General features: G+C 49.0%; 1 protein-coding gene and 4 long non-coding RNA genes across 22 annotated transcripts; 2 read left to right on the top strand and 3 right to left on the bottom strand.

The window, feature by feature from the left end:
- Positions 1-67,508: 67,508 nt before the first annotated feature.
- Positions 67,509-73,573, bottom strand: LOC127487356 (uncharacterized). Its single transcript, XR_007914152.2, has 2 exons — positions 73,342-73,573; positions 67,509-70,423 (listed from the first exon to the last, which is right to left on the bottom strand). It is a non-coding gene; the product is annotated as an uncharacterized lncRNA (long non-coding RNA).
- A 10,934-nt stretch (positions 73,574-84,507) lies between these two features.
- LOC127487355 (uncharacterized) lies at positions 84,508-103,124 on the top strand. Of its 3 annotated transcripts, none has more exons than XR_007914147.2 (5): positions 84,508-85,047; positions 93,636-93,707; positions 94,467-94,535; positions 98,731-98,935; positions 102,883-103,124. It is a non-coding gene; the product is annotated as an uncharacterized lncRNA (long non-coding RNA). The 3 variants fall into 3 exon arrangements; XR_007914145.2 differs by having other exon boundaries at positions 93,469-93,707; XR_007914146.2 differs by lacking the exon at positions 94,467-94,535 and having other exon boundaries at positions 84,509-85,047; positions 93,469-93,707.
- Positions 97,526-106,954, bottom strand: LOC127487358 (uncharacterized). Its single transcript, XR_007914154.2, has 2 exons — positions 106,564-106,954; positions 97,526-98,780 (listed from the first exon to the last, which is right to left on the bottom strand). It is a non-coding gene; the product is annotated as an uncharacterized lncRNA (long non-coding RNA).
- A 60,606-nt stretch (positions 106,955-167,560) lies between these two features.
- Positions 167,561-173,908, top strand: LOC108178880 (uncharacterized). Its single transcript, XR_011379823.1, has 3 exons — positions 167,561-168,161; positions 172,475-172,710; positions 173,340-173,908. It is a non-coding gene; the product is annotated as an uncharacterized lncRNA (long non-coding RNA).
- Positions 170,857-285,517, bottom strand: BCAS1 (brain enriched myelin associated protein 1). Of its 16 annotated transcripts, XM_017350466.3 has the most exons (13): positions 285,362-285,517; positions 274,236-274,312; positions 271,161-271,239; positions 248,784-249,355; positions 216,949-217,104; positions 215,929-215,973; positions 213,390-213,524; positions 205,877-206,089; positions 195,678-195,728; positions 189,876-190,037; positions 182,352-182,417; positions 178,114-178,377; positions 170,857-171,768 (listed from the first exon to the last, which is right to left on the bottom strand). In XM_017350466.3, the coding sequence occupies exons 2-13, from the start codon at positions 274,305-274,307 to the stop codon at positions 171,694-171,696; spliced, it is 1,890 nt and encodes a 629-aa protein (XP_017205955.3). In that variant the 5' UTR covers positions 274,308-274,312; positions 285,362-285,517; the 3' UTR covers positions 170,857-171,693. The 16 variants fall into 16 exon arrangements, with proteins under 16 accessions (XP_017205955.3, XP_069907768.1, XP_069907770.1 ...); XM_070051667.1 differs by lacking the exon at positions 182,352-182,417; XM_070051669.1 differs by lacking the exon at positions 189,876-190,037.
- Positions 285,518-287,027: the final 1,510 nt, after the last annotated feature.

Raw genomic sequence — 287,027 nt, 5'->3', positions numbered from 1 at the left:
GGCAGAGGTCGTGGCCCCTGTAGTTGGGTTCCTGCCACCCATGTGGGGTGTAGGAGGCCTGGATTGAATCCCTGGGGACCTTGTGAGCATTTTGGGAGTGAACCAGCAGATGGGCACTCTGTCTTTCAGTCTATTTCTCTGCCTCTGAAAATAAATAAAAAAAAAATTCAAAAAGGCAAATAAACAGCAGAAATAGCACACACACACATACACACACAGGCAGTGGGCCTGGTTTACCCTGGGGTGAAGCATGCGTCCTTAAAGGCACAGGGATGGATAGGCAGGTGGCAGCAGACGCTTGAAGCCTGGAAGTGAACATGGCCTGCCACGCGCCGCGGCTCCTCCTCCGTCACAGCTTTGTGTCCTGGGGCCAGCCATGTCCCAAGTTAAATGTGCTGTGTCCTCGCCTTGCTTGGGATCCAGGGGACTCTGTTTCTTTTCTTTTCTTTTTAAATTTATTTTATTTATTTGAAAGGCAAAGTTACAGAGAGAGCGTGAGACAGAGAGACAGAGGAGAGAAAGAGAGAAAGAAATCTTCCATCTGCTGGTTCACTCCCCCAAAGGGCCACGACAGCCACGGCTGGGTCCAAGCCCGGAGCCGGGAACTCCATGCAGGTCTCCCATGTGGGCGGCAGGGCCGCACGCATTTGGGCCTTCGGCTGCTGCTTCCCAAGGGCATCAGCACATCCTTTGCCTTATGACTTTGTAGCTCCTCCCGTTAGTGGGAGGGGCCTGATTTTTACACTTTTAATCTGGAGTGGGCCACGTGATTTGCCTTGGTGGACGGGGGCTAAAGCTGGGAGCCAGGAACTCAATCCAGGTCTCCCACGTGGGTGGCGTAATTACGGGAGCTCTCACCGCTACCTCCCAGGGACCTCATTAGGAGGGAGATGGGGTCAGGAGCTGGTGCTGAGTTTCAAACTCAGGTCTCTGACGTGGGACTTGGGTGCCTCAACCACTGAGCTGAATATCTGCCCCTAGTCTGGCTTTTTTTTTTTTTTAAGGATTTATTTATTATTTATTGAAAAGCAGAGTTACAGAGAGAGAGAGAGAAACTGAGAGAGGTCTTCCATCCGCTGGTTCACTCCCCAGATGCCTCAATGGCCGGAGCTGGGCCAGTCTGAAACCAGGAGCCAGGAGCTTCTCCTGGGTCTCCCACAAGGAGGAGGGGTGGGCGGTGCTACTCTGGAGGCTGCAGGGAGCCTAGTGGGAGGGTGAGGCTGATGCTGGATGAGTGGAGGCGAGATTCCTCCCGCGGAGGAGAGAGGGGCGCAGGTCCTTGATGGTTGCAAGGCCTCTCACTTGCTCAGTGAACCAAAGGTGGTGGCTATCACGGAGCAGGCGGACCCTGGGGGAAGACCAGGGCCTCAGAGCCAGCAGGAGGCACAATGGTATTAAAACAAACATTAAATAACGCTTCCTGTTTATTTATATGACTAGGGTTGTAATAAACACACTCTGCAGTGCCTTTTAGTTTTAGAGGGCATAATATTTCTGGGAGACCAATATGAATCAGCACAAGGAAACTGATTCCTTTCAGATGAAGGATAAGTCATTATGTGGCTGTAGCATACTTTAATTAATCTGTTGATAAATTTAACTTGTTTCCAGGTTTTAAATTATTTGATGGCAATATTTTTTTAGATATTTATTTTATTTATTTGAAAAGCAATGTAACAGAGAGAGAGAGAGGAGAGACAGATCTTCCATCTGCTGGTTCACTTTCCAAATGGCAGCAACAGCCAAGGCTGGACCAGGCCGAAGCCAGCAGCCAGCAGCGTCCTGTGGGTCTCCCACATGGGTGCAGGGGCCCAAAAACTTGGGCCATCTTCCACTACTTTCCTAGGTGCATTAGCAGGGAGCTGGATTGGAAGAGGAGCAGCTGGGATTTGAACTGGCAACCCATAAGGGTTGCCAGCGCTGCAAGCAGCGGCCCAACCCGTTAGGCCATAACACTAGCCCCAAATGGCAGGCTTTTTAACAACTATTTAAACTTGACACACTAAGACACATTTGTATATACTCAGTGTGCACACACACACTACACATGCAACACACACATACATACTCCACACACACTTTTCTAGTACAATAAGGAGTTTCATCACATACTATTTATCTTTCCTGTGTGCCTTGTATCTTCTAGCCTGTTACAAAAGTAATAGCTAGGAGCTGGCATTGTGGCACAGTGGGTTAACGCCCTGGCCTGAAGCACTGGCATCCCATGTGGGCACAGGTTCTAGTCCCGGCTGCTCCTCTTCCGATCCAGCTCTCTGCTATGGCCTGGGAAAGCAGTAAAAGATGGTCCAAGTCCTTGTGCCCCTGCACCCATGTGGGAGACTGGGAAGAAGCTCCTGGCTCCTTGCTTGGGATCCGCGCAGCTCTGGCTGTTCTGGCCATCTGGGGAGTGAACCAGCAGATGGAAGACCTCTCTCTCTCTCTCTCTGTCTCTACCTCTCTCTGTAACTCTTTCAAATGAATAAAATAAATCTTAAAAAAAAAGTACTAGCTAAATTGGTCTTTCCACCTCTTGCTAGGTTACAGCCTGCAGTGTGAAGACCTCTATTTGCATATTTAACAGTGAAAAGGGGAAAGCACCGAAGTTCTCACTGTTCTGGAGGCTTTACAGGTCAATCCTAACAAAGTCCCTGTGGACAGGGACTTACTCTCCTCATTTTCCAGGTGAGGGAACAGAGGTGGAACCAGTCGCCCCGGTCGGCCACCGGCTGGATGTGAGAGAGCTGTGTTGCAAGCCCAGCAAGTCTGGCTGCCTTTTTTTTTTTCTCTCTTAACCCACCGCCCATCGTGCTTCCGGGAGTCTCAGGAACGGCTATGAACCTCCCAGCAGCCTCCCAGCGCGTTCACACTGCAACTGTTCATGTCCAAGATGGAGAGGACAAAACACACCGCTAGTCAGGCACCTCGGTGTCCCCAGCTCAACCAAGACTCCCGAACTGAACAATCTCCAGAAACCCAGTGTCAGCCCCCCCAACTCCAAGAGCCCCACACCCTCAACTTCCCACATGACCAGCGATGACCACTGCCCACGCTGGACGGATAATGACTTACAAGGTCGCCTCTCATTCAGAGTTAGTGCTGAACCTCCCTATTATTTATTGATTTTTCTCCCCCAAGTTTTCAAGTGCACCAGCCTAATGATTGGTGTCGTAGCCAAGATGTTGGAAGCCTCGTTAAGCCCCTTTAGCTAATGCGTGGCATGTGTCAGAAGGGTTCAGCTAATTCACATATCTGTCTCCACTACTCAGGGAGAAGGTTCCATGCCAATTATCCAGGCTTCCACCAGCCAGTGTGGACACAATAGAAGCAGTGTGCACACACTGGATGAGCCACTTGTCTGCCCCCCATCAGAAGCAGCTGGTTGGGACAGACACTGGGGTTCGGATGTTTAGGACTCGCAGCCACGGAAGAGCTGGGATGGAGCCCCGAGCGCAGCCGGGCCTCTACCTGCAGCTCTCTGCCAGCCGGGTTCTTTGAGGACGCCTCCCTCGTGGGTCTTCTCTTCAAGGGCTTCCTGCCCAGACTTGTTGGAGGGGTGGGTGGAGGTGCAGGGGAGGCGGAGAGAGACAAAGGCACAAAATCGCTTCCATGACAAAGGAGAGAAGAACTGGAACGGACCGATGGGTTCCCAGGAAGTAAAGAACCCCAGCACATTCCCCAGCTGAAGGCATTTTCCTCCTAAGAGTCTGACCTTGCCAAAGAGTTCAGAAACACACAGCTGTCAGCCGCGCACAGTATATGCAAACGCCCCTCCCCCCTTTCTTTTGGCTTTCCCCCTCCCCCCAGTCAGCAGCAGGGCTGGAAGTGTGTCAATATCAAAAGAAACCGCTTCTGGTGGCGTCTTTCCCGGGAGCAGAAGCCCAAGTGTCTGGAACCCCGAGGAAGCCCCTGCTCTCCTGGAGGCGCTGGTCTAATTTGCTGGCATCCTATCAGTGATCAGAGCCAAAAACGGCAGATGTTGGGGGCCCTGGGGGAGGGGCGGCAGATGCCGGAGACCCCAGCAATGCCCCCTGTCCTCCTCACCTCCATGGATCCCGGTATTAGAACAGAGTGGCTGCCCAGTCTGCTAAGGTCACAGAGCCAAACGCCGGCACCATGGCCAACAAACAAAACCAACAAAAACCAGCCCAGGTCCAGCGTCTCTGTCCCCACCCCAGCGGCCTTGCCCAAACACAGCCGCAGGCTGCAGACTGTGACACCTTAAAAAAAAAAAGCTACTAAACAACCGGCAGATACAAGATGCAGGCAGATAGATACAACACACCGTGTGTGCACCATTTCAGCTCCGTGTGTATTTTTTTCCCACCCTCCCAGATGAAAATACAGTAATTAACTCCATACAGAGAGGGTGGGGGGAGGGAACTCTCCTTTTTCTCCCACCCTCCCCCAGACTTGAAAAGAAATTCTGGCAGATAATTTGGCTGAACATGAAAAGGGAGACACTGCTTACAGCCGTCCAAATAAAGTGCTAGGTTGGTGAGGCTGGGCGGGCTGACTTGGTTATTTCCCCGGGTGAAAAGGAGACAGTTATCTGTTCCCATGGAGATGAGATTTCTGCTCGTCACTCAGGGCTGGGGAGAGCAGACAATAGCCAGTAGTTCTTCTTCTGTCTTGAGAGCCAGGGGGTGCGCGCCGTATTTTAACATTTCACCCAGACTTCGAGGATTGAAGGGATTCCTCAGCTCTACCTGCACATGCAGCCAGGATCGGTTCAGCTGATCAGGGAATTCCAGCGGCCTCCGAGGAAGCCGGGGCGTGACCACCTCCTTCCCGATTCAGTTCCTCGTTGGCTCAGTTCTAATCCTTATTTGCATGAAATTGGCTTCCACAGCCAATTCCTCCGTCCCGACCCAAAGAGTTAATAAAATCATGAGTTAAATATTGAAATCCCCCAAACAGCTTTTCCTTGGGAGCAAGCAGGGGGCTTGAAACGGAACGCTGGGGAAGCCAGAGAAAATGGCCCGAGAGGGGAGCAGGTCCCGGGACCGCTGTTCAGTGAATTCTGAACTTTCTTCCTGGCATTTCCTTCCCAGAGCGCCGCACATGCAGAAACGATTAGGGCTGCTATTTGACCTTCTGGGTTTATCAAGCCCAGAAAGCAGAGCCGGTGCCTTTGCAAAATGTGTGTATTTCAGGAGGTGAATTGCAGTGAGGCCCCCGGGTGGGACTCACATGGAAGACTTTGAAGTCTTCTCACAAGGGTCTCTTGTCCCCTGCGTCGCAGAGGTCTTCCTCCGGCTAATGGGGAAGGGAGAAGGTATTTCCAGGGGATCCCGTGGAAAGTCACTTTCGGTTGCTGCTCCCAGCGGAGCATTTGGGAGAAAGATGGTGGCACGTGACCTCTACAGGGTGGCAGTGCCACCCCACACAGCCTCGGCGGCATTCTGTCATTAGGCAGCTCCATTCTTGCTCAGGTACAGCCAGGCAGGAAGGTGAGCAACAGGCGGGCTCCTGGCTCGCAGCTGGGAGTGCATTCCTCATCCCACCAAGGCGCAGGGTCCTGCAACAAAGACACGCCCAGAACAGTCCCAGCCCACAGCCTTTGACCATTGCTCTCTCTTACTTTCTCTTTTGGGTTGCAAACATTTAAAATAGAAACAGTAGGTAACCTCTTTAAAAGGTCCCAGCGGTATAAGATAAGGTAAGAGAGTTAAGTCCCCCAAGCTCATAATTCCCCCAAAGGTAGCTAATAACTACTTTTGAACAGTGTGACACATGTCCTCGCAGACATTTCCATAAATATGCACACACACACACGCACACACACGCTGTTTCAAACACACCTCTGGAATCATTCATTATGCGACTTGCTTTTTCCACTTACCCTATTACAGACAATTCCAAGGTTATGTATATACTTTTTAATACCTGTCAACTTGGGAGGACATGTAATCATGCCTCTGCAGAAAGTTCAAATGAAAGGGTTCGTGGAGACGGGTGGGCCTCTCGTCCCCATAGGCAAGCACTGGTAGGAGTTGCAGGATCTTTCCTGGAAGGGCTGGCGACAACGGACTTCAAACACCCACACCGCGCTTTGTCTCCACACAACCCAGATCTCCTGGAGAACAGTCTCGCTGGGAGGACTTGAGGTTTCCAGCAGTGACCCAGCATTTCTCCGAATGGATTCCTTGACGTTTCACATGCGTCCTTTTGGGGGGCCGTTGGGTGTCTGGGCCCCTGCTTTGGCAGCCCAAGAGCTGCCATCAGTCCTCTGCTCTGTTCTCCTTGCACCCTGGGAGTCCTTGGTGGCAGCCACTCCTCTTACCCCACACCTGTCCTCACATTGCCTTAATCCCCAAGAGAACGGGTCAAATCAACTTCTTCTAAAAATGAGGATTTAAGCAGTGTTAGTGATCCACTAAAAATCTCTTAGGGGCCCTTGCCCGCCCCATAGCTTTTAATCGCTTCTGCAGCCTGAATCAGAGACTCACGAAAAAGAAAAGAAAAAGCCCCCTCTTCCTGCAGCCCCCCAGGGTTGGCCAAGCCCACGTCACTCTGTAGTATCCGCGTCTGCTTATTGCGCACGTGCACTTCATATTGAGTAATTCCTTTCCATTGCTTCTTTTTATCAAAGCTTTCGCTTCTAACTTAGGTGCAGCTTCCTGCTCTTTTTTGTGAGCAAGACGGAAACCACTGGGGACTGAGAACAAAGTGTGTCCTTGGAAAGAAGTGGATGGGATTTTGTGTGTGCAGTGGGGGGAAGTCCCTTCCCTGGGGAGGAGTCTGAGTTCATTAAGCAGTTGGAAACCTGGGGGAATCATCGCTGGGACTGAATCTTTTTGCTCGGTTTGTGAGGTCTTTTTGTTCTGTGTCTTGCGGCATGTGGAGCAAGTTTCTGTTATGCCTGGGAAGAAGGGAATCTGGTTAGAGAGGAGGACTGTGCTCCCTATGCCTTTGCCAGGCAAGCTAATTGCAACATTTAATTCAGGAAGAGTTGAGACAAGGCCAGAAAGAAAGAGGAACCAGGCCTGCCAGTGTTCAGAGCAGGAACACCTGCGAAGTTACAGTCCCCAGGTGCAGGCTGGGAAACAGAGGGTTTACGTTTGTCACTGAAATTCATCGTCTTGTTGGCTGTGTGTCTGGAAGTTCCGAGGGAGCGTTCCTGATGCTAAGGGAAAAAGAGGTGAGGTCCAGGAAGAAATGCTAGGGGAAGGAAGGGGGGATTAGGAACCCCAGCGAGAACTGGGGTGTAGCTGGGTGCTTGAGAATCGCCACCAAGAAATGGAGACCAAACACCAAGTGCCTGGTGCCGGGCATCCTAACACTGGAGTGAGAAACTCAGATCCCAGGACACCGTCCAGAGGAAAGCGAGATCCCACGAGAGACCCCACCCCTTCAGCTCCCACGAGAGACCCCACCCCTTCAGTGGCTCTCTCCAGGCCAACAAGCTTTACGATAAGACAAGACGGGGCAGACATGGGCGTGGTTTCTGCCTACAAGAAGGAGTTGAGAGTGGGATGCAAGGGGGCTGATGAAGCCCTTGGCAGGGGCAAAGTTTTTCTTCTTCCCCAAAGCCCAATCTAGTGACGTCATCTCACACCGCCCAAGACTCCGCGGCCTGGAGTACGATTGCTTGGGAAAGAGGAGAAGGCAAGTCCAGGCGAAGCAAGGCTAGGACTGCATTAAGCCCCGGGACAGCGGGAACCTTTTCCCGAGGCTGTGTGGCAGGGTGTGGCTGTCCTGACGGATGACCTGGCCACATGGCCCATTTCTGGCCTGCAACAAGAGGACAGTAGTGATGGTGATGGGGCAGTCACAGAGCCCTGACGGAGGATCGGCCCGTTACGCAGCGATCTGTTTCACACTCTGGGCCGATGCAGTAGGGGATTCCTTATTGCTGCTTTATGGAGGAGTGGGCTTGAGCTGGAAAGTGGTGCAGACAAAATGGAATTCTCACCGAGGGTGGGCTCTAGGCCTGTTTTTGTAAATAAAGTTTTATTGGGACACAGCCGTACTCCTTTGTTTCGGTATTGCCCGTGGCTGCTTCGGAGCTGCATGAGCAGTTAGTTTACTGTCCAACTGTCCATGGCTTTATCGAGCAAGTTCTTTTTTTTTTTTTTTTTTTTGGCAGGCAGAGCCAGACAGAGAGATAGAGAAAAAGGTCTTCCTTTTCCATTGGTTCACCCCCAAAATGGCCACCACGGCCAGCACGCTGCACCGATCCGAAGCCAGGAGCCAGGCACTTCCTCCGGGTCTCCCATGCCGGTGCAGAGCCCAAGCACCTGGGCCATCCTCCACTGCCCTCCCGGGCCACAGCAGAGAGCTGGACTGGAAAAGGAGCGACCAGGACAGAATCTGGCGCCCCAACTGGGACTAGAACCCGGTGTGCCGGCGCCGCAGGTGGAGGATTAGCCAAGTGAGCCGCGGCGCCGGCCAATCGAGCAAGTTCTGAGACCCTTGCTCTCTATGGCCCAGGGAATACTCTTCACCCCACAGGTGTCCTATTGCAACAAATGCCTCATGTTTAAAAAATGATGCTGACAGGGCGGCGCTGTGGCGCAGTAGGTTAATCCTCTGCCTGCAGCGCCGGCATCCCATACAGGCACCGGTTCTGGTCCCAGCTACTCCATTTCCCATCCAGCTCTCTGCTACGGCCTGGGAAAGCAGTAGAAGATGGCCCAAGTCCTTGAGCCCCTGCGCCTGTGTGGAAGACCCAGGAGAAGCTCCTGGCTCCTGGCTTGGGATGCACTCAGCTCCAGCCATTGTGGCCAACTGGGGAGTGAACCAGTGGATGGAAGACTTCTCTCTCTCTCCCTCTCTCTCTCTCTCACTATCTGTAACTCTACTTCTCAAATAAATAAATAAAATCTTAAAAAATGATGCTGACTAGGAAAAACAAAGCTAAAACATCAGAAATATCACTGGCCACCGGGGAACTGACTGTACCAGGGGTCCAGGAATATTAAAAGCCAACGGCACAAACTTCCCTTCCTCTGTCCCCTCAAAATTTGAGAGTGCGTATCTGCGGGATTTTAAACAAGTAAAACAAAAAAGTCCTTCATTGCCTTCTCCCAGCTTTTTGAAACAAGCGCATCTAAGAAATCAAAAGTCTGCTCCCGTGTTCCCCAGCAGGCTGAAACAGGGAAGAAATGAAATAGGTTTCGCTGAAGACATAAGAAATGAGTCTTTTCTGTGGGCCATTTTCAAAGCTTCCCGTGGAATACGTTGCTAAATCAAGCCCATGGCCGATGTGGATATTTCAGGGGGGAACTGACCGCTGGAGACCTTAGGAACCGACTTGTGTTGGCGTGTGAGCCACGTTTCCAGCGCTGTCGTACGGCTCAGTTTTCCAGGATTGATGAAGGTAGCAAGGTACGGTATTGAGGTTTTACAAAAACAGCAGAGAACTGGATCAGCACGGATGTCTTCAGTGTCCGTAACATGCTAGGTCCCCGGCTGTGATACTTTCTTTCTTTTTTTAATTTTCAAGTTTTTAAAACAATATTAACTTTTTTCAAATATTTATTTATTTGAAAGGAAGAGTTACAGAGAGAGAGGGAGAGACAGATCTTTTGTCTGCTGCTTCACTCCCAGGATTTTCACAATGGCCAGGGCTGAGCCAAGCCAAAGCCAAGAGCCGGTATCTCCATCCGGGTCTTCCACGTGGGTGGGGCCCAAACTCTTGGGCCATCTTCCACTGCTTTCCCAGGTGCATTGGCAGGGAGCTGGATGGGAAGTGGAGCAGCAGGTGGTGGCTTACCCTGCTGCGCCACGATGCTGGCCCTGGGTGTTTGATTTTCATTTTCTGGATAAGAAAAGGCCCAGGTGCACAGTTGCCCCAGCTGTTCTATGAGGAGGCGATCCCCAAAGCCTGACCCACAGTTCCACACTCTCTTCCCTCTGACAGAAGGCCTGACGCCCACTGCTCACCTTGGAGTCAGCCAGCTCTGCCCTGCTCCCGTGCCTGCCGCTTGCCGGGCACGGCTGTGAGTGCTGGGAATTCCGCAGTGAACAGGACAATGATTCGGTCACGAGTCCCTGGACAGGATATCTTCTGAGGATGAGGAGGAGTGGTAGGAAGGAAACTACCCAGCATATTTGGGCTGGGGAGTGGGCAGAGGTCAGAGTCACAGTAGGGGCTGGGAAGACACGGGGAGACCCGGAGGCTGAGTCCCAGCCCCGAAAGGAAGGTTTCGATGCTGGAAGGAAGGTGCAGGCAGAGCTGGAGGAGCACAGGTGCGCTCCTCGAGGGGGAAGCTCACGCATGCAACGCTAGGAAGTTCCGTGGACTCCCTGTGCTTCCTGCAGTTTAGCAGCCACTGAATTCTTGTCCCTGCTTGAAAACCTTGGGTGCTGCTCTCCAAGTGCCAGGGTTAGCTGGAAATTTGTCATCAGGTCCAAGATGTGTGGCTCGGGTGATCTAACACTGTTGTCCCTGTGCCCTGGAGAGACAGGAGCAGGGGGCTCCTCGTTTGTGATGGGAAATAGTGAGTCACCGGTCTGTGAGGCACACTATGCCTTGTGCTGACTGCTTACTAGTATCCTCTCATTTAATCTGCCCAACAGTGCATCGGAATATTGTAGAACAGTAGGCTTTTTTTTTTTTTAAGATTTATTTATTTATTTGAAAGTCAGAGTTACACACAGAGAGGAGAGGGAGAGGGAGAGGGAGAGGGAGAGAGAGAGAGAGAGAGTCTTCCATCCACTGGTTCACTCTCCAAATGGTCACAAAAACCAGAGCTGTGCCGATCCGAAGCCAGGAGCCAAGAGCTTCTTCTGGGTCTCCCGCGAGGATGCGGGGGCCCAAGGACTTGGGCCATCTTCTACTGCTTTCCCAGGCCATAGAAGAGAGCTGGATCGGAAGTGGAGCAGCTGGGACTTCAAGTGGCACCCATATGGGATGCCGGCACTGCAGACGGCGGCTTTACCCGCTACGCCACAGCGCTGGCCCCCAACTGTGGTCTTTTTATCTCAAGATTTATTTACTTATTTGAAAAGCAGAGTGACACAGAGAGTGCGACGGCCAGGGTCAGGCTGTGTGGAAGCCAGGAGCTCAGGACTCTGCCTGGTCTCCGTCACGGTGGCAGGGACCCTGGTACTGGGGCCATCACCTCTTGCCTCCTGAAGCGTTAGCAGGGAGCAAGATCGGAGCTGTGGAGGAGCAAGGACTTGAACCAAGCTCTCCAGATGGGAGGCGGGCATCCCAAGTGGTGTCTTAACCTACTATGCCACAAAACCTGCCCTGAGGAATAGACTAACGTAGGAGCAGCGCCACTGCTAGTCTCAACAAACTTAGTGTCTAGAATCTACGTATTTACTTATTCCTAAAACATGCCCCTCACGCCTCAGTTCACAGTAACCCTTTTCCTACAGTTCAGGGAAGTATGCATGTGCGTGTAGATGTGTTGTGTCTGTATTCTGTGTGTATACGTGTTATGTGTGTATCATGTTTGTATAGGTTTGTGTTTGCATTTTGTGTACATACATGTTATATGCAATGTGTTATGTATATGTGCATTATCCATGAGTGTGATATGTGCATGTGTTATGTATGTCTGCAGCATATGTGTATGACGTGTCTTAGGTATGTATGTGTTAGGTGTGTATAGCCTGTGTTATGTATGTGTATGTGTCTTATGCATGCACATTATGTGTGTATGTGTTGTGTACATATCTGTATTATGTATGATGTGTCTATTGTGTGCATGTGCCTAATGCATGTATGGTGTGTGCCGTGTGTATACATATATGTGCGAAGCCTCACAGCCCGGACGTTCAGATTCCAGAACGGTCTGGCTGAGGCACGAGAGGCTGCATGGCCAAGGAGCTTGTGGGCGATGCCCGTGGAACACACTTGGAGCAGGAGTTGACCCCTTTCTTTGTAAAGGGCCAGATGGTAAATATTTTAAAATGTTGATTGATTTTTATTTTATTTGAAAGGCAGAGACATCGAGAGAGAGAGGGAGAGAGAGAGGGAGAGAGAGAGAGAGAGAGAGAGAGAGATTCTCCACCTACTGGTTCCCTTCCCGAATGCACACAGCCAGCCAAGGCTGGAGCAGATGGAGCCAGGACCTGGGGCTCCACCAGCCTCCTGTGTGCGAGCAGGAACCTGAGTACTTCATCTGCTGCCTTCCCCGGTGTGCACGAGCGGGAGGCTGCTCAGAAGTGCAGGAGCCGAGACGCGAACCCGGCATCAGTGAACGTTTTAGGCTCCGTGGGCCTCAGTTCTGCTGTGGCAGTAGGGAGAAAGCCGTGCACAGTCCAGAGCGAGCGGGCGCGGCGGTGTTCTCGTCAAGCTTTGTTTACAGAAGCAGGTGACAGGCCGAATTTCCCCGTGGGCTTCCGTTTGCTGACCGCTGGCTTCGACCAGTCATGGTTCATCTCCTGGCCCTGGGCTCATCTTTGAATACCTTGCTGACTAAATTTGAACCAGTGGGGGTCCCCTTAGATAGGAAGACCGCGGTGACGGCGTTGGAGGGTGGAAGCCATTGCCGTCTAGTTCTGGCAGAGGTCAGTGTCCGGTACAGCCTCCCTGTGGCTTGTCATAAAACCAAGTCTCTGTCCAAATTCTGCCACGCTCACAGCCAAGCTCCCACTGGCGTAGCAGGTGCAAAACAGTTCACGCGACCTGTGCTGGAAGCTTGGGAAGAGTCTCAGCACACCGGTGGCGCCAGTGTCCTGGTCACACCCTGGTCACACACTGCTCAAGGCGGGCACAGCAGCCTTGCGGAACTGGCTCCGGTGCTCTCCCTCCTGTGGGGAGTAACCAGAATTGATGGGTGAACAAGGCAGGGGAGGGTGCAGGTGAGGCGTGGACTGTGGCCTGCAAGACTGCTCCAGTCACCAGCGAAAATCCATTTCCAATATCGCCACGCTAATGATAGTGGCCTTTTGTCTCTTTTTTATTTTTATTTTTTTTTATTTTTGACAGGCAGAATGGACAGTGAGAGGGAGAGAGACAGAGAGAAAGGTCTTCCTTTTTGCCGTTGGTTCACCCTCCAATGGCCGCCACGGCCGGCGTACCGCGCTGATCCGATGGCAGGAGCCAGGAGCCAGGTACTTCTCCTGGTCTCCCATGGGATGCAGGGCCCAAGGACTTGGGCCATCCTCCACTGCACTCCCTGGCCACAGCAGAGAGCTGGCCTGGAAGAGGGGCAACCAGGACAGAATCTGGCGCTCCGACCGGGACTAGAACCCAGTGTGCTGGCGCCGCAAGGCGGAGGATTAGCCTAGTGAGCCGCGGCGCTGGCCCTTGTCTCTTTTTTTAAAATAAAATTTTATCAGAACACAATTGTGCCCATACCTTTACATCTGTCCATGTCTTCTCAAAAACTAGAAAAGGACAAAAAGGGAGGAGACAGGAGGGTAGGAAGGAGAAAGGGCGAGGGAGGGAATACCATCATATTCTCAGGATTGTATCTACAAGCCATATTTAATCTGTTAAAAGCTAATTAAAAATTGGGGTCGGCACTGTGGCGCAGCGGGTTAAAGCCTTGGCCTGAAGTGCTGGCATCCCATATGGGCGCCAGTTCGAGTCCCTGCTGCTCTGCTTCTGATCCAGCTCTCTGCTATGGCCTGGGAAAGCAATGGAAGATGCCCAAGCCCTTGGGCCCCTGCATCCGCGTGGAAGACCCGGAAGAAGCTCCAGTTGTTGCAGCCAATTGGAGAGTGAACCAGCGGATGGAAAGCCTCTCTCTCTGTCTCTACCTCTCTCTGTAACTCTGTCTTTTGAATAAATAAAATAAATCTTTAAAAAAAAGCTAATTAAAAATTTAAAAAAAGAAAATAAATATAGCAAACAATAAATATTGACGTGTCAACTTATTTAAAAAATGATTTATTTAGCAAGCGCCGCGGCTCACTAGGCTAATCCTCCGCCTTGTGGCGCCGGCACACCGGGTTCTAGTCACGGTTGGGGCGCCGGATTCTGTCCCGGTTGCCCCTCTTCCAGGCCAGCTCTCTGCTGTGGCCAGGGAGTGCAGTGGAGGATGGCCTAAGTGCTTGGGCCCTGCACCCCATGGGAGACCAGGAGAAGTACCTGGCTCATGCCATTGGATCAGCGCAGTGCGCCGGCTGGGGCGGCCATTGGAGGGTGAACCAACGGCAAAGGAAGACCTTTCTCTCTGTCTCTCTCTCTCTTTCACTGTCTAACTCTGCCTGTCAAAAAAAAAAAAAAGATTTATTTGTTTGTTTGTTTATTTGAAAGGCAGAGCTATAGAGAGGAAGAGGCGGGGGGAGGGGGGAGACTTCTATCCACTGGTTCACTTCCCAAACAGCTGGGCCAGGCTGAAGCCAGAAACCAGAAGCTTCATCATGGTCTCCCATGTGGATGCAGGGACCCAAGCACTTGGGCCATCCTCAGGTACTTTTCCAAGCACATTAGCAGGGAGCTGCAGCGGAAGTGGAGCAGCCAGGACCTGAATTGGCACCCACATGGAATGCTGGCGTTGCGGTGGAGGCTTAACCTGCTGTGCCTCAGCACCGGCCTCCATGGCTGCTTTTGAACAAAGCTGAGCAGTTGTAATAGGGGTCACATGGCCACAACGTGACGAGATCCGCTCCTTTACAGAAACTGACCTTGGTCGCATCAGTTGGCACACTGCCTGGCACACAGGGGATGCTCATAGGACACTGCTGGGTGCTTATCACCATTTAATCCTCCTCCCACCCGTGCAGGTGGCTGCTACTCCGGGCTCACAAACTTATACCCCCAATTCCTGAAATCTTTGCAATCCCCAAAGCCACGCTTTGAAAAAGCAAACTACGGCAGCCTCTGATCTGCTCTGACTGGGCTCATTTGGTTGCAAAATGCCACCAGAGTTCTGGCAAGGCCACGGCCAGCCTGTGGAGGCTGCCTGTGCCACCTTGTCCACTCGTCCACATGCCAGCTGGGTGCGACCTCAGACCCTGCAGGAGGGACTGTGTGATCTGAAGCACGGGCACTTCATCATAGTCCGAAAATCTGAAAATTCGGAATTCCAAATTCCCTGGCTGTCAGGGTTTGGATAAGAGATTTGGAGGTGCATTGCCCTCATTTTAAAGCTGGGGAGTATTGAGACTAAATAGGGATGCCAGTGAGAGGGGGCGGAGCCTGACTCTGCATCCCAGAACCTGAGTGGAGTCTGTAACTAGCAGGTCGCCTTGGCAAACTGACCGGAGCTTGTTGGCTGGCTGGCTGGAGGGGAGCATGGAGCCTCCTGGGCCTTGCTCTCACTCCTGGGCCCCTTTGCCTGCTGCTAGAGCGAGCCTGGTTCTTCCTCTGCCCCCAGCCCATCACCCCAGAGTGAGGGCTGCAGCTGGAGAGATGATGCAAAATATGCAGGGACCCCGCCCCAGGGGCTGCATTCTGTGGGATTTTCTGCAGGCCTGGCTCCCGTCTCTGTGAACCGGGTGAGAACACTCACCAGTACCAGGCCAGGGAAAGAGAACGGACGCTGCGCCAGCCCCAGGGTGTCCCAGCACAGGTCCTCGTGACACAGGACGGCCTTCTCTCTGACTTCAGGAGCTGCTGTGGTCCCCAAACTCCACGCCACACCTGGCAGGGAACGTGTCAGTGTCCGTCGGCCACTTAGGCTGGGATCCAGCCAGAGGGGGAGTGCGGCTGCTCTCGCGAGCGGAACGGCTCCCCTTGGAAGAGCTGAGGCTGCGTCTAGAAGGCAGTGGAAAATCAGTGCGGTTTCCAGCGAGCCAGAATCTTCAAAGGCTGAGAGGAGCGAGGGAGGCTACTGGTCCTGCCCATCCAGTGGTAGGTATTATCAATTACAGCACAGGTGTGGAAGGGCGCACGCTGTACAGTTTCCTTAGGTTTAAAAAGGTGTGTGTGTGTGTGTGGGTGTGTGAACAGATAGAAAAGGTACCAGCAGAATGCACTCTTACCCTTAGCACAGGAAGTCAATGAGAGACGGGGCGGGGGTGGCAGCGGGGGCGGCGTGTGTGTCAGAGAGGCCGGGGAGTTTCTATTTTCGGCCATGTATGCTTCGGTATTTTTCCTTCACTTGTATAATCTGCAATGAAAATGAGTGCAGTTAAACCGGCACCGACAAACGCCCAGAGATGCAGCTCCGGGAGAAACAGAAAGCCCTTCAACTTCTAAGCACCAAGAAATTCCAGAACACAAAAGAACTTCCTGGTTTGGGGCATTCCTTGTTTAATCATGTCTGGAAGCTGATTTGAATTCTAACCCGCCTGAACTAGGTAGACACCCTGAAACAGTGATTGAAACTTCCCTGTTGAACAAAGGGAAACGTTTCATTCTCTCTCTCTCTCTCTCTCTCTCTCTCTCTCTCTCACACACACACACACACACACACACACACTTTGCTTAAAGCTATAAACTCCTTCATGCTTACTGCTGCGGTTTTGTATTTGTTGTTTTTAAAGGGATAGGAGACATCCAATATGACTGTTAGCCTTGATAATCAGTTCTTTGAAATACACACCCTACTGGATAAAAACATCCAACCGTCCTCTTAAGGAAAAAACCCCACATTTCAGAACCAGCCTTTCAGAGCCCAAGAGCTGGGCAGTGGGTCCTAGACTGTGTGCAAGGTGTTTGGCTTTTGGTTAATCTCATGTCAGAGAACTGGTTTTCTTCTTGTTTGGGGATTATCTTTTTTTTTTTTTTTAATTATTTATTTGAAAGGCAGAATGAGAGAAAGAGTGAGAGAGTGTGTTCGTTTCCCAAATGCCTACAGCAGCTGGGCCAAGCTGAAGCGTGGAGCCACACCTGGAGCCAGGAACTCCACCTGGGTCTCCCACACGGGTGCAGGGGCCCAAGCACTTGAGCCATTGCTGCTGGCGCTCAGGGTGCTCACTGGCAGGAAGCCGGAGTCAGGAGCCGGAGCCAAGCATTGAACCCAGATGCTCCAAAATGGGATTCGGACATGCCGGTTGGCAGCTTAACCTCTGGGCCACGGTCCTGCCCCTGGATGACCCTTTAATCGAAGTTTCACCAGATTGTCCACGACTTTTGTGTAATTCACTTCTTATACACGGGCGGGGTTCGGGGGAGAGTCGGCAGTGACAGAGGAGCCGCGGCCGGTGGTGATAGTGGCCTGGGGACCAGGTTCCGGCTCCTGTTCCTTGGCACCAACACAGGAATTCAAGAAAACGGTGGCTGCAGGAAGGCCTCCCAGCTATGGATCTGAAGCTGGAGAGAACCTGATTACTGGAGCCCGAATCGCAGGGGCAGAGGGAAGACAAGACCTCTGTGAGCAGATCTTGACGCAGGTCGATTTACCCGGACGGCAGGCTCCTCTGGTCGGCAGGTTTGCCAGGATCCCTGGGGCTTTCTGACCGCACAGGTTAGAAAAAGCCTGTTCGCGTTCACCTTTTAGAACGTGTTTACAGTAAAGGAGAATCATACACAATTTTTTTTTTTGTTTCCATTGATCAAGTGAGATAAAGTCCTTTGAAAGCGTGATCTGATTGTGAGGTTGTGTTGCTGTCTTTCTCACAGCGTTACTGTCACAATATTTCTTATGTGGTCTAACCAGGGAGGAGGGCGGAGCAGGTGACCTCGCGCCGTGACAGATGAGACCAAGAGGCGTGGCCGTGGGGAGTGGAATGGCGTTTGTTCAGGCCTTCCAGGGGAGGCAGGTTTTTCGCAGGCGTCTCCAGGGTTGGGGAAAACTTGCCAAGAGCACAGTAAACCCAGAGAAGGGGTTGACTGAAGCATGATTACCAGGCTCTCACCAGGTGCACCCATGAGCCTTTGCCTGTCCTGCCAGACCCTTGTCTGTTCATCGCCCGAGGCGGTCGTGCAGCTGTGGATCCCAGAGGCCCACACTGGGTGCTGTGAGTGGGTGGCATGGTGGTCCCGGAAACGATCACGGGCGCCCTTTTCCCTGAGGGGTGTGCAGAAAAGGAGCCTGAGTCGCAGGGCGGAAAACAAGGCTGACAGCGCAGCGGGAAGAACAAGAGTGGGACTGACCCTCACTTCCCTCTTCAGTGGGAGGCCAGACCGTCCCAGAGGTAGATGCCGATGCACATGTTAAGAATTCTTTTTCACAATGGGCTTCCGGTGCAACAGCTAAGTCGTCACTTGGGACACCCACATCCCATATGAGGGTCCCTGGGTTCGAGTCCCAGCCGCCGCATTTCTGCTCCAGCTCCCTGCCTATGCACACCCTGGGAAGCAGCAGGTGGTGACTCACGTGCTTGGGCCCCTGCCACCCATGTAGGAGACCTGGGTGCAATTCCTGGCTCCTGGCTTCAGCCTGGCTGGGCCCTGCTGTCGCAGACATTTAAGAAGTGAATCAGTGGATGGAAGAGCTCTCTCTGTCTGCCTTTCAAGTTAAAAAAAGAGAGAGAGAGAGAGAGAAAATAAATAAATACAAATTAAAAAAGAAAAAGCATTCCCTGTTCTTTACACCAGGAGTTCAAAGGCAGTGTCTGGATATCTACACAGATGATCTTTTGGGTTTTGCTTAAGGAACAACAAGACAAGGTCAGCAGGGCCAAATGCAAAGCATGCAAATCAGGAGTTGAGAGTGTGGGAGTGAGCGCTGGGATTCCAGGCTGTGCAAAGTGCTGGAAACGTTAGAAAAAGGGCGATAGCCAGTAGCAACCACAGCCCATGTGCACAGGTTTATGTCAGGCGCTATTTGAGGTGTGTCAAGCTGGCCTCTGCCAACACGAACCCGGTGGTAGCTCTGTGCTAATTAGATGAAGGGGGCCCGGGGCCTCCCCCGGGAGCTGCTGCCTCTTTGGGTTGCTGGCTTGTCCCTGTTGGCAGGGGTTCTGCTTGGGAGTGGAGAAACGGCTTCATTTCAGTTGGATCGTTTTCCTCAGCGGGTGCTGGGGGGTAGGGGCACACTCAGGGTGTGTGGTGGTGGCACAGCCGCCACACGTACCCACTGTGAGACCTCATGCGGGATCCTCAGCGTCTTTAAGTCCCCGTGGCTCCATTAAACAAACCAGCATGACGGTGCCGGCCCCTCCCAGAGGCTTGCGAGGAGTGAACGTTGAGTGGTGTAGCAAGTGCTTGGTACACAAGGAGTACCAAGAAGGCAAAACCAAACACCCACAGAGAGGGACCAGGATTGTGGGGTCATCTCTTCTTGTTGGGTCATAAACTCCTTGGAGGCGGAGGAGCAGGGGAGACTGAAGTGCCACGGGCTCCGTGCTGCAGGGCAGGCACTGGTTTCTTATCAGCACAAGGTGCAGCCCCGCTCAGTCTGACCATCAGAAAATGAGGCTCGAATTACGTGTACAGTGACGCTGTTCCTTGGACTGTGGGTTTGGGAGCGCTACACTGCAACAGACAGAGTGCATACCCACTACATCTGTGAACTGTTTTCAGAATGTCTCACTGAGTTTGAACAAGCTTGCAAATACTGCGTGTGACGTGAGCGTGCAGCGTGGAGGGACCAGACGCCCAGCAGGTGCATCCCAGAGCTGCCACTTAGAATTTGTGATGCCACACTCTGCCTTAGCTTCCTGAGCTGTAAAATGAGGATAAAAAATGCCCCTCTCTCATAGACGTACTTGTGAGGCTCAAAGGAGAACAAAAAATCCATGTAAAGTGTGTTGCACCATCTGTGGCAAAAAAACAGTGCTCAAAATGTCAGCTGGTTTAGTGAATTGACTTTTATTATTATTATTATTAAACACAACAGAAACCTAAGGGTGGTTTCTGCTTCTCTTAAAGTTAACCGCACAGGAAATGCCACTCAATCAATGCATGGTAATTGCTCTATCTGTGTTGTCTTTTGTGTCCTCTCCGAGGATGCAGTATGTTGTCTTCAGCCACAAGATGCACGTGAGGTTTAGCTCCAGGAGAGGAGAGGAGCGGCTGATGGCCTGCGGAGCAGCCAGCCCACGCGTCACTGTGACTGCTGGGGCACGCGGCCCACCCGTGGGCCTCCATCTGTGAGGGAGACACTGCAGCGGTGGGCAGCACGGAGAGGGCGGGAAGGCCCCTGCCAGGGGTGCATGGCAGAGCGGGCTCCCAGCCTGGTGCACAAAGCAAGGAAAATGCCTCCTGCTGCACTCTCTGCTCTGCTTCCTGCCGGGACGATGGTCCCGCCTCCCCTGGTCTCTGGGGACTCCTGAGATGATGCCCAGGGACCTGCTGCTGGAATGAGACCACCCATGGGAAGCCATGTGCCCGTGACGCCAGGGCCCCAGAGACGGGACCCCCCACCTGCCCATGATAGCACCAACTCATCCAGGAACAACTCAGCCAGATGGTGAGGGCAGAGGGTCTTCATGACCGTCTGCGTCACTTCTACTTCACCAGGAGACCTCAGTGTTGAAGTTTTCTAACTTGCTTCCCCTTCCTATCAAAGACGCAGCAGCTTTGGTGGGAAGAAGTGGGATTGCAATTTTCATTTGTACTGTGAGATGCGAAAATGAAACTGGTAACTCTTTTTGAAAAAAAAAAAAAAAAAAAAGACATAAAAGCTTGTTTCCAGATTTGCACATGGTGTCTGTCTCTGCGAGGACACTCAAGGTCGCCTGGCTGAAACCTGCCACGTGTCAACAGTTAGGGCTGTGGTTCCCGGGAGCCCGGAAGTCAAGAATGAACTTCCCTGGTTCCTCTTGTTGTTTTCTGGTTTGCTTCCCCGAGACCCAACTTGGAGTAGAAAGGTTGATGAAAATCAGTAAAGGGATTTCTACTTCCCCTGCTGATTTGGTAAGTCAAGTGCACGGATGATGCAACCGCAGAACCTCCTGCGTCCGTGGAGAGGGAGATCCCCCAAGCTCTGTTCAGATAGCTGGATTAGCCAAGGTTGCTTCGAGCTTCCCTCGTGTGGAACATCCGGGCTCCTCTGGCAGCACGTTTGCTCTGACTACGTGTCACAAGAATTGCCAAAAGGTGGGCGAAGCAAAAGGATTTTCTTTCATTTTTCGTGTGGACATGAAGGAAGTCATCGATGACCCAAACGCCTTCCCCCTTTCAATATCGCCATCCTTGGCCCGTGGCTCCCCACTTCCTCATTCCATGATGGCTGCCCCACGGCGAGACCTGGGGACGTTTTCCATAAGGAAAGGAGAGGAGCAGGTAACACATGTGCAGGCGAGCAGTGTTTTCTTTTCCTGACAAAAGAGCATTTATTTGAAAGTCAGAATGATGTGGAGAGAGGGAGAGACCGAGGGAGTTTCCATTTCCCCTTTCCCCAAATGGCTACAGTGGCCAGGTGTGGGCCAGGTGGAAGCCAGGAGCCAGGAACCTCATCCAAGTTGCCCACACAGGTCTCAGGAACCCAAGCACTTGAGCCATCATCTGCTGCCTGCTATGTATTAGCAGGAAGCTGGATGGGAGGTGGAGCAGCTGTGACTCAAACTGGCGCTCTGCTATGGGACGGCAGCCTTGCAGGCAGTGACTTAACCTGGTGCACCCCGTCACCCACCCCCCACCCCCAGACGGTATCCTGCCTGCTCAGAGTGAAATGGGCTTCCGGGAAAGCTTGGTTCAGCCCGAGGAAGCAGGATCCCCTTGGGTGATCCCTTCCTTCTTGCGTTCCGTAGACATGCCAGCATTTTGGGCAGTGAGGCTTCAGTGGAGGGGTGCCAAGGGGCCTTAAAAAAGAGTTGTTGCTTCTCAAAGAGAAACTCGAGGTGCTGATGAGCCATTTTCTGGATGTTCTTTTGTGAAGATGTGATGTTTGAGTTCTGCAGCCACAGTGCACACGTGAGGAGAGCTAGCCTGGGGGCGCCAGGCCGGTACGCTGGGCTTGCAGAATGGAACGTGGAAGAAGCCGTGCCCTCCAGAAGGCCACGTAGCCGCCGGAGCTGCTTCCCTTCCGATCTCCTGTTGCGTGAAATGAAAGCGTTCCTCACTGCTTAGCCATGTTGAGTTGGATATTGGATGTTTTTACTACTTGCCCCCAAAAGGCTGAAACTGATATTTGCATGTGGAGAGACTAGCAGACAGGGCCACTACTCAAAAGACAAACAAACCTGTGAGTTATAGAAATGCCTCTCTCTCTGATTCCATTTCTTCCCACTGCCCCTTAATTTGCTTCTGCTCTTCTGCCAGGTTAGGGACTCTCCTGCGGCTGGGTCACTGTACTTGCTGATCTTTCTGCCTCAAACGCTCATCAGCCCAAAACCCATCACTCTACTCATTTTTCTACTCAAATATCACGTCATCCAGAAGGCTGCCCTCACCACCCTGGTCTGAAATAGCTGATTAGGACTCCAGGGTTGGGATTCAAATACACCTGACTTTGAACTGTGTCTCTGCTGGCTGTGTAGGCTGAAGTCTCTTTCTGACTCAGTTTCTTCAAATATAAAATGATTTTCAGGGTTGCTGAAGCATAGTGGATGAAGCTGTTGCCTGCAATACCGGCATCCCACATGGGCGCCAGTTTGTGTTCTGGCTGCTCCACTTCCAATCTAGCTCCCTGCTAATGGCCTGGGAAAAGCAGCAGAACCTGGTCCAGCTGCTTAGTCCCCTGCTGTCCACATGGGAGACACAGAAGGAACTCCAGGCTCCTGGCGTTGGCCTGGCCCAGCCCTGGCTGTTGGGGCCATCTGGAGAGCAAACCAGTGGATGGAAGATCTCTCTCTCTCTCTCTCTCTCTCCCTGTAATTCTTTCAAATAAGTAAGTAAATAAATAAGTGATTTTCAAACATTCCTAGTACACTTGTTAGAGATAATGAGATGACAAATGAGAAACATTGAGGACATCTAAGATAAGCACCTAGCAGGCAGCACGGAGTGTTATTGTGCAATGGACAGAGACAGCTGTCTGGAACCCTGGAGCCAGTGCATTCTTAGCATTTACAGTCTCAGGTGAGTGCTTCAAAAAGAGACGTACATTATTTCACCAGGCAAAGTGTGGGAAAACCGTGAAACCCAGCACCTCCAGACTGCTGAGGTCAGCAGTAAGAAAACCAGAACATTCCACATCAACAGACGTTACTGAAGGCGAAGCCTGCCAGAGCGTGGATCTCAAGCCATCTGCAGCCGCAAGCCTCCCTTCCTTTGAAGAAAGGCATCACTTCCTTCTCCTTCCCTCCCAACGCTGACCAGAATAAACACAGCTAATAGCAAGACACTGAAAAAATAGTCCCGCTGAGCTATTTTTAACTGCCCCTTGAAGTCGTCTATTTCATGCTTTAAATTTGTTTTCAAAGTTCTCTTCCAACCCAAACAAACCTGGGCTCAGAAATGAAAGGACTTAGGTTATTACTTTCTGATTCCCCAGGGCACAGCGCTAAGGCCAGCTGCCCTGGCAATGCCGGAGCGTCTGCGAGTGTGTGTGGCTCACAGAGGACGCTGTGACCACTCCAGGGGGCTGCCCTTGGCTGCTGCCCTCACATGGAGCTCCTGGAGGGGGCGGCCCCTGCTCAGATGCCCGAGACTCTCTCTGCCCTTTGGCGAGGATCTCCTCCGGCATCAGCTTGCAGTTTTCAGAGTCTGTCAAACCTTCCTGCTGGTGTCTCCTCACCTCCCGCTGGGAGAATTACTGCTACACTTAATGAAAGGAAGCACGTATCATTTATTCCTTCAACATAGACTTTTTTTAAAAAAGATTTATTTATTTATTTATTTATTTATTTGAAAGACAGAGCTACACAGACAGAGGAGAGGCAGAGAGAGGTCTTACATCCGCTGGTTCACCCCCCAATTGGCTGCAACTGCCGGAGCTGCGCTGATGTGAAGCCAGGAGCCAGGAGCTTCTTCTGGGTCTCCCATGTGGGTGCAGGGGCCCAAGGACCTGGGCCATCTTCTACTGCTTTCCCAGGCCATAGAAGAGAGCTGGATCGGAAGAGGAGCAGCCGGGACTAGAACCGGCACCCATATGGGATGCTGGCACCTCAGGCCAGGGCGTTAACCCACTGTGCCACAGTGCTGGCCCCTCAACATAGAATTTTTAAAAAGATTTATTTATTAGGGCTGGTGCTGTGTAGTAGTCTAAGCCTCCACCTGTGGCACCAGCATCCCATATGGACACAGGTTCAAGTCCTGGCTGTTCCACTTCTGATCCAGCTCCCTGCTAGCGGCCAGGGAAAGCAGCAGAGGATGTCCCAAGTACTTGGGCCCCTGTATCCACATGGGAGACCCGAAAGAAGCTCCTGGCTTCGGATCAGCCCAGTTCTAGCCATTGCAATCATTTGGGGAGCGAACCAGTGGATGGAAGACCTCTCTGTCTTTCCCTCTCTCTCTGTCACTCTGCCTTTCAAATAAATAAAAGTGATTTATTTATTTATGTGGGTGGCAGAGACCCAAGTAATTGGGCCATCTTTGCTGCTTTCCAAGCACATTAAGAGGAAGCTGCATAAAAAGAGGAGCAGCCAGGACTCAAACGAGTGTTCCCATCAGGGATGCCAGTGTTGCAGGCAGCGGTTTAACCACTTCACCAAATGCTGGCCCAACAAAGAATTGTTGAGTGCCTCCTGCATGCCGGGAACGGTGCTCCCAAGTGCCTGCTCTCAGGGCAGTTCTTTTCTACTAGGGAAACTAATAAAATACTAACAAGGAAAAAGTAGCTAATTTATAAATCAATGCAAAATTGAGTGGCATCTGTTGTATATGTTAGAATTACATTTAATAAAATAGTTGCATTTATCACTACATGACAACTCTCACTTAGTGCTTATTACATGTTGAGTGGGAGCCTAAGCACTTCATGTAATTGATTTGTTTTGTGCTTCCCTATTTCTCAAATGGGGGAGGTAAGCAACCAAAGGATGAGTATGTTTTTTTTTTTTTTAAAGATTTACTTATTTATTTGAAGGTCAGAGTTACACAGAGAGAGAAGGAGAGGCAGAGGCAGAGAGAGAGAGAGAGGTCTTACATCCGATGGTTCACTCCCCAATTGGCTGCAATGGCCGGAGCTGCATTGATCCAAGCCTCCTGGAGCCTCTTCCAGGTCTCCCACGTGGGTGCAGGGGCCCAAGGACTTGGGCCATCCTCCACTGCTTTTCCAGGTCACAGCAGAGAGCCGGATTGGAAGTGGAGCAGCCGGGATTCAAATCGGTGCCCAAATGGGATGCTGGCACTGCAGGTGGCGGCTTTTACCCGCTACGCCACAGCGCCAGCCCCAGGATGAATGTTTTAAGAGTGCCACAGGAGGGGCCAGTGCTGTGGTGCAGCAGGTTAAACCACTGCTTGCAACACCAGCATTGCACATCGGAGCGGTGGTTCTAGTCCATTGCTCTGCTTCTGATCCAGCTCCCTACTAATGCGCCTGGGAGAGCAGTGGAGGGTAGCCAAGTGCTTGGGCCCCTTTACCCACGTGAGGAGGCCTGGAGGAAGCTCCTGGATCCTGGCTTTGATCTGGCCCAGACCAGAGGGGGAGTGAATCAGTGGATGGAAGATTCTCTCTCTCTCTGTCACTCTATCTTTCAAAAAAAAAGTTTTTTAAAGATTTATTTTTTATTTATTTGCAAGGCAGAGTTACAGAGAGAGAAGGAGAGAGAGAGAGAGAGAGGGAGAGAATGTTCTTCTATCCACTGATTCACTCCCCAAATGCCCACAATGGCTGGGGCTGGGCCAGGCCGAAGCCAGGACCTGGAGCCAAGGACCAGTCTCTTGGGCTGTCTTCTGCCACTTTCCGAGGCGCATTAGCAGGGGGCAGGGTGGGAAGGGGAGCAGCTGGGTCTGGGATGCTGGCGCTGCAGGTGGAGGCTCAACCCACTATACCGCGTTGGCCCCAGTAAAGAAGTCTTAAAGATGGCTGGCGCCGCGGCTCACTAGGCTAATCCTCTGCCTGCGGTGCCAGCACCCCGGGTTCTAGTCCCAGTCGGGGCACCAGATCCTGTCTCAGTTGCTCCTCTTCCAGTCCAGCTCTCTGCTGTAGCCCAGGAGGGCAGTGGAGGATGGCCCAAGTGCTTGGGCCCTGCACCCACATGGGAGACCAGGAGGAAGCACCTGGCTCCTGGCTTCGGATCAGCGCAGCACTGGCCATAGAGGCCATTTGGGGGGGTGAGCCAACAGAAGGAAGACATTTAAAAAAAAGAAGTCTTGAAGAGAACACAGCCCCCCAGGCAGTGAGGTCTGAAGTCAGTTCTGTGGATTTTAGCGTCAGCACACAGCAGCCCCCTGCATGGTCTCTGCTCCTCCCTAAGAAGCAGGCCGGGTGAGGTTGATGACTGACATACTCCGCAAAGTGGCAGAAGCAGGCTGGGTCGGCAGGGGCTGCTCATGCGAGGGGTGCATAGGCGCAGCTGATCAGAAGGTGGCGGGAACCTGGGAGAAGCCCTTAGGCAGAGGGAACGGCAAGGCCAGGTGCTGGAAGCAGGGTCAGGGCTGCGTGACCAGGGCACGCTGCATGGTGGCACTGAAGGGGGCTGAAGTAGGCAGAGGGCAGATCCAGCGGGCTTCCTTCCCAGAGCAGGTGCCCAGGGGCTCGCGGGGCTTGCTCCGGCTGGCATGTGCCAGGGAGCTTAGTGGGGGTGCAAACACCTCTGGGACAGCACTCCTTGGAGCTGACAGCTCCCTGTGTTTTAGCATCTCTCCTGCGTCAGCAAGCGTCTGAACACAGTGAATTGTCTGCAATGTCCGTGGACTGAGCAGTGTGACTCTCCACCCAGGGACCCGCCTTCAGGCCCAGTGAACTTACAGCTAACCTTAACACGTGCTCAAAGTGTTGTGTTTTAAAGACAAATTCTCAGGGCAGGCACTGTGGCATAGCGACCACCTGCAGTGCCGGCATCCCATATGGGTTCCGGTTCAAGTCCCAGCTGCTCCTCTTCTGATCCAGCTCTCTGCTGTGGCCTGGGAAGCTAGTGGAAGACAGCCCAAGTGCTTGGGCTCCTGCACCTGCATGGGAGACCTGGAAGAAGCTCCTGGCTCCTGGCTTCAGATTAGCTCAGCTCCAGCCATTGCGGCCATCTGGGGAGTGAGCCAGTGGATGGAAGACCTCTCTCTGCCTCTCCTTCTCTCTCTCTGTAACTCTTTCAAATAAATAAATAAATAAATAAATCTTCAAAACAAAAATTCTCAGTGTCAGGTAATTTTCTTGTGATCTACCAAGCTTCTAAAAATGGGGGCACAAAGACCAAGAAGAAGAAAACCGAAGGGGCTTTGTACTCGCGTTTCCAGTGAAGCCAGATGGCCCCGTCATCTTTGTCTGCCTTCACTGTGGGGACACTGGGCCTACAGCTTTGACAGAGGGTACGAAGCACTTGAGTTCGGGGGACATAAATACCCTGGCCAAATACAACAAAAACGTGTGCCTGGTTGCCCCCTGGAAGCGAGACAGCCGGTTAGCAGTGTGAGAACAGTCACAGCACACCGCGGTGCTGCTGGGTAGTGCAGCTGGAACCCAGCTGTTCCGGGGACAGGCTGGGGGAACCCTGAGACTTCCCTGGGAGGCGCACAGCCTTCCCAGAACATTCGTCACGAGGAAATGAGGAGTGCAGACAGCCCGAGTGCGAACCCACAACGTCCCAATTCCTCCAAGTGCGCGTGGGAAAGTCACTTCACCCCCACAGCCTCCATTTCCTCATCTGTAGAATGGACAAAATAATGGCAGCACCTTTGCAGGGCCGTCACGAGGATCATCGGTCACACTGAGGCCAAGAAGCGCAGAGCCTGGTGGGAGTGAGGCCTCCCTAGACCCTTCCGTCTGCTTCCCTTCCCTTCGCGCCCTTCGGTTCTTCAGTCTGGCTGCAGGGCTGCTGTCCCATGGCACATTTTTGCCTGAGCTCAGGAGAGCGTAGGGGGCACATAGCTGGGCTCGGAGGCAGCACGGGGAGAAGGAGAGGCAGGCGCCACTGCAGAGCCTGCTCCCCGTGGGAGCGTCCACATTTGGGGCCACGTCGTCCTGTGCACTGCAGAATGCCCACTGGAAGCCCGCAGCTTGTGACAGCACAGACTGAGTCTGGACACTGCCCAGTGCCCCCTGGAGGTGAAAATCACTCTTGAGTGAGAACCTCTGGCTTAGGGAACGGGTGCCTCCCACCTTTGGGCTTTAAAAAAATGTGTATATATATATATATATATATATATATATCTTATTTATTTTGAAAGGCAGAGGGAAGGAGAGAGGGAGAGAGATTTTCCATCCACCGGTTCACTCTCCAAATGGCTGCAACGGCTGCAGCCGAGCCAGGCCAAAGCCAGGAGTCAGGAACTCCGTCTGGGTCTTCCAAGTGGGTGGCAAGGACCCAAATCATGGAGCCATCGCCTGCTGCCTCCCAGGTGCACAAAAGCAGGAAGCTGGAATGGGGAGTGGAGCCGGGCTGGAACCCAGGCAGTGAGGTATGGGAAGAGGGGGTCCCAGGCAGTGTCTTAGTGACTGCACCAAAAGCCCACCCCGTCCTTGGGAGAGTGAAATGACAGACATACCTGGAGGTATCCATTTTAAATTCATCATTTAAAAAAAATCATTAACTGAATTATGTGTTGCCATTGCTGGGGAAGGAGACAGAATAAGAAATTATAGGCCCAACCAACGCAAAGCACAACCCAGCCTCTTCTATCTGTCACTATAGAGTTTGAGAAAATACCCTTGAAAGCTACTTTTCCTGTGTGTGAATTTATAACTCAAAGTATCTGTAGGCCCAGCCAGAACAAAGATGTTAAAAGCAAAGACTCCTTGATCGGATAGAGGGGATTTGAGTCTCACCATCATCCCCCACGGGACAGGGATCAGTGGCCAAGTGGCTTCACTACCCCAATCGATGCCCACCTCAGCATGGGGGCCGAAATGCTCATTCATCGTGTGTGCATCACATTCGCAGAAATGTGTATAGCATTTGCCAGGTGCTGGGCACAGCACTAAATGCTTTTCACAAATTAACTCATGGGAAATTAATGTTGTCTTCCCCATTTTACAGACGGGGACCTGAGGCTTAGAGAGGTTAAGTCACTTGCCCGGAGTCACACAGCGAAAAGGTGGCGAGCAGAGCAACCCTCCACTCTCCTGATGCTGGCATTATGCAGACTAAGACTGGCTTGGCCTGGGGTGACAGGAAGTCCGATCTCTGCCCATCTCCATAGGACCCTTGCTTTGCAGTAACCCCACAAGTCCGGGGGCACTCCCTCCATTGGTAGGGTCACCATTTTGCATGGTCACCTGCTGAGGACAGGCCGTCCAGGAACTCCAAAGAAGTGACCCCACTGGGAAAAGGCGGGGAAGCTCTGTGAGTTGCTGCAATGTCTTAAGGACCGAATGCCAGCAGCAGCGGCACTGCCTGGGATTGTTTGGCTGCACAAAGCTACAGGAGGACAATGAGGAGGGGTCTACCCAGGAATACAGGGGTGGGGCGGGGCGGGGTGGGGCCCTCCTCCCCCTCCCCCCTCCCTGAGGCTGGCCGCCACGGCATCCACATGTTTTGCAAAGAGGGAGACTTTGAGGAGAAGAGCAGATTTCATTCAATATTTTGTCTCTCCTTACAGATGATTTTCTGGCTTGGAAGGTTGCCCCTGGGAAATACTGCGGATTCTTTCCGTGTACAAGATAAGAAACAGGACATTTGATTAGTCTCTATTTGCATTTGGATCTTGAAATGCAAATGAGCTAGAGAAATCGACTTTGATGAACACATTACAGAGGCTGAACGTGTGGCTCTGGATTTTAATAAATAGATAAGAACGTCGTAAGTTAATGGATAGCAGTACACCCAAATCCTTTACAAATATATGCTTGGTACGCCTCTGAGATTGTTTAGTGTGCCCAGGGTTAAAGAAGTGGCTTGGACCTTTATTGATAGGAACGTTACGTGTTTTGCCCATTGCACTTAATTTCATTATGTGTTAGCAAGTGCACCATCCGGTATGACCCTGCTTGGTGTGGAGACACGGTCTTATCCACCACAGTCAGGCTACACGCGCAGCTCTAAGACGTGGTCCTGTGGCCACTGAAGTTTCTCTGCCCTTCCCCGTCTCCTTACCATGCCTCTGCCTGGAGTGACATTCCTGCCGACCCACCGCTGGCTCCGCCTCCCACGATGTCTTTATAAACTTCCTCCTCTTGTCCCCTCTGTTACCCTCTTGCTCAGGCTCTGCCCTTGCTGTCTTCATAGATTCGTTCATGGCTATTTTAATTTTTTTTTGCTGTCTGCTCCTAAAATGTCAGCTCCATGGCAAGCATGTTTATGTGTGGTTCTCAGTGCCCTGGCACGCTCTCCTGCTTACAACAGGTGCTAAGAACGTGTTCTCTGAAGCCGCTCTGGGCTGCGAATTTACAGATAGGTACCCAACATTTGGTTGCAGTCATCTCTGATTTGTAGACAACGGACCCTTGCTTATCTCCAGTTGCTAAGAGCTGCCTTTAAAGGGGATGACAGCACCAAAGCACGGGTGTGTGTGTGTGTGTGTGTGTGTGTGTGTGTGTGTGAAGCTGAAATGTCAGCTGACAACAGGTGAACAACCCGTCACAGCAGCTCTAGAACACACAAACGTATTACGCGTGCAACGCATCAGCCCTGCCTCCCGGAGAATTCCTGCCTTTCCCACATGGCCCGTTGGGGTTTACAGTCCAAGTCCCTTTAGCGAATGTTTATTCTCGACATGCTCTCCCTTTTGTTTCCTGTTAAGTATGGCTTCATGCCCTGCCAAGATCTGAAGTCACAGGAACACGAGGGGCTATTAGCATATCAATGGAGGCATCCCTTTGGAATCCAGAGTTGGGAATAATATTTGCATCTTGAGATCAGAGACCACGCAGGCAAGTCTGCTTATGGATCACCTTTAATTTCCCCATAAAACAGGGGCTGTTTCTGAATAAAAGATTAGCGGAGGAGGGCTCAGTTTGTCGCCTGCCTCGCTTTCTGCTTAGATGTGGGTCTCCTCTCTTCCCCACAGCTGAGATGTTTGCATTTGGTTCCCAGGAAAAATAGCTGCAGTCCCCAAAGCCTGCAGCTTAATTGGATCTGTTTTTGTCCACTTAATCTTCTCGCTTGCAAAAAGTGGAGGTGAGAGAGATTGACACAGAAGAGACACTCCTAAAACACTCGATCGTTAGTGAGGACAGGTTGAAGCAATGGGTCTCAAACACACCTTGAAGACGTGAACATTGAAGATGCATTTAGCCTTTCAGCGCTGCATGTCTCTCTGCTTGAGGCACTGCTAAGTGCACCAGCACCACCCCCATCTAAAATTCGTGACCTACGAAGTCCTGTGCTGCCCCGGCTTGGAGCAGTTCCGTCACTCTGTTTTGCTTATAAACTTCTTTTTCCTCTTGGGGAAGAAAACCATGAGAGGAAAATTCAAGATTTCTGTTTTGCGTAAAATTTGGGACTTCTTTCTCTTAAAGAATAGTTGACTGACTATTGGATCATTAACGATGGCAGTCATGTATGGAGCACTGTGTTCAGCCATTGAACTAAAGGCTTTGTGTTCTTTATCCCATTTCATCTTGACTCCAACACCCTGAAGCAGGTTCTATTATTGAACCCAAATGGACCGGCTCATAGAAGCAAGGGAAGTTGTTCCAGTGTAGAAAGTGGCAGAGCCAGGTTTTGAACTCAAGAATTTGGGGGCCGGCGCCGCGGCTCACTAGGCTAATCCTCCGCCTACCGGCGCCGGCACACCGGGTTCTAATCCCGGTCGGGGCGCCGGATTCTGTCCCGGTTGCCCCTCTTCCAGGCCAGCTCTCTGCTGTGGCCCAGGAGTGCAGTGGAGGATGGCCCAGGTGCTTGGGCCCTGCACCCCATGGGAGACCAGGAGAAGCACCTGGCTCCTGGCTCCTGGCTCCTGCCATCGGATCAGCGCGGTGCGCTGGCCGCAGCGCGCCAGTGCAGCGGCCATTGGAGGGTGAACCAACGGCAAAGGAAGACCTTTCTCTCTGTCTCTCTCTCTCACTGTCCACTCTGCCTGTCAAAAAAAAAAACCTTTAAAAAAAAAAAAGAATTTGGGACAGTGATCTGTCAACAGAAGTGCAGCTGCTCCTTCATTTACGATGGGGTTATGTCTCAGTGGACCCACCGTAAGCTGAAACATCGTAAATTGAAAATGCATTGGATACACCCGCCTTCCTGCACATCCTTGCTCCACAATGCAGCATAGTGTAGAGTGTTGGTCACTCGCCCTCACGATCTTGGGGCCCAGCACCGCAGGAGAGGATCAGACCGCACAGCGCTAGCCTGGGCAAAGATCCAAACTCAAAATTCCAAGTGTGGTTTCTACAGAACGAGTGCTGGCTTTGCAACACTGGAAAGTTGAAAAGTCCGAAGTTGAGCCGTCCTAAGTTAGTGACCGTCTGTGCATTCATTTCTTCAATATGGCGTTGCAGGAAGCGTGGGCTCTCCAATAGGCAGTCCTTGCTCTGCCTTCTACTACCTAAGCTGAACCCCTGGGTGACAGCATCTGTCATGGCCAAGTAGGAGTCTCAGCGCCAGTTTTCTTGTAGTCTGGGACCTTTGCTCACTCTTTGTGTTCCTTTTCAGTGTCAGTAGCTTAGGGACACTGAGGAGACGCAAGGAGAAAGAGGACGGCTGGGCCAATAAGAACCTGAAGATGACCGAGGTGCACCGTGAGATCCCTCCCTACCCTGCGTCCTGATAGAACGGCATCCCCAAGCTGTTGCTTCCTGAGAAGTCAGCCGTTTTACCCTTTCTCCGAACAAATCTACAGTGCTCAAGATTGGAAACTGAGTGTGTGGGGAGTGGCTATTTGAGTGCTTTCTTTTTTAAATTTATTTGAAAGAGTTACAGAGAGAGGTAGAGACAGAGAGAGAGGTCTTCTATCGCTGGTTCACTCCCCAGATGGCTGCAATGGCCACAGCTGCACCGATCTGAAGCCCGGAGCCAGGAGCTTCCTCCGGGTCTCCCACGTCGGTGCAGGGGCCCAAGCACTTGGACCAACTTCTACTGCTTTCCCAGGCCAGAGCAGAGAGCTGGATCGGAACTGAAGCAGCCGGGACTAGAACCGGTGCCCATATGGGATGCCGGCGCTTTAGGCCAGGGCTGTAACCTGCTGTGCCACAGCGCCAGCCCCTAGAGTGTTTTCTAGTTTCCCTCATTGGTGCGGGACTTTGCAAATGACTGAACTTTGGTGTCTCCCTCAAACTTATGTGTTGAAATCCTGACTGTCAGTGTGATTGGGACATGGGGCTTTGGGAGGTGACTAACGCATGAGGTGGAGCCCGAATGAACGGGGTTAGTGCCCTTACAAAAGGGATCCCCAAATCTCTTACACTGTTTTCCTGCTATGTGAAGATACAGTGAGGAGTCAGCTGCCTGCAAACCAGAAGTGTGCCCTCACCAGAACCCAGCCTTGCTGGCCTGCTGATCTTGGGGTTCCAGCCTTCAGAACTGCGAGAAACAATTCTGTGCTGTATAAGCCACCCAGTCTAGGGGACTTGGGGGTAGCAATCCAAGAGGCTTAAGACTGTAGAATAATACCTGATCTAGTGATCAGAGCTGTGCTATCAGGAAAGGATGAGTTCAGATCATAGAAGACAAAGAAATGGAAGTGCCTGCTTTCTAGTGTGGGATGCTTGTTCCTAATTCCTTAATTTCATGGTTCTCTGCACTTCTGCAACTTTTGCTTCATTTGCTAAAATAAAAAGCACCAAACAAAACATACTGGTGGAGCACTAGCTATGTGCACACTCTTCCAGGTATCTGGAATAAGACAGTGAGTGTGACAGGTTTGTCGTCTAAAGCAGTGGAAATGTGCACCAAATCCCTCATCCCACCAGCAACGCTTATTTATTTACTTGAAAGGCAGAGTTACACAGACAGAAGGACAGCCACACAGAGAGAGGTCTTTCATACATTGGGTCACTCCCCAAATGGCCACAAAGGCTGAGGCTGGGCCAGGCTGAAGCCAGGAGCCAGGAGCTTCATCTGGGTTTCTCATGTGGGTGCAAGGGTCCATGCAGTTGAGCCATCTTCTGGGTGCATTAGCAGGGAGCTGGATCGGAAGTGGAGCAGCTGGGACTCAATCTGGTGTCCACATGGATGTCAGCATTGCAGGCTGTGGCTTAACCTGCAACCCCACAATGACAGCCCCTGGCAATGCTTTGGTTACCATTATCTATTTGCTGTGGCAAGAAGCCTGTGGTGTTCTGGAGGCCAGGAGACTGCACCAGAGTTGCACCAGGACCTCTGCCATCCTCGCTTCCTCGCCAACCTGGAGTTGGTTTCCCTGTTGCATCACTGCAGACTATTAGCCAAACAAGCGAGTTTGCAGTCTCAATACACGGTTTCAACTCCTGTGTTAGTGACCTTGGAAGAGTGACTGAATCTATCTGAGCCTACGCTGAAAATAAAGGAGTCAAATGAGAGCATCCTGGCTCAGGAACTCAGCCTTAGCATGGGGCACACAGCAAGTGCTCAATTAAGGCTCATTGTTATCAGCAGTCTCTGAAAGTCCTAGCTGCATCGTTCTCTCTCCTATTCCAAGAGGCACGGGATTAATTTACTCAAGATGCCACCAGCAGCCAGGTTTGGAGAGACACTCGCCACCGACTCCCCACGGGCAGAGCCTGGCTGCTACCCAGTAGCGGTGTGGCCTGAGGCTCCAGGCTGCTCATCTACAAAGCGAAGGTGACACACGCCCTTGAGCTTGGGGTTAACAGTGTAAAACGCTCAGCGCAGAGAGCAGCAGCTGCTGTCGCTGTTACCACCTTGTGATTAGTTTCAGGCTCTGTCTAAAGCGTGACAATGCTTAACACGAGGCCTTTTAATCCTGCAGTTGTAGCGGTGTTTACGCATCCATTTGAGAGTGGGATTCTGCACGCTTCTCTCTGGCAAGCGACTGGTTATCCCGCTCGCCCTGCCCTGATAACTCTGCTGAGTGAACTCACGAGAGGGCCGGATAAGGGATTCCTATGCAGTGTGTCCTTGAAGCCCTTCCTTAATCTCGCCGGTTGCTGTGGAATGTGTGTCGTTTTTGCTTGGATGATCAGATTCCATTTCATAAACAACATCCCCTATGTTTAAATCTTTACCCAGCCACTTGGAAGTGATTGCTGCGGATGACAGCTAATGCCTTGTTTAGCTTGGGTCTTCCGCTGTAGATGCTGCCGACAGTCGACTGTGTATGCCAACATTCGACTCCGAGGGAGATACCTACGTTTTTCCAACCATGCCTTTCTTATTCGAAATAGTCCCCTTGCTTCCCAGCAGTCTCTGCGAGAGGAATTGACACATCCACTGTGTCTCGCAGCGTCCCCAAACCGAAATCCACTGCTGCATTTTCAGAGTTCTTTGTCTTTTACCCTGATTTTCTCCACCCAGAATTCTTGAACATCCAAACACCTGCTCAGTCTGATCCACGCTTGGGCAAGTGGGGTGGGTGGGGAGCTGGGCATTTAAAATTACTTTCTTAACTTTGCTTTCAGTGAAATTTGAGTTTTCACATTGAAGGTTAACAATCTTTTCTTGGTGTTCCTGCTTACTGAGGGCTTCCATATGCCACTCACTTCATCTGCGCTGTGTAGCTGCTTCCCTTCTGAACAGAATCCTTGTGGTTTTAGCTCCACAAACGCTTCCTGGGTCATGACCCCAGCTACCCCCTCCTCCCTCACCTGTCGTCCCTGAGTTGGATGGTGCTCCCCTTGTTTCGTTCTTGTTCTCCTCTGGTCTTCTGTTCACAGAGCAGCCCCAAGTTGGTTTTTAAAATGAACAGGTTGGCCGGCACCGCGGCTCAATAGGCTAATCCTCCACCTAGCGGCGCCGGCACACCGGATTCTAGTCCCGGTCAGGGCACCGGATTCTGTCCCAGTTGCCCCTCTTCCAGGCCAGCTCTCTGCTGTGGCCCGGGAGTGCAGTGGAGGATGGCCCAGGTGCTTGGGCCCTGCACCCCATGGGAGACCAGGAGAAGCACCTGGCTCCTGCCTTCGGATCAGCGTGGTGCGCCGGCCGCAGTGCACCGGCCTGGCGGCCATTGGAGGGTGAACCAATGGCAAAGGAAGACCTTTCTCTCTCTCTCTCTCTCTGTCTCTCTCTCTCACTGTCCACTCTGCCTGTCAAATAAATAAATAAATAATAAATAAAAAAATAAAATGAACAGGTGATCATGGCACAGCCCTGTTTAAAAAGTTCTCATCATACTTCAAACAAAAGAGAAAAATTCTTTCCGACCCCTGAATTGGCCCTGACTGCCCATTTTACTTTTTTCCCAAGCTGCTCCCGTTCATAGCAGGGCTCTGGCCCTGTCCCCTCACACCTGCTCTTCCTGGTTGCGGTTGCCTTCTTCCCTGGTTGCCGTCAGGGTTCCGACCCCACACAGTTCCGCCTGAGTCGGCCTCCGCTGCCTGCTGGCCAGCCCACGCCCTTGAAAGCACTTGCTTTCTGACAGAGCAAGAGCTAACATCTGCTCCAGACCACAAGCGTGAAGAGCTTCCAGGGAGCCCTCCAGCAGCTGAGGACATGGCCAGGACTCAGGGCTCGGGCGGTGTGTGTGTGCTGTATTGTTCTCAGCATTTTTGGTGAGTGGATAGCACAGTAGGTAGCCTCACAAGGAGGCACTGCTGTTCAGGATAGCATTAGCAGAGGGAGTGAATCTGTATGTGTTTTGAAAGGTTTCAGCTTTGCTGGCTCTGGCTCTGATCTCCATTGGCCAGTAACTCCATGGTTTCATGGTTTCCTTCTTTTCTTTTCTTCCTTTTTAATTTGAGAAGCGGAGAGATGGAGGGAGAGAGACAACTAGAGTTCCCATCAGTTGCTCCACTCCCCAATGGTTGGGCCAAGGAGAAGGCAGGACCAGGAACACTCAATCCAGGTTTCTCACATGGTGGCAGGAACCCAACCTTTTGAGCCGTCCCTGCTGTCTCCCAGGTCTGCATTAGCAGGGAATTGGACTCAGGAGACGGAGGCGAACGTTGGCTCCGGGTACTCCCAAGTGGGGCACAGACATCCTAGCTGGTGTCTTAACTGCTCCGCCAAATGCCTGCTCCACGCACAGTTCTTCCACGGGATAACCTGACCTCCCCAGTCAGGAGCACATTGGATGGGGCAGGGGTCAGCCCATGGCCAAATCGCACTTGCTCTGTCATTTATAGCTTCAAGGTCACGTCAGAACTGCATTTATAGATTAGGAAGAGCCTTTAGGATGGGGATTGACAACTTGCAGTCTGTGGGATCAATCTATTGTGCTGCCTTTTTTTTTGTAAATAAAGTTTTATTGAAACACAGCTACAACCACTTGCATTTGTCTGTGGTTCCTTTCACTCCACAATGGCAGAAGCTGTATGGCCCTCAACACCTAAAACAGCTATCATTTGGGCCTTTACAGAAAAAAACTCTGCTCTTTTTGTTTTAAAGATTTTTTATTTATTTATTTGACAGGTAGAGTTACAGACAGTGAGAGAGAGAGAGAGGTCTTCCTTCCGTTGGTTCACCCCCTAAATGGCCGCTGTGTCTGGCACTGTGCCGATCCGAAGCCAGGAGCCAGGTGCCTCCTCCTGGTCTCCCATGCGGGTGCAGGGCCCAAGCACTTGGGCCATCCTCCACTGCACTCCCGGGCCACAGCAGAGAGCTGGACTGGAAGAGGAGCAACCGGGACTATAACCCAGTGCCCATATGGGATGCCGGCACTGAAGGCGGAGGGTTAGTCAAGTGAGCCATGGCGTTGGGCCCATTTTTTTTTTTTTTTTTTAAGATTCATTTATTTACTTGAAAGTCAGAGTTACACACAGCGAGGAGGAGAGGCAGGGAGAGAGGTCTTCCATCTGCTGGTTCACTCCCCAGTTGGCTGCAATGGCTGGAGCTGCATGGATCCGAAGCCAGGAGCCAGGAGCTTCCTCTGGGTCTCCCACACAGGTGCAGGGGCTCAAGGACTTGGACCATCTTCCACTGCTTTCCCAGGCCACAGCAGAGAGCTGGATTGGAACTGAAGCGGCCGGGACTCGAACTGGTGCCCATATGGGATGCTGCACTGCAGGCGGCGGCTTTACCTGCTACGCCACAGCGCCGGCCCCAACTCTCTGCTCTTTGCAGGCGATTTAGGCTGTGACTCAGCAGCTTACGCTCAAACCCTAGCTCTGCCGCTTCTATGCAACCGTGGTTACACACTGATTAAATGGGAGCATGAGCACTTTAGGATACCGCGAGAAGTCACCCAGTAGTCCCCGCCTGTGCTTCCTCGGCGAGAGCCGTGAAGACCCACGCGCACGGAAGATTCCCGAGCGCTCCCGTGTCCCTGACTCCTGACAGCATAGCCCTTCCGCATCTTTTCTGGCATCATCAAAATTAAACATCAAAAATACTGGGGATTTGGGTGGCTACCGTTCCTGTTCCAGGAATAAAAGATCCATCAAAGGCCTGCAGTGCGTTTGCAGGGATCTGAGGTTGGTTGATGGAATCGCGATGGCTTAGGAGCCTCTGGTGGCATGCAGGGGACACCGTCTTTGATCTCTTCTGGATATGGTTTTGATTCCTGACGGACGAATCCAGGTCTTCAGATGGAATTTCTAGGAGACAAGCTATCCGTATGATAGGATCGAGATTCAGACGGTCTTTGGAGCTCCACAGGAAGGACTGGGAGAAATGAGAACACTTTTTGGGGACTGATGTGGATTCTGGCATCAATTATTCAAGTCTGGGAATGAGGAGACTTGGCCAGACAGCAGTTCCTGGGAAGCAGATCTGGGGCTTCCAGCCGGCCACAGGCTCCATTTGAGCCAGATGGATGCGGCCGCCCGCAGGAAGGGATCCTAGGCTGCGTGAACGGAGACGGCAGATACCTCCGAGGACGGGCGAGCAAGACCTCAATGGAAGGGAGCAGGCGGCCGCATTCGGAGAACGGAGAACGGAGAACGGAGGTTGGTTACGGAGACAAACTGCACTTTTTACTGGGGATGTTGCTATGCTTCCTAGGCCGATGGGGAGGTGGGGGAAGTCGGATTGAGTCATCTGGGAACTGTGTCATCGTGAGGAATGATAGATGGATCTAGGGACCTTTCCCACAAGAGAAGAATGCGTGGGACAGCTCTGGCGGTCTCCCACGTGGAAGGAGCTGCCTCCCTGTCTCTGCCGCTGTTTGTCACACCCTGAGGAGCCGATGGCGAGGTACCTGCCTTTGGGACCTGTGCCACGCTGTGTACCCCGAGGCCACAGTTTCCAGGGCAGTATGAGTCCCTTGAAGTCACGTTTGTTCCTTTGACCCCTTCCTTTCTGCGGCTAGCAGTCTGCTGGAAGCTGGAAGAATCGCATTGTGCCTGCAGGGAGCAGAGGATTTTCCTTAAGGACAGCCGGGCCGCCTCCCTGCGTGGCTGCATCGCTGATCTGTAGCGGTGGGGCTTGGGGGCAGACAGTAGCTCCCACGCCAGTGCAGCAGCAGAGAACGTCAACCCGGGCAGAGGCGTGTGCGGCAGAGTTGCAGGAAGCGGAGCAGGCTGCCTTCATCTTAGCATCCCCTTTCCTGGGTGCAGTCCTTCCTAAGGCCTCACTGCTTTCCTGGACTTGGGCGTCATGAGCTATGTCTGTGCCTTGGTTATCAAGCCCTCCTTTTTTCTTTTTTTGCAGTGGGTGTTCACTATAGCAGCTAAGACTCCATTTTGGGACACCGACATTCCGTATCAGAGGGCTGAGTTGAGTCTCGGCTCTACTTCCAATTCTGGGTTCCTGTTGATGTGCACCCCGGGAGTAGCAGGTGATCACTCAAGTACTTGCGTCCCTGCCACCCATGCGGGAGATCTGGGTGGAGTTCTAGGCTCTTGTCTTCAGCCTGGCCCAGTCATGGCTGGGTTGTAGGCATTTGGGAAGTGAACCAGTGGATGGCAGATCTCTCTCTCTTAAAAATAAGATAAATAAGGCCGGCGCCGTGGCTCAATAGGCTAATCCTCCGCCTAGCGGCGCCGGCACACCGGGTTCTAGTCCCGGTCGGGGCGCCGGATTCTGTCCCGGTTGCCCCTCTTCCAGGCCAGCTCTCTGCTATGGCCAGGGAGTGCAGTGGAGGATGGCCCAGGTGCTTGGGCCCTGCACCCCATGGGAGACCAGGAAAAGCACCTGGATCCTGGCTCCTGCCATCGGATCAGCGCGGTGCGCCCGCTGCAGCGGCGGCCATTGGAGGGTGAACCAACGGCAAAGGAAGACCTTTCTCTCTCTGTCTCTCTCTCACTGTCTGCTCTGCCTGTCAAAAAAAAAAAAAAAAAAAAAAAAAAAAAAAAAAAATAAGATAAATAAAAAACCCCAATTCCCCCCTCCTTTTTAACTTCAGCTGGCTTTCCTCATGTGGCAGGGGCTTCAGTATTTGGGTGCTGTCTACGGAACCCTGTAGAAGTAAGGATCTTTGTGCTCTTGGGAGCACTCGGCTGGAAGCCAAACCAACCCTGGGTAACCGGAAGGCATCAGGGAAGGGCTCAGAGACCTTTCCAAGCTCTGTCCTTTGCTAACTCTGGGGCCTTGGGCAATGTTCTTGACCCTCCTCAGTCCATTTTCCCAAGTGCACAATGGGGAGAATAAAGCACACCTCCTAGGATTTTTGTGGGGAGAAAGTAGCCTAATGTGATAGCTTCCTATTGCTGCTCGAAGAAGTTCCCACATTAGTAGCCCAAATCAAAACACATCCTCATCTTCCAGTTCTGGAAATCAGAAGTCCGAAGTGGATCTCGCTGGGCTAACACCGCAGTGTAGAGCCGGCCCCTTCCGGAGGCTGCGGGGGGCGGGGGGGAACCCACTCTCTTGCTTCTTCCAGCTTCTAGAAGCCACCTGCCTGGCTGGACTCACAGCCCCTTCTGTCTTCCAAGTGCACGGCTTCCTCCTCTGCTCCCATTGCCACATCTCTGACAAGGACTCGCCCACCTCTCGCCTTCACTCCGAGTACCGAGTACCGTATGATGACACCGGGCCCCGCGGGGCGATCTCTCCACTTCAAAAGCTTGAGTGTAATCACATCTACATCAGCTCTTCTGCCAGGTATGGCAACACAGTCGCACCTCACGATAGAACGAGCTGACCTTTATCACAGGTTGTCTGTGGAACAGACTGCGCCAAGCACTTCTGTGTTGATTGTCTTTATCAAGCTTGCAACAGTCCAGGAGATAGACAGCTGAAATCGTTTGCTTGCGGCCACCCGGCTAGGAAGCAGCAAGACCAAAAGCCACATCTTGTCAGTTAACTGGAGAGCCTTCTTTTTTTTTTTCCCTATTTCTTTTTCTTTTTTTTTTTTAACTTTTATTTAATGAATATAAATTTCCAAAGTACGGCTTATGGATTACAATGGCTTCTCCCCCATATCGTCTCTCCCACCCGCATCCCTCCCCCTTCCCACTCCCTCTCCCCTTCCATTCACATGAGGATTCATTTTCGATTCTCTTTATATACAGAAGATCAGTTTAGCATACATTAAGTAAAGATTTCAACAGTTTGCTCCCACACAGAAACATAAAGTGAAAAATAATAGATGATTTTTTAAATGATGATGAAATCAGATCAGACCTATTGTCATGTTTAATCCCAGTGAGAGTCAAGTTGGGAATTGATAATTTCTTCTCTCTCTCTTTTTTTTTTTTTACAGAAGATCAGTTTAGTATACATTAAGTAAAGATTTCAACAGTTTGCACCCCCATAGAAACACAAAGTGAAATATACTGTTTGAGTACTCATTATAGCATTAAGTCTCAATGTACAGCACATTAAGGACAGAGATCCTACATGAGGAGTAAGTGCACAGTGACTCCTGTTGTTGACTTTACCAATTGACACTCCTATTTATGGCATCAGTAATCTCCCTATGCACCAGTCATGAGTTTCCAAGGCTATGGAAGCCCCTTGAGTTCTCCGACTCTTATCTTGTTTAGACAAGGTCATATTCAAAGTGGAGGTTCTCTCCTCCCTTCAGAGAAAGGTACCTCCTTCTTTGATGACCTGTTCTTTCCACTGGGATCTCACTCACAGAGATCTTTCATTTAGGGTTTTTTTTTTTTTTTTTTTTCCCAGAGTGTCTTGGCTTTCCATGCCTGAAATACTCTCATGGGCTTTTCAGCCAGATAGGAATTGGAGAGCCTTCTTTCCTAGCCAGCAGTGAGAGAGGAATCCTCCAGATCAAGCACTTGGGTCATCTTCTACTGCTTTCCCAGGCCACAACAGAGAGCTGGATCGGAAGTGAAGCGGCCGGGACTCGAACCGTCGCCCATATGGGATGCTGGCACTACAGGCGGCGGCTTTACCTGCTACGCCACAGTGCCAGCCCCTGTAGTTTTTTGGTAAGGTTTTTTGTGATAACAATCTCCACAGCACCATATGATTAATATTCATCAAAAGAACTTAACAAGCAGGTGTACAGCCCAGACACAATGACCCCTGTTCTGAACAAAAGGTTGAGATTAGATGCAAAGTTTTTAGCTAAGACCTGTCATGTGTCAGGTCTCTGGGCTGGAGGGGAGCCCCCCCATTGCACAATCAAATGTCCTAGGGCAGAGATAGATGTTTGCCAGCTGGGAATCAGCTTGAGTTCTGCCTTGGAGTTTTGGACTTTCTAGCTCACAGTAAAGATCTACCTCTACAGCAGAAATCTAGATGTCAAGTGGCAGCAGAGACTGGGACCCAGGGGACACGGGTGCTGGCTCTGGCTTTGTCACCTTTGATGGATGGCCTTAGGACTTTTTTCTTTTCCGGGCTCAGTTTTCCCACCTGGAAAATGGAACAAATTGAATGAGATCATGTAATCTATGGTTTAGTCAGTTATTGTATTAAATACACTGAAAGGAGATGAGGCAGTTCCTCACTAATGTACAGGACTTTTCCTGATTTTAAAAGTGATTTGTTTAAAGGCATCTGAACATCAGAGAAAAATGTGGTATTTTGTATACTCATGTTTTAAAAGTTAAAAGTTTAACAGATGAAAATGAAGTTGTCCTTTCTCTTTTGGTTTTGATTTCCTAGTTTTCCTTTCCAGAGACAACCACAGTTACAGGTTCCTAGAATCTTCTTTCAGAGATGTGGTTCTCTACTGGGGCTGCTTTTGATTCCAGGGGACATTTGGCAGTGTCTGGAGACATCTCTGGTTGTGATAAGCGGGTGGGGAGGAGTGCTCCTGACAGCTAGAGGGAATGGCTGGAGAGCTTACATTGCACAGGACCGCCGCCCACGGCAAAGAATTATCTGATGCAATCAATGGTGCCGAGGTTGAGAAACCTTGTTCTGCGTGTACACGAACAAACACAAGTGTGCGTGCACACTCAGACACACCACACCCCCTTTTTATATACGCACTGCAGATATGTCCAACCACGGCGATTGCTCCGTGTCTGCACTACCTTTCAGAAGTTAGACGGCGTGTAGTGTTTGAGAACTTGACCTCCACTGGCGTTGCCAGGAAACGCTGCCCATGTCATTAAGCACTGCTCTGCAAAGTCATCTTTCATCACCGTGCGCTGTCCTCGGGGTAGAGGTACCAGCCCAGGCCTCTGTTGGTTGTGTTTCTATGATTCATGTTCATACTCTTGCTGTGGTTTGAGTAACATATGGCGTCTGAATTCATGTAGGCAGTTAAGTCCCAGAGTTATGCAATGACGGTCCCTAGAGGGCGGAGGGCTCCTCCAATCAAGGTGTCCGGACAAGGACCCAGCACAAGCGCACAGGTCATGGGGCTGTGCCCTTGGAAGGCAGTTCTTGCTGAGGCTTGGCCAGAAAAACATGATTCAGGCCCAGTTGTCCTCTCTGCTTCCTGGCTCACCATGGGGTCCTTCTTCGGCAATGCTGTGCCCCACCACACGCTGAACCAATGGGGTTCACCTGATTTTGTACTGGAAGCCTCCAAAGTAAACCTCTTCCCCCACTAGTCACTTGCCTTGGGTATTTCATTACAGTTACGAAAAATTAATGCAAGTGGTATATTAATGAGGAGAGCCGTGGGTAGAAATGTTTACATGCAATCTAATTTGTTTTAGAATAAATTCCCAGAAGTAGAATTGCTCAATAAAATAAAGAGCTTCAAGGAGTTTGTGTACACTGCCGTGCTGGCTTCCCGAGAACTGTGCTCATTTCTGTGTCCACCTCCAGAGGGTGAGCAGGCTTGCCTGGGCCCTGCCAGCACTGAGTATGAGCAATGAAAACCAGGAACAATGGAAATTCTCCTGCAAATGTGAGAGTTAAAATACCCTATTGTTACATCTCTGTTAATGATGATATTCTCTTTAAAAACTGACCATTCCAGGGGTGTTTGCGAACATAGAGGACCCAGGACCCTCACACAATACCGTAGAGATGCACAGTGGTGCAACCACTTAGGAAAATGGGCTAACAGCTTCTGAAAATACTTGCTGTGTACTTACCCAGTGATCTGCTTTTGTAGATACCCAGGTGTTTATTCAAGGGCAAACACTTGTACCTCACAGTGTCTTTACCTGATAAACACATTGTGATACATCCACACCATGGAATACTGCTCATCAATTACAAAGGATAAACCAACGGCATGGGTGATTTTCAAAGTCATTATGAGTGAAAGGTGTTAGACAAAACAAGATGACCCACTGTATGATTCCATTTACAGAAAATTCTAGAAAGTGGCATCTACTCTGTACCCTACTCACCTATAGTGACAAAAAAGCACACAGCAGTTGCCTGTGATGGGCAGGTGTCCAGAAGAAGGGAGAGATTACAAAAGAAACCTGGGAATAATGGATACGCTCACTACACTGATTTGTGGTGATAACTTCACTGTACACACAAAATAGAACCAAGTTGTTCCCTTGCAATACGTACAAATTATTGTTATGTCAATAAAGTTGTCTTTAAACCACCCTGCCCGGGAGGGGGTCCAAGCACTTGAGCCACCATTTTCTGCTTCCCAGGATGCATTAGTAGAACGTTGGATTGGAAGTAGCTGGGTCTAGAAATGAAACGTGGGTATAGGAGAGGGGTAGCTCAGCCGGTGAGTTAGCCTGCTGTGCCACAGCTCCCACCACGGATGCTGCTTCTCATTTTCTTTTTCTCTTTCTTTTTTTTTTTTTTTTTTTTTGACAGGCAGAGTGGACAGTGAGAGAGAGAGACAGAGAGAAAGGTCTTCCTTTTTGCCGTTGGTTCACCCTCCAATGGCCGCCGCGGCCGGCGCACTGCGCTGATCCGATGGCAGGAGCCAGGAGCCAGGTGCTTTTCCTGGTCTCCCATGGGGTGCAGGGCCCAAACACCTGGGCCATCCTCCACTGCACTCCCTGGCCACAGCAGAGGGCTGGCCTGGAAGAGGGGCAACCGGGACAGAATCCGGCGCCCCGACCGGGACTAGAACCCGGTGTGCCGGCGCCGCTAGGCGGAGGATTAGCCTAGTGAGCCGCGGCGCCGGCCTTTTCTTTTTCTTTTGACAGGCAGAGTGGACAGTGAGAGAGAGAGAAACAGAGAGAAAGGTCTTCCTTTGCCGTTGGTTCACCCCACAATGGCCACTGCGGCCGGCGCGCTGTGGCCGGCGCACCGCGCTGATCAGATGGCAGGAGCCAGGTACTTCTCCTGGTCTCCCATGGGGTGCAGGGCCCAAGGACTTGGGCCATCCTCCACTGCACTCCTGGGCCACAGCAGAGAGCTGGCCTGGAAGAGGGGCAACCGGTACAGAATCCGGCGCCCCGACCAGGACTAGAACCCGGTGTGCCGGTGCTGCAAGGTGGAGGATTAGCCTAGTGAGCCGCGGCACTGGCTGCTTCTCATTTTAATGACTTGACATCCATGAAAGCTCTCTGATAGTAAGAGTATTCAGTGAACGTCTGTCATACATGTTGCAAAGATGTTTCTCAGCTTTGCGATTTCGAGCTGACTTTCGACCCTGATGCGCCTGTGACATTTACTGCTGATCTGATAACGTATTTCCTGGCAAAGCCCCGTCCTGTGAATTCCTTTCTTGGCACCTGGGATCATTGCTACAGCAGCTGTTCTTAAAGAAAACAGGTTTGTCCAGCAACTTGTATTTGTAATCTTCCTTATGATTTATTGGATCAGGTGTGTTGTCACATACGACAGGCTGCTGTGGGCTCGGAAGTCAAGACGAGAGGCCTTGATGGACGTGCTGAGTGCTCCTCGCACCCAGCTCTTAACAAAGGAGCGTCGAGAGAGAGCTTCCTCGGCCCCTGCTTGTGTTCCTCCTCGCGGGGTCTCACCACAGACCTGCTCCTGCATTTAGGGCTTTACACATCTTCACAGCAGGTTCTTACAGCCTTGCAAGCTGGAGGCTGCTACTTCCACTTTGCTTTTTTTTAAAAATCCTTTTTATTTTTCAAAATTATTTTTTAAAGTTTTGAATGTTATGTAATATTGGTGCATCTTCGTGGGATACAATATGTATATGCAGCATACATAAATCCAGCCAAGCAACTAGACTTTTTTTTTTTTTTTTTTGACAGGCAGAGTGGACAGTGAGAGAGAGAGAGACAGAGAGAAAGGTCTTCCTTTGCCGTTGGTTCACCCTCCAATGGCTGCCGCGGCCGGCGCGCTGCGGCCAGTGCACCGCGCTGATCCGATGGCAGGAGCCAGGTGCTTCTCCTGGTCTCCCATGGGGTGCAGGGCCCAAGCACTTGGGCCATCCTCCACTGCACTCCCTGGCCACAGCAGAGAGCTGGCCTGGAAGGGGGGCAACCGGGACAGAATCTGGCGCCCCGACCGAGACTAGAACCTGGTATGCCGGCGCTGCAGACGGAGGATTAGCCTAGTGAGCCGCGGCGCCGGCCTAGACTTTCTCTTATCTTTGTGAGTCTCACTAGCTCCAGTTTAATTTCTCATAAAAGGAAACTAACTTTTGGAGAAGTAAGAAGATCTTATCCAGGATCACACAGGGAGTAGATAAGGAAACTGTGATTTGAGCTCCTATTACTCAGACTTGAAAAGTCAAACTCATAACCTTTGCTGTGCACCTCCCATTGGGTTTCAGTAAACTGCTTATGCATTTGCTTTTTTTTTTTTTTAAAGACTTATTTATTTGAAAGGCAGAGTTACAGGGAGGCAGAGGCAGAGGCAGAGGCAAAGGCAGAGATGGGGGGGGTGGGGGAGAGAGATTCCATCTGCTGGTTCACTCCCCAGATGACCGCAATGGCTGGAGCTGCACTGATCTGAAGGCAGGAGCCAGCAGCTTGCTCTGGGTCTCCTTCGCAGGTGTAGGGGCCCAAGCGCTTGGGTCATTCTCTACTGCGTCCACTGCTTTCCTAGGCCATAGCAAAGAGATGGATTGGAAGTGGAGCAGCTGGGATTCGAACTGATGCCCATATGGGATCCTGGCACTGCAGGTGTCGACTTTACCTGCTACGCCACAGCCCATATGGAGTTTTACCTGCTACACCACAATGCCGGCCCCATTACTCAAAGACTTTAAAAGTAGGCACAATATTGCCCCACCTGACCGATGAGGAAGCCAAGGTTTAGAGACATCCAATAACTTGTAATTCACTCAGAAATAATCAGTGCAACTGAGATCTTCCTCAGATTTGTTTTACACTGGGGTTCATTTACCAGACTGATTTCACAATCTGATGTTCACTCGCGGAAGGGCATTGACGCATCTGAAGAACTAAGAGAAAATACAAGCACCGCTAAGCTCACCGCTCACCGAGACCAACACCAGCCCTTCCTGATGAAGCCATCCAGGCACCGCTAAGCTCACCACTCAGCAAAGACCAACACCAGCACTTCGCAATGAAGCCATCCAGTCTTTTTTCTCTTCATTTAAAAACATCCACACTTTATGGGAAAAATCGGCCATGTCTGATATTCTACTTTTTCTCTTGACATCTGGGACTGCTTTCCCAACACGGCGTTAAATAGTCAGCACTGGCACCATTGCGTAGGGTTCTATCACACTCTCCCAAGGATCATGGTGAGGTCCATCGTCAGACATTCTGCTGGTATTTTTCCTTCCTTCCCTCCCTTTCCTTCTCCTGCTCTTCCATGTTGCTTCCTCAACACAGCAAAGCTTAAACTTCTCCTGTGTGTAATTCTTAAAGGACCCTCAGATGAAAAAAGTATACAAATGAATGCAAGCATCTATGAAAACTGTGAAGTCCACATTAGCAAAGCGCATTTAATACAGTGTAGACCATAGAGGGGAGAGAGAGAGAGAGAGAGAGAGAGAGAGAGAGAGAGAGAGAAATACACATTTAATACAGTGTATACCATGGGGAGGATTTAATACAGTGTATACCATGGACGGGGGAGAGAGAGAGACATTTAACACAGTGTATACCATGGCGGGGGGGGGGGGGGATTTAACACAGTGTATACCATGGAGGGGGGAGAGAGAGAGACATTTAACACAGTGTATACCATGGGGGGGGGGAGATTTAATACAGTGTATACCATGGCGGGGGAGAGAGAGAGAGACATTTAACACAGTGTATACCATGGAGGGGGAAGAGAGAGAGACATTTAACACAGTGTATACCATGGCGGGGTGGGGGGGGGATTTAATACAGTGTATACCATGGAGGGGGAGAGAGAGAGAGACATTTAACACAGTGTATACCATGGAGGGGGGGAGATTTAACACAGTGTAGACCATGGTGGGGGGAGAGAGAGAAGTAAACTTCCCAGCCCTGGAGTCCGCTAACACTGCTGAGGAGCGGTGGAAGGCGTTGCCAAGCCCCTATTACCAGTAACACTGAATCGAGCCCCCCGCAGCAGGCAGCAGCTTGGGCACCGAGTGAGGGTGCTTCCGCCACAGGGGAACAAAGCCTCCTGCCGCGCTCAGCCTGCCTCTTGTCTTCCCATTCAGTAAAATCAAATGCCTAGGGTCATTCATCAAAAACCCATGAATGCACTTGAGTGGGGTGCTTGGGTAGACCAGGGAAAGATGAGTTTTGAGGGCTGGTGTTTGGCACAGTAGACAAGATGCCACTAGGAATGCCTGCATCCCATATCAGAAGCCCTGGGTTCAAGTCCCAGCTCCACTTCCGGTCCAGCTTCCTGCTCCTGTGCATCCTTGGTGATGGCCCGGGTATCTGCGTCACTACCTCCCAGTAGGAGACCTGGATTGGGTTCCTGGTTCCTGGCTTTGACATGGCCCAGCCTCAGCTCTTGTGAGCAGTCAAGAAGTCAACCGGGGAATGAAATATCTCTCTCTATGCCTTTCAAATAAATGAAAATAAATAGAGTTTCAAAAGATTATTTTGAGATAATTTGCAAAGGAGACTGTAAACCGGGAACCACTTTTTTATGGGAGACTCAAAGACCTCAGATGGCTAAACTGAAAGCTGAGCCTGAGGCTCAGACGGGCTGTGAGCAGTGGGAGCCACTACTTTGTCCTCTGTGTAATGATGGGAGCACTGGGTGCCTCGTAGGGTGCAGTGGCTAAGGAACAGTAACGCAGGGCGGCTGCTTAAGACATTATCCAAACGTGTTCTCAGCTCCTCAGCTGGCTTCTGAGATCCAGTGGCTTCACTCCCTAAATGCCGCAGCAGCCAGGGCTGGGCCAGGCTGGAGCCGGGTCTCCCATGGGACTGGCAGGGGCCCAGGCGCACAGGCTGCCCTGCAGGGGAAGCGCTGCATTCCGAAACGGGGCTGCACCTTGCACTTAACAAAGTCTCCAGAGCAGGAGACCCGGTTTCAGGATTCCCCCCTCCCCTTCCTCCCTCCACCCGGCCGGTGCCAGTTTGCTAGCGTGAGCAATCTACCCACGGGTTTTTCTCCATTTTCACTGCTATGATTCAATTTGCCCACTAAGTCCTTTCTTAGTCTCCCTGTTTGTATAACTGGATGCGTTCTGAGGGATTTTCAAAGCGAGGTAATCGTTGGCTTCTATGCAGGGTAAACAGCAGGAACCTGACTCACGACTTGCACGTGGGGTCTGACTTCTTCAGAAGGTTCCCCACAGATCCTCGCTCTCCACCCTGAATGTCTGACATGTCTGACTCCAGGAAGGCAGCATCGTGCCTCCTCCTGCCAGCAAACCCCTGGGAAAATCCAACCAGACCCACTCCGGAGGAGCCCCACGCCCGGCGTGCTGGACTGGGTTATGTGCACGTTTTGTTGACGTTTGCTGTGTCTCTCGAAAGTGTCCACGGATTCGCACCTTTGTGGGGCAGAGGATTAGGTAAGGACGTGGCCAACACTTCCAAGTTCCTCAAGGGTCCCAGGCCCCCATCTCACACTTCCCTAACACTGCAGCTCATGGAGTTTTGCTTGGCGTGAAACAGTCCAGCTCCTCCAAGCCTTTCTATAGAAAACCTTCGAAGCCCAACTCCATAACATTATTATTACTAACTGGTGCTCGATCTGCATACCATAAATTGCTAAGAATCTTAGCCCAGTGGGATGAGTTTCAACGAATGCCTGCACATTGGAACCGGGGCCCTGATTGTCCTGGAGCCAGCGACACTTCAGTCAGTGCCCTCTGCCTATCCCCAGTGACAACCGTTCTTGTCGTGGCTTCGGTCCTGAGGGCTGTAACCAGTCCTGGCGGTTCTAGAACTTCGTGCACATGGAACCAGGCAAAATGTTCCCCTCTGTGTCTGGCTCCTTTCAATATTGTAATGTTCTTGAGATTCATCCATGTATGTATAAATAGCCTGTTAGTTTTAGTTTTAAGTATTTTTATTTGAAAGGCATGGAAGAGAGAGATCTTCCATCTGCTGGTTCACTCCCCCACTGCCCTCTACTCCAACCCCGTGCCTACAGTAGCCAGGGCTGGGTCAGGCTGAAGGCAGAAGCCCAGAACTCCATCAGGGCCTCTCCCACAGGGTGGCAGGAAGCCAGGTACTTGAGCCGTCACCTGCTGCCTCACTGGGTTTGCATTAGCAGGAAGCTGGATCGGAAGCAGAGCCAGGACCCAAACCCAAGTGAAGACTTAAACTCCTGCACTCTGACATGGGATGTGCATCCCAAGTAGTGTTATATGCCTGCCCCGGTTCACTTTAAAACTCACGCCTGGGCTGTGGTCCCTTGTGTGGCTATGTCACATTTTGTTTATGAATTCGCCTTCCAATGGGCATGTTGCTCCCCAGTTTGGGTCTACACCGAGTCAGATTGCTGAAGAGGTCCACAGGACTCTTGGGGGAACATGCATGTTCGTCTCTTGGGTGGATACCTAGGACTGGGCTTACTGGGTTGCGAGGTAAATGCCTGTTTGACGTCTGTATTAGAAACTGCCGACCATCCTCCAAAGTGGGGAACTTCCCTGGAGTTGAGGCCCCTGGTCACATTGTGCACTCGTTACCTGCCCTTTGTTAGCGCAGCTGTTTTTTTCCCCACTTCTCTGTGTAGACTGATGGTAAAACATGACTGTGTCTTTTTTATTCTCCTATACCTATCTGCCTTACCACTTCGTCTGTGCAGAGGTGGAGTCTAGTTCCCATTCCGTGAATGTTGGTTGGCTTTGATGGATAGAAGGCGGTGGAAATACCAGTGAGCCACTTCAAGCCCTGGCCTCAAAAGACCTCAGGTGAGTCTGTTTATACTGTGGAACCCTGCTACTGCCGTCCACACCAGCTTGGCGTAGCCAGCTGGAGGAGGGGCTGTGCAGACAAGGACCCAGCTGTCTCAGCTGAAGCCACCATGGACAAGTCCACAGCCAGTTGACCCCACAGCATGACAGCGCCGGGTCTAGGTGAACAGAAACACCTCCCCAGTCCACAGCTGAATGCAGCGGCAAGGCTGAGGGGTGAGCTCCACCTGGACAACAGCAGCCCCTGGCCTGCACCCACAGCCTCACATGCGACAGTACATGCCTGCACCCATGGCATCACACGCGACAGTACATGCCTGCACCCATGGCATCACATGTGACAGTACATGCCTGCACCCATGGCCTCACATGAAACAGTACATGCCTGCACCCACGGCCTCACACGCGACAGTACATGCCTGCACCCACGGCCTCACACGCGACAGTACATGCCTGCACCCACGGCCTCACACGTGACAGTATGTGCCTGCACCCACGGCCTCACACGAAACAGTACATGCCTGCACCCACAGCCTCACACGTGACAGTACATGCCTGCACCCACTGCCTCACACGCGACAGTACATGCCTGCACCCACAGCTTCACACGCGACAGTACGTGCCTGCACCCACGGCCTCACATGCAACAGTACATGCCTGCACCCACAGCCTCACATGCAACAGTACATGCCTGCACCCACGGCCTCACACGCGACAGTACATGCCTGCACCCATGGCCTCACATGAAACAGTACATGCCTGCACCCACAGCCTCACACGCGACAGTACATGCCTGCACCCACGGCCTCACACGCGACAGTACGTGCCTGCACCCACAGCTTCACATGCGACAGTACGTGCCTGCACCCACGGCCTCACACGAAACAGTACATGCCTGCACCCACAGCCTCACATGCAACAGTACATGCCTGCACCCACGGCCTCACACGCGACAGTACATGCCTGCACCCACGGCCTCACATGCGACAGTACGTGCCTGCACCCATGGCATCACACGCGACAGTACATTCCTGCACCCACGGCCTCACACGCGACAGTACATGCCTGCACCCACGGCCTCACACGAAACAGTACATGCCTGCACCCATGGCCTCACACACAACAGTACATGCCTGCACCCACGGCCTCACATGCGACAGTACGTACCCACTGTTTGAAGTCATGGAGTCGTGGGTGGTATGTTACACAGCTGCACCTAACTTGTATTTCATTCTGATGCATTTCTCTTAGGCTAGAAAATCATCTCCATCTCCCATCCGCTGTGTGTGTGGACCCCGTCCATTCAGTTAACATCTCTGGATCTCTGTGAAATGGGCACCACGATGCTGACTGCACAGAATGAGCCGCGGAAGTGGGAGAGCCCATGGTGCTCAGCTGTCGGGGAGGGCTCCTTAGGTTCCTTCTGTGGCGATCACAGTGACGCGCACCGCGTTCCCGGGCCGCAGACTCTTCCAGGCTTTCAGAACCGAGGCTTGGACACCCTCCAGACTTCCTTCCAGTTTGGAGAAGGAGTGCAGTCTCCTCCCAGACATTCCACAGTCACGTGATGAAGCTATTTATTTTCATTGACTGAGAGAAACATAATGGAAATGCATTGTTGCCGATTCTCGAGTGCTTGTGCGGTGGGTTTGTAGTCTGCAGAATGGCACTAGCATTGCCCATGGCTGTAAAACCAGTAGAGCATGAAAAGCAAGATGTGTTTATCTAGTGGATTTTGTGTGTGCACCAAATCATGATATATGTCTTTTTTTCTTTTTTAAAGATTTATGGGAGCTGGTGCTGTGGTGTAGTGGGTAAAGCCACCACCTACAGTGCTGGCATCCTATATGGGCACCAGCTCGAGTCTTGGCTGCTCTACTTCCGATCCAGCTCCCTGCTATGGCAATAGAAGATGCCCAAGTCCTTGGGCCCCTGCACCCATGTGGGAGACCCAGAAGAAGCTCCTGACTCCTGGCTTCAGATCGGTGCAGCTCCGGCCATTGTGGCCAGATGGGGAGTGAACCAGAGGATAGAAGACCTCTCTCTCTGCCTCTCCTCACTGTGTAACTCTGACTTTCAAATAAATTTATTTGATTTATTTATTTGAAAGGCAGAGAACTGAGGTAGGGGGCTGGGCAGGGAGATGTTCTTTCTGCTGGTTCATTCCACAATAGCCAGGGCTGGGCCATGCCGAAGCCGGAAGCCAGGATCTCCACCCTGGTGCCTACATTGCCTGGACCATCCTCCACTGCCTTCCCAGGAACATTAGCAGAAAGCTGGATTGGAAGCAGAGCAGCTGGAACTCAAGCTGACATGTGTAAGGGGTGTTGACATTATAAGTGGCAGCTTAACACAGTGAGCTACAATGTCAGCCCCCATCTGGGTGCATACTTATTGCACAGTCTGTGCATATAAGCTCAGAGGTGGGATGCTGATGTCGCAAGCTGTGGCTGAATCCTCTGCACCACAATGCCGTCCCCTTCATGGGGTCTTCGTAATCATTTCGTTTTTCTTCTCAGACCTATTACTTTTCTCCACCGTAGGGGACAGTGGCCACAGGCCGGAAGCTGGCGATCAAGGTCAGCAGTGGCCTGTAGCACAAAGCTCTGCGTGACCTGAGGGTTCCTCCAGCTTGCTGGATTTCCACCCTTCTTATGCCTCTATTTTTTTTTTTTTTTTTTTGGACAGGTAGAGTGGACAGTGAGAGAGAGAGAGACAGAGACAGAGAGAAAGGTCTTCCTTTGCTGTTGGTTTATCCTCCAATGGCTGCTGCGGCTGGTGCGCTGTGGCCGGCGCACCGCGCTGATCCGAAGGCAGGAGCCAGGTGCTTCTCCTGGTCTCCCATGGGGTGCAGGGCCCAAGCACTTGGGCCATCCTCCACTGCCATCCCTGGCCACAGCAGAGAGCTGGCCTGGAAGAGGGGCAACCGGGACAGAATCCGGCGCCCCGACCGGGACTAGAACCCGGTGTGCCGGTGGAGGATTAGCCTATTGAGCCACAGTGCCGGCCCTCTTATGCCTCTAAATTCACCGACTGAACACTCTCCTGCTTGCTCATTCTGCCTGTCCACGCTGGCCGCTCGGCTGCTCCTCAGCTCAAGAGTGCGTTCTTTTGCTGCTCTCCCTGCCTGGGAGGCGGGTCCCGGGCCCTTCACGTAACCGATCCGTTCTACTCAGAATTCTGCTCAAATGTCACCTCCTGCCAGGGAATCCCCGACCTTCCCCCTAAGCAGCCCTGCTTCTGCGCCAGTTTCTCCTACCTTCCCGAGTTTGTTGACGTGGTGCACTTCTCTCTGCTTCGTCTCCTCTACCAAACTAGAGACCCCACTACAGCCAAAGCAAGCATTGTGCAGGACCCGAGGCGTGGTGCTGCTTGTTAATTTTAGTTTAATGAATGAATCCTTCCGAGAGGAAGTCAGACAGCCTGCCAGGAATCAAAGTCTGGGTTTAGGGGTGAGCACTTTGGTGCGGTGGGTTAAGTCGCTGCTTGGGCCCCCCACATCCCAGATCAGAACGCCTGGGTACTCTGCTTCACGGCCAGCTTCCTGCTAATGGGCTTGGAAGGCAGCAAGTGATGGGTCAAGTCCTTGAGTCCCTGCCACCCCTGTGGGAGACCAGGATGGAGTTCCAGGCACCAGGCTTCAGCCTGGCCCAGCCTTGACTGTTGCTGGTATCTGGGAAGTGAACCAGTGGGCTGAAGGTCTCTCTTTCTCTCTCTGTGTCTCTCCCTCACTCTCTGTTACTAGGCCTTTCAAATCAATCAATATTAAAAAAAATAAAATCTGGGTTTCTAAATATTTTGATAGTACTCATTCATACCATTATCCAACCTGTGTTGGATGTTTGATGCAAGGAAACCGTGAATGTCAATGATTTAAATGCAGTAGAGCATTATTTTTCTGCTACATGAAAGTTGAATGTGAGCAATTGTTTTGAGTTGTCAATTACTGGGTAAAAACTGTGCCAAGTTTTCAAATAGTACTTCATACTTTGCGTGTGTGGGGGTGCAAACTGTGGGAATCTTTTCTTAGTAAAGTTGGTCTTCTGCATATAAAGTTAATTAAAATTAATTTTAATGAAGAACAGGATGCAAGAGGGAGTAGGAGGTGGGACGGGAGTGGGGGTGGGAGGGCAGGTATGGAGGGAGGAACTGCTATATTCCTAAAGCTGTACCTATAAAATTTGTATTCATTAAATGAAAGTTTTGTAAAAAAAGTTTTAAAGTAAAAAAAAAAACTATGCCAAAATATAATGGCTTAAAATGTTTCTTTCATGATTCCAAGGGTAGATTGGGCTCAGCTGGTTGGTTCTTCTGCAATGTTCAAGATGGCTCACCCACATGGGTGGTGCCATGGGGGGTGGCTGATGGGCCAGCTCCTCTATGACCCTGGGACAGCGCCTTGTGCTCTTGGGGCCTCATCACCTCCCTAGGGCCGCTCCCTGGGGCTTCTCCAGCAGGGGGCCTTGGGTCTTGTGGACCCAGGTGGCAGCCTGTCTGTGCTGGAATCAGAATAGAAGAGAGGAGAGAAAGAAGAGGCTAAGAACGGGCGTCTCTGGTGGTCTCAGCTCTGTGCTGTCTGCCTTGTGAGAATGAGGTTTCGTCTGCTTAGCCTGTCTCGGAGCTCCCTGCTACCAGCAGGTGAAAGCATCCGTCACTTGGACAATCCTGACAGCTGCCACCTTGGTGTAATATCAGCCCCATTTTCCAGACAGCAAAAGTGAGGACCAGTAAGGGAAGTAAGCAGACATTGATCCAAAGCTTACTCTGGCTGTGTATGGGGGTCTTTCTGGATTCACATGTGAATCTGTAGTCTGAGCAAAGCAGTTGCCCTCCCCCATGTTGGTGGGTTTCCTCCACGTAGGTTGATGAGAGGGCTCTTCCTCTGCTAGACTGTGTGAGCTGGACACGAGTTCTCTCCTGCCCTTGGACTCTGGCTTCCACCATCAACTCCTGGGTCTCCAGGTAGATCTGGGGCCTTCTCATTCTTACGACCCCACAAGCCAATTCCTTATAGCACATGTCTCTGTTCATCGGACAGGTTGTTTCTCGGAAACCTGTCCGAGGAGGTGCCATTTATCCAGGGGCCGAGAGGGACGAGGACGTCTGGGCTCTTGTGTCCCAGGCAGATGCAGCATCGCAGGCAAAGGCCCAGAGGAGGAATAAACCTTGTGTGCAAGGCAGAGCAAGAGGCTGGTGAGTGCAGTAGCAGGAACGAGGCGGAGGGGAAGTGCCGACTGGGGTGTATTGAGGGCCAGGGTGTGCAGGGCATCATGGTAATGACTATGATTTTATTATAAGTGGGATGAGAGTCATAAGAAGAGTGATTATATAACACTTTACTTAATCCTTATAATAATATATTCTCTTAACCCTTATAATAATACCTTGGGGGCAAACAGTGCTACCCCCTCTGCACACCAGGAGAGTGAGACTCAGAGACCGCTAGTCACTTGTCCAGGGTCACACGGATGGCAAACAGTGGAGTGCCTGGGTTTGTGCGGAACGGGTCCCGTTTTAGCACTGACAATCCCCCAGTAGTTTTAGGCAAACCAAGGCCATTGGTCTCTCCGGTTCCAGGTTACTTTGATCCCAAAGCTCAGCTGTCACAATGATGCCAGAACCCTGGAGGAAGGACCAGCGTCCCGGGGGGCCAAGTCCACTCTCTGGGTTCTTCTGAGAAAAGCACATGTCAACCACTGGCTCACTATGGAGAAGGTGGTCTTCAAGGTCGTGACCCTTCCCACAGGTTCTCGTCACTTCATGGGTTAATGAGAAAAGTCCACCTTTGACGGTACTGCAGAATTGTTTTAAATGTTTTCTGTACCTGCATTGAATGTGATTGACTTTCGTCACGATCTTTTTCATATTTTCGTGTCTGAGAATGGGTCACAAGCTCCCTCGGACACTCAACAGGGTCCCTGGCCCACAGAGACTGAAACCCTGCAGAGCTGGTACGCAGGCCGTTTATGCACAAGATGGTTCCCTCGTGTGCACGTCACACAGAGAGGCACATCGCAGGAAATTTCTCACTCATTCCTTAAACAGACATTAATTGGGCACCTACGGTGTACCAGGTCCTGTGAGTGGCATGAGTGGAGGCAGGGCAGAGAGGAACTCTGCTCCCATGAGGCACACATTGTGAGGGGTCAGGAGAACAAGGAAATGCCAACCACACATAGAATTCGCCAACCCAAAGGTCACAGGGCTCTGGCCGGATGCTCGGAGCATCTCCTCACTGGGTACCACTGGGCTGGGGTCTGTGGGGTGAGCAGGAGGGGCAGCAAGACCAGCGGGCCCAGGCACTGGTGAGCTGGAGCCGGCTGGCACAGGCCCTCCAGAGCGACTATTAAGTTTGCACGAATTTTATGAGCTGGCTGTTAAGCACGGCCATTATTAAACTTGCTCTATAAACTGATAGTTAAATAAATTATACTCAAAGCAAGGGGATGAATATGTGCAGTGTGGCAGTAGCCGTCTAGAGAGGGATTCATCCCCAGATTTCTTACAGCACACAAGGGTGGCGCTGTCCCCACCAGCCACGTCTTGACCACCGTTCCTGCCACCCATGGGAGCCATCCCAGTGTCCTTTCAGGCCCTTGGGCACAGAGTCCCATGAGGCCATCTGAAGTCGTCAGCTGAGCTTGGTGGAGGGTGGGCTCCTGCCAGGAGGTCAAGTCCATGGGTCACACCCCTGCCTCTCCTTCAGCACTCAAAGACAAGACCGCCTCCTCCAAGGAGGCCGAGGCCAGCGCATCTCTGACTTCGGAACCCTTCGTCTTTCTCCGGTTCAGCTTCAGATAGGGCAGACAGCCCGTGTTTAGGGGCCATGTCCTCGCAAACCTCTGTGCCTGCAACTACTCCAAGAGGTATGATATACTGTCAGCGCCATTAAAAAGATTTTTATCTATTTATTTGCATTTTATTTGAAGGGCAGAGAGACAGACACACACACAGAGGACTTCTATCTGCTGATTTAACCCCCACATACCTGCGACAGCCGGGGCTGGGCCAGGCTGAAGGCAGGAGCCAGGGACTCAATCCAGGGCTCATGTGTAGGTGGCAGGGACCCAAGCCCTTGCACCACTACCTGTCTGCTGTCTCCTAGGTGCTCGGTAGCAGAAGTTGGAATCAAATGCCGAGCCGGGATTCAAACCAGACACTCAGACACGAGATACGGTGCATCCCAAGTGACATCTTAAGTGCTGAACCCACTGCCTGCCCCTTAGCTGGATTTACAGAAGAGGGATCCTCTGTAAGGCTTAGAGAGCAATTCACCTGCCCAAGACCACGCAGTTAGGAGGTTTTGTGTTATGTCAAAACCAAAGTCAGTGTGCTGGCCTCTAGGGTCCATGCCCTTGCCCGTGCGCATCTGACCACATCTCCCCCCCTTCCTCTCGTTAATCCTGCACCACCTCACAGCCCACATGTGCTCCGAGTTCAGGACCTCTGCCCTCCATCTGCAGGGACGCTCTGCCCGAAGATCTTGGCGTGGCTGCCTCTCACCCGCTCCAGTCTTCACTCAGTGCTCCGGGCCCCTGTCCATTCAGAAGTGCAGCCCCTGTGCTCACTGCGGCAGCCCCTACACCACAGCTGCAGCTCCTGGCCACTCCCCATCTCCCTCCCGCTTTGCTTTGTTTTCCTCCATGACTCCCATCATTTCCATGTACTACATAGTTTGAGCACTCGTTTTGTCTTCGCTGTAAGGTTAAACTCCACGGAGGCCAGGACCCTGCCCTCGTCACCCCACGCCCCCATCCCGGGTTCCCTCCCTGCTCCGTTTGTAGTTCTGGCACAGAGCCTGGCACACAGGAGGCCTCAATAACCATTCATCAGGTGAATCAGTACTGGGATTTGAACCCAGACTGAGGAGTCTTTTTTTAAATTAGCTTGAGCTTCTCTTTTTCTATACACTCTTTTTTTTTTTTAAAGATTTCTTTATTTGGAAGGCAGAGTTACAGCGAGAGAGAGGGAGAGACAAAGAGACTGTTTCCCATATGCTGGCTCACTCCCCAGTTGGCTGCAATGGCCTGGCATGTCCATCTGTGTGACCAGGTGGGTGCAGGGGCCCGAGCACGTGGGCCATCTTCTGCCACTTTCCCAGGTGCATTAGCAAGGAGCTGGATCAGAAGCAGAGCAGCTGGGACTCGAACCAGCAGACAGCGGGTTCAATGCCAGCCTCCTAGACTGAGGGTTTTAAAGTCTGTTTTCTTAGCTGCTCTTTCCTGACTGAAGTAGCAGAGGCAGGACCCCGACCCAGGCACTGCCAGGCAAGATGTAGGTGTCCCAGGTGGCAAGTGCTCGCCCCACTCATTAACTTAATGAAACATAGGAAAGAAAAAAAAGGTTACTAATAAATACAATATAATATTTCCAAGACCCAGAAATATTATAAGGAGAGTTGTCTGTTAAAATCCAGGATGTCCCCTTAAATTTGAATTTCAGAGAGAAATGAATGTTTAGGATAAGTCTATCTTCTTTGGGACATTCATCAAGATAAATCTATCTTAAAAATTGTTATTAAAAAGTGTTCATTATCTTTCTCAATTTCAAATTTAATTGGAGCCGTGTATTGTATTTGCTAACCGGGCAACCCTAGTTATAAGGCAAAAGAACATATATGCTAGGCTCACTGCAACATGGTAGTCTGTGTCTCCTTGGGAGGGGTGGGCTGAATGAATGGATGTGGGAAGAGCCTTTGTCCAGCGCCCAGCACGCAGTAGGTCTTCAGTACCGAGTCCACAGTCGGCTGTGGTTACAAGAGGGCTAGTGCCAACCCTCCCCCGTGGGCCCCCAGGGCTCGGACTGCTCCCTCTGAACTGGGTAACACACACTAGGACCAGAGGCCCTTCTAAAGCTCAGCGAATGAAGAAATCCCCTTTACAAAAAGCCGTCCAGACCTGCCCAGCACTGTGCTTCCCCAAATGCACCAGGGGGACCCCTCTGCTCCCAGAGTCTGGAAAAGGACTCCTTTTCGCTAAGCCCCGGCAAATCGGCTCCACTTCCCCCTGTACCTCCACCCCTCTGGAGCCCCAGCCACCTAGGGTCTACCTCCGGGAGCTCAGGTGTCGGCTGCCAATTACATTTCCATCCTGCTCTGAGAACTGCTGCTTAATTAGCCTAATTACAGCGTGGCAGGCAGGGACAGCAGGCTGCGCGGGGAGGGGCATTAACCCTGTACTTCCCAGCGCGTCCCAGGCTCTCCGCAATCGGGCTGGAAGGCAGAGTGCAGGCCCTGGCCCACTGGTTCCCTTTCCGTGGCCAACAAATATACCGCATCTCTTTGGAGTGCATTCGTCAGGAAACAGCAGCCGCGTAGTAACAGTGAACGGCGCTGTGTACTCAAGGCCAGGCCTTTTAAACGGCCCGAAGTAGTGTGAGCCGGCAAAACCTTCTACATGGTCCTTAAGCAACAGCTCACTAACACACACTCTACAGAGGTACAGGCTGGGTCTGCTGATGTCTAGTCTTCCGAAGTCCTAATCAATGAGCTGGGTGGAGAACTGTGTGTGTTCGTGTTTTATGCAGATATATTTCCCCACAAACATCTGCTCGATTTATTTTGCTCAAATGGGATTATAGAGTATCTATGCTTTGGTGCCTTTTCTTAGTCGCTGAGCTCTGTCTCCGGGCTGTCCTTACTGGTCGGGGCTGACTTAGGACTTCATTCAGTTAGCCAGTCTCCTATTAGGAAGGCCTTCGTGAACGTGCAATTAAGTGCCATAAAAAAGAATAAATAAAGTCAAGCAGGTCAGTAAAGAAAGCTCCCAGTGCTGGGAAGGGGGTGGGGGCAGCCTGGCTCGGGCTCTGCAATCTGAGGCCTGGCCAGCAGGGTGGGCCCTGGGGCGGGAAGTCCCCTGTGGGGGCAGGGATTAACCCTTTCCCTGCTGGAAGCCCCAGATGGTTGCAGGGAAGAGCCAAGCAGCCTGGGTGGCCAGGATGGGGAGACAGCTGTGTGCCACCCCGGCGCTGTAACCACCAGCGTGATCCTCCTGGACCTGCTGGAGAGCACGTGCACGCTTCCAGCCCCTCCTTGCTGGCCCACCAGTGGCACCTATTACCAAACTTTGCCTCCGAGTCTTTTTCTGTTGTTGTTAACGAGGGATGCAAAACAACAGTGATGAGAACAAGTACTGTGCTAAAGCCTTCCGCTCCTGACATCCCACAATGCTCCTGAGAAGGCCAAGGGGCAGCCCGTGATCACGGTCCATGTTTGTGGGGTACAGGGTGAGGACCCCATTCGTGTACGTAAGGTGGAGTGAGCACACCAGAGTACTCAGCATTCCCCTCTCCATCAAGCTCTTTTCACTTCTTAGTGTTGGAAAGCTTCCAACTCCTGCCTTCTGATTCTTTATACAACACCTAATAAACTGCTGTGAACCTGTTCATGCCGCGGGGAAGGTATCATCCCCACTGCACAGATGGGAAAACTGAGACCCAGCGGTTCCGTGACCGGTCCACATTCACAGAGTAAATCAGAAGCAGTGCTGGGGTTCGAGCTCTCGTCCACAGGGCCCTGCTGCACTGTTGACCGGCTCCATCCGGGCAATGTGAAGGCACTGAAGAGGCCCAGAGCCTCCCACACACGGGGCCCCTGGGCGCATGTGCGCCAGTGCACAAACACATCGGCTTGGAGACAAGAAGCTGTGATGAAACCGAAGATGACAAACCGTTAAAGGAATGCGATCAAGGTGAGGCACAGTGGCAGTGGAGGACTCGATTCGTCCTCAGTAAGGTGGCAGCTGTGCGCCAGCCCAGCCCAACGGTTGAGTGGAAGTGCATTACGTGGCATGAAACGCCTGTGCCTGGCGCGACAGGTGGCTTTTGCCAAGATCTCCGTGCAATGCAGGGGGGCCCTTTGAACTTCCCTCCACTTGCTCGGTGACCCCATAACCAACGGAGACAATTGTGCCTTAAGGGCCTAGCATTTCCTGCAACAAAGTCAATATACTAAAAATAGTCTAAACGTTTTTCCTAATCCTGTGAAAGATTCTTCACTATCTTGTGGAAAGCAGAAAATATGATTAAATTTAAAAGCAGCCACAGTACAATCTACTGTCAACATTTTAAAAGATTTAATAGGTATATAATACTTGTACATTTTTGTAGGGTACAGTGTGATATTTCTTTTTTCTTAAAAGATTTATTTATTTATTTGAAAGTCAGAGTTATACACAGAGAGAGAGAGATAGAGAGAGAAGGAGAGGCAGAGAGAGAGAGAGAGAGAGAGAGAGATCTTCTATCTGCTGGTTCATTCCCTAAATAGCTTCAACGGCCGGAGCTGCACTGATCCAAAGCCAGGAGCCAGGAGCTTCTTCCAGGTCTCCCACGTGGGTGCAGGGGCCCAAGGACTTGAGCCTTCCCCTGTTGCTTTCCCAGGAGCGTCACCAGGGAGCTGGATGGGAAGTGAGCAGCCGGGACTCAGGCCGGTGCGCATATGGGAGGCCGGCGCTGCAGGTGGAGACTTCACCTACCCCCCAGCCCCAGCCCCACGTGGTATTTCAGTACGTGTAGACAGTATGTAATAATCAGATCAGGGTAGTCGGCATTTCCATCAGATATTTATCATTTCTTTGTATTGGGAACATTCAAATCTTCTCCATGAACTGTGTTGAAATCCACAAGTAAACATGTCCACCATAGTCCCCTCTATGGTGCCGTAGAACTCAGTTCTTCTACTGTCCACTGCATCCATTACTGGTAGCATTTTGACATGTATGTTGACACATGTTTATATTGATACGTACCCTATCCCTGCGTGTGTGTGTGTGTGTGTGTGTGATGACATCATTACTCTGATACCTACTGGAATGTGTACTTGTATACTGTATTTTAAATGTTCCAGTGTTAATTTTTTTCTTTTCTTTTTTAAGATGTATTTATTTACTTGAGAGGCAGAGAAAGAGAGGGAGTTACAGAGAAAGAGAGGGAGAGACAGAGAGACAAGTTTTCCATCCACTGGTTCACTCCCCAAATGGCTGCAACAGCCAGAGCTGAGCTGATCTGAAGCCAGGAGCCAGGAGCTTTCTCTGGATCTCCCACGTGGGTGCAGGGGCCCAAGCACTTGGGCCATCTTCTATTGCTTTCCCAGGCCATCAGCAGGGAGCTGGATCAGAAGTGGAGCAGCCGGGACTCATGCCTAGAATTATAGCCTTTGGGGAGGTCTCTCTGCCCTTATTCTCCTGCTCCTTAACTGAAATATGAGCTCCACATGTTCTAGAACGTTCTGTCTTCTGGCTGCCTTCTCTCTCCATTGCTTTCCTGCTAGTTAGGTCTTTGGATAGCCACGCTCACTTCCCCTATCAAACCCTAACTAGCTTAACCCGCTTCCCTGGTTGAACCGCAGTAGATGCGTTTGGGACTCCAGTTTCACTTCCTCTGGGAAGCCTCCCCAGGCCCTTTTCTGGGTGCCAGCTCAGGTCCCCGTGCCCTGTAGTCACCCCAGTCACACTTCATAGCATTCACTGGTTTTCACCTGTTGGTCTACCGCCGATCTGTGAGCACTTTTGTAGACGAAACCAGACCCCCAGTGTCTGGCCTAAGTGTTTGGCATGATGTGCTCCGTGTGCACTTGCTGAGGGGGTGAACAGACCTGTGTAGCATTCACTTACTACAGCACCCATGCATGGGTGTGTGTGTCTTCAATTACGAGAAGACCCGGGGTGGGAGAGGAAAGGCCTGAACTGGGAGCGCGGTGTTCTCCCAAGAATGGCGCAAATGCCCTGCGTTACTATTACTCTCAGCACTGCAGGTGCTGGCGTTCACACCAGCAAAGATCTAGGGAAACAGGAACAATGTGATGGGCACCAGTTTGATTCCTGGCTGCTCCACTTCTGATCCAGCTCCCTGCTATGGCCCGGGGAAGCAGCAGAAGATGGCCCAAGTCCTTGGGTCCCTGCACCCACATGGGAGACCCAGAAGAATCTCCTGGCTCCTGGCTTTGGACAGGCCATTGTGGCCATCTGGGGAGTGAGCCAGTGGATGAAAGACCTCTCTCTCTGTAACTCTGCCTTTCAAATGGCAGAACTGTAACATTATTTTTCCTCCATTGTAAAATATTTAGGTTGCTTTCAATTGTTCACTCTTTATTATGGTTCAGTTTGGCATTTAAACACATTTATTTAATAAATGAAATCATGTTTAGGACAATGTGAAATCCACATTTTAAATTTTTTGTTATTTTCCTTGTCATTGGTGGCTCGTTTGAGTCTGTTGCTGTCCTTGCCCTCACTCAAAGGGGAGCACGTTGAGAGCAAACTGCTTCTACTTCCTGCCGGGAGGTCTCCCGTCCCCGGCGCAATACTGAACGACAGACGCTCCCTGGCAGAGATCAGAGGGCTGGGTGGCAGCCGACTGCTCCAGCCTCATCGTCCCCTGACAACATGCAGCAGGTCTGTGTTCTTTTTAAATCAACAAGAGACTATTCATTTAAATATTTCTGCATTAGCTGAACTTTTAATTATGCAACACATTCATCCAGAGATGCGTCCATATCATAGATGTGCAGCCCAGTGGGTGTTCCTGCTTTGAACACGCCTGAGTAAGCCACTGAATCAAGACCCGGGATGTCCTAACCCCGAGGAGCTCCTCCCAGAGTCCACACGGGTCCTTTTGTTTCCTGGTCTAGGTGGGTGCTTTGCTCTCCTCCCTGCACACTCTCCACCTTTTCAGATTCAGCCTTAACAATGGAATCCTGCCTCTAGCAAGTTTATCAGTTGCTGGTAAAAGGAGCCCGGGGCAGATAAGGAGGGCTGGAAGAAGGAGACAAAATTCTAGCCAGAAATTAAGTTATTTACAAGCACTGATAAGATGAAGTTGATAGTTTCTAAATTTTATTTATTTGAAAGTCAGAGAGAGAGAGTGAGTGAGAGAGTGAGAGAGAGAGAGAGCTCTCATTCACTGGTTCACTTCCCAAACGCTTGTGACAGTTAGGGCTGGGTCAGGCCAAAGCCAGGAACCAGGAACTGAAGTTGAGTCTCTCACACGCGTGGCAGGGACCAACCTAAGCCATCACCTGCTTCCTCCCAGGGTGCACATTAGCAGGAAGGCAGAGCCAACCGTGAAGCTGAGACTTGAACCCAGCACTCTGATACCAAATGCTGGCGTCCCAAGCAGAGTCTTACACCAAATACCTGCCCCAAGCATTTCCTACAGAACATTTGCCATAATGGAAGCCTCTAACTTCTCTCAGTACACATATCCATGAGGGAAAATGTACACTTGGAATTCTCCTGTTCTGCGTTTGGCAGTTAATCATACATTCAGTTCATCTTCATTCTTCATTCATTCCATGCAGAAGACCCTTTCATTGATTGCCTACCACAGACTGTAGTGGGTTATAAACATAGCAGGAATCAAAATCAATATCACCCTGGCTCAGGGACAGGCAGACAAATGAGTGAGTGAAGGACATTGCGTGCCATGAGTGCTACCTAGAGCAATGAAGCTGGGTGAGGGAAAGGGGAAGTCCTCGAAGGGGAGTGGGCACTCTGATATGAGACAGAACAGGGAAGAGCATTATTTTTTGGACAGGCAGAGTTAGACAGTGAGAGAGAGAGACAGAGAGAAAGATCTTCCTTTTTCTGTTGGTTCACCCCCTAAGTGACCGCTTCGGCCGGCGCTGCGCCGATCCGAAGCCAGGAGCCAGGTGCTTCCCCCGGTCTCCCATGCAGGTGCAGGGCCCCAAGGACCTGGGCCATCCTCCAGTGCCCTCCTGGGCCACAGCAGAGAGCTGGACTGGAAGAGGAGCAACCAGGACAGAATCCGGCGCCCCGACCGGTGCCGGCACCGCAGGTGGAGGATCAGCCTAGTGAGCCGCGGCGCCGGCAGGGAAGAGCATTTGTAAAAGTGACCTGGAGCAAGAGCGGAGGCTGGAGGCCACAGCTGGGGTTGTATTTGGGAAAATGGACAGAGGCCCACAGGACCGAGACAGGGAGCCTAGAGATGAGGCTACGTGTGTGGCAGGTGCATGGCAGGTGCATGTACTGTGAAGGAAGTGGGGAGCCGTAGGAAGGTGGGGCCTCAAGACGTACAAGACTTGGCTTAGGTTAGAAAGACCCCTATGAGAATGGAGCCAGGAAAACCAGTTTGGAAGCTACTGCAATAATCCAGGCAGGAGAAGGGGCTCTTTCTTTCTTTCTTTCTTTCTTTCTTTCTTTCTTTCTTTCTTTCTTTCTTTCTTTTTATATTTTTGACAGGCAGAGTGGACAGTGAGAGACTGAGACAGAGAGAAAGGTCTTTATTTTAAAATTTTTTTAAACTTTTATTTAATGAATATAAATTTCCAAAGTACAGCTTATGGATTACAATGGCTTCCCCCCCAATAACGTCCCTCCCACCCGCAACCCTCCCCTTTCCCACTCCCTCTCCCCTTCCATTCACATCGTGATTCATTTTTGATTCTCTTTATATACAGAAGATCAGTTTAGCATGCATTAAGTAAAGATTTCAACAGTTTGCTCCCACACAGAAACATAAAGTGAAAAATACTGTTTGAATACTAGTTATAGCATTAAATCTCAATGTACAGCACACTAAGGACAGAGATCCTACATGAGGAGTAAGTGCACAGTGACTCCTGTTGTTGACTTAACAAATTGACACTCTTGTTTATGGCCTCAGTAATCACCCTAGGCTCTTGTCATGAGCTGCCAAGGCTATGGAAGCCCTCTGAGTTCACCGACTCTGATCATATTTAGACAAGGCCATGGTCAAAGTGGAGGTTCTCTCCTCCCTTCAGAGAAAGGTACCTCCTTCTTTGATGACCTGTTCTTTCCACTGGGATCTCACTCGCAGAGATCTTTCATTTAGGTTTTTTTTTCCCCAGAGTGTCTTGGCTTTTCATGCCTGAAATACTCTCATGGGCATTTCAGCCAGATCCGTATGCCTTAAGGGCTGATTCTGAGGCCAGAGTGCTGTTTAGGACATCTGCCATTCTATGGGTCTGCTGTGTATCTCACTTCCCATGTTGGCTCATTCTCTCCCTTTTTTTATTCTATCAGCTAGTATTTGCAGACACTATTCTTGTTTCTGTGATCCCTTTGGTTCTTAGTCCTATCATTATGATCAATTATGAACAGAAATTGATCACTGGGACTAGTGAGATGGCATTGGTACATGCCACCTTCATGGGATTGAATTGGAATCCCCTGGTATGTTTCTAACTCTACCATTTGAGGTAAGTCAGTTTAAGCATGTCCCGAATTGCACATCTCTTCCCTCTCTTATTCCCACTCTTATATTTAACTGTGATCACTTTTCAGTTAAGTTTCAGCACTTAAGAAGAATTGTGTATTGATTACAGTATTCAACCAAAAGTATTAAGTAGAACAAACAAACAAAAATACTTAGAGGGATAACATATTAAGTTGCTCATCAACAGTCAGGGTGAGGGCTGTATTAATTCTTTTTTTTTTTTTTTTTTTTTTTTTTTGACAGGCAGAGTGGATAGAGAGAGAGAGAGAGAGAGAGAGAGAAAGGTCTTCCTTTTTGCCGTTGGTTCACCCTCCAATGGCTGCCGCAGCCGGCACATCGCACTGATCCAAAGGCAGGAGCCAGGTGCTTCTCCTGGTCTTCCATGCGGGTGCAGGGACCAAGGACTTGGGCCATCCTCCACTGCACTCCTGGGCCACAGCAGAGAGCTGGCCTGGAAGAGGGGCAACCAGGACAGAATCCGGCGCCCTGACTGGGACTAGAACCCAGGGTGCCGGCGCCGCAAGGCGGAGGATTAGCCTAGTGAGCCGCGGCGCCAGCCAAGGCTTTTTTTTTTTTTTCTAGCTTTTAAACAAACTATCCCAAAATGTGTGTCTTAAAGGATAAATGGTTCACAATTGCTCATAATTCTGAGGTCTGCTGTTCTGATTCACAAATGCTCACATGCAAGGGGACTTCAACATGTTCATGGAAAAATGGATTGAAGACCTAAGTTTAGTTTGGTGCAAAAAAAATTGAAATCCATACACAGATTTTTTTCCCTCTCATCCATGAACTTTTTCTTATTCCATGAACTTTTTGAAGCCCCTGTGTGTTTTAGCTCACTGGATGCAGGTTGTTAGGTTTCTATCAATATTCTTAAGCTGTTCTGTCTGGGAAGCGTTTAGGACAACTGACTAAGTTTGATTCTTTTAGAGTCTTTATTTTGTAAAATATTTTGAAAGAGAGAGAGAGAGAAAGAGGTCTTCTAACTGCTGGTTCACTCCCCAAGTGCTCACAATGTCTGGGACGGGGCCAGCCTGAAGCGAGGAGCTGGGAAGCACAGCCACATGACTGACAGGGACCCAAGCATGTAAATCATCACCCTTGCTTCCCACGGTACACGTGAGTAGGAATCAGGTGCAGAACTGGGACTTGAACCCAGGCACTCTGATAGGGCAAGTTCTAGACCAAATGCCTGCCCTTAGGGTCTTCCTTTTAAGCTGTGTTGGGTAGGATCAGAGAAGTGGCCAATCGAGGGCTCATTATTCTCCTCTGTTGAGCCTTTGGAGTGCTCAGCCTAATGCCCCTGAAATTGTGAGTTCATCCAGGCAGGCGGCGTGTGCTCCAATAATAATCCAAGACAACGTGACCCACCATGACTGGGACAAACGGCTGGTTCCAGTTCTTTGCTCAGCGTTGGGAAGGTTCTCCCAGTGCAGGTGCTGGTGGGTACTCAGCTGAGGCCTCCAAGGGGTCCTTAGCAGACCTCTGAAGCTCTCTCCGTAGCGTTGTTTGGTACCCTGTCCACCTGCATTCAAAATGCCTCAGTGTGTCCTCCTCCAGTCCCACCTCCTTGATTCAGAGGGTCTGTGCTGTTGTGCCTGAGGTCCCTCCCACAGATCCATAGAGTTGGAGATGCTGCCTCACCCTTAGTGGGGATAACTTGCAGTGTGGCCTGGAAGAGGGGCTTCTAAGGCTCAACAGGATTCAAAGCCCCAGCCAAGTCTCCAGTGGGACACAGAGTGGCCTCTCATTGATTGCCTTGATTCTGAGCCCCGAAACAGGGATCCGGTCAGTGTTCATGACTCCTCAAGTTCTTCCAAGTACTGGGTCTTTGATTCCATCTAGGAGCCTCAGTACCTTATCTCTGTCTCTACTCTCTTAGCTAAAATAACAATGAATTGGCGATTCTGGGTCTATCTTAGCTTAAAAACATATGGAAGGGATTTTACTCTTGATCAATGGGCTGCATTGCTATTTATTATTAATAGTAGCCAAGTATAGACATTGATGAAAGATATGCTTTAAAAATTGTTAGGATGTATTTAAGGGTTTCTTACAGTAATAATAATATTCATTCACCAGCATCTGCCAAGACTCATGCTGAAATATCATGGAAACACAACTCATGCTAGGTTAAGCAAAGCTCCTACAGAAGTGGAATTTACAGGCTCATCCCGATCAGAAGCCCAACAGGCAGAGCCTGATTCAGTCTGCAGATGTGAACTGAAACATTGCATCGTGCCCCATGAGCACACACATTTATTACAAGTCAATCAAATATAGAACTTCTCAGTGACAACCCACCTCTTTGGATCTCTCTCCCTCTTCTTTCCCTTGCTTGTTCTTCCTGATCTTCATCCTCAGGCTTCCAGCATCACATTTCCGGTGGCCTCAAGTTTTTTATCTCAGAGGAGTAGAGAATGCATTCCCCAATATCTATGGCAAAAGTGCTGGAGGAGGGGGACCCCAGGTGTCCAGACCTGGGACCCGGCGCCTGCCCTGGTGGTGGGCTCAGGCCCCTGGGCGAACGAGGCTGGAGCAGACTTTCTCCTGCTTGGCAGCACTGAGACTCTCGGCCGGATCATTCTTGGCTGTGGGGCCACCTGGTGCACTGTGGGGTGTTTAGCAGAACCCCTGGTCTCTACCCACTGCATGTCAGAGGCCTCCCCATCTTCCTGCTTCGTGTGACAACCGAAACTGTCTCCAGATGTTGCCAGATCACCCCGAATGGCCAACTGCTTCTAAGCAGCAAGGGTAGTTTCCCGCGGGAAGAGACGCTGGGCCAGCAAGCAGGGCCCCTCGCTTCAGTGTGGCTCCTGGGCAGCGCTGAAGGCCGTGGACCTGCAGTTGGGATCCTTTTACTGAACCGTGAACTACTGCAATGGACACCATTGAGAGCAGTGCTTAAATTTCTCACAAACCCGTAAAAACGAGGAAACACCTGTGAAAACGTGAGCTGTGCGTGGCTGTTGCGGCAGAACCAGAATAGAGAAACCCCTTGACGGGCGATGAGGGCTGCACGCTCAAAGTGAAGTACCAAGTTCTGTGTGGGCTCAATCTCGCACAGGGCGCGTGATCATCCCAAAATCATCTAATCCCTTTAGTCTCTGGCTTCCTCTCCTGTTAAGGAAGATTAATGATATGTGACAACCAAGGAACAGTGTATATAAGACTGAAATGACAGGCAAACTAGAGGTGGTATTTAAATGTTCTCTTGAATTAGTTAAATATGAAAGCTATTGGGGGGGAGACTTCTGATCCCCTTCTTCCTGCTCTGCCTTCCCCTCCTCCTGTCTTTTCCTCCTCGCCTGCACTTCTTCCGTCCTTACTCCCTCCTCCCTTCCCCCCTCCTCCCTTCCCTCCTTTTTAGCCCCCCTTTGCTCCCTCCTTCTCTCTTTTCCTTCTGGCTTGCTGTTTAATGTAAAGCTAGCAGCGTTATAACAAGGAGAATGGTTATTTTTTATTTTAAAGCATGTTCTAAGAGGTAAAGGAATTGCTCACTTGTTTATTACCAATCTCTTCTATTCCTACATCAGGAAAAAAAAAAGGAAAGGCAAGGAAAACATTTCCGGTTCATTGTGCTAGGTGGTGGGTGGGAGTTGGAGAAGTGATTCTATCCTCGTCCTTATAAAGGCAGACATTGTGTCCCCACGGCCACGGAGCGTATGCCCTCAGCCTTCTGGCTCTGTTCCGCCTTGGTCAGAACCCAACCGGTAAATTCGGTGGGATTGAAGTCTCTGGTCTTTGTCTGAACAAATCAGAAATCGCCAGAAAGAGGTTGAACAAACTGCGGAGCCCCGTTGCAGTGAAGGGTGGACCATATCCCAGAAACAAACACATGACCTAATCTCAAGTCCCCTGTGGGGCGTCACGCTCCGTGTCTTAAGAGAGCCGTGCAGTGGAGTTTACTTCCGCGAGGGACAGAACATTTAGCTTTTGATCTGAACCAGTTGTAGGAAATCCTCGGCACGTCACCTTCTGGAGTCAACCTGGTCGGACTCAGATTGGATCTGAATTATTGCGCAAACTCCTCCTTGAGTTTTCAGGAACCAGCGCTGTGTTTGCTCCCTCTCCCCGAGTGTAGAAGCAGGCTTTGCCTGGTGACACCGTTTATCGCGATCGCTGTCAGCGGGTTGTTTTTCATACTCTTGTTTCACTTCTGAAAGTTGCTGAGATGAGTGCATCCATTTCTCAACAGTCAAGTGTCTCCTAGACTTCTTCTGGAAACAGGCAGGGGTCCCCACTAATATGCATCCAGATTCACGTTTGAATAGTGCAGGAAGAAAGAGGAGAGAGAGAGGGGGAAGGAGAGGGAGCGGGAGGGAGAGAGGAAGCGGGGAGGGGAAGCCAGAGAGAATTTTCTTCCGTGCCCGGCGGAGTCAGTGCATATGAATACTCTAGGAATGAACCCAGCAAGTCCTCCGCTGTCACTGGGGAGGCCCACCCCCCAACCCCCACCCACCCCCAGGTACCCCTCACAGTTAACATGGTCCTCTCCAACAGTGTATTTTTTCATACTATTTGTTGAACTCTTAGTACAGAGTTAACCGGATGTGTATAAAGTTAATTGAAAATAGACCTTAGTAAAAAATAAGAATGGGACTAGGAGAGGGAGGAGGAAGAGGGGTGGGAGTGGGGGTGGGGGGGTACGGAGGGAGGAATCACTGTTCCTAAAGTTGTACTTATGAAATGCATGAAGTTTGTGCTCCTTAGATAAAAGATTTCTGGGAAAAGTAAATGCTATGGTCCACGCTCTCTATTGCACAGGACTAGAGACTTCTACACACACTTCTACAGCTGGAAATCAGAGCAGCAAGGAAACAGATTCAACGCTGTCTAGCTTGGCACACTCATAGTTTGCGTCTTCCAGTCTGTTTTGTCCTAAGGACTTAATTCCTTTCCAGTGACACTTCTTTCTGGCCCCTTCGGGGTTTCCTTCCTGCCATTGTTGTTTGGGTTGGCCAGCGGCTGCAGTGTCTGCGGACTTTTGCAGACTCAGGGGCTGGGAAAGAGTTAGGGAGGTGGGATGGCCGGGACCGGAGAGGGGAAGTCACTCCCCAGGTCCTTCCCTGTTCTGGGACACACTGAGCAGTGAACACCATTTGTTACTGCAACTGCTTTTATTTTATTTTATTTCTCAAAGAAACCTTTTATTTAATGAGTACAAATTTCACAAGTACAACTTTAGGAATATATTCTTCCCACCATACCCACCCTCCCACCCCCACTCCCACCCCACCTCCTTCTCCCTCTCCCAGTCCCATTCTCCATTAAGATTCATTTCCAATTAACTTGATACACAGGAAGACCAACTGCATACTAAGATTTCAACAGTTTGCACACACACAAAACTGGGAACAAGTTTTATAGTTAATTCTCACAATACAACTCCTTGAGGACAGAGGTCCTGCGTGGCAAGTAAGAGCACAGTGACCCCTCTCCAACTGCTTTTACGTACAGTGACAGCGAACTAATAGCAATTCAAATGGTGCCTCTTCAAGGATATCTGAGAACTCCGGACACACCTCATTTTAAGAGCACAGTATATGCGTGATCGGAATCCGACCGTTTCCTTACAGAAAGTCTCCCTAAATTACGTCTCATGGACATGAGTCACGGTCAAAGGAGAGCACCATGAAGCCACTGCCCCGCTTCTATTTTTAAGAGTCGCTAGGAAAAACAGAAAATAATTTTGGAAAATAAAGGAAATACGATTTCTCTTTTTTCTTTTTTGCTTTTCTTTAGAGAGTGGGGAGAGATCTAACCTCTCCGATTCGTGTAAAATCAAGGTCTGAGAAGAAGATACAGCAGGGCAGCCCTGATTTCCCCAGTTCAGGTTGTCTGGTCTCAGCACACTATGATCTGTGGGACACCAGGGGTTCCCTGGAGAAACTTGGAAAGAGAAAGGATTAATTTTGTTGGATCTGAATGCCCTAAACATAGCCTCTGAGTCAGGTACAAAATCCCAGGGCTATAATATCGGAAGAATGCTGAGCCGTGGTCCAGCTTAATTGAAACGCAGAGAACGCGTGTGGCACCTGTGTGTGATGGCATCCGGCTAGGGACGGGCGCTCTCAGAGTGTGTGCACCTGGCACTCGGCTTCCTCCTTCCTGATCAAAGTTCAACAGCTCTTTGTAGCTGCACAGTCCAGCCGCTGTGATTTCTGTTTACTTTCATTTCCCCAGGGCGGAGCGGTGTCCTCGGGGCTTCAGTGTGTGTGCTAGGCTCTGCAGTGCTGCCCGAATCAACCCGATTCCAGCAACAGCAGCGCGCTGGACAGGGGAGCTGTCGCAGGCGCCCCGCCCACTTCCAGCAGAACTTCCCTGACTGTGCATTTACTCCGGGAGGGTGTGGGGGAGGCACCACGGTTGTTTGGAAATGAGCCCGACCGAGAGACAGTGTGGAGCTCTGTGGTTTGTTCCTCTCCTTTAACATCAGACACAGGTTTTGTTTTACCATAAGTTAAAAAAAAAAAAGACAAATTGTAATGTGGCTGTAGATAGCTACCGGGAAGGAAAAACCTGTCTGTACGCTCTTTATTACGTGTGCCTACACCAGACTGCGCGCTGGTCATTTGTCCACTCTTTCCAAGATTTTCTATGTGTAGGCTATCGCAGAGGGCGGCACAACACAGTTCAGCCATTTTATCCCCTCTGTTTCCCTGCGATTACCTCTTACAGCCGATAAGACAATGAAAGAACAGGCTCTAAGCAATTTGTCTAGAGATCGGGATTTATCTGTGCTTTTGAACCGTGAGCATTCCTTCCTCAGAAAGACCAGCGCTGAAAGCTTCCATGAAGCAACGCCAGGGCCCCACCCCCCATCTCTCTCCGTGAGCTTGCCCTCTCTCACAGCTCCTCAAAGCACCCATCACTTAAAAATACTCTATTAACACAAGTATTTGTCAGCTTACAGACTTCCAGTCTGGTTCGCTCAATAGAAAGGGAATGCAAGCCACATATGTAGTTTACAGCTTTCTAGGAACCATATTAAAAGTGTGAAGACGAGGCTGGCACCCGGCACAGAGGTCAAGACGCTCATATCCTGTCTCAGAGTGCCAGGTTCGAGTCCTGGCTACTCCGCTTCCAGTCCTGCTTTCTGCTGATGTGTCCCCTGGGAGGCCGCAGATGATGACTAACGTACTTGGACCCTAGCAGGGCATGTGGGCAACCTGGATTGAGTTCCTGGCTCCTGCTTTGGCCTGACCCAGCTCTGGCCATTGCAGGTAGAAAATCTTTGTCTACCTGTCTGTATTTCTCTCTCTCTCTCTCTCTCTCTCTCTCTGTCTCTCTCTCTCTCTCTGCTTTTCAATCAAATAAACTAATAGGCAGAGAGAAGTGACATTGATCATAATAGTATATTTTATTAATCCCAATATTCCATAATTTTATCATTTCAATATGTAATCGGTATAAAATAATTGGCAATAAGCTATGTTACAAAGACACTTCTTGACTTCCAGTGGCATTGCATCCCAATGAACCCGCTGTAAACTGAAAATGTCAAATGTGGAAAATACGTTCACCATCCCTAATCCACGGCCAGCCCAACCCAGCCGCACAGCACACCGTGGAGTGGGGGTGTTTAAAGAGCCACAGTCAAAACTCAAAGTAGGCTTTCTGCTGAATGCGTGTCACCTCTGTGCCTGGGGAGCCATTGTGACCCAGGGGCTCTCTGCGCTGTTTCGCGAGGAAGGTTTCGAGCTCCAGATTGTATCTTACAGTCACAGCACGTGGCAGCTCCAAATAACTGCCTTTCAAGTTCTCTGGGGTCACCGGAGGTGTGCGGGTGCTTCCGCCCCAGGGGATAAACTCCAGGTGGCCAGCGCGGCTGTCTCAGTTCAGCTGGGATGAACAAGTGCTCAGGACAGAGCAAATGGTCAGTGAAGCTCAAGCGGGTGTTGAAATTGTGAGGACCACAAGTGTGTAGCTACAGTTCTGAGTACTACATGTCTTCAGCATGTTGCAATATCTTTTTTTTTAATTTATTTTATTTATTTGAAAGTCAGACACACACACAGAGGGAGAGAGAGACACAGAGACAGAGAGATAGAGAGATCTCATTTCTGCCAGTCAGATGGCTGCAACAGCCAGGGCCGGGCCAGGCCAAAGCCAGGAGCCTGGAACTCCATCTGGGTCTTTCCCATGTGTGGCAGGGGCCCAAGCCCTTGGGCCGTCTTCTGCTGCTTTCCCAGGAGCGTTAGCAGGGAGCTGGATCAGAAGTGGAGCAGCCAGGACTTGAACCCCCGCTCCAATATGGGTTGCCAATGTTGCAGGCAGTGGCTTTGTCCACTATGCCACAATACTGGTCCCTCCAGTTTTGTTTTTTTTTTCCCTAACATTTCTCTCTTGCATTCTACTATAAAGATAGCAAAATGCAAGAAATGTCACCAGGATCATGTCTTCTGCCTCTGAACTAGTTTTGGTGGGAAAATGCAAACACGGTGCCCTGTGGAGACTGTGCACGCGCCCTCTGGAGGGTTCGTTACGTTCCCATCATGCCTGTGTTTCCCTCTTAGCTGCACGCTCCCCTCCTTAGCCAGTTCTCCAGCTGCTTAGTCACAACAGTCTCCAACATTCTTACAAAGATCTCACATGCTTTGGTGTTTTGCCTTCCATCAAGTCCAGTAGACAAAAGTGCCGTTGTCACCTTCTCTGACACCTACACCACTGATGTGGGCACATCACCTTGGGGCAGCCTCGGCCCTGGCCTTGCCCCCGGTCCAGTGGAGAGAACAACAAGGAAACTGGAGGGATGGTGGTGTCAGTGTGGGCCCTGGAGTCAGGGAGGGTCGTGTCCCGGTGTGTCACTTTCTAGCTATGTGGGCTGGAGCTGGTTAAACTCTGTCTCCATGTCTTGGTTTTCTCATCTCTATAGGGTTGTGAGGACTACGTTCTATATGTCTTCATTTTACTGTTATGCCCCCCTGCTCAGTGGTGGCTTTAGCTTATTGATAGCTATGATTAAGAGACATACAAAATTACTTCAAGACATTCATGGAAAATAGCATCAAAAGCTAAGTTTATGGGGCAAATGTTTGGCCTAGGGGCTAAGACGTCCAAGTCCCACATTAGAGTTCTTGGGTTCCAGACCCAGCTCCAGCTTCCGACTCCAGCTTCCTGGGAGACAGCAGGTAAGGGCTCAAGGGTTGGGTCCCTGCCGCTCAGCTGGAAGCCCTGATCGAGTTCCTGGCTTCTGCCTTCAGCTCCCCCGCCACGTGGGGAAGTGAACCCCATTTGGGGAAGTGAACCAATGGATGGGAGGACTTTCTGTCTCTATCATTAAACAAAAAAGTTAAATTTCTTCTAATGAAAAAAGTTTTGAACCCATGAATAGTTTTTTTTAAAATAATATAGACCTTCCAAGAACTTTTTAAATAATCCCTGTATGTATCTAAAACTACATATTAGAAATATATCTGGCATGGCTATATAGCAAGTTCTATTGAAGTGTTTACTATTGTTGTTACTAATGTTAGGAGAAGATGGCCCTTGAGAGTTTTGGCATCATGGCCACCCAGATATTGAAGGGTCAGTGACACTTCCCAGGGCAAGCACGGCTTCAGTGAGAGCTGGTGCTGAGGCCCCCGAGGGCCAGAGGGAGGGGAGGGAGGAGCCTGGATGAGAGCTGGAAGCAGGGGCTCCTGCGGTGGCTCGAGGAACTGAAATAAGCTGAGGCCTCTGGGAGGATCCAGCAGAGCGTGTTAGGGTGAAGTGTGTGCAGCTGAGGATATTGAACCATGGACACAGCAGTTACCCACGCGTTAGCCTGATATCATGCCCAACGCGTGCTGTGTGTCAAAGCAGAAGCATAAAGCAGAGCTACAGCGGCTCCTCGCTGACCTGGGAGGAGGCCCGGGGTCCCCTTGGACACGTGCAGCCATGTGGGCTGTAGGGCATCCACGGAAAAGGGGGGTGGCCTGCACACGTCACCAGAGCTGTCCCCTGTGGAGTCACGCACTCAGCCACACCCATGTAAAATGTTAATTTCTATTGTTATTAGCAGACACTTGATCTTATTTATGTGAGCCCTTTGACACTGAATCCTATCTATATGTTCAGTTACACACTTAATATGATCACTTCAACATGTAAGATGGCATTGGTTCCTGCCAACTTAATGGGATTTGGAGTCCCATGGCAAATTTTTAGCTGTACCCTTAGGTGTAAGTCCGTGGGGACTGTCACAAACTGTACATCTCTTCCCTCTCTTATTCCCACTCTTATATTTTACAAGGATCAATTTTCAATTGGCTTTAAACACCTAAGAATAATTCTGTGTTAAGTAAAGAGTTAGGAGAGAACGACCCAACATGGGAAGCAGGATACACAGCAGACTCATAGAATGACAAATGCCCTAAACAGCACTCTGGCCTCAGAATCAGCCCTTCAGGCATTCAGAGCTGGCTGAAAAGCCCATTAGAGCATTTCAGGCATGAAAAGCCAAGACACTGCGGCAAGAAAGGACCTAAATGAAAGATTTCTGTGAGTGAGATCCCGGTGGAAAGAACAAGCCATCAAAGAAGGAGGTACCTTTCTCTGAAGGGAGGAGAGAACTTCCACTTTGACCATGGCCTTGTCTAAATACTGATGGAGTTTGTGGACTCAAAAGGCTCCCATAGCCTTGGCAGCTCATGACAAGAGCCTCGGGTGATCACTGACATCATAAATAAGAGCGTCAATTGTTAAATCAACAACAGGAGTCACTGTGCACCTACTCCCCATGTAGGACCTCTGTCCTTAATGTGTTGTACTATGTGAATTAACAGTAAAACTAATCTCCAAACAGTACTTTATACTTTGTGTGTCTGTGTGGGTGCAAACTGTTGAAATCTTTACTTAGCATAAAGTTGACCTTCTGTATATAATGATAATTAAATATGAATCTTAATGAAGAATGGGATGGGAGAGGGAGTAGGAGATGGGATGGTTTGGGGGTGAGAGTGGGTATGAGGGGAAGGACTGCTATATTCCAAAAGTTGTACTTATGAAATTTATATTTATTAAATAAAGGCTTTCTTTCTTTCTTTCTTTCTTTCTTTCTTTCTTTCTTTCTTTCTTTCTTTCTTTCTTTCTTTCTTTCTTTCTTTCTTTCTTATTTGAAAGGCAGAGAGAGAGAGAGAGAGAGAGAGAGAGAGAGAGAGAGATGGAGAGATATGTCCCATCCACTGGTTCATTCCTCAAATGCCCACAACAAGTCAGGACTGGGCCAGGCAAAGCCAGAGCCTGGAAATCAGTCCAGGTTTCCCAGTGGGTGGCATGGACCCAAGCACTTGAGCCATCATGGGCTGCCTCCCAGAGCCTACATTAGCAGGAAGCTGGATTGGAAATGGAGTAGCTGGGACTTGAACCAGGCAGCCCAAGTGGTTACATCACCACCCTGCCAAATGCTCACCTTGGTCACACCCATTTTATAAAAGAAGTCCTCACACTGAACTTTGACAGGCTGTCTTAATTTTAAAATGTTAGTTCGTTTTCTTTCTTGGTGGAGCACAGTAGAGACCGCAGCCCTTGTAGATTGAATGTGACTCCCAGCTGCTCTCCTTTGGCCCAGAGTATAGTCCGAGGTGGGCAGGAATGAGGCAGTTTCTCAGTCTGATGTTTTGGGGGCACTTTGCTGAATTATGAGATGTTTTTGTTGCTCTGTTGCTGGTGCCATAGAGAATCTTATACTACTAAAGCCTCCATAGCTCCTGGCACACAAACTTCTTGTCACTGTGTTTTAATTAAAAAAAATGTAAAGCTTTTACTAGAGAGAGAGAGAGAGAGAGAGAGAGAGAGACTCCCAACTGCTAGTCCACTCCCCAAATGTCTGCAATAGCTGAGCCTGGGCCAGAGTGAAAGCCAGGAGTTGGAAACTCAATCCAGGTCTTCCATGTAGGTGGAGAAACAATGATTTGGGCATTTGCCCAGAATTTGCATTAGCAGGGAGCTGGGGTTGGGAGCCAGAGCCAGGAACTGAATTTAGGTCCCCTGATGTGGAACGCAGGTGCTCCGATCAAGGCCAAAGGCCTGCGCCTTTGCCATACTTTATTAGGTTGACCTAATAATCCCCAACACCTCTCAACCTCCATTCTGCCCCCACCCCGCCAGTGCTCCAACTACTTTCATTTATTGATCGATTTAGTCTCTAAAACCAGAACTCATCTGTGTGTCATACCCATTTTACAGATGAGGAAGCGGAGACTTCCTGAAGGGAACCGCCCAGGAACACAGAGCTGGGACTTGCATGGGAGGACTGGGACTTGAATCACTGTCTGTTCGAGGTAGGAGGCTACACCCTTGACAAGGTGTTGCCTGCCCCCCTCCGGCCCACGTACACACACACATGCACACACACATATACACATTCTGTGAGCACTGAGGCTGTAAAGAGCAGACCTTCACCCTCACTCCCTGTTGGACTCCATGCACACTCTTCCAGGGATCCGTGTCAGCGTCTAAGAGATGCCTTTCCTGCTCTCTTGCTCTTCCTTCTTCCTTTCCTGGCCTGTCCACTTCCTCTCTCTGTCCTGCCCTTCTACCCTCCTTCTGGAAACCCCGTGCACCTCAGGGGAAGGCACCGAATTCACAGGGGGAACTCTTGGGATGCTGGCTGTTAAGACCCTGCAGGCGGAGGAGCCGTCAGCTGAGGAACCAGTGAGCCACAGTCGCCTTGCCAGCAGTCCCAGGAGGTGAGCCAACGCTGTGCCTGTGCCTGTTGGGCTCTGCTGTTGTGCAATCCAAGGTAAGGCCATGGCTGGCATGTGCGGCCACGTGGGACAGGAAGACGTCAGCTCCTTCCTTTGAGGGGGCTGTGAGTCCAGCCCGAATCCTGGCCCCGGTTTCTCTGTCACCCTTAGTAGGTGGCATTTCCCTGGCTGGGCAGTGAGTGGGCTGTGGGACTGCCCAGCACCCTCACAGCCTCCCAGAAGTCTCTGGGCCAGGGTGGGCGCTGACTTTTGTATGGGTGTGGCCTCCAATTGCTTGACATTGAGGCAGAAGCTTAAAAAAACAGCTTTGGGTGGCTGCTTCAGTCACGTTTTCTCCTTCCCTCCGCTCCCCTTCGTGGATGCTTACCCGTTGGGACCCTCTAGGTAAAGGGGCAGCAGCAGGAGGGTTTAAGGACTGTCCTACCCTCCCCACCCTGGGCCGAGTGAGCTTGCAGGTGTCTGTGGTTCCCTGTTGACTCTCCACAGAGGGTCCCAAGTTACTATTGTGTCACTTAATGGTTTTTTGACTTCATGATGGTGTGGACTTGCGCCTGTACAACCATTATGTTTTCTGCTTTCAGGACAGTGTGATGGTAGTTACATGAGATATGCAGCACTGGGTTCCAAGACAGATCTGTGGGGCCGGCGCTGTGGTGTAGTGGGTAAAACCACCACCTGTAGAGCCGGCATCCCATATGGGCAACAGTTCGAGTCCCAGCTGCTCCACTTCTGATCCAGCTCTCTGCTATGGCCTGGGAAAGCAGTGGAAGATGGCCCAAGTCCTTGGGCCCCTACACCCACGTGGGAGACCCAGAAGAAGCTCCTGGCTTCGGATCCATGAAGCTCCAGCCATCGCGGCCATCTGGGGAGTGAACCAGCAGACAGAAGACCCCTCTCTCTCTCTTTCTGTCTCTCTCTGCCTCTGCCTTTCAATTAAATAAAATCTAACAACAACCAAAGACACGTTTGTGATGCACGATTTTGCCCACTCTAGGCGAATGTGCTTTGAGCACAGTTCAGGTAGGCTGGGCTAAGCCATACTGTTCAGGTTAGGTGTTTTGGGTGGATTTTCAACTGATGATATTTGTAACCTGCAACGTGTTTATGGAGACTAAACCCCACAGTCCGCCGAGGAGCGTCTGCCTATGGTCTTGTTCCTGCGCAGCCCTCAAGCCCCAAGAATGGTATCCGGGAACATTCAGCACGCTTTGGCCTGGCCTGGCGTTGGCTCCTGGATGCCAGCCAGTAACCACACCGTGCGAGGGCTGTAATTATCTTCATTCACCACTGAGACAGCTGAGGCTTGGAAGGCAGGGTGCTGGGGAGAGCTCCAGCGTGTCTGGCCTTAATGGTTAACTAACAAGTAAACGGTGAAGCTGGGCGGGCCACGTGTGCTTACTGCAAACCACTTTCATTCCCCTTCACCTGGGTATAGAACACAATCCCACACATGCTTTTCCTAAAATCTTGGAATATTTAAGTAAAAAAAGATCATGTATCTCTCTGTGTTCTTTGTCGATGCTTGATTGAGTGGAAGTAGATATCTATGTTCTCTGTCCATGAATAATCAACTTAAAACCTTCGTTAATTGAGCTCTTACTAAAATGACTTATTACTTCTATATGAAAAGATGATGGGCTAGAAAAAGTATCGAAAGAGAACCAGCCGGCGCCACAGCTCACTAGGCTAATCCCCCGGCTTGCGGCGCCGGCACACCGGGTTCTAGTCCTGGTCAGGGCGCCGGATTCTGTCCCGGTTGCCCCTCTTCCAGGCCAGCTCTCTGCTGTGGCCCGGGAGTGCAGTGGAGGATGGCCCAAGTCCTTGGGCCCTGCACCCCATGGGAGACCAGGAGAAGCACCTGGCTCCTGCCATCAGATCAGCGTGATGCGCCGGCCGCGGCGGCCATTAGAGGGTGAACCAATGGCAAAGGAAGACCTTTCTCTCTGTCTCTCTCACTGTCCACTCTGCCTGTCAAAAAAAAAAAAAAAAAAACAATATCTGTGTGGATATATTTTCTTAGTCTTCCATGTAGACTGCTAACAAAATACCAGAACATTTTTTCAAAGGATTAAATCTTTAACTGGTACCAAAAAAACTTACAGCCAAATGTGTGTTTTATTTGAAGGCAGAGTGACAGGGAGGGAGAGACAGAGATACAAAGAGATCTTCCATCCTCTGGTTTACTCCCCAAATGGCAGCAACAACTGGACTCAGCCTGGCTGAAGCCAGGAGCCTAGAACTCCACCCATATCTCCTACATGGGTGGCAGGAGCCCAAGTTCTTGGGCCATCTTCTGCTGCTCTCCCAGACACGTTCGCAGGGGGCTGGGTTGGAAGAGGAGAGGTCAGAACTTAAACTGGCGCTCAGATAAGGGATGAACCTCACCTGCTGCCTCACAGCACCGGCTTCTACTCAGTTGTTTCCAGCAACATCGCTCATAGCACCTGGTGTCTGTTGGCTCATGAATAGGTTAACAAAGCGGAGTCTTCCGTGTCATGGAATATTATTCAGGCCCCATAAGAAATGAAGGACTGATGTATGCTGCAGATGAACCTGGAACGCACTAAGTGAAAGAAGCCAGCCACAAAATGCCCCAGATGACATGATTTTATTCATACAAAAGTCCAGGGCAAGGAAATCTATAGACAGAAAACAGATTGGGGGTTATTTGGGCCGATGGGGAGTGGAGGATGGCTGTGTTGATAACCAGAAGGTTTCTTTCTTTTTTTAAAAAAAGACTTATTTATTGATTTACTTGAAAGGCAGAATTGCAGAGAGGAGAGGCAGAGAGAGAGAGGTCTATCCATCCGCTGGTTCACTCCCCAGATGGCCTCAATGGTCAGAGCTGCATGGATCCGAAGCCAGGAGCTTCTTCTGGGTCTCCCACATGAGTGTAGGGACCCAAGGACTTGGGCCATCTTCTACTGCTTTCCCAGGCCATAGCAGAGACTGGATCGGAAGTGGAACAGCAGGGATTTGAACCGGTGCCCATATGGGATGCCGGCACTGCAGGCGGCTGCTTTACCCACTCGCTACAGCGCAGGTCCCTTACACAGCCTTCTACTCTGCTGAGTCGTGGTTTTGTTGATGGGTCTGTGGGTCTCTGCTTCTGGGGTAGCAACAATTTGCCTGTGACCTCGCTTCTCCTACTGATCTCAGAAGAGCTGTGATTTTCTTTTCTTTTCTTTTCTTTTTTAAAGATGTATTTATTTATTTGAACGGCAGAGTTACAGAGAGAAAAGGAGAGACAGAGATCTACCATCTGCTGGTTCACTCTTAAACGGCTGCAACAGCTAGGGCTGGGCCAGGCCAAAGTCAGGAGCTAGAAGCTTTTATTTTCTTGTAAGGTGCAAAGGTTTCCTCCCTCTATTACAAAATCTCCAGTGCTCGGCATCAGGCAGTCTGCACCCATCTGTCTTGGAGTTGCCACCACTTACCCTCAGGTGGCTTTGGGCGAGTAAACCGGCGTCTCTGGGTCTCCATGTTCTCAGCTGCTGAGACAATGGATCACTGACCCAAGAATCCTGGAACAGAATTCAGCTTAGTGTTGGTGAAGGGCAGCTCCCAGACTTTCTAGAAAATGGCTGATTTTCATGGTTTTCATCTGCGCCTTTCGAAACAGTGAGGAAGCCCATGCTGTGGTGTAGCAGGTAAATCCTCCACCTGCGGCGCCAACATCCCATATGGGCACCAGTTCGAGTCCCGGCTACTCTGCTTCTGATCCAGCTCTCTGCTATGGCCTGGGAAAGCTGTGGAGGATGGCCCAAGTCCTTGGACTCCTGCACCCGTGTGGGAGACCTGGAAGAAGCTCCTGCCTCCTGGCTTCAGATCAGCCCAGCTCCAACCTATCTGAAGCAGATGGAAGGTTTCTCTCTGTCTCTTCCTCTCTCTCTGTAACTCTGCCTTTCAAATAAATAAAGACTGCTTCAAACAAGGAAAGAAACAGCAGTTCAGAAATGCCGTGCTGAACGAAAGAGGCAGAACTGGGACACAGGCAGTTTGTGGTGGTCGGGGGAGCCTGGCAGAGAAGCCAGCATCCTAATGGATGTCCTCTTCCCGTTTTAGGAAGTAAGGCTGTTTTTAAAATTATTTTTTGTTTGATTGGAAAGACACACACACACACACACACACACAGAGATGGAGTGATCTCCCATTTGTTGGTTCATCCCGGATGCCCTGTCCTGTGTGAGGGGCAGGGATTCCACTACCCGGACCATCACCTGCTGCTCCTGTGGTTTGTGTTAGCTGCTGAGACTCCAGCCCCGGCACTTTGATGTGGGATGTCCCACGTGGCATCTTAACTGCCGAGCCAAGCACCTGCCCACCATCATTTCTGCATCCAGCCTGTAAATGGACAGAGGTGGAAACAGATTCTGAAAGACAAAAATGGAGCTCCAGGAAAGTTTGGGGAGGTGGCCAGCTGACTTGCGCAGCTGTTTCTGCGCCTGAGCGGAATCTGGGAAGCAGCGTGGAAGGGGAAAACCGAGGGAAAGGACGCGTGTGCGACTCTTTGTCATCCGGGTGCAGACTCAGTTCTGGCTGACGCTGCATCCACTCTGACCTCACAAGGTGTCCCAACCGCACCGCACCGCCCTGGGGAGAAGGGGGCTGGCTCCTGGGGGAGGGAATGACAGACTCAGTGTCTGGAATGCAAGCGATGCGCCGCCCACGGCAGATCCGGGAGTACTGTGTATCTGCATTACTAACATTTCATGGGGACAGTTAGAAGAGTCGTAAAAGATTCCTTGTGGGGAGCTTGTGCAAAACTCTGGGTCCCCCTGGTTCACACTGCTAGGTGGGTGAGGACAACACAGAGGAGGGCGGCCCTCGGGACAAGACCTTAAGGCAAGGAGGGCTCTGAGAGAACAGGAAGCTGGCGGAGGTGGGTGGAGGTAGGGATTTTGTGTGCTGACAAGTGGGAAATTCCCCCAAGGGAGCCACACAGCCCTCTGCTTCTGCCTGCTTCCAGAGAGCAGACCCGTGTTGTGCAGGGAGAAGAGAATAAGCTTCTTAGGAATTCGGGCTCTGCGTTCAATTGCTGTGTGGCCTTGGGTGAGTTGCTGACCTCTCTGAGCTAAAGATCCATAAACTGGGAGACAGTGAAGTCCCCAGAGAACAGTAGATGTTTATGTGAAGTCACTTTCACATGTCTTGCTCTCCTTGTAAAAGGGCGATGACTCAGTAGGGGTAGTTTTCAGGAAGGGAGACTAATTCCTGTACGTTGACATTTTATTCAAAAATCTACTTCACCTCCCCTCTTTCTAGTCCTCTCTTCCAAAGCTCTGGTTCTTAACTGTCTGTTGGAATTTCTAATGTATGTTTGGAGAGCTGTCCATGCACCTGCTGTGGCACACGCATTATTCTATTTAATGCTTATAACAGCCCTGTGAAGTGGCCATGACTGGTAGTATTGCTCTTTTCCTGGGGAGAAAATGAAAGCATCAGAAGATCAAGTGAGTGGTTCGAGACTGTACTGTGGGAGAAGGCCGGGTGTGGACGCTTCCATTCGGTCAGCAGAGCCCAACATCCTGTTCATGAAGGCTTGGACTATGAGCCAGGACCTCTGCCCAGATCACATCCGTGCACCGTCGCAGGAGATGGAGCCCATCCAAGTTCCTTATTCTAAAGTACGAGTTCCAGCCAGGGACGGTGACTTCCTCCTGTAAAATGTTCTGGGCAGTTTAGGGTGAACTCTTGTTTAGCACAATGGGGCAGGGGTGGGGGCAGGGATGTCGTAATTTTAAATATGTTTTTAAACTGGCATATTGCAGAAGCCAGTCTTCTTAGTGTGCACAATGAGTTTTGGTGCGAGTGGAGAGTTGGGGAACCAGGAGTCCCGTCACCCCAGGTCATCCCACCATTGTCCCCTGTGTCATCCATTGTACCCAGGCCCTGCCTCTGTTCCCGGTCTCTGGAAACCACAGATCTGTTCTCCAGCCCTCAGCCTTGTGTTGTCCAGAAGGGCAGACGCATGCGATCACACAGGATGTGGTTTTCTTGCCTCTGGCTGCTCTCACGCAGCCCGTCTCCTCCGGGATCCACACCGTCTGAAGCCGCTGCTACTCTGCCCCCCACAGATGGACCGCGGTTTGCTTATCAGTGCAGTCGGCGAGCACTTGGGCCAAACTGCTGTGAACCGTGGTGTGCAAGCTTTGTGTGGACAACAGTTCTCATTGCTCTTGGGTGAATACTCAGGATGGGGCCGCGGGCTCCTCAAGGCAGATCCGCTTCATCTGCTGCTGCTGTCCAGAACGGCCCCCCATTTCGCGTTCCTGCTAGCGGTGTTTGAGTTCCAGTTGCTCTACATCTTCGCTGGCACTTGGTGTGGTTTTAAAAATCGCAGCCATTGGCTATGCTCTGGACGTGGTTCGAGCCTGTGCCTCCCAGGTGCGTGTGCCTGGATCGTGGAGGGTGGAACCTCCCGGGGCGGGGCTCACGGAAGCGATCAGGTCACAGAGGGCAGCACCTCTGGAAGCGATGGATGGAGCTCAGGGACCCTGACAATGAGCTGTGAGATGACAGCAGGTCTGGTCCCCGCATCTCTCTCTTCATGCCCCGCATGGGCTCGCTCCCTTCTGCAAATGGCTGCTCCCCCTTCTGGTCCCTGCCACGTCGTGACACAAATCACTCCCCCAAAGGCCAGGCCCAGCAGGAAACGTGAATGAGTAAAGGGAGCCGGGTGGCAATTGGCCTGTGACTCCCACTTCCTGTTCCTGAGAATCACTTCTACCCAGTTCTAACTGACAGCTGCCAACCTGGAACGTAAGCCCAGGGGTGAAGGTCATTAGATTTTTAGGGAAAAACTGGAAAATTCACAGCCCCTGAGTCAACCCTCTCACTGCTAAAAGAAAGAGTTGAGACAGGCGGTGAAAGTGCTTTTTCTAGGATTCCCTAACCAGTAGCCGCACAGTGCGGCAGAACCCATAGCCAGCTCCTTCCTCTCTACTCAGTACTGATCCGCTCTCAGGGCCTGTATTTGCTATGCACAATGGGTGTAACAGTTTAGTGTCTTATTACAAGGTGTCCATTGTCTCACTGTTCCCTCCAAACCAGGAAACCACTTTTGAGGGGAGAGGACAAGGGTCTATGTCAAAACAGAGCCAGGTGCTGGTGTGAATGCAGAGGAAGATTGAGAAGGAAGAGCCAGGTGGATGATGAGAGAGAGGAGTGGCAGGGCCCGGGGGGGAGGAGCCAAAGGAAGCTCCAAGCTGGGGCGCAGGTCCCACCCTTCCCCCTCTCAGGTGTTCTCTCCACCCTCTTCAGACTGACAGATGGTTCTGTGCAAAGCCAGGATTTGTTTTCACAGAGCTGGCTTGCTCTCTGGAGTATTATTACACATTTCTCCTTCCACACCTGAGAATGTACGCAGTTGTTGAGGGAAAACACCAGATCCAGAAAAAGTGGTCTCCTTTGCTTATAGGCAGTGTGCAATGACAGTGAAAATAATGATAACACAAGAATTATTCTAAAGACTACTTATTTTAAATATGTATTTGAAAGGCAGAGAGAGACAGAGAGATCTTCTTCTGTTGAAATGTTTCAGGTGCCTGCAACAGCGGGGTCTGGGCCAGGCCAGAGCCCGGAGCCTGGGACTCTCCTCCCGCAGTACCAGGGATCCCAGCACTCGACCACCACCTGCTGCCACCCAGATCACACGTTATTGGGAAACTGGATAGGAAGCAGAGTTGGGGTTTGAACCCAGGTCCTCTAATATGGGTGTTACTGATTTTTTAAAAAATCTTATTTATTTATTTATTTGAGAGGAAGAGTTAGAGTGAGAGAGAGAGAGAGGCAGAGGGAAAGGTCTTCCATTTGCTAGTTCACTCCCCAAATGGCTGCTATGGCCAGAGCTAGGCTGATCTGAAGCCAGGAGCCAGGAGCTTCTTCCAGGTCTCTCACGAGGGTGCAGGGACCCAAGCACTTGGACCATCTTCTACTGCTTTCCCAGGCCACAAGCAGAGAGCTGGATCAGAAGACGAGCAGCCAGGACTAGAACTGGCACCCACAGGGGATGCTGGTGCTGCAGGCGGAGGCTTAGTCCACTACCCACAGCGCCAGCCCCTGGGTGTTACTGATTTTCAAGGGCTGGGCAGTCTGCTGAGAGTCCAGCGTCTTTGAACCATTGACTGCTCTGCGCAACCCTGTGAGGTTGAGATTGGTGTTATCCCCACTGCAAGGAGGCAGACCCCGAGGCTCTGGGGATTATGAGGACTGCCCAAGGTCACAGCGAGATACTGTTGGAGCAGGAATTGACCTAAGTTTATTTAACATTGAAATCTGCCACCAGCGCACTGCCCAAACCATTCGCTCATGTACACACTCTCTTAGTTGTCACCACATCGAATATCACTCATTCTACTGCCCCGTATTTCTGTGACCTGTGAAAACGTTTTACCACTCCCTCCCCATGAGATACAGTGGTGCAGGCTCTGAGCCGCGGCAGAACTGTGACTCTAAGCTGGTGCCTTCTGGGCTAGCTGCTTACCCTCTCTGGGCTGTGATGTCCTTTGTCCCTAAAACGAGGTGCATGGGCTCAACTTGCTAGTTCATGGAGAGACTCTGTGAGACAAGGAAGTGGATGCCCCATAGCACTGACTTGATTAGCCAGCTCTTCTAAATGGTAGGGCCTCAGTTATCACACTTCTCCCAACATCAGCAATATTGAAGAATTACCCAGCGCCTTCCAGAACTTTCCAATTCAGTACTTGCTAGCAGTGGGAGGCAGATTTAATGACTTACAGTTTGAAGCAAAGCTTTATTACTCTATCTGGATCAAGTCAAGGAAAGCAGCTAAATATATTTGTTACAGGCTTGTGCTTGCTCACAGAAACCATCGGGATAATAAGATCATGCCTGAGAGTGTGGACCGGGGGGTCAATCATCCTGATTTAATTTCTGATCACTCCATGCATTGGCCTTGTCACCGGGTTGTGTGTGGTTCTTTGCTTCAGTTTCACAGGATCAGCTGTGAATGCTTGCGTAATAAAAAGCTACAGCGCCAGAAACAAAGAGGATGTCCAGAGGCAGGCAGGTGTGCTGTGTCTCAGCGGCCGGAGGGTCAGTGCTCTGTGATCCTCCAAGCCTTTCCTTAAGGCCGCTGGTGAGGTGCTTCTGAGCGAGGGGGAAGGGGGCAGTGGACCCTTTCCGAGACCACAAAGCTGCTCAGAACCTCCCAGCAGTTTTGCTTTGGTGCTCTGCGTGATCACAGGCTGAGATGCAAGGGAGCCTGGGAGAGGCTCTGGGGCGGAAGTCAGCAGGGAGAGGGGCTGTGGGCAGGGGACAGAGACGATGCGTACAGAGGACTGGGCGCCGTGGCTGACGGCAACAAGCACTTGATGGACGGGACAGTGCTTGCCGCCTCCGTGATCATGGGATGTTTGAACTGCAGCAGGGACGCTGAGCCTTGGTTGCGATGTTCTGTAGGGGTGAATGGTAGAGCCAGAGCAAAGCCCATTTTGCCATCAGACTGAAAACTCCATGGGGGGAGGGTCTAAGTCTTTCTCATTTACGATTCCAGTGGGATGCCTAGAACAGAGATTACCACATGGTGTTGCTATTTGGTAAATGAATGGGTAATACCATTGGATACATTTCTTTCACCATTTTCTCACAAAAATATTCAGTGCCTATTAAATCCACATAATCAGGTTAATAGTTGTCTCTTGCTGTGTCCTAGATTACTGCCAATTTAGCAGCTTAGAATAACCAACATCGCCTATCTCACACAGTCTCTGAGGTCAGGTTTGGACAGAGAGTTTGGCTTAGGGTCCCCGGTAAGGAGTTAAGATGCCATCCAGACACCAACCAAGGCGGGAGACATCTAAATCTAAATTCTTGGCTGCAATTAGATGGTCCACTTCGAAGGTGGTGCAGCCACTTGGCTGCTGGCTGGAGGCCTCCGCTCCTCCCCGGGCAGACCTTCCTCTGGGGCTGCGTCAGAGGTCTCATGAAATGCCAGCTTTGCAGCAGAGGAGCGAGGAAGCCGCTGCGATGCCTTCCGCGACTAGTCTCCACGGCGTCCAAGGTCACTGCACAGTACTCTCACGGCGTCCAAGGTCACTGCACAGTACTCTCTTCCTTAGACACAAGTCACTGGCAGTCTCTGCTTTGTGAGAAGAGAGTTGTCAAAGAATCCAAGGGCACATTTTAAAAGCTCTTCTGTTTTGTTCAATGCCGTGTTTTTGCATCTGGATTTGCTTGAAGCATAGAGCAGGTGCTTAAACACAGGTGGCCCCAGGTTGTATCTTGAAACATAAAATTTGTTGTATTTTTAAGAAAAAAAGAACACAAAATCAGTTAGAAAAGTTAATATTTGTTTATATTGGAAAATGCAACAAAGTTTTAAAGGCACGAAGAATAATACATAATCCTGAAAAACAGAATGTTCTTAAAAAATTGATTTCCTAACTTATCCTTCAATGTTTTTTCTATATATTTTGTCTATGAAGTCTTTGATAGTTTGTTCATCTGACAGTGATAATAATATTTTCTATGGCAAGACCACTAGGAACAAGATTTAATCTTTCTTCCCTCATGATTGATCAAAATTTTTTTAAAGCTGTATTTATTTATTTGAAAGGCAGAGTGACGGGGTGGGAGGATGGGCAGACCTTCTGGTTCACTCCCCAAATGCCTGCAACAGTGATGGGCCAGGCTGAAGCCAGGAGCCCAGAACTCCACTGGAGTCTCCCCCATGGGTGGCAGGGGCCTAAGCACTTGGGCCATCACCTGCTGGTTTCCCAGGTGCCTTGGCAGGAAGTTGGGTAGGAAACCTCTGTGTTGGGTCTTGAACTGGCCCTCCAGTATGAGACAGAGCTGTCCCAAGAGGCAGCATAACCCACTACACCACAACACACCCTCCAAAATTTGTTTTTTTATTATTGTCTGTTTGGAAAAGTTTCTTTCGCCTTCACTACTCAGAGGCATAATGTTTTAGGATTGTTGTGTGAAGACTGAGAAATCATATGAATATATGGAGCTCAAAATATTCAGAAACAATCCAGTTAGAAATGAGCAGAGGATCTGCGTGGACGTCTCTCAAAAGGAGAACTACAAACAGCTAACAAATACATTTAAAAATGCTCAATATCGCTAGCAGATAGAGATGCAAATCGGAACCGCAGAGAGGTATCGTTTCATTACAGCTTGAATGGCTATTATCAAAAAGACAACAAATAGCAAATGCTGGAGAAGACATGGCGAAGAGGGAACCCCTATCCACTGAGGGTGAGGATGCAAATTAGTGCAGCCATTATGGGGACCGCGATGGAGGTTCCTAAAAAACTAAAAATAGATCCACCACATGACTCAGCTATCCCACTTCTGTGTGTTTACCGGAAGGAAATGAAATCAGGATATGAGAGCAATACCTGCACTCACGTGTTCACTGCAACTCTCTCTACGACAGCCAGGATACAGAGTCCTCCTGCGTGTCCATGGGTGGATGAATGGATACATAACACGTGTCATGTGTACACAATGGAATATTATTGACCCACAAGGAAGAATGAGATCCTGACATTTGTAGCAAAATGGATGGGTCACTATGTTAAGAGAAATAAGCCAGATGCAGAGTCTCTCATATGCAGAAATTTTAAAAATAAGATGGTCGATCTGCACATGGAAGAGTGATTACTAGAGGCTGGGGAGGGTGGGGACCAGGTAGAGGGAAGTCGGGTAATGGGTATGAAAACTCAGAAGTAGCAAATTCTAGTGCTCCTTGGCACAGTGGAGTGACCATGGTTCGTAATCATGAATTATACTCTGTATAAAGAACTGGGAGAGAGGACCTGGGAGGTCCTAGACTCAAATAAAGATAAAGAAATGGGAGGGCTGGTTTCCTCGTTTGATCACTTTATGCTATGTATTTATGTTGCAATATTGCACTACACTGCAAAAAATGCACAATATTACATGTTAATCTATCTTCCTATCTATGTATCTGTCATCTAAGTATCTTTTTTTTTTTTTTAAGATTTATTTGAAAGAAACAGTTACAGAGAGATGGAGGGAGAGGCACAGAGAGAGAGAGAGATCTTCCATCCAATAGTTGACTCCCCAAATGACCACAACAGCCTGGGGCTGGGCCAGTCCAAAGCCAGAGCTTCATACAGGTCTCCCACATGGGTTCAGGGGTCCAAGAACTTGGGCCATTCTCCACTACTTTCCCAGGCACCTTAGCTAGGAACTAGATAGGAATTGGACCAGCCAGGCCATGAACTGAACTGGTGCCCATATGCGATGCCAGCGTTGCAGGCAGTGACTTTACCCACCATGCCACAACACTGGCCCCATTAATCAAAATCTTTAAAAAAAATAAAATAATTTTTAAAATTGAGTACAGAGGCCAGTGCTGTGGCATAGCGGGTAAAGCTGCCATCTGCAGCATCAGCACCCCATATGGGCGCCGGTTTGAGTCCCAGCTGCTCCACTTCCAATCCAGCTCTCTGCTATGGCCTGGGAAAGCAGTGGAAGATGGCCCAAGTCCTTGGGCCCCTGCACCCATGTAGGGGACCCAGAAGAAGCTCCTAGCTTCAGATAGGCATGGCTCTGGCCATTGTGGCCACCTGGGGAGTGAATCAGCAGATGGAAGATCTCTCTCTCTCTCTCTCTCTCTCTCTCTGCTTCTGCCCCTCTGTAACTCTGCCTTTCAAATAAATAAATAAATCTTTTTTTTAAGTATTTATTTATTTCAGAGAGAGAGAGAGCGAGAGAGAGAGAGCGAGCACTGTCATCAGCTGGTTCACTCCCCAAATGTCCATAACATGTGAGGCTGGACCAGGACACAGTCAGGAGCCAAGAACTTCTTGGTCTCCCATCTGGGTGACAGTGATCCAACTACTTGAGCCATCACCAATGCCTCTCAGGGTGTGTATCAACAGGAAGCTGTTATCAGGACTGGATCCTGAACTCGAACCCAGGCACATCCCAAGCAGTGGGTGTCTTCAGTAATGCACCAAATGCCTATTTCCTTTTATTAATTAATCCCTATTTCTTTTTATTAATTAGATGATGAAGTAACCCAATAGTTTATTCTTTACTGTTATTCAAGATCCTGTCATGGTCTTTAGGGTATGACCTGTGTTCTCTCTTGACAGAGAACTCACCAGAATTCTCTAGGTCAAGGTGCATGAGATGTCACTGGAGGTCACCTGATACGCTGGAAGTACTTTCAGTATGAATGCTGCTCTGTGTCTTTGCACATGTGTTTGCTATTTGTGGAACCGACACCCTGAAATACACACAGCGTTTACTGGAGTGCAGTCACGCCTGTCCGTTTACTCACGGTGTAGGGTTTGGCGGCCTTTGCACTACAGTGTCAGAGCTGAGTAATTGTGGCAGCAACAGCACTGCCTACAAAGCCTAAGCAATGTACTAAAATTCACAAAAAACCTGCAGACCAACCCCTTCCTTGGGGCAGTGAGAGACCCAGTTGCCCTCTTGACCCCACTGAAATTTTTTTGCGTCCTTAAGCCACACCACACCATCGACTGCCCCAGGAGCCACCTCCCTGCTCTGCCTGGAACCTTCCTCTGCACGCCCACGGTTGGTAGTGACGGGTCTTTTTCGTTTCTGCTGTTGTCCCCGGACTCTGCTGACTTCCTGTCAACGGGGACTCCATGTCTTCCCGCGGTGGGCAGGAACGTGGACCCTACGGCCACAGGACTGAACCTGGAGCCCAGGCTGGTTGCTGACAAGTTGTGGAAGTTCAGGTAAGCCACATAACCTCCTAGCGCCTCCATTTTCTGCTCTATAAAATGGGGATATTCCTAATAACTACCAGTGTGAGTTTTGAAGAGGGTTATGGGTATTGCAGGACTTATCTTCACCCAAAACTCATGCAAATGTTTAAACTCTGATGTCTTAATATTAATGGTTGATGGATTAAGGGTGGAACCTTGATCTAAGTGTGGCATCTGAGAGGTGGGTCTGGTGAGAGGTGTTTAGAGGCGTGCCCTCAGAGGGTGGTTCTCGCGAGAGTTTTGATTATTTTGAAACTGAGTTTGGCCTAGGTTCTCTCTCTCTTCCTGGTCACCATGCCATCCTGCCTCTGCCGCTGCCATGCGCAGCCCCCACAGACACTGGACTGTGGGATCTCCTGATCCTGAGCTGTAACCTCCCACTGTCACATGAAATAAACTCCCAAAGAAGCTCTTCTCAGGGATTTCGTTAAAGCAATAAAACACACACACACACACAGACTAATACTGGGATTAAATAAATGGATGTAGATAAAGCCCTAAGAACAAGGCCTGGCCCATGGTGAGCTCTGCGGCTAGGTTAGAGTTAGCTATTAATTACTCAATACTGTGTCTTCACAATCTAGCACAAGGACCTCAGCAAGTTTCTCTCTTTAACAAGTGAATTTGGCAGGGCTGGGGAGGGGGTTGGGGATGAAGCATTTGTAGAATGGAGACTTTATCTAGTTGAGTAAATAATGAGTATTTCATACTGTTCTTAATCTTTTCCAGACGCTGCTGTGTTTAAACGTTATGGACTTTAAGCTTGTAAGCTTGGCTTACAAAACAAAGACAAATCAGGTCTGCAAGTGTTTGAATCATTTTAACAAATTAATTGTTTTTTCCCCCTGTTTAGTATCTGTATTGTGCTGCCATGGCCCAGGTGAGACCTAGACATAGTATGAGTCCTATACCAGCAAGCTATTGCCACAATACTGCCTTGTATCAGATCACCCTAAAGTGCAATGACTTCAAAAAACAATTGTTCATTCTCACATAGGCATCTGTATATTGGCTGGAGCTCAGGTCATCTGAGTTGACCGGGGCCTCAAGTTGTGTATTGCATCTGGGTTTGGTCCACGGGTCTTGTCCTTAGAGGATGAGCATGTGCCTCTCATGATACTGTCAAGTACAAGAACAAAACCCACTGTGCAATCCCACTTCAAGGATTAGCCTGCTAACATCCTGTTGGCTGACATAAGTCACGTGGCCAAGTCCAACATTAGTGCTGCAAGGAAGAATATTCCATCTAGAGCAGGAGTGGGAGCAGAGTGCAGATTTTCTGAACACTTAATCTGAGCTATCCCAATAAAAATTACAATGAAAATCAAGCTAAAGTATAAAATAGAATTGTGACTTTCAAAGGGACAAAGACATGCAAGTACATGTGTTGAAATGAAAAACAACTTTTCTGATCATTTCTTTTGACTACCGAGGAGGGGGTATGGGGGTATGTGGCTTTAATTGTGTGTTTGCTCTGCATGTTGGGCGAGTCCATGTGTTTCAACTTTGGACCCTTGTGCCCAGCACATAGTAGGCATTTGATAAAGTTTGTGAAAGGCAGTGATTGGATTTTATAAGTGCAGAGCAATTGCATCAGGGTGTGATGACGCTACTTGCCCAGTTGCATGTGAAAGCCCACGCGACTTCTCTCACCAACTCCGAGGGCTCTCTGGAGGTGGCGCCTAGTTTGTCTGCTCCTCTGCTTTGTGAATGAAATCATTTTCTCAGCCTGATCATTGCTCAAGGAAATGCTTGCTTGGAAAATAATCCAAAGAAGAATGTAGACAAGCAAATAAATAGTTCAATGAACAAAAGATAAAGTGTGAATTAAAACCAGCTTTCAGAGCCTAACATTCTCTTTTCATCTTTTGTTTATTCAGTAATTATACAGTCAATTATAACCTGTACAAAAAGTTTTATATGCCTATTAGTCTATAAATATCTACAGTATATATGTATTTATAGATAAAGGGGGAGGAGATACTCAGGACTGAGCAAACATGTTCTGACACAGAAATAACTTTGCAAATACTGTGAGGTTCTGGATCTGCCATCACTGGTTTTTCCTGACCATGGGGAATCATAACCACCTTTTATTGAGAACCCAACAGGTACCACCCATGGTGCTAAATGAACTGTTTCTCCCTCTGTTCATATTGTTTTTCACCCATACAACAATACTGCCCCCACACCTACTTCTCTTCTACAGAGATTCAGGAAGTAGCTTGAGCTTGTATTTGAATTCCAAGATTTTTCAGGAAGGAATCGGGCTGTGTTAAAACAGGTCTGGCTGCAGGGGAGGACACTATGGCCTCGGCCGACAGAGTAGGCATGTTAATATCCCCCTGGCTACAGCATCTTTATCTCTTGTGCCAGAGTAAATGTCACAGAACACCAACCCCGGGGGAGCAGCGTTGGGTGCAGCCCTTCAAATGTTTGCGATGTATTTCCATTCTGTTCTCCTTCGGTTACTTGGTACACAGCTTCTTTTATTAGATGACTAGGATAGGTGTGGTAAATAGTTCACCTAGATCATCAGGTGCCTCTGGTTTGAAAATGCTGGCTCTCAGCGCTGTCAGTGAAACCCAGAGATGAAATCTTACAAGCGAAGGATAAAGGTTCAAGTAGTCTCCACTATGGGAAGGGCTTAATTAGCCGTGATTTTTAAAGCAGTATCTGCAGATGGAACAGATAAGATGTCTCCTGTCTGTCTGGTGCCTGCCGTGTGGGGGCAGCCTTAATTGAATCATGACTGTTAGCTTTCCTTGGCTGTGAATGAGGGCAGTAGCAGTTCTGATTCGGGTTTAGAAATTGTCCACAGGAAGATCAGGATGGCTTTGCTATCTCTGCTTCAGCCTGGAGATTTCTGAGGGAAAGAGCAGCAATCAGCCAGCTGGGTAATGACAAAAACAAAACAAAGCAGCCTTTTCCTAACTTCTAGGGTTTTCTGTTTTGTTAAAACATGCATTTAGGTGAATCTTTGTTCTACAGATACAGAAAAAATACAGGCCAACGGGTTTCTTCCTTTCCAGTTAAGAACAACCTTTAAAAGGCATCCAGGAAGAGTTGGCCCTGCTGTCTGAATTGCTAGTTGGGAGAACAAAAGAAGCAAGGGAAAGTTTGACTTGACTTCCTCTGCAATTTGTTTACATCATCGGAGCAGAAAGAATCTGGGGCCTGGCTCTCCACTTCCTGATGGAGACAGGGGAAAAAGAGAGAGAGAGAGAGCCTGGAGTGGGATTCGTGGGGATGCAAAGCGCTCCAAACGCCAGCGGCTGCAGCCCCAAGGGCAAAGGGAGAGGCCGCCGAGGAGCGCAGAGGCTGTGATGGCCAGGGTCCCCCACGCCGCCCCTGCCCCAGCCCTGGGGCTGCAGAGAGGCCGAGCAATGCCCGCCTGTGGCTAGGGAGTCCTTGGACCGCACGGCGTCTCAGCCCTGGTAATTCAAAGACCACAGTGTTGCCATGCAGTAGCCTTGAGCTGTGAGTGCTTCCTGGGCAATCCAGCGCCATGGGACTGGATCCAACGATCAGGTCCTGTGCACCTCTGCCCGCAGCCTGCGGAGTCAACCAATCCGGTCAGGCAACTTTCTGGGGGGTGGAGGTGTCCAGGTATGTACTTTATCCCTGGCAGCAAACTTCTGGGATTTTAGCCTAAGTTGTTTTCTGTGTCTCTAGGATCTTCTGCGCAGAACGTCTCTATCCCACCCACCCACCCACCCACCCTCACTTTTTCTTTTCTTTTCTTTCTTTCTTTTTTTTTTTTTATAAGAAAAACAACTCCAGGCAGCTGAGCTCATTCGATAATCGCTGTTAGCTTCCTGCCACTTGCATTGGGGCGGGCGGGGCCTGGAGGGGGAGGAGAGGAGGACCAAGGATTTAAATGGAAACCATCAGACTGCTGTCTTCTTCAGAAATCTCCCTTATGCGGTTTTCTGGACATTCTTCAGCCGAGCTCGGCCCTTGCTGGCCCAGGCCGGAGAAAACCACAGCCCTGCACGGACGCGTTCGGCTCAGCCCCTTCCAGGGGCAGGAACGCCGAGGAGATGGCAAACCGTGCAGATGGGTGGGAAAGACACAGGTGGAGACTCGGGCCAGAGCCGGTGCGGGGTGTGGGGGGGGTGGGGGGGCCCTTCCTCGGGAGCCTGGGTCACTCTTCCTAAAGTACATTTTTTTGGTGAATTACTGTGGCACTCAGAGGACAAAATGCCGTGCAGTAAAGGCCAGAGGCTGCTGGAGGGATGCACCCCTAACACGCGGGGGACTTGGAACTTCCCGGCTTCTGTGCATAGCTGCACCTCCAGTCTGCAGGGCAGGTTTCAATGCATCCTCTTGTCTAATCCCTGCTTCCTGCCAGGCTGCCCTGGGTCTTCCTTTGAAGGCTCAAACACTCAGCATTCAATTAGCCCTTTGAATCCCCCTCCGATGCCCGCCGGGCTAAATACGGTCGAAAGTGTTGTTTTAAGTGGAGCTGATCTGGGGGAGAGGTAACGTAATCTTCTGAGTGTGCAGAAGCCGAGAAGCAAGGTGGCAGTCATTCCTGCGAGCGCTAGGCACGGCCCGAGTGCCTCTGCTCACTTCTATTTTATGGGCATAGGAACATTGCAGAGTACAAAGGGCTAGTGCATACAAAGGGCGCTTGGCGATTCTTTTTGCTTGTTCCCCTGTACTTCTGTAGCATGTTTACAAGGTTAATAAGCACGCTTTTCTTCACGGTGTGCCGTAAATGCTCCAACTACTGCTTGCACTTTGATTTGAGCATCATTCAAACGGCCTGAATGGAGCAGAGGTAGCCTTTGTCTCTCATTGATTCGGAAACAAAAGCCGCAGGGAAGAAAGTTTACTTTGCCATTCAGCAGCAGATGGACGCGTAGGTGATCAATTCAACCAAGGATCTGACGCCTTTTCATCTTCGGAGAGAACTGCCCTCTAGTTATGACAAGGTGGGGTTTGGCTCTCTAGTTTGCATTTATCCTCCTGTGCTCTGATCCAACAGGCAATTATGCCAGCCACACACCCAAGTTTCCAGGAATAAGAAACAGCAACCTGTGGAAGAGAGCGGCGTCAAAGACAGAAGTAGTAAACGGGCAGGCGTTTGGACAAGCGGTTAAGGTGCCCGCCCAGCCCGTGCGGGAGCGCCTGGGTTCCCTCCCTGCTCTGGCTGCTGATTCCAGCTTCCTGCTAATGAGATCCTGGTTGGCGTAAGTAGTTGGGTCCCTGCCACCACCAGGGAGACCTGGATTGCGTTCCCAGCTTCTGGCTCCAACCGGGGTCCAAGCCTCGGCTGCTGTAGGCATGGAGAGAGGAGAGAGAGCTGGCAGATGGGGACTCTCTCTCTCATTCCTTCTCTCTGCTTCAAGGAAAAAAAAAGCATTTAAGTTGTGTTGAGTCTGTGGTCTCTTCAGTGAGTAATTCCAGGGGCATCATAAATCATTTTCCCTCTCCCTTGTTTTTCCCAATGCCTCTGGCGCGGAGACCGTCATCCTGCGCACTACAGACGGCTAGTTCACTAGGGCCAGGATCCTTGTTTGCTGGGAAGAGGCGGTGTGCATTTGTAGGATGCTGAGCAGATTCCCCAGCCCCCCCCCGCCCCGCCCCCACTGGGCTCCTCCATTCATGGTGTTCGAAGCGCCCCCTAGCGCTGTCCTCTAGAAGGGGAGGTGTGTCCCCCCTCCCCCCGCCCCGCCATGCTGAGAACCTGAGCACCAGGGAGCTCTTGGCACAGGATCCTGTTGGAAGAAAGGTGAGGGCCGTTTAGCGGCGCTGAACCATGGGATGGTGAACGTGGCTGGTTGCAGACCCCGTCACTGCACGTGGCATTCATAGCGTTCACCTGAGAACCATGAGCGAGGAAGGGAAGAGACTCAGAGGGTGCAGGGACAACTCCAAAGCCACCGGCAGGCGAGGGCGCGGCTGGGGCGCAGGCGCGGTCTCCCTGCACCTGGCCTGGTGGCCAGCCTCTCCCCATAGACTTTGCCGTTTGTCTCACAACCTTGAAGTAACATGTGCGTGTTTACTTTTCCAGGGGACACAAAGGGGCAGGTAGTGCAGTAATAACACAGATGCACTTCAGAAGGTGTTGGGAGGGTCACGGGGGCCACAGCGACTCCTTCATTAAGTATCTGAAGAAGAGAAGTGAGACCTCGAAGCACATACTCTGAGGCCTGTAAAGCTAGGGTTGTTCAGTTTGGACTTTCCCAAAGGTCACTTTCAAGACATGAAGGTTTTTTTTTTTCTTCAAGATTTTAATTATTTATTTGAGAGGCAGAGTTACATGGAGAGAGGAGAGACAGAGAGAGAGGTCTTCCATTCACTGATTCACTTCCCAGATGGCCACAACGGCTGGGGCTGCACTGATCTGAAGTCAGGAGCCAGGAGCTTTTTCCGGGTCTCCCACGTGGGTGCAGGGGCCCAAGCACTTGGGCATCTTCTACTGCTTTCCCAGGCCACAGCAGAGAGCTGGATGGGAAGTGGAGCAGCCAGGACTCAAACTGGAGCCCATAAGGGATGCTGGCACCGCAGGCGGAGACTTAGCCCACTACACCACAGCGCCGGCCCCTACTGCATTGTCTTAAAAGCTTCCTACATACACCACTGGGAAGCTAGCCCCTCACGAAAGGTTTGGAGCAACAGTAAGGGTGTCTGGAAGCCGCCCCCACTGCCCTGCTGTGCTGGCTTCCTCCCGCCACCTCGGAGCCCTCCCTGGCGCTTCCAGCCTGGACCTTCTGTGTGCCGTGTCCACGCGGCCTTCCTTCCTTCTGCATCCAAGGGGCAGCTGAGGAGGTGCCCTGGCCGATCCCTGGAACGAAGCCAACTAGGAAACGTTCTGTGTGGTCAACGTGGCCCACGCCTCTCCCTCCACTCTCCAGGGCCCTGCTGTGTTTGCTTTCCGGATCCTCTGTCTCCTCCCACCAGAATCTAGGCTGTGAGTCCCGAAGGCTTCCTCTTGTCTCAGTGCCCAGAACAGAGCTGGGACCCTGGAGGCGCCCAGTGACTGCTGGGGGCTGCAGGTGGATGCCTTCTTGCCCTTTGTAAACCTTTGCCTTTTCATGCGCGATAATATTATGTTTAATATTTAAATGTCTCAGCATGACAAATTAAGTACTCCAAAGGTTCATCACTTATTCATGTTAAGTAATAGGTTTTGTGTTGAGTACAGTTTAATGAAGAAAATTCAAATGGTCTCTCTTGGCCTCATGATCAGGGAAGCCCTAGTGATGTTTAAAAAAACAACTCAAACACACATGCTTGTAGTTAGAAACCTTACATTTTATAGGAAGGCATGAAAAAAAAAGTGGAAGAGGAGCTGGTATTGTGGAGCAGTGGGTTAAGTTGCCCTTTGCAACACCCATATCCCATAAGGCAGTGCTGGTTCGAGTCCTGGCTGTTGGCTTCTGATCCAGCTCCCTGCGAATGTGCCCCGGAAAGCAGCAGCTGCTGGCTTTGGGCCACCCCCATGGGCGATCCAGGTGGAGTTCCCGGCCCCCGACTTCAGCAAGGCCTACTCCTGGCAGTTGTGGCCATCTGGGGAGTGAACTAGCTGGTGGAACATTCTCTCTCTCTCGACATTCAAATAAATAATAAATAAATCTTGAAAAGAAAAAGATGACATTCCCCTATCTACTTTCCTAGTTCCTATCAGAAAAAGGAAATCCTTATAACCAAGTTCTCTTTGTGCTAGAAAACTTTTCTATGCCTACAGGGTATATATTTGCTAGCAAACATGTATTTCCTTACATGGCTTTACTCCTTTACTCACACACTCACCAGAGGAGCTTTCTGCAACCCTGGTATGATTTCTACTCGGGTGTTTTCACACCCGTGGACTGAATATTTCTCTCCTCCTGACTCTGCCTCCCCTCCTCCACCCACCATTCAACCCCCAGCCCGCGCACAGCAAGCCTAATTACCTACTCCATGAGTGAATAACTAAACTGGGGCATTCTTATCTAACAGGAGGCATTATGCTTTTATTAATGCACCTGTACAGAAACAGCGTTCCTGCACCATTAGGGAAAGGCTTCAAGAGTCATATTCAATGAACAACTATGGTTGCTTTTTTAAAGATTGATTGTGTTCTAATACGCTCACAGGAATTATCCCACGGGACCCTCAGGCTAATCTCGAAAGTGGTATTTTAATTTCTGTTCTTCAATTGAGGAAATGGAGACTCAGAGACGTTACACCCAAACTGTCCAGTAAGATTTGAGTATTGGGAAAAAGCTGTGCGTCTCTGCCCTGTTTATAAATCTTTTCCTTTCTGCCAATTTCAAAAGTCAGCTTGCCATGGACACTGCAGCTCGGCTCTAAAGAGCAAAATTTCCCTCTATCATCAGTCATGCCACCAAGATACACTTCAAGTTCCTCTAGTTAGTACAGCAGGTAAGGAAAGGAATTGAAGAATTCAAACAGAAACCCAATCCAACAAAACACCTCCAGCGCAGCAGAAATTTCTAGATGTTGTCAAATCAACCTGCATGGCTTTCGAGAAGTAGTCAGGGCTAGGTGTGTGGCACAGCAGGTGAACCTGCAGCTTGCACTCAGAGCGCTTGTTCAAATCCTGCCACCCAGCTTCCGATTCAGCTCGCTGCTAATGCCCCTGGGAAGGCCGTGGAAGATGACACAACTGCTTAGGCCCCTGCCACCCTCATGGGAGGCCCAGATGGAGTTCTGGTTCCGCCGGGCGCAGATTTGACTGCTGTGGCCATTTGGGGAGTGAAGCAGCAGGTGGAAAATTCTCTCTCTCTCTCTTTCTCTCTCTCTCTCTCTCTCTCTTCCTTTCTCTCTCTCTCTCTCTGTTGCTCTGTCTTTAAAATAAATAAATAAATAAATAAATAAATCTTTAAAAAAGAGAAGCTGACTTGGGCATCTCAGAACCAAAACACAGGAAGTAAATTGTAAAGGACACAATGACGTGAATCAAACAGCCATTTCTTAGGGGAAGCAGAGAGTCTGCTCTCTGCTGCTTTCCTGTCACCTGCCAACGTGGGGAGGGAGGACTGGGGCCAGAAGATTCACCCAATGGCCCTATTTTCAAAAAGAAATAGTGGGGCGGGCGCTGTGGCGTAGTGGGTAAAGCTGCCACCTGCAGTGCTGGCATCTCACGTGGGCGCCAGTTCCGGTCCCTGCTGTTTTACTTCTGATCCAGCTCTCTGCTGTGGCCTGGGAAAGCAGAAGATGACCCAAGTCCTTGGGCCCCTGCACCAGTGTGGGAGACCCGGAGGAAGCTCCTGGCTCCTGGCTTCGGATCGGCGCAGCTCCAGCCGTTGTTGCGGTCAACTGGGGAGTGAACCAGCGGATGGAAGACCTCCTCCCCACTCCTGCCTCTCCTTCTCTCTCTGTGTAACTCTGACTTTCAAATAAATAAATAAATCTTTTTTTTTAAAGAAATAGCTGAGGTATAACTCATTTAAAAAAAAATTAAAAACCATTGAATTACACATTTCAAATGGATGAAGATTACAGGATGTAAAACATATCAGAAGTATGCTGTTAAAAAGAGACGAAGGAGCCAAAGTCACTGCTGCCTTGTCAGTAGTCTGCAAGCCGGGTGTGTGTGTGTGTGTGTGTGTGTGAACCGGTCTAGGAGTCCAGCACGCCGGGCTGCGGGAGACTCACAGGTTACTGTTTAATTTCTGTAGAAAATACGTGCCCAGCAGGAAACGGTTCTCTGCTAAACAGACCACAGAGCACGGGTCTCCTGCACGGAACGACCGGAAGGAGAGCGAGCCTGCTGGCCGCCGGGGCTGCCCTGTCTTCCCGGGGTGGATCTTGGAGGCTGCGCGGCCTCCCTTGCGCTCCGCCTGTGGATTCTGTCCTCGCAATAGCAGCCTTGTTCTGTGGCTGGGATGTAGAGATTTATGGAGGCAAAGTGTGAGAGGAACTATTTCCAAAAGAAATAACCACAGGAACAGTGGGAGGGAGGAGGAGGAGAAAGGGGGGAAGGGAGAAATGCAGGGAGGAGAAATTAATTTTTAGGACAGAATAAAATTGACTGTATTTTCATCAACACATTAAAACTAGACTTCAACAGCTATCAGCTGGTGGTTCCTGAAGACAGTCATCTGCTGGGCCTGGACCAGAGGCGAGAGCCTGCCGAGGAGGGGGGTGGGCAGGGAGGTCTTGCAGCCATGGCTCAGTCGTGATGGGAGGCTCCGTGACTGGGAGGCAGAAACCAGAAGCTGGGACTTACGGCGACCTGCGAGCCGCCAGCCAGGCCCAGGGGAGGCTTCCTCACCTCTGCATGAGGAAGAAGGAGATCAAAGACCCCGCATTAGGAACAAAGGACAGCACACTCTTTTTCAATCCAAAAGAAAACAACAAATGAGACTCTTTTCTGAGACATACAGGAGCACAGGCCCTTGAGGTACCTTGGGGTTCACCAAGGGGCTGGTGAAGCTGGTCAAGCCAGTGCCTGCAAGGCCAGCATCCCCTATGAGCCCTGGTTGGAGTCCTGGATGCTCCACTTCCCATCCGGCTCCCCGCTAATGCACCCGGGAAAAACAGCAGAAGATCCCCAAGCCCTTCCGCCCCTGCCACCCACGTGGGAGACCTGGAGGGAGTTCCTGCCTTCTGGCTTTGACCGGCCCAGCCCTGGCAATTCTAAGCATTGAGAGTGAACCAGAGGATGGGAGATCTCTCTCTCCATCTCTCCCTCGCTCTCTTTCTGTAACTCTGCCTTTCAAATAAATAAATGAATCTTAAAAACAAACAAACAACAATACCAACACACTCTTTATTGGTTTAAGGCTCAGATCTTGGGGAGCAGTGGTATAGAGGAACTTTGGGACATGTCATTCTGGAACAATCCATCGAACTGGGTATTTCTGATTGGTCCACTGTTTTCATACGTAATATTTGACCAACTTTTATATAAAGTTTTATTTCTTTGAAAAGCAGAATGACAGGGTGGTATCTTGCATGTGCTGGTTCATTCTCCAAATGCCTGCAATAGCCGAAGCTGGGCCAGGCCAAGCCAGGAGCCAGGAGCTCCATCCAGGAATCCCACATGGGTGGCAGGGGCCCAAGAACTTGAGCCATCACCTGCTGCCTCCCAGGTGTGCATTAGCAGAAGTTGGATCCAAAGTGGGGCAGGAACTAGAACCTGGCACTCTGATGTGGGGTGTGGGCATCCTAAGCTGTGCCTTAATCACTACGCCTGCTCCAATAGTTGACTAACTTTTGAAAAAACTGCTAAGTTTCTGCCTGTTCCTGCTTCCTCATTCATTTCAGATTTTATGACCAAAGAGAACTTGGCCTCTTCCCTTGCCCGCTGCTGCTCATCCTGTCATCCTTCCTGGCCTCCATAGCAGCAGCCTGCACCGGGCACTCAGCTCTTCAGTAACAGCCTGGGTCCATCTGGCTCTAGCCCCTTTCCCCATTGTGTAGAGCCTGTTGTTTCAACCTCTGAAACAGGTGCATGAGGGTGCTCTTTTTAAAAAAAGATTTATTCATTTGAAAAGCAGAGTGACAGAGAGGGGAAGGGAGGAAGGGAAGGAGAGAGAGAGAGAGAGAGAGAGAGAGAGAGAGAGGGAAAGGAGAAAGAGAGATCTTCCATCTGCTAGTTCATTCCCCAGATGGCCACAGACAGCTGGGGTTGGGCCAGGCCAAAGCCAGGAGCCTGGAACTCTATTCAGATCTCTCTGCGGGAGGCGAGAACCCAGGTGGGTGGGCTGGCACCTGCTGTCTTCATAGGCACATTCACAGCAGTTTGGGTTAGAAGCAAACCAGCACTTTGATATGGGATCCGGGCTTCTGACCAGTGGCTCCATCCCATCATCCCATCCACCTGCCACAGCACCTGTTTGGGGGTGGGGCGCTTTGTCCCTTTTGGTCACTACACTATCCTCATTGCTCAAGTCAGCACCTGACAGGTTATAAACATTCACAGATGAATGAGCTAATGATGGTGTCCACTGTTGAATAGCGGACACTAACGCGCTAGGTTGCTGTTGAGTAAATAGAAGATCACTAAGAGAAATTCACCAGGGGTCAGTGTTGCGGTGCAGTGGACCGCACTGCTGCTTGGGATGTCTGCGCCCACGAGGGAGTGGCAGCTTGAGTGCGGGCTGCTCTTCTTCCAATGCAGCTTCCTGCTGATGTGCCCGGGAAGGCGGTGAATGATGGCCGAGTACACGGCTTCTTACTACCCAGGTGGGAGAGCTAGATGGAGCTAGGAAGATCTAGAAGCTCCTGGCTTCTGTCTGGGTCAGCTCTGGCTGTTATGGCCATTTAGGGAGTGGAACCAGTGGATGGAAGATCTCTCTCTCTCTCTCTCTCTGTGTGTGTGTGCGTGTGAATGCCTCTCTCTTGGTCTTTCTCCCTTTCAACTAAATAAATAAATCCTTGGTGAAAAAAAGAAGAAATTAACCAAATTCATTCAATCAACAAAGATCTACCCTCATCAGCAGTACCGAAGAAAGCTGACATGCTTTCTGACCAGCTAAAGCTCAGTCCACTGATGAAACTGTCCAAGAGATGTGTCTTTACAAACAGTACTGCTGGCGAGAAGCATCGAGAACACTGCGAGTGTGGCTCGGTAGGGGAGAGCTGGGAAGGCTTCTCCGAGGTGGTGGCTTCAGAGCGGACAGCAGAAGCAGGGAATAGTGCCAGGCGGGGGAGTGGGCAGGAAGTTCAGGCAGAAGAAACTGGATGCAAAGGCCTTGAGCCCCTGGGTGGGGACTACTCCTTTGTTCCTGTCCGTTGCCAGGGTCCTAGTGCCACCCATATCAGGTCTCTAGTTCCCTCACTCCTGAACTTCATCTTGGGTAGGATATTGGGGGTGCTTTTGCTTCCTTTCTAATGCAGAGGGGACGTAGTGCAGACTCACCATTCTGGCGGGATCTGGGAACCACAGTTTATGCTGCGTGTCGCTGGGTTTCTGCTCCATCCCTGCTTGTTTTCTTCTCTTTCCGGTTCTTCCACACTGGCTGGTCATTACAATTTCGAGCTCCCCCTGGGTGAAGTGGACGATTTCCTGGAAAACAGCTGTGCGAGGCGCCCCCACCCGTTCCCCACGCGTCTCGGAAATAAACATTCCCCCTGCAGAAGAGTCTCCCCGTGTCTTCCTGCTCAGCATCTCCCTTCCATTTGACATGCCTGCTTTGCACGGCTCTGCAGGAGCAATCTAGAACAGGAGTAAAGGAACCAGCAAAGTGCGGATGGTACTTTATGTATTCACACGTCCTGGGACCGGAGGCTTGGGGTGCTAGTGTGTCCCCCCCCCCTCCCTGTCGATCCACATCTAACAAATGGCAGGTGTCATGTCTGACTCGAGAGCCCATGCTTTAACCATTGGGCCACAAGGACTTCCCTTAACTTCAGAGTCCCCTGCTGCCTGCTACTGTGTGAAGACACTGAGCCCCATTCTTTTTTTTTTTTTTTTTTTTTTTGACAGGCAGAGTTCCTGGTCTCCCATGCGGGTGCAGGGCCATCCTCCACTGCACTCCCTGGCCACAGCAGAGAGCTGGCCTGGAAGAGGGGCAACCAGGACAGAATCCGGCGCCCCGACCGGGACTAGAACCCCGTGTGCCAGCGCCGAAGGCAGAGGATTAGCCTATTGAGTCCAGGACAGGTAAAGGGCCGATGATCGGTTTTAGAGCGACATAGGGTGACAAGGTACTCTCTGCTGGCATGGGGCGATGTCTCAAGCTGCTGTCTCCTGGGTGGGGAACTGAGTATATCTTTAAAAAAGAAAAAAGTGTAGTGCTGAATATTGAGTAACCCATCGTTGGGGAAGGGAGAACCAAGAAAGAAATAGAGGGGGTGGGAAGAAGAGAGAGGAGAGGGAAGCGAGAGAGGAACTAACGCGGTCCCCTGTGTCTAGGAAGCAAGAGGGTTTCTCAAGAACTTAGAGAAATAAGCCAGAGGCAGAGACGAATGTGGGGCATTCTCAGTCCTGCGTGGAGGCTAAAAGACTTGATTTCCTAGAAGAAGAGTTGAACAGTGGTTTCCAGAGGCTGCAGGGGACGGGGGAGAGGGACAGAGGCGGGCTGTTTATCAGGTGTGAGAAAGCTCTTGGATGGGAGCCCTGAGTCCTACTGCTTCGTAGCACGGTAGGGGGACGGCAGCGGACAACAGTTTATCACATCTTTCAGAAGAGCCGGGAGAAAAGTTCTTGAACTTTTGCAACAGTGTTGCGGGTGACAGATATGCTAATTATCCTTATTTGATCCTCACACATTGCATCCAAGTATCAAACATCACAATGCACTCCACACAGAAGAACAATTAGCACCTGCCAATTAAAAATTAAAATAATAAAAAGAGAACTTCCTGCTGGAATGGCTGAGCTGCAAGTGTGGTTTCCGTCGTGCACCACTCTGGCAAGGAGTGCCTGCCCCAGCCTCCAGGATTCGATGATGGGCCTTGGCTACGTGAGGACGGGGGTCTTACCTGAGCCCCACCGGGCGGTTCCTAAGGAGGCGGCAGGGATGGGTAATTCTCACAGGCTGTAACCCAAAGTCCGGAAGTGGGGCTGGGCTCCTCTGCTAGAACCCATTCTACCTTGACCGTGCTCACTTCCCGGATGGACATGGGCTGGGAACTCCATTAGGTCTCCGTTCTTCCCTCCCCTCCCCACCCCTCCCCTTCTCCATGGGGGCGCTCATCCTCACGCACAGGGTGCCTAGTGCAGTGTCGGGCACACAGCAGGTGCCCAGCAAGTAAGTGTGGGATCAAGAGGCGAAAGGCAAAGAGGAAACGCATCCCTGGTGCCCACCGTTGCTCTTGTCATGTGAGCCGACCTCTGAGCCTGCGGGAACCCGCCTTCCCTCTTCTGGGCTTCCTGAGGGGGTCCCACAGTCAATGCCTGCTTCCCCGTCCAAGCTCTCTGACAGCTGGGAAATGAGACTGAAGAATAAGCCGGCGTGTCCGCTCTCCCGCTAAGAAGCACACGCATCTACAGGCCACTGGGCTTCCCATTCAGAAGCAGAATTGCACGCACCCTCTCCATCCAGCACACAGGCTGCAAGCACACCTCCCTCCACCTGAGGACAAGGAACCGCGACAGCTTGGCCCTTGTCTTCCTCCCAGATCTACAGGCCAGGCCGATCCTCCTGCTGTCCCAGGGTGGAGCCAGGCCAGGGGCAGGGCAGCCAGGGGTTTGGGTGCCGGGCCCTCTCCTTGGGGGAGAGGACACCTGCCCTCCCAGCTGCTCAGCCAGCCTCACCTAGGCCCAGGGACTTGCCAGGGGGCTTCGTTCTACCCTGGGTCATGTCCGCTCTCTTTGCCGCTGTCTGCTGATTACTTTTTCACAGCTTGTGACCAGAGACATTTCCATCACCCGAGACACCTCATCCAAATGCCTGGTTTTGGAAAGTGGGGATTTTGCCAGGAGACTGTGCAAGTTTTCTTAAAAGAGGAAAGTTAAAAGTAATAGTATAATAATTACCATTGGCAGTTCACCTGGTGCCTGGGACGGAATTGACAGACAGGCCGGGAGAACCGTGGTTAACTGTGGCATCTGACACCCTGAGCTTGAACTTGTGCTGTTCCCAGCTACCTGTGGAAACCACTACTTCATCCACAGTAAGAGAAGGGAGGTGACTACATCCATTCTGTAGGCTCTCTGGGGAAGATGTATTATGATAATGCACTCAAACCCACACAGTGGTGTCTGGCACATGGTAAGCTCTTAGTAAGTAAGTGTCAGGTAAAAGACTGTAGTTCTTATGTATCTACCTATTTCTGTATCTCTGTCTATGTCTACATTTGAAAAGCAGAGTAGCAGAGAGAGAGAGGAAGGGATAGAGAAAGAGACAGAGGAGGAGAAAAAGAAAGAGAAAGAGAAATCTCCCATCCATCGATTCACTCCCCATATGGCTTCAACAGCTAGGTCTGGGCCAGGCTCAAGCCAGGAGCCAGGAACTCCATCTGGGTGTCCCATGTGGCTAGCAGGGGCACAGGCACTTGGGCCATCTTCCATTGCCTTCCCAGGTGCATTGGCAGGGAGCTGGATGAGAGGCAGAGCGGCCAGGACTCCAGCCAGTGCTTGGATATCGGGTCCTGTTGTTGCAAGGTGGATCTTAACCAGCAGCGCCCCAATGCCAGCCCCAAAGACAATTGTGCTTATTAACATTTTGGTCATTGACCCTTCTTCCGTCACTGTGAAATAAGGATTAGGGTTTTTGGATCCTCCTCTGGCTGTGTAGTCACTGATGTGCCGGAGAAAGAGGCCTGGGAGAAGTGTCTGAGGATACAAGGGTGGTCGGCGCTGTGGCATAGTGGGTAAAGCTACCGCCTGCAGTGCCTGCATCCCATATGGGCGCCAGTTCAAGTCCTGGCTGCTCCACTTCTGGTCCAGCTCTCTGCTATGGCCTTGGAAAGCAGTGGAAGACGGTCCAAGTCCTTCTGCCCCTGCACCTGCATGGGAGACACAGAAGAAGCTCCTGGCTCCTGGCTTTGGATAGGCCCAGCTCCGGTTGTTGTGGTCATCTGGGGAGTGAACCAGCAGATGGAAGACCTCTCTCTCTCTCTCTCTCTCTCTCTCTCTCTCTCCTCTCTCTACCCCTGCCCCTGCCTCTCTGTAACTCTGCCTTTCAGATAAATAAAGACATCTTTATGAAACAAATCTAAGTTCTGGAACTTTCCAGCTATGTGGTAATTGGCAAAGTCACTAAGCTTGTTTGTGTCTCAGTTTTCTCGTCAGTGACAGGTGACAAGAGCAGTGGGGAGTTCAGTCTGACCCTGGAAGGTAGGATTCTTCCTCCCTGGAGCGTTTTTCCTCCTCCATTCCCTGATCCAGTTCCTTCCTGAGCTGCCTCTCAGGGCCTCCCTCCCGCTGCCACTTGCCCGCATTTTTTACTGAGCAGTTTTCTAAGTGCCAGACCCAGTTCTGGGGTCAGACAGTGAACAAGCAAAGCACGGCCCCAGGCTTTCAGAACTGGGAGCAAAAACATCATGGCGCCCTCCTACCGTATTGTCCTCCACGGTGACCACTCCCCAGTCAGATCTGCTCTGAGTTGTGGCTTCTCTCTCTCTCTCTCTCTCTCTCTCTCTCTCTCTCTCATCTATTTTCTATCTATTTATCTATCATCTCACTGCCAATTATCTGTCTATCTATCTATTATCTGTCTGTCTGTCTGTCTGTCTATCTATCTATCTATCTATCCTCTCGCTGGATCAGGAGCCTTGTAAACCTCCTGGAACACAGAGAATTTCTCCAGGAAACAGTCCTCCCAGCCCCAGGCCTCCTCTCTCCTCTTCACCCCAGAGTGAGGTTACTCAGAGCCCCCTTGTGCCCCCCACTCTGTTGTAGGAGCACCAAAGTTCTCTCCTGCCATCTACTAAGAGGCGGGAGTCACAGAGAGGCGGCACTGCAGGCAGACAACAAAATGAGACCAGAGCAAGCAGAAGGGGTGGGTCACTTCCTTTCTCCGTGGTCCTGCGTGCGCTGGCCCTGGTGAGTTTCTCAACAAGAGGCGGGGCCGGGAGAGCTGAGCTGCTCACAGCTGTGTCCTCACGCTGCCCCTTAGCTCCCAGCTGGCCGGGGGCAAGGAGCCAACAACTTGAGGGCCTCAGTTGCCTTGTGTGTAAAATGGGATGATGGTGTTTCCCTCCTGAGATCATCATGAGCGTTAATGGAGATAATATATGAGAAGTATTTACTGTCCTGCCAGGGGCATACTTGCTCATAAATATTAGCTAGCATGACTGGCACAGGAAAAAGAGCAGTGTGATTTGATAAAACTGCACGACTAATAGGATACATGGAATGTATGATCCTTCCCTCTTCTCTCCACGTCACCCTTGCCCCCCAAATGACTGTTATCATTTTTTTTAAAGATTTATTTATTTTATCTGAAAGCCAGAATTAGAGGGAGAGAGGGATTTTCCATTTGTTGGCTCACTCCCCAAATGGCTGCAATGGCCAAGGCTTGGCCAAGCCAAGGCCAGGATCCAGAAGCTTCATCTGGGTCTCCCGTGCGGGTGCAGGGGCTTAAGTGCTTGGGCCATCTTCTGCTCTTTCCCAGGTGCATTAGTGGGGAGCTGGATCTGAAGTGAAGCAGCCGGGACTCGCACGGGCGCCCTAACGATGCTGACACTACAGATGGCGGCTTAACCCCCTGAGCCAGAGCACCGCCTCTCCTGTGATCTTTTTATTTTTTATTATTATTTATTTTTTATTTAATAAATGTGAATTTACAAAGTGCAACTTTTGTATTGTTGTGGCTTCCCCCCCCAACCTCCCTCCCTCCCGCGGCCCTCCCCTCCCCCACTCCCTCTCCCATCCCGCCCTTCATCGAGTTTCATTTTCAATTACCTTCATATACAGAAGATGTGATCTTTTTAAAAAATTCCAGTGATGTGCAACAGATTCGCTATTTGTCTAAAGTTTAGTTATTGATTAAATGAAAGTGGAATCAGGCTATTTAACCTTTTGGGTGTGCGTATTTCCCTACTACAGTGTTTTCCAGTTCTGTTTTACCAGCTCTGCCGTGGTGTGCCTCAGAATCTCATTTTCTAGGCAGAGCAGGATTGCGTGGCGCAGATTTGCTGTTTGTGTGTCGATCCTGTTGATGGACATCTGGGGTGTCAGCTGTCATGAGTGATGCTGCTATGAGACTGGTGTCCATGTAGCTATGTGAGTGCCCTTTTAGCTCTTCGTGTGATACACCTAGAAGCGGAACTGTTGGATCGTATTGTATTCTATGCCCCAGTTTCGACTGCTTGCCACCATGTCTGCACCACTTTACATTCCCACCAGCACGTACAGGAGTCAGTTTCTCTGTAGCCTCACCAACACTTGCATTTTCGGGTTTTTTTCTGCTCCTCCTCCTCCTAATAATAGCCATCCTAATGAGTATGAAGTGGTAGCTCATTGTGGTTTAGTTATAATTCCTTTTGATTTCATCCAAAGTAGATTATCCCCTGACTATTATACTCTCTGTACTTTCATGCTGTTATCACAGCTTGGCCTTCTGTTTGTTGAATGTTTGCCTTGCTGAGTTGCCCAGGAGTTGGCAAACTATGGCCTGAAGCTGCAGGTCAGGGCTGGCGCCTGCTTGTTTTTGCATAGTTCACAAGCTAAAAATGGTTTTTACAGTTTTAACTGGTTTAAAAAGTGAAAAGAAGAATATTTTGTGAAATGTAAAAGATTAATTATATGACATGCAAATTTCCTTCCCGTAAATAGTATTATTTGCACATGGCCTCTCTGGTGTGTTTATGTACAGCCTGCGGCTGCTTTTGGACAAGAATGCACAGTAGAGTAGTCGCAACAGGGACTCTTGGATCTAAAATAACCACTCTGTGGCCTTTTACTGAAAAGGCTTGCTGAGCCCTTCGTTAGATCCTGAACTTGGGGACAATCATCCCATTGTCTCCACACCACCCGGCCATTTGGTAAGTAATTAATCAATAAACAGTTATCATATTTGTTGGGCCATTCTCTCACACTAACTCCAGGCAGAAAAATAATTTTGAGTTGTATGCATCAGAGAACGAAATGTAAATGTTTGAATGAGAATCTTATGTAAGAAAAGATACAATAAAGTTACAAACTTGGGATAGGCAAAGATTTCTTAGAACAAACAAAGCACTGTTCCTAAAATAAAATAGATAGGAGTGGGCCTTGGGCCCAGCTTCCATACTGGAGTTCCTGGGTTCCATGCCTGAATCTGGCTCCTGACTCCAACTTACTGCTGTTACAAACCCTGGGAGGTGGCAATGATGGCTCAAGGCGCCCCTCCATCCACGTGGGAGATCTGGATTGAGTTCCTGCTCCTGGCTTCAGGCTAGTCCAATCCTGACTGTTGTGGCCATGTGGGGACTGAAACTGCAGATGGGCGCTCTCTCTCTTTCTCCCCCCCCCCCCCGCCCTTCAAATAAACATGCTTTTTTCTTATTATCTAGTTTTTTTAAACAGAAAAATATACAGTATGTTATCTATAGTTACCCTGCTGTGCAGTAGAAGCCCAGAACTTCTTGCCCATACCTGGCTATACCCCAGAACCTGTGAATCAATCTTTCTCCATCACTCCCTCTCCACTTCCCTCCTCAGCTTCTGGTAACCATCATTGTATTTTTAACTTCTATGAGATCACCTATTTTTCAGGCTTTACATGTGAGTGAGATCGAGGGATATTTAATCTTTCTGTGCTTGGGTTACTCCACTAAACACAAGGACCTCCAGTTCCGTCCTCATTGTTGCAAATGACAAGTTGTTGACCTTTTTGATGGATGAGTAAAATTCTACTATGTATATGCACCACATTTTTTAAATTCATTCATCGGTGGAGGGACTTATGTTGTTTCCTTTTCCTGCCTACCGTGAGTAGTGCTGCAGTAACGTGGGAGTGCACAAGTCCCTGCAGTAGATGGATTTCATTTCCCCTGGGTAGATACCCAGGGGTCAGATTGATGGATCACGTAGTGGTTCTAGTGTGAGTGTTTGGAGGCACCTCCATACTGTTTCCCACAATGGCTGTACTAATTTATATTCCAACTAACAGCCTGTGACAGCCCTTTCTCTACTTGCTCACCAACACTCGTCACTCTTTGTCTTTTTTATAATAGCCCATCTAACTGGAGAGCGATGACCCCTCGTTGTGGCTTTGATTTGCATGTCCTTAATGATTCGTGACATTGAGCAGCTTTTCATATACCTGTTGGTCATTTGTACGTCCTTCTTTGAGAAAAGTCTGCTTAGATCTACTGCCCATTTTAGAATTGGATTATTGCTGGGCTTCTATTGTTGTTAATGAGTTGTTGGAGTTCCTTATATTCTGGATATTAACTCCTTAACAGATGAAATAGCTTGCAAATATTTTCTCCCATTCTGTAGCTTGCCTCTTCATTCTGTTGTAAATAAAAAATTTTAAAGATCTAAGTAGGGGCCTGCATTGTGACACACCAGATAAAGCTGCTGCCTACGGACGTGGATGCCCGTGTATGTCCTGGCTGCTCCACTTCTAATTCAGCTCCCTGCTAATGGCCTGGGAAGACAGTGGAAGATGACCCAAGTACTCAGGCCCCTGCCACCCACATGGGAGACCTGGAAGAAGCTCCTGGCTCCTGGCTTCCGCCTGGTGCAACCCTAGCCAGTGCAGCCACCTGGGGAGAGAACCAGCAGAGGGAAGATTTCTCTTTCTCTCTATCTCTCCTTCTCTCTGTAATTCTGACTTTCAAATAAATAACTAAATCTTTTTCAAAAGATCTAACTAAGGTAAAATAAATTAGGGAATATTAAAATTTTAAAGACAGTTTTTTAAAGGGACTCCTTAGAAAATAGATAAGTCTACGGCCACACCACCCTGAACATGCTCAACCTCGTCTGATCTCGGAAGCTAAGCAAGGTCAGGCCTGGTTAGTACTTGGATGGGAGAAAATAAGTAGACGAGCCACAGCTTCAGAGACAATTTTTTCAATATAAATATATAATAACTTATCCAGGATATATAAAGAACTAGGAATAATAATAAAGACAACCACATAAATGTAAAAAGTGGGCAGATGACCCAGACATGCAGTTTTATAGCACGATGAGACATGATTGCGTGCACATTAGAACAGCAAGAAGCAAGCAGGTAAGACGTGTAGGCCAGAGTGAAGAGTGGCCAAGGCTTATTCAGCTCATTTGCTGGAGGGACACTGCTGATGGCAGTTTCTTATAAATTCTACCCCAGCCACCCCCGGAAAAACAAAAATGAGCGTGTGTGGGGCTTTATCCATAAGAACCACAAACAGGAAGCAACCCACATGGCACTGATGGCTAAACAGGCTTCTCTTGTAAAGATTTATTTATGTCGAAGGCAGTGACTGAGAGACACACACAGGGAGAGATCTTCCATCTGCCGCTTCCCTCCCCAAACGCCCACAACAGCCAGGGCCGGGCCAGGCCGAGGCCAAGAGCCTGGAGCTTCCTCTGGGTCTCCCACATGGGTGCAGGGGCCCCAGCACCTGGACCATCTTCTGGTGCTTTCCCAGGCCATAGCAGGGAGTTGCATGGGAACCATGGAACAACCAGGAACAAGCACTCTGATACGGGAAGGGTGTCTCAAGCAGTGATCTAACCCACTACATCACGGCGCCCAACCCAAAGCAGATTTTTATTTTATTTATTTATTTATATAGTTAGTTATTTTATGGGAAAGGTTTATTGGGGGAAACCCGACAGACCAGAGGGAAGGGGCGAAGACGGAAAAAGAGAGAGGGGAGTGCAAGAGAGAGATCGAGAAAGAGTGAGAGAGAGATTTAGAGACAGACAGAGAGGGAGATCGAGAGACCAAAAATAAATTTTTAAAAACAAGGTCCAGTACCTTCACACAACAAAACGCTATTCATTGATAACAATGGAAGAAACTGCTGTTATATGCAACAACATGGGCGCATCTCAAATTGTGCAGAGTGAAAGACGCAGGAGATAGAAAGTTGCAGGTCTATAGCAACAGAAAGCAGATCAGAAGTTGCCTCTGGGGCAGGTGGGGGGGTGGGTGGCCCTGCCCTGACAAGGACACAGGGGGCTAACGAACAATCCCAGAAGTTGCTTAGGGAGGGCATTAACTAGGGGCTGAGTGTAATATACGTGATGGTTAACACACGAATTGCTTGACACCTGTGCATGTTATTGAGGGTACATGTGCTTCCTCTCAGTCCTGGGAAAGGTGGATAAAGTCCCTGGACGAGGGACAGCCTGCAGGTGCGGGCCCCTCCTCCTGCCTTTGGTGAGCTCGGCGGACTTGCAGAGGAGACGAGAAAAGCTCTGTGCCCCATGGTCTGTCAGCAGCCGGGGGCCTGCACGGGGCTTTCTTACTCTGCCCAGAGCTCTCCTGTGGGGGAGAACAGCTCTCACTGCCCACGGCCTCTGCTCAGCCAGCGACGGCTCCCGCCTTCTCCTCTGGAACCTGCACGCAGCCACTCAGGGCTGTCCCTCGTGGGCTGGAAGCCGGCTCCTCCAAAGGCTTGTGTGGATCCCTGAGTGGGTACATGGGCTCCCACGTGGCAGGCAAGGGGCAGAAGCAGAAGCAGTGACCCTCTGTAGCTTTCTTTCTAAAAGAAGGTGCGCGCTACAGCGCTGCCTGCAGGAGGCCAGATGTCGACCTCCGACCTCCTTCTCAATCCGTGGTCTGCCTCTCCAGCCACCCTGCAGCTCAGAGCTCTCCAGGGCCGCACTCACAGCAACCTCCAGTGCTGCGTGGCTCAAACAGCAAATGTGCTGTCTTACAGTTCGGAGCTTAGCAGACCAGTGCAGGCCTTTCATTGTGGGTTAAAATCAACGAGTCCCAGGGCCGTTGCTGTGCTGTAGTGGGTAAGGCCAAGACCTGCAGTGCCGGCATCCTATATGGGCACCAGTTCGAGTCCAGGCTGCTCCTCTTCTGATCCAGCTCTCTGATATGGCCTGGGAAAGCAGTAGAAGATGGCCCAACTTCTTGGGCCCCGTACCTGCGTGGGAGACCCAGAGGAAGCTCCTGGCTTCGGATCAGTACAGCTCCGGCCTTTGCAGCCATATGGGGAGTGAGCCAGTGGATGAAAGCTCTCTCTCTCTCTCTGTGTCTCTGTAACTCTGCCTTTCAAATAAATAAATAAATCTTTAAAAATAAATAAATAAAATCAGGCAGGGAGGATTTCTTTCTTGACCTTGCCAGCTTCCAAGGTCACCCACCTTGGTGCACGGCCCCTTCCTGCATTTCAGACAGCAACATTGGCTCTCTGTATGTCTTCTGCACTCATGTCTCCCTCTGACTCCCTCTGCTACCTAGAGATCCTCGCAACTACGGTGGGCCCACCTGCGTCATCTGGGACCCTCTTCTTATGTCGAGGTTAACCGATGACTGAACTCAAGTCTGTCCACAGCCTTCACTCCACAGGGCTGGAGCAGTGACGCAGTCACAGGTGCCGGGATCAGGAAGGGGCCTCTCTGGGGAGCTGTCGTTTTGCCTGGGACACCACCTGATGCTCAAGACCAACCGTAACCCACCGTCTTCTCGCTCTCTCCGAATGGACTTAGAATGATAGTTTGTGCCGAGACGTACACGTTGTGGGGGAACAGGAGATACAGTGGCCGTGCACGGAGAGCGTGAGGGGAGGCAGGTGTGGGGCATGCACGAGTTCACCGACCTGTTCAGGAAGCCTGTGGAGTAGGGAGCCTCAACCCTGGTGAAGAGGCAGCAGTGCAGGTCCAGGTCGTACAATGAACGAGCCTGCAGCTCATCAGCTTTTTTTTTAACTTGAGAGGGTGAGACAGATTCTCTCTCTCTCTCTCTCTCTCTCTCACACACACACACACACACACACACACACACAGAGGGAGGGAGAGTGGACTCCCATCTGGGGTTCACTTCCCAATGCCCACATCAGCCGGGGTCAGGCTGAAGCCAGGCTGAGGTTCAAAGACGGGACCCACAGGCTCGGTCCAGGTCTCCCAGACAGGTGGCAGGAGCCCCGTTACTTGAGCCATCGCTGCTGCCTGCCAGGTTCTGTGTTAGCAGGAACCTGGAGTGGAGCCAGAGGCAGGTGTCAAACCTGGGCGCTCTTATGTGGGACACAGGTGTCAAAACCCCTGTCTTAACTGCTGGGGCAGATGTCCACCTCGGGTGTCAGCTTTTAGATACAGAGTCAACATCAAAACTCTTGTCTTTAAAGTCTTCTACCTAGCAAATGACTTAATAGCAGACCTCTACTGCGTCTCCAAGTCTAGATCCCCTGGGCAGGCTTTCATATGAAGAATGAAATCTGCCCGACTCTTAGCATGTGGGAGAACCCAAGACATGGGCGTTTCATTAGGAAGAACACATATAGTCTTTTATCTTGTTTTTATTGTGTTTTGTTTTTTTATTTTTTAAATTTTCCCCCAGAAACCTTTTATTTAAGGAATACAAACTTCATGCATTTCATAATTATGACTTTAGGAACATGGTGATTCTTCCCACCATATCCTCCCTTCCACCCAGCAAATACAGTCTTGTTGTCTTTTGATGCCTCTCCTCTTCGTCCCTTCCTCCTCCCTCCCTCCCGTCCAACCAAGACATCGTTTAAAGTGGGAGCAGCCTGATGTCACAGCTCAGATCTAGGCTGTAAGCTCAGGCCACTTGGGCTCAGCTTCTGGCATCAGCACAGTCACTGCTTCTGCTGGATCCACATCATCTCTGTAAGCCTCGAGTTCCTCTTTGTAAGAACCAGCGTGCGATTCTTTGCACCTTACCAAGCTATGGGCAGACAGGAGACAGCCATGCACGCACAAGACGTGGTAAACGCACGCCACGAAGTCACGCTTGCATGTCCCCCACCCAAGCAGGTGCAAGGAGGGGAAGACTGGACAGCTTTCGTTCACAAGCCTCTTACCCGTCTCTCACTCTCTCTCTCGCACACCAGGTAACGACATACAGTGGGAAATGAGGAAGGGCTAAAATCTGGGTGCTGAGACCGTTCCCAACATGGCTCTAACTTGCGGTTGAGAAATACATGCAGGAATAGGTCAGCAGGTCCTTGCAGAGAGGAAGAACCCAGAGTGAATCACACAGCCAGGCTCCCCGCCGCCCCGGGCCTCCTGTCCAGCTTGCTGGGCTGTGTTAGTCACCAGATGTGGCCCACACGCAGCCGTTCACATGTGAACTGCACGGTTTTCACCATATTTGTCCCTGCCTTGTTTACTGTTGACTTAATACGTTTTCTTTAAATCAATCCATTCTTTATACTTGGCTGCATTTATATGAAAAAGGAAACTTTAAGTCACTACAGTACACGTGAGGGCAATTGGCTCGCCACACACAGAAACTGAAAACAGTCTTAAAAGTCATAACTCATCGTGTTGTGCACCTCCTAGCGCCGCAGTGTCCCCCACCGGGGGCCGGCGTCAGCCACGTGGGCTGCGCCACTCTCGCCCTGACCACTGAGGACTCTTCTCAGCGTCTCCCCATCAGGATGGGGCATTCACAGCAGCAGCCACCGTCCTGCAGTGCCGGGGCAGAGCTCTGTGCGCCCACGCAGTCAGCACAGAGGTCCCGGAATGCTGGACGAGGGCACTTCAGTAAGTTCGTGGAAAGTGTGTGGTATGAAAAAAAAAAATGCATGGATTTCAAACATTTTTGAACAACAGCAACAAAAAGTGTCCCCTAATTCCCTTTTCCATGACCTTTTGGAAGTCCCCTCCTATTATAATTGAGTTTGCAATTAGGAGGAAACCAAGTCTCCCAGAGGGGAACTGGTTCGGCTCTGTCACCCAGCTCTGCATGGAAGAGCGGGACTGTGAACTCCAGCTCCGTGGGATGCAGAGCCTTGGTGTCCCACAGCGCCGCCCCTCTCTGAGTGTGTCCCTCTGAGTGTGTCCCTCTGAGTGTGCCCCTCTCTGTGGTGTCCCACAGCGCCGCCCCGTGAAGTGACTCAGAGAAGGGCAGCGCTTAAGTGTAAGTCCTGGGAATGAGGGAGGGAGTACGCACAGGGTGCTCGGCCTGGCCAGACACTCTGGGAAGCTGTGTGCATGAACTCATCTCTTCCTCATGGCAGACACCAAGGTCTTGCTATTATCTCCATGTTTCCTAATGAGAACGTGGAGGCCCAGAGCTTTTAATTAACTTGCAAGTGGTAAATGTTGAGTCTGGGCTGAGACCCAGGGGGTCTGTCTGCAGACCTTGTGTCCCCAAGCCCGATAAAGGCTTCATACCACTGCTCGTGTCATTCTGGGTGACAGTTTCAACTCTGCAACTGAACATTAATCAGTCTGTCCCAGGCTGTTATCTAGCCCCTGCCCAACCCCACCTGCTTCCATTTCCGGTTTAAGATGGAGTTCGGTTGACCTTCTTGGCCTTCTAAGACATTGACTTTGTGCCAAGAACGAGGTCATCCATTAGTCATCTAGCCAACCTCGCGGGAGTCTGCTCTATGCCAGGCGCTGTGCTGTGTGTCACAGCGACAGGAGAGCAGTCGTGTGTGATGGATCAGGTGGGGACAGCACAGCCACACAGATCTGAGACCCACGCCCAGAACTCGCTGTCACAACTGCTGGTGGGACTTTTGTTTCCAGCCCCTCTGAGATCTGCTGCTTACCTGTAAAATGAGTCGACTTCGTGCCTGCGACTGATTCCCCCTACTTTTGGGAGAGAATTTTCTGAGTGTTTACTCCATAAACACCTGCTTAATTCATTGTCTGCTGTTGAGTCGAGCAGTGTCGCTTTGCTTGTCACACCTTTTCTTTTTCTTTTTTTCTGATTATGAAGCAATTCAGGTCCACAACCCCATATCCTAAAACTTAGGGGCCAATTTCCCCCAAGTTTTTAGATGAGTTTTGTTTACGTGGACTGTCAGATCACACGTTAGTTCTTCAGGGAAACATGGATCTTCACATGACCTACAACCACTGCAGACCTCATGTCAGTTCAGATGATTCTAGATTGTGCTGCAAATGAGCTTTGTGGATTTTGGGATTGCAAGTAAGGGATTATGGATGGGACTATTGGTAGAAAGTTTGGACAGGCCGGCGCCGCGGCTCACTAGGCTAATCCTCCGCCTTGCAGCGCCGGCACACCGGGTTCTAGTCCCGGTCGGGGCGCTGGATTCTGTCCCGGTTGCCCCTCTTCCAGGCCAGCTCTCTGCTGTGGCCAGGGAGTGCAGTGGAGGATGGCCCAGGTGCTTGGGCCCTGCACCCCATGGGAGACCAGGAGAAGCACCTGGCTCCTGGCTCCTGCCATCGGATCAGCGCGGTGCGCCGGCTGCAGCGCGCCGGCCGCGGCGGCCATTGGAGGGTGAACCAACGGCAAAGGAATACCTTTCTCTCTGTCTCTCTCTCTCACTGTCCACTCTGCCTGTCAAAAAAAAAAAAAAAAAAGAAAAAGAAAAAGAAAGTTTGGACAAATGCAGTGAAGAATTAACAAGAAAATTTTCACATTAACAACAGAGAACTATTGGAATTTCTGGATGTCTTTCCTAATTTCCCTACATATTCATCTATATCAAATGCCTGTTATATGTTCTAGGCCAGTGGTTCTCAACCAGGGCAATGTGGTCCCCTACAGCACATTTGGCAGTGTCTGGAGATAGTTTGGCTGTTACGGCTGGGGCCAGGTGCTCCTGGCATCTGGAGGGTAGAGTCCAATGACGCTGCTAACCAGCCTGCAGCACCCAGCATGGTCCCTGTGACAAAGAAAAGTCCACCCTCACTGCCAACAGCACCACGACCCAGAACCCAGGCCTAGGTCCATGGCATGTGGCAATGCTCAAAACACTACAGAATTACTCTGCCTACTACATGTTTGTAAAAGACATGTGCACATAGACAGATGCAAGTGGTTTATAAATTTTGTACTATTCAGTGCATGATTTTTACTTAACATTGCTACATTAGCGTTTTACAATATTATTAAAAAATTCTTCAAACACATTGTCTTTTTGGGGGGTATAGTATATTCCTTCATAAAGGTGTGCAATTATTGTTTAACCTTCCCCTTACATGAAAACTGCATTTTCCCGTTATTTGAAACAGGGTCGTGGTGAATATGCTTATATCTTTACCAATGATGACATTGCATTCTTTTTTTTTTTTATAGAAGATCAGTTTAGTATACATTAAGTAAAGATTTCAACAGTTTGCACCCCCATAGAAACACAAAGTGAAATATACTGTTTGAGTACTCGTTATAGCATTAAGCCTCAATGTACAACACATTAAGGACAGAGATCCTACATGAGGAGTAAGTGCACCGTGACTCCTGTTGTTGACTTTACAAATTGACACTCCTGTTTATGGCATCAGTAATCTCCCTATGCACCAGTCATGAGTTTCCAAGGCTATGGAAGCCCCTTGAGTTCTCCGACTCTTATCTTGTTTAGACAAGGTCATAGTCAAAGTGGAGGTTCTCTCCTCCCTTCAGAGAAAGGTACCTCCTTCTTTGAAGATCTGTTCTTTCCACTGGGATCTCACTCACAGAGATCTTTTTGCCAGAGTGTCTTGGCTTTCCATGCCTGAAATACTCTCATGGGCTTTTCAGCCAGATCGGAATGCCTTTAGGGCTGATTCTGAGGCCAGAGTGCTATTTAGGACATCTGCCATTCTATGAGTCTGCTGAGTATCTCACTTCCCATGTTGGATCACTCTCCCCTTTATTTATTCTATTGGTTAGTGTTAGCAGGTACTAGACTTGTTTATGTGCTCCCTTTGACTCTTAGTCCTTTCATTATGATCAATTGTGAACTGAAATTGATCATTTGGAATAGTGAGATGGCATTGGTACATGCCACCTTGATGGGATTGAATTGGAATCCCCTGGTATGTTTCTAACTCTACCATTTGGGGCAAGTCAGCTTGAGCATGTCCCAAATTATACATCTCTTCCCTCTCTTATTCCCACTCTTATGTTTAACAGGGATCACATTTCAGTTAATTTTCAACACTTAAGAATAACTGTGTGATAATTACAGAATTAAACCAGTCATATTAAGTAGAATAGACAAAAAAAAATACTAAGAGGGATAATGTATTAAGTTGTTCATTAACAGTCAGGGCTATGCTGATCAAGTCACCATTTCTCATAGTGTCCATTTCGCTTCAGGAGGTTTCCTTTTTGGTGTTCAGTCAGTTGTCACTGATCAGGGAGAACATATGGTATTTGTCCCTTTGGGACTGATGCCATTGCATTCTAAGACTTGGTTTCATTTTAGTCTTTATTTTGAAAAATTGTTCTTATTAATTTTTTTATTTATTTTTTTGACAGGCAGAGTGGACAGTGAGAGAGAGACAGAGAGAAAGGTCTTCCTTTGCCATTGGTTCACCCTCCAATGGCCGCCGTGGTCAGCATGCTGCGGCCGGCGCACCGTGCTGATCCAATGGCAGGAGCCAGGCGCTTCTCCTGGTCTCCCCTGGGGTGCAGGGCCCAAGCACTTGGGCCATCCTCCACTGCACTCCTGGGCCACAGCAGAGAGCTGGCCTGGAAGAGGGGCAACCAGGACAGAATCTGGCGCCCCGACCGGGACTAGAACCCGGTGTGCTGGCACCACAAGGTGGAGGATTAGCCTAGTGAGCTGCAGTGTCGGCCTCGAAAGGTGCCTTTTTTTTTTTTTTTGACAGGCAGAGTGGACAGTGAGAGAGAGAGACAGAGAGAAAGGTCTTCCTTTGCCGTTGGTTCACCCTCCAATGGCCGCCACGGCCGGCACGCTGCGGCCGGCGCACCGCGCTGATTCGATGGCAGGAGCCAGAAGCCAGGTGCTTTTCCTGGTCTCCCATGGGGTGCAGGGCCCAAGCACCTGGGCCATCCTCCACTGCACTCCCTGGCCACAGCAGAGAGCTGGCCTGGAAGAGGGGCAACCAGGACAGAATCCGGCACCCCAACCGGGACTAGAACCCGGTGTGCCGGCGCCGCTAGGCGGAGGATTAGCCTAGTGAGCCGCGGCGCCGGCCCGAATGGTGTCTTGACCACTGCTTCAAATGCCCACTCCTGGTGCTCATTTTATAAGCGGGTTCTTGAGTTAAAGTGTTCAAACTTTAAAAAAAGTCCTTCATGCACGTGATGAAATTTCTTTGCAGAAAGATTGTCCTAAGCTCTATCTGTGCAGGAATTTATATTCGAAAAACAGAGCCTTACAGTATCAAACAACAGACATAGCTAGTTCAAGTCATGAATAACACAGCTAGAAAGTCCTGGAGAGGACTTCAGTTACAGGAGAGCAGTGTGTTGGGTCCTATCCTGCTGTCTACTTAACCCCGGGTAGACTCTCAATCAGCCCCGTGGTCCTCATTGTCTTGTAATCATTCCAGTACACAAACAGGTTGGATACGGTTCAAAGACTGGGCAGCACAGTATCATTAAGAAGTGATTAATTTACAGGAAAAGAGAAAAAGAATTCAAAGTCTGAAGCTGTGGGGCAGACAACCCCGAGAAGAAATCACCACCATTTCTAAGCATTGAAATCCAGTAGATAAAAGGCTAGAACAGGAACTTCTTGGTGGTTGGTCAAAAGTTAAGGGGATGCACTTGAACAATGACCCAAGTCTCAAGAGCAGTCTGTTCCGGAAACAAGAGGATTCCTTTTAGAGTGTTAGGATTCCCTTTAGAGTGGCAGGGTGTGGACCAGCAGACCAGCTGGGTTTGTCTTCCCACAGACCCTGTGTGAGACCTTCGTAGGAGTCCATGTCCACAGAGGGGAGCGAGGAGTTGGTAGAGTGGAGAGTCTCCATCCTGTTTTCTGCCAAGGGCTATTTGGATATTTATTTATTTTTTAAATATTTATTTATTTATTTATTTGAAAGGCAGAGTTATAGAGAGACAGAGGCAGAGAGAGAGAGAGAGAGAGTGAGAGAGAGAAAGAGAGAGAGAGAGATCTTCCATCTACTAGTTCACTCTCCAAATGTTTGCAACAGCTGGAGCAGGACCCATCTGAAACCAGGAGCTTCTTCCAAGTCTTTCACATGGGTGCAGAGGCCTAAGGACTTGCGTCATTTTCCATTGCTTTCCCAGGCACATTAGCAGGGAACTAGATCAGAAGTGGAGCAGCCGTGACTTGAACCTGTGTTCATGTGGGATGCTGGCACAGCAGACAGCAGCTTCACATGCTACATCACCACGCTGGCCCCCAGTTTGGATATTTATAACATATTTGCATTCCATACAAAATGATCAACTTAAAAATTAGCCCACGAAAGGCCGGCGACGTGGTGTAATGGATAGACCCACCACCTGCAGCACCGACATGGCTCCGGTTCAAGTCTCAGCTGCTCCACTTCCAATCCAGCTCCCTGCTAATGTGTCTGGGAAGGCAGCAGGGGATGGCCCAAGTCTCTGGGCTCCTGTACTCATGTGGGAAACCTGGAAGAAACTCTTGGCTCCTCGCTTTGGATAGGCGCACCTCCGGCTGTTGCTGGCCATTTGGGGATTGAACCAGCAGATGGAAGACTCTCTCTCTCTCTCTAACTTAGCCTTTCAAATAAATAAATAAATCTTTAAAAAAGTTAGCCTGCTATAGATGTGTTGAATTTCAAGTCCCACCTGTGGTTGCCTAAGCAGGGCCAGACCAAGCCTTCGCCACCCCCGACACAGGGGAGAAAACACAGAAGAACAAAACTTGTATTGTGTGGTGGATGAAGTGTGGCTGCTCCTACAGCCGTCAGGGGCAGAGGGTAATTTGTCTTTTCTCTAAGGCGTCAGAAAGTCACCAATTCAGGCCGCCCGCCTGTGTGTCCACTGCTCAGCTCTGCCTTTGGAGATCGCAGAACTAGATCGTAGGCAAATATTGGGAGTGGCCGTGTTTCAATAAAACTTTATTTACAAGAACAGGGAGTGTGCTTTGCTGACCTCTGATCTTAGGAAGTGGGAAAGAGGTCGGGGCGTTTCCAAGGAGAATGGGGTCAGATCCCATCGCAACAGTGAACGATTGTGTCGCTCCAGGCCAGTCATCAACCTTGTGGACAGCAGTTTTCCTGGCTGTAAAAAGGACTTCATCAGAGTGCCTACCTGGTGGGTTTGTTCTCTGGACAATGTCTGAATGACGTTTGGCGTAGGCCTGCCTGCGCAGATTCACTGTAACACGGGAGGTACAAAGCGTGCTCCTTGTATTACAGCTCTTACTGCATTGTGTCTGGGTCTGTGTCACGTCTTACTTAGCACGTGGCCCCGGTGCCGTCCCCGTGGCACTCAGAGGGAGGCTCCCAGGAGAAGGGGGCTGGAGAGCAGGACCAGGGGGAGGAGGAGCTGCCTCAGTCCAGCCCAGCCCAGAGCCAGGCTGCTTCCCCCGGGTCTCAGGAGCACACAGGGCACCGCAGCACTGGTTCCATGGAGAGGGGTGCGCTGGCCGTCCACCTGGAACAGTCACAACTGGCCGTGGGCTGTCCCCACTGTGGGTCAGGGGACGATCTCCCAGGTGAACTGGCTCCTGCTTTGCTGAGTGAGAGTCGCGGGGCTGTCAGCCGTCAGGACCACGGCAGTGGGCCTCTGGGAAGGTGCTCTGTGGGCAGGGAGACGGGGCAGGGGTGGGAGAGGCCCCCAGGGAGACGCCGACAGCTCCCCTGCAGTGCCTGATGACTGCCTGTTCCATCAGAGATCAGAGCCCGTGTGTTCTGAGGCTGTGCTGAGCCACCCATGAACCAGCTGGTTTAGAGGAAAAGGGAGAGCCGGGTGACTAGTTGTCACCTGTCAATCCTGAGATAAGCTACTAAGCTTAGAGGCTAACCCAAGGATGGGGAGGGCGTTGGCTCCGGGCGGTGATGTTCTCGCTCTGCAGAGACACCAACTGGCTGCTTTTCCAGTGTCCGTGGGCATTTCCTGTGCCCGAGCTGGGAGTGGCATCACCCTGGTGCCACATTGCCGGCTTCCCACACAGTGGGAAGAGCTTGGCACTAGCAGCAGTGACGTCACAGTAATGCCTGTCTGGCTTCTGGTGTCTCTCAGGTGTGGGGTTGAATCCTAACTCTGCCACTTTAGCCACGTGACCTTCAGCCCACCATGTTGTGGTACTAAGCCTCAGTTTCCTCATCTGTGAAATGGGAATAAATGTTTTTCCTAATTCATGGGGTTTTGGTGAGGATTAGAATTAATGCTTAGTGAAGTGTTGGAACCTACTTAAGGTTCAGTTGTGATACATGGTAATTTTATTTTATTTATTTTATTTGCTATTGTGGCTGTGTTTTTGCTTTGAGAAATGTAATTATCTATACAATATTTTCAATGGTCATTTGCATTTTACCTTGGATTTTTGCCATATCTCTTGCCACTTGTACTATTGTTTATTTAAGATATATTAATTGACTCTTTAAAAAAATACTTAAGCACAGTACAGTGAACTTGCAGATAAGACGGGTGCAATGATGCTTTTGGATGGGCTGGTGCCTGGCACACGCAAGTCTGCTGTAACTGACATTGACATTGACACTGACATTGACACTGACGATCAGTGTCCTGTTCTACCTGGGAACTTAACACTGACTCATTTCATTCCTTCCTGTTGGAGTCAGGTCTCTCACGGTCTCTCCACTGCATGAGGTCACATCTATGCTGCCCCATGAGCTACTCAGTATGTTTGACAGTGACTTGCTTGGCCAGGAATTTCAGGCTTACTATCAGGGGATTTTTCCCCCTCTCCGTTAAATAACGTGGGTCCTGACAGATTACAAGGAAGTGGTTACTCAGAGCTGAGTGCTCAGAACTGAATGTAGGGAGCAGTGGAAATCCCCTTTCCTTGCCTAAAATAACTAGAATCGGGGCACGACAATATGAGCTTTGTCCAGGCTGGAAACAATATCCCTTCCAAGTGAATTCTGCACGGAAATACTTACCGATGTATGGCGGCAGTCCTCGTGCCAGCCCAGCAGAAGGTTAGTCATTCTGTGTCCCACGGCTAAAAGGGCCATTGTTAGCAGCCAACCGTCCCACAGGAGCGAAAGGTAAGCATGTGGCCCCAACAACACTGGGCATGGCTGCCTTCTCCCCGCCCTCATCCCCGCCGACTTCACTATCTCCAGGATCAGATTCCGGAAAGAAACACACACCCTGGGTACGCGGTTCTTCTACTGTAAGCCGCTCGGTGACACCTTTCCCCCGCGCCCTCCCTCCCGAGCAGGTTCTAGGGAAGTGGGAGGAGGAAATGCCCAGGTCCTCACGGCAGCACAGAGTTTTGAATGCTGTGCCCTGAGCCGGGTCAGAGGGTCACAGAGGGAGCAAGGGCGGGTGTCCGCCCTCTGGCCAGCTCGGGATGGGGAGCTCGGGAGGGGTTTGGCTTGGGTGAATATCCTCACACTGAAATGGTTCTGCGCTATTGTCGACTTAAGAAAATAGACGGGGAAAGCTCTTGTGACACACTTCACTCTGTTTTCAAACAACTTTTATTTATTATTTGGAAAATTAAGGCTAAGAGGAAAAGAGGCAGGCATAAAAGTAGAAAGATGTAAATAAGCATTTTGTTTGTTTGTTTGTTTGGTCTTTTCAAGTTCTAAGAAATGCTCTTAATGCTGTTCATGTGAGCGCTATTAACACTTTATGGAGGGGCCGGTGCTGTGGCGTAGTGCGTAAAGCACCAGTATCTCATATGGATGCTGGTTCGAGTCCCGGCTGCTCCACTTCCCATCCAGCTGCCTGCTAATGGGCCTAGGATGGCAGCAGAGGATGACGCAAGTGCTTGGGCCCCTGCACCCCTGTGGGAGACCCCGATGGAGTTCCTGGCTCCTGGCTTCTGCCTGGCCCAGCGCTGACCACTGCAGCCATCTGGGAAGTGAACCAGTCAATGGAAGACCTCTCTCTCTCTCACTCTCCCCACCCGCTCTGTACACTCTGACTTTCTGGAGGCCTGAACTCTCTCTGCATGTGATTTATTAACATTTGTAATAATTTATTAATTTTAAGAATATGATACAGCACCCCTGCCAGGAAAATTTCCCTCTAAAGGAAGGAGGCCGTTTAAGGGTGTGGATTTCCCTTGAGTTTCCTGTGGAGGGCACTCCTGACACACCTGGCTTCCTCCTTTGGGGACGGTCCCCTGCGCCCACCTCTCATACAGCTCCAGGCGGGAAGGGCTCTGGGCAGGGATGTGCCCCGCCCACCGGATGCAGCGCCCTTGCTGGGTGCAGTGACAGGTGTGGCCGCGGATCTCACTGGCGCTCTCTGCTTATCCCTCTGACGCCTGCCTCACGTGCAGAGCTGGGAGAGGCTGCCGGCTCTTCCCTGTTGCTCCTCCGTGTGGAGGCACAGGACACTAATTCGTGTCTTCAAATCCATGGCTTCCTTATAGCGAGATGCACGCCTGTAGCACACCGTCGCCTCTGTGCTGCACACTCGCTCTTACGCGAGTGGCTGGGGAGAACTGAGAACCACCACAGGGCTGAGTTTGTGCTGGCAAACTGCCAGGTGCACCCAGAATGGCCCAAGGAGGCAGAACAGACTCTGGGTGGGGCATGGGCTCCGTGCAGAGTCAGAGAGACTCTGGCCTGGGGCGTTTTTCTTTTAAGGAGAAAAACATGTTATTGTGATAAAAAAAAATTAAAAAGCACGTGTAATTCCAAAAGGCGTGGAATTCTCCCCTGCTAAACACATATTGTGAATATGTCGTTCACCACATTCAGCCTAACAACCTCACGGGACATGAATTACCCCCAAATTCTCCTTTGCCATCAGGCCAAGCTTTTAAAGAAAAATTGTTCTCTAACCAGGATTGTAACAAAAGTGTAAATAGCATTTCAGAGTTGAAGTTGCTGGTGCAAATATGTATATAACGTACTGTATTTTTACAATGGTCGTCGCATGACTGTCCCCCCTTTTTGTACTCCGTCTGTCTTCCATGTCACCTGCCTTTACTCCTGTGGTCTCCTAATCCGATAATTGTATTACTGCCATTAAAGGATGCAGTTATTTTAAAAAGCAAAAAAAAAAAAAAAAAAGAATATGTCGTTCACCACCCAGTGCCACCTAAAACAATCTGCGAACAGTGAGTTAGCACACCGATTTTAGCAATACCTGGTGCAATAAGAGTTAAGCACATAGAATGACACGTCTGTTCTGGAATGCCGTCTGCTGTGATGTCCTGTAGTGGGCTCTAAAGTCTAACTGCCCGTGGAAGGGACAGCAAACACTCACCGCTGCTCTGTCTGGCACCTTCACAACAGGCCCCGGTCTTCCGGCAGAAACGACAGCTTCGGCTCAGTCTGCAAAGCAGCTCCTCCACTCCAGACCCACCGTGTGTGTGTGTGTGTGTGCGTGCACGTGTGTGCGTGTGTGTCTGTGTGTGTGCATGTGAGTGTACATGTGTGTGTGTGAGAGAGAGAGAGACAGAGAGAGAGAGTGCTCATGTGTGCACCCACGGAACATTTAAAGTGTAGCTGTAGCAAACCAGGGCGTATTACTACCAATTATTTTGCACTTGTAAATGTTAGTCTGATTACTTGTAAACAAAAGGGCCCTGTACTCTTAATTCTAAGACAAAAAAGATTGTCAACTCATAATGACTCTAATATGCTTTACTGTAACACATATCGGGTTTCTACCTTAAATGGCCTGGTTTAGAAATGAATGCTTTATATTTTGTATATTGAAGAGTGCAGGGTATTTTATGCACAAGAAATTTAGATAAACAAGTTGCATGTTTTTTTTGTGCACAAGAATTTAAGTCAAGAAATTCCAAAGCCTGGGCACCCACAGCTCGCTTACAAAGGTGGGCTTCGTGGCGGGCTCCGCAGGTTCATGGCGAAGTGCCAGCTCTCTGGAATTCAGGTCTCGAGGAGAGGGAAGGCTCAGAATTTCCCGAGACTGGAACCGAAAATGCAGAGCTTTTGAAAACAACTAAGTGTGTTCTGAAGGAAGCTATCATCAAAACAAGGTGCTTCAACCTAGTGTTGATCTGATAAGCACAAAGTCTTTTTTTTTTTTTTTTTTTTTTTTTTTTTTTTTTTTTTTTTGACAGGCAGAGTGGACAGTGAGAGAGAGAGACAGAGAGAAAGGTCTTCCTTTTCCTTTGCCGTTGGTTCACCCTCCAATGGCCACCGTGGCCGGTGCATCGTGCTGATCCGATGGCAGGAGCCAGGTGCTTCTCCTGGTCTCCCATGGGGTGCAGGGCCCAAGCACTTGTGCCATCCTCCACTGCACTCCCGGGCCACAGCAGAGAGCTGGCCTGGAAGAGGGGCAACCGGGACAGAATCTGGCGCCCCGACTGGGACTAGAACCCCGTGTGCTGGCGCCGCAAGGCGGAGGATTAGCCTAGTGAGCCGCGGCGCCGGCCAAGCACAGAGTCTTTAAAACAATTTTAGATCTGAATATTCCTCCAAAATTAATAAAGAGTGCAATTTGCCTCCAAATATGGAGCTGGAGGGACTTCAAAAACTCGTGGAAAAATGGAATTAAAAGAGGTGACTTCTATCATAGACAGTTTTGGAGAAAAGCATCCATCTTGACGTTTAAAACTTTCTCCATATTTTTTACTTTAGTTTTGCTTCCTTTTGAAAGGCATTCATTTAAATCTCAGTTTGACCACACGTCTTGGGCCTCACAGAACTTGCAGTGAAGTGACTTTGGCTATGCAGATTTTCCAAGCGCTAGAATTTCTTGCTGTTGTCAGAAATCCTGTGCCGCAGAACACAGCTGGTTTGAATGCTGTTAAACAAACACAAGTCAAATACGGAAGACTGGAGCTGCGTTTCCCAGGGCGGCAGACCGGTCCCGCCTGCCCGACAGCCCTGCCCCTCAGGGGGAGCCTTCTCTGCTTTCCAGGCACAGGGCGTTTCTGCTGGTGATGCGCTCGAACCTGGACCCTGACCTACTCATCCAACAGCGAGAACATTGTCGGGTCTTTCTTGCGTCCCTTAAAAAATGATTCCGATGACTCACGGAGGAGTCCTAAGAAGTACGCCCTACTTTAAGACGTCTCAAACTGGCCCAACCATATAAAATTTTAAAAAGTACATGAAAGTGTGGAATTAGCACTCTACAAGAACAGTGTGACAGAATGAAATGTATGATGTTGAATCCTTTTCCAATTCTACTCAAACAGCATGAATCTTCTACAACATTGATTTAAAAAAACACCCTGATCGCTGGCATCGCGGCTCAATAGGCTAATCCTCCACCTGCAGCGCCCGCACCCCAGGTTCTTTTTTTTTTTTTGACAGGCAGAGTGGACAGTGAGAGAGAGAGAGAGAGACAGAGAGAAAGGTCTTCCTTTGCCGTTGGTTCACCCTCCAATGGCCGCCGCAGCCCGTGTGCTGTGGCCGGTGCACCGCGCTGATCCAATGGCAGGAGCCAGGAGCCAGGTGCTTTTCCTGGTCTCCCATGGGGTGCAGGGCCCAAGCACCTGGGCCATCCTCCACTGCACTCCCTGGCCACAGCAGAGGGCTGGCCTGGAAGAGGGGCAACCGGGACAGAATCCGGCGCCCCGACCGGGACTAGAACCCCGTGTGCCGGCGCCGCTAGGCGGAGGATTAGCCTAGTGAGCCGCGGCGCCGGCCGCACCCCAGGTTCTAGTCCTGGTCGGGGCGCCAGATTCTGTCCTGGTTGCTCCTCTTCCAGTCCAGCTCTCTGCTGTGGCTCGGGAAGGCAGTGGAGGATGGCCCAAGTGCTTGGGCCCTGCACCGGCATGGGAGACCAGGAGAAGCACCTGGCTCCTGGCTTCTGATCGGTGCAGCGCCCCGGCCCTGGTGGCCTTTGGGGGGTGAACCAACAGAAAAGGAAGACCTTTCTCTCTGTCTGTCTCTCTCTCACTATCTAACTCTGCCTCTCCAAAAAAAAAAAAAAAAAAAAAAAAAGAGAGAGAGAGAGCGGGGGGTGGGGGGACAGTGAGGACTCAGCATAGCAGTAAGGCTTTGTTCTTAATTTGCGTGCTGGTTACGATGATGAGCGATGACAAAAAGCTCATTGATCTGCATACTTAAGTGCGCTTTTTGGTATGTATACTGTACTTTAACAAAATGGTTTTTTTAAAAAAGCCAATAAAACAAAACAAAACAAACCACCCCAAAATGAAAAGTGCCATTTTTACAAGTACAATTTCTCCCTGTAATATATCAACGCGAGTGATTTAGTTGTCCTGTCCTAGTACTGCAGACAACAGTTTTAATCGCAGACGCTTCTGTTTCACTGCACCCCCAATTATCTCCCAGTTCCTCTTTTCCTGGCAGGACATTCTGGCTTTGCAGACCTGTGCTCACGCACACGCTGCCTGGGGTGCGCCGCTTCGTCCGGGAAGTCCGCAGCCAGCTCGTCCCTGTTGTCTATCTGGATCTTCCAAATCACACACCATTCGCAGCTGTCTTTCAATGCAGCTGCCATTCTCCTCCACCACATGTGTATCCAGAAACTGTAGGAACGGAGACTCTGGCTTCTAAATTGTCTCCTTCCTGGGACTGTTGACCCAGAAAGAAAATGTCCCGTGCTGAATCCCTGGGAACCCTCTTGAGAAAATATTTTGATTCTGCATTTGTTGTGTTGGCCAAAATCATAATTTCATTTTTTTTGCATCTATTTCCAGCTGCACATAGTTGAGTTGTCTGTTGTTCGGCTTTTACAAAGCTTCTGGAGAATTCAGAAATTCCTCTCCTGTGCTGGTTGATGCTTATTGGCCACGCCCACGTCAGTGTGGACCTCATTAATTCCCATCTGTCACGGTTCTTCCTGCAGTCTCCTCGGGGATACTGGGATGGCAAATGTTTCTTAGACCCTATGATGACACATTTCACTGCGTCAATTACGTGGTCTTGATCACGGCCAACTCCACTCCTTTTGCAGTCACTCTTGTTGCTGTGCACGTTTTTTGATGAACCTGAGAATGATGTGGCGTCCGTGCAATGATATCCCTTCAAATCCCTGGGATTCTGAGACTCTGACCTGCACAATAGGTAGCACACCTGCTGGTCCTCCAACAGGGGTGAAATAGACAAATCATAATTTTTACTGCAGGATGTGAAGGCTGACTACCTGATCCAATCACAAGTTGCTCATCTTAAAAAAAGATTTATTTGTTTGAAAGGCAAGCGCGAGAGAGAGAAAGAGAGAGAGAGAAAGAGAGAGAGAGAGAGAGAGAGTCTCTCATCTGCTGGTTCACTCCCTAAGTGGTTGCAATGGCCAAGGATGACCCAGGCTGTGGGGAGCAACTCGGACTAGACTAAGTTACTGGAATTAAGACTTATTCTATGCATCTGCTCTCCCACAATATGGCGCTGGGAGAGGAGGAAACAGCTTCTACACAGCTGCCTCTCGCCAATTTGACTGAGCTGCAGGAGCTGATCTTGCTCCTGATTGGAGGAGAGCAGTGTGCTCGACGTGTGGGTATCAGAGTTGGGATTGGTGGAAGAGGACTATAAAGGAGGAGAGAGACAACATGCACCAGGAACATCTAAGGGGAACATCCGGATAACAGCTGAGCAGCCCCGAGAGAGCCGGCCAGCGGTGTGCCGCTCCCCCGCGAAAGTGGGGAAAGTGGCAGGGGGAGCCGCCCTTCCACGGAGGTGGAGGGATGGCAGCCAACCCGGGAAGAACCAGCAGCAAACCCAGGAAGGGCCGAGCAGACAAAAGAACAGCTCAGGGTCCCGTGTCGTTCCTCCACGAAGAGGGGGAGCGACACCAAGCTAAAGCCAAGGGCCAGGAGCTTCTTCCACATCTCCCAGATGGGTGGCAGGGTTCCAGGCACTTGGGCCATCTTCCGGTGCTTTTCTTACCTGGGATGTTCAGATCTACTGGGGAAAGAGGTGTGTGTGTGTACACGTGTTGCATGTGTGTGTGTGTATGTGTGTGTGTGTGTGTGTGTATGTATAGGACTCCCCAGCCTGAGGATCACCTAGACCTGCAGCTGCAGGTGTTTGGCATTTACGTGGAGAGCGTCTACGTGAACGTCAGGCCAGCACGGAGGGGAGACCCAGGAATGGAGAATGACAGGCCCTGATAGCTCTGCGTGCTGCCTGGATGCAGCTGTCCCTGAAGGAAGTGGACATTTGGATGCATCAGCTATGTAAGCTAATGCCTTCCCTTTTTTCGCTGTTGCTGTCATCTGCAACTGGAGTGGACTTGGCCATGGCACCCTCTCGCCTCTGACCTGAACTCTGCATGTGCGGGAAGTCCTTATGCTGGTTAACGCTCACCCTTTGCAGTAGAGCAAAGTCACTAACTCAAGAATCGGGTCCCCAGGCTTTTTTGTGCTCAACGTCAGGCTGTTCTAACGAATGGGCCTGTTTCAGTCACCGACACTGTGTCTAAGATACTCCGACTGTGGGGGCTGGTGTGGTGCCTAATGATGTCAGTGTCCCTTGTAGGCTCCGGTTCCAATCCCGGCTGCTCTACTTCCCATCCAGCACCCTGAGAATGTCCTTGGGAAAGCAGCAGGAGATGGCCCAAGTCCTTGGGCCCCTGCACCTAAGTTGGGAACCCAGATGAAGTTCTGTGGCTCCTGGCTTTGGCCTGGTCCAGCCATGGCCTTTGTAGCCATTGGGGAGTGAACCAGCAAATGGAAGATTTCTCTCTCTCTCTTTCTGTCTTTTCCTCACTGCGTGTAACTCTGCCTTTCGAATAAAAATAAATACATATTTTAAAAAAGATATTGTGATTGAATAGTCATTTAAAGCATAATTTGAGATCACCCAATACTTTTTTTTTTTTTGGACAGGCAGAGTTAGACAGTGAGAGAGAGAGAGACAGAGAGACAGAGAGACAGAGACAGAGAGAAAGGTCTTCCCTTGCCGTTGGTTCACCCCCCCAATGGCCGCTATGCCTGGTATGTTGCGGCCGGTGCGCTGTGCCGATCTGAAGCCAGGAGCCAGGTGCTTCCTGCTGGTCTCCCAATGCGGGTGCAGGGCCCAAGCACTTGGGCCATCCTCCACTGCGTTCCCGGACCACAGCAGAGAGCTGGACTGGAAGAGGAGCAACCAGGACAGAATCCGGCACCCCAACTGGGACTAGAACCCAGGGTGCTGGCACCGCAGGCGGAGGATTAGCCTAGTGAGCTGTGGCGCCGGCCAAGATCACCCAATACTTTCAAATGTCAATTTCTTTTTTTTTTTTTTAAGATTTATTTATTTTATTTGAAAGACAGAGTTACAGAGAGGCAGAGGCGGGGGGGGGGGGGCTTCCATCCGCTGGTTCACTCCCTAGATGGCCACAACAGCTGGAGCTGCGCCTATCCAAAGCCAGGAGCCAGGAACTTCTTCTGTATCTACCATGCAGGTGCAGGGGCCCAAGGACTTGGGCCATCTTCTACTGCTTTCCCAGGCCACAGCTGAGAGCGGGAGCGGAAGTGGAGCAGCTGGACTCAAACCAGCACCCAAATAGGATGCCGGCGCTCACCGTGCCGCAGCTCTGGCCCCTCCATGTCAGTTTCGATGATCAGAGCAAAGGACCTCTTTAGCAACCAGTTTTCATAACAGGAGTGCAAACTCACCCCGTTGGCTGGAGTTCTTTCTCCCCTGTGTGAGGACATTTGCATATATTTTGAGTGTATGACACACACACACTCCCAAATATCTCTCCTTAATGGGCCCCTATGCAATGCTCTGGCATGTGGGATATCACCCATAATCTGTGGGCCAGGTATCGCCAGGCACCCATTTCCCTGGCTCTCCATTGAGCGAGCGGTGATTTTGCCATCAGAGGCGGAAGCCTTTGACTTGTTTTTCTTGTAGAGATAATGCTTCATGCCAAGTCATCCCAAAACAGCATGCAACCAGGCAGAGGGCTGAGCTGACGAGAGATGCACAAGGCTGAAGGGGTAAGTAAGTTGCACAACCAGCCCTGCCTGTTGGAGCTTGTGCCTAAGCAGACTGTCTCCTCTCCGAGCTCTCCAGAGAGCCGTGGGCCTCAGAACAAAGAAGATGGGGACGGACCTCCAGGAATATGGATGGTAAACAGGTGCAGGACCACACAGAAGCTGGCCAGGCCCACCCCCATGAGGCATCTTAAGAAATAACAACAGAGAGCTCTAAAGAAAAGTTACCAAAAATTATGGAGCTTTTTTTTCAGTGTTTACATTGAACAAAACAAGAGCCTGAAAACACACACACAGTCACGATTCACCTTTGTTGCACTGACACTGTGCTATATACAGGACCATAGGGTGTACAGGACACGTTACCACAGAGGAGCATGGTCTCTGAGTGGACACAAATGTAAACTTGCATTCTGTTAATGGTTTGGAGATGGTATCCGACAGCCAAGGCGAGGCCTAGGTCAAATGCCCCAGCCCCGCCACGTGATGTTGCATTAATAAACAATAAAGATTTCAGAACATGACGAGGTTGTGCCTTGTGCTTCCTGCCTCCTTCAGCTTGGAAGAGAAGGACAAAGTGGGTCGGGAACTGTCCTTTGCTTGATGGGGAACCCAAAAAAATTCAGTGCTTACTCTATGGCTTTGACCCCAAGCTGTGTGAGCTTAGGGAAGTCACCTAACCTCTCTGGATTTCCCCACCCATAAACATGCAAATGTCTATGATGGTTTTGCAAGTTCCTTCTTAAACTGTATGATGATACCCTGTTGCATGTGAATGGTCTAGGTATTAGGGCGAAAGCCACACCTTACATGCTACCCAAATCTAGTCCCCATGCCAGGGAGCTTAGGTTTCACCAGTGGTAAGGGGACGGGGTTAGGAAGGGACTACTGTCTATGTATTTTGATAATCAGCAAAAAATATCAAATCTACAGCGTCAGAGAGGGCAAGAGCTGTGAAGAACTTGATCAGAGAAGGCTTGGCACCATTAGTGCGTCAAAGCCCACTGGATCCCCTTCTAGCAAATCCCTGATAAGGACAGGCCTGGAGGCAGGCGGAGGGCTCAGTGGGCACAGGAGCATTGAAGCAGCTAATGGTACAGGAAATGACTCCCTGGTGAGTCAAGAACGGGAGAGGGAAAGTGGAGATTCTGGTTGCACTCGCGAGTGTGCAGGCGGGTGTGGATCCAAACCCCGACTCTAGCCCTGCGCCAGCAGTGTGGCCGGAAGTCCGGGCACCACTCGGATCCTCAGCCCCTTCACTCTTCCAGGGGAATGAGAAGCCCTGACTGATGGGGGTGCAATGAGGTCGCTGGAGAGCCGGGCACAGAACATGGTCCACTAGAGCTGGCCGGGAGCCTGCTGATGTTGACCGAACACCAACCGAGTTGTACTTCTTTGTAGGAGGGATCTTCACAGAGTTCATGGAAAATGTGGATAAGCAAGAAACTACGCCTGGATTTCAAAGGGTTTTTCTTTGCACCCAAATAGACTTACCTTTTATTCCATTTCTATGAACTTTCGGAAGCACTCGCATTCTTTCTATGTATTAGTTCCCCTTGCCCTCCCCAAACAAGCCGGAGCAGGTGCACTCCTGTGACTCCCTTCTGTGGGTGAGGCCAGGAAGGCCGAGTCTTAGTCACCAGTATTATTTGCCCTCAGGTAACACCATGGGAGGTCATGGTGACCCAGCCGCTCAGCAGGGACGTCAGCGGGGACAGGCAGCAGCGCCAGGGCTTGGACTTCTGTGGAGGTGGAAAAAGAACAAGCTTCATGTTTGACAGAAATTCACTCTGCAGACCAATGTGTCAATTTTATTGAGGTAAAGTTGTCACATAACACAAAGCACCCATGCTAAGTCTTGTTTTGAGTTCCGACAAATACATACAGTCATCTAACCATCACCACAACCACAGAAATCACTGATCTGCTTTCTGTCGTTATGCTTGCCTTTTCTAGAATTTCGTGTCAATGCGATCATACGTTTCTTTCACTGAACATACCATTTTTGAGGTTCACCCATATTCTTGAGTGTGTTAGTAAGTCCTTCCCTCAAATTGCTGAACAACATCGCACCAGAGAGACGCACTGAGCTTGGCTCATTCACTGTCCAGGTCGCGGGCGTTTGACTCTCCTCGGATTTTGCCTATGAGTAAAGCTGTTTGAGCACAGGGATTTTTGTGGGCATAGGTTTTCATTTTTCTTGGGTGATGAGTGGGACTGCCGGGTATATGCTAAGCGTAAATTTCCCCTTATTTACTTCATTATTTTATTTTTAAAAGGAACTCCATCAGGAAATCTGACAATATTTTCTTAAAGAACTGAAAAAAAAATTATTTATTTGCAAGGCAGAGAGACAAGACACATGGAGAGAGAGAGAAAGAGAGAGAGAGAGAGAAGCATCTTCCGTCCACTTGGTCACTCCCCAGAAGCCCTCAACAGCGGCTGGGGCTGGGCCAGGCTGAAGCCGGGAGCCTGGGGCTCAGTCTGGGTCTCCCATGTGGGTGACAGGTCTCATCAGCATAGACTGAGTTCTGGTGTGTGTGTGTGTGTGTGAGTGTGTGTGTGTATGTGTGTGTGTATGTGTGTGTATGTGTGTGTAGGTGTGTGTGTGTGGATGTGTGTGGATGTGTGTGCAGGTATGTGTGTGGGTGGATGTGTATGTGTGTGTGTATGTGTGTGTGTAGGTGTGTGTGTGTGGATGTGTGTGTATGTGTGTGTGGGTGGATGTGTGTGTGTGTGGATGTGTGTGCAGGTATGTGTGTGGGTGGATGTGTGTGTGTGTGGTTGTGTGTGTGTGTGTGAGTGTGTGTGTGTGTGGGTGGGTGGATGTGTGTGTATGTGGGTGTGTGTGGGTGTAAGTGTGTGTGTGGATGTGTGTGTATGTGTGTGTGGGTGGGTGGGTATGGGTGTTTGGAACTCTTGATCCTGATGAGTCATGAGTGTATTTCCACGATTCAGGGTTTGTTGTTTACAGTCTTTCCTGCCCTCAGCTTTTTTACTTGAAAGTAAGTTCAGATTTACCAAAAAAGTTATTAGGATAGAAACAATGTCAAGGGCATCTGGATAGCCCTTATTTGCCTATGGAGATTTTCATACCCGTTTGCTTGCTGACTCAAGTACTTCTGCACCTGGAACCTTCCACAGCTTTTCTTTGCTGTTTACAATATTAGCCTGTTTGGAGAACCGAGTCCTCTCCCCAGCCCTACTGTGTTAGATGCTCCTCACCGTGCATTTCTCTGTGACAATCGTCAGTGCTGGGATGTGGGGTCCTGGGGGATGCTGTGTCCTCCGCAGGGTATCCCATCTGGAGGTACACAATGCCCAGCTGTCGGTCCCTGGGGGAAACACCTCCCACCTTTTGTCCAATGTCTGTGGATGAAACGAAGTGGGGGGGGAGGGGAAGTCAGAAAGACGGGAAGACATGACTCAGCACTGGTTAAGTTCCTGAGTTATCTCTGCTCCTGGTTTAAACACCCAAAGTAAGGCATGCAGCCCTGCGCGTGCGCACACACACACACACACACACATACCACACACACACACATACCACACACACACACACCCACACACCCCCCACACACCCCACACACTCACACCCATACACACCCCCACACACCCCCCCCACACCCCCACACACACACCCCCCCCCACACACACTCAGTTCCACTGTGCATTTTTTAGCAGGTTGCCACCATCCTTCTTTAGGGCTTTGGAAGAAATAATTGGGGGAGATTTTCAAATTCTGCATTAAAGCGTCACATATAATGATTATTTCCTAATGACTCCCCGGGTCTTAAAGGATCAGAGGCTCCGGGTGGGAGGCCTGTGGGCACCAGCCGAGCGGACACCTGGGCTTCGCGGAGGCACTCTCAGCCCTGGCCATGCACTCAACCCTTCCGGGTGCGGTCAACGCCCAGGGTTGCCCAGACCCCTCCCCGGACCAAGCGAGTGAGAGCCCATGGGGAGGGGGTGCAGGGAGGGAAGAGTGGGGAAAGCCCTGCAGGAACTCCTGAACTCCTGCCCGGGGGACACAGCGCTGCCCAAAGGGGTGGCTCTGTGCTCCGCGACTCCCAGAGGTTGGGCTGCTGTCGTCCAGGGCTCCTGTGAAGAGCAGGTGTGCATTGGAACCCGCTGTGTGCCAGGTTATGTGTCGGGGACTCTGCCAGTTTGTTTTTATAGTAACTATTTTCCTTCTTTTTAACAATGTTTATTTGGAACTGGCGTGGCGATGTAGCGTGTACAGCCGCCGCCTGCAATGCCAGCGTCCCATATGGGCACTGGTTGGAGTCCTGGCTGCTCCACTTTGCATCCAGCTCCCTGCTAATGCACCTGGGAAAGCAGTAGAGGACGGCCCAAGTCCTCGGGCCCCTGCACCCACACAGGAGACCCAGAAGATGCTCCTGGCTTCATCGTAGCCCAGCGCTGGCCATTGTTTCCATCTTGGGAGTGAATCAACAGATGGAAGATCTCTCTCTCTCTCTCTGCCTCTCCCTCTGTTTCTATTACTCTGACTTCCAAAATGAATAAAATAAATCTTTAAAATTTTTATTTATTTACTTATTTGAGAGAGAGAAAGACAGAGAAATCTTCCATTTGTGACTTACTCTCCAAATGCCCACTACAACCAGGTCTGGGTCAGGCCAAAGTTAGGAACCAGGCACTCCCTCCATGCCTCCCATGTGGGTAACAGGGCTCTAAGTAGTTGGTGCATCATCTGCTGCCTTCCCAGGCGCATTAGCAGGGAGCTGGATCAGAAACAGAGCAGTTAGGACTGAACTGGCGCTCTGATACGGGATACTGATGTCACAATCAGCGCTTAACCCACTGCGTCTGCCACAGCACCGGCCTCTGATTTTTTTTTTTTACTAGCTTCCACCCCACTTTCAGCTCATGTTTTTTTTTTGTTTGACAGGTAGAGTTATAGACAGTGAGAGAGAGACAGAGAGAAAGGTCTTCCTTCCATTGGTTCACCCCCCAAATGGCTGCTATGGCCGGTGCTGTGCCGATCCGAAGCCAGGAGCCAGGTGCTTCCTCCCGGTCTCCCAGGGGGTGCAGGGCCCAAGTACTTGGACCATCCTCCACTGCCCTCCTGGGCCACAGCAGAGAGCTGGCCTGGAAGGGGAGCAACGGGGACTAGAACCCGGATGCCGGTGCCACAGGCGGAGGATTAACCAAGTGAGCCAAGGCTCTAGCCTTTTTTTTGAAGGGGGGGTACTGACTAGGTCGCCTGACTTAAGACTGGACATTGATTCCCAGACCTGGCATATTGATGGGTCCCTGAATGGGCATTAAGATGGTCACATGTGACTTGAACTCGGGACTTTCACTGGGCTGTTTTGTCTCCCGGGTTTACAACAGAGAGGATGTGAATGTCAAGTTACTAGGAGCTGCTCCAGAGAGCGCAGACCCAGGAGTGAAGCCAACTCTGAAGAAAGCAGAAAAAGGGAGGAACTGAGCGGCTGTGGTTTGAATTCCTGGATCCCCCCACGCCTGAAGCTGCCTACATGATGGGAGTCAATGAGTTCCTATTTTGAGTAAATCAGTTTGAGTTTTCTGCCAACTGTCATGGAACTATTTCTAGCTAAAACATACTTAATTGAAAAACAAAACAGAACAAAAACTTGACAGATGGCTAGGAAGAAGCCTGTGGCCAATATCCTCATTCTGTAAGGCTTTATGGATGGTGAGGCTCGGGGGTTCAACTCTCCAAGTGATTCTCACGCATACACAAACCTGAGGATTACTGATGCTGATGCGAGGGATCACTGCACTTCAGAAGGCTTTTTTTGCCTCTTAGATTTGACCCTTCCATCTGTCCTTCCCACCCTCCCTCCCTCCCTCTCTCCTCTCCTCTCTCCCTCTCTCCTTCCTTCCCTCCCTCCCTCTCTCCTCCCTCTCTTCTTTCCCGTCTATAACCTAACACACTAGGCAAACACGGGCCTACCTGCCTGGTGGCGTGTAGCGTGGGGCCGAGTCTGAATCCCGCCGGGCGTGGTGCGGCTGTAGTCCCAGCCGCGTCTGTGGCCAGGCGTGGAAGAGCTCCTGCCCCGGATCCTCCCCAGCTCTTCCCGCAAATTGGCTCAGTTGAGACGAGGCCGAGAAAGCGCCTCCCTTAGCGCGCAGGTCCCCGCTCGAGACGAGACGGGGAAAAGATGAATCTAATTCTCCATGTGGGATCATTTCTGTTAGTTTCCTCTTTCAATGACTTTGTAAGGAAGACGGAAATGCTGAGTGTCAAGTGGAAAAGACTGAGAATAGGAAAGACACGGGCGGTGCCGGGGCAGGGCAAGGCACTCAAGGGCGGCCCGGGATGCTGAGGTCGGTCCATGCAGCCCCTTCTCAGGTGGTGACCGAGCGCCAACAACGTGTCAGTAACTGTTCTAGAAGCCGGGACTACCTCGGGGAATCAGATGGAGAACAGGCCCAGGCACGTGGTGCGTCCGTCCTAATGAGGAGAGAGATGCTAAACAAGCAAGGGAAAATGGACACTCTGCCCCTGCCGGGGAGGCCAGTGCACTCGGGACATCACAGGTGCGTGGCACAGGTGTGATGATAGTGCTGATCTCAGGGTGTGGCCCGGGACTCGGGGGCACAGCCTGCGATGGCCTTTTGCAGCAAGCAGCGGCTGATGCTGTTTTCAGGAGCCTGGGTAAAGTCGGAGATCTTCAGGAAGTTGGTGAAGTGGGAGACATGGATAGTTATGAAATAAATGCTGCAACTCCTTTGCTCACGGCTGCAGCCTGGTTGTGTGGGGCACGTGTGAGTAGAACACAGGCTTTTATTTGCAAAGTTGGAGCCTTTTATTTGCAAAGCCACTTGCATGCGGTCTCCCATCTCCTGTCCCCGGCTGAGACAGGAGCCATGGACCCATCATCTTTGCTCCCGTCCAATGGTGTCCGTTCTGTGCCTTCACCCCCCTGGCCTGCCGTGTAGTTGCCTCTTTGCATGGGCACCGTCTGATACTTATGGCAGCCTGAGCTCTTCCGATCTGCAAGGCCACCTGAGATTTTCATGTACTTTTGGGGTGATGAGGGGCTGGGTGTTTGGCCTAGTGGTTAAGACCTCAGCTAAGGCATCTGCATCGCAGCTCCAGCTCTTGGCTCCAGCTTCCTGCTAACGCAGACCTGGAAGGCATGGTGATGGCTCAGGCAGCCACAGGGAGACCTGCAGGGAAGTTCTGGCTTCTGGCTCCGGCCTGGCTCAGCTCTGGTTGTTGCAGGCGTTTGTGTAGTGAACCAGCAGATGGGAGCTCTCTCTGTATTTCTGCCTCTCAGAAAGAAAGGAGGGAAGCTGACAGGCTTCTCCCTGGCTCCAAGTGACATTCAAAAGAAAAAACAACGAAATCCTACAGTGCACTTTTGAGATGACACACAACTTCATATGCTATGAGAAGCTCATTTTCCTTTGAGGATTCTCTTCCTTTCCTGGGGGGAGGGTTAATGTCCTTCTTGCTGCATTGTAACTGCTGCTCGTCGCCTGTGGAGAAGTCCTGGGCTTACGAGGCACCCAGCACCTGTCACCCATGAGCTCAGCACCCTGGAGGCAGGTGCTACCTGACGATCCTAGTTTCCACAAGAAGCAGAGGCCTGGCTGCTCCACGTCTGATCCAGCTCCCTGCTAAAGGCCTGGGAAAGCAGCAGAGGACGGCCCAGTGCTTGGGCCCCTGCACCCATGTGGGAGACCTGGAAGAAAACCCTGGCTCTTGGCTTTGGACCAGCCCAGCTCTAGCCACTGCGGCCATTTGGGGTATGAATGAGTGGTTGGAAGATCTTTCTCTGTCTTCTCTGTATCTCTGCCTTTCAAGTAAATAAAATAAATCTTAAAAAAAAAGATACCTAGATGACAGACACATAGATAGGAAATAGGGAGAGATAGATGATAGATGATATAGATAGATAGATGATAGATAGATAGATAGATAGATAGATAGATAGATATAGATAGATAGATAGGGTAGGTAGATAGATAACAGAATGGCAGGTAGGTAAGTGAATAGATGCCAGTGTCTCGGGCGGTGGCTTTACCTGCCATATCACAAAGCCGGCCCCAGGTATCTTGTTTCTAACAACCTGTCACTGATCTATTCCCCGATCCACCTGCCTACCTACCTGTCATCCCTCTGTCTGTTATCTATCCAAGTACCTCTCTGTGTAGTCTCCTGCCTCCATCCACTGCCCCCTTTGTCTCTAACTTGATTGAACTTGCTCAGGCTTGGTGTTAAATTCTCTGCACGGTGAATGACAGTTCCTATTACCTCTGAGACACTTAGGAGAGTAAGAGGCACATTGTCAACACGATGTCACAACGCAGCCCTGCTCCAGGAGCTCTAAGACTCCTGCATGCGAGGGTGGCCGTTTGTTCCTCGCTGAGGGAAAGGGCCTCAGCACCCACAGGGGACTTACAGAGTCCCAGAGGCCAGGGCAGGAGGGCCCGCCTCACCTGCTGCACTCGGGCTGCGTAACTCTGTTCCCTCCAACGAGTACTTGGCCTGCAGAAGCCACGCTCTAGGCCTTGGGGAGGGGGCTCGAGGCAACGAAGGAAAGAAATAACAGCTGCTGGCGGGCCCCAGGACGGGCGCAGGCGCCGTGTCCGTTCCTCCAGGAAGGGGCCCCCACCCCTCGCCCCATGCTCATCTCCCCCGCAGGTGGGCTGGAGGAGCACCAGGTGTTTTCCATCGGGAAGCCCCTCCAGTGAGTGTTCTGGTAACAGTAAAACGAGCAGTTACATCCCCTTACAAACGGGCCTTGTCATCTCATACAGATGTTCAATGCACCCAAACCGCCGACCCAAACCGGCGCTGTCCCGCGCCTCTCTCTGCGGGCGCGCGCAGCCAAGGCGCCCGCGAGGCTCTCCAAGGACGGGGCGAGGCGAGGGCCGGCGGCGCGGTGGAGACTTGAGCCCTTTCAGTGGCCGGAGGGACGCGGCGACAGCGGGGAGAAGGCGAAGGGCGTGGAGAGGGCGAGGGAGAGAGCGAACAAGAGGCTGCGCCCGACCGATGGCGTGCGGTGTGGACAGCCCTGCCCAAGCAAGCTGCGTAGATCGTGCGCGTCTGGTCCCCAGGGCCGTCTTTCACGGTCGCCACAATCTGGCAGCCCCGCCTTCCGCGAGGGCTCCTCTCGGCCCGCAGGACCGCGGGTCCCGAGTGTTCCGCAAAGCCCGGTCCGCGGCGCGCGTCCTAGCCTGGCACCTTGCACTGCGGCTCTCGCACAAAGTGTCACTGCTGGAAAGAAAAAAAAAAAATCCCTAGCGATCGAGACTCCCCGAGACTCCCCGAGACCCGCGGGCGCGGATGCCCTCTGCTGGGCGCGCCGGGGAGGGCGCGTCGCCGCGGGAAGCCCGGGCCGCCTCCCGCCTCCCCACTCCCGTCCGATCTGCGGCCATCCCGGGGCAGAGAGGCCGGGCTGAGCTGTCCTGGGCAAGGGGAAGAAAGAAGCAAACCCGAAGCCGCCGAGAAGGAAACGATCGCTTTGGGAGCGCGGAGAGCGCGCTCACGGGGGTTGGCTGGTTTGTCTCCTGCGAGTGAGATAGTTGGACTGGGTGGGTGCGAGGGTCGGGGAGGCGGGGAGAGCCGGGCAGTCGCAACCCACAGAAGGGTTCTCACCCCGGGCGAGAGGGTGGCCGAGTCGCCGGGAGTGAAAGAGGGATCTGGGAACGACCACGCCCCCACAGCAGGTGTCCTGGCCAGAGTGTCTGAGCCAGATCCGAAAACCCAGTCTGGCACGGTGCAAAGAGAGTTTCCCAGGGGGCCAAGCGGGTCCGGTAGGGAACCACCGCCCACACGCAGTTACTGCCACTGAGCCGTATTTAATCTTTTAAGTCTAGATTTGTGTTCAATAGTCAGTTGCACGTGTCTAGTGGCTAACGCGTTACCCAGCAGAGCTCTGGTTCTGTTACTCATAGGAACACACCCTTGATGGCAGCCACAAAGACCCTGCTGGGAGGAGAAAGCACACGGAATGAATAAAATCTCAAAGAGCCAACGTCCCTCTGCCTGGTCCACAGTGGCAAAATGCACACCCCTTCTCCAAGACTTCCAGGAACTTTGAGAAACACAGCTCTGCCTGGGAAGGGCCAATGGCCGGAGACAGCGCCTGTACAATGCCAGAGGCTGGCCCCCAGCCTCTCCACTCAGCCCTGGCCTGTGGCTGATGCTGCGGCATTGGCAGGAGGAAGATCCACTGGCCACTTGTTTCCAGAACTTTTCCTGGTAACCTCATTTAGAGTCTCCCCAGCAGCTTCTTAGCATTTCTCAAATTGCCTGCTGGTGTTACAGATGTGGCCTTTTTGGTTCTAATTATAAATTCCGGGGTGATGTCATCAAGCCCCCAGACGCCCAGCGGGGCTGCGCGGCCTAGGAGAGGACAATATGCTAACAAGTTATCTGGAGGTGTCAGAGAGACATGATGGGAAACAGTACAGCCAGGGGAGTGTTTTCCAGCCTGCGTTTTGGCTTCAGCCACTGCATGGGAAGAGATAAGGCGCACATGGTTTTCATAAGGAGGCATCGGGATCTCTAGGGCACAGGAGGCGGGAGGGGAGAATTGGGCCAAAAACATGCAATCGTCACATATTCACCGAGAAAGATTACAGTGCAGCGCAGGAAGCTCGCCCAGGGGCTCTGACGGGGCCTTTGGAGCCAGATTGTGCGGGACGTGGGACAGCTTGACTTCAACTCGATGGTATTTGAATAATCTGCTGGAAGGAAAGCAGAGATGGCGATGCTGTCCCATTTAGCGTTGAAACTCTCGGTTTGACTATGAGTCATGTTCAGCCATGCTCGGAGGTCAGGCCTACCCTCACACAGAAACAAGTGGGGAACTGAAGCAAATACTCAGATGCGCGAGAGATACAGCTACTGGCCAGGGTTGTATCCCCGATCCCAACCCGGGACAGGGGTGCTTTTATAAGCGGTTGGTGATGGCCGGCACTGCCTTGCACGTATTAAGGAGCAGAGATTACAGAAAAGTCCAGAATGATTGGGGGGGGATGCTTTCAGCTTGAGTCACACAGAGTTAAGAGGGAAACTGAGGGCCTCCCACCTCCGAAAGGAACATCTTGCTTTCGGCCCAAATGGAAATAAAAATTGGGGTTTAGATTTTGCAGATGGCTCTGATCTCCACATTACTGGTTTTGCGTGTGCAAGCTGATGCAGTTCCGGTCGGGTTGTCTTGGGGCCAAAAGACACAACATGGTGAAATAGCATAGTCAGGATTTTGAGACATCATGAATAGAATGGGATTTACAGCTGTCTCTTAATTAGGACCTTGCTGTGGTTTTTTGATGAGCTAGTCGACGGGAAGAAGGTATTTGTAGTAGCTTGGAACAGAATATAGTTTTCCTGCCTAAATCAGAATACCCAAATACCAGATATTTATTTTTCCCACTGCCTGTGAAGTCCAGTGCTGGTGTGGTGTGGATTTTAAGGCCAGACTTTTTGGCCTTTCCCTCAGTCACACAGAATTGCAGGTAGCAGGAAGGGAGGAGGGCACACAGTTTCACCTGAGTCAGCACTCTACACCACCCCGCCTCCCTCTGCCTTTAAGCAGCTAGAATGGGTACCTAATGGCTTCTGACATCTCATTGGCTAGAAGTCTATTAGATGGCCACGCCTTAGCTGCAAAGGGGTTTGGGAAATGTAGTTTAAAAAATACTCTCCCCCCCCCCACCCTCCCCTTCTGGTTGCTATTTTGTTACTAGGGAAGAAGAGAACCTGGATCTGAGGTAGGCATCAGGTAACTTCTACTGTTTCAAAGAATCCTAGTACAAAAGAAACTTTTAAAAAAGGTACCTAGTTTTGCAAAAAATAATCCCAAATTGTTTATATGAGCAACTTTCATTTGTGCATAATTAGGTGGAGCAAAACAATGATCATGCATAGCAATTAAATTATGTAGAGGATAACAGTTAAGAGGTGTGTGTGTGTGTGTGTGTGTGTGTTTCTCTGTGAATGTGAGCGGCATTCTGGTTGAACGATCCTCAGTGCATTTCTCCTGGGGGTTTTAAATGAATTAGATGTATCTTTGTCAGCATCTCTGTCTTCCTCTGTTAGCATTGGAGCTGAGCGAGACACTTAACTCCCAAGGACTAAATAAAGAGCTTCAGTAGGAGTTTCTGCAAGCTGAAATGCACTGTCCACAGCAAGTTCAACTTCATTAATGATTTGAGGAGAGATGTATTGAGCCAAAGGGAAGGCCTCTCTGAGCAGGGTACGTCCACTTCAATTTAAGTAACTGAAACAGCCATGCCATTTGAGCGGTAGTTAGGTTCAGGGCTGCAACAATTTCTTTGTGAGTCAGCTGCTATTAGTGGTGCAAGAAAGGATGGGGGTGAAGGGAAAGGTTGAGATTAGAAGCTTGGGGGCCAGGTGGGGCAGGGTCTTGTGTGCACGTGGCAGGCTGGGTTTTAGCCTGTGCTTCCTGTGGTGCACGGTCCAACAGGGCCGAGCAGCAGTGCTGGTGTGTGAGGCTGGCAGGAGTGGGGAGACAGGGAAGAGCAAAACTGCACAACTGCAAAGCTCCTGTCTCCCCAAGCTGCCGGTCCCTGCCCAGCTCCAGCTGGCTGATTCCATGTGAGACTGCAGACACAGTGCTACCCGCCAGTCATATGTTTCAGGAAAAGCTCAATATTTGAATATTTATATGAGATCTGATTTGCTAACATTGAACATGTGCTGAATCAAGCGCTGGACAAATGGGGCCACCGTTGGCCATTTTGCTTCACAGGCTCCCTGAGTGGAGGGGAGGGCAGGGCATAGGTCCTCCTCCTCCCCCCCCTCCTCTTCCTCCCTTTCTGCACCCTCTGACATGAGGCTGCTCCACAGCTGTGGTGGGGACACTGCAGGAGAGGAGGGTGGCAGAAGGCAGGAGTAAGTATCAACCAATACGAGGAAAGCGTTTAGGATGCCCTGGAGGCAATGTGGATGCAGTTTGGTGAGAGTCTGAATGGAGGGAAGTGAGGAGGGAAGCCTGGGCTGAACTGAGAACGTTTCTCAGGAGTCACAGCACGTGTGTCTGCCAGGGGGCAGGTGTGGGTTAAGAAAATGGGGATTTGAGGGAAAGAGTGAGTTTGTGGGAAATACAAGTTAGGATCTGGCAACTTGGCAGCTGAATCTACCCTATAGGTGTGTTTTACTGACCACATGGGATGAAAATTTCCTTTAATTCTCAAATCTTTAAAACAATGTGAGCCTTTCCATTCAAATCTAGATTACCAGATTCCTTTTAGTATTATTATTATTATTATTATTTGACAGGCAGAGTGGACAGTGAGAGACAGAGAGAAAGGTCTTCCGTTTCTGTTGGTTCACTCCACAATAGCCACTGTGGCCGGCACACCGCGCTGATCCGAAGCCAGGAGCCAGGTGCTTCTCCTGGTCTCCCATGCAGGTGCAGGGCCCAAGCACTTGGGCCATCCTCCACTGGGCCACAGCAGAGAGCTGGCCTGGAAGAGGAGCAACCGGGACAGAATCCGGCGCCGCACAACCTGGGGTGCCAGCACTGCAGGTGGAGGATTAGCCTAGTGAGCCGCGGTGCCGGCCAATTATCAGATTCCTTTGGAAAAAAATATTTGAATGTGTTAGGCATGGATTCTGGCACAGAAGCAGAGCAGAGATGGGGATGAGACAGGGCTTGGGTAGCAGCGAGAGGTGCATGGACTCCCCAGGGTTTCTTTCAGGCCCTGGCTCCTACAAACATGTTTGTCATGACACCTGAGGGGACTGGTTACACGAGCTACGGGGATAGGCGCAATGGCTCAGGCAGAGCAAGAAGTTGTGAATTCCAGGCAACAACCACATTTCAGGACAGATGGAACAGGGGAAGATGGCAAAGGGGATTTGGAGAAGCTAAGCTGGGAGAGGCAACAAGCAACAGGGAGGAGCAGCAGCATGAGAGATCCAAGTGGGGCCATGGGCGGGACCATGGAAATCTCTGCTCTACTCTGCGGGGGCGGGGGGGGTGGGTGTCCATGCCAATTAATGTTCAGGGGGAAAAGTGCACACTCAAATGACCTGCGGCTGCAGTTCTCTGCATCTGCCCTAGAGACATGAGATTCCCACAGCAGTGCAGAGACTGGGTGAAGGGTGCCTTTTGTTGGTTGTAGTGACAAAATCAAAACATCCTAAACATCTGCCCATGGAGGTACAGGTAACTAAATCATGATGTGTCTGCTGTGGACGGTTAGAGAACAGTTTAGACGTTCAGATACCTTGAGGAAGCAGGTGTTAAGATGCCCCTCGGGACGACGCATCCCCTACTGGAGTGTTTGCCTTCGGAGGGCCGGCTCTGCTTCCAATCCAGCTTCCTGCTGGTGCGCACCCTGGGAGGCAGCAGGTGCCGGCTCAAGCACTTGGGTCGAGTTCCAGCTTCCTAGCTTTGACCTGGCTCAGTCCCAGCTATTGTGGAACATTTGAGGAGTTTAGTCTCTCTGCTGCTCACCTAGGTACTGAGCTGAACAACACTCGTCACGCCTACTGCCCTGGCCATCCATGTCGGAGAGGGGGTGTTTCCAAGACTGGGACTACGTAATGAAAAGGACATTCATTCACCTTTCTCTTTAAATTGCTCATTGCTATTTTAACTGGAAAAATTCACTTCTATGTCACTTGTGAGATTAAAAACTAAAGAGTAGGACAATGGGGTTGGCATTTTGCAAGGGCTCTTTCAACAGAACAGTGGGAGTGGAAAGCCGATTACAACACATCAGGAGGACCCGGGAGACAAAGAGGCAGAAACGGAAGTGAAGGAAAGAGGAGCACTTGGCCTCGGCAGGGCTGGGCCGGGAGAGTCGAGGGCGGCCTCTTTACGGGTTTGCCTTTTCCTGGGGTGATTCAAAAAGCACAGGAAAAGGGCACTTTGGCTTCCCTTGAAGGCATTGCTTCTGCAGGGAGACGTGCAGTTTGCTTCTGAGCTGAGATCATTCCTTGAGTTTGTATCCGAGTTCTTGTGATATAGAAAAGTCTAGCGGGAACGTGGGGAGAACTCAAAGTTGCTTGCTTGGTGAAATACAACCACAATGCCGGTACAGAAAGCCTTGGCGTGTGTAAGGGGGAAGCAATGCTTGAAAGGGTCATGCCCCCCAAAACTACCCACTAACAGAGAAATGCTGGTGTGTTATCGGTCTGCGGAGTAGACGGGGGAGTCGCTAGAATCAAGTTTTCCAAGTCGGTTTGACATTTTTAAAACACGGGGAAGTGCTAGTGACATGTGGTTTGCTTGTTTGGAGTACATGCTCCAGAACGTTTTGTTCAGTAGAGCCCAGTTGGGTTTACAAAGCAGCCTCTCTGCCTAAGGGGCAGAACGGGCAGAAATCTCACGTGCGGACGGTGTTTCCCTCGGGGCGATGGGCAAATGGGCGGTGTTATTTTTTTATGCATTTCTGTTGACACACTGATTTTCTATTGAAAACAGTATGGCTTTTATCATCCCCCAAAGAACTGTTTTTAAGACTGTAGTTTGAAAATCATTTAGGAGGGAAGACAGCCAAGCAAGGATTCCTGTTTGGCAAGGCGGTGAGCAGGCAGGCTCTGAGCAGCCCAGATTTGGACTTTCGAAGGCGTTTCCCTCCCCTTTAGCCTGAATATCAAATCTCAGGTTTCCACACAGTAAAAGGACCGAGAGCCGTCAACTTTCCCAGGGCTTTGTGGCAAAACTCAAGTCCTCCCCCAACACACCCCAGCTCCCCACACCCCTCCCCCACCCCTGCTCCCAGCGCCAGGGACTGCCTGTGTCTCAGTGGTAGGAGGCCAGGCAGCCTCATGCTGCAGTCTTACACTCTGCAATCCTTGCTCTTTTGCTCAACTCTGTGGCTTCTGGAGAATTCCGTAGCTTTTCTCAACATTGGTTTTCTCATGTTTAGAAAGGATACGACGATCCCTCTCACCGAGGCCCTGGGAGGACTCAGTGGAGTAAAATACCTCGGGCTGAACATCCGAGGATCACCGCGTCGCCAAGGTCGACTTCATCCTCAGGTTGTTTAGCTTTCCCTCCTCACTCTCTCTGGAGGACCACAGTTCACAGGGCAAGGTAAGAAAGAGCAGTCGGGAGAAAGGCTGTCATCTGTAGACTTTTCTGAAAAGCAAAGCTGACAAATTCCAGGTTGGTATCCACACCTGTTTTGTAACATTACTACCGGCTGTGTTGTGAGTGTGAAGCCCCCTTTGGGATATATGACTGGATTTCACATCGATTATATTATCCAGTCAAATATTATTCAGATAAACCCTGAAAACAATCAGTCTCCCCATCTCTTTAGCAACCACTCTAATCCAAACCGCCATCGTCTGTTACTGAGTGATGGCTGCCACACTCCCTTCTCCCCGTTTCTGGTGACCTTTGGAGCCAAGCACAGGGGGAGGATAACCAGTCCGGGGAGAGGAGCCTCAGGTGTGGAGGCCTGGGCCCCAGCCCGGCCCCTGTCGGTGGCCAACGTGCCCACAGCCACCAGGTGGCACATGGCAGCGGCACTGGTCCTGGCTCTGGAGACCACTCCGCAGCAGCAAGCTGTCCCTGCTGTGGGGGCTGTCTGTGTCACCAGGTGAGCCCCTGTCCCACGGACGTCTGGGAGGGTGAAGCTCCAACAGATCCTTGGGATTCCCCCTTCCTCCTCGCTGCAACAGCACCATGGGGGAGACGTGTATCCATCTGACGTGGCACACATTTTGCAAGTTGCTACTTTGGAAATTATAATAAGAGCTGAAAATATTTCCCAGGAGCTTGTGGAAGCCAGTCTTAGAATTAACCTGATCTGGGGCCGGCGCTGTGGCACAGCGGGTTACAAGCCCTGGCCTGAAGCGCTGGCATCCCATATGGACGCCAGTCCTAGTCCCGGCTGCTCCACTTCCGATCCAGCTCTCTGCTGTGGCCTGGGAAAGCAGCAGAAGATGCCCAAGTCCTTGGGCCCCTGTACCAACGTGGGAGACCCAGAAGAAGCTCCCTGGCTTTGGATCGGCACAACTCTAGCCGTTGCGGCCATCTGGGGAGTGAACCAGCGGATAGAAGACCTCTCTCTCTGCCTCTACCTCTCTCTGTAACTCTGTATTTCAAATAAATGAAATAAATCTTTTAAAAAAAGCAATTAACCAGATCTGCTGAGCTCTTCCCTCTACCAAGGTGTTTAAGCAGTTATTTGTGTGATTGAATCCATCAGATGCTCATGTCTCTATGGATGGATTCGAGGAGTTGCAATTTCTTTTTTTTTATTTTATTTTTATAGAAAGCTTTTATTTAATAAATATAAATTTCATAGGTATAACTTTTGGATTATAGCAGTTCTCCCCCCCATACCTGCCCTCCCACCCCCAAACCATCCCACCTCCTACTCCCTCTCCCATCCCATTCTTCATTAAGATTCATTTTTAATTCTCTTTATATACAGAAGATAGCAACATTAGAATGTCTCAAATGCAAATAGGGTCAGCACGTACATGAGCCCAACGTCCTGTGGAGTGCATTTTGCTACTTCTCATGTGAGGACTTCCACTCAGTTTGAACCTTCTTAGGCTCCCTTAGTGGCTGCCTTAAGGTTTAGCTGGGACTACTCATTTCCATATTCTATGACTGCCTTACGACATCTTGCAAAAAAAGGCACAACGCCGCATTCAAAGCGGCTCTAGTGGTGTTATCTAATAGAGTGCGGTCTGCAGTAATTCCATTTATAACCGCACAGCCACAGAGAAATGCTTTATTCACGGACACAATGAGATAGCTGCAGCCATAAAGAGATTAGCATGTCGTTTATGAAGAAGGCACAAGGGGAACGTGTATGACATAAGTTTAGGTACACAAAGCATAAAACAAACAAAAATAGTTTGCATTGAATCGGGCAGGCAGGGAGGCTTTGAACATTTTATTGGGTGAATAAAAAGAAAGCTTTTACTGCAGGCCAGGCCCTTCCCTGAGTATGGAAAAGTTAGTATGAAAGGAATTTTTAAAAATGAGCTCATAGCAGAGGGATGGGACTCTGGTGGGTGGTTTTATCATTTCCTACACCGACATTAAAAAAAGCATATGGTTTTGTAGTAAGAAAAGCAGTGTCTGAAACCCAGTGGTATGAATCGCCAGTGCTAATTTTGTGCTGATTTCCTCCTGGGCGCTGAGCAGTTCTGTGTGTCTGTCTGATCTACTGCTACGAGGATCAATGATCAGTGACCCCACCTCCATTTTGGTGAGAGACCGAGACACGTTTCGTGTGAAGCCCATGTCTGTGTGTTTGTCTGCGAGTCAAGTTCCGGGATCCATGTTCTTCACAGCCCCTCCAAACACGCCCACCAGGGTCTGCTACCCAAGGGTGCCCGGGTGATCTCGAGGGCTGGGGGTCAGCCTTCCCCTTCTCCCCCGCCCCTGGTTCACAGTCGGCACTTAGTCCATGAGCAAGTGGGTTGTTGATGCTGTTTGTTCAGAGGTACCCATCAACTCCCGGGACTTGCATGGAGTTTTTTCCTATGTGCTCAACAAATCCCAATTGAAACAGTGATGCCAGTTCACAAGACAAACAAACGCTTAAGCTGAGAAGGCAGAGATAAAAACAGGAAGTTATTTCACCCTGGGAATGATCCAGAAACCAAGTTTGAATAATTGCTTCATGTTCAGTTGGACACAGGTTCGCTCCCAGATTGAGTCATATATGTAAATCCTTCTGACTGCTTTCTGAACGCATCACAGTCCCACACACACACACACACACACACACACCTGCCTTTCCTAAATGACTCCTCAGCTTGAATCACTCTTGACTTCAGGGCACAGGGCCCTTCATCGTCAACCTTGACCCCTCTCTTTCTCATACCCCTGTCTGGTGCAATAGCAAACCCTTACTGACCCACCTTCTGGAAGTTTCCAGACTGGATCACTCCTCCCTGCAGCAGCACCCCAGTCTAAGTCCACTCGTGTGAGTGAGTGACAGCTGCAGCCTCCCAGCTCCTCTCCCGGTTTCCTCCCTGGGGAGGGTTGGAGCAGTGACTCCCTGTTAGAAGCCTCACACTGGCTGCTGTGCGGAGGATGCTGGGACCTCGTGCCTTTCTCTGGGCACTTTTTTGGCTGCTTTGCTCCTTCACTATCTCTAAGTACCTGGCTTCTGGTCCGGCCATTCACAAAGTCTACACCACACACCACTAGGTCACCACTGGCTCCAGTAAGCCCCAGGCACTGGGTTCAACGCCTTGTAAGGGTTATTCACTGTAGGGTCTTCTCAGACCCCGTCATCCGCCTGCGAGTCCTGCAGCCTTCCCAGGAAGACAAGACGCAGTGGCATTTGAGAGGCTCAGGTCCTCCCCCAAGGTCACAGGTTTGGCAGAATTCAGTTCTTTGCAGTTGGAGAACTGAAGAACTCAGCTCCTTGGGCTGCCATGTGGCTCGGTGTCCAGTGTGGCAGTTTGCTTCTCAAGGCTAAGAGAATTGCATCTGCTGGTGCTTGGAGGTAAGGCCCACCAGGACCATCCCCTCTGGGTTGGGGACTCATTACCAAACCCTTCCACCTTTGCTGTATAACGCAACCATCAATTCCAAGGCCGGGTGGGGTTCCTGGGAAGGGGCTCACCCAGGACAGGCACCCCAGGAGTTGGGGGCTATCTTGAGGGCCATCTGAGGACTCTGCCGACCACCGTATAAAACCTTACAGCCTTGAGAATATCTGGGAGGACTGGCAGTTCCCAGGGGCAGCCCATCACCAATCCCTCGACCTCACGTCTGCAGTGGAGGGTGCACCTGCAGACGACTCGGGTGCAGTGCAGGTAGCAGAAGTTCTGGGGCAAATGGTGCTGACGAAGACGAAGCCCATCCCCGGGGGGACACTGTGCTCCCCTAATTCCCACATTCGACTCCCATCCCCCAAACTTCTGAAAAATCTGGATTTTGCCTGTGACATCTTCTGGTATTTAAATCTTGGAAATGAACTCAAGCTTTTAACGGACTGCTTTGCTTCTTCCCCAGGGAAGTGCTCGGGGCGGGGGGGGGGGGGGTTGCATTTGGGTGTTGCTACCAGATCCGCATCTGACTGGGAACTCTTCTCTGGGGTGGTGTCCACAGGTCTACACGCCTACACTGCAGCCTCACACCCCACATCTGAAGGACTCCCCAGCCCAGAGCAGGAGGTCCACACCCAGACAGGTCGTTGTTTCCACTCCCTCCCTCCAGGTGCTCCCCCTTGCTGATGGGGAGGAGCTACAGGGACCTCACCCCTCTGTCAAGCAACCGCCTACTTCAGTGCCGTTTTAGACCCCACACGCCCGCCCCCCACACTTCCCTAACGTGCACCTGGGCTGGGTGAGAAAACCGCTCTTTGAAAGGCTGCCTGGAGCCCTGTCCTGGCAGCAGGGCAGGAGGATTCGTCTGTGGGGAAAGTTTGTTCTTCCTTTGGAAAATCATACTAATGGAACGTTAATTACAGAATTCAAACCTGGCAGGAAGCAGGGTGACGGATTAAGCTGCTTGAAGGGGCAGCGGAGACAGGTGTCTTGTGAGTGATCAGGCGCTGTCACTTCTCTGGGGAAAACTCCCTGGCATCTTCCTATGGGATTCATGCTGATATGCAGGGCGTCCCACGGCCACCAAGCCTCTGTGGCCACCGACAGCTTCTCCCACATCGTCCCAGGGCACCGGGGCTCCTACAGGGCTCTGCCTTGTCTCCACGAAGCTGTGCTCCTTGGCACTGGCCTGCTGCACTCCTTGCGTCGTGCAGTTCTGTGCTCAGATGTCCCCTTAACCGGGGCCGTCCCCGATCACCCGAACTAAATTCACAGGCTCTTCACGCTGTATTGCCTTCCACTCTGTTTTTCATAATGCACTTCACTTCTTGATATCAAATCCCTGGCTGTTCACTGCCAGCTTCTTGCACTAAACTATAAGCTCCTTGGGGGGGTGGGGGGGAGGGCAGGAACTTCGTTTTAATGACTTCCCTATTCTAAGAAATCAGAACACACCAGTTAGAACAAATGGACGAGTGAATGAACGCAAGGGTGGATGAACAAGGGGACGGCTGTGCTGGTGGTCTAGCAACAAGACTTGTGGCGCCTCTGCCCCGGGAATTTATTGTGCTTTTGTTTCCTTTCGCCTGACTTTCTTCTCTGCTCTCTTATCTCCCTGTTGCTACCTTTAGAGACTTAATTTGCTTTCGCTTTTCTAATTTCCCAAGGTGAATGCTTACGTCAATGTTGTCCATCCTCTCTCCTTTTCTAATACATAGATTTAATTTTTGCGTATTTATTTTCATCTATGTGAGACAAACAGAGACAGACACACATACAGGGATCTCCCATCTGCCAATTCACTCCCCAAAGCCCACAGCAGCTGGGGCTGGCCCAGGAGCCGGAAATTCAATCCCTGTCTGCCATGTGGGTGACAGGGACTCCAGTCCTTGAGCCATCATTTGCTGCTTCCCAGGACGCATTAGTGGGAAGCTGGAACTTGGAGTGGAGCCAGGACTGGAATCCAAGCCCTCGGCTATGAGCTGTGGGCAACCCAAGCAGTATCCTGACTGCTGTGCCAAATGTCCATCCCTCTAATGCGAGTGTTTAAAGAAATGCTTCTGTCTAAGCAAGGCTTCGGTTGAATCCTATTTTGACATCTTAGTTAATCATTTCACCAAAATATTATCTAATTTCCATTATGTTTTCTTCTTTAAGACATGGGTTGTTTAATTTATAGCTACTTTAAGCATTTTCATATCTTATTTTCCACAGCTTTCCCTACAATTACATTGTGGTCAAGGGAAAACAGATTGTATATACTTTTGTCTTTTTTTTTTTTCAAAGATTTCTTGTTATTTATTTGAAAGGCAGATTTACAGAGAGAGGTAGAGACAGAGAGAGAGTTCTTCCATCCATTGATTTATTTCCCAAATAGCTGCAACAGCCAGGGCTGGGCCAGGCTTAAGCCTGGAGCTAGGAGCTTCTTCCAGGTCTCCCACGTGGGTACAGGGACCCAATCACTTGGGCCGTCTTCTGCTGCTTTCCCAGGTGCATTAGCAGGGAGCTGGATCACAAGTGGAGCAGCCAGGACTCTAACCAGTGTTCATATGGGATGCCAGCGCTGCAGGCCGGGGCTTTAACCTGCTGTGCCACAGCGCTGGCCCCTATACTTTTATCTTTTGAAGTTTGTTGAGATCTGTTCCATTGGCCAGTGTGTGTGACAATTTTTGGCAAATGTTCCGTGGATATGTAAAAATGCATTGAGAAGTTAATATTTTGGTCTATAAACGTCAATTTGGTCAAGAGCATAAATAGTGCTGGCCAAAATTCCTGATTTCTTACTGTTTCATTGTCTTTAGCTGTCAGTGATTAACAGAGGTGTGTGAGTATTATTGCCTATCACTGTAATCATGTATTTCTTTATTTCTCCTCTGGGTCTGTACATTCAGGCTACCTTCCTAGGTACTTGTAGATTAAGAATTATTTTATTCTTCTGGTGAATATGACTCCTTTTGCTATTATAAAATATCTCTCTTGGGGCTGGTATTGTGGCGTAGTGGGTAAAGTCACCACTCGCAAAATGCTGGCGTCCCAAATGGGAGCCGGTTTGAGTCCTAGCTACTTCACTTTCTGACCCAGCTCCCTGCTAACGCTCCTGGGAAAGCAGCGGAAGACGGCCCAAGGGCTTGGACCCCTGTCACCCACATGAGAGACCTGGAAGAAGCTCCTGGCTCTTGGCTCCTCACTTCTGGCTTTGGTCTGGCCCAGGCCTGGCCATTGCTGCCATTTGGGGAGTGAACCAGCAGATGGAAGATCTCTCTCGCTCTCTCTCTTTCTCCCCATTTCTGTTCTTTCACATAAATGAAATAAATATTTTTAAAAAATCTCTGTATGTTACTTCTTTCCTTAAAAATTGACTTCATCTGAGCTGGTGCCGTGGCTCACTAGGCTAATCCTCCACCTTGCGGCACTGGCACACCAGGTTCTAGTCCCGGTCGGGGTGCCGGATTCTGTCCCAGTAGCCCCTCTTCCAGGGCAGCTCTCTGCTGTGGCCTGGGAGTGCAGTGGAGGATGGCCCAAGTGCTTGGGCCCTGCACCCCATGGGAGACCAGGATAAGTACCTGGCTCCTGCCATCAGATCAGCACTGTGTGCCAGCCGCGGTGGCCATTGGAGGTTGAACCAACGGTAAAGGAAGACCTTTCTCTGTCTCTCTCTCTCTCTCTCTCACTGTCCCCTTTGCCTGTCAAAAAAAAAAAAAAAAAAAATTGACTTCGTCTAATGTTGGAATAGCTGTATTAGTTTTCCTTTTGTTACTGTGTACATGCAATAGCAGTTTCCATCTTTTTATTTTTAAACTTTCTCCATCCTTATATTTGCAGTATGTCTCTCTTTTTTTAAAGATTTATTTATTTGAGAGACAGGGTTACAGACGGAGGGAGAGACGGATCTCCCACTGCTGATTCACTTCTCAGATGGCTGCAATGGCCAGAGCTGGGCCAATCTGAAGCCAGGAGCCAGGAGACAGAAGCTTCTTCCAGGTCTCCCACATGGGTGTAGGGACCCAAGCACTTGGGCCATCTTCCATTGCTTTCCCAGGCCATCAGCAGGAAGCTGGATTGGAAGTGGAACAGCCGGAACATGAACTGGTGCCTATATGGGGTTCCGGTTCTGCAGGTGGAGGCTTCCTCTACTATGCCACAGCGCCAGCCCCTGGGGTATGTCTCTTGTACACAGAACATAGTTGGGTTTTCTTTTTTCATTTAGCATGAAATCTGTCTTTTAATTGGAGTCTTTAATCCATTTACATTTAATGTAATCATTAAGTCAATATTAACATAATATTAGTATGCTATTAGTTCATTATTAACATAATACTAATATATTACTATTTAGAGTTTCCCTTTTTCTTTTACTGACCTTTTAAATTAAGGAGTATTTTTTAAATGATCCTTTTTCTCCTATTAGCTTATTATTTCCATATTTTCTTTTATTTAAAATCCTGATTAAAATTATTATGCCTGACTTGTCATAGTCTGATAAAACTGGCCTGTCTACTACTTCTCAGGAAACATGAGGCAGTGGGGTCATGTTCAATTCTTTTCTCTCGATGCCAGTCTTGTGCCGTTGCTGCCATGTCTTTTGATTCTCTACATATTTAAACCTCACAGGACATTATTATCTTTTGATACAGTGGATGGTCATTTAGATTTACTAACACATTTGTCTTTATGTCATTCTTCATTCTTTCCTAAATTTTTGTTTTTCTCTTAGACCATTTTCTTTTTCTCTTAAAAGACTTCTTTTAGTGAGGGGATGCTGTTAATGTATTAAGTCAGTTTTTGTTTTCCTGAAGACGTATTTATTTTGTCTTCGGTGTGGATGAGCATTTTTATTAAATGTCGAATTAAAGTTTGGCAACTACTTTCTCTCAGCTGCTGAATTCCCTCCCTCTCCCATCCCCCTCCCTCCCTCCCTGCCTCCCTCCCTCCCTGCCTCCCTCCCCCTCTCCCTCCCTCCCTTCCTTACCTTTCTCTCCCTCCTCCTCTCCCTCTGTTGTTTCCCAACTTTCCTTCCTTTCTGTTCTCTGGCTCCCATCAGCACTGCTGAAAAGTCAGCTGTCAGTCTCATTATTGCTTTCCATAAAAGTAGGACACCATCACTCTGGTCTAGGATGATTGATTAGATGATAGATAGATAGATTTGGTCTAGCGCTTGCCCAGTAAATGAAGTAGCCTGTGAGTAGCAGTTTAGCCATTTTCTGGAGAGAAGTTTTGGATCTGGAGCTTGGTTTCCCCAAATGATAACAGAGATAGCAACTCGGGATCAAAGGAGTGAGAGAAGATCAGAGGAAAAGCAGGCTACAATGAACAGTTTTAATGAAGAGGATTGGACCTCAAAAGATTAGCAGCATTCTGGGGCCAAAGGAAAGATACAAGGGGCAGGATGTCACTTTCTAAAAATAAGTGACCTCAGAACCCCTGAGACTGTGAGATCCAATACTAAGTTTGATTTCTCTGTGCTGTGTTGTAATTTCCAAAGTTACTGACATCCAGAGAAGTTGATCCACTTTGGCAACCTCAAGTAGCAAGTGGCAGGCTGAGATTCACACCTATGCCAACATACTCCAGATGCTACATTTTCCTTATTTCTCTATTTGAAGGGTAGCGAGATGGAGAGAGAGAGAGAGAGAGAGAGAGAGAGAGAGAGAGAGAGAGATCGTCATCGTCCTTCTACTGGTTCACTCCCCAAAGGCCTGCGACAGCCAGGGCTGGGCCATGCCAAAGCCCGGAGCCTGGAACTTAATTTGAGTCTCCAATGTGGCTGGCAGGGCCCGAGTATTTGAGCCATCACCTGTTACTTGTCGGGATGCACAATAGCAGTAACCTGAAACCCAGAGCAGAGCTGGGACTTGAACTCTGATATGGGGTGCAGATGTCCCAAGTGGCATCTTTGTTACTGCACCAAATGTTTGCCTCCAGATTCCACACTTTTAATCACAATACTGTAGAAAGGGCAGAGACTTTAAATTTTTCTTATTATAAGCCATAATAAGAAATATATCTTGAGACTTGGGTTTATAACACAAATAAACCTTTCACTAGTTTATATTACCTATGTTACTTGTGATGCATCTTGAGATCTATCCTATTCTGTTCTATTCTATTCTATGCTATTTTATTCTTTATGCTGGATTAACACTAACAGGTTGGTTTTCAGTTTAAAAGACAAACAATGACAGGGACTTACTGTAAGGATGAATAAAGTACTTTGGCAGGAAATGTTCACGGAAGGGCAAAAGAAGCCATTTCCTTTTATTTTCCCAGAATTTTAACCAGAAAACAGCTCTGGGTCACCCACTTTATTTTCCTACAGCTGGGAGCCTCCAGCAGACTCCTCACCACTCATCAGGCACTGACCCAGGGAGAACCCAGCCCGTCCTCTCTACACAGTGCAGGGTGTGTGGACATCCAGCATGGCTGCTGTGGGACGCCACAAACGGCCAGCCCAGGGCATCTCAGCCTTCTCGGCTCTGCTCTTCTCTGTTGAGCCACTGGAGAAGGCCACGATATTTCCTTCTGGGTCAGCACAAAAGAATAGCCTAGAATGGCCATTTCTTGGCTAACAGTGTTCCCGTGCTGATCTCTCAGGCTGTACTGCCACTGAGGGATTAATGAAAAATGCTTCCCTTCCTCCCCCCCAGAATGCCCTGTCCCGTCTTGCGGTTGACTTACAACATTTCAACTCCCGCCTCTTCCTTTCTCACCATCTCTTCTTCATGCTTAAACAGACTGCAGATTTGCAAAGGAAATGATTAAGCAAATCCAGCGATCTTGGCCCAGGGACCTGATTTTTCAAGGTTCTAGTTTTTGAGAGCTGAAGAAATCTTTTCGTTGAAGGATTTGCATGAGTTTTTTAGCCTTAGTCAGGGCTGGGGCATAATTTCCTGTTTTTGTATTCTCAAAACTGCTAAGCTACTTGTGAACAACTGGCCAGCCAAGATAGGGAGGGGGTGGGGGATGCGGGCAGAGGGCTGTGAGCCAAGGAGGGAGGAGAAAAGCTGTCCTGCTCAGGGCTGGCAGAACCTCTGTGAAAGTGACTTTTTTTTTTTAGGGCAATGAAGTAGGGACTCAGGCAGCAGATTCTAAATAGACATTGAAGGTGGGGGCATAGTGATAAAGAGGAGAAACAAATTCTAGAAGGAATTTTAATGGGCTGACCCTCAAAGAACAGTGGAATCCCAAAATGTTTCCAGAAGCACCGACATTTATTAGGTATTTACTGCATGCCGGGCACAGTGCTAACTGCTTTGTGTGGAGTGTGTCATTAAATCCCCATAGCAACTCAATGGAGTGGATTTCATTGTCATCTTCATTTTATGGATGAAAAGTGGAGTTTGAAGAAGTTAAAACTTGCTCAAGACCACATGGTTAGCAAGTAGCAGAAGTGGGATTTCAACCAAGGCCCATTTGCACCCTGAGCCTGTGTTCCGTTCCTAACCACAGCTCTGCTCTGAAGATAAGCAAGGTGCCAGGGATGTGCCGTGACCAAAACCCCATACACGTTCATTTACTCAGCCCGGGGTGGGAGGTGGGACCTCAACCAGGAACATTCCCTGAGCTTTCCTCTCTCGGTGCAGAGCCTCAAACTGGGGTGGGTGTTTGCTTGTTTGTTCGTTCTTGGATCCTCTGTGCAAACTTCTCTCCAAACTGCGTCTCTCGGGCTCCATGGCCAGCAGGCTTTGGGGTTGGGTCAGCCAGCAGGAAACACTGATGCTGAGATAGCTTCCCTGTCCCTCCTACCAACAGAAAGGCAACGCATCCAGGGAGCCCCCCAGGTCCCAGCTACCCCTGTGCAACCTCCTTTCCACTGGCCTGGCTGTCTCCTTCCCCCAGGGCGCTCAGGATCCCCAGCTCCTGTGACATCGAGCCATGCTGTCATAGCTTCCTTCTGGCTCTCCTTTCTGGGAGCCCCATGCTTGTCTTTGAACTCCTTCTGCACCTTGGAAATGAGTGACAATTTCCATATCCCTCATCCAGCTACTTGCAGGGGCTGGGTTTCCTGGCGAAGACCCTAAGTGAGAGGCAGACTCCGAGGTGGTCTTTTGGGTGCAGGTGGCTTGTGTGGGAGGTGATCCCAGGAAGCACAAGTGGGGGGAGAGGGGTGTTCATAAGTTGGTTGCTAATGTGGGCAGCTGTGGGTCAGTCTTGCTGAGGACCCAGGAGGGAACATGGAGACACCCCACCATTGTCCCATTGAGAGATGGGGAAGCCGAGATGTTTCTTTTCCATCTCTGATCCCTCATTAGTTGAGGTTTGTCCCTGGGGACACAACATTCCAGGTATTTCCAGAATGCCCCGCTGGTGGATTGCACACGCTCCCCCAGCCCCTGGGGAAAACCTGCTGAGAAGCAGGGAAAGAGCAAGGCCTTTGACGCGGGGAGCTGTCGGTGCTGAAAGAGATGGGGGAGGCCATCTGCAGAACCTTCTGCCGTGGCGACCTGGCTCAGAATGTAAGTAGGCACAACCAAGAAAAGCCAAGGGCAGACCCAGAAGCTTCACTTTACTTTAGAATGGGATGAACATGGGGCAAATCAAACATTCTTCTTTACTCCCCTCCACCCCTCCCTCCCTCCCTCCCTTCCTTTTCTTTCTGTATGAGCCAGTCAGCCAACTGGCTATCAACACGAGCAGAGACTGGATAAAGTTTAGGGGTGCTCTGACGACCTCGAGCCATGAAGGAGTAGCCACGTGCTCTGTGTCGGCTGTTGTCCTCTGCACCCTTCTCAGTGATGCCAGCGGAGGGAGCTCTTACCGCCTACCAGGCAATGTGCTTGCGTGCACCAAGGCCACTGTCTCCCTCACGCTTCTTAGCAGCTCTCTAAGTGCCACCATCATTCCCATTCGTTAAAGGACCAGACTAAGGCTCCACAAAGGCAGGTGATTTGCTCAAGATCTCACAGCCTCGGATCACAGGCGTGGGTCAGCTGGGTGGATGGTGGGGCTAGGTTCCAAATTTACACTTGTGACGCTCTGAAATGACCATTGAAGTGTTCTTTCAAGGGGGCTGAACTGGAATAAATGGTTCTAAGCCAGCCTCCACACTTAAACATGAGTTTGGTCCAAAGGGGCCTGGTATGCAATGAACTACAACCTAGCTTGATGTGTGAGCTGGTAGTAGTCCAAACGAAATCTTCTGTAGCTAAGCAACTGAGCATCAACCAATAATAGTAGCTGACCCCTCGACCAATCACAGCAGTGACCCCTCAACCAACACCAGGCTGAAGACTGCCAAATTATGCTCAAATAAGGCAAACCAGACTACACAACTCATTTCCTGTCATTCTGGTATAAGAGTGGCTCCCGGCTCTGTAAGAACAGGCATCAGGAGCCATCTTGGGTCTAGGGTGCTGACTAGTTCTAGAATCTTTTTCTTGCTTAAGCAATCTTTGCTAAGCTAAACCTGTCTCAGTTTTGTTTTTAAACATTAGCCAAAGCCATTAGAGACTGTATCTAGGCTGTTGGTTATACTTTTAAAGAAATTTCAAAAGTCAACGATGGCGTTCTGTGGTTATCTAGCAGATAGCTGAGGGCACTCAATGAGTTGTCATTGACTTGAGTTTGTATCAGATCCCACCAGCAGCCCAATGCAAACCTGTGTGACTCCCCAGCTGGAGTCTCCTCCATGGCTCCCCATTGCCCTAGGAAGAGGGCTTCAACCTCCCTCAACGACTCCTTGCTACCTGTCCTGGGTGATCCGGTCTGTGATGTCTCCCTGCCTCCTCCCTCTTACCTGTCCTACCTGCAGCCGTGCTGAAGCACTTCCCTGTGTCCCTGTAGGCTCTCTGCTTTTGCACTTGCGGCTCCGCTGGGAGCCCCTGGGCCAGCCCTGCTTCTTTCTTTGTGAGTTCGCTCAACTGGCGCCTCCTCAAATGCATAGCCAGTCTCCACCCACTACGATCACGTGGCTGTGCCTTCCTCTGTCTCCCACAGCATCTTGCGGCTTGCCTCTCTTGCTTCGTGTTGTTGTCTTCCGCCTGCCTGTCTCTCCCACTAACGGGAAGGCAGTGCCTTTAAGAGCTTAGGTTGGGTTTCAGCCTTGAGTCTGCCATGTGTTTCCATGGGCAAAGTCGCTTTTTGTCTCCGAGTTTTAGCATCTTCATCTGTAAGATGGGCAGTGTACAAACCATTCATGTGGCACACGATACCTGTGTACAGTAGGTCCAATGTTAGCTTTTATTATCTATGCATCATGAAGGCTGGTCTTCGCACCAAACACTCCGAGAAGTGGTAGCTTTGCGTAGGCCATTGGTTTCCAAATTTTGTCCTGGGTCAGAACCCCCTGGAAGGCTTGTTCAAACATGACTGGCTCCCACTGCACTAGTCTTTGATCCAAGGGACTGCAGCTGGAGAATTTTTAATCCTGACAAATTCTTGGTGATGCTGATGCTTAGGGTCCTGTGAACTACTTTAAGAGCCACTGGGCTGATCACCTGCCAACTGACTGGCACCAGTTTTAGGAACAGGGCAGGGCAGAGTCTCAGAGCATCAGAGCCAGGCTGTCACACAGCACCTGCCACACGTAAAGATAAACTTCCTTGTCATTATTAGCCAGAAGAGTCTCTGAGAATCAAATCCAGTGCTGTTACATAGCTCCTAATGTATGCCTCTCACTTTTATCACCCCATTTGAGCATGGGATTTTTGGCTACTTGGTGCTAACAGTGGCCGATGGTACAATGGCTCTCATTAGCTAGGTGGCTCTTATGTGGCACCACTTCACCATCTGGGATGGACCATCTCACTCCCTGCTCACAGCAGTCCCACGGGGAGGTACTGTCATGAGCCCACTGCTGATGAAGGTGCTGAGAGCTGAAGTCCCCTGCCCTGGAGTTGGGTGTGGAGAAAGTGACAGGCTGATCCGGCCACTTTGTGGAGCATAATGGGCCACTCAGGATGACTTTAAATGCTGGACAATCACACATCCTGCCTTAAGCTTTTCCCAAGATGGAGTAGAGGAGAATGGGAAAACCAACCAACCGACCTTATCTTGGTTCGGACGGCTAGGAATCATAGAAGGCAACTGACCTGCTTGGTTTGGCTTTCTCATTCTAGTTCTTTAAACTTGACGACGGCTTTCTAGAATTGATCAACACACACACTCTCACCCTGCTCTGGCCCAATTTCCTGATTATGCAACCAGGGAAAAAGCCTGGACAGAGACTGCAGAACCCCAGGTCCTGGAGCGCCCCCATGTGGTTGATTGAGCTAAAAACGCACTCTAGCGGGAGTCACTCACCTAAGGAATGAGCGCCTTCAACAGCAATCATTGCAGGCAGCTGGGGGCCATTTTGTCAAGGAGTGCTCATTTGAAAAACAAGGAGAACAAAAACCCCTGAGAGGTGCCTGCCAGCTTCCCTTCCCCCATGATAAAATGCAACAAAGGGAGCAGCTAAATGCGGTCGGGGACACACAACTTTAAATTAGGTGATGTGTTCAGAAAGCATTTTATAAACTGTAAACTTTGATCACGCAAGACCTGATTGCTGTTATCCTGGCTTCCGTGAAATGGCACGGACTTCTGCCTCCACTCTGGTGCATTAAAGGGCCAGGAGACGGAGCGGCCACAGTAACTGGCGCTTTGGACGGAGGTGACAGCAACTAAAGAGTTAAACTTCCCAGAAAGCCAATTTATGCAGAGGACTGGACCCTGCCCAGCTAAGGATCTGAATTACAAATGCACAGAATTTGCTGCTCGGTCAGTTATTTCTTTTCTTCCTAATGGAGCCCGTCATTTGCAGGAGGGCCGGCCACTTCATTTCCACTGATGGAGTGAACAAAGTCGCGACCACAGAGGAGCCTAATTCTACTCACCATTCCAACTTGCCCTTTAAGGAGGGGCGCTGAGAGGGTGGGTGCCGCCAGCCCCCGGTATCCACCATGTGGGTAAGTTAATAATTGGAGCCATTTCCCTCTCTGGGAGGCAGTAAGCGGAGCTTGACTTTGTGTTTTAAGGCCTCAGATCGGCCTGGGACTACTGGACAGAAGTACCGGCAGGGATCCAGGTTGGGGGAACCTGCCTCCTTCCAGGCTCCTTGGGAAGGAGCCAGCGGGACACGTGCTGGTCTCTTGGAATCTAATTTAATGGGACCCTAGTGTGCATTTGGACTATTTGCAAACAAACAGAGAGAGAGAGAGAAGACGGGGGGAGAGAGAGAGAGAGAGAGAGAGAGAGAGAGAGAGAGAGAGAGAGAGAGAGAGAGAGAGGTTAAATCCCTGATCATTTGTTTAAAGAGCAAGGAGGTACAAACAAAAACACAAGCACTTCCCTTCCTCTTTTCCGTGCCTGTGGCATCTCCAGGTCCCCAGGATGATGAATTCGAGAGGGGAGCGACTGCTCTTTTGAATGAATTCTTTAACAGACATCAGTCAGAAAGTCACGTCAGCTGCAACTGGAGCCAGAGCTGTGTGTGTGTGTGTGTGTGTGTGTGTGTGTGCACGTGCTGCATACGTGAGGACAGCCATGCCAGCTCAATAGCTCCGTTCTTGGAAAGGCCACTTCTTCTTGGCGAGGGAGAGGATAGACTTCCCTGTGCGCCTAAAAATAGATAAATACGGAAATAAATAGTAAGGCTGACACAGGCAGCCCGGCGCCCGGCCTGGCTCTGCCTTGCTCTTCCCTGTGCCCCGCTGTGTGCCCCTTTCTGTGCCCAGGGCCGTGTGCAGACTCCTTCCCCACCCCGGAGGAGCTCCGTGCCCTGAGTCTGGGTCCCAAGGGCTCTCCAGCCCTCACCTGGGAGTTTTTCTTTTTTCACTAGTCCAGCAAGAAACCTGGAGAGGAGCATTTACCGTAAATGTCTCAGGGACAGGCTCTGAACAACACACACAGACACATACACACACACACACACGGACACACAAAGCACCAAAGTGGCCTTGTAAATTGCTTCTGAAGCTATACCTGGAATTAGAGTTTTTTGAGTTCTCTCTGGCTTACATTTTCTTGCCTTTTTTTAAAAAAAGCAATTTTATTACAAGGTTGTTCTCTTCTGTGGCCCAAGGAGGATGGGAGACCAGGACTGGAGCTGTGGGTGGGCTTTGTGGAGCACACACACGCGCCTGCAAAAAGCCACTGCCCAGTGAAGTGAGAGTGGCAAATGACACTACTGCCTCCCTCTGTGGAGGCTCTGGGGGCACTGGGGACAAAGAAGCTGGCAGCTGCACGGTCTTCCTGCACCACAGGAAAGTCACCTCCCCTAGGTTTGTTCTTGTGCTGTGCCGAGGGCAGGGAGGGGCACGGCACACAGCGCGTCTCCAGGGCTACAGAAGGGGCCACGTGTCTGCATCTGAAAGCTGGGGTGCGGCCCGTCCAAGTGGGGAGCCAGCAGCCTCCAGCAGCCCCCTACTCTGGATTTTTGGGGATTCTGCATCTTACCGAGCGCATTTTCTTTTTAGAAATCACGTATTTGTGAGAGAGAAGGAGAGACAGAGCTCCCGTCTGTTGCTTCACTCCTCAAAGGGCTGCAGCACCTGGGGCTGGGCTGGCCTGAAGCTGGGAGCTGGAGCCAGGGTTCAACCCAGGCTCCAGCCTGGCCATCACCGCTGCCTCCCAGGACCTGCATCGGCAGGAAGCGGGGGTCAGGAGCCAGAGGCGCCCATCTAACCCAGGCAGTCTGACGTGGCACGCAGGCGTGTCAATGCCAGGCCAAACACCTGTTCTCTGGCACACATTTCCCGAAGGCCTTTTTGCCAGAGCTGGGGTCTAATTTGCCTAAGGAACGGACAGGTCTCTATCCAGCTCCATATTGGGAGAGAACATGCAGTGTTGATTTCTACCAGGGGATGCAGCCGTGTGAGCCAGTGTGCATGTGTCAGTCAGTACTAGTTCCATGTGCAGTGTGTGTGTGCACATGTATTTATCCATTCTGACACACATGTATGTATGCACACATGTGCATGTAAGATGTATCTGAATCTGCAGGCAGGGGACACTGCCCATGCAGTCACCCGCCAGCTGCTTGGGGATCCTGGCTTCTCAGTGCAGCGGGAGCAGCTTCGTGGCCCTACCACCTCCCAGGGCAGCCCCTGCTCACCTACCGGATACAAAGGCTCAGCACCTTGCCTGGAGGTTGGACCAACTGTGTGTAATTCATGTTCCAGCTGAACCTGCTCCTTGCCCAACTCCTCCTCAGCCCCTGTACTGTCCCCTCCCTCTTCCCCAGGAACCCACTGTCAGTGTGTCACACGCATCTGAAACCTTGTCTCGGTTCAGCACTTCTCTTACGCATCATGAGTGGACATGCAGAGATACATGTGTGGACACACGTGTGTGTATGTGTGTGAGTGTGTGCACACATTTACAAGGAAATCCAGAGGGGTTTGCGAGGGGATTATTTTCCGAAGAAGACAAAGGAGGAAGCACACTGACTGCACACCATCTCACACAGAGCTGGAGAGACCTGCTTCAAAAGTTGAACATTAACAGATACTTTAGAAGTAGATACATCTTTTATTAAATCAGAAACAGAAAGGTGCAGTATACATGCCTGTCAGTAGTCAATTGTTCGCTACTTTGAATTACATTTTAATAGACTCACGGTCTTATTTCTTTCTCTGTAAAGTATTAAAAAAAACTCAGGTATTTGAATAATCTTCTGTAAATTTTTATTAACTGGGGTTAGGGAGAGGTTTTATCAGAGCACATCTTGGGAACATTAGGAAGTTACAGACAGACCTGAGATAAGTGTCAGACAGAACAGAGAAGCCAGTCCCTCAGCCGTGAGGAGAGGACCAATCTGTGTTAGGCTAAAGGAGGCAGGATTAAAGGAGCCCCTGGCGCCCCCTGGTGGTAAACTTGCAACTTCCTTTATTTGTTGAAGCTGTCACACTGGTCCTTGTCCCTGAGCCTCTTAAGCAATTGTTTTTCCAATCGTCTTAAGCCCTCTCCATTTCTCTCTGTTCAGCAACTTTCAGAGACCCTGTTAGAAAAAAGCCATTCTTACTCATTGCTTCTTCATAGCCACACATTCCATTCCCGGAAATTGGCGACTGCCCGATGCAGAGCCTGTGTTCGCTGTCCTGGAAACGTGAACTCAGACAAATGGGTTCTGGCCTCCCCTCCCCAGGCTGAGGGTGCGAGTGTGCGTCCAGCACAGAACTCCATTCCTTCTCACTGGTGTATTTCTTCCGTCACTTCACTCGCCTCCACCATTTATCAAACTGAACCCAAACGCATGCCAACCCCCTCCTCAACCCTTCTGACCTGACTAGTCCACCTGCTAAAACACCTCGACTGTTGCTTGCCAGAAAGACTGGACCCGAGACAAAAACCGTGCCCCACAACATACAATCACAGCCCGGGCTGTCTCTGTAGGCAGGATTTCACCGGACGGGCATCCGAAGGAAAGCTATGTACATGGAGTCTGTCTGGGGAGGAGATGGGGGATGAGAGAACCCGGAGGGCACTGTGGAGATTTGATTACTTGGATTTGCCGACGGGGCCGATGGACACAGGGTCTGTTTGCACTTGAGCGTCCGACATCCGCTTGGGTCCCTGGAGAAAGACATAAAGACGTGGGAGCCATTGATCGGCAGTCACGGTGTGCTCAGTGGGTGCTAAGCAAACACATCTCATTCGCGAACGCGGGATGAAGGGTGGCCTCCTACCAGAGATCCTGGTTCAATGCCCAGGTACATCACTTTCTAGCTTTGTGAAATCTCCGACAAGTGACTTAACTCTGTGCTTCGGTTTCTTTAAGAAGGGAACGAAAAGACTCATCTCAGGGAGTTGCTCCAAAGATGCAGTGAGCTCACCTCCCCCTCCCGGGGTTTCCAAATCCCCACGGTTCTAGCTCACCTTAGCCATTGCCTCCCCGGGGTTTCCAAATCCCCATGGTTCTAGCTCACCTTAGCCATTGCCTCCCCGGGGTTTCCAAATCCCCACGGTTCTAGCTCACCTTAGCCATTGCCTCCCCGGACCACAGTCTGGTCGTATCGCCCTGTCTTCTTTTCTTATAAACCCAGCACTCTCTGCAGTGGTCTGACTGTCTGATCTAACATCTGTCTCCACGAGCACAAAAGCTCTGTGGGTTCGGCACCTGTGCCTTCGGGTGTTGCCAGAGCCTGGCACAGGAGAGGTGCCTTGGTATTGACGGAATGGGTGAGTGGGCACGAGTGTTGTTAATTCGACTGTTCTTTTACCTTTGCTGTCAAGTGTAACCTACAAAGACTGACATTAACCCTTTCTGCACGTGGTCTAGGAGCGGAGGTTGACACACATGCGCACGCTATCACCTCCCAACTCAGGACCTTGTATGGCCCCTTTGTGGTTAAGACCGCCCCACTCGCAGACCCTGGAACCACCGGTGCCTTCTCTGTCCCTGAGTTTGGTCTTTCCCAGGACGCTGGATCGTGGGATCAGGGTGAAGAGCCTCTCAGCCTTCTTTCAGGCAGCACGTGGATCTGAGATTCGCCCCCGTTACTACATACATCAGAGGTACTAGCGAGGGCCCCAACTTAGAGGACAGGGTCCTGGAGGGTTACAGAGCACAGGACAGTAGGATATACCATAGTATCATATGTGTACAGTACAGAGAGCATACGGACAGTACAGTGTAGCATAGCATAGTATAAGATAGTGTGTATTATGTGGTACAGATGTATGTATAGTATGATGAACGTAACGTACTATAGGACAGTTATATAAGTATATGTAACTTATGTGCAGCATAACTTATATAGTGTAGTGCATCCACATGCGGAGTATCGTACAGGAAAGGTACTATAGTAGGGCACAGGATATAAAGTACAGTACGGTATAATACATAAGGCAGGCTACTACCATGTACTGTCATAAAATACATACAATATGATGCTTAGTGTTGCACACTATACTATACATTTTATAGTGTAGTATGTTGTCTAGTATGCATGGTCTTCTATAGCATAGTAAATACAGTGTAACTGTAGCACAGTACGTATGGATAGATACAGGGTGTATGTGGGGTGTGTATAATAGTATCTATGGGGCCGGCACTGTGGCACAGTAGGTTAATCCTCCACCTGTGGAGCCAGCTTCCTATATGGGCACTGGTTCTAGTCCCAGCTACTCCACTTCCAATCCAGCTCTCTGCTATGGCCTGGGAAAGCAGTAGAAGATGACCCAAGTGCTTGGGCCAGTGGGAAACCTGGAAGAAGTTCCTGACTCCTGGCTTCGGATTGGCTCAACTCCGGTATTTGCAGCCATTTGGGGAGGGGATGGAAGTCCTTTCTCTCTGTCTCTCCCTCTCACTGTCTGTAACCTTGCCTCTCAAATAAATAAATAAAAATCTTTTAAAAATCAGTATCTATGGTATTTGTCTACAGTATAATATCTCTAGTGCAGTGCATTGCAGCATACGTAGCATGGGACAATATAGGTTCGCATTAGTATACACTGCATTGTGTAATAGAATAGAACGTAATTTAACACTGGAGTCAGATTCCTGGGGTTTGAATCCCAGATCTGCCCTCCCTCGCTGTGTGACTTCAGTCAAGTACTTGACTCTATGCACCTTAAGTGCTGAACACGAGATGCTGATTCACGTAAAGTGCCGGGGAAAGGGTCGGTCCCCTCGTGGGCTGCAGGAGAGAGCCACTGCTACTCCTTTCAGTGGTGGTGGCTGGGTTCACTCAACAGCACGTGCTGAGCATCTGCTCTGCAGAACACGCGGCGTGGGTCTTCAGGGGTCTAAAGAAGACAGGACCCACCCACCACAGGCTACTGAAACCTAGTCTCAAGGGGCCGGCCACACAGGGTATGAGGACTGCTGCATGATTCCAGGCTTTGTGGGTGCCCTCCTCCCCAGCCCAAGGGGTGTCCAGCCGGCTTGGCTGCCAGCGACAGTGACCCCACTGGCCCTCCCGGGGACACAGGAGGAGCCTGAGCTCCAATCGTATTTATGCCCTCGAGGCAGGGCTGAGTCCCCCCCCCCCCCCCCCCCTTCCCTCTCAGCCTCCGGCCTGGGCTGGCGACCTGATAATCTCACCACAGTTGCTCTTTCTGGACCTGTGAGAACTGCCATTTTCTCGCCTCATCTTCCTGCTTAGCCTGGCACGTGACTGCTGTTAGCCTCCTTGCTCTGATGCCTGAAACTCAGAAGTGACTTTCCCAGGGTCACACAGCCACGGCCTGGTGGAGCCAGGTGCAAACCAGGAACAAGCTGCTTCTGGTTTCTGGTCCTGCCCCAGGCTGGCCCAGAGGGAAGGTGCGTCCTGCCTGCCCCTGCTGTTCCCAGCATGTCTCTGTGCCTCCCCCACCCCAGCCACTCCCTCTATCAAAGCTTAGCTCCGTAGTGCCATCCTTAGGTACTGTGACCTTGGGTCCCTCAGACTAAATACAGCAAACGTGGGCTGCTATTGCCTTATAGATGGACGTCATTTCACAAGCAGACTGTCCTATTGTTTTTAAAGCTAAATGATGACATTCAAAAATGAAGTGCTGGGGCCCGCGCTGTGGCATAGCAGGTTATGGAGCCGACATCCCATAAGGGTGCCTGTTGAGTCCCGGCTGCTCCACTTCCGATCCAGCTCTCTGTTGTGGCCTGGGAAAGCAGTGGAGGATGGCCCAAGTCCTTGGGCCCCTGCACCCACGTCAGGGACCCAGAGGAAGATCCTGGCTCCTGGCTTCAGATTGGCACAGTTGCAGCCAACTGGGGAGTGAACCAGCAGATGGAAGACCTCTCTCTCTGCCTTGGCCTCTCTGAACTCTGCCTTTCAAATAAATAAATAAATAAATCATTTTTTTAAAGTGCCAGAACACTACTGCCTCCAGCTGGGCAAAAGCCTCTGCCACAAAGCCTGGTGCACAATGAGTGTTGAATTGCTGCACTGAAAGTGAAGGTTGTGTGTGTCCTTACCACTGACGCATGCTGAATGCATGTTCAAGCATGGCTTCTACTGGACACATGTCCCGTCCACACCCCTGTGAAGCTGGAGAACCGTGAGTGATGCCAGCGTTAAGCTGGGGACCAACTGCACACGCTCGTCCATGCACATGTGTCTGTGCACACACACACACGATTCTAAACTTTTCCTTCCATAAAAGAAAGCCCTCTATTCAAAAAGAAAAGAAAATGCGGGCAGGTGTTTGGCCCAGCACTTACAAGGCTGGCTAAGATTTCTGGTCCCACATTGGAGCATCAGGATTTGAACCTTGACTTTGGCTCCTGATTCCTGTCCTGTCAGGCAACCCCAGGGGAACACATCCAGGTGGAGCCTCTGAGGCCCCATCATCATGGCTGCAGATGTCCAGATGAACGCAGGCTTGGGCTTGGGAGCCCTGGACGCAGCCCAGCCTCTGCTGCTGCCTCTGGACCTACTGATGCTTAGGGATGGATACTTCTTTGCTATGGGGATTGTCATTCACCTTACAAGACAGTTAGCAACATGTCTGGCATACAACATCCCCGCAGCACCTACTCAGAGTTGTGACAATGAAAAAAGTTGTCTCTGAACATCACCAGATGTCCCCTGGCACACAAAATAACCCCTGGTTAAGGACCACTGGATCAGGACCATCCCCACCCCCAATCAGGGGTTCAGGGGATGCAGAGATCACCCAAAAATTCCAGAGAAGCAAGCTGTGGCTCTGGGCTCAGAAGCTTTGGGACCAGCCCTCCCCTGAGTGTGCACCACCCCGTGCACCACAACTCTGCAGAGAATTGCGAGGTAGAGAAAACACACAGTCAATTTGGGACTAACTGAGGCAAGTATGATTAGGACGCCACCCACCTGCAGGCTGTGAGAACTGAGCCTGGAGACGCAGACCCCAGCTAAACCGTCCGATGGGGATTGGTCCTCACATGCCTTCCTTTTCTGAGGCTGTTCTCTTTAGAACTGGAGACAGGCCTGCTCCCCGAGGAGCTGGGAAGAGCAAGGGCACTGCGGGCAAGGACTTCCCCAAACAGCCTCAAGTCTCACTTTTTATCACCACCTCAAGGGCAGGTCCCACACGAATTCGAGGACACAGAGATGAGGCAGAAAACGATGGTTCTCACAAATCTCTACGGCTGGGACTGAGATTCTGAATTTCTTTATTTTTTCTTTTTAATTTTTTTGACAGGCAGAGTGGACAGTGAAAGAGAGACAGAGAGAAAGGTCTTCCTTTGCCATTGGTTCACCCTCCAATGGCTGCCGCGGCCGGTGTGCTGCGGCCGGTGCACCGCGCTGATCCGATGGCAGGAGCCAGGTGCTTCTCCTGATCTCCCATGGGGTGCAGGGCCCAAGCACCTGGGCCATCCTCCACTGCACTCCCTGGCCACAGCAGAGAGCTGGCCTGGAAGAGGGGCAACCAGGACAGAATCTGGCGCCCCGACCGGGACTAGAACCCAGTGTGCCGGCGCTGCAGGCGGAGGATTAGCCTAGTGAGCTGCAGCGCCGGCCGAGATTCTGGATTTCTAACAAGCTCCACTGGGATGCCGTTCTGAGGCTCACTGCTGGGGCAGAGGGTCTGTGGACTCATCTACCTCCATGTTGGAGGCCACAGGTGTCCACAGGTATCCACAGGACAGAGTGGTTCTGAAAGTAAGTGGGTTGAGGTCAGCTCGCTTCGTGCTGCCACAAGGTTGACCCCAGTTCTCTGCTGGAGTCAGTGGTCCCTGGTTGCCCCTACCTCTAGCCACATCCCCATGGACCTGGCTAAGACCTCCCTCCTTCTTCTCTGACTTGGTGCAGTATCACTGTGTCAGATTTTCATCGCTCTGACAAATAGCCGAGAGGAGCGACTTGTAAAGGAAGAAGGTTTATTTGGGGTCACAAGTTTGGATCACAGCCCAGGACTGAGAGGCGTTCTTGGTCTGGTGTCTGCCGAGGACAGTGGGTGATGGAATGGGTTTAGAGGGAGGAGCACGTGGTGAGCCAGGAAGCAGAGAGGAAACAGCTGGGTCTGCCTCAGGCTTACAGAACCAGACCTCCTGAGTACTACCTTCCCAGGGCCCAGGGACCTCAGTGACCTCAGCACCTCCCACTAGGCCCACCCTAGACACTATCATTGGATCAAGTTTCCACCTCTCCCAATAGTGGCACCCTGGGCCAAGCCTTTAACACCTGGGCCTTTGGGGGACACTGAAACCAATGCCCTGACTACAGGAATCCCCTGCTTATAATCCGAGTAATGAGCCTACGGACCCCCAGGTTTGCAGAACTGACATTATTCCAGGGGTAATCAAATGCCTACTCATGCCATATTCCACTCCATCCACCCAAGACTCACTCACTCTTTTCTTTCGACAAGTACCCCAGGGTGTCTTGTATGGGAGGACAGCACGTCGGTCACTCTCCTCCCTAAGCCAATGGTGTGAGAGGAGATCAGGAAGAGCCAGACAAAACACGAAGAAAGCAGGCAAAGGTCACGTGGCCTCCTCTCACAGGGGACGGGTCCCTGGAGCAGCTCTTGCCCAGGGATGACTGCATCCCCCAGGGCCATCGCGCACTGTCTCCCCATCCATCCCAGCAGACTGAACACCAACCCCAGGCTTCCCGCCATCCCACCCTTGCACCTGTTGCTCCCACTGTCTGCCTTCAGACCTCCCCTGTAGCCAAAGGGGAGGCCCCACCGACCTGTAATCTCTGACCCTGCCCTCCAAACCCCAGACCTGACCACGGCCTCACAGCCTCCCTTGCATGACTCCCTTCTCCCCTCCTGGCTCCTCCCACATGCAGTGCCTGGCACCCCTATCCATTCTGCACCTGATGCTGGCCCTGGAACACCAGTGGCTGCGTCCACCTTGCTTCCTGTGCCCAGCACAGCGCCTGGCATGGAGTGGGAGCACAATGAATATTTGCCAAATGTTCAGCCAGCTCCTATCCAACCGTCCTCTTTGTCTGACAGCTCAGAACACAGCAGCAAAAATCCACCTACCAGGCCTTTGAAGAAGCCTCCAAGGGACTGCTGCCGCTTCTCAGGTCTCCTCTGGGCCCTGTCCCCATTCTGCAGCGAGTTTCCATCCACCACGGCCTGCTCTGCGCACTGGGCGGCTGCTGCGGCTTCCTGCTTGCTATTCTTCCGCTTGCTCATCTCGGCAGCTGACTTCTTGTCCTTCGAGGAGCCCTCTTTGCCCTTCGGGGCTGCTCCCGCGGGTTCCGGCTCTGGTGGCGTGATGGCCTTCTCCGTGGAGTTGGAGGTCTACAGCAATGTCAAGCACAGTGCATAATTAGTGGCTGCAAGTCGCCTCTCCATACAGGGGAGTAACTCCGTTACAACAGAGGCATTCTAATGCTGGATGGTACTGACACTCTCATGAGTCTAGGGTGGCATGAAAAAATAAGAACAGTGTGCAAATGTACCATGGTGCAAGGTGACAGCAGTGGACATTCACTTATGTATCCAATAATCCATTCATTAACTCTATGCTTTGCCAGCAGGCATCATTTTCCCCTTCTGGTACCAGAACTTGGATCCTCCTTGGGAAACCATTCATGCCCCCCCCCCCCATCTTTTCCATGCACAAGGTCAAGTGACTCAGGCTCAGCCAATCAGAGCATTGCATATGACTGCACCAGCATAGCTGACCACAGAAGAGAACTGAACTAGTTTTTAGAGCTTTACTAAGATAATCAAGAGAGAGGATTGCTTCCTTTTCACAGGGCTTGAGGCTTCACTGGACGTGGAAGTCTGGAGCTTCTAGAAGCACCACTATTTCCAGGGAAAATCTTCCTGAAAAGGAAGCCAGTGCAGAAGCAAGCAGAACTGAGAGACGAGGAGAAGGGGAAAGGGAGCAGGTACGGAGGACCTCATGTGTGACTCCTGGACTTGGCTCTTCCTGAAGCCCATGTCTGGGCCTTAAGAGGGCTTCTCTTACTTGCACCCTCACATGTTATTTTTTTTTATTGGGGATGCCAATTTTTTCCTTCATGATCACATCTACCTTAATTTTGGGGTGTAAAACTGATTTTTCTGCTCTATGAAATGGTAGTTTAAAAAAAGTGATTGTGCTTTATGTTTAGTTTTGAATATACATCTTCTGTGCCAAAAATGAGAGTGTGCAATTCTCCCTGGTTATTACAGTTTGGAGGATGAAGCTGTCAAGTACAAAATTCTGGAAGTTTCTGGGTAAATTACGGATAACCAAAAAACAATTTGTACGGAAGTAGACATTCTTTTCTCGTACTTTCTCGTAGGTGCCTGTAGGAGGGACAGAGATCACATAGAAACAAAAATGAGGTTGGGAGTAAGACAGACCACGTGAAGACCTTCTTTCCAGCTGTGAAAACTGCACAAGTCCAAAGCACCATTTCTCCAGTGCAAGAAAACACCAGTTCAAGCAGTGCTGACTGTGGTGCTGGGAGACAATCTGGAGTAGGGGGACTGCAGGGCATCAAGTGTCACATGCTCCACTCAAAGGACCCCCAGTGAGAGGTATCGCGTAGACTCAGCACCCCAGTGCTGTCACATCTTCTTATGTTTTCAGTGGAGCCTTTAAATGTTTGAAATGCAAATACATCAACTTTTAAGCATCAGCTTCAAAAGTTCAGGACAAACACTGGGGACACAACCACTCCTGGGAGCCGTGCTGGATCCACCAAACACGTTCATAACTTCTGATTCATAAACTCACGTACTGTCCCCAAGTCAAAAGTTCAGTGTCAGAGGTGCAGTTGTGACTGAGAAAGCAGCAAGAAAAGGAAAAGTGTCATCTGCATCAGTGAATCAAACACACCTCTTAGCAGTAAGTGGCGAGACAGACGGGGCTGCCCTCTCCCACTGGTTTCTGCAGGCTGCAGCTCTTCCCGGTACAAGTCCCCAGGAAGGGGCATCAGACGTCCAGCGTGCAGCCCAGCCGCCAAAGCTGCAGCAAATGCTGACATCAGATGTCCAAGCACCCTCGACTGCCCAAAGCAGATATGGGCCTTAGAAGGAAAACAGGGGTGCTGGCGGCTGTGGCACAGTGGGTTAAGCCACCGCCTGCAATGCTGGCATCCCACATGGGTGCCAGTTTGAGTCCTAGCTGCCCTGCTTCCAATCCATCTCCCTACTAGTACACTTGGGAAGGCAGTGTATTTGGGCCCCTGCCACCCACGTGAGAGACCCGAATGGAGTTTCTGGCTCCTTGCCTGGATCAGCCCTGGCCTCTGTGGCCATTTGGGAGTAAACCAGCAGATGGAGGATCTTTCTCTATGTAACTCTGCCTTTCAAATAAATAACATCTTGAAAAGAAAAAAAAAAATCAAAACAGAAACACCTACCACCATGCCCTTCGGGAAGTCAGAAAACAGTCACTCTGGTTCAGATACCTTCACAGAGAAAGGGAGAGACAGAAATAAAGTTCTTCTACCCACTGGTTCACTCTCCAAACCAATCCAAAGCCAGGAGCCAGGAGCTTCTTCCAGGTCTCCCATACGGGTGCAGGGGCCCAAGCACATGGGCCTTCTTCTACTGCTTTCCCAGGCCACAGCAGAGAGCTGGATTGGAAGAGGAGCAGCCGGGACTAGACTGGCACCCATATGGGATGCCGGCACCGCAGGCAGAGGCTTAGCCTACTACACCACAGCACTGGCTCCTGTGCAGAAAATCTTAAGATCTATTGTCTGGAGTCAGAGGGACCTGGTTTAGTTCTAGTTCCATCCTTTCCTTGCTGTGTGACCTGGAACACATGGTTTGATCTCTCAGTTTCCTCATCTGTATGGGAGTGAGCAAAAGACATGGAACTGCGTAGTGTGGCTAAGACTAGAAAGCCAACTTAGCCCAGAGTCTGGCCCTGGTGGAATGCCAAGCAGTGAAAAGCAGTTTTTCCAGTTGAAACAGTAAACTGATGACTATGGAAAGAGAAATACCACAAACTCTTTGCAGGCTTTGCCGTCCATGTATATGTGTGATAGGAGTTGATCAACAGTATCAGATGGTAACATTCCATCAGCTGCATAGGTAACAAGGGGTGACCACCACAGACTGAACTGTGCCACCCCAAACTCCTATCTGAACATCCATCCACTAATGGTGGCACTTGGAGTAAGGAAGCTATGAGGTAATAAGCGTGGGGACCTGATCAACGGGATTGGCTAACGTCCTTGGAGTAAGAGACATCAGAGGGCACATGTTCGCTTTCCCTCTCTGTGCCTTGTGGGGGCACAGCAAGAAGCTGCCATCTGCAATCCAGAATGGGAGCCCTCACCAGAAACTGAACCTTGCTGGCACTTTATCTTGGCTTTCCCAATCTCTAAAACTGTGAGAAATGATTTTCTGTTGTTCAAGCTGCCTATCTGTGGTATCTTGTTATGGGAGCCCATCCCAATGCAGCAACAAACACGAAGCCCTCAGTCCAGGAATGTTCGAAGTGCTTCACATGTGCTGACTCATCTTAGTGTGACATTCTATGAGGTACTTTTCCCAGCTCCGTGATACAGAGGAGGAAAGTGAGGCCCTGGGCAATTTTGTAATCTGCTTACAGTCACACAGCTAAAATGCGTCTGAGACAGGATTTGAACCTAGGCTATTTGAGTCTACATCTCATGCCTTAAGCACTTCTCCATCTTGACAAAATTAACAGAATAGTTAAAAAGGATGACATTTTGTAAAGACATGCTTTTTAGTTAGAAAAAGAGAGCAGATCATAACATAGCATATTATGCACAATTTCATTTTTTTAAAAAACTCAGTTATAAAAGTGTAATAGCTCTGTGTCGTTAGAGAAAATAATGGAAGGAAACAGGGGGACCCCATGTATTTCATGCACTAATTCAAGCAATAGCTCTTCTATGTGCCAGGCACCATGTGATAAGACAGAAAAGTAGACAAGCAAGGGTGCAAAGGGGTAGGGGAGACAGGCAACTGTCAGACCAATGGGCTGTTGTAATTCATGATAAGTGTTATGAAGTAAAAAAAAAAAAAATTCAACGTGTAGTGGCAGAGGGAGGTATGGAAGATCTCCTTGAGGAGATGATATTTATGGCAAGACTGAAGAGCATGTGTGAGAGCTGAGGGGCTTGAGCCTGCTGGTGCCTTGGCTCCGGAGTCCACCACGGTGCCTGTTAGACAATAAGTACTCAGCCTAGAGATGCCACATGGGTTGGCTGTGATGAGAACTGCATTGAGAAGGGGGCTGGAAAGAAATGAGAACACACCATTAAACCCGTCACCGATCAGAATTCAACGTCACTTACTTGGTAGCTGGAATCTTTCCCATTTATTTCTTCCGAGTCGGTGATCCCTCCATCCCCTTTCACTGACTAAAATAACAAACAGATAATGGCCTTTCAGCTACCATAAGCACAGTGAATGGGGGAATGCAAGGCAGGTCTGGAAATGACGATCTCACTAACTGATTACAGAGATTCAGGATCAAGACAAACCAAGATCCACTGGAAACATGGTGCTCATGAGATACACAGATCTCTATGCAATCCGTAACCACAGTCTTATCAAATACACGTGTTGGCCTCTGAAACTAACAACCATGTTGACAGTCCTAAACCCCAGGATTAAGTAATTCTGGGATAAATAAATGATGAAGAAAATGCTAATACTGGAAACAAGGGGTAACTGAACACATTGAATGAATAACAGAACAATCAAACCATCCATGGCCTTCCATTGGTAACCTGTGGGTGGTGGGCACTTGGATGTGTTGTTTTCCCTCCTAGTAGGCGAGGAGTTGTATTGAGCATTCCACTTCTGTCCTTTAGTGCCCTCTATGGCATCTGTGACAGGGCTGGATGGAGCTGAATTCAGTTTTGTCTCCTGAACCCCCATGTTCTAAGATCATGACTCCCAACGTGTGATTCTAGGACCAGAAGCTTCAGCATCACCCAGGAACTTGTTGGAAATGTGAATTCTTGAACCTCACTCCAGACCTGCTGAGGCAGGGACTCTGGGAGGCAGGCCTTAGCAAACTGTTCGACAAAACCCTAAACTACCTTCCAGGTGGTTCAGAGGCGTACTCAATTTGAGCATCTTTACAGAGCTTGGCAGAGGGTGGAATCTTGATACTTGGCTTCTTGATTGTTAACAATGGAAGAAGTGGGCTCTGGAAGTTACATATATTTCTCTTAGGGATATCACCAAAATTTTCAACCCAAAGGTAAATAAGAATCTGTCCTCCACATAAAATTTAGATTCCCTGGGGCCGGCATCATGGTGTAGAAGTAGAGCCACCACCTACAACTCAGGCATTCCACATGGGTACCTGATCAAGTTCTGGCTGCTCCACTTCCAATCCAGCTCCCTGCTAATGCACCTGGGAAAGCAGCAGAAGATGGCCCAAGTGTTTGAGTTCCTGCAACCAGGTGGGAGACCCGGATGTAGCTCCTGGCTTCTGACTTTGGCCTAGCCCAGCCCTGGCGATTGCAGTAATTTGGGAAGTGAACCAGCAGATGGAAGATCTGTCTGTCTCTCTCTCTGTAACTCTGCAGTTATAAATAAAATAAATCTTTAGAAAATTTAGACCGACTAACAAGGAAAGTGGGTGTTCCCCCTCTGCCTCCTGGGTTCTTCTCTTCTCTGTTTTTCTACAAGGGCCTGTCTTGCAATGGTGGGGAACATCTGGCTGCAGGCTGTGTAAGGCCCAGGAATTCATTTGGTCTGGCCCTGCCAAGGCAACTGTGGGTGGGGCTTGAAATTCAATAAATCTATGGCAGGCTAATATTTAAGTCAGTAATTTTGTGTGGCCGATGGATGATGTTAAAAATATCCAAATGGCCTTTGGAAGCAACTATGGTCCTCAGCCTTGGAAGATGGCATTGACTCTCTTGGCTATGGCTTTCCTCCCCATGGCCAGCTCTGGCAGGCGGCCCCTCGCACCCAAAGCTTTTGACACTGGGATTTCATTGAGACTCTAGGATTTAAGCTGTGCCATAAGAGCCCTTCCTACTCCATAACACTCCGAAGTGTCCTTTAGGGTAATAACAACAAGAGTAAGAGCAAGGAAAAACTCAGTGGACATCTGGGCTCATGTAGCCCTCCCACTACCTTCTGGAAAATAAAGTTAGCTCTCTTACTCCCTAAGAGAGAGGGATTTTTAGCTTTCTGTTGGTGGTTTCAATTTGATATCTATTAGATAATCAGCCAGTTTAAAGTTTCAGTTTGCATTCTTCTGCCTTCTTCCTTTGATAGCCCTGGAGGGGAATTTGGGTTGAATGGGAAGGAAGGCTGTGCTGGCAGCAATGGATCTCAACTGGCACCATGAAAACTTCAGGTTATCGGGGGATCACTGAAAGTTCAGCCCCTTAAACCAGCAGAGCGCATCCCAACTGTTCAGTGACTCTTTTCTCCTCTGTTCACTTTGAGGCATATAAAATGGTATGCATGCCAAAGTGACTGCATGCTGAGTTTACACTAAGGACATAATTAAGTCCATCTGAGGTTGCTTCCATACTAGCCCAACAGTTGTTATTACCAATAAGCCCTTTCCCGCCCTCCCTCTGTCCTTTCTCCCTTCCTCTCTTCCCTCCTTCCTTTTTTCCTCCTGTCCCTCTCTTTCATTTTGCAGAGCTCTCTTCCAGAGAGAAATCAGGATAATCCATGCTGGGCTTTTGTAATTCAAAGGACCATAACCACAGAATCTTATTGTTCCCAGCTGTCAAAAATAGCAAACTTATGATCTAAAGAGACTGAAACTCCTTCAGAGACTACTACTTTGAAGAGCAGTTTGAAGACTATGAAGAAATTTCAGAGATTTTTCCAGTGTGATACTGAGCAACTTTCTTCCTGGAATTTATTTTTATTCATGAGCGTCAAAGGTGAAGCCTCTGGGGCTTTCAGCCTGTGGTCTGGAGGTGGATTCCAGTTGTGGCACCCAAGCCTTGCGTATTAGTGAGGTCACTTTTTAGGTTCTGCATTGTGTCATGCATTCCCGTAGCTGGATACTTCCTCTGGGGACCGTCTGAAGCATCTCCAATACCTATCACTTAGATATTCAAAATTCTAACAGAAATGCTGGGTGATCTCTTGGAAGGAATATAAATGCATTTTGATGGCAACCCAATTCAACCAAAGCTGAGATGTAAAAAAGGGTTGGGGATGAAAGCTTCACAAAGTCTGAGTATTATCAGCAACATTATTTATAGGTCAGCTCCGTAACAGCAAGTTCCCCTGGACATTTCCAAGATCAACAAAGGTTCTGTGTCCAAGCTTTATGTTTTACGAACAGGCCCACTTGAAATGGAATTTAACTGTTCAGACACAATTACCCCTCAGAGGTGAATTTTACATTCATAACAAATATACTCAGAAAACCCAAGTCCACGTTTTACGTAAGCCATGACTGACTGTGCTCTTTGTTTGCCTTGCTGTGATTTTAGGTAAGAGGGATGGATGGTCCCACACATAAACAGGATGCTTCTGCAGAAAACAAGACTAAGGAAATCACGAAGTGGAGTTTACATCTGCTCTACCTCCACACAATCTCAAAGAAAACCAGCTGCTGGAAGCACAAGAAGTAGCAACAACAGGGTGAGCTTCAGAGCCAACAATAACAGTGAAAAATCAGAGCTGGAATTCTGGCTCTGACACGGACACATCTCTTGTCCACTCTTGGATCTCAATGCCCTCATTCGCTTCCTAGGGTTTCCCCATCAATCAAGGAGGTGGTGCATGCAGTGTGCTCAGTGCCATGCCTGCCCGCTCATTCACACAGTGAATACGTGGTAGCAGTTACTGTTACTGCTGCCCCTAACCCAGAAGTGCCAGATGACTACCGAGCCCTTTGACTCTCAGAGAACGCAAGGGTCAGGAATCCAAGTCCCTGGTGAAGACAGGCTCAGACAAATGCTTGTCAAACACGTTTCTTTAAAGATAAGTCAAAGTGAAAATCTTAATACTCAAGGAAGAATATGACATCAAAAACTGTGGCTAGAAGATTCTTGCTTTTGGTTTTGCAGTTACCATCACAAATCCCTATCTTATTTCCTCCAGGCAGAACATTTCAGTAGGTTTAGTAAACTTACTCCACTGAATATAATCAACAAAACCCTCTGATTTCATGGCTGTCTCCTCACTTGGGCCTTTCATTTGTCTAATATTCCTCTAAGTCTGAGGATGTTAATAGTGAGTCATGAAGAGGATTAAATGAAATAATGTGGGGAGAGTTTAAAGGAAGAAGACACTTTGCAAGGGCAAGGTGCTATTAATACTGATGAACTATAAATCTGTACCTGTATACTTCTATCTATCACCCTATGGTTTCATCTGCTTATACCTGGTTTGTAGATACATGAATACAGCTCTCTACCCACTCACTTCATAAAAATATACCAGCACTTCAAATATCCAAGTTCTTGACATCTGGTTGAATTAATATATGTAAGACTCTTTTTCTATTTAAGGATGACAGATGTCTTAGATATTCTTTGCCATTATTTTGAAGTCTTGTAGGAGCCCCAGGACTTTGGTGAAGTGGTCCATCTACATGGGTTGAATGCAATGTTAGGACTTACATAAATTTTCTTTTTTCCTTAAAATCAAGTTATTTGACAAATGACTTTCTATTTTTATATTTACAAGAGGTTAATTTCTAGAAAGAAAAAAGATATCTTTAGAAATGAATTGGACAATGTATTTATTAAAAAAAATAACCAAGAGCTACTTGGTCAGGGATGCTAAGCTATGTTATCTTGGAGAAACCTGAGAGGCAAAGGCTAGAACAGAAAATCAATGATCTGATGAATAAAAAAGTTGAATACAGAAGTTTTACAATTGATTTTCTCTTCTATTAAATCAACTATTTGAAAAAAAAAAAAAACTCAGAGCTTGCTAACACAATTTAAAACGAATTTGAAACACTGGCTTATTTCGTTCAGGCTCACCCTCCCTCGCTCCCCACCAGCCCCTGCTCAAATCCTGCGTGTCGGGCCAGATGCTGTCTCTATTTTCAATCCCTTAGAACAGATTCCTCCCACTGAATAAATCCAAAGTTTGGAAGCCATAAACTTGTTACCAAAAAGTATCTTCTGAGAGTAACTGCAGGAGCCAGCCTCCAGGAATCTACCCACTGGAGACATGGACACCTATGCACAAATACAGGTGTGCAAAGATCTTCACGCAGCTTAGTGATTGAGATAATATATGTAGGACACTTGATGTCTGTTCACTGAATATGAGGATAGGCTTAAAATTAATGTCTGGTGTCTACATTGGGTTTTATTTTCCCTGAGGGCAGAAACTGCAGTATTTATGCTCACTGCTGTATACCTGGAATGTAGTGCACACTCAATTATTATTTGTTGAATAAATGAATGAATGAAATACAAAATGTTATAAACAAAACAAATGTCCACCCACAGAGCAATTAATCTGAGTATGATATCCAAACAATGTATTTCAAAGAAGTTATAAAGAATATGGTGACTATGAGGTTACAAACTCACACACCCACAGGAATAGGGCCAGTCATACAAATGAATCAGATGGGTTGGGTGTGCCAATAGGGAGTGTTGGGAATTTTTGGTAAACTGAAAACCCAGGTCCTTTGTGTATTTAAATTAATCACCATGAAAATAGAATGTCTAATGAAAACAAAACAGAAAAAAAGAGGTAGGGATAATTGGGGTATCTGGGATACTAGGGGAATCCCAGCCATCATGCACGTTCTGGGGAAGAAGAGCAGAACACTAAAGTTCCCACGTGTAACCCTCTTCCTGGGCAGTGAGTAGTAAGAGCACATCACAAGACTTGACGCTCTGAGTGCCCTGAAGACTATTTGGGGAACTTTGTCCTCATCTACCTCCATCCCTATCCGATGGAGAATCAATCCCCAAGGATTCCTTAGTGTCAAATTTGTTCTCCTAACTGTCCAGGCTTACCCAGTTTCTGCTGCTGGAACATTTCCTGAAGCAACAGCTAACAGATAGTTCTGGGGGATAAAATTCAGTAATATGGGATCACATTTGAATTTAAGATTTGTTTTGGGTGGGTGCCATGAATGGTTTAGAGGTGTTTTCATGCTTTGGGTTTGTTGTATTTTTCCCTCATGTAGGTGGAGGAGCTATGTAAAAGGCAAAAGATTTATATGATCTGAAAAGAAACCAGAGTATTCTGAAGGAGCTATATGTAGGTTATTTGGAAGAGACTGTCACCCTATTTGCTATTACCATAGACATTATGATGAGCTATTTGATCATCTAGATGAGTTGCCAGAAATAGCCAACTGTTTTTTTCTTCCCTGGCATTGTGTAAACACTGGTTTAAAAGTCTCAAACTTTGGGGCAGGCCATATGGTGCAGTGGGTTAAGCTGCCACTTGGGATACCCACACTCCATATCGGATTGCCTGGCATCAAGTCCTACCTCTCATTCCAGTGCAGCTTCCTGCTAATACACACACTGGGAGGCAGCTGATGGCTCAAATATTTGGGTCCTTGCCACACACATGGGAGATCTTAGAGTTCTGGGCTCCTGGCTTCAACCTGCCCCAGCTCTGGCTGTTGCAGGCCTCTGGGAAGTGAACCACTGGATAGAACATCTCCCCCGACCCTCTTTTTTCTTTCTCTCTCCTTCCCCTTCTCCCTTTCCTTCTCTGTCACTCTGTCTTTCAAATAAAAAAAAAGAGAGAGAGAGAACTTCTAAAAGTGAAAAAAAGATTTTTTTTTTAAGAAGTCTCAAACCTTGATCCCAGTTACAGCATGAAATCAGAGTGAATAGCCAGTAGTATGGATGTGGATTTGGGACATACTGGTTGCCTACTACCACTCTACACCTTTTTCTCCATCACTATCCAGCAAGAAAATAAAATTATTCCTGCCAACCGTTTCTAGCAGAATTATTTCTAATAGGCCCTAACTCCCACTGGCGAGGGCTTTTGCTGGGTTTTGTTCTGTTTCATTTTGTTTTATGGACCAGAAAGAATTCCTTAACAGGGTAGAGCCTATGAAATAAGAGAGTTGCATTCTCAAAGGCTTAACCTCTCAATACTCCCCAAAACACGAGCACACTATAATGAAATCCTTGTTTTTCATTAAAAGAGAATTAAACTGATGACCTTTTACATGGCTTTTTGTCTTTTGTCCTCCAGTTGATTTGGTTTTGTTGCTTTATATGACTCAAGTTTCTGGCTGTTTAAATATTTAATGTCCATGGTTTCATAGACACCAAAAGATGGCTATTCACATTCTTTCCATTCTATTTGAGCTAAAAGCACGACAAACTCACCAGCTAAGTGATAAACACAAATTCATTATAGAACATTATTTGCTGCTTCCTTGTTTGAGTGATCTGTACATCAGTTTTGCCCAAATTAGTGTCATTCACAGGTCATCTTCAGAATTTTCACCACATCAATAAATAACTTGGACTATTTTTTCTTAATCCTTAAAAATGCCTTCTGTTCTTTATGTAAATAAATGTGTTTTCAAAGAAACCTTCATATCACTTCTGTAAGAGAAGCAGTAACGTTTGCCATTGTTTAAAATAAACACAATGAAAACAGAAACAGTAACTCCTAGGTAAATGCTGAGGCCTGCTCTTCCTTTATTATAAGGGAGTTAGTAGAGGTTAATGAATATCAGACATAAACAAATTCTCCCTATTATTGAAACTGAAGGGCGCAAAGGACTTTTCTCCCTGCACCACACACATCCCGCTCATAGTCTACTGGACCACCTGTAATCCTGTCTCGCACCAGCTGGGGTGTGAGGGCCCTGTGCTCAGGGCCGGGCTGGCTGCCGCATTTTCCTGCACTGGAAACAAGTGGCTTACCATTTGTCTGAGAAGCGCCATGAAGGAGGTTCTCGGTGCCTTCCTTTCTTCTCTTTTGGGTTTGACCTCTGCATCTTCAGGCGCACCCTCTTCTCCACTGAGATCCACTGCCGGCAAGGCTTCCTCCGACTCTGTTACCTCTACTGGTGCTTCACACACTACCTGGATCATTTTACCAGGTAATGAGAGAGTGAAAAAAAAAAACATTCCCCTAAACATGTCTCATCAAGTGAGGTCCTGGCTACCCCAACCACGGGTGACTCCAAGGCCATTTCCACACAGGCATTATCTTGAAGAAGTAAACTCATATTGTCTAATGTGCTCCCAAATTGCCAATTTCTGAGCAGTGGTTAATTAGGTTGATATGGAAGTGGAGAAATTTCTTCCCCATGAAGGCACAAGGCACAGACGGGAGGTCCCCTTGGGGTAACTGCTGTTCAGAGCATGCCAAAAGTCCTTCCATTCTAGAAAACCCACGTCTTCAGTCTCCACAAAAATAAAGCACATCAGGCCTGTGTCGCAGGCTGGAGTAATCATTTCCTTAATGGTCCAACCTGAACACCCTGCCGTCCATGTTCCAGTTACCCTGTGGCTATGGGGAGACTGTCACATTGCAGAGGGGACAGTATAAAATCCACTCAAATTACTAACTTGATTTCCTCATTAACTCATTCCCCACCCCCCAACACTGATCTGGTATCCTTACCATTTAAGTTCATGCATTCAGAAGAAAAGTGAACTTTTCAAGAAAACTATGGCTAAGCTGTGATGGCCCCTGCAAAGCACCAGAGAGCCCAATACGCACTGACTGACTATGACAAACACAGGACAGGCAGCCGGGGGCTTCCCCTGGAAGGTTCCATTCACTCCCATGTGATTCTAACTCTTGTCCTCCATCGGTGTAGCCCGATCACACCCACGGTGGTTTCTGCACCTGTATATTGGTCCCTGCAATGGGACAGTTAATTGGAGAGAAAGGTTTTACAATTTCTCTTTTGTTTGCTCAGGGAGGGGTTGGAAAAATGCCAGATCAAGCCCGGTGCCTGTTTCTATATGGCCTGAGTCAAGTCTGGTTTTTATACTTTTAAAGGATTGCAAACTTTTTTTTTTTTTTTAAAGACAGGAAGATATAGAACAGAGAGCAAAAATGGCCCACATGCCCTAAAATACTGAGTACCCTTCACAGAGCTAGCTTCCCACCTCCAGCCTCAGGGTACAGTTTGATCAAGGCAAAGACTTCCATGTATGTGTGTCTTCGACCCCAGCTCCCTTGGAGGCTTGCTCTAGAGTCAGTGGCAGGGGAAGGGGAATTATTTTTTTTTCCTAAGTACACTTGTGAAGAAACCATTTCCCTTCCCTTCCATCATACAGAATATTCTACTGGTTTGCAAATGACTCACACTTTCCAAAATAAGAACACTCAATATTCCCATGGTCGGCAGACGCAGGGATAAATCAGGATACTATGAAGTGTGGCAACTAAATCACAGCGGGCCATCCCACCTGGCAGTCAAGCATTGGTGTGATCTCTGGCATTTCTCCTTTGTCAACCAAGGTCTAAACTGAGGAGTTAAAAGTCTTCTCTTCAAATCAGTGGAATCTGTTTTGTTTGTAAGGGCCTGGAGGGAACATCACTGATGTGATAACAAGGTCAGATTGTATGACAATAACTTTTAAAATCAATCTTATTTGAAGGTCAATATTTCCCTTCCTGGGCCTTTCCAAATGTTGAGAGGTGTCAAGTCATCAGTCCTGGACCACAAATCCATTCTCCAAAGCACAACTATTTCAGTGGATTTAAAACAGAAAAAATAGGAGGGAGGACTTAGGGCCTGCCATTACCTTTGAAGTCAGGCCAAGAAACTGGCTTTCAGTAGCCAAGGCAAATCCACTGACAAAAAAATTTGGGACTAAGTTGGATCAGATTTGCATACACAACATAAGCATTCAATTTTTACTTGGATAGTTTTCTGATTTCATTCCAGGCCAGGGGTTTGGAATAAGTCATTCCTATTTAGAGAATATGACTGTATCTGCACATTTTAATTTTGGGCATGATGGACATAATTAAAGTCAGATTTGTAATGCGTTTTCAAATTAAATCCCCTTGATTTAAGAAGATATGATGTACAGTACATGAAGATGCCTGGTATGTTTAACACAGAAAATATGCATTTTAAAAATGCACTTTTTGCTTCAAATTTTACACTGTTCTTTCTTGTGAAATCTGGTTTATACAGGTTTTACTGGAGCTGTGAGTTATGGAGATCGATTTGTAGATACTGTCCACTTAAACTCCACCCACAATAATGTTGATAGTGAAGGGTTTTATTTCAGAATCTTTTTCAGATTATTTTGATTGGATTTATAATGTGATTATTTGTTAGGAAAATCTCATAGAGAGTTTTTTTCTGTATGATGATGACTCCCCCTCATCGGTTTATAGCATCTCAATTTTGCTTGGGGGAGCACTGTTCTCTAACTTTATGTGATTTAGATGCAGCCAGTGAAAAAGTCTAACTCAGTCAACACGGTCTAGCGCCTTGACCAGGCTCCCCCCGGAAAGGACAGTATGTAGCAGAACGTTTTATTTTCTCACTTCTTCACTTTACCTTCCTCTAAAGGAACTGCACACCCATTCCCATTGCTGTGTGGTGGCTTTAGTGAATGGAATGTGAGTAGATGTGAGGTCATTGACAGCTGAGCAGAAGCGGCAGGACCAATTGCAGGGTTCACCCCAAGGCACTGCAGGTGTTTTGTTTCTGCCACTGGATGCATGTTCACTCTAGATCTCAAGAAGACCCATGTGAACCAGCCATAGTCAACCTACAACTGACTTCAGAATGAGCGAGAAAAAGCCAAATATTTGCTGGTGAGAGGCCCTGAAATTGGGGACTTGGTTGTTACTGCAACAAGCCTGGCAAAAGGCGACTACTAGAGCGTGGGAGTGCATTTGATCCAATGAATGGGAAAAGAAGGCAGACATGCAGTGCTCCGACTGGACAAATAAATCCTTTCCTTCGGACTGGGTGGTGCAGGTTGGAAAGCAGAAAATGTAGCCAGCGAGGCCAGGTGGCTGAGGAAGGGGGAGCGTGAAAGAAGCTTTAGTTCAAACCAAGTTTACGTTCAAGAGATGAGAGCCAATGAATTCCATGTTCTTCTTAATCCAAGCCGAGTCAGGTTTCCTTTCACTTGGAACTGAGAGATTAGTAACAGAGATAAACAACAGAAGTGTCTGTTTCCTTGACCTTGTAGATCCTTGTGAAGGAATTCTTTTATTAGCTAGAGTATTAACTCAATCAATGGCCAAACTACTTTTATATGACCACTGAAGGATTCAATAAATTCTATAGCCAAGATAGGTTTTATTTCTGATCAGACCAGAAGCAGATTCTTGGAAAAGTGCTAAACATGCATAGATTTCCTTTTGGAAAGTTGTGGGTAGAGAAATTTTTCACGAATTAACTCAGCCATAATTTAGCCAGAAGCCATCACTGGTTAAAGCCCTCTCCTAAGACAGTGACTCATGTCTTATCACCCTGTTGTGAAGCCTTAGAGTACTGTACATTGCTTTGACTAATGCTGACATTTCTCATATTTAGTCTAAGGAGATTTAACTCTGTGTTACATATTCGTTCACTCCTTCATGGAGTCTGAGTCAGCTATGGGATACACAATTTCACCAGAAAATATCATCTCTGACAGCTGGGAAGCACCTACTTACTCTGTTATCTCCAACTCCCTACCAATTACTGCAGAGGGGGCAGCTTTTCCTGGCGCAGACCCTGCCAGATCCGCACCCTGTGCTGTAACTACTCCACACTACAGCCTTAGCCACAAACCCACATAGACGATGATGTAAAGGAATGAATGTGGCTGTGTTCTAATGAAAATTTATGGCCACTGAAATTTTATTTCATAAAATTTTCACATATTACCAAATACTATTTTTCTTCCAATGTCTTTTCAACCATCCCCAAATGTAAGAAGTCATTCTTAACCCATGGGCTGTGTGACAACAGGCGGTGTGCTGGCTTTGGCCCAGGAGCTGTACCCTGCTGATTCCTAAGTCACTGAGTTCTTTTTGCATTTCACTGAAGCAAGCACATTTCCCGAATCATCTCATTTAATTTCCAAAAGAACCATGATATGTAGGCATCAGCACCATTTAATAGATGAGTAGAGTGAGGACTAAGTGGTGACATGGCCTGGAGATGACAGAGTGAACATCGCAACTATTTAGCCTCATTTCCTCCAAAGATAAGCCATTAGGAGGTGGGATGTTGAATCTTAAAAACAGAAGTATAATTTGTAGGGCTAAGCAATTTAATGAATTCTTATAAGGCCCCTTTCTTTTCTTTGAAAATTATTTTGCCTTCTTTCATATCCCTGTCAGCTGTTATCTTTTGGTATCAATTATTTAACCTGTAGCTCATGTTTATTCCTGCTTTAAGTTTCACCCTAGAAAACGAAATCCCTTCTGTTTTCTTGTTAGAAATCAATGTTCACTTCAGCATTTGAGCTGCAGGAGATACAGTGTTCTTCAGATAAACAAGAACATGAACATCGAATGAGTTTCTCTCCAGAGAACTCGGAACCCCAAAGCAAACAGATGTTTGGGATTTATCTGTAGGTTGTAAGTTTAAAGTTCATGGGAAGAACATGCATGGAGTTCCTCCTTGTAGGTTGCTGAACTACAGACTTTGACTCTCTAGAAAACAGTCAGTACATTTCTGAGAAGTTTCTGGAATTATGAGAGACCTGAGCTTTGCTGAAGTCAGTATTTTTGTTGTTGTTGCTAATTTATTGTTTTTGAGTTTGGCTCAAGAAAGAAAGGAAGACATGGAGGAAGGATGAGAAGAAGGAATGGAGGAAGTGAGGGAGGGATGGAAAGGAAGAAAAACAATAAACAGGAAAAACTGTTGAAATGTTCATTCCACGTCATGGGCAACATTTCTGGATCCTGTTTGGAATTTCAACATCTGTTCAGTTCCAGGAACTAAATAAAAATGCAAATACACTCCCTCTCCCTGGCCAGTAAACAGGAGACATCCACAAGGAGCCAGACATATTTTGCTTTGGCAAAATGATCACATTTAGTTTCTATCTTAAGGAGCTGTGAATTCACTTAGCCCCACTTCTAAAATTTTCCAGACTGCACTTTTCAGGGCTGAGAACTGCTGCTGTGGGTCTGAAAGTCATGAGGCCCATGTACTCAGCCGCGGGAGGATGCTTTGGAGAGACACATTTTTGTGTTGCTTCATCCCTTCAGACACCATCTGACCATCAGTCCGGAAGGTGAAAGGCCAGACAGGTGAGACTGCACTTACCCGTCAGGTGCAGACCCACAGAGCCAGCTCTCCGGCCTGAGACCCACAGTCAGCAGCAGTTCCTGCAAGATGCTGTCATGTCTGATGCAATTCCGTGGCCTAGGTCGTGCCCAAAGTTAGTAAGAAACTGGGTTGCCATGGAGATAAAGGTGAACCTGCAATCAGCGTAGAGTGGAGCAGAAGGCGTAGCAACCCTCATGGAAGCGCGAAGCTGTGCTTAGGTTGAGTAGACTCTTTCAGCCCTTAAATGATAACAAATTATGAAAATGGGTGCTCTAATTCTGCACTCATTGTGTATTGATTCTGTGGGAGCCACCCACGAGGCGTTTCTGACAGGTCCCTAGTCACGGGAAGGGATGAAAGAGCCTACACCAGATGAACCACTGGGAGCATGCAAGATCTCAGCACCGCAGCGGCGGCCCCATACACCAAAGATGAGCATGGAATGATGCTGCATTCAATGTTCACTTACATTCTCCTCTGCACCTGTGGGGGCTGTGGGGCCTGAATCCTCTTTTACTGACTACAGGAAGATAAAAAACAAAAGTGAGAGTCAAGGTGTCATCCAAAAAAAGGTTACATCAAAGCAAAGGGTTAGCTGGGCTAGTAGCCCCGGTGGTACAATTTCTGTTTCTGGAATCTAATGTAGACCTTGTTCCAAAAAGAACTTAGGCAAATGAAATTAACATAGTGAGAGAATGTAACCGAGTTACAAAGCTTAACAGGCAACAAAGGGAAAACATACATACAGACACAGCCAGGATACAAGGGAGCGAGGGGAAGGGAACATAACCCATTAAGTCTTGGTAGTGGCCGAGCAACACCCTTGCCTTGGCACTTTCTAGCAGCTGACGAAAGGGGGGAAGGTGATCACTCACTCAACCCACAGTCACTGCTAGATAAAAGCAAATGAGCTGCTCAAGAAGATTCTGGTAAGAAGTCCAGAGAAATTCCTTCCACAGTCCTTAGAGAGTACCCGGGCACTGTCACGCTGTGCATCGGGTCCTCAGCCTTATCCTAACCATAGCTCAGTGGCCAGCAGCAGAGGCTGTGTCTTTCATTGGCCCTCAGCCTGGCCACTTTCATCATGGCTACCATTGAGTTTAGGGAAGACACTTCTATGGAGGGCCAGAGAGCCGGAGGCCAAGTTCAAACTCGGTTTTACTGCCTGCGGAGTTCTGACTACGCAGTCTGCCCTGATGGGAGAGCAGTTATCCCCGCTCTCTCAAATGTCTCAATCACCAATCACCGTCCAGCCAAGCTCTGACCTTGGGGTCACCTTTGTGTCTCTCCTTACTGGTTCTTAGGCACTTCCAGGGGTGGTGGTGATGGTGGCCACACAACACTTTGAGACTCACTAATGTGATGGATCTAGACTCTCGAAAAATGAGCATAAAATACTTTGTGAATAATTTCAGGGTGTTCATATATCTTCTGTAGCCCCTCTCTGGGGCTACAGATTTTAAAACTCTTTTTAAAAATCTTCCAGATTTAAAAACTCTTCCCTATATCGTTTTTGTTACCAAGCCCCATTTTTTTTTTAACCTCTTTAAAGTCATTTAGTGGGAGAAGAGACATGATACTTATAAGTGAATTTTTCATATGAGGCACCTTGCATACATGATCCAGCTTAAAGTACCCCCAAATGTAAATTCTGTGGTCCTCATTTACACAATGTGAAACAGAGGGATGGCAGGGTGAAGTCATTTGTTTGGGGCAGCAGCAAGAAAGCGGTGGAAATGGTTCCAAGACCTGCAGGCTGACTTTAAGGATCGAAGCACATTTGTAGGTAGCCATGTGAACATCCTACTCCAGTACCAGGCTTGCTGTCTCTCCAGAAAAGATCTTCAGCTTGAATCATTTATTTTTGTTCACCTTCCCATAATAAAGTTTCTCTGGGCACAACGCTTAAAAGGACTGTAGTATTTCTGGAAGCTTCTGATTGTCAGGAAAACATAGTGTATTCACTATGCTGCTATCTTGGAACTATATGTTCTCTCTGAGAACAGTCAGATGTTATACAATAGTATGAATAGGAAAAGAATCAAATGATGTTTTATTTATTTATTTATTTGACAGATAGAGTTAGACAGTGAGAGAGAGAGAGACAAAGAGAAAATCTTCCTTCCCTTGGTTTACTCCCCAAATGGCCACTACAGCCGGTGCTGCACCGATCCGAAGCCAGGAGCCAGGTGCTTCCTCCTGGTCTCCCATGTGGGTGCAGGGGCCCAAGCACTTGGGCCATCCTCCACTGCCTTCCCGGGCCACAGCAGAAAGCTGGACTGGAAGAGGAGCAACCTGAACTAGAACCTGGTGCCCATATGGGATGCCAGTGCCGCAGGCGGAGGATTAACCAAGTGAGCCATGGCACCAGCCCCCTCAAATGATGTTTTAAAAGACAGACCTACTCAAGTCTGCTCCATTGAAGTTTCAGAAGTCAATCAATATGTGGTCTACATTCGACCACATTTATTTAAGAATAAAGCTCATGTACTTTTCAAACCCTCTTCCTGCTCCAGTTGGCTGTAATGAGACTGTAATGAGTCTGTATTTTTCAATTTTCTTTGTCTCAGCAGTTCTTGGCTGCTGGTTGTTCACTGTATTCCAAAGTGATGGCAGTGAACAGAGGATCTACTTCTGAACACTGCTGCCCCCTGGATCTTTGTAGTGTCGTGGACTTCCAGATCTTGCAGATGTTTGGAAAACTGGCACCAAGCACTCTGACACATCTTCTCATTCTTGATATTTTTCTTTAAACTGACTTTTTACTTAAATATATTGTAAAACAAAGCTTCTTGTCATTATTGTAAATGTAACACTGATACCCCTGCTGTAAATAGTACTCAAACAACTGCAATGAATAAAACAAATCCACGCATTAAGTTCCAATTATTTTACAGTCTTTGTTAAAAAGAGAGCAGCAAGTGTTAGTGTAGTGATAAATTCCTGCTAATATTGAGACTTTCCTCTTAGTGTCTCCAAAAGAATTGGAGTATAATAAAGAAAGGAAATAACATTGAACTGTGTAAATTATATGGTTTTTTAGGACTGTATTCAGGGACCACCCAGAATCATGTGGTTTTTTGCACATTTGCATACAAACCCTCAGGTATAAACTTCATGTCAGCAGCTGTTGAGATATTCAGTTAATATTCAGTTAATATAAGGATCCATAAGGGATAACAAGAACCCAGCTTCCAGCTCCTCTTTGGTGTTTGACTCATCTAGAAAATGGTCACTGGAGCCAGGTTCAAGTTCAGCATTCCAGCTGTGCAGACATGGACAAGTTCATTACCTGAGCCTGAGCTCACTCACCCAAGGTTAACTATTAGACTTTCTACCAGCCGTAGGATTTCCTTAAGGAATAGGTAAAATAAAGCGTGTGGGCTGAATCATGGCTGAAGCAGAACTGATACCCACTAAGGTCTAGTGGCTGGGCTCAAGCCACACAGGTCCTCTCGGTAGTCATATGAAGACCCTCACTTGCATAGCACTGAACAGCCTGGAAGATGTGGGCAGCACGGTGAGGAGAAATGAATTGGGCAGTGTCTTTAACTAAGCTCAACCTTTTTCAGGCTGGTCTAGAAGTCAGGGTTTATGCAGTAGGACAGAAATAAAGATGTCAACAAGTGAACCCTAGAAACAGAATCCACCATTGGGAATCAGAACTCCAGGTGAACCAGCTCCTCCAGGGCTCGCATAGACCAGTGGGTCTGGGTACCAGCACGGCTTGGTTATGCTTGACGTGGGTGTGTGCTGATGCTAAGAATGGGGCTTTTTAAATGGGATCACTCAGGGTGCAAACGGGATTCTCCTCTGGGGCTGAGCCTATGTTCCCTGCTTCTGTGAAAGCGGGAGATCTATGGCAGGCAAGTTCGGGAAGGGGCGGGGTACATTAGCATAGGTCATCTCCTTGGTGGCGGTAGTGTGGCTCAGGGGACATATGGCAGCCCCAACTGATTCACGATCGCCTATTCTGTATTCACAGAACTTCTAGGTAGAATAGGTAGAGGCAAAGATTAATTTATGTACGTTAGTCTCTGCAAATTGCTGATATTTACCTTGTATATGTACAGCATCTAGCAGAGCCTTCATAAGCTATGTGTTTAATTAATAGTAGCAATTTAAAATTTGTTAATGCTGTTTATTTATCTGAGGAGAGAGAATGAGAAAAAGAGAGAGAGAGTGAGCACACTCCTGTCTGCTGGTTCACTCTCCAAATGCCCACCGCGGTTCCTGTTTGGGGCCAAAGTTGGGAGCTGGGAACTCATCTAGATCCCCTACCAGGGTGGCAGGGGCCCAATTACTTGAGCCATCACTGCTACCTCCCAGGGTCTGCACCAGAGGAATTGGAGTCTGCTACTGAAGCTGGGTACGGAGCCCAGGTACTCCAATGTGGGATGCAGGTGTTTTGATTACTAGGCCAAAGGTCCACCCCTAGGGTGGCAATTTTTAGGAATGCTAAGAAGTGGTCTCTGCCAGGTTTGGCCTACTTCAGACCTTTTATTTTGATCATTTTTTTGTTGCTTTTAAAATGTCCTCAAGTCTGCTAAGGTCAGATGTGTGTTTGCTCCTGGGCTCCTTGTGAACAGACATTGTAAACACTACTCACAAGGTGTATGCTCTTCTCTGGAATTGGATAGGGAATAACATGGATTTCAGTTAAAATCTTTGTGACTCCTTATAATATGGTGGCACACTGACCTTTGTAACAGGAAACTTCTAGGTCATACTGACCTCAGCTCCTTGTGCCAATATTTTGAGAACACTGTCATTTATGAGACATTGGAGTTCCTGAGTCATTTGGGCTGCATTAGTGAATGTACCTAGTTTGCCAACTTGATAGGTGTGATTTTAGGACATTGTCCAAGTTACTGAAACAAAGTTTGAATAAACAGGGCTAGCATCAGATTCCAGAAGCCCTTCTAAGAAGAGCTTCTTGCCATGGGCTTTGTTCCTTTAAAAATATCCTTTCTTGGCTTGCATCCCTCCATGTTATCAGCATGCATTAGATGCCACAGTAGAGAGCAAAATAAAAAAACAGTGAAACCAAAAAAGATAATAATAACAATAGCAACCCACATTGTTGGGCTCCGCGCTAGGCAGTGGGTTACAAGCTTAACGTGAATATTTCAAGTCAGTGCTCCAAGCAGAGCTCTCTTCACTTCCAGGCTCTGCTCAGTGTCTAACAAACCTTCGCTCCTATTCCAAAGTCATCTTTCCCTTTGAGGTTGGAGGTGTGGCGCTGCTTTCCTGGAAAGCTGACTGATGTATTACAGCTCCCCCAGTGAGCCAGGTCTTTGAGCCAAAGCTGCGTCCCAGGGTTAACCTGTGTTTGTAGCCAGCATGGTTTCCATGCTCAGAACACAGCGACAAATGAAGGCCTCAGGCAACTTCCTCTCCCTGTGCTCAGTGTTGCCTCCCACACAGCAGACAGCCAGGAGTACCCGAATCCAGACCACTGTTTCCACGGGTGGACAGCGTCTGAAAGGTGGAAAGATGATCTGACTTCCACACGGGGCGTGTGTTTGGGATGGGGATTGACACCAAGGAGCAAGACTGGACAGCACGAGCGCGACGAGCACAGAGCCGTCTGGGGGTGCGGCTCGGTCTCCACACACTGAGGGTGATTTCTCATGTCCTTACGCTTCCCACACAGTCGGGAAACACAGAGTGGGAAATCCCATCACTTCCAGTCTTTTCCAAAGAACTGGACATCTGACTCTTATGGGGTGACTCGAAAACTAGTCCAGCCTCATTTAACAATAAGAAAAATCCATTAGAAAAGATGCCATGTGGACATTTATGTGGCTAAGAAGCCATACCGTATAGAACTTACCGGTACGTGCCTGAATAACAAGGCTTCTCTCCTTTGAAGAGCACATTAGATTCTGAAAACAAAGCAGCTTTAAGATACTTGCACCTGGTAGCACTTAAGCCAACAGATGTCCGTGGTTGGTGCATCTTGTGGGATTTTGATCATAAGACAGCTGTTCTGAGTTGGCTGATTTCACAGTAGCCCTAAGACCTTTTCAATCAAGCCCAGATTTTTCAGCCCAATCTTTCAAGGCCTTCCATAATTGTTCAGCCATATGCCCAGACTTTCTTAACCAGAATCCCCAAGGGAAGGTGTAAAAATCCACATGTGAAACAAACAGGGGCCGGCGCTGTGGCATAGCAGGTAAAGCCACCATCTGCAGCACTGGCATCCCATATGGGCATCGGTTCGTGTCCCAGCTGCTCCACTTCTAATCCAGCTCTCTGCTGTGGCCTGGGAAAGCAGTAAAAGATGGCCCAACGCCTTGGGCCCCCGCACCCTCGTCGGAGACCTGGAAGAAGCTCCTGGCTCCAGACTGGCACAGCTCCAGCCTTGCGACTGGGGAGTGAACCAGTGGATGGAAGACACCTCTTTCTCCGCTTCTCCTCGCTCTGTGTAACTCTTTCAAATTAATTCATCAATCTCTTTTAAAAAAAGAAACAAACAGCTCAGGTGATTCTGAGGAATTCTGAAGTTTTCCCAGTCTATTTTGAGCTACATGGATTGCTCTCTTTCTAAGCACCATAGCATCTGTAACTTGGAGCCTGTAGATGAACCCTGCACCGCAAACTTCACTTTTTTGGAATAGGACTGTCACGCTCTGAACGCCCTCTTTCTCTCTCTCTCTCTCTCTCTCACTTATGGGAGGTGAACGTCGCTGGCCAGTTTCACAGCCTCAGGAAGTGACCTGCTACAATTCGAAGCTACAGGAAGCCCGAGACTGAGGTGTGGCGCCTCAGCGGCGTCAGAGTCCCCACTGTTTCCACCCAGCCATTCGTCTCCCCTCAGGGAAGAGCAGGGGGCTCTCGGAAGAGTCCTGCCTTCGTCGTTCACCAACGCCCGCGCCCACGCGCCCACACACGGATGGCCACTCTCGCTGTACTCAAGGTGTCGTTGGCGTCAGCAGCCACACGTGCCTGTTTCGCGAAGAAACGATGACATCACCCAGCGACTACTGATGACGTCCCACTGCTCTATGTCTACACTCGCTGGTTTCTCATGACAACGCTGTGAGGGGAGCGGTTCCTACTTTACAGACAAGAATACAGGGGTTCAGGGCAGTCACGGCACTTGTCCACGCCTACACAGCCCCATCTTTCTGATTCCCGTGCACGAAGTTTGCCATGGACAAGAGGATCTGTCCCAACCCTCTCTACAGATCAGGGCACAGCAAGCAGCAACCCACTAACCCCCAAATGACTGGCATGTTCAGTCCTGGTAACTGGACTTTAAGCATTTTGAGGGAAGCACAAAATAATTTGAAATTAATTTCCTCAAAGGTTTTTTTTTTTTTTATAAAATAATTAGAACAACTTCAACATTCAAGGCTATAAATCAAAATAACTTCTACTTTCATGCCGATAGCCTGTTCCAGGAAAAAGCCATTTCTGACATTCATAACTACAGATTCATAAACTTTAAAAATCAATTGTTTTTTTTTAAAGCTTCTTAATTAAAAGAGAGAAGAAAGGGAGGTTAGGGTTAGTGAAAATAGAAACATTTTCTAATGTTTTCCTTTCCATTTTTCAAAATCCATACAAGGGTGATTTTATAAACAGTTTTTCTAATTAAATAATAGTTCTCATGTTGTTTCCCATTAGAATATAAGCCCTCTGCAAGAAGGTAAGCTAGGGGAGCCTGGGCACTGTGGCATAGTGGGTAAAGCCCTGCCTGCAGTGCCAGCATCCCATGTGGGCGCTGGTTCGAGTCCTGGTTGCTCCCCTTCTGATCCAGACAGGCCCCTGCATACTCATGGGAGACCTGGAGGAAGCTCCAGGCTCCAGGCTTTGGATTGGCACAGCTCCGGCCATTTCGGCCATCTGGGGAGTGAATCAGCAGACGGAAGGCCCCCCCCCCCCGCCTCTCTGTAACTCTGCCCTTATTTTATTAATAAATAAGTCCTTAAAAACAAAAAAAGGAGGTAAGTTAGGGAAGGGCAGGGGTATGTTCACTATCTTCTCAATGTCTGGATGTCACACAACTCTTTCTCCTGCGGACTTAGCATAACCCAAGTGATAAAACATCATTAAATAAGGGAAACTGCCACACGTTACTCCACAGGGAGCTTTTCCGCACGGTACAGGCGATTTGTTTCTCAGGTGCCTGAGCTTCATTACTGTTGATCATCTCCTGGAGACACACGCTGCATCACGGGGCAAATGAATCAGAAATAAGGGCACTTCAGCTAAGGTGGAGGCCAAGTTATCTTGATGTTTCTGTGTGGGGGAAGTTTGAACTTCAAAGAGGACCTGTCCTATCATTTATAGATCCCAAGCATTTAAGAAGCATCTGAGACCAGTATGTGAGTGCATTTCCCACAGTGAATGGTGGAGAAAGATACAGCAGTGGGTGTGTTCTCCCTCAGCTCCTGAGCACAGAGGAAATGAGGGACAGTTAACAGCGCCCGTTCATTGGTGACTTTTGTACAAGGTGTGGTGTTAGAAGTTTTACCAGCACTAATTGATTTAATGCTCACTTCATTTCTATACCCTCAGTACTATTATTATTTGCCTTTTACAAACAAGGGAACAGATTCTGAGAGGTGGAGTAGGACTCAATGTCAGATCTCCCTGACTCCAAACTTGAACCCTACAGGGCATTCCTCCACTGTGGTCCTTCACCCCCACCTGTGGTTTTCGCTGCTGGCACCTGTCACCTGTGGCTGAGGAGGTGGCTGCCCAGCTCCACCCACAGAAGGTCCTCAGCTTCCACCTCTGCTGTGTTGGTGCTGAGGCCCAGTGCCAACACACTGTGGAAGAACTGGAGCTTCCGTTCCTGTCCAGAGTGAGACTCCCAGCACGAGCAGCCAGTATGCCAAGACTCCCTGCTGGCTTGGCCAAGACCCTCTGCACCACCCCCAACCTCACCCTCACCATCACCGCGGTCTCCCCACCCCCTCCCCCCAGATGTCACCCCCACTGTGCTGTGAAGGCTCTCGCTACTCCTGCCCCTTGATCCTGTGCAGGCATTTTCCACCCACCCACAAGTCTTTTTCACTTGTTCAATTTCCTAAATGTTCCCTCAATTGTAGGCATTTTTGGGGTACGATGTGATAATTTGATACAGCTGTACAATGTGTGATTATCAAATCCAGGTAATTAGCATTTCCATCCCCTTAAATGTTTATCTTTTCTTCATGTCTAATAACGCTTTTCTTGTCAATTTTGTCTTGGTCTCTGCTTCACCCAAATTTACCATTATTTACTTAATATCAGTGTCACTATTTATGTAGCACTCTCCTTTTAATTGGATTCATTTTTAAGCTAAATATATTTAGTCTTCCTTGAGCAAAATAGAGGTTAGATCTCGAGTTTAATGTGCTACCTGTATTTTCTGTAATATACTTTGAGAATATATACCTATAATATATAGGTATATATGTAAGGTGCTTTAAAAAGTCATAAAAATGGAATTGAAAGATAAGTTTATTCTGGTGCAAAATATTTTGAATTCCATGAAGAATTTTTTCAGAATGTGCATTTGCCATGGACTTCTTAAAGACCCTCTGTGTGTGTAGATGTGGGGTGTGTATCAATCAAAAAATAAGTCCACATTTGGGTCAACCAAGTCATGTCCCCGGTCACTAACCTAGGTGAATAGCTTGGGTGGAAATCGCTCCCTACATTCTGTGGCTGCTAAAGGTTTTTTGTTTGTTTAAATAAGGCATGGTAGTTGAGGAAGAAAGATCAGGACAGAATGTCAGCTGACATCGTCCAAAGTTTCCATGAATCACTCGGGGTGGTGTTGGGGGAAGAACCTGGAAGGAAGGCATCCGTACAGCAGGAAACAAACAGCAAAGCGGCTCAGGAATGCAGAGTAACGACACCACAGTGGCCTCTGCTCCGCAGGGTGTGCCAGTGGCACGGATGGTCTGAGGCAAGGCCTAAGCTGGATTTTTCCAGCTCAGTGCATTTCCAGCCCCTCGCCCCGACTTCACGCTCATCTTCTGGCCCCACTGGAAACAGGCGAGCCCTCTGCATGTGTGTGGCCGCTGCGCCTGCGACACAAGGCTCACTGAGGAGCGGCTCTCGGAACGCTCAGCCTCACCCACCTGGCCCCTGGCAGGGCCGTGCTTGGTATCTAATTCTGGAGGGAGGGAAAGTTGGTGCGCAGGACTAATTTTCCTGTCCCAAAGCACAGCTGTGCTTGCCGCGGGGCTGTGATCTGGTGGCCGCCCCACTCTTCTTAAGGGAGAGTGAGAACAAGGGGCTTCCGCGGACCGACTGCAGCTGCCCGGGGTACAGGAACCCAAGACAAGGTTCATGCTGCCCGGGTGAGCTTGCTCAGAGGAGAGCAGGAGGAAGCCAAGACAGAAATCATCTCAGAAGGAAAAGGAAACCATGAAACACCATGGCCCTCTGTCACGACCAGAGTCATTCAAAGAATGAAAATGTCTACTTGTTCATTTCCTGTTCTTCACTGCAAACATGGATTGGGTGACACAACAGGTCTTTCGCTCCTCCCCGGAGGACACTGAAACATTGCATCTCAAGGACAAGTTGAGTCATTTTGGAGAAGAAAAAACAAACACCCTAGATTCCATGCATTGCTGGATACCGTGAGCGACCTGATAGAGATCATTTCTGTGTCGCCTCAGTCCCAGGTCACCTGCAAGGGCTGAAAATCTCACTCACCTTTTTCCAGAAGAGTTTGCCCAGCGGCAGAGACGTGGGTCCTGCCTTCTCCTTGGTGCCTTCCTTTGCAGTCTCTGCCAGTGTCTCAGGCTGCGGCGGAGCTGAAGGGCTGCAGCCTTTAGGATTCTTGGCGGCCCGGGGGGTCCCCGAGGGCACGGAGTTTGCTGTGTCTTTCTTGAGGTCCGGGGAGGTGGTGGGTGATTTCTCGGCACCCTATAATTTCAAAAAATATGGAGGGAAGATTCAAAATGATCTCAAATTCTCTTTTTTTCAAAAATGGGCAGGGGCTATGCATGTTGTTAATTTTCTTCTTTTTCATTTTCTGTGTTTTCCAAATTCCTAGTGTAAATAGAGATTTGTATTAAAATCTCAGAAAAAGTCAAGATGTTTTCTTTTTGGAGAAAATAAAAATAGAAGTATTTATGGACTCTGTTCAAGGAAGTAAGTCATTAGCAGTCGAGGTTATGGTAGGAGGTAATTTTGCTGTTAGAACATGGAATTCGGCTGGCGCCGCGGCTCACTAGGCCAATCCTCCGCCTTGCGGTGCAGGCACACCGGGTTCTAGTCCCAGTCGGGGCGCCGGATTCTGTCCCGGTTGCCCCTCTTCCTGGCCAGCTTTCTGCTGTGGCCAGGGAGTACAGTGGAGGATGGCCCAAGTCCTTGGGCCCTGCACCCCATGGGAGACCAGGATAAGCACCTGGCTCCTGGCTCTTGCCATCGGATCAGCGCAGTGCGCCGGCTGCAGCGCGCCGGCTGCAGCAGCCGTTGGAGGCTGAACCAACGGCGAAGGAAGACCTTTCTCTCTGTCTCTCTCTCTCACTGTCCACTCTGCCTGTCAAAAAAAAAAAAAAAAAAAAAAAAAAAAAAAAAAGGAACATGGAATTCTTCCCTAGGCCAGGGGTCTCCAAATGGCTTTGCTCAGGCTCCTATCAATAAAATGCACCTTCAATATATGCATACTCATTTTAGTAAATATAATAACTTGTAGCGATCTACTAATCCACATGAGAAATTCAAGAAGGGTAAAAGTAAACATCATTACAGGGGCCGGTGATGTGACATAGAGGGTAAAGCTGCTGCCTGCAGTGCCAGCATCCCATATGGGCGCCGGTTCTAGTCTCAGCTGCTCCACTTCTGATCCAGCTCTGCTATGGCCTGGGAAAGCAGTAGAAGATGGCCCAAGTCCTTGAGCTCCTGCACCTGCATGGGAGACCCGGAAGAAGCTCCTGGCTCCTGGCTTTGGATTGGCGCAGCTCCAGCCGTTGCGGCCATTTGGGAAGTGAACCAGTGGATGGAAGACTTCTTTCTCTTTCTCTCTGCCTCTCCTTCTCTCTGTGTAACTCTTTCAAATAAATAAATAAATCTTTTAAAAAATTATTAAAAAAACATCATTACAATAGAAGTTGTGAAATTTTTCTCCAATGTTGGTGTCCTCCTGGGAGGGCATGTCCTAGGCTAGACTGGAACGTGGTGAAAAGGTCGTGAAATGGAAGGGGATCCACAAACCCCCTTCTTCCCTTACACTTACAACCTACACTTACAACCAGAAGGTCTTTAAATGTTACTTCATTCTGTCCAGCCCCCCCCACCCAGGGGTCTGAGTTGAAGTCCATTTCCAGGGTGTCCCATCCCTTCTGTGAGGGTCCATTGATTCCCACTCCCGCCCCCCTGAGTCACAGGATTAAGGAAGAGTTGGGAGAGTTACAGACACGACTGATCTTGTATGAATGATTATCAGTACTAAAAATCGCATGTCCATGTGACCTGACCTCTCCATCCTGAGCGTCTCCCTTTCTTGATTTTTTGCTCCAGGGACTTATGACTCAATGCCTTTACATTCTCAGAAAAGCATATCTTTGTATCGTCTGACTAAGAGGTGGGGAAAAACCCTGCCAGTGGAAGTGGAGTGTGGATAAATTTAGGAAGTTTCGCCATATTTTTGGTGCTGGGAAGAGTCTGATGTTTGACGTTTTAATAGGTGGGAAAACCAAGACCTAAGGGGCACCACTTGGCCTCAAATCTGGACTCTTCTGGTTCCAGTTTAGTTCCCATTCCACCCAGGATATTGCCTCTCCCAAGGGTGTTTGCAAATAACATGAACTTTACCATGGGATATGAGAGATTCTCGTCCCTTCCTTGGTTTTTGGTACTATGAGGGAGTCATTTGTTGAACAGATTCAAAATTCAAATCATGACAAAGGATGAAAGTATAGAAATACTCAATTCTGCAGTAACACTAGTTCCAGTAAGAGTGTGCAAAATAGCGTAACACTGAAATTCAAAATAATTCTGCATTTTATAGAGAGTGTGGTCAAAAGGGGCAGGCCCATAGTTTCTGGGTCAGGAATGCTTGGTGCTATTTTAGCCCTAAGTGATAATGAAATTACAGGGGACTGGCAAAGGGGAAGCACCTTCACCCCTAACTAAATCACTTAATTTCTTCTTCAGAAAACACAAGAAAGGTTATTTATTCTTAAAAAGCCCCACTTGGGGTTTGCAGCCATCTGGGGAGTGAAACAGCGAATGGAAGACCTCTGTGTGTGTGTGTGTGTGTGTGTGCATGCCTCTGCCTCTCTGTAACTCTGCCTTTCAAATAAATAAACAAATCTTAAAAAAACAAACAAACATGGGCTGGCGCTGTGGCATAGCAGGTAAAGCTGCCGCCTGCAGTGCTGACATCCCATATAGGTGCCGGTTCGAGACCCGGCTGCTCCACTTCTGATTCAGCTCTCTGCTATGGCCTGGGAAAGTGGTACAAGATGGCCCAAGTCCTTGGGCCCCTGCACCTGCGTGGGAGACCTGGAGGAAGCTCCTGGCTCCTGGCTTTGGATCGGCGCAGCTCCAGCCAGTGTGGCCAATTGGGGAGTGACTCAGCGGATGGATGACCTCTCTTCTCTCTGTGTAACTCTGACTTTCAAATAAATAAATATTTAAAAGAACACAGGAGGCTTTACTGAGAGGAGGTGGACACACTTTGATCTGAAGGTGACTGGGAATTAACCTGGGGAGGGGAGAAGTGTGTGCCCCGCACAGGGAACAGCTGCTCTGAAACCTTCATCAAGAAGACATGGGGCAAGCAAGCGAGGACCAGGACAGAAGCAGCACGAGTAGGAGTGGTCAAGCTGGGTGACCTCCCCAGCACCAACCTGTCCTTCTGCCTTCCTGGGACAATCTCCATTTGCTCAGGGGTCCCTTACAGACCAAGAACCTGGGGTGACAGGTGTTTAGCCAAGTGGTCAAGACGCTGGTGAAGACACTCATGTCACATCTCAGAGTGCCGGAGTTCAATTCCCAGCTCTGGCTCCTGACTCCAGCTTTCTGCTAATGCAGACGCTGGGAGGCAGTGCTGGTGGCTCAAGTAGTGGTCCCTGCCACCCATCTGGGAGACCTGGATTGAGTTCCTGGCTCTGCACTTCAGCCTTGGCCCAGTCCTGGCTGCTGTGGGCATTTTGGGGAATAAACCAGTAGACAAGAGCTCTCTTCTCTCTCTGTTTTTGTCTCTCTGCCTCTTGAATTAAGACAAAACATCGCAGATTGGGACTGAGCTCATCTCTGTCTCTAAGCAGGTCTCTGGCTGGTGTAAGCCGGTCATCAACCCTGCGAAGGTCACTGCAGTGGAGGTTCAGCACCTGGTGACTCTGGGCTGTGGATGTAAGTCCCGCTGCTGGGCTCTTCACACTTGCCATGCTGCAGTATTTGTCTAGCTCATGGCTGCCCCTGACATGCACTCTGCCTACTTACCAGAGTCACTGGAGTTACAGAAAAGGCCCCTAGGTCCAGGATTCCATATTCTCTCTGAGACAGCTCCAGCCATCCACAGATCAGTTGTGTGGCTGGTTCCCCACTCGGCCTCCTCTCCCTCTGCTAGTGCCCTTGAACCACTGTCACCTCGTCAAGACACGATTTCAATGTCAGACTTTGACTAATAAAAGGTAAAAGTGCCAGGCACTGTTGCTAAGTATGTGCCTGTGCTAGCCACAGTCCTGCGAGGGAGGAACCGATCATTATGTCCATTTTAAAGCAGACAATCTGAGTGCTTAGTGGGGAAGCAGCTTGCCCACACTAAGAAGGAGCAGCCTTGACAGCAGAATCCAGGGAGTCTGATCTCCAAACTCAACCACTGACAGGGACTCTATCTTACACCTTCTCGGGAGAATCATGTGTCCCCACTCCCAGGGCTGTTCTAGCCACCAAGGGAGGAAACAGCTACACCGCTCTTCTCAATGTCACTCCAGGGTGGGAAGGTTTGGGGTGATACTACTGTCCTTGTTCTCCAAGGGGTTACAAAAAATTAGATATCAGCATGCTCTGTGACCTTCCAAAGGATCACAGAGCATAAGGGGACACATGGCACATTTGGTGTATTAAAATCCCACTGGGGGCAGCATGATTAGGGGAAGAAATGTATAAAATGGTTTCACAGTGAGAAAAATATTGAGAAATGCATCTTCACTGATCAGTTTCACTGACAAACAGCCCCCTCTCTTCTCTTTGCCAGGGCAAGATCTCTCTGTGCTGGGAGACCCTTGAAAAGCATAGGCCATGACTCTATTATACCCATAGTAATGTGAAATTGTAGCCTATCTCCCTTACTAGACTTCGAGCTCCTAGAGGGCAAGTGTCATCATTGCATTCCTAGGTCTCATTAGACACAGTGCAAAATAGACATGAACGAAGGAACTAACTAAAAGGGACCACGGAGGGACACTCACACCAGATCCTGCTGTGTTGTATTCCCACCACCTCTACAAACACCCACTGGGATAAGAGCAATGTTAGGCTCCTTACTCCCTGCCTACCCCCTACCAAACAAGTCTCCCACGTTCTGCCAGCCTGAAACCAACTTAATAGTCTTTGTGTGAATGACACAGGGGAACACAAAAAGTCTAATCATGTTTTCAGAGGCAATCTCATGAATAGCAGAGTTGCCAGACTTAGCAAACAGAAATGAGAATAGAACATACATCATTCAATTTGAATTTCAGATCAGCAAAGAATAATTTTCTCAAATAAGTATATCCCCCAAATTACATGGAGCATACTTATATTTATACTCAGCAATGATTTCTTGTTTTCTGAAATTTGCATTTAATTGGGTACTCTTTATCTGGAATCTCTACCATGGAATCCTAATGTATGAGATTTGTAGATTGCATGTCACATGACCTTACTTTCATAGTAAGTTCTCATTTTGTTTTCGCCTTTGGGAGTGGGAAAGGGGCTGTTAGTAAGATGTAAGTAGGCATTACACCAAGCACCAAAAACAGTGAATGTGTGGCAGAGCTTAGGATCAGGTGAGCCTGCTGCTGAGAGCTTAGCCACCTGGAAGAGAGGGTGGGCACCAGGAAACCAGAGCGGGGAGAGGAGCGTTTCTGAGCACGGCGGGAAAGTCTGAAACAATGCCTTGCTTTGTGTGCTGTTGCCATCTGGCACTGGACGAGGTGTGAAAAAGTTTGATTCTGAGGCACTGCACATGATAAAGCCAAGAAAAAAAAATGATGTAGACTCAGCAAAGTAAAGCTGACACTCTTGCTACTTATAATAAACTTATTCCTCTTATTAATTCCAGACTGCCCCACTTTTGTAAACTAAGAAACTTCTTTTCTCGGGAAGGAACGCTGAGAGAAGTAAACCCAGGGGCTAGCCGGAACTGGCAAGCGTTGTATTTGCTCTCCTTTGCTGTCCTGGTCTACAGTCTCTTGGTGAAATCAAGGGTGAGTATCACAGTGTGTATGATCAGGCTGCGAGGCTCACTGATACACCTGATTTTCCTGCTGTTGCAGACTGCAGAATAATCTAGAAAAAAAAAAACTGTCTTAGATGAAGAGGTAAAGACCAATGAGCTCTACCATAAATGAGAATTGAGAACACTTTGGAATCATCCTCTTCCTTTAATTTATGGGCACATAAAACATACTCTTAATTAGCTCTGGGGCAAACCCTGTAGTCCCTGTGTCTGTATTACAGAGCAATTCCTCCAAGTCTTCCTAGTATTCCACAATCTGTCTTCCCATCAAAGTTACCTCAGAGGCAGAATGTGAACCCAGTGATTTTGGGAAGTCCAAGGAATAATAACACTGAGCTTGGGTGGTCCACTTATGGTGGCAAGACATGAAATCTTGAGTGCATGAAATGAATATCATAATGAAGTGCAGATATGGGGGAAATGTCTTACACTTTCAGATGTTCCAGGCTTTCCATGCATAGAAACTCCCAGTGGGAGTTAAACTAGATTCTTTTGTATGAGATCCATCACCAGCAGTTACTAAATTGTGGCCCATACACAATCACACCACTTTTTGAATATCCCTCCTTCACTGCAGTATTACCCATCACTCTACAGCCTTCTCTCTTTACAGGACAAAATAAGCTCGTACAGAAACTGGTGTCTCCATAGCATCATTTGTTTATGCAAACATAAATCAACTATGAGACCCCTGTATGGAGCTTTTATCTGCATACACAATCCGGGGACTGCATCTTGCAGCTGGGGAAGTTTCTTAAATACAGTCATTCAACTTGGTGCAGAATGGTGTATGCTTTCAACAAATTTTCCAGTATGCAGATCCAATTCAGGGATCCTTTTGAATGATGGTTTCAGAGGAACCCTGGCGACTCCTTAGACATTCAAAGAAGGCAGGTTCCAAAAGGAACTTCAGTGTCGCCCTCACTTGCCAGGGACATGGAGCTATAACTCGCTCTGCCTCCATTCACTGCTTTTCTCCTCCTGGGCTTCTATTTGGGTTCAGTGTTAGCTTAGTTAATACTGTGAATGGATGAAACAGACCACAGACAGATAAAAATGTTATCTTGAGGTTAGAAGAGTATTTCCCCAAGTGGAGGAAGCATACCACTGGCAGATCAAAAACGATTTTAGATTGCACGGAAAATGATAGTAACTTTCAAACAGTGAAAATACTTTTCCTTTCCATTTTTCATTCAATCCTTCTAACAACATTCTGAGCAAAGTTTTAGTCTGGTACTGGTGTGTCTTTAACATTTTCCTACCTTTGGCTAGCTGCCTTTTAATAAAGCTAGAAAGGGCAATTGAATCAGAGCTTACCACAAACAAGGTAGCTAGAACATAATATCTTTTTTATTAGCCATATTAATGGCTACCTTCTTCTGAAGGTATATAGTTGTCTATCTATGATGTAACATAAAGTTTTTAAAGGTACACTGAAATAGGAAATCAGCAATTTCATTCTAAAAATACTAAGTAAATAATAGCATATCTAATAAACATAGTGTCAGTGGTATGCAATGACCCACATCTGGAAAACGCTGGGTGGGAAGGCACAATCACAGAACCCTGGTCCACACTCAGAGAAACCAGTCTGAGAGGTTTATGACTCGGGGACTTCACCACACTGATTTAGTTTCCCTTGGACGATCCCAATCCCTCTAAGCTCCGTATTCACTGACACGGAGTGGGTAGGCACAGGGTGACACCTGCCTCAGGGAGGTGAAGACCAGGGTTCTTTGTGTTCTCCTGGGTGAACAAGATACAGACCTTATGCCTAAAGAGCTTTCTAAAGGCGAGTCCTAGCCTGGGGCTATCCAGGTGCTTTTTCTTGGTGCCTTTGGCCTGGATCTCGGAAGTCTTCTGACCAGCGTGTCCGTCACACACACTTTCTGCTTTGGATGCCTTTTGAGCAACAGCAGTCACACCTTAGAACTTTATCATTAAACAGAATCCATGTTGCTTTAAAATGCATTAATGTACGGTGACAATGAACTGCTGGCCTACCACTCCTATCTCCCAATCATGGAACACTATGTGGATACTTATCTTTTTTCAATGCTCAAAGACAATTTGCTAAACAGAATATTCATAGTCAATTTCGGGTACATATTGATTTTCAACTGGGTGATCTATTTCAATGAACCAGATTAATGCATCTCAGAAAACAAAAGAAAAGCCAAATGGCCAACAGCACTTCCCCTCCAAAAACCCAAAACTCAACACCACTCTCTGCTAAAGAAAATAAAAAACAATTAACAGGACATTTAAGCTCTATCTACATGATTTAAAATATCCAAACAAAAAAGATAATGCAGTCCCTACTTGATAGTTTAAAAATATCTAAATGATTTTGTCACAAGGGAAAGAAAAAGATGTCTGCAGACACACAATTTATTTTTGTATACTGGAGTCAAGGCAAATTCTGTCACTGAATGGTGTTCATGTCTCAAACTGATCATCTCTGACTCAGGGTTAGGAGCTTAATGGAAGCAGTTACCACCCACACCAATTCCCGTGGGTTTCGAGATGGCAGTTTCTGGTGTGAATCAGTCCATTCGGCTGACACCAGAGGAGGCTGGAACTGAAACAGCCCAGCTACAGCCACTCAGGACTGTTGGTTCAAGGTACAAATTTGCAAGAGTTTGTGCTGGGAATGCAGCTAGAAATTGTGTAGGGACAGAGAGTACAGACTGTAACCAGCACAGGAAGAGATGTCAAAGCAGCAAGGTACGGGAACCAGGTTTGCAGGAAAGAGGCCTGTCTGTGGGTGTTGTGAAATGTCTACGTTCACGAAACCTGCTTCGGAGACCCAGGTCCATTAGCAAGGGCCCCTCTGCTCTCTGGGCAGGAAAATGAAATTTTTTCAGTGAGGTAGGTTCAGTTGGGGCCTCCCTTCTGAGACGAGGAAGTGTTTTGATCCATGACCAAGTGAAGCAAAAGAGTGAATCAGGCCACTTGGGAAACCACGTAACATACCCACACCCCACTTTTGATACCTTTTTATGCTGTGTGGCTTCCAACAATGCAAAACACAGAACCAAAAGAAGACATGTTTTGACCCAATCATTCATTGAACTTGACCCTATCTGCCTTGTGGCAAATGAGCAATTTTATAGGAAAATGGACGTAGATGCCTCAGTCATATATTTTTTCCAAAGGGAAAAGAAATTTGAGAGGAAGCAATCAACGTAGCACACACGTCATCATGGCATTCCAGCTGTCTTACACATGATTATGGAAAAGGGATCACCTGCACATGAACAGCACTCTACAAATTACAAGCCCCTCCCCGCCCTGGGGTCTGGGAGAGAGGATTTTTATCATTTTTATCATTTTTTTCATAGCCTTGGAGACTTAGGTTCTGGCAGATTAGGATTCCACCACTATCAAAAATCACAGTGAGGAGGGGTAGAGTGGACATAAATGCAGCTCTTTGGAGAGTAAAACGCAATGCTTTACCCACAACTGGGCTCCTACCCACGTGGGGAGCAGGCGTACGGAGCTGGGTAAGCCATTATTTGTCCCAGTGTCTTTGAAAGCACTTTGAGTTATCAAAAAAAAGATGCAAGACACTTCTCCGTCACCGAGATAAACTTTCCTATGGGTCCCCTGAAATTCAAACCACGTGTTCCACTAGAGGCCACCGGTTCTGGCACGTGTGAAGGGAAAACATCTCGAGAAAAGATTGTTCCAAGTCAAATTTATTTTGAGGGGAACTGGCTGAAATTCTAGGAGGAAGTGAAAAATCTAGCCTCTCCAGAGTCCTAATTCTGCTCGGCCCTGCCCTTGGTGCCTGTCCCCTGGCAACTGGTTTATTTCATCAATGTCCTTTGCAGCAAGGATTTATTTGTTTTCAAATCACATTAAAAAAAAGAACATATTTTTTAAAGAACAAAAGAACAGCAGCTTTCTTCTAGTTTAAAATGGAGTGTTTTTTTCCATTCTATTCACTGTGTCTTTCTAAATACAATTAAAAAGACAGAGATCGTGATTTAATTATTAATCTTCTATTTAATTTTACATAAGAAATTGGCTATTGGGACAATATTGAACCAGAATTAACCTATCTTTCAGGCTTCCCACTGAAATTTTTATTAAAATAGTGTTAATCTAAACAAAATATTTTAATGACATCTAACAGGACTACTAAATTGCTAACTATATTAAATTATATGCCTATATGAATATGAGTACAGATAGATATGACTTGTGTGTCATAGTGCTATAATTCAAGCAACAAACAGGCACAAATCCAAATCCAATTCTATGTGCAAACCCAAATACACACAAACCTCCAACTACTTACCGTGTCTTCTGGATCTTTTTTTGTTTCCGCCTTGTTGGGTGAAACCTTAAACGTTTGAGAAAACACAATGTTAAGAACCACAGCTCTTCAGGATGGTCGCTAGTTCCCAGACACATGGTTCTTTACGGCGGCCCACTTCTCCGTAAGTATCAACAGGGAAATGAGAACTACTACTGTTTCGCAGAAACCCAAGGACCTCTGGGTAATACAAAAGTTAACAAAACTGCTATTTTATAATGAAATGCATCAGACCTTGGACATTCACTAAGAGTCTGATCAGACGCATAAATACCTCCTGAGGGCCAGCAACTTCCACTCTCTGCTGCTCTTATTCCACACACATGCGCAACGCTTGGTTACCACGCACGGTCCCTTGACTAGTTTTCATTTTATCTTTTGAGTTTAGTCTTGATGTTTGTAAACAGCCCCAGCACCTTTGGCTAGCTCCTCATTCATTCATTCAGCTCTGTTTCCAGGTCTGCTACGTGCCAGGCTGGGGGCTCTGACCTACAAGGTCAGAGAAGAGCAAGCAATGCAGAGGCACGGCCCCTACTCTCATGCAAGCTGAAGGGCCAGACTTCAGAGGTATCGGGACAGACAGTGCTCTCTGTAGGGTTTACTTCTCATTTGATTGGCAAACCTGCTTTAATGGCTCAGCAATTTCAAGGGTTATTTTCCAGTTATATTTATGATCAGTGATCCTAAGCCAACCAATGGCAATAGAATTCCATTACAATGTGGCTCATGGTGCATAGTTTGGGCTTCCAACTCTAGAAGTTACCTCGCCGGGAGCCTGATGTAGGATCCTGTCCCTCTTTCCTGTTCCAGCTGCATTAAAATGATAATGTTAACCCATTATAATAATGGCCCAGTAAAGGTCATTATTATATAACAATATAATATAATATAACATAATAATATAATAATATTATTATTATAATAACCCACTATTTTTAGAATGAACACAAACTGGGGCAACAGAATGGGAGGGGGTTCTGGGAAAGTGAGGAAACTACTCACCAGGGTTTTAAAGAAACTCATGATGGGGCTGTTAATCTCAGTTGTGTCTGCTGTCTGGGCGTCTGCCTTTGCAGCCTCTGGTTCTTCTGGGTCGCCAGGGACAGAGCAACTCAAAGTTCCAGTTTCTTCTCCTTCTTCCTCGCCAGCAGCTGCGTCCTAGAGCAGAACAGAGTTTTCACGGCTGCAACTTGTTGAAAGCAGACTCTGAAAGTAAGTTTTGCTTTGCGCCCCTTTCAGCCTTATCCCCTAATTCCAGCCATACTTCTTCTGCCCACGGGCGTGCGGAACAATCACAGGCCTGTGCGAGTCCCTCTTCCTTCCCTCCCCCTGCTGTGTAACACAGCATCTGCAGTTGGTTGAAGGGGCAATGGTTGGAGCCTGAGGGTGATAAACACAGCGGTGCGTGTTGTATTCCGAACACAAACACTTTTCTCCCAATTCTGCAAAGAGGTTGTGTGGGAGGCCACTGTTTCCCGACGGTGTGGCCCCCGTGTTCAAGGGTTTGTACATTACCCTCAGGGACGCCTCTATTTGATTTCCCACAGTGCGCACAGAGGGGCATCACTGTTACTCTGTTTTAAGGATCTCACTTGGGAGTTTATTGGTTCAAGGGATGGATAGGGCACACCAAGGAAGGTTGGGTGCATTCTGAATGTGTCTCCTGTGACCCATCTTCACCCCTACAACCCTGAGCCAAGATTCTGTCATCTCCACTCTAAGCCTGCAATAGTCCCCTTCCCAGCTGCTTGAGCTCCAAGCCCCTTCTACCTATTCCTTCCTCAACAGACCTCTTCCTCCCATCCTTACCAGCCTCCAGCGGCTCCCTGTGGTCCTCAGCATCAGGGCCCCGTTCTGGCCCAGGCTCTCCTATGTCTTACAAGGACTGGCCCAGGCCTAAGCCTCCAGCCTCTCTCTGGTACTCTCTTCTTCATTCCATTCTTCCTGGCCAGCTTTCTTTGAGTTTTTCAGACACATCAAAGCTACTTTCAGCCTCACTTATGGTCCTGATAGTTTTCCATCTAGGGTGTTACAGGCAGTGTTAAAATGGACATGCACACTTCCATTTCCAATCACTCCTGTGTGTTGATATTTCCTTGGGAAAAATTAGCATGAGTGAAATTTGTGGTTCGACACATATGCAAATTTTATCACTTGATAAACACTCTTGCAAAATAGGTCCAGCAGGTATGTCTGGGTCTGTACAGTTGTTGGGTTCATTGTCAGAGGTGGCAGGTGCTTGCATCAGACATGTCCAGGGAAGACAGGCCAGGGCCCAGGGACTGTGGGTTGACATGGTGAGCTTGTCTGGAGGTGGGTGGAGCAAGGGAAGTTAACTCAATTTTTCCCTCCTGGTCTGTGCGTCCTATCTCTTTCGCTCCATCCCTTAAACCCCTTGGTCCTTTCCTTCATCCCAAGGCCTTCCTCAAAGCACTCTCCCATTCTCCCCTGACTTAAAGGAGAGAGGAAGGAAGCTCTCATGTTTCTTCACAGGGATTTCTAACAGTGCTCTGTGTGTGAGCTGGGAGAAGCCACAGGAAACTCGGCATTTCTGAGCATTCTATGACTTCCTCCAGTAGTGGAGAGGGAACATGGCAGCCCTGCACCCAGACCCCCCAGACTGGTCGCTCCCTCTTCTGGGGTGGGTAACTTTTGGAAGCCTAGTGTAAACCGATATGGATTGAACCACTGAAAAACAATTTAATTAAATTTAATGACTATTTGTTAAGCAATTCTAGTGCCCTGTGTTTTGTAAGCTAATATAATTTCAACAAGGTTACTAATCCTAACATAGAATAATATATAATGTCAAGTATTTTTCATTTGTCATATGCAAACAACAGTATAAATAGTACATTAAATATGTGTCATTTGATCATTATAATAATTTTCCAAGACAAATATTACAACTGTCAGTTTTTCAAACAGTGAAATGAGGCTCAGAATGGTTAGGTTTCTTGTCCAAGGTCACACAGCTTGTTTTGTTTTTTCCCTTGGTCACTCTACCATAGTCCCAGTGGCATTCTGGCTGTTCTTTGATTATTCCAAGTGGGCTCTTGCCTCAGTGCCTTTGCACCTGAGCTTCTGCCTGCCGGGAGCCGGGTACCTTAATTCCTACAAGCTTTTTACAAAAGTCACATTTCCATTGAGCTCTTTTCTTGACCACTGCTTTAAATTGCGCTGGCTCTGTACCAGCATAGGCTGTTGTTGCTATAGGCCTCATTTCATTTCCCTGGCGTCCATGACGTCTAGTCCATCACTCACTCCCCTGTCCCAAGGATATGCGGCACTATCTGGAGCTATTTTCAGTTGTCACAACGAGGCTATCTACTGTCTAGAAGCCAGAGATGCCACTCAGCATCCTACAATGCACACGGCAAAGAATTATCCTGCCCAAAGGGGCAAGAGTACTGAGATGGAAAGACCCTGTTTTTTTCTTTAAATGTCCATTCACTTCTTTTTTTATGTTTTAAGGAATGTAAATTTTGTAAGTATAATTTTAGGAATATAGCAATTCTGGCCACCCTTGCACTCCTCCTCCCTCTCCCCTTGCCAGTCCCATTCTCCGTTAGGATTCATTTCCAGTTAACTTTGTACACAGAAGACCAACTCTATACCAAGTAGAGATTTCAATAATTTGCATACACATAAACAGAGAACTAGTTTCACAGTTAACTCTCAATACAACTCATTGAGGACAGAGGTCCTGCATGGGGAGTTAGTGCACAGTGACTCCTCTTGTTAATTTAACAATTAACACTCTTATGTATGACATCAGTGACCACCCAAGGCTCTTGACATAAGCTGCCTAGGCTATGGAAGCCTTTTGAATCCACAATCTCCTTCCATATTTAGAAAAGGCCATAAGTAAAGTGGAGTTCTCTCTTCCCTTTAGAGAAAAGTACCTCCTTCGTTGATGGCCACTTCTTTCCACTGGGGTCTCATTCACAGAGAGCCTACATGTGGAACATTTTTTGCCACAGTGTCTTGGCTTTCTATGCCTGAAATGCTCACAGAGACCCTGTTTTATAATAAAGATGTGACTTGGTCATTCTGGAGCATTTTTGTTCTTTTCCTCCTTTGTGTTTCCTCACATCATAGACTTGAGTACATAGTGGACACTCAATAATTAAGAGTGAGTGAATGATTTGGTCTCATCAAGTTTTACCATTATGTCTGCATATATTTTTCTTCCACATAGGCAAGCCTGCTTGGAGGTATACAGCTCATTGATGGTTTTTTCCCTTCATTTAAATTCTCCACCCACCCATCCTCCCCTTCCCCATCAATGTCTCCTTTCAGAAAGTTTCTATTGCTACATCGTTAGACTCACTCATGTTTTTTCTGCATTGTCTAATCTGCTGTCAATCTCATCCAGTGTGCTTTTCCCCTTACACTCTGGAGTTTTCATCCTGGAAGTTTGAAGATTTTTTAAAAAAATTTTTATTAACAATAATTTTGCATATTTATGGGCTACAGGGTAGCAACTCAATCTATGTGCATGTTGTGTGTTGATCTAATCGGCATTACACATTTCCTCTTCTGTGCTGCTACTCTGTGACTGGAGTCTCCAAGCTTTAAAATACATCTTGTCTCTACTTAGCTTTCTAAAGTGTGAAGTCTATTTCTACTCATTCTTTCAGTGCCCTTTTCTGCCAGTTCTAACACCTGTGTCAGTTTCAGTTGGGCTTTCTTCACATCATGAGTACATTTCCTGTTCTTTGCTGCCCTTGTAATTTTTGGTTGGATGCCAGACATCGTAAGTTTTGCTTGTTTGGATACTGGATAGTTCTGTCTTCCTGAATAGTTCCGTGCTCCTGTAGTCTTGAGTTTTGTTCTGGGATGCAGTGAGTACCCTTGAAAACAGATTGATCCTTTCAGTTTTTGCTCTGAGATTTATCAGGCAGGACCACAGCAGTGTCTCATCCTGGGAGCAGATTTTTCCTAACTGGTGAGAAAATACCCTCCTGAGCCCTGAGGGCCTGGTGAGTAATGAGCTTCCCCAGCCTGGCTAGTGGGAAAAGGCAGCATTCCAGCCCTCTGGAAATGCCAAGTGCATACTTCTATTCCTCTCAGGTATTTCCTTCCAAGCCTTCACCATTTCCCTCAAATGGATACCCTGATCAGGACAAGCAATATTCTAGGAGGACTGCCAGTAGACTTCTGGGCTTCTCTCTGCATATCTCTCACTTCTGATATTTTGTCCTAAAATTAACTGCAGGTATAATTTATGCCTTGTGATATTGATTAGTGTGATATGATCATGAGCATTACTTCTAAATGAATGAATGGATATTGATTATTATTAATTTTTTGATAGGCAGAGTGGACAGTGAGAGAGACAGAGAGAAAGGTCTTCCTTTTCTGTTGGTTTGCTCCCCAATGGCCACTGCAGCTGGCACGCTGCAGCCGGCGCACCGCACTGATCCAAAGCCAGGAGCCAGGTGCTCCTCCTGTTCTCCCATGTGGGTGCAGGGCCCAAGCATTTGGGCCATCCTCCACTACACTCCCGGGCCACAGCAGAGAGCTGGACAGGAAGAGGAGCAACCGGGACAGAATCCAGCACTCCTGTGCCAGCGCCGCAGGAGGAGGATTAGCCTATTGAGCCACGGTGCCGGCCTGGATATTGATTATTAATACCTTTTCATTTTTTATGTAGACTGGTATTCAATTAAGTGATTTTTGGAAACAAGGTCTTAGTCTCATTAGCACTGCTGTTTGTTCTCATGTCTCCCCTCTCTTCAGAACCCATCCTATGGAACCACCATCATCAGCACTCCCTGCTCAGCTAGGAGCTCGATGAGGACAGACACTGTGTCGGTCTCACTCACAACAGGATCGAGTAGATGACAGAAGCTCCAGCCGCAGAGGTGGACTCTGCTCACCTCCCAGCTCCACTTCCTGCATCTGAGGGACACCAGCTTGGGCCTTAGCGTCTCTGAGACACAATTTCCTCATCAAACATGGCATTAATAATAAACCAAACTCCAGATAATTTATGGCGAGCTTTCATGAGAAATACTGCACGTGAATTTCTTAGCATAATGCCTGCTCTAGAAGCACTTAGTAAATGTTGGCTAAAGCAGCAAGGAAACAGTGGACACTCCATGCGACCTGCAGTGCCTGACGCAGAGTACCTCTGTGAGCAGCCTTTGCTGAGTGCGTGGGTGAGAAGGAGCCAGTGCCCCTCCCTGACCCTCCGTGCCTCACGCCTGCTCTTCAGCTCCTGCCGTCTCTTCCCATGCCAGGCCTCCTTGGGCACATCCATTCCTCAGGGGTCACTCATGTCTATCTTCTCCCGCTGAGGTCTTTCTAAGCCATGCCACTCAAGGCTCTATCTCTCTCTGTTATTTTCAGCACTCACTTGGCACTTAGTTTATGTACTCAGACCAGCCCAATGCCAAAGCCCAGCCTGGAATGAATGGTCTGCCTGAAAAATTAGGCTCTTGTAGAGTGGCTACAAAAATGCATGCAGCCCATTTGGGCGAATATTTAAAAAAATAATGCATGTATTCCACAAGGATTCCATTCAGCCCCAGGACTCTTTCCAGAGACCAGCTTCCCGTGAAAGGGCTCATAAAGAGCTGGAGCTTTGTAAAACTGAAAGCAAGTAAAAGCCATAGCCATAACCATCTTGTTAGTTTCTCTTGTTAATTCTAGGCTAAAAGTGTTTTTCCTTTGCAAGAGAAGCACTTTAAAAAAAATAGCTCTGGGGGCCAGTGCTGTGGTGTAGCAGGTAAGGCTGCTGCCTGTGGTGCCGGCATCCCATATAGGCGCTAGTTCAAGTCCCGGCTGCTCCACTTCTGATCCAACTTGCTAATGAGCCTGGGAAAGCACAGGAGGATGGCTCAAGTACCTGGGCCCCTGTTACCTATGTGGGAGACCCAGAGGAAGCTAGTGACTACTGGTTTCAGCCTGGCCCAGCCCTGGCTGTTGTGGCCATTTGGGGAGTGAACCAGAGGATGGAAGATTCTCTCTCTGTATCTCCATCTCTTTCTCTCTGTATTTCTGCCTTTCAAAATAAATAAATATATCTTTAAAAAATAGTTTTGAGGTTGGCATTGTGGTACAGTGGGTTAAACCACAGCTTACAAAGCTGATATCCCATTTCAGAAGGTCGGTTCAAGTCCTGGCTACTCTGCTTCTGATTCAACTTCCTGTTAATGAGCTTGGGAAGGCAGTGGATGATGGCCCAAATACTTGGGCCCCTGCCACCATGTGGGAGACCTGGATGAAGTTCCTGGGTTCTGGCTTCAGCCTGGTTCAACCCCAGCTATTGTGACCATTTAGGGAATTGACTAGTGGATGAAAGATCTCTCTCACTCTCTCTATCTCTACTGCTCTGTGTTTCATGAAAATAATCTTAAACAGATTCCAATATGAAGTAGACATTTCATAATTCCACAGAGTACTGAGGATCCAAGTTGTTACACTGGTTGATAAGAAGGATGGCTGAAAAATGTGTTAATAACAGATGAGCATTGGTACACCTACAGGGAGGAGATTTTTGTTTTAGGTAGTACACGACTGTGACATTAGCCTTTTGGGGTGTTTTGAGGATGCAGTTTGTGTGTCCAACACTTACACATTGAAACCCCAACTGCGTTATTGTGGTGTGAGGATCTGGGGCCTTGGGCAGTGATTTAGGTAATGGGGATAAAGCCCTCATGAGTGAGATCAGTGCTCTAATGAAAGAGACCCAGAGAGCACTGTAGTTTTTCTGCCACTGGAGGACACAGACAAGCACTGGCAGCCTGTAGGCAGAACGGGGCTCCCCAGAATTCTGCCATACTGGTGCTCGGATTCAGACTTGCAGCACCCAGAACTATGGGAAGCCAGCTTCCACTGTCTCTAGACCACCCCGTTCACGGCACTCTGACAGTGCCTGAACTGACAGTGTGCACTACAAGAATATTTCTAGTGTCGAATCGCTAATAGTGTGACTATTCTTGCTTACATAAAGCGAAATCTTAAAATTTTAAATAAAAATATTACATAAATAATTGAGCAGGTGTATCAAAGATGAGCCCTTAGGAAAGTAGTTCAAGAGATAAATCCAGAGTGAGGAATTCTCCACTAGGCCTAAATAAGATCTTGTCCAGGAACAAGCTATTTCCATCCATTCATTTATTCATCTTCGTTCAATCACTGCGTGTGTAGGGGGAGGAGTTCTGATTATTGCCAAACTGTGAGGAGGCCACCCAGTGTGCACAGGAGCTCTGGAGCCAGCGGTGCCTGACCTAACCCCTGCTCTGCCCCTATACTTTGCGAGTCTGGGGATTATCCTCACATCAGTGTCTTGGTGTGCTCACTGTAAAAGTCGATAACGAGGACCACCTGCCACATAAAGGAGTAAATGAGATAATTCCTCCAGAGGATTTAGAACAATGTGCAGCCTGCAGTCAGCATCCAATAAATCTTAGCTGCTTTTATGATTTCAATTCCTGAGCACTGTGGTGAGCTGCGAGGTTCGCAAGACGAAGCCATCATGTGCTTCTCCCTGGCACTCAGCGGATCTCGTGGATACAGGGATACAGGGCAGCAGGGGGCCACAGATGCTTGAGGAGGTGACCTGCACCCACCCACCGGGCCTCAGCCTAGCTGCATGTGGTCATCATAAGGGCAGCTATTTAAAAAAAAAACAAGGCCCAGGCACCACCCAGAACAGTGGAATTAGACTTCCGGAGGGGAGGCTCAGGCACCCACATTTTTAGAGCTCCCAGGGGTTCCAATGTGCACCAAGGTGGGGAACAGCTTGGGAATCAGAGGCTGAGGGAAGGCTGGGAGATGAAGCAGGCTCGCCCTGGGTTACAGAGCCTGAGTCTTGTGCAGCTGTTGGGGAGGGAGGGGTGGTGACGGTGAAAGGAGCGTGGAGAAGCTGCAGAGGATGAGCTGGGGGCAAGTTATTCATTCTAGCTGGGCTGGGGGCATAAAAAGCAAGGCGGTCAGGAGAAAAGTGCCGAGCGCCAGCTTCAGAAGCAGTCATCCGGCTGCAGCAGTCTTGCTGTGCGTTGCCCAAGGGGTGGGCACAGGGCACAGGGGATCCAGGAGCAGCAGAAGCTGTGGAGATGCGGAGGGCCCTCCCTCATGCCTCCCAGAGGCCGTGCTCACAACGGACTGAGTTCTTTCCCTGTCGCCCCTCCCTGTTGGACTCACACACCAGACAGAGGGAGAGCGAGAAAAACCAACCCTCCCCTGCCAGAACTCACTATGCATGGGTCATGGGAGGCTCCGGACTTGCTGCTGGAAAGAACTGGGATAAGCAACCGGGATGAAGGTTAGAATCCACGTGAAGTGGGAGTTCTGACATTGGGATGAGGCTGGAATTCTGAATCACTGATTTGGGGGATCTGTTGACAACATTACGAGGAATGAGGAAAGGACATACTGATATCGGTGAGATGCACACAGTCCCTGTCCTCGGGGAGCTGACACTCTAGCAACAGGAAAAACAAAGCCAAACAAAAATCTATATAAATCAATAACCCAAAAGCCCAGTGAAAGAGACAGAGGGAAGAATCAGTGGAAACCTCCAGTAAGACGGATACAGAGGGGCCAGCACTGATACAGAGGGGTAAAGCCTCCACCTGCAGTACCGGCATCGCATATGGGCGCCGGTCCAAGTCCTGGCTGCTCCACTTCCAATCCAGCTCCCTACTATGGCCTGGGAAAGCAGTAGAAGACGGCCCAAGTCTTTGGGCCCCTGCACCCACATGGGAGGCCCAGAAGAGGCTCCTGGTTCCTGGCTTCGGAGTGGTGCAGCTCCAGCCATTGCAGTCAACTGGGGAGTGAACCAGTGAATGGAAGACCTCTCTCTCTCTCTCTCTCTCTCTCTCTCTCTTTCTGTGTAACTCTGACTTTCAAATAAATAAGTAAATCTTTAAAAAAATCAATAAAATAAATAAAGATCTAATTTCTTAGCTCCAGCATTAAAAAAAAGAGTGATACAGAAACAAAAAGAGAGAGTAAAAATAAAAATGATCACTTTGAAGAAACAACTGTTACTGCAGAACTGATAACATCAGAAGGACAGAGGATGCTAAGAACAATGAGATGCCAACATCCTTAACAAAATATCAGCAAATGTATTCTAGCAATAAGCAAAAGGAAGTATACATTGTAACCAAGTAGGGTTTATTACAGGTCTGCAAACCTGACTCAATATTTGAGAGTCAACAGATCTTTTTTTTTTTTTTTTTTTTTTTGACAGGCAGAGTGGACAGTGAGAGAGAGAGACAGAGAGAAAGGTCTTCCTTTGCCGTTGGTTCAGCCTCCATCGGCCACTGCAGCCGGCGCGCTGCAGCCGGCGCACTGCGCTGATCCGATGGCAGGAGCCAGGTACTTCTCCTGGTCTCCCATGGGGTGCAGGGCCCAAGGACTTGGGCCATCCTCCACAGCAGAGAGCTGGCCTGGAAGAGGGGCAACCAGGACAGACTCCGGTGCCCCGACCGGGACTAGAACCCGGTGTGTCGGCGCTGCTAGACAGAGGATTAGCCTATTGAGCCACGGCGCCGGCTGAGAGTCAACAGATCTTACACACAGTATTTAGAGACTAAAGAAGAAAACTAATGAAACCATAATGATGGATGAAGAAAAAGTATCTGACAATGCAATCATCCATTCATAATAAATGTCCTAAATAGAAGGGACTTTAAAGACTATCTACAAAACAAAACAAAACAAATCTTAGAGCTAATGTTATCCTTATTTCAGAAAGACTGAATGTTTTCCCCCTAAGATTAGGAAAAAGGCAAGGATGTCATCCCTCACCATTCTTACTCAACAAAGTACTGGAAGTTCCAGGCAGTAAAATAAGGCAATAAAATAAAGTACATTCAGATTAGAAAGGAAGAAATAAAACTGTCCCTAGTAGCAGAGGGCAGAACTATTTTCAAATTCCTTGTGGAATCAATAGGAAACTCCCACAATTAATGAGTTCAGCAAGGCTGAAGGATACAAGATAAACATACAAAAACCATCCATATACTAGAACAAACCCATGGTTACTGAAATTTAAAAATACAACACCATATGTAATGATGCAAAAATGAAATACTAGGGCTCATCTAACAAAATGCACAGTATTTTTATGCTAGAAATTAGACAATACTGAATCAAAGAAGATCTAAATAAATGATTTAGACATACAGTGTTCATGAACAGGAAAACTCAACACTGCAAAGATGTCAATTTATGTGCAATTTATATACAAATTTAAAATAATTACTATTGACATCTCAGCAAGATATCCTATATAGAGAAGATCATTCTAAAATTTATATGGAAAGTCAAAGTCATTAGAATAGCTAATTTTTTTAAAATAGCAGAATATAGTAGAAAGAATAAGCGTTTTTAAAATAAAAGATTTAATTGAAAGAAAGAGCTATAGAGAGAGAGAGGGAAATCTTCCATCCACTGAGTTACTCCCCAGATGGTTGCAATGGCTGGGGCGTGGCCAGGTCAAATCCAGGAGCCCAGAACTCTATCCCAGGCTCCCACCTTGGATGTGGGGGGTGGGAGCCCAAGCTCTTGAACCACCTTCTCCTGCTTTCCCAGGCTATTAGCAGAGAGTTGGAGTGGAAGCGAAACAGCCAGGACTTGAACTGGCACCCTTATGGAACGCCAGTGTTGCAGGTGGTGGCTTAACCAACTACACCACAACAGTAGCCCCAGAAAGAATAAGCTTACTGGTTTGTCAAGGCTTGTTATATGAAGCTTTTATTTGCTGGAAAAGTGGGGTTGGGGAGGGAAGATTAGGATCTTGCATGAAATATACTACTTTGTTATAACAGAATTCTTTTTCTTTTGTGATTTTTTGAAGTGAAATTTAACTTTGTGTGAGTAGTACTATTATATCCATCCTGAGTGTCCTACATGTACTGATCACATTCCATAAGCTCATTTAATTCTTGATGAATATTTTACTTATTTTAAAAAAGAAGTATGGTACGCTGCAGTCTTGCCACACCACAGCTACTGCAAGCAAGGCTGAGTGGCATGGGAAGGGACACTGACTCATGGAACAATTGAACAGGCTAGAGAACCCACAAATAAATCCACACAAATATTTGCAATTGATTTTTCACAAAGCTGTAAAAGCAAGGAAGGAAAGAGAATCTTTTTTTTAAAATAAATTAAAAAAAAAAGATTTATTTATTTATTTGAGAGGCGGAGTTATGGACACAGAGAGGGAGAAAGAGAAAGACAAGTTTTCCATTCACTGGTTCACTCCCCAAATGGCCACAGCACTGGAGCTGGGCTGATCTGATGCCAGGAGCAAGGAGCTTCTTTCAGATCTCCCACATGGCTGCAACGGGCCAAGCCCTTGGGCCATCTTCCATTGCTTTCTCAGGCCATTAGTAGGGAGCTGAATTGGAAGTGGAGCAGCTGGGACTTGAACAAGAGCCCATATGGGATGCTGATGTCACAGGCGGAGGCTTGGCTTACTATGCCACAGCAGAGGCTCCAAAAAGAATCTTTTCAACAAACGCTTTTAGAGTAATTTGACAGAGAGAGAGAAAAAAAACCCACAAGCTATATCTCACACTTTATGCAAAAGTTAACTCAAAATGAAACACAGATTTTAAATCTCAAATACAAAACTTAGAATAAAATAAGAGAAAAATTCTGGGACTTGATTCCAAGAGCACAACCCATACAGATAAAAGTGATAGGTAAAAATTTTTCAAAATCAAAAGGTTTTGTTCTGTGAAAAATTTTGTTAAAAGGATGAAAAGAGGAGCTAGAGAATGGGAGAAAGTATTTGCAGGTTGCAAATCTGTCAAGGGACTAGTATATAGAATATACATAAAAAAAAAACTCTTAAAACTCAACAGCGAAACAACAAAAAACCAATCCCATTAGAAAATGGGCCAAAGACACAGAGACAATTGCACTGCAGATGACTTGCAGACAGCAGGCAAGCACATGAAGGGTGTTCACCTACATTACCTAGTAGGGAAACTCACGTTAAAACCACAATGAATTGTCAGAATGGCTGGCCTGAAAGACAGCAATGCCATGAGATGCTGGCAAGGATGCAGAGAATCCACATCACTCAACCATCACTGGTGGCAGTAGAATGATGTAGCCAGCCAGGACAGAGAGCAGTATTCTAAAGAACTAAACATGTCCCACAATGCAAACCACTGACTGCGTTCCTGGGCACTTCTCCTACAGAAATGAAGAGGTACCTTTCATAAAAATTCATAATTAACATTGATAGCAACTTTATTTACAATGGCCCAATTGCTTTTCAATGGATAAATGATTCAACCAAGAGCTGCATCCATGGTGTGGAATCCTATGCAACAATGAAAAAGGAAGGAAATAAATACTATTTATTGATATATTCCATGACCTGGATGAATCCCTGGAGAATTATCTAGAGTAGTTAAAAGCCTGTCCAAGGGCCAGCGCTGCGGCTCAATAGGCTAATCCTCTGCCTGCGGCGCTGGCACACCGGGTTCCAGTCCTGGTCGGGGCACCGGATTCTGTCCAGGTTGCCCCTCTTCCAGGCCAGCTCTCTGCTGTGGCCCGGGAAGGCAGTGGAGGATGGCCCAAGTGCTTGGGCCCTGCACCCCATGGGAGACCAGGAGAAGCACCTGGCTTCTGGCTTCGGATCAGCGCGGTGCACCGGCTGCAGCGCCCCGGCTGCAGCGCCCCGGCTGCAGCGCCCTGGCCGCAGCGCGCCAGTCGCAGAGGCCATTGAGGGATGAATCAACGGTAAAGGAAGACCTTTCTCTCTGTCTCTCTCTCTCACTGTCCACTCTGCCTGTCAAAAACAAACAAACAAAAAGCCTATTCAAAATTGGCATATATGATATGAATTTATTTATACAACCATTTTTAAAATAATTTTTTAAAGTTTCTCAAGCAGTATCTTAATTGCTACTCCAAAATTTCTTTTAAAAAATTTTTTATTTGAAAGGCAGAGAGAGAGACAGAGAGGGAGAGAGTTTCTTTCTGCTGACACACTCCCTAAATGCCCGCAACAGCTGGGGCTGGGCCAGATGGAAGCCAGGAGCCAGGCACTCAATCTGATCTTCCATGTGTGTGTCAGGAACCCAAATACCTAAGCCATCAATGTTGTCTCCTGGAGTTCACATTAGCAGGAAGCTGGAATCAGAAATGGAGCCAGAACTCATACCCCAGAACACTGATGCAGGATACAGGGACACAGGCATCCCGCTGTGTCAACTGTCGGCTCCTACATAACATTCTTTTTTTTTTTTTTTTTTTTTTTTTGACAGGCAGAGTGGACAGTGAGAGAGAGAGAGACAGAGAGAAAGGTCTTCCTTTTGCCGTTGGTTCACCCTCCAATGGCCGCTGCGGCCGGCGCGCTGCGGCCGGCGCACCGCGCTGATCCGATGGCAGGAGCCAGGAGCCAGGTGCTTTTCCTGGTCTCCCATGGGGTGCAGGGCCCAAGCACCTGGGCCATCCTCCACTGCACTCCCGGGCCACAGCAGAGAGCTGGACTGGAAGAGGGGCAACCGGGACAGAATCCGGCGCCCCGACCAAGACTAGAACCCGGTGTGCCGGCCCCGCTAGGTGGAGGATTAGCCTAGTGAGCCGCGGCGCCGGCCTACATAACATTCTTGAAATGCCAAAACTGCAGGAATGGAGAACATTAGTGATTTCCAGGAGGAGTTAGGAAAAAGAAGGTGGTTAGAGGGAAGGGTTATGTCTATAGAAGGGCAGCACTGGGCCCTGGTAGTGATGGGCTTGTTCTTGAGTGCATCAATGCCAATTTTCTGGCTGTGATATTGCACTACAATTTACAAGATTTTACCACCAGGTAACATCATGTAAAGGGATTGTGGGTCAATCTACATAATTTAAAAATTGAGGATTTTTTAAAATCTTTATAGTTTAGCAGTAGAAGAACGACAGATAAGAACTACAAAAGGGGCCAGCGTTATGACGTAGTAGGCTAAGCCTCAGCCTGTGATGTTGGCATCCCATATGGGTCCTGGTTTGTGTCTGGCTGCTCCACTACCAATCCAGCTCCCTGCTAATACACCCGGAGGCAATGGAAGATGACTCAAGTGCTTGGGCCTCTGCACGCATGTTGGAGACCCAGAAGAAGCTCCTGGCTCCTGGCTTTGGATCATCCCAGGCTTGGCTGTTGCAGCCATTTGGGGAGTGAACCAGTGGATGGAAGACCTCTCTCTCTGTCTCTTCCTCTCTCTGTCTATAACTCTGCCTCTCAATAAATAAATAAAATCTTAAAAAAAATAAAAAAAGAACCATGAAAAAGTCAGACAGTTCTGGAACAGCTGAATAATGAACACAATTAGTAGTGATGGGCACAATTAGCCCACAGCCATACAAGGGGATATTTTACAGTCTTGAATGATTTGAGGCATGTGCAATGAAAAAAGACAATGTCCCTGACAGTAGCAAAAATGCCCCCCCTTTAAATGTTAGGCCCAATGCTAGGATAGTTAAAAGAAACCTCATCTAACTTCCTAAGCATCTCACGACGAATGCACTATTTATACTAGCCATTTCAGTGGAGAGTAAGTTGCTGCCTGACAAGAATAAAGAACTTTCCCCAGGTCACGCAGTAGAGCTGGGATTTAAGCCCAGGCTCAAAATATTTCAGAAGCAAAGGGTATGTAAGTTCTGTGCTACTTTGATTTGCTCATCTTCCTTCCCTTAGGAAGGAAGGCCCTTTCTGTTTCAAGTTCCTTCTTCTCTGTCCTTTTTCCTGCTATGTACCTTCTGTCTTAGGTACCATCAGCCATACAACCCATTATACCCAGAGGCATATGGGAATTCAGTGCACGGTAAAGGCGCCACCTTAAATCTGTGGTAGTTATGGAGGTCTCTGTAGCGAAAGATGCAACAACAAAAGAGCACCCACTTGGGGAAAAGATTAACATGGTGTCACAACTCAATCCTACACCAGGGTAAAACCAAAATGGATTAAAATACTAGAAGAGAACATGGAAAATGTCTTTTTACTTTGGCACTTATAACTAAGAATCCGGAAGCCATGAAAAGAAAGACTGAAAATAAAAAATTCCAAATGTTGACAAAAAACACACATTTGGAAGGCTGGGCGAAGAAGGCTCACATATTGCTGGTAGAAGGGTACATCAACTCACTCTTGATGGGGCGGGGGCGGGGACACAGCATCCTCTGCCCCAACATTTTAAATAGAATGTCTTATTTTATCCAGCAATTCTTTAAGAGTTGATTCTCAACCTAACTCCACACATGGGTGAAATAACAGACATATGAAGTTATTCATTACAGTGCCATTAGCGGCAGAAGTCTGAAAACCAGGGCCGGATGGTTCCTAGGGCCCTGGTTGAATGAGCCCTGAAGGCTTCATTCAGAACACACTGCAGGTATCACAAACGAGGGAGCTCTTCATGGACAGATACAGAAAGTGCTGTAACAAAAAGAAAAGGTGCAGTAGAGTAGGGTGCATTTTATAATACCATGTGTGTACAAAAGAAAGAATAAGAATTCATGTTTTATTTGCTTGCATATGGCCAAAGAAACCCTAGAAGGAGACATTACAAACAGTAATTATTGGGGTGGCACTGGTGGATAAGTATATATTTTTCTAATTTTTTGTTTGAGTTGGGTGAATTCATTAACCTGTTAAAATCAAGATTGAAACTAAATTTGAGGGCCAGCAGTGAGCTAGGCTACCACCTGCAAGGTCAGCATCCCGTATCAGAGGGCCTGTTCCAGCCTCGGCTGCTGCAACTATGACCTAGCTCCCTGTTAGTGCATCTGGGAGGGCAGCAGGGGATGTACTCTGGCCCCTGCCACCCACATGGGAGACCTGGTTTCGGCCTGGCACAGCCTCCGCTATTGTAGCTGTTTGGGAAGTGAGCCAGGAGGTGGAAAATTCTCTCTCTCTCTCTCTCTGTAACCCTGCCTTTCAAATAATTAAATAAATCTTTCTAAACAATGAGCAAGACTAGTTAAGAAATTTTCAACAAAATCCAGAGGGTCAGACCAGTCACTGAGAGAGCTATCCAGTATTCAGGCCACCCACTTGCAGCCTAGGTCTCCAGTGGTCTTTGTCTTTGACCACAAGTGTGTCTTGGCTGTTCTCATCAGGCCCCTGGCTCCTTCTCAGCAAGCAGACATTAAAGACCAAAGCACAGATGCTCCTTAGGAGCTACCTGCAAGCGCCTTTTAAGGAAACAGGTGCTCACAGCGTCAGCTCTGTCTTCATCTCCGAGCAAGCAGCTTCTATTTTTCCTTTCTGCTGGCTTCAAAGAGCAAGCAGACAGAAACACTAGCTGCGTGATCAGTTTGTCATGTTGAAAACCAGCGCTGCCTTCTCTTAATTCAATTGTCTAGTAAAGCCCATATGGAACTTCTGGCACCTTCCTTCCACTAGAAATGTTCACCTGGGTTTCAGGCTCCTTTAAGCGAGGGCTGCAACGTGGAAGTGAAAACGTAAGGTGAACGGGAGGATCAAGACTCAAACAGCCGTCCGGGACTGGTGGTGCTGAGGCTACCTCATTTACATTTCCTTAGGGTGCATTCCTGGCTTCGTTTTCAATTTTCATGCCAAGAATCAAGGCTTCAAGCACAGATTTAGACAGGAAAATTTGTCTGTCTGAAAAATGCTGACTGGTACAGAAAAGCACGACTCCACTCCTTCCCATCTGTTGGAAATCTGAGCTGCGAGTCGCCTGGGAAGAAAGGGAAAACTGGGTTTCCCCTCCCCTGAAGTCACAGGAGCACAAAGGCCTCCACTGGCCCGGCACTTAGGGTCTCCGGAGGACCCCCAAGTCTCCACCTCCTTCTGCACAGAACACCACCCCCCCCAGGAAGCCCCTGTCAGACTCAGGAGGGAAAATGGGGTTTGGCTGATTTTTGCCAATATGGGTTGTTCTCCAATTTGCCGAGAAAGGAAAGCAAATTAATAAACCAGTAGGAAGGAACAAATAAGACCAAATATGAGGGTATCTCAAAAAATTGGTGGGAAAATCAAATTAAAAGATAAATTTTGGCAAAATTTTTTAAAATCCATGCATACTGATTTCATAATATGCATTTCCCATAAATGTTTTGAAGACCCCTTGTACTAAGATATTTTGTGGAATTATAAAATCTAAGCAGACTGTGATTTCTTTTAATTAACTTTTTTTTAAATATAAAGTTTAAACCCACTTAAAGGGTCACAAATGTATTGATACAGGCAATATTCTATTTTTTCAACTATTTCTATCCAGTTCATATTAACTGATAAAAGTGCATTTGTATCTTTTAAACCCATGGGAAAAAGAGGGAGGTAAATAACTCAAATGGCAAAAAACTATTGGAAAAGTCAACTAGGAAAGAGCTTCAAGGAGCAGGTGTTGGGGCACAGAGAGTTAACCTGACCTCGGATGCCTGTATCCCATACTGGAGAGCCTGGTTTGAGTCCCAGCTATTCCACAAGTCCAATGCAGCTGGGATCGGCGGATGATGGTTCATGTCCCACTTATATAGGAGACCAGGATGGAGTTCCCAGCTTCTGGTTTCACCCTGGCCCAGCCCTGGCTGTTGCAGGCACTTGAGAACTGAATCAGCAGATGGACGAACTCTCTCTCTCTCTCTCTGGCTCTCTCACTCTGTCATTTCACTTTTCTAATATTTTTTTTTACCTTTCAAATAAAATTTTTTTAAAATTTGAAACTTCAAAATTTCCATCCAAACCAAACTTTCTGATATCCTATTAGGATTATAACACATTAAGTACAAGTATATTTTTAAAGCCAATGTTGATTCTGAACAAGGAATTGCCACATGGTTCTGGACTGCATGGTTCAGGAATTCTTGGGAGAAACATCCTTTTGTGTTGAAGCCATTGGGGCCAGCAGCCCATGGCAATTTCTAATACAAGTCTGGATGCCTCAGCCTCACAGCGCCATCTAGTGGAGGAACTAGGAAATGATGTGGCTGTCATCACGCAGTTCACCACGCAGCTTCTTTTACTAAAGAGATTTTGGAAAACACAGATGAAGAAAGAATTTTTTAAAAGTCCCATTATTCCATTGCTGAAAGATAGCTACTATTAGCAATTTTCAATTTCCCATATTTGATGAAAGAAGATATATATGGGCAGGAAGGCAGAGAACATTTTTTACCCAAAAGGAATGACTCCAAATCCAAATTATTCCAAATTAAAACCTGGTTTTCCCATGTAAAATCATATGAGGATGCCGTCACGTGTCAGTCTCCAGTTCTACATCATCCTCTCTTATGTCGTCCAGTCAAGGATGTGCCATAATCAGGAGAAGCTTTCCCTTTAAACAGTGTTAGGATTTTTTTCTTTGAAATTCCTGTAGATAAAATTTTGTTTGTTTCTCAATAATTCTTAAACAGAACGGCTCATTCAAAAACGTGTGTGATGTAAAACTTTATAATTCTGTGTTGCCAAAGTATATGCTTGAAATAAACTTTCTGGTGATCCACGTAGTTAAAAAATTATCAGAAAGTTCAGAAGGAAAAAATATGACATAAACTTATCAACTAAACTGTCATCATGCTCCAACATTTTTTCTTTTTTAAAAAAAATTTGTTTTATTTATTTGAAAGACAGAATTACAGAGAGGGGTACAGAGAGAGAGAGAGAGAGAGAGAGAAAGAGAGAGAGAGATCTTCCATCTGCTGATTCACTCCGGAAATGGCTGCAATGGCCAGAGCTGGGCTGAGCTGAAGCCAGGAGCCAAGAGCTTCTTCCAGGTCTCCCACATGGGTGCAGGAGCCCAAGCACTTGGGCCATCCTCCACTGCTTTCCCAGGAGCATTAGTGGAGAGCTGGATCAGAAGTAGAACAGCTGAAACTCCAAACTGGCGCCCATTTGGGATGCTGGCGCTGTAGGCCAGGGCTTTAACCCACTGTGCCACAGCGCTGGCCCCATCCAGCATGTTTTCTAAGAGGGAAATTTAAGTTATATAACATAAATCTAAACCTTTGTTCTTATCTATTTCCCTGCCTCCTTTGGGGACGAGGTAGGCAATATTGTTAATTTTGGTCACTTACACTAATTGAACCAGTAGACCTCAATGTCCACCATGACATTGTTGTGAATAATAACATCATTGGTCTTACTACTCTGTAGTAACCTCAGGGTATTAAAAACTCCTATCTTGGCAGCAGAAGTTTAACACAGAACTTTTACATACATGGCAGGTCCTCGTAAATCCACAGCCACTGATTGTTACAGGGATGTTGCATTTGTAAGATTCAACAAACCAGCTTTCTTGGTAGTCATTGAGGGAGGGTGGAAAGAACTCTGTCCAGGAAAGTAATCACACTGTTTACTGTGAGTAAAGGTTTTCTATTTCTCTCTCAACAATCCCTCTACTTGAGGGCTAAGTGCATTTGTCAACCTGATCTCCAATGGGTAGAGATTTAGCAAAGAAACGGCCTTCTGCTTCTTCCTTTCGGGCAGCAGTGGTAGCCTGGGGGATGTTCCTTAGGATGTACACGTTATCACGTCTGAAATAAAGCCCACTGAGGTCAGCTGTGAAAATGGAAAACCACGTTTGCTGTTGACGAAGATGGGTAGGGAGTGAGTCCCAGGGTAAGTGACTTCCAGCAAAACGAGTTCGTGGACAATTCTTCTATTCAGTGATTAGATCCAAGTATATAACCTCCAGGAGGATAATGGTATTTCACATTTATTAGAAGAAAAAAAAAAACTCTGCAATTCAGTGAAAACGCAAGAACTAACAACTCACAGCCTAGCACTTGTTTGTCATCTGTTTAACAAACACCTCCCAATAGTGAGAAAACGGTCTTGAGAGCTGCCAAAATTAGGCTGCAGACTTTCTAAGAATTATTTGCCCTGGGGCTGACGCTGTGGTGTAGTGGATAAAGCCATCGGCAGTGCCAGTATCCCATATGGATGCCGGTTCAAGTCCTGGTTGCTCCACTTCCGATCTGGCTCTCTGCTGTGGCCTGGGAAAGCAGTGGAAGATAGCCTAAGTCCTTGGGCCCCTGTACCTGCGTAGGGGATCTGGAAGAAGCTCCTGGCTCCTGACTTTGGATGGCCCAGCTCTGGCCATTGCAGTCACTTGCGGAGTGAACCAGCAGATGGAGGACCTCTCTCTCTCTCTCTCTCTCTCTCTCTCTCTCTCTTCTCTCTCCGTCTCCCTGCCTCTTCCTCTCTGTAACTCTTCCTTTCAAATAAATAAATCTTTAAAAAAGTAATTATTTGCCCTGGTACAAAGGAAAAGAAAAGTCACGTTCCTTTTCTTGAATGTTCAGATGACATCAAATTCTTTCCTGACTCTGCCCCCTCTCCCGATTTTAATGATCACTCTTTCCTTTATTCTATTTTCTATCCCCAACTCTACTTATTTCATTCATTGTCCTTTTTGTACCCTGGAGCTGCTTCCTTGTTTGTTTATTTTTTTTTGTTGTTGTCTCTCCATGAGAATGAAAGCTTCCAGGAGAAGCACTGGTCTATCCACCCTGGAACCTAAAATTTATATTCCTGGCACACAGAAAGCACTCATATGTTTGTTGAATGAATGAGTAAGAGTACCCACCCTTCCTACTTATTGCTTAATAGCTCACAGGCTGGCGTTCCAGTCTGGTAACCAGAAAGTCACCCTGGTAGCTTCAAGTTGTGAGAAGTGAGTCGATAGGGAGGGGTGGGGACTTGGATGACAGGAGAGAAAATGTCGCATTGCAAAGGGCAGTCACAACTCACGCTGTATCTGGACATATCAGATGAAATGTCCCATTTTCCAGAAATGTTCAAAATAAGAAATTGTGTTAAGATATTTTAGTTTTCAAATATTGTCATGCTTGACAATTAAAGATGTAATCAATTAATGAAAATACTGTTTTAATTTTTATTTATTCTTTTATTTAAAACAGAGAGAAAGGTGGGGGGAGAGAGAGACAGAGAGAGAGAATCGAGATCTCATCTGCTGGCTCATTCATGAAACTCCTGAAGTAGCAGGAGCTGGATCAGGCCAAAGCCAGGAACTCCATCCAACTCTCCCTTGTGAGCAGCAAGGACCTGAGCACTTGAGCCTCAATTGCTACCTTCCAGGATGCGCATTAGCAGGAAGCTGGAACTGAGAGCAGAGCTGGGACTTGAACCCATCTCTGATGTGAGAGGTGGGCACCCCAAGTGGTGTCTTAACCACTATGCCAAATGCCCAGGAAAGCACTGTGCAGGTCAAATGAGACATATCTATGGCTGGATGCATTCTACAGGTGATCAGTTTCCAACTTCTGGTTTAAATGGCTATCTCAGGTATTCTCTACTTGTCACACAGCTGGTTAACAACTGCATGGACAATCAAGCTGGTGAAACATCTGGTTAAACAGTGACACAGGCATACTTGCTGCAAGACTTCTCAGAGCCTCTAGGAGTCTGATATCCCAAGTGACTCTTCAGCAATGCATTTGAACTAGGCCTTAATATCACAACATGCCAAAGACTGAACTAAAAGCACCAAATAAGTGGTCCATGGTAGAAATCAACGGTTTATGGAGTGATAGCCTTATATCATGTGTATATTTTGAAATCACCTTCTATATAAAGTTGTGTTAAGAAGAGCTAACACTATAATAAATAATGTATCCAAATTCTTTGAAAATTCACAAGACAAGCACCATTCTCATTCTTTCAGGTGCTTCTAACAAACATCATGGTATGCCAGTGTGTGCCAGGCATGGGAATACCAGCGAATGAGAAGCAGAGACATGGCATCCTAAACTGCCTGACGTTCCAGTTCTTGATAGGCATGAGCCACTACTGATGGGGTGAGGGGTGTGTGTGTGTGTGTGTGTGTGTGCATGTATATGTTACACATGAGCCACTACTGATGGGGTGAAGTGTGTATATGTGTGTTGGGCATGTACCACTACTGAGGGGTGAGGGGTATCTGTGTGTGTGTATGTGTGCATGTATATGTTACACATGAGCCACTACTGATGGGGTGAAGTGTGTATGTGTGTGTTAGGCATGTACCACTACTGAGGGGTGAGGTGTGTATGTGTGTGTGTGTGTGTGTGCACTTCTTGCAGCCAAATGAGAATGAAACACTACTAATCCCTAAATGATGTACTACCCAGGCTCTACCACACCAGAACACCGTCTGGTCTACTTCAGAATTCTTCACTTCCAAGTTCCTGACGATTTAGAAAGTGCACTTTCTCAGTGACTATCACAACCACTGATGACTTACGTCATCCTCCCATCCTTACAAGAACCCTAACGGGGGTAAACCTCCTCTCTGAGGAGAACAGCATGAAGTTTTGAAATGACCAAGCCTAACACACTTAAGTTACATCAGGATCTTGATTCCCGCACTGTTGCTAACTAGCTGTGTGGTTTGGGGCAGGTAACTTGATTTCTCTTAGACCCAGCTTTCTTATCTGTCAAGTGGCAATTAAAAAATCCACCCTGCTGTATTATTATAAGGATTGAAGCAGATAATGTCTACGACATTCTTAACTACACAGCCTAGGAATAATGAGTTGTGGAACAATCATGATGATCTGACTTGATCACACATCACTAAGACTCTGAGCATTTCCGTAAAGCTGCTGCTGCTGTAACCATTTTTCATGTTTCTTAGGCTCAGTGCATCAGGACTACAGTGTTGGGATGAAGACCTTACTCACTCCTCACCTGCACGGTTTAGGATGGGGTTCACTCTTTGCACTGACAAAGTCTGGGGGCAGACAGTTCTCTTCACTGGCCAAAATGGCACAGCTTTGTCGTCAGAGGTAAAAACAAAAGAAAACAGAAACCCTAGCATATAACTTACTTGGCTTTCTAACACTGCAACTCTTTCATCTGGGATTAGCTTGGTATCTTCAATTTTGCATGTACTAACACTTTTGGGTGACGCTTATTCAAACTGATGTTGTTCAATTTTGCCTAAGTTGAAACCTCACCGCACAGGATCCAAGGAGGTGGGTGAAAACAGGAACAATGAGCACTGAGGGTATGGACTTAGAAGATGGAGGTTCTGGCTTTGCCATGCGTTCGCTGCGTGACTTGCAGTGACTCTGTTCCTCTGGGTCTTTGGCTTCTCGGTCTGTCAAATGTTGCAAATATGGGCATTTCCCTGTCAGCTTGATGGTCTGATGGGATTATCCCCTGAAGAGATCTCATCACAGAAACTGACTGCACATGCAGCATACAAGAAAATGCTAGCAAAGAGTCTTGTTGTCAGGAACCACCCAGGAGCAGGGGCATCTGGTCAGCTTACGGAGAACTTGACGCCGGAAGGGGAAGTACATTTTTGATGAACAGAGAAAGAGATACAGGCAGAGGAAATACTGTGAACAGACGGCAACTGCTTAGGTCTCAAACGGGTCATACGGACCGGAGAGATTTAAGGAAATAGCTGAGAAAACAGAGGGAAGAATGGGAAGATGCTTGAATACCAGACTAGAAACCAGGGCGGTGGGGATGGGCCCAATCTACGGCTTCCAAAATGCTTTTACAACTTCTGCAACCTTCTCGGCCACATTAGACTTACGCCGGTGCTTATCTCTTTCTCAGTTTAGTTTTAATTGTGCTCTCCCTGTGAGGTTTGATTGGGGACCATCAAGAGGAAAGGTAAAAAGAGCAAAAGGTAGAGGAGAGCATGGAGAACTCCCGCGACAGTAGCAGTAGCCACCTTTTCCTCTCTGTAAAACGCAATTTCTCAGTACTAGACACTTTATGTGCCTAATTTAATTTTCACGAACATGAATAGTGGGAAAATGTGCTAGACACTAGCATTATCCCCATTTCCCAGATGAGGTAGACAGAGGCTTGGGTAGCTTGCCCAAGGACACACAGCCAGCAGGAGACGGAGGCAGAGCAGAAACCCAGGCTGTTTGACTGTGATGCTTATGTTTTTATTTATTTATTTATTTTGACAGGCAGAGTGGATAGTGAGAGAGAGAGAGAGAGAGAGAGAGAGAGAGAGAGAAAGGTCTTCCTTTGCCGTTGGTTCACCCTCCAATGGCTGCCGCAGCAGGCACGCTGTAGCAGGCACATTGTGCTGATCCGAAGCCAGGAGCCAGGTACTTCTCCTGGTCTCCCATGGGGTGCAGGACCCAAGCACTTGGGCCATCCTCCACTGCACTCCCGGGCAACAGCAGAGAGCTGGCCTGGAAGAGGGGCAACCGGGACAGAATCCGGTGCCCTGACCGGGACTAGAACCCGGTGTGCCAGCGCCGCAAGGTGGAGGATTAGCCTAGTGAGCCGTGGCGCCAGCTGTGATGCTTATGTTTTAACACACTACCTAATACCATGTAGAAAAGGATGCTGGAGACTATGGCTTTTTTTTTTTTTTTTTTTTTTTTTACAGGCAGAGTGGACAGTGAGAGAGAGAGACAGAGAGAAAGGTCTTCCTTTTTGCCGTTGGTTCACCCTCCAATGGCCACTGCGGCCGGCATGCTACGGCCGGCGCATCACGCTGATCTGAAGCCAGGAGCCAGGTGCTTCTCCTGGTCTGCCATGCGGGTGCAGGGCCCAAGCACTTGGGCCATCCTCCACTGCACTCCCGGGCCACAGCAAAGAGCTGGACTGGAAGAGGGGCAACCGGGACAGAATCCAGCGCCCCGACCGGGACTAGAACCCGGTGTGCAGGCGCCGCAAGGCGGAGGATTAGCCTAGTGAGCCGTGGCGCCGGCGACTATGGCATTTTAATTCCAACTCTACTCCTACATAGCAGTGGCAGGACAGAATCAACCTTAAGCTGGATGACGAAGTCTGTGGATAAAAGTGGTGGACATTGTTGTTGGCGTGAGCTGGTGCATGAAGGGCTCAGTTTGGGACATATTGAGGTCAAGAAACTCAGGGAACATTCAAATGAAGATGTAGAAATTCCAGATAAAGGATTAATAACCAGAATCTACAAAGGGATCAAGAAACTCCACAACAACAAAACAAACAACCCACTTAAGAGATGGGCCAAGGACCTCAATAGACATTTCTCAAAAGAGCAAATCCAAATGGCCAGCAGACACATGAAAAAATGTTCAAGATCACTAGCAATCAGGGAAATGCAAATCAAAAGCACAATGAGGTTCCACCTCACCCCAGTTAGAATGGCTCACATTCAGAAATCTACCAACAACAGATGCTGGCGAGGATGTGGGGAAAAAGGGACACTAACCCACTGTTGGTGGGAATGCAAACTGGTTAAGCCACTATGGAAGTCAGTCTGGAGATTCCTCAGAAACCTGAATATAACCCTACCATTCAACCCAGCCATCCCACTCCTTGGAATTTACCCAAAGGAAATTAAATTGGGAAACAAAAAAACGGTCTGCACCTTAATGTTTATTGCAGCTCAATTCACAATAGCTAAGACCTAGAATCAACCCAAATGCCCATCAACAGTAGACTGGATAAAGAAATTATGGGATATGTACTCTACAGAATACTATACAGCAGTAAAAAACAATGAAATCCGGTCATTTGCAATAAAATGGAGGAATCTGGAAAACATTATGCTGAGTGAAATAAGCCAGTCCCAAAGGGACAAATATCATATGTTCTCCCTGATCGGTGACAACTAACCGAGCACCAAAAAGGAAATCTGTTAAAGTGAAATGAACACTATGAGAAACAGTGACTTGATCAGCCCTCGCCCTGACTGTTTGTGGGGGACACTGAATCCGGAGAGGCCTAGAGGAAACTTCCTGAGCCTGCCGCGAATTTGAAAACCTGACTTCAAGTTTCAAATCCCTGGTAGCAAACACCCCAGCCCCAGGGCCCTTCTGCCTAAGGATCATCAAGGTGGTATAACAGGAGTGGCTAAGACCCTTTTGCATCACAACACCCCACCCCTTGCCCGCATCCGCTCATCTGCTCTGTACCATCCGCTCTGTACCTCAGCTACATATACACCTCCCTTTTACAATACAGTGAGAGCCTGCTTCCACTGGGCTCCACACCGCGTCTGACTGTCCCCGGGGTTTGGGGAAGGCTGAGTGGCGGGTGGCGCACTTCCCCTCCTCGGTCAAGGCAAGCTGCCGGCAGCCTGCCTAATTCTCCGGCGGTGGCGAGGAACAGTCACCGCAACTGTTGATGAACAACTTAATACGTTATCTCTCTTAGCATTTTTTTTTTGTTTGTTCTACTTAATACTATTAGTTGAATTCTGTAATTAATACACAGTTATTCTTAAGCATTGAAACTTAACTGAAAAGTGATCTCTGTTAAATATAAGAGTGGGAATAAGAGAGGGAAGAGATGTGCAATTCGGGACATGCTCAAGCTGACTTGCCCCAAACAGCAGAGTTAGAAACATACCAGGGGATTCCAATTCAATCCCATCAAGGTGGCATGCACCAATGCCATCTCACTAGTCCAAGTGATCAATTTCTGTTCACAATTGATCAGAATGATAGGACTAAGAGCCGAAGGGACCACATAAACAAGAACAGTGTCTGCAAATACTAGCTGATAGAATAAAAAAGGGAGAGAATGATCCAACATGGGAAGCGAGATACACAGCAGACTCATAGAATGGCGGATGTCCTAAACAGCACTCTGGCCTCAGAATCAGCACTTAAGGCATGTGGATCCGGCTGAAAAGCCCATGAGAGTATTTCAGGCATGGAAAGCCAAGACACTCTGGAAAAAAAAAAATGACCTAAATGAAAGATCTCTGCGAGTGAGATCCCAGTGGAAAGAACGGGGCCATCAAAGAAGGAGGTACCTTTCTTTGAAGGGAGAAGAGAACTTCCACTTTGACTACGACCTTGTCTAAATATGATCAGAGTCAGTGAACTCAAAAGGCTTCCATAGCCTTGGCAACTCATGACAAGAGCCTAGGGTGATTACTGATGCCATAAACAAGAGTGCCAATTTGTTAAGTCAACAACAGGAGTCACTGTGCACTTACTCCTCGTGTAGGATCTCTGTCCTTAATGTGCTGTACATTGTGATTTAATGCTATAACTAGTACTCAAACAGTATTTTTCACTTTGTGTTTCTATGTAGGTACAAACTGTTGAAATCTTTACTTAATATATGCTAAACTGATCTCTGTATATAAAGAGAATTGAAAATGAATCTTGATGTGAATGGAAGGGGAGAGGGAGAGGGAAAGGGGAGGGTTGCGGGTGGGAGGGAAGTTATGGGGGGGGGAAGACATTGTAATCCATAAGCTGTACTTTGGAAATTTATATTCATTAAATAAAAGCCTAGCTCACTAGGCTAATCCTCTGCCTGCGGCGCTGGCACACCAGGTTCTAGTCCCAGTCGGGGTGCCAGATTCTGTCCGGGTTGCCCCTCTTCCAGGCCAGCTCTCTGCTGTGGCTGGGAAGTGCAGTGGAGGATGGCCCAAGTGCTTGGGCCCTGCACCCGCATGGCAGACCAGGAGAAGCACCTGGCTCATGGCTTCGGATCAACGCAGTACACCGGCCACAGCGGCCACTGGAGGGTGAACCAACGGTAAAGGAAGACCTTTCTCTGTCTCTCTCTTTCACTATCCACTCTGCCTGTTAAAAAAAAAATTTTTTAAAAAGAAAAAAAGAAATTCCAGGAGACACGCACAAAAGGCAGCTGATAGATGATAGATGAGAGAGACAATCTTGGTACTTGACCACACAGAGATATATGCAAACCTTTGGGACTAGGGGCAGCTTCAAGGAAGCAAGTGTAGTTGGGGAAGACGTCCAATTACTGAGCCCTGGGGAGCATCAATATTTAAAGAGTGACCCCAGCAAAGGAGATCACAGGAGTGTGGCCAGGGTGGTGGGAGAGCCTGGAAACCAAGTGAAGATGACGCTTCGAGAAGGAGGATGGGGACAGGCATTTGGTCCAGCGGGTAAGATGTCCACACTCCATTACAGAGTACTGAGTTCAGTACCTGCCTCCAACTCCTAACTCCAGTTTATTGCTAAGCAAACCCCAGGGGAGAGTAGTGATGGCTCAAGCAGCCCTGTGGGAGACCCAGACTGAGCTCCCAGTCCCCGGCTTCAGACCCACCCAGTCTCAGCTGTTGCAGGCATTTAAGGAGAGAACCAGCAGAGGGGAACTCTCCCTCCATCTCCCAAATAAATACACGAAGTTTAAAGAAAACATTTGGAACAAAGAAAGAAGGGGTGGCGCAGGATGTCAGAGTTCCCGCAGAGCAGGTGGAGGAGGACGAGGAAGACGAAGTGGACTCATCCGTGAGGGTGAGGGGGTGAGGGTGGACAAGAGCCTGAAGGGAGCACGGTGAAGACAGAAAAGGAGGAGGAAGAGAACGCACGGCATTGCACTCACTAGTAGCCTGAGCCTAGATGAGGGCCTTTAGCACATCCCTTAGAAGTGACGTCTCTCTCTAGGTTATGTGCTCCCTGAAGGACCCAGGGGCACGACTTTATCTTTCACATGCCTTACACAAGGTTGCCATCTGCAAAACTACTGCAGACTTCAGTGAAATGTTTGGAAAAAAAGAAACATTCTCCTTACACTTTATGAAACTGTGCATGGCAACATTCTCCCCATCCCCCACCCCGACACAGAGACTCCTGGGAGGGACATGTTGATAACAGAATCTTAGTGTTTTTAATAAAACCAAATTTCCATTAAGTGATCATTTTTGTGTGGATGTCATGAGTTTTGAAAACGAGCATCTTATAGCTCTGGGGCCCTTGTTGAGGGGACAGAAAGGAAAAACTTTCATCCCTGCCAACATGTTGGTTTGTGTGAATCACTGCTCAGGGAGACCTTTCAGGCACATAATTTATCTCTTCTCTGGCTTATGTAGTAAAGGCTTCATTTGTTCATGAATTCTTGCCTTGTTTTAATTATGCTATGTGCTGAATGTAGTTTTATAAGGCACAAAAATAAGATTGTCATCCTGAAAACACAGAAGATTTTTGTGTTTCCTCCAGAATGAAGTGGTGGCATCCTTCTCCCAATTCACAGCTCTGTGGGGTTCTGGTTGGAATTCGAATCCAGCCTGGGCCAGGCTGTGCAAGTGTGGGGTTGGGCGTGTGGCAGGGGGCAGGAGAGGGACAGCTGACGGGGCTGAGGCCAGGGCATAATTTATCCTAAGAACTCTGAATTAATACACTGACGTCCATCTATGCATAATGTGGCACTCCCACTGACAGGCCCACTGACTGAGAAGTTTTATTCATGTTTCTTGCTACTTTCTGAGAGCTGGATTCTCTTATTACACTTATAGGACAATTGGTCCTCACCCCTCCCCCACCACACACAAATAAAGAATTGTGTAACTAGGGATCGGATAAAAAACCTTAACAATCAGAAGGCCATTATTTGTTTAAAATTCTTACAAACACACAAGGATATCTCAAAAACCTCATGGGAAAAAATGAAATTAAAAGCATGAGTTTATTTTAGTGCAAACTTTTTTTGAAATCCTGCACTGTTTTTACAAAATATGAATTTTCATGTATTATAAAATTTTTTACTGATAATGTTTCTTGCACAAAAATAAATAATATTCTAAATTCCATGTTTCCATGACATTTTTGAATTTCCCTTGTATGTATCTGAATATTTGACAGTACATGGATTGAAGGAGAAATGGCTACTTTGTAACCTTTCTATGTTTTGTACATATATAGTGCACAGCAGGCAGTCAGTACTTCAAGTTCCAACAATTCCACCAATAAAAACCAGAAATCTGTAGTGCCCCAAAATCAGATTCAGATTCCAGTGGTGAATCTGGGTGCACCAACTCACTTATTCAGAAAGGCAAATAGGCTGCAATTTGGGGGTTTTCTAAGAGATAGTAAAAACTTCAAAATACCAGCCCTGGGCTTGACTAGATGGAGACCTCGCATATTCTGACGTGAGGCCCATCTGCTTCCAGATCAGAGGAACTCATCCACTCAGACGGAGGCACTGTTCTTTCAACGCAGGGACCCAAGCTGAAAAGGCACAGCTCTGAAGTTACAGCTCACTCATCTCACACAGGATGGACCGAGTGTGTCGGAGGTCAATGGCTACACAGACAGAAGCGGGCTATCCTCTGCTGAACTGGGTTGGTTTATCGATGAAGAGAGGGATTTGGGTGAGTCACTGGATGCCTGTCCAAAGATGGATGAGCACAGTCCTTCATTCCCTTCTGATCAATAATTCAATCTTTTCTCTATCTTGGGCACTGGATTGGCTTTGAATGCACACGCAAAAGAAACATGAAAGCGTTCAAGGGAATTACACCTCAGAGCAACTTCAGAAACCATGAAAAATGAGGACTCAATAAGTGCTTCCCATCCAGGGAAAATCGCAAACACTTTCTCAGGCCTTCAGGAACACTGTGTTCCCTTCCAGCCCGACGAGGCAGCCCCTGGTACGCACATCGGATGGACTACTATCTGGACCCGTGAGGCTGATTTTCCTTGTGGCAGCGTCCCCTGTCCCTGACACTCTGCCTCCACAGCAGGGCGCTTGGTGCCCCTGGCAGTTGCAGGCTTATTTATTGGTCTTCCTTCTCAGGGCAGCAAACTCCAGGAGGGCAAGGACTGTCCTGTGCATCACTGGGGTGCCTGTGCCCCCCTGCACTGGCACGGTACCTCACTCAGTAAAGCACGGATGCCTGCATGCATCTGAGGATTTGTGCCTGAATGTGCTCAAATGGTCCCCTGCACTCTGCAGTGCATTTTGGGAAGTGGGCATGTGAAGGGATGTTTTTTAAACTCCTCAAAGCAGTTCTGAAAATAAGCTCTCTGCACCAAAGTTTATAGAAATGGCAAGAATGCTGTTAGGAAAAAACAAAACACATGAGCCTTTTTCTCTTTTCTCAATTGTCCAGAGTTTTCACTTGGTGCCTAATGTTTGCAGCATAATTCTGACACACCCTGTTCGCACTGAAATCACAGGTGAATGTGATACTCATTTTCATAAAAATAATTCATGTGCAGCATTTAGAACAGAGACTGGCATACTGTAAGCACTCAATAAATGACAGTATTATTCTTGGCATCTTGGCAGTGCATGTACATGGTTATGTTATTGTTACAATGGATAGGCTGATGGCAGCAACACACAACCAAGCCTGTATAATTTTTCTGGTTTTCAACTCAAATAGCAGTACTTTAATCTTATTCCTAAATTTTGAAAAATACTGTTCTTTAAAAGTCTGTTAACCAAAGAACTAGCTAAATACAATAAATATAAAATTATATCAACTTTGATTTCTTTCTTCATTCAAAGAATCCCTTTCCTGCCCTGAATGCAAACAAACTCTCTCCAGGCTTAAAGTAAATGCTTCTTTTAACATTGAAAAGAACTCGCCTTGCTTTGTTCAGGAAAGAGAGCACCTGGCTCAGGATACTTCCTTTAAAAAACAACCTCTTTTTTTTTTTACAAAGGTTTCCCTCTGGCTTGTTGGAAAATAATCAGCCCATTAAAGAGTCTGCCTAGAGCTATCATGACAGTGTGAAACAGTTAAAACTCCATGCAGGCTCTTAAGAGTTAGGAATGAAATATGTCCCAACCACAGTCCATACCACCTGTCCGACAAGCTACCAAGCCCGGGCAGAGTATTTAAGTCTTTTCGGAATCATTTTTATTCCTCTTATGCCTCTCCCTCTGGACTCTGCTGATCATAAATGCAACCTGTAGCTCTGCCTTTGATAGACAGGAGGACAAATGCATCTGCGTGCAACTCACCTCCTCCTCCCTTTGACATAAAACAGATGCCACAGCTGTTATTGTTCTTCTAACAGATGTTGCTGCCCACACAAACATGGAGGAGACACCATGCGACAATGTGCTCTTTGTTCTACAGGGGTCAACGGCTTGCCACCTTGTTGAGGGCCCCCAGATGATGGAGGGGGTTGTGTGTGCGGAGGCCTCACCCCATCAGTGCCCCTCCCCCGCAGTCTGCATTCCAGGGGCCGGGTGAGCAGCCCTTTTGCACACTTACCTCTGCTGCAGGGACTCCAGCAGGCTGCTCGGATAATCCAGGAGTCTCCTCGGCCCCGTCTTCGTGCTCTGTCCTCTTGGATTCCTGTTGGTTGTCACTTGGTGCCTTTTCCCGTCCCTTGTCCAGTTTGAAGAATTTCTCGAAAAAGCTCAAGTCCTTGGGCTTGGAGGGGGCTGTTTCCCCTGACTCAGGTGGGGCAGGCGCTGGAGCCCAGGTGGCAGAGAGGGCCTGGTCCTTGGCTGGGGTCTGCTCTGGGGTTTTATGCGCGTTGGGCCCTGGTGCAGCTGCCCCAGGAAGCGCCACGCTCTCACTCGGGTCTTTGTTCAGTGGCGCTTTACTGGGGCTGACATCAAGCTTCGCTGATCCCGGGGATGAATCCCAGCCTTGGTCTCCGGGACGTCCTGGTACAGGCCGAGAGAGCGTCAAGAAAAAACGAGATTTAGCAGCTGGTGCTTCGGGTTTGGCCTCTTTCCCAAGATTCTTTCCGTTGGCACTGGCCGCAGCACTTATGTCCATTGTCTCAGGGGAAGAAGTGGCCACATTATCCGTCTTCATGCTTATTCCCAGATCGACTGTAAACACAAACAGAAACAAGTTATTCAACCAAGCCAGGAAATTCAAGGATGCATAATGGACTCCCAGCGTCTTATATACAACAGAGGCCATCGCGCAAGCCGGGGCTACACTGTCTGGTGGTCACTCCGCCAAGCAGGAGTTGGCCCCCAGATGTCTCCCGACCCGTTCTCTTTGGTGAGGAAGGAAAGCCACAGCTTCCAGGCACTGCACGAGTGGCATGTCACGTTAGTACCTTCTGTGTCTTCCGAGGGACCCTGGCAGAAGCACACTGTCATGATCTCCACGGGCACTCAGGACAAGGGCTCACAGGTGGGGCTTTGGAGCTAGAACGAGACTTCTCACCTGTGACCTGGCTGACACTGGGGTGGGTCGTTCTTCCTGTGGGGATTCTTCCCAGGCACCGAGGGGTGTGGACAACCTCCCTGGCCTCCGTCCACCAGACACCAAGGGACAACCAAAAATGCCTCCAGATATTGCCACTGGGGGCAAAATTGCTCACATCTGAGGACCATGGATGTCTCTTTGAACCCAGGTTTCTTAATTTTCCTGTGCCCCAACTTCCTGATAAAATGAGGCAAAGAATAAAACTCACCTCAGAATTCTATTATAAATATTACGTGAGTTAATGATTTTCTTTTCTTTTTTTTTTTTTTTTTTGACAGGCAGAGTGGACAGTGAGAGAGAGAGAGACAGAGAGAAAGGTCTTCCTTTTACCATTGGTTCACCCTCCGGTGGCCACTGCGGCCGGTGCGCTGTGGCTGGCGCACCACACCGATCCAAAGCCAGGAGCCACGTGCTTCTCCTGGTCTCCCATGCGGGTACAGGGCCCAAGCACTTGGGCCATCCTCCACTGCACTCCCGGGCCATAGCAGAGAGCTAGCCTAGAAGAGGGGCAACCGGGACAGAATCCGGCACCCCGACTGGGACTAGAACCCGGTGTACCGGCGCCGCAGGCGGAGGATTAGCCTAGTGAGCTGCGGCGCCGGCCGAGTTAATGATTTTCAAAAATTATTTTATTTTGGGGGACACACACACACACACACACACACATCTTCCATCCACTGGTTCCCATCCCAATCCATATCTCTGCTATGTCCTGAGAAAGCAGTAGAAGATGGTCCAAGTGCTTGGGCCTCTGAGCCTACATGGGAGACCTGAAGAAGCTGCTGGTTCTTGGCTTTGGATTGGCACAGTTTTGGCCATTACAACCATTTTGGAAGTGACCCAGTGGGTTGAAGATCTTTTTATTTGTCTGTCCTTCTCTCTGTCCATAACTCTACCTCTCAAATGAATAAATAAATAAAATCTTTAAAAAAATAAAAAATCTAAGTGGGAAAACTGATGGCCAGTGAGGTCAGCCCACCTTCCCACAGCTGTCCAGTAAGCTGGGAGTGTTTAATTCTGGCTTTAGGAAGAACCCAGAACCCTAAGCTGGTGTCTTGTCTCTCACCATAGGACTTATATTAGCAAAGACTGTTATGAATCCTGAAGACTTTAAAAAACAATACCCAGGAAGTTTGCATTTTGAAGGCTGGAAGGGCAGATATCCACCAAAGAAGGCAGATTTGACCTTGGTCTACGTGGAATTAAAGGTGTGAGTCTAGCTGACCAAGACTGTGTGCAGATGCAGGCTCTGCCTTCTCGCAACACCCACCTGCTTCTGCTGATCTCTGCCTCTGCCTAGTAGCACTGCCTTCTCTTCTAGAACTTTTCTTCTTTTCTGTATAAAGCTGTATAATATGCAGGGGGGGAAATACCAAGAATTTTGGAATCATAGTTTAAGATTGAGACTTTCTAAGAACAAGGTATGCAGTTGTGGGCAAGTCACTGAAGTCTTCACTTTTTCCTATTTGTAAAGTGTGCACAGCAGCAGCTGCCTGGGAAGGCTGCTGTGAAGTCAAGTGGAGAACCCACACAAAGGATCTGGCCCAGAGCAATGTCCATGGCAGGTGATTCTTAATGGATGCATTCTGTGACCATGTTCAAGGTTTCTCCTGTGTCCTGGGCACTACTGAATTTTGCCTGATACATTTGTAGCCATATGCTGCTTGTTTTTAGAATTATACTTAAGTATTTTTTCCTTTTTTTTTGGAGATAACATATTCTTTAGAATCTAAGACTTAGAATCTAAGACTTAATGGCTCTGCTAAACAAAGTTCAACAAATAAAAGTAAAGACCACGGTCAGTGGGAAAATATGCAAATCTATAAACAATTGTCAAATGAAAATATTTTCAATTTCACTCTTCTTAATTTTTAAATAGTTGCAAAATCATTAATACTATAGTAATATGTAATTTCTATCAATTTGTTGGACAAATATTTAAAACAAATTTTGACAAAAGACTGTATTTTTAGCAAAACTGATACACATCACCTTTCCTTCCCTTCTCTCTCTCTCTCTTTCATTTTTAGCTCCCATATATAAGGGAGAGTCAGACACTTCTTAATATCTGTTTGTATGAAGATAAGGAAAAAGAAGGGGAGAAGATTGAGACTTCTTTGGTATGCTCATACTGCTCATTGATACGTAGTGAGGCACGTGTGCGCACACACACACACAAACAAGTGCATCTGTCAGCGATTGCTTCTGCCCAACTCCAGTATTTCACTATGTTTAGAATCAGGAAGAAACAAACAAGGAAGGAGAAAGAGAGAGAGTGCGAGTGAGAGGGAGAGGGAGAGGGAGAGGGAGAGGGAGGAGCGAGAGCGGGAACGCGTGTTACGTTCCTGTACAGAAGGGGCAGTGTCCGCATTAGGTAAAGACAGCAGAGAAGACATGATGCAAGGCAAGCCCAGCAGTGGGCACTGGGCCTCCAGGAGACACCCTGCAGCCCAATGGCTGCACTTCTAGCTTCTCTGTACTTATTTCCTGTGGTTCAGGAACTGGCAATGGAGGAAAGGATTATAGGGAAGGGGGGAGAGGAGGCAGCGAGGGGAAGGGAGGCAGCGGTAGACGGATGAATCAGGGTACAAGCAGCAAGTGAGGTTGCTGGAGTGTCCCAGTGAATATAAATGAGTCATGGGGTGGTCCATGCCAGGAGCAGAGGAAACGGTTGGCAGAAAGGGAGAGGCAAAGACACAGGACAAGAAGGGCTTCTCTAAATGCATAGGAGAAAGCATCACTGATTCTTTCCCTCTTGTTCCTGACCCCTAGCTGAGAACCAAAGGAGCCAGTGGTAAGGGAGACCGTTACAGCCAGAGAAAAAGTCTTGGGGGGGGCGGGGGACAGCAACAGCAACTTTCTGTGGATGGACTTTTTAAAAAGTGCCAATATATTGCTTTGAAAGGGATGAAATCCCTATAACCAGGTATCTGGATTAACCTTCCACACACTTAGCAAGGACAGCAGGTTTAGCTTTTGGTGTCAGTGAATAAAGTGTTTCCCACCACCTGTAAGAACACCAAGTTCTTAAGTGGTACATTCCATGATGACCAAAGCCCTGCTCACCACCTCAGCTGAGAGCATGCCCAGGCCCACAGCCCGGGCTTCTGTTTCCCTGAGAGGCACACCCTCTAGGTGAGTCCATGACCCAAGATAGACCAAATCCTGTGACATTAGCTCAATCTATTAGAACAGATTCATGCTTGGGTTGGGAAAACCAACAGGGGGTACATTTGACAGTGGTGACCAAACTTGAGAACCAACACAGTGATAGCAGAGCCAGGAGGTCCAGGAGGCAGTGCCCAGTGCTATTCAACTCTAGCTGTTCCTGAAGTTGGAGTTTAGAATTACATAAGCCAATAAATCCTTTCCCTGTCCCCCTCAACTTCTGCCAGTTCCAATCAAGTACATTCTCAGTGACGTGGGCAGAGTTCCAGGGAATTGGTTAGTATCCAATACCCTTGTCGATTAGTAGCAATCAGTCCTGATCTAGTGAAGCTGTCATCAGGCTCAAGTGTGTCTAGCAGGCATGTAGGACGGGAGGGAAGAGGACAGAGAACAAAAGGTGAGGAAGTGAGTTCTAAGGAGCTGGGCAGAAATGAAAAACACCCACCAACACTGTTTTCTCAATAAAAATGAAGGGAAAAAAATCTACTGGGAAGAAGAGATGACAGTCATCAGAGGCCTTAGACAAACACTAAAAGCAGACAAGTAAGTTCTAAAATACACTCAGACACACAACCATTCTACGCTACTTGGTAGGAAGAAGAGCCATTGGACTTGCCAGCTTGACACTCTTGGAAAGCTGGGGACCATTTCAATGCCTTCCCCATATTTTTATGGAAAATATTAAGGGTTGCTTACAAGAAGATCAGAACTAAGCTTTAAGTGCCTTTGAAAAATCTTGGGAGAAGCCCATCTGAAATCTGGTTTCAATAAAACATTTCTTTATAAAGTATACAGATGACACACCAAAGAGATTTCACTTTTCATAAAAAAGTGCAAGACTTCAGGGAAGATAAAAAGAAATCAAGCAGGAACACAAATGGCAGGTCCCAACGCCTGAAGAGATGGAGTTGAAAAACTTGATCTCACTGCAGAGAAGATATTTTGTTCTCCAGGCATGTTTTTAAAATAAAGTCATTTTATGTTGATATGGGATTGAGAACTTATGATTGTTAAGTAGTGGGGTGGTGGATCAGAGGGACCTGGCTTTGACTCATGTTTTCTTTTTAAATATTTATTTATTTGAAAGGCAGCGCATCGGGGTGGGGGTGGGGGCAGAGAGAGAGACACAGAGAGGGAGAGAGAGAGATTTTTCCATCTACTAGTTCACTCCCTGAAATGGGCACAACAGCCAGGGCTGGACCAGGCTGAAGCCGGGAGCCTGGAAGTGTCCAGCTCTCCCACGTGGCTGGCAGAGGCCCACGCACTTGGCCATTATCTCCTGCCTTTCCAGGAGTATCAGCAGGAAGCTGGATTGGAAGTGGAGTAGCCAGGGCTTGTACAGGCGCCCTGGCATTGCAAGGGGCACTCAACCCCCTGTACCACAATGCTGACCCATGGCTTTGACTCTTAACCCCTCGCTTATTACATGGGTGACCTGGCAAGTTATCTTGTCCACCTGTGCCTCAGTTTCCTTTAAGTGGCATGAAAGTAGCAGCATCTCTTCAAGGGTTTGTTGTGAGGATTACAGTACCTTGTATGAAGTGTTTATCACACACTGACGTGTGGCACATGTTTGAAAAGCAGCAGTTGTCGGCCGGCGTCGTGACTCACTTGGCTAATCCTCTGCTTGTGGCGCTGGCACCCTGGGTTCTAGTCCCGGTTGGGGCGCTGGGTACTAGTCCTGGTTGCTCCTCTTCCAGTCCAGCTCTCTGCTGTGGCCCGGGAGGGCAGTGGAGGATGGCCCAAGTGCTTGGGTCCCTGCACCCACATGGGAGACCGGGAGGAAGTGCCCGGTTCCTGGCTTCAGATCGCCACAGTGCTGGCCCTAACGGTCGTTAGGGGACTTAACCAACGGAAGGAAGACCTTTCTCTCTCACTGTCTATAACTCTACCTGTCAAATAAAAATTTTTAAAAAAGCAGCAGTTGTTTTGTTATATTTATTATTTTATATTCCTAAATAGAAGCCTGAAGGAAAAGAATTGTTCCAAGGCTTTAACCCACAAACTGGAGTGCTCTTAAAAGACTTCTACAGAGAGTAAATGACAGGAGCAAGCAACTTATCCTTAGAAACACAAGGCTCTAGGACAGAGAAGTTTCGGCAAACTATATCATTTTCCTGGCATGAAGTATTCTTAGTTAAAACAAGGACTCCCTCAGAGGCCCAATCACACACTTACAGCAGCACATCTGTATCACAACACTCAGAAATTCTGGGGAAGGATTATCTTCTCTCATTTTTCTTCATGTGCCAAAGGTAAAATTTTCACTTGTATGACTATAAAAAAACTAGCATGTTCACTGAGTGCTTCCCATGTCAGAGAATGAGGCACCCAGTAAGAGGCTCGCTAAGTCTTGCAACACATCTGCGATTAGGTACCATCACCACTTCCATGGGGAACTAAGGCTCCAGAAATCAAGTCCCTTTTCTCATGTTGCCCAGAACGTTAGTGGTGGAGTTGGGATTTGAACCCAAGTCTGCCTGATTCCAAAGTTCAAACACCCAACAACGCGTGGCAGCAGGAGCACAACAGAAAAGAAAGGAGAAAGGGAAGGAAGGGAAGACAAACAAAGCAGACAAAGCTTGGCCAACCAAACTGGTGAATTTCCACACGAAACTCAGACACAGGGTGGGAGGAAGCTACGTTTGCTCGTATCCAGGAAACATCGGCAAATAAGGGGAGCAAATGAACAACATGATCATGGCACTCATCTGCATGAAACCATGCAAAGAAGACCTCAGCACAATTAAACGGATCCACACTCTCTCCACTCTCTAGACGCAAGGGTGGGGAACCATTTTCCTGCCAAGTGCCACGTGGATATTTATAACCTCATTTACAAGACGTAAGAAACTATCGTCTTAGAAATGAGCCTGCTGTGGATTCACTGCATTTCCTGCATGCAGTTGCCTTGGCAGGGCCGGACTCAGGATTTCCCAGGCCTTCCACGGCCTACAGGCTGGACGCTCCCCACCCCACTGGAGCCTGCGCTCACACTGAGTTCTTTCTCACACCTCCCAGCACACCAGCCTTGCCTCCACCTGGAGCACCTTGCCTTGGTTCTCCCCACCTGGGAATGCTCTCCCCCCAAACCTCCCCCATGGCTCCCTTGTTATTCAGGCCCTCCCTGACCACCCCATCTGAGCTGACTCCTCCTAGGCACCCTCACTCTCTGGAACCCACAGAGTGTCTGTCGTTCTCTCATGAGCTCATCACAGGGGTCCCCGCCCCCTTAGTCATGAACTTAATGTTTGCCATTTCAGGTATCTGCTGTTACTTGTTGTCCAAAAACATTAGGAGGGAGGGAGGGAGGAAGGGAAGGAGAGAGAGGGAGAGGGGGAGGGAGAGGGGGAGGGGGAGAGAGAGAATCCATTCTTGTACCTTGTATTATAATATAGTTTATTGTTATAATTGTTCTATGTTATTTTTAGTTATTGCTGTTAATCTCTTACTGTGCCTAATTTACAAATAAAACTTCCCCACAGGTATGTGCAGACAGGGGCAAAGAGTGCATGTGGGATTCGGTACTACCTACTGCTTCAAGCAGCCCCTGGGGTCTTGGGCCATGTCCCCATGGGCAAAGGCAGACCCCTACAATTCCTTGTCCATGAGTTTCCTCCACACTAGGAGGGAGGCCTCACGTGCACAGGGACCGCTATTGTCTGGTCGCAGCTGCATCATCAGTGGCAATAGGGGTGAGGCAGGCAACAGGGTGAGGCTGCGAGCACAGAACCTGTGAAACAGAGCTTTGCAAGCACAGCACAGACCAAGATTCCCTTTTTTTAAAAAAAATTATTTATTTATTTTGAGAGGTAGAGTTACAGAAAGAGAGAGGGAGAGACAGAGAGAGAGATCTTCCATCTGCTGGTTCACTCCCCAAATGGCCACAGTGGCCAGAGCTGGGCCAATCCGCAGCCAGGAGCCAGGAGCTTCCTCCAGGTCTCCCACACAGGTGCAGGGGCCCAAGGACTTGGGCCACCTTCTACTACTTTCCCAGGCCACAGCAGAGAGCTGGATCGGAAGTGGAGCAGCTGGGACTCGAACAGGTGCCCATATGGGATGCTGGCGCCACAGATGGAGACTTTAGCCCACTACACCAGAGCTCTAGCCCCCAGACCAGGATTGTAAGAGCAGCGGGGTTCGCCATCCTTACAATAGTGGCGGTGCCGGAGAGACCACTTCTTTTCTGAGAATTCATTACCCAAATCCTCCTTGTTCTATGGTTAAAGAGGAGAGCAGATAAGTTCTACACCATCACATTACTCACCGATGAAAGGTATACTGCACTCACACACCCCTTCTCCTAGTGCCATCCTGTGTGCCAACAGCCTGATCTCCCAGAATAAAAGGGAAATAAAGTGTACATGGATGAGGGCACGTCACAAAGCTTGAGGGAAATGGAATTGAAAGATCATGTGCCTGGCCCATGAGCTTTCTGTACACCCCTTGTCCTGTGCGCTCACTGCAGAGGGCAATTGCTAATCTGGCAAAAGACATGGGAGCTGGTCGCGTGGGTAAGTGGCTCAGCTCACACACAGCCATTGTTGACCCAGGGCCTAGCTGAGTTAGAGCAGCTCACAGAAGGACAGGAGATGACTAGTTCTTCAAAAGAGCATTCTATTTGAATATCAAAGGATTACCCTAGGCCCTTGGGATGCTCAGGGAGACCTCAAGAAGTTCTGCAAAACTGACCTCTTTGTGGTCAAATGACACTTCAAACGGCTGTGGCTCCCTGTGTTGTGCAAATGTGCCTGTTCTAAAGGCTTGCAGTCAGGATTCATGTGGCAAATACTTCTGCACTGGAGGAAGACGTCATATTTGAAAATTTCACTGAGTGATCACATTTCGTGTCTTTCATTTCAGTATTTAAAAGGCAGGACATCTTTGTCAAGACATTCCAGCATAAATTAAAGCAGAAAGTGGGGCCTGGGGATCCCGGGGAAGAAGCCTTGACTACCAGCTGGTACACAGGGCTGGACACTAAGTGATGGTGATGCTGGATTCTAATGGGACGTGGGCAAAAGGTGACCACCAACCCAGTTCTCTGGAGAAGGCAGTGTTCAGTCTCTGCAGGGCTGAAACAACGACACAAAGGGTCTCCAATCCCCTTTCCTTGGCTGTTTCCTGTCATTCCTATGCCTGCAAAAAACCTGGGCTAGCAGTCAGCGCCAAGTCAGCATTTCCTCTGACATGCATAAATACTGCCTGTCAATGACACATCAGGTGTTTGATCTCATCGGTTTCATTTTCAAAATTCAATCACTATGCATATTTAACATGAATTTAATAAAATGTATTGCTCTCTAACCTTTTTCCTTTCCTGTCTCCACCCTCTACTCTTTTTGCAAAAAAAAAAACTAGCAGTCACAACCTGACATGGCTTATCAAACTGTGTTCATGGGGGGCCGACGCTGTGGCATGTGGGTATGTGGCATGCAGGTGCCAGCATCCCATACGGGCACCGGTTTGAGTCTCGGCTGCTCTACTTCTGATCAAGCTCTCTTCCATGGCCTGAGGAAGCAGTAGAAGATGGCCCCAAGTGCTTGGGCCCCTGCACCTGTGTGGGAGACCCGGGAGAAGCTCCTGGCTCCTGGCTTCGGATTGGCACAGCTCCGGCCATTGCGGCCAACTGTGGAGTGAACCAGTAGACGAAGACCACCGCCCCCCTCTGCCTCTGCCTCTCTGAAACTCTGCCTTTCAAATAAATTTTTTTTTAGATTTATTTATTTATTTTACTTGAAAGTCAGAGTTACACAGAGAAGGGAGAGGCAGAGAGCAAAGAGAGATCTGCCATCCGCTGATTCACCCCCCAACTGGCCACAATGGCTGGAACTGTGCTGATCCAAAGCCAGGAGCCAGGAGCTTCCTCTGAGTCTCCCATGCAGGTACTGGGGCCCAAGGACTTGGGCCACCCTCCACTGATTTCCCAGGACATAGCGGAGAGCTGGATCGGAAGTGGAGCAGCCAGGCCTCAAACCGGTGCCCAAGTGGGATGCCAGCACTGCAGGTGGTGGCTTCACCCACTATGCCACAGTGCTGGCCCCTCAAATAAATATTTTTTAAAAATACTATGCTCACAGGCATGCAAACATATACAAGTATACCAGATACGTGTATACTGTGGTTGCATTTGTTGTTGCTGGTTTTATAAATATTGGATTGTGTTAGAAATAATTTTGATTGCTTGTACACATGGTGGTTAGTCCTCAGTCAATATATCCAAATCTAGCTCATCTTTTTACTAGCTGAGTGATATTCCTTAGTAAGGATGTTAGGGCTGTCACCGTGGCTCACTGGGCTAATCCTCCGCCTGAGGCACCGGCACCCCGGGGTTCTAGTCCTGGTTGGGTGCCGGTTCTGTCCCGGTTGCTCCTCTTCCAGTCCAGCTCTCTGCTGTGGTCCGGGAGCGCAGTGGAGGATGGCCCAGGTTCTTGGGCCCTGCACCCGCATGGGAGACGGGGGGTTGGGTTGGGGGGAGGGCCTGGCTCCTGGCTTTGGATTGGTGCAGCGCGCCGGCCACAATGCGCCATCCGTAGCGGCCATTGGAGGGTGAACCAATGGAAAAAGGAAGACCTTTCACTCTGTCTCTCTCTCTCTCTCTAACTATCCACTCTGCCTGTCCAAAAAAAAAAAAATAAATAAATAATAATAAGGATGTAAGGTAGGAAGTTAGAAATTAGCCTACGTGTACATGAGAAGGGCTGCGGAAAACAGCAGCTGTGGGAGCTCCCCTTGGAAGCAGCCCAGGAGTCTACATTTCTATGTCCTGCCCAGACCCTGACAATTTTCCAGGTGCTCTCAGCCCTTCCCCCACGGAAAGCTCCTCAGGAGAATCCTCTCTCCGCGGCACCCACTGGGCTACCTGGCCTGAATTCACTGAGCAATAAAACCATTACAGGGACCAGCACTGTGGCATAGCGGGTAAAGCCCCCACCTGCAGTGCCAGCATCCCATATGGGCACCAGTTCTAGTCCTGGCTGCTCTACTTCTGATCCAGCCCTCTGCTATGTCCTGGGAAAGCAGCAGAAGATGGCCTGAGTCCTTGGGCCCCTGCACCTGCATGGGAGGCCCAGAGGAAGCTCCTGTTCCTGGATTCAGATTGGCACAGCTCCAGCCGTTGCGGTCATCTGGGGAGTGAACCAACGGATGGAAGACCTCTCTTTCTCTCTCTCTGCCTCTTTGTAACTCTGCCTTTCAAATAAATAAATAAATCTTTAAAAAAACAAACAAGCAAGCACACATTACATTCTTCCTCCAAGGCAAGCACCCTAGGGGAAGCTTTTCTGCCCACCTGGGTAGCCAGGCGGGCTACCCAGTCTGAAGGCACTGGATAGTAAAACCTGGGAGGAATTTTCTTTGTCCTGGAGGAGGGGAAGGAGAGAGGGTGGGAAAAACTGGACCCCTTTTCTTTATGTCGCAGTCTGAAGACAGACTGCAGGCTCAGCTCCCAGCTCTCTGCTGAGTCGCCCACCTGGCCTGCAGGTGTATTCTCTCCATTTAGCCATGCAACCTTGCTTCCCCCAGTCTAAGTGACTGGGCTCTCTCTCTCTCTTTCTCTTGGATTCTGTCCCATCCCGGATGCCCTGTCCCCAATAAACCTTGCTACTTTGCTTACCACTGCTCTCTGTCTCATGCCTGAATTCTTTCTTGTGTGAAGACAAGAAACCCCACTACAATCTCTGCTAACAAGGATATGACAAATGTCCACCAACTGATGCATGGATAAACAGTATGTGGCACATGCATACGGTGGAGTATTATTCCGCCCTAAAGAACAGGTAAGTACTAACACCTGCTACCACACGTATGGGCCATGACAAAATGATACAAGCTGTAGTTCCACTCACAAGCAATGTCCAGAACAGGCAGATCCATGGAGGAACAAAGCAGAGCAGTGGTCACCAGGGGCTAGGAAGCAGGACTGAGGGGTGAGGATGAGCTTTTGTTGGGGTGATGGAATTAGACAGCAGGGAGCATGGCACTTCCTGGTGAAAACACTTAAACACACAGAAATGTCCACTTTACAAGCTGAATTTTACAGTGCTGTGAATCATCTCTCAAGTTTTAAAAGAAGCACATGAAAAAAAAAAAAGGCAACAACGCCAGGGAGGGGTGGAGAATGAACAACTAACAACCCTTCACACGAAAGGGACTACAGCTGTTACACCCATGAAAACATACCTGCCGCAGATGAAGTAAAATACAAGCTTTTCATCTGTCAGGTTGGTAAAAGACACACATTTCATAATTGTAGTGGAGAAAGAAGACGGAAAAAGCAGCCAGGTATGTTACCAGTGAGAGTGTATCTGGCAGCCTCTGTAGGGAATAACTTCATTTGTTCGATGTATCTATCCATCCATCCTTTAAGTTCCACATACTCTTTGAGTTCTGAATCCCACTTCTAGAAATATTACCCTATAAATATAATTGCATGGGTGCACCAAGACTTGGGAATACATTCACTGGACCTGATACTGTTTGCAAGGCTAAAGACTGAACCTGCCCTCAGTAATTACAGCAGGGCCCTGCTTCCATCAGTCAGCCTGTGTCTATCCAGTGAAACTCCACAGGCAGTAGCATCCCCGATGCACAGGACGTGGAAATCAATCGCAACCAACAGGGCACAAAGTAGGGTCCCTTTTGTTCTTAAAAAATAGCGCTGGGTGGCAGAGGAGAGAATTTATGAATGTACATACTTGGGATCTCTCTGACCCTAAGACAGTGCAGTGCTAACGGGAGGAGTTAGATGAGTTAATAGGCAGTTGGGTGAGGTCCCTGTATTTAAATACAATTAAACAAACATTGAAATTTCCCTTCTTAAAAAAAAAAAAAGAATGAGAAAAAGGAACAAAGTGCTTTCAAAAGTGAAAAAAAATACTTCTCCCATTGCTTACCATGTAAAACTGGGTGTGATACCTCCCTGACACAGGGGGACACGCAAGGAGACCCTCTGTTTGCTGATGAGGCAGTTACTTCTGTTCCTGGCTCCCTCACTGGTTCTTACCCCCTGTTGCTGATTGGAAAGTAGTTTCTGTCCCTGTTTCCCCAATTAGTTGTTACCCCTTACCTTATATACACCAGTGAAAACTGTATTTCCATGACCCTTTCTGCCTCACCAATTGGACACAGCTCAGATCCTTTACAACAGCCAACCAAAAGCAACACATCCCTTTTTGTGTGATAATAGGGCCTCCTTTGGAGTGCCCCCCTACCCCCCCCCCCCCACTGCTGCATCGGGAGCCTCCCTCCAAGTTGTGGAACAAAAGAAAGCTGTCTCAAGAGATGCTCAAAGCCCAGGTGCCCACCTAACTGTGCAAAAGATCTTTGTTGGTGGCGTCACAGAACACACGGACGGGCTTCACCTCACAGATGACTTTGAACAGTGTTGGAAAACGGAAGTGACTGCGGCAGTGACTGAGGCAGTGGCAAAAAGCGGGGTCTTGCCTTTGTGACTTTTGATGAGCATGACCCTATGGATAAGACTGTCATTCAGAAATACCAAACTGTGAAAGGCCACAGCTATGAAGCAGGAAGGTCCTTTCGAAGCAGGATGTGGCCAGCACTTCGTCCACTCCAAGAGGGCAAACTGGTTCTAGAAACTCTGGTGGTGGTCGTGGAGGTGGTTCTGGTGGCAATGACAGCTTTTTGGTTGTGGAGGGAGCTTCAGCGATCACTGGTGGCAGCCGAGGCGGTCCCGGTTGCGGTGGCAGTGGCAATGGCTACTATGGATTTGGTAATTATGGAAGACGTTTTGGAGGCAGTGGAAGCTACAATGGTTTTGGCAATCACAAAATCAGTCTTCAAATTTTGGACCCATGAAGGGAGGGAGGCAGAAGCTCCGGCCCATGTGGTGGTGGTGGTGGCCAATATTTTGCCAAACCAGGAAAGCAAGGTGGCTATGGCGGCTCTAGCAGCAGTAGCTGCTATGGCTGTGGCAGACGGTTTTAATAACTTCCAGGAACCAACAGTTAGCAGGAGAGGAGAGCCGAGCCAGAGATGTGACAGGGAAGCTACAGGTTACCACAGACTTGGGAGCTCAGCCGAGCACAGCAGTGGCAAGGCCTAGCTGCCACAAAGAAGACATGTTTTAGACAATACTCATGCATGTGGGCAAAAAAACCTCAAAAACTGCATTTGTGACTACTTACACAGCAGGTTATTTTAGTTTCTGTCCTGTGGAAAATGTAAAGCATTCCAACAAAGGGCTATGTAGTTTTTTCTTGTTACCCAAGCTGTTGATTGTGTTCTTAAACATGTGCTGTGGGGCCAGTGCTGCGGTGTTGCGGGTAAAACCGCCGCCTGCAGTGCAGGCATCCCATATAGCCGCTGGTTCAAGTCCTGGCTGCTCCACTTTCAATCCAGCTCTCTGCTGTGGCCTGGGAAAGCTGTAGAAGATGGCCCAGGTCCTTGGACTCCTGCACCCGCGTGAGAGACCTGGAAGAAGCTCTTGGCTCCTGGCTCCGGATCCGCGCAGCTCCAGCCAATACAGCCATCTGGGGAGTGAACCAGCGGATGGAAGACCTCTCTCTCTCTCTGCCTCCTCTCCTTCTCTCTCTGTGTAACTCTTCCAAATACATAAATCGATCTTTTTAAAAAATAAATAAAAACCGCTTTACTCACTCTCTTCGTCTGCCTGGGAAGTCTTCAGTGAGGGACCCACCCGGCCTGGTCCTTGAGCGGCTAACAGCTGCCTCCACGGACGGCGTGGGGACCCCGGGGAGCTCAGTCAGCGTTGGGGGAGGGGCTTCCTGTCCCGCGTGCAGTAGCGTTCAGAACCCGCGTGGGGACCCCGGCGAAGCTCAGCGTTCGGGGAGGGACTTCCTGTCCTGCGAGCAGTAGCGTTCAGAACCCGCGTGGGGACCCCGGCGGAGCTCAGTCAGCGTTCTGGGAGGGACTTCCTGCCCCGCGTGTTCAGAACCCGCGTGGGGACCCCGGCGGAGCTCAGTGTTCGGGGAGGGGCTTCCTGTCCCGCGTGCAGTAGCGTTCAGAACCCGCGTGGGGACCCCGGCGGAGCTCAGTCAGCGTTGGGGGAGGGACTTCCTGTCCCGCGTGTCGTAGCGTTCAGAACCTGCGCAGCGTCTCTGTAGGACGCCCCGCCCAGCCCTTACCATTAACCTTGTTCCGATAATTAAAGAACTAATGTCGGAAGGGTCTAGGACCGAGAGGTGGGCGCCAAGGCCGACTGCCCGGCCGTCCGACCCACTTCCTGTTGCGCGGGCCCGGGACCATCTCCACAGCGGCCATTGCCGAGACCCCGGCTCTCAGTGTGGACTCGGTGCACCGCTGTTAGGACGCAGCCAGCGTGTGCACTTGAGGAGGGCCGTGGGCCGGCCAGGAGCCCCGCCATGTCCTCCGGTGGCCGCCTCGCGGCGTGGAGTGGCCGCAGGAGGTGAGTGACGTGGCTTGCAGCCGGCACCGGCTGAGGGGAGCGTTGTTCCGAGGTCTCCTTGCTGAGACGCTGAGCATGGGCGGCGGCCGGCGCGGTGTGGCCAGCCTGGTGTGCAGATTTTGATATTTTTTTTTTTGAATTGGGAAATCTCACTTGAAAATCCTAAACCTAGGCAGTTGTTGGAGTACCTGTGAGGGGTGGCCCAGCGAGCCCTCCAAGCGGGGGCACTTCCGGTTCCCTCAACCTGCGTGACTCGAACAACTCTCAGAATCTTCTGGAAGGCTCCGGAGGACCCTCGGTGGGCCTTGCCCCCCAGAGTCTTTGAGCCTGACAGATTTCCAGGTGCTGTGATGTTGCTGGCCAGGACGGCTCCGAGAGTCGGAGCCAAACTCGGCTTCTGTTCTCGTCTCTTTCCAGAAATACTTGGTATTTGAGGTTTGCTTTGTACATATCGGATCTCACCCTCTCATATGTTGCTGTTATTGGTAAACTTCAGGAATCTTGAGGTCACTGATTGTTTTTATTTTTGCTAAGTGAAAAGCATTGGCAAGTTCTTCCCATTGTAAAAGGATGTGAAAAACTGGTATGGTTAAAAAAATAAACAAAAATCTGGTATGATCACATATCATGTAATGATACTTTGGTCAGCAAGAGCAATGTCAGCAAGCAAAGTAAAATTTACAGCGGTTGGTCCCGTGGATTCTGTGGCCTGGTGTGGTCCCAGCTGTCTCACCTGCGTGGGTGCATTCTATAAGGTCCCCATAGAGAAGAAAGCACCCAAGGGCATGTTTCTCAGAAGGTGGCCGTGTCATTAAGTGACATGTGACTGCAAAGATGTTAAAAAAAAGTCCACTCTAGGATAGGAATTGTAGGTGTGTTTGTTCAATGTCAAGACTTGGTTCAATCACACGTGGGGAACAGACATGAGAGAACGCAGTTTGAACGTGACAATCCTGTTTTTCTTTTCTGTTTTTCATATTTCCTGGTGGTCTTTCCTGGGTCTGCCCTCTAAGACAGAAGCAAGTTAGGGTTGCTCAGAATCCCAAAGCCAGGCAGATGCAGAGTTTGCAGCTGGTCGGTTTCCTTCTGGGTCCACAGAGGCGGAGAGCAGGTGTGTATTACTTAGCCGCAGGTGTGTGGCACTGAGTAAACCAGGGAGATACGAAGTTGTTTCCAGACCATCAGCCATGGGACAGAAACAGTCCCAAAGAACTTAAAACAGAAAATGATGAATGCAGCGTTTCCCATCTGAGAGTACCCTAAAGTTTCCAACACTGGCTGAACATTTTGAAAATACTTGTGGCCAGGCCCCACCTGAAGTTTCTGACCTCAGTATGCTTGGGTGGGGCTTGGCATGGGAATTCTGAAAGCTCTCCAGTGATCCTAACACGCATACGAGGTAGGGGACTGCTGTTTTCAAAAGCCTTCACAATATTACTGGCTCCGTGTATTGTAACAGGTACCGGTAAAGGGATTTGCAGGCATTTATGTAACAGGTCCCTTTGTTTCTTCACAAGAAGAGGTTGAGAAGTCAGGACTCTTGTCTGTGCTCCCTCCAGAGAGGTAGAGGGAAGCCTCAAACCCCCATGGTTCATCCGTGAGTCCTGACTCCAGCCGCTTCACTGCATAGCTTCCCTGCTGCAGAAACTACCTAACATGCAAAGGATCAAAAATGTGCCAGAACACTCAGAGTGCCGAAGAGTAGAAACACGTGAAACATGATCTCATCTGAATAAAACAAGGAATGATAAAATAACACGGTGGATGTGAGGATATAGAGCAGAGAGAACAATATGGAAGAAATGAGGAATTATTAGCTGACTGCCTTTGGAGGGGGTGGGGGCAGATGAGATGAGGGAGGAGCCAAAAAAAAAAAAAAAAGGAAGGAGAAAGTTTTTCTCAAAAGAACAGTAACAGAAAGTGATTGCATTTATTCACATTATGTAAATTAGCATGTAAAAATAAAATGGAAAGAATGAGAATGCACACTAGTAGTTAGCCATGGCTGTGTAACAGCATCTCCAAAACCAGTGCTCCCAATTCTGTGTTAAGAATTCAGGCAGGGGCAGCAGGAACAGCTCCTCAGTGCTCCATGATGCCTGGAGCTGCGGGCCTGCCATGATGGCTGGAACTGACCAGGAAGGCTCACACAGGGACGTGTGTCTGGGGACCTTGGTTTTGATTCTGTAGCCCCTTTTTGCCTGGCTTCCAGTGGCTGGAACGTCCCCACTGGCGACTTTTAAAACAGGTCTGATTCCTGGACTGGGGCAGCATTGGTATCTGCGGGCACCTCTCTCTTTTTTTAAGGATTTATTTATTTATTTGAAAGGCAGAGTTAGAGAGGGAGAGCTAGAGAGCTGGGGGAGGGAGGAGAGAGAAAGAGAAAGAATCTTCCATTTCCTGATTCACTCCCCAAATAGCTGCAACAGCTGGAGCTGGGCCAGGCCAAAGCCAGGAGCCAGGAGCTTTATCCGAGTCTCCCATGGGGGTTCAGGGGCCCAGGCACCCAGGCCAGTTTCTGCTGCTTTCCTAGGTGCAGTAGCAGGGAGCTGGAAGATCAACTAAAGTATCAAGTGCACAAGTGAAACAACCAGGACTTGAACCAGCGCCCATATGGGACTCTGGCCTTGCAGACAGCTGCTTAACCCACTGTGCCACAATACCGGCCCCTGCTGCCACCTGTTTGTCACCTCACAGCTTCTTCGTGTGACTGGCTTGGGCTTCTGCATCTCAGGCATCTCAGGGATGTCAGATGTCTGACCTTGTGGCCAGATTCCCCAGGGTGAGCGTGGCAGGAGGAGAGGCAGAGGCTGCTTAGGCTGGGGGTAGATCCCAGGCAGCGGAAGGAAGGGGAAAGGCGAGTGTCTGTGAGGACGGGGGCGCCCAGCACGCTTCCTGGCCAGAGCTTGTTGAGTGAGGTGTGTTCAGCAAGATGACAGGAGGTTAGGAAATGAGTTCCATCCCTTTCACGTCTTTGAAAGGCTTAAGTAAAGACAGGAGCTGCTTTGGTTGTTCAGCTGTGCTTTGTAATCCCCTCTGGCAGATACTCTTGGTTGCCCGTCTAACAGCCAGTCTACGCCAGCCTCACTCTCACCATTCATTCATTCCCTCATTCATTCATCGTTTCAGTAGTTACTCAGATACTTGATTTCTCTTCATCATGTGCAGTTAGTGGTGGTCATTTGCCCTATTTCTGGCTAATGAATGCTGGTCTTGTGGAGCGAGTGAGGCCTCACAAGAGGGAATGATATAAAAGAGCAAGCAGGACCACTGTGTTGCCCTCCGCCTTCCTGTCCCCCTGCACGATCTCTTCTGCCCACATCTCATCATGTGCCGCCAGGTGCCATGAGGCCTTCACCAGAGCCAAGTAGAGGCCAGTGCTGTGCTCTGGGACCTCAGGAACCATGGGTAAATGCAACCTTTTTTTATGAGCATCTGACTTCATGCATTTTGTAATAGCCATGGCAAATGGACTAACAGGGGGACCGTGAGAGAAACTCATCCTTTTTATGTACACAGCATGGATATAGAACACGCACAGACATTCAACATCTGTGTCTGGGTGGCATTCGCTTAGCTCTTTTTTTTTTTTTTTTTTTTTTTTGACAGGCAGAGTGGACAGTGAGAGAGAGAGGAGAGAGACAGAGAGAGAAAGGTCTTCCTTTGCCGTTGGTTCACCCTCCAATGGCCGCCGCTGCAGCCGGCGCACCGCGCTGATCCTGGCAGGAGCCAGGAGCCAGGTGCTTTTCCTGGTCTCCCATGGGGTGCAGGGCCCAAGCACCTGGGCCATCCTCCACTGCACTCCCTGGCCATAGCAGAGAGCTGGCCTGGAAGAGGGGCAACCGGGACAGAATCCGGCGCCCCAACCGGGACTAGAACCCGGTGTGCCGGCGCCGCAAGGTGGAGGATTAGCCTATTGAGCCACGGCGCCGGCAATTCGCTTAGCTCTTAATGAGCCCTTAGCTCTGAGCCCTGGAAGCTACCTGTGAGGCCACTGTGAACTCCCGATTGTCCACTCCTTTATGCTGTGGCTGTCCACTCCCCAGGACCTCCCTGACTCCGCAGTGTGTGTGTGTGTGTGTGTGTGTGTGTGTGTGTTTTTAAAGATTTATTTATTTATTTGAAAGTCAGAGTTACACAGAGAGAGAAGGAGAGGCAGAGAGAGAGGTCTTCCATCTGCTGGTTCACTCCCCAGTTGGCCATAATGGCCAGAGCTGCGCCCATCTGAAGCCAGGAGCCAGGAGCTTCCTCTGGACCTCCCACATGGGTGCAGGGACCCAAGCACTTGGGCCATCTTCTACTGCTCTCCCAGGCCATAGCAGAGAGCTGGATCAGAAATGGAGCAGCCGGGACTCGAACTGGTGCCCATATGGGATGCTGACACTGCAGGTGGCAGCTTTACCTGCTGTGCCATAGCGCCAGCCCCTCCTCAGCTTTTCTTAAGCAAGAGAGTGACTCCAGGATCTCCCTCCACAGCAGGTGTGCCTTTTAAAATCCATGTTTGTGGGGCCAGCATTGTGGTGTAGTGGGTTAAGCCACCAATCGTGATTCTAGCATCCCATATGGGTGCTGGTTTGAGTCCCACTGCTTCACTTCCAATCCAGCTCTCTGCTAATGGCCTGGGAAAGCAGTGGAAGATGGACTAAGTGTTTGGGTCCCTGCACCATTGTCGCTCCCCCTCTTCGTGGAGGAACGACACAGGACCCTGCACTGTTCTTTTGTCTGCTCGGCCCTCCCTGGGTTTGCTGCTGGTTCTTCCCGGGTTGGCTACCGACCCTTCCACCTCCGTGAAAGGGTGGTGCCCCCTGGCACTTTCCCCACTTCCGCGGGGGAGCGGCATACCGCCGGCCGGCTCTCTCGGGGGCTGCTCAGATGTTATTCGGATGTTCCCTTTAGATGTTCCTGGTGCATGTTGTTTCTGTCCTCCTTTATAGTCCTCTTCCACCAATCCCAACTCTGCTACCCACACGCCGAGTACGCTGCTCTCCTCCAATCAGGAGCAGCTCCTGCAGCTCAATCAAATTGGCGAGAGGCAGCTGTGTAGAAGTTGTTTACTCCTCTCCCAGCGCCATATTGTGGGAGAGCAGATGCATAGAATAAGTCTTAATTCCAGTAACTTAGTCTAGTCCGAGTTGCTCCCCACACACCATGTGGGAGACCTGGAAGAAGCACCTGGCTCCTGGCTTTGAACTTCAACTCTGGTCACTGCAGCCATCTTGGGAGTGAACCACTAGATGGAAGATCTCTTTCTTTGTCTCTTTCTCTCTCTCTCTGCAACACTACCTTTCAGATTAATAAATAAATATATTAAAAAAAACCACAAAACCATGTTTGTGTTATTGAAGGACAAACTGTTAATTAAGTCACAGCAGAATTATCCGTGCTCTCACATAGCTTGCTGTATGTTGATCCTTGCCATATATATTCTTAGGAGAGATGAACAATCTTTTGCAAAAAACAAACCAGAAAACATAGTGTTCCTGAAGTCCTTGGGAACATTTTCAGGTATTTCTCCCCAGAATTCCCAGGCTTAGTCATTGGTTTCTCCTTTTAGCTTTGGGTGAAAAAGGGATAAATGACTGTCATTCTCTGATCTTACAACTTGGCATCTCTGGAGCTGATGTCTTACTAGGTAAAGAGCCATGTTCTGTCTCTGATGATTGATTTGGTCTGGCCTGCAGATGTGGGGGACTAAGTGTCCTGTCTCTCACGGTGTGATCTTTGAACTGTCAGTTTCTCATTGACAATCCATCTGATTCTACAGATGAGCAAAGCACACAGGCGGCCCCTGCGGGAGGCACGGCCCACCTCCAAGACCATCAGATTGGAGGAGATGCAATACAGTCGTGCATGCACTTGTTGGTGGGAGCTCAAGGGTGTCAGGTGACGACTGTCTGCTGAGGTTGCCTTCTGCTGGGTTCTATATAGGACCAGGATACTCAGACAAAATAGTTAAGAGCTGTTGCCTCTTCATAAAATACCTCTCATAAATTCAGAGGATACAGCAGAATGCAGTGAACAGATGTCCTTCAAAAACAACCAGTGATCTATTTCTTCCACAGAAAAGACTCTTGACAGAATTTAATGTTTGTTCTGTCTTTAATTGATATGCATAGCTCTTGATTATCTGGATTTTTTTTTTTTTGGACAGGCAGAGTAGACAGTGATAGAGAGAGAGAGACAGAGAGAAAGGTCTTCCTTTTCCGTTGGTTCACCCCCCAATGGCCGCTCCAGCCGGTGCACTACGGCCGGCACATGGCGCCGGTCCGAAGCCAGGAGCCAGGTGCTTCTCCTGGTCTCCCATGCGGGTGCAGGGCCCAAGGACTTGGGCCATCCTCCACTGCACTCCCGGGCCACAGCAGAGAGCTGGACTGGAAGAGGAGCAACTGGGACAGAATCCGGCTCCCTGACCGGGACTAGAACCCGGTGTGCCGGTGCCGTAGGCGGAGGATTAGCCTACTGAGCTGTGGTGCCGGCCTGGAATTTTTTAAAACCTCATTGTACATTGACAGTTTTTGAATCAGATTTATCTGATTGAGATATAGTTTACATTTGATACAATTCAACTCAGGGACTGGGATTTAGCCTAGCAGTTAAGATGCCATTGAAAACATCTGTGACATCACAGTGCCTGGGCTTGACTTCTGGCTCCCGTTTCTGATTCCAGCTTCCTGCTGATGGGCACCGTAGGAGATAGTGGGTAATGACTCAGATTTCTAGTGTTCAAGCCCCCGCCTGCACTGCTCTCCACGCAGCCAGGAGGAGCCGACGCACAGGTTTTCAGAGCCAGCCCATGGCATCAACCCTTTAGTTTTGTGTCTCCACACACAGGAGCAGCCCCTGTCCCCGCAGGCACTGACCTTCATCGTAGTGTTGAACAGTGTGGGTGGACACGATCACTGCCGACCCATTCTGACCACACTCACTGTCCCACGTCACCTGCAACAGAGCATGTGGTGTTATTGTCAAGTCTCTGGGAAAACTGGAAGGACTCAGGGAAGAACCTTAAAGCTACACTACAGACATGCCTCTCAGAAAGCAAGCTTCACTTAAAGACTGTGTTTCTGGAATTTACCCAGCTTCCCATCATGCCTCAGAGCAGCAGAATCACCCACACTGAGGACTGGGTTCCTGCTACCACAGAGCACTTTGTCGTGTGCTTCCTCACCCCATAACCACAGGCAGGCACTGACCCATTGTACAGATGGGGCGTTGAGGCTCAGGTGGGGCACTGAGAGTGGGTGGAGCAGGAGTTCACAGCCAATTCTGAAAGCTGTGAGGCTACCTGCACTCCACTGTCTCACACAGGCAATCTTCTACCAGGTCTTCAGTCAACAAACTTGTCAAATACAGGAAGTCCATTGTGGGCCTTGGGTTTTCACCTGCTCTGCACGCCCTCCCTCTGTCTTCATTGTTGCAGCCCTTTCCACCTTTAGGCCACTGTTCTGATCTTTTTCTCTTCTAATATTTATATAGATATATTAAAGACTGTGTATACAGTGTGAACACACACAGGGCACTTCAAACAGTTTGTAGGAAATAGAATCCATTCTTTGTGAGTGAGACCCCTGTGGAAAGAAGTTGCCATCAAAGAAGGATATACTTTTCTCTAAAGGGAGGAGAGAACTTCCACCTTGGTTATGGCCTTGTCTAAATACTGAAGGAGTTTGTGAATTCAGAAGGCTTCCATAGCCTAGGCAGCGCATGACAAGAGCCTCAGGTGGTCACTGATGTCATACATAAGAGTGTTAATTGTTAAATTAACAACAGGAGTCACTGTGCACTAACTCCCCATGCAGGACTTCTGTCCGCAGTGAGTTGTATTATGAGAGTTAACTGAAAAACTAATTCTCAAACAGTTTTTGTGTGTGTGCATGTGTGTGCAAATTGTTGAAATCTTTACTTAGTACAGAGTTGGCCTTCTGTGTACAAAGTTAATTGAAAATGAATTTTAATGGAGAATGGGATTGAGAAGGGGAGAGGCAGGAGGAGGAAGGGTGGGAGTGTAGGTGGGATGGCGGGTATGGTGAGAAGAATAACTGTTCCTAAAGTTGTACTTACGAAATTTGTATTCCTTAAAAGATAAATAAGTTAATTAATTTTTAAAAAAGAAAATAAAATCCAAAGATAAATTTGGGTCAAAAATGTTTGAAATCATATACAAAGGGTCATCAAAAAGTTCACAGAAAACATACTTTATAAAAAACGATGCAGGGATTTAAAAATATTTTTGCACTAAAGTAAACATACCTTTTAATTTCATTTTCCACAAGCTTTTTGATGTGCCTTTGTACATACTCACATGGGAAGAAAAATAGTTGCAAAAGAGAATATGCTTTGTTATTTTAGTAATAAATTGTACTGCCAACAACTGACATTGACTATTGATGATATGCTAACCATGCTGCATATACCGCCTTATTTTGTTAATACTCATTGTAGTGAGAATACTTGCTAAATGAGTGCAGAGAGAAAAAAAACTTGAAGACCAAATGCCAGTCTCTGAAGATGGGACCCTCCTGAGGCCGTGAAGAAGGATTTCTCTTTCTGTTTTTGTGATGGTGCTCATTGTCTGAGGTCATTCTGTGGTCTTGAACTTAGCATTAACTCTATCTAAACATTAAACCACATGGCCTAGATGTTACAACTGGCATTCCCAGGTCAGTACTTGGTGGATGTGCAAATCTGATATTTAAATATTTTGGAGTCAGTTGCCCATATTTAAAACTTGGAATATTTCATTAACAGTTTTTCAGCTCCCAGTGGGAAGCAAGAACAGAGGGACACTGCTCACGTCATTGACGTACGTCAGCTGGAGCCTACAGCCTTCAGAGGCCTACCTTAGGTTACTTTTTTACTTCCTAGCTCCTGGAGGCTCACAGTTCCCAGATTGAGCTGGGTTTGGCGTTGCTTGGGGAACTGAGGAAATCTGAGTCCTGGGCCCCTTACCCAGAATTGTGAATGGCGCTGGCATCAGGTGATGAAAGCAGCTCAGGTGATTTTACTGTGCACCGCCCGAAGCCGTGCTGCCAGCATTGAAGTTTTCAGGCCGTTTCCTTAACTCTGACCTTCTGTCGTGAGCGGAATTCCCTCTGCAGTGTGATCTACATTAGTTCCTAGGTATATGTCTCCCTCCTGGAGGGCCCTCCATGTGGAGCAAAGCTCTGGATTCCACGCTGAATTGATGTGAGAAGCACCAGTGGTGGAAATTCCAGCTTTCCACTGCCTGGCGGTAGAAGATCCAAGGACAAGCATTGAATCTCCTTGGTTTCAGCCTTTGAGAGGTGTCTTCCAACTCATAGATCCTCACCTTGGCTGCACACTCCAACAGCCAGGAGCTTCGAAGATACTGATTCCTGCTCTCGCTCTGCACAGCTGCTGATTTCATTGGCCTAGACGGGCAACTCAGGTGTCAAGAAGTTCTGCAAGTTTCCCAGGTGATTCTACTGTGCAGCTAAACCATGAACCATTGCTCTAGACCCGAGCTTCTCATCCTCAGTGTGGTGGACATTTGGGGTCAGCTCCTTCCTTGCTGGGGGGCGTTCTGTGCATTGTAGGATGTGTGGCAGCATCTCTGGCCTCCACCCACTGGGGAGCACCCTCTCTCATGAGTTGTGACCATCAGAAATGTCTCTGGACATTGCCAAGTGTCCTGGTGCAGGGGGAGGAGCAAATTGACTCATAATTGAGAGCCCACCTGGAAGCAGCTAGCAAACTGGTTTCAAAGGAATCACTGGTGGAGACTCCACGGGTGCTAACCTATGCAGTTTCTGCTTCAGTCTGCCTTAGGTGGGACCTCAGAACCTGCAGTTTGGACAAGCTCCTCAGTGGCTCCTAGAAGCCTCCTGAGAATGCAGCCCATCACCAGCCATTGTGTTCTGTCCTCTGTGGCTTTCCCCACTATAGCCAATGTTCCTGGGGTTGCAACTGCATACCTTGTAAGTGTCCGCTTCTGATTCACTTTCTTGGTCTTCAACTCTCTGTGGAACACTCATTTGGTTACCCATCGTTCCTGCAATGGAGAAGAAAATGAGAGAGGGAAAGAGAAAAATAATCAGAACCAAAAGCAAACGAAAATCCAACTCCTATGTGGGAAGCAGAGGTATGGAGGCCTGCACATGTCTCTGGGGTGGATTCTCACAGGCCCAGCTTTGACCTGACTGTTTAGATTCATTTTGGGGAGTGAGAGGAGATTTTGGAGCCTTACATTGAACACAATTGAAGTCAAATGCAGCACTAATTTTCTTTTTCCCTTTTTATTTGACAGGTAGAGTTATAGACAGTGAGAGAGAGAGAGACAGAGAGAAAGGTCTTCCCTCCATCGGCTCACCCTGCAAATGGCTGCCATGGCTGGCGCTGCATGGATCAGAAGCCAGGAGCCAGGTGCCTCCTCCAGATCTCCCATGCGGGTGCAGGGCCCAAGCACCTGGGCCATCCTCCACTGCCTTCCCCGGCCACTGCAGAGAGGTGGATCAGAAGAGGAGCAACCAGGACTAGAACCTGGAGCCCACATGGGATGCTGGCACCACAGGCGGAGGACTAACCAAGTGAGCCACGGCGCCAGCCCCAGCACTAATTTTCAATTGCATTTCATTGCTGGGGGAAGAGGTTTATCACAATGAAAGGCATATTCAACGTAGATAATGTTTTCTTTCCTCCAGTTGGAGCCAAGCTGTTGTGTCAAAGAGACTTTAGAATGAGGTGTAATTGGGGCCGGCGCCATGGCTCACTTGGCTAATCCTCCACCTGCTGCACTGGAATCCCATATGGGCACTGGGTTCTAGTCCCGGCTGCTCTTTTTCCAGTCCAGCTCTCTGCTGTGACCTGGGAAGGCAGTGGAGGATGACCCAAGTCCTTGGGCCCCTGCACCCGCATGGGAGACCAGGAGAAAGCACCTGGCTCCTGGCTTCCGATCGGCGTAGCTCAGGAGGTAGTGGCCATTTGGGGGGCGAACCAACGGAAGGAAGACCTTTCTCTCTGTCTCTCTCTCTCACTGTCTAACTCTACCTGTCAAATAAAAAAAATGAGGTGTAATTGAAATAATACAATTTTTAGCTTTCTCTGATCCTCAAACCAAATTAATTCCCTTTAAAACTACTCGGGGTACCAGCAATGTGTTTTTTTTTTTTTTCATAGCACTTGGCACTGTTTGTTATGATAGATTTATTTGGCTATATTTTTATACATTCGTTGACTCAACAAACATGTTAAGTACACCTCTTCAACTACCACTGTGCCAGGCACTCTGTTTACAGCTGTGAATTACACAGCTGAGGCTATCTGACTTCACTGAGTTGCAATTTGCTAGGCATACAGGTAATAAACAAATAGACGATAAATCCACAAGCCAAGGCATTTCCGCTCGTTTAAGGCTACATGGCACAGAGATGATGGGAGCATGGTTTGGACTAGTGCAAGATGGCCTGGGCGTCCATCCTTTCTGCTCCTCTGCTGTGTGTCCTTAGGAGAGTTGGTTAGCATCCCTGTGCCTGTAAGTCTGCACCAAGGACTTGGTGGGTTGATTTGTATAAAGTAGTCAGAACAATGTCGGGCCCCTAATAAGCAATATATGTGGATGTAGTCACACATGCAGTGAGATATATGTGAATACAGGTACACTGGTGGCATTACTTGGGCGGGGAGTGGTACGGTATAGGGTGGTGGTACAGGTTAAGAGGATTCTGGAGCCACCACTGGTGTCTTTGCCCCAGACTAGGGGGAAAAATAGACTATTTGTGTCTCCCTTCCCCAGCTAATGGCTGCACAAGACTTGGGGTTCACCTACTTCTTATCTCCTTGTTCTGGCAGTGTGTTTCTGTTTACTAGGAGCTCAGCTATTGAGTGCTAGTTGAATGGAGGTAATAACACTTGGTGACTCTTCCTCATCTGTTGGAGACCGACCTAGGCACAGGCCCGTGTCATCACTGAACTGCCCGGGAACCTGGTCAGGAGACTGTTACTTAGCTTGGTCTCAGTGCCCTTGGCTTTGCTTGTGTGGTCTGGCTCAGCCCTGTGAGACCCAGGTATCCTCACGATCTTTCTCTTGATCTGAGTTGGCTGAGGCTCACAGGGGCTGTGTGACTTTCCGCAGGTCTCAGCAGTCAGTGAGGGAAGAGCTGGGACTCTGATGCAGTCGCCTCTGCCCTTGACTGCTGCCATGTTGCCTGTGTCGTTGGCTCCCCCAGGAGAGGAGGGGGCTCAGCTTCCAAAACTCACCCGGGGACTTGGCCGAAGGAGGATTCCACCCCAAGCATGTCTGAGTCCAGGACGAGGACCCGTCTTGCTGCCTGAAGGTGTTTCCCACACACACAGACAGTTCCAAGGGGGCCTCCTCCCCAGCCCCTCAGAGTAAAAGCAGGACCTGTGCTTTCTAACTGAAAGCAGCCCACCCATCTCCAGCATTCCCGTGAGCCTCTTGCCCTTAGGAGGAGTTTTACTCCCTGGTTCTAGATACACAGAGTCATGGGAAATTAGGGAGGCCACCAAGGGTCACGGATCCACCCCCTGCTCTCCAGGGGGAGTTAGATGCAAAACAGAATCTAGGGATTTCTGTGTTTTCTAATCCTACCATGTGATAAAGCTGCACAGCACTGAAAACCGTGCAGGACACTTGTTCCTGTAACAGTTTCTGTTTGTTAAGTCTGTGATATGCACTTCTTCTAGGAACAGGGTAAGTTTATGAATGCAAAGCTGAATCCTCAGGACCAGGCTCAGCAAACAACAACGGTGGCCAGATCCAGCTTGTGGCCTGTTTTGGCATGGTCAGTGAGCTGAGGACAGCTTCTACATTTATGAACAGTTGTAGCACGTGAGAATGATATGGAAGTCGAACGTCAGCGTCTGTAAGTGAGGTTCAGTGGGAAGACGGCCATGGCCATGTGCGCCTGTGCTGTCCCCCTGTTGTCTTTCTGCTGTGTGGCAGAGTTGAACAGCAGTGGAGGTGACTCACTAAGCTGAAGAAATTTACTATCCTCCCTTTCCTGAAAGTTCACTGTGTCTGCTCAGGACCAACTTGTGCTCACCAAGGCATCTGAGAGATGTCGTTCCTAATAAGGCTGATGAGGATTTGAACCTGCTGCATATAAACATAACAACTCTGACAACCACAGTTACCATAGGATAGTAATAGCAAGAACATCTAGTGAGTGCTTACCATGTGTTGAGAAACTGGGCTAAGAGCTTTACCTGTAGTAAAACTAAGTTACTTTTTGCATCAGTGTCATTATTTTTCCAGCTGTGCAGATGAGGAAACTGAGGCACATACATTAAATCTCTTGACCAATGTCACGGGCAAGAACACACACACACAAACACACACAATCTCCATCTGAATTCAGCTTTTAACAATGTTAAAATTATTCAACAATGGATAGAAAACTCTTAAAGCTATTCAATTTAAATTCAATTCTATTTGGGGGCTACTTTCTTTTTATTCATTTTTAGTTATTTGAGAGACAGAGAGGAAGGGAGGTAGATAGAGATCTTCCATTCACTGGTTCACTCTCCAGATGCTTACGGTAGCCAGACGAGGCTAGGCCAGACCAGGAGCCAGGAACCTAATCCAGGTCTCTATAGAGTGGGAGGGACCCAACCATTGAGCCACCATAGCTGCCTGCCAGGGTGTGAATTAGCAGGAGGCTGGAGTTGGAAGCAGTGCCAGAACTCGAAAGAAGGCACCCAGTCTACAATACCTGCAACCCAAGTGTGGTCTTAACCAGTGTGCCAAACAACTGCCTACTGGGTGCTACTTGGAATAAAGGTGGGAGTTTGTAATGAACCTCTGGGTGCTACTTGGAATGAAGGTGGGAGTTTGTAAAGAACCAGGCTGGGAGATGTGTGCAGCTGGGAGAAAGCTTTTCCATCCCACAGGGAGGGAGTGCACGATTCTGATCTCTGTCCCGTTTCAGGTAGCTGTCACCAGCATTGGGGCAGAGGGAACTGAAAGAGGGCAAACTCAGCCATACACTCTGCAGTGATTGCCATAAACCAGACAGTCCTGCGTTCACCAGCCCTCGTGACGCACATGTTGCAAAGTTGGCCCAGCCCGACCATCAGATTTTTTAAGAGAAAGGTTTCTATAGTGTGAAAGTGAAAGGTTACTGCCACCTGTTGGCCTATGTAAGAGCAGAAATGAATTCAGCCTACAAGGCTAGGTCCAAGTGACAGGATTTTGATGTTTAGCAATGAAGCCAGCAAGAAGATCTCAAGTCTACCCCTGCTTGAAAGTTACCATAACAACAACAAAAGACCACACTGTCGGAGCTGCAGTGGTCATTGTTGTCCTTACCATTTGCAGTGGGTCTGTCCCAGAGGTGCCTGTGCATACAATCTTCCAGTTTTCTGATTACCACAATCCTCTCACCAAAAAGTTGAGTTGGGGCCTTGGAATATTTTTGGCAAATTTCTCCAGTGAGAAATGGCTAGGAGCCAACAGAAACTACTGTGATGGTGGCCATCTTTTGGGTTATCTCCAGAGTGAGGGCGTCCTGGGGTACAGGACTTTTGTACTAAAACCAAGTCCAGGGGACAGGTATTCCACGTGGCAGTTAACACAGAGATTGGGATACCCACTTGCCGCCTCGGAGTACCTGGGCTTGAGACCTGCCTCTGCTGATTCCAGCTTCCTGCTAATGGACACCCTGGGGGTTAGCAGGTGATCACTCAAGTACGTGGGTCCCTGCCACCCACATAGAAGACCTGGATGGAGTTCCTGGCTCCCGAGCATTTGGGGAGTAAATCACAAATGGCAGCTTGCTCTCCCTGTCTCCCCCTCCTTCCATCCTCTTGGACCCCTCCTCCCATCTGTCTCCCTGCTTCTCAGAAGAAATGTTATATATATACACACACACCGCCAAAATTTCTGAGCAAATCATAATGACTGCAGTGTCCCATGAGTTACTCAAGGATTCCAAGGCAGGGATTCTTTTTTTCTTTTTATCCTCATTTGACAGATAGGAAGACTGAATCTTAAGGCAATTCCTGTAATAATTTCTGTCTGTGATGGAGTTTTCTCCAGCTCGTAACAAATGAGGAAAGTAAATCAGATGGGTTTTAGATAAACTGATTCAGTTGAAAGAGTTGGCTTTTATCTGGCGGGGGGGGGGGGGATGGGGGATGAATGTGATGTTAAAATGCCCTTTGTTGGGGGCCAGCGCCGCGGCTCACTTGGTTAATCCTCCGCCTGCGGCACTGGCATCCCATATGGGTGCCAGGTTCTAGTCCTGGTTGCTCCTCTTCTAGTCCAGCTCTCTGCTGTGGCCCAGGAGGGCAGTGGAGGATGGCACAAGTGCTTGGGCCCCTGCACCTGTATGGGAGACTAGAAAGAAGCACCTGGCTCCTGGCTTCGGATCGGCACAGCGCCAGCGTAGCAGCCATTTGGGGGGTGAACCAACGGAAGGAAGACCTTTCTCCCTGTCTCTCTTTCTCACTGTCTATAACTTTGTCAAATAAATTTAAAAAAAAAAATGCCCTTTGTTTCATGAACTAATAGTGTTAGTTGATTGGCTTTATGACCTTATTTGTCATTAAACATGTGAAACTGCCATATGACAGGGGGTTTCCTTTTGAAATTGGAGGCCCCAACACTTTGCCCCTGTGGGTTCCATCTGTGGCTGAGAAAGTCTTGTTGTTTCTCTCCCTCCTGGCCTGAGTCCCAGACTGAATCCCAGGCTGTCCCTGGGGAACTTGGAGGCCCTGTGCCCAGGCCCCAGCCAGACAGGGTAATGGATTCTCCCAGGGCGGGGCTAGGTATGGGTGCATTTTCCAGAGGTCACCGCTGAGAGCCCCTGCTTGGGGTATTTTTGGGGTGGGGGAGCGGGTTATAAGTGAGTGAGTATCCTTCCTGGGTCAGAGGTCTCACCTGGATGCTGCCAGCCCAGTGGCAGAAAGGCCTCAAACTTTGGGGTCCACAAACCATGGTGTCTGAAGCCATTCACATGCCTTGCAGGGCACTGCTTAGCCAGAGGTGGCCTTGTCAGTTGCACATCAGAGAATTGCACTGGGCCATCCTCAGGGGTGGGAGTGTAGGGCACGCCCACTCTCAGACATCCTCCCTTGCTAGTGGCCGTGGACGTGTGAATCATGTGATGCCTGTGGAGGACTGTGGGCATGGGTGGGACACCTGATGGGAGCAGTGGCATCTGCTCTGTCCCCAAGAAAAACAGCCCTGGAGGGAACCAGGCCTTGGCTGAGTCCCCCAGTGTGAAGCTGTGGATGGCACCGTTGACCCTCTGCATGGTTCCTGTTCACAGCAGGACAGCAGTCAGCGTTTGGAGCGTTTTCCAGTGCTATGCTCTCTACTCTGCATGTATTTGCCACTGGTGGTCCTCCCAACAACCCCCTGGGCCAGGCCCTTCACTTCCCCAATTTTCTGTGAGAACCTGAGGTTCAGAGGGGCTTTGGCCCTTATCCTGCTGTTCTTACACATCCTGGTATTGTGGGGGGGGGGGGATGGGACAGATGTGTGCCTGGCAGGGCGTGAGTACCCGATATGTATTGAGGATCCATATGTCACACACACACACATACACATATTGTATATATATACACACACACACACACACACACGAGTGTAACAGACATTATACATAATGCACGTATAATATCTGGGGTGGGGATTTTCAGTCCCAGTTTTCTAGGGCAACATATTAATTTTTCATGTTAAATCTTGTCCTGTTCCTTCATGACTTACATGGCTGTGCTAATTGTTTGCTCTTTGGAAATACGCTGTTCTTTGTTCTGTCCTTGACTTGAGTGAGCGCAATGTTTCTCCCAGTAGCGGTGAATGATTGGTGATGCCTGGGTACAGCTGTGACGGTCACCATTCATTATGGGGGATGCGTCGGTGTCCAGGGAGCAGAGGTGGGATGCTGCTACACATTCTCTTCCCTGACAGTGACCGGTCCCCAAGCGTCAGTTGTGCTGAGGCTAAGGGGCCCTGCTCTAGGGGCTGGACTGAGGGACTCCCAGGGTCCATAGGGCTCCACCAGTTCTAAAGAGCTGGCTGGCAGATTAATCCACAACAGTGAAAGGGAGCAGCCTGCCTGGGGTCACAGGTGATCTCCCCATGGGGCTCCAGTGGAGATGCACAGGGCTCAGGCCACATGGTATTGAGCCCAGTGCGGGGGCACAGCAGACGATGAACAGAGATCAGCTGTTACCATAAGTGGTGGCTGAAATGCACTGTACTCTGGAGCAGTTGTTTCTTGGTGGCTGTGGAGGGGGTTGGCTCTGGCACCCCCCACTGAAACCACAATGTGAGGGTCCTCCTGTCCTTTACATAAAACGGAGTGGGATTTACCTAGAACCCACACGATCCCCTCGTCCACTTCAGATCATCCCTGGGTTACTTACACACAGCATCAATGCTAGGTAAACCAGTTTTATACTGTACCGTTTAGGGCATAATGACACAAATGAAGTCAGTACTGTTCAGTGCAGATGCAGTTCAAATATTTTTGATCCTCGGTTGAATTCATGGATGCAGAGCCCTTGGATTTGGAGGGCTGATATAATAATAATAATAATAATAATAATAATAATACCACCACCTAACTTTCTTACAGTGTCTACACTCTTCAAGGCCTTGCTGTAAACAGGCTTCTGATTCACTCATCACATCCTCAGCAGAGCCCCACATGGCAGCTGTTCTTATTGTTCCCATTTTACAGATGGACAACCTGAGTCCAAGGAGCTTAAGTTCCTCACCCAAGTTCACACCGCAGATGGAATCATGTCTCCTCAAGTGCATGCGTTGAAGCCCCACCCCCTGATGTGACTGTATTTGGAAATGGGGTCTCTAAGATCTCAGGGAAGGGTAAATGAGGTTATGGGCGAGGGCTGTGAGACAGCAAAGAGCTCCTCTCTCTCTTCTCTCCCTCCAGCCCCCACCACATGAAGACACAGCAAGAGAGCAGCTGCCAGCAGGTCAGAAAGGGGGCTCTGAGCAGAACCCAACCGGGGGCATCCTGATCTCGGGCTTGCGACCTCTAGGACTGTAACTGATTCTGTGGTGGTCTGGTAATTGAAGCACAAATCAGGAGCTAGGAAGTGGGAGAATCAAGAATCCTTTAGAGGCAGATTCTAGAGTTCAGGGTTAACTTTTTACCATTGTCCTTCTCCTGTCTCTTCTGTCATGTGAGTCATGTTAGCATTCGATGAAATATTTCTCTGTAACATAACAGGACATAGAATACAAACATTTACTGCCTATCCATCTTTGAAATAAGAAATCAAGAATCTGCCTTGTCGAGGAGTGTGGACTGAGCTGGGGCTGTCGTCGATAATCGTGAGGATTTAGCGCCGGGGCTTGGCAGGAGTCCAGGGAGTAGGAGCTGGTTGTGACTAATGCCCACTATTTCTCTTACTCGTGTCGTGATCTCAGTAGCTTCCTGTTCCGACCCATGAGTGAATTCCACTGGGGAGGCTGCCCTGGGACCCCTCTGCCACTCCAGGGACTGATTCCCTTGCTGCTACATGTTAGTTACATATTTGTTAGTTACATGCGAACCAGACATTCCTCCCGGGAGCAGGCCAAACACCAAATGTGACGCAGCCAGGCCTGGAGAAAGTGCTTTGCTGAAGCTAAATGGCTATCAGCTGGAAGAGGGTGGCTGGTGAAGGGCGGAATGGTGCTGACAGAATTAGTCACTGCGTAAACAAGGAACACCTTTGATCAACGCAGTGGAATGTGTGCAAACCGGGGGCCTCCCTCGCCACCCAGCAGAGGGCAATGCCAACATGGCCAGGCTGGCACACCCCACAGAACCAGCCCTCTGGAGGCAAGGTCGGTACGTGGATGAGCAGAGAGAACAGGCCTGCTCTGCCAGGCCCCACCCCTGCACTCCCCTGTGTGTCCAGCACAGCACCAGTACCCACGCACTGTGTCAGGGCCAGCATGCACAGCGGTACAGGCTGCGTCCACTCTAGAGGCTCCCAAGGGACTGAAGCCCCTCGACATGCTCCCCAGGCCTTGGTGTGAGACCTCGTGCATCCAGGGAAGCGGTGCCTGCATTAGAATTTTGGCATGCTTGGTGATGGAGGCATTGCTCCTGGAGCTCAGCCATTTGCAAAAGTGCTTGATGATCTTAGAAGGCCTGGGAGTCACTCATTCTTCGTATTGCACTGAACCTCATTAAGCCAATAAAGAGAGCAGATAACATTACTTGAAGACTTAGTGTGCACCAGACAGGCACACAAGGCAAGGAGAGCTCTCCCTTAGGCTCGGCAGGTGCAGAACCATCAACAGAGTGAGCACCTTTCTGGTTTGTGCCCAGGTCTCACTTGCTCCACCCTAGTCGAGGCCTTGGTGCTTGGAGCGTCACATACATTTCTTTCTTTCACTCGCAGGGGCCCATTAGTCCCTCATTATACAGATAGGGGAAGCTGAGGTTTGGTGATGCAGTCCCTCTGCTACCCAAAGCGAGCTCCATGAGGTCAGCCATCCTGTTTGTCCTGCCTGCCCACAGGGAGTCCTCAGTTCTTATTTGCTGATGAAGTGAGCAAAGCAAGCTGTGGTGAGGCCGAGCTGGGGTTTGAACCAGGTGCAGGCACTAGAGTCCTCCGATCCTTAACCGCCTCCCAGCACGGCACGTGGCTGAGGCGAGCGGAGTCTCCTGGCGAAGACTCCAGCAGGACCGCTGCACCTGCGTGGGGCAGTCAGCCCGCCCTCGCACGTGTGTCTCTTGTCACCATAAACCAGCTGGGATGGCTTGAGTTGCAGGCCCATTGCTTTCCCAAAGCACACATCTGTTCCTAAAAATAAGTCTCCTGGCATCTCAGAACTCATTAAAAAACAGAATCCTCTGTGACTGGGGACATTGACTTATCCCCCTGCTGTCTCCTAGCCTGGAGTGACCTGCGAGTAGCTGTTCTCTGCTTTTTGTGCAGGGAGAAAGCCCGACACGCACTTACCCGAGGGCTCCCAGCCAGCCAGAGGGAGGCAGGTCAGGTGCTGGCCTGCAGTGCAAAACTTCAGGGACACCAAAAACAAAACAAAACAAAACAAAAAACCCTTCTTCACCAGATGTGTAACAGTTTAACACAACATTACAAAGTCCGAACTCAGGCTGTTGCCAGTTCCATCTTTCCTTACCATGTTGAAGTTTTGTCCCTGATGGCTGGCTGGACATTGATTTTTCATTTGTAAGTGGTCTTAAAATGTGACTTACTTGGATGACTGAGGTTTGGGTGGCCCTTGGATTTTGCACCCAGTGTGAATGCCTCCTTGTCTTCCCCTCTCCCCAGTCGCAGCTGGATCCCAGCTCTAAGCTTCCTTTCTGTGAGATCTGGGAAGCAGTGCCTTCCTGTCTCCCACTGAGCCTTGCTCTCCCAGTTGGGAAGTGGAGCCGCTGGCAACAACAAAGCCCACGGCTAATGGCTGTTGGGTGCTCAGGTGTCGTTTGCACAGTCCTGTTATTATGCCCGTTTTACTGAGGGCCCCAAGGTCCCAAGCCAGCCCTGATGGGGCAGGGCCTGTCATCCAGGCAGCCAACCCCCTAATCACCAAGGCTTTCCCAAGGCTGGAAGTCGAGGTACGGAGGGCGTTGCAGATATTCAAAGCTCAGCAGCTGGGGTTTGAATCTGGCACCTGCCTCACTAATTGTCTTGAATGTAAAGGACGTAATTCATGGGAAGAGCCAGCTTCCCAGAAGGCACTCAGCAAGTCTCCCTGCTTCTTTAGACAACGCCCTAGGTGCAGAGTAGAGTCCGCTGCGCTCTGGGGTATTCCTGCCCTAGCAGTAACCCTCGTATTGCAGAGCCCACACCCCCTCCACTGACTGCTGCTCCCTGCATCTCGCACCTTCAATGACCTTTAGTAGTTCCATGCAGACAGGATCTGTCAGTGTTGCTCAAACCTGACACTGCCCGCACTGTCATTAAGCAACACTATTAGGAAGGTGTGTTCTTTGAGTCCATTTCACAGATGGTGGAACTGAGGCTCACACATACCCAAGGAGCTGAGGCCGAACTCGACCCTCTCTCACCCCCTGGCCTCTGTCTTCCACTGCCAGTCACATACAACAAACCCTCAAGCCATGCATACAGATCTGAGAGCGGTTACCTGTTGGCCCCCTCCTGGGAGTCTCGCCAGGCCCCTGATGTCACTGGAGCTGCTCCTGCTCAGGTCCTGTGTCTTGAGCTGATTGTGCCCAGTGCCAGACTGAGCCAAGCCCTCTGCTTCCCCGTTTGCAGCCTGAACACACAGAGCAGGGCAAACACAAGCCTGGGTGGAGTCCTCCCCACCCGGCCTAGGAAACAGCTTCTCTTCCTGGACTGGCGCTGCCCTCCCCTCGCCAGTAACAGCTGAGCACCTGGTTTCTCGTGCATTCATGCTTCCCTGGCACTCTGGGCATGCCGTCCTGTGCCCCTCACCCACCAAGGCTGCCCAGGTGGACCTCGGTAGCTAATTCCCTTCCCCAGTAACTGTGGGTCGGGTCAGAGCTGGGAAAACATGTTCTGTGAGATTTTGCTGTTCTGTCTGCCTTTCACCTTGATTCGCTCCTCCACAGCCTAACCACCACCTCACCACCTGGTGGAAAGACCAGCCTCTCACCCACTGTACAGCCAGCCATGTAAATACAGTTCCAGGGGCTCAGGACCCTGCAAAACGGTAACTAAGGGTGGTTATTTCTCTGCAGAACAACAACAAAAAAAAATGACACCACAAAGGGCATTCTTTTTCTCTGCTGGCCAGAAATTCAAGAGAGACTATTTAACTTAATTAATTCCAGCAAAGATAATTATTCAACTTTCTTACAAGGGCCTCAGCAATGCAGTATGAGAACAAAAATTAAAATACAGCAAAAGAAGAGCAGAAGAGAAGAGTGAGGGCATCAAAAGGTATCCAAGTGAAAAATAAGTATACATATTTTCAGAGTTTTTATGAAGAGTTCACACATGTGGCTTTGAGCTTCCTAGTAGCCAGTGCAAAAAAGGAAAACATAGTAAGCTATACTACACAGTGCAATTGAGAAAACAGTCAAGGGAAATGCAAGCAAGTAATTACTGGAGCTTGATTCAGTCGTACGCTTAGGTCAGATCCCCATCATGAGGACTGGGGGAGCACCAGGATACACAGGAGCCTAGGTTCAGAGTGGAGAGGAAAAGAGGCTGATCTCAAGCCTCCGTGGACTTTTCATGAAACTCAGAGACCTGAAAAAATAAGGAATTACAGAGGGGATCCTCATTATAAAGGAACAGCTGCAGGAGCAGTGGCGTAGTAGGCTAAGTCTCTGCCTGCAATGCCGCCATCCCATATGGGCACTGGTTCATGTCCCAGCCTCCTCCTCCAGTCCAGCTCTGCTGTGGCCTGGGACAGCAGTGGAGGATGGTCTGAGTGCTTGGGCCCTTGCACCCACATGGAGACCCAGAAGAAGCTCCTGGCTTTGGATTGGCTCAGCTCTGGCCATTGTGGCTATTTGGAGAGTGAACCAGAAGATGGAATACCTTTCTCTCTGTTTCTCCCTCTCTGTCTTTAACTCTACCTATCAAATAAAATCTTTAAAAAAAAAAAAAAAAGGAACAGTCAAGGCAGTTCAAAAAAAAAAAAAAAAAGGCAGAGCAAGCCAGAGAACCCTCTTCAGAAAGCAAAATTTAAGGAACAAAAATACTATTCAAATCAATATTGAATTTCCCAACCAAGCACACCATAATTAGGGCTATAAATTTGATTCCAGCTCAGCGTTGTCCATGTAAGTTTGGAATGTAATAACTCAATGACTAAGCAG

The sequence above is a fragment of the Oryctolagus cuniculus genome, chromosome 11 (assembly GCF_964237555.1).
Source record: "Oryctolagus cuniculus chromosome 11, mOryCun1.1, whole genome shotgun sequence".
Taxonomy (NCBI): domain Eukaryota; kingdom Metazoa; phylum Chordata; class Mammalia; order Lagomorpha; family Leporidae; genus Oryctolagus; species Oryctolagus cuniculus.
Note: the sequence above shows the minus strand (reverse complement) of the source record. Positions and strands in the feature narration are given on the sequence as shown.

Bases quoted from the DNA above. Each gene is read 5' to 3' on its own strand.
- BCAS1 (XM_017350466.3), bottom strand. From the start codon at position 274,307: ATGGGTAACCAAATGAGTGTTCCACAGAGAGTTGAAGACCAAGAAAGT. The intron at 217,105-248,783 runs GTAAGTGTGCAA...GTTCTGCTCTAG, and splicing joins CTGGAGTCCCTGCAGCAGAG to GACGCAGCTGCTGGCGAGGA. The intron at 190,038-195,677 runs GTAAGTGAACAT...AAAATGATCCAG, and splicing joins CCACAGGTGCAGAGGAGAAT to GTAGTGTGTGAAGCACCAGT.